We start from the raw sequence: 288,358 nt of genomic DNA, 5'->3' as shown, positions 1-288,358 counted from the left end.
AGCAAACTTAAACCTTGCCCAGGCTTTTTTTTCCTCCTCAATAATAAGCTTAGAAAAAGTTGAAAAAAATAAATATTTTCCCTCTAACACAACAAATAAACAACATGTGCACTTTAAATGAGTTCAAAATGCTTTTGAATGAAAGGTTTTTCCCTTCCAGCATGCTTCTGTGGAGGAAAAGTCTTGCAGAGATTGATCTGTCTGGTTTCATTGTAAGGTTGCTGGCAGACACCAGTGGCAGGATTGACATTGTATTAATCTCCAGGCCCGTGGGCCCTCCAATCCCACTCCACCATGAGACATACTGGCAATGGATCTGAGGAATATTGGCTTTATCTCAGTCCTGAAGACCTGAAGACAGGGTCTCGCCTAAACTGCAGGTGAAAAGAAACATTTCACTGCACTAATAAAACACACATTTCTCTGGCATTCAGACTGTCTGGGAGATAACTATTTAATGTATTGCAAACTCTGTCAGTAATATCTGAATTTAACAAACATGACTACAGAAAAGAAAGACTTTCTGAGGTATTTTGGTTTGTTAATATTCATAATACTAATAATATTTTAATCATAGAGATATATTATCAGATATGAATTTGTTGAACAGAGGCCTCAATCTTATTTACGCATCATCCATAAGTGACAATAGCATCAAAACAAGAGTCTTATGGTATGCAGACCCAATTGATGCTGGGCCCACAGGGAGCCATGCTCCACATGAACTTTATTGGGTTTCCAGGGTAAAGAGAGATCAGTGCATCCCAGTTACATCACCTGGCACTTTTTAGCAACTGGTCCTTCCTGGTGCTTTATTTCAGCTAACTAAATTGCACTACAGCAGCTTGCAGAAATTTGGAGGCCTAGCATGTTCAGTTCCGTGCAAATTCTTTAAGCCTGTGTCAGTTTGCATGCTAAAAAGTTACATACTCCCTTCACCATGATCACAATCTAATTGATTAGTTCCTGTCTTGCTTGATTGCACTGCCATTTTAACACAAAATCAGACATAACAGCTAAGAAGATGGGAGCCATCAAATTACTTTTTAACCAGCATCAGTTCCTTTGGTTATCAACTTTGACGACAAAAACAGTGACGATCAAAGCAGTAAGACTCTGTATTGGCCTTCTTTATGAATACAAAGAGCTGCTGAATTTGGCATCATCACACTATAAATGAGAGATTAAAAATATAAATCACACTTGAATGAGAGATTGGATACCCGAAGTCCAAAGAAATATTGTTTGCAAACAATAAGCAACAGTAAAAGCAAAACTTTGAGCTCAATCTATATATAGTTCACCAATCCAGGTGGATTTTAAACCAATATTTGGCCTTGACATATATTCCCACAGAGTGATTGTGGAAGTATTACAGATTTTAACAATGTTTATATAAACAACATGAAATGCAGGATAAAGAACTTGATAATTACGTATCACTTTTAAAGATACAAGTGAACTGTTTAAGTATTTCAAATCAAAGTCATAATGGATTACAGCTTTATATGTAGTCAAAACAGAGATTTGCGGAATATGGGGATTTTATGGCTTCTAGATCTATTTTTAAATATTTTTAAAAATAAAGCATCCGATCATTAGTTCTTTCAATTACTGCATCACATAGTGTTTTTTACAGGCTCTAATTATATCTTAGATCGAAATTCAAAACACCTGCTCTTGTGGATCACACTAATTTCAGCCTTGAGTATTTTCATACAAAGAGCTATAATCAGAGGGAACCAAATGATTTCTTATTCTCTGTACCACTCCTTCTCAGCAGTGTACAGCTAGAGATCTCTATTTCCTTATTTTTTTGTGCTATGATTATAACATCTTTTATTTAAAGATTACTTTTTATTGCTGAAAGATGTAGTATTTTTACTTTGATTTAAATCAGATGAAGCATTTAATTCAGATATTAGTTTTTAAAATAACAGTAATTTTTTATTTTAAATAGCAGATGAATAGTACAGCTTTCTTCTGTTAGTTCCCCTTTTCATTTCTGTGTAGCTAATATAAATACTTTGTTCCTGGCTTTTAAGAAAATTGGTCTTTAAAAACACTGTAATTTGAGTTCAGGGATTTAAATGGGAATATATATTTACTTGAAAGATAGTTTTTGATGTGCTCAGTTTGCTGGCATTATTCATGCACTTCTCTACACTTTAGGGTGTGATCCAAAGCCCATGGAGCCAATGGGATGACACACAGGTTTCTCTGGATTATGGGTCAAGCTCTAAATGCTGTATGAAGAATAGGAATGGTTGAAATGTCCATTCTATCACAGTAAAATAGGGATATCTTTAAAAGTATTTATTCTTTGATGAGCATAAGATGAGAGCCAACCCTTTGCCCAGCTACACCGGTCTTAAGCTAATAGGACAACACTATAGACCTCAATAGGACAATGAAGAGCCAGGGTAGGGCACTGAATCAGGTGCACCACAGCCCTCCTGAGCAACTCAGTTATGCTGAATTTTATGCAATGATCTATTTTCAAATAACATTGCCTGCTGAAGCTGTGGGGGTGGCCAGCAGTTCTGCGCCAGAGCTGCTTATTTTGCTCCTCCTCAATGCTGTGCTGGAGCTTGCCACTTTGCTCTGATGCAGTGGGCAGGTTTCTGAAGGCCTGTGAAAAGGCACCTGGCTCCTGCTCCAGAGTATATTAATGCAATGAAAATAGATATAATGGCATGAGACTTACAGCAATCTTTTCAGAAATTTGGTAAATTTATACTCTATGCTCCTCACTGTGATTAATTAGCTGTGAAAGGATTCACTGGTATTTTTTTCCCTTTTCCATGCCATGCATTAGAGAGGTAGGGAAGGTAAGCTCTTTGTGGAAAAATTCAAGCCCTCCACATGATAAAATGCCATATGCCACTGGCATGCACCAAACCCCTCCAGTTTCCCCCAAACACTCAAGGAAATGTGTGCCTGGGTGTTGTACAGTGAGCTTTGCATCATTTGCAGACAGCTGTTCTAAGATAAATAGTAACATGGGCCAGAGACATCTGATAGAATCTCACAGTCAGTAGTAGCTCTGATTAACCATAAGGTCTTTGCTCCCTTCAGTGTTTTCCAGTAGCACTTTCAGATCTGTTCCCATGCACATAGCCAGCTCAGCTCTGAGACTGCTGTGGGAGAAAAACACCTTCCTGAATGGGCAAGAGGTGTGCAAGATTATATGAAGGAACAGCTCTGTGGCATTGGCCCCACACTCCCCTGGCTCTGGGAGTCCCTCACCAGCTCACAGCACTGTGCCCCAGTTAATAAACTGGTCTTATGAAGGGTAAGTTTGGGTCAAGGACCAGATTTGTTTTCTGTTGTCCAGAGTTTCCAGTCTTGCAGGTATCTCAGGACAACTGAAGCTGGATGGTACCTCCTGCCAGCCGGCAGCAGAGCAGAGCCCAGCAGCCACCAGCACAGAGAAACCCAGAAGGAGAAAAGTAATTATCAGTGGCACTTTGAACAAAACAAGTAATGCAAATTTTTGCATAGAACCCAGGGCTTTGTTTCACAAAGTCTCACCTCTGTGCATGGTAGATGCATGAAACTTGATGTCTGCCTACAGGAGCTGAAAGGCTGAGTCAGCCGTGCTGAGATTGAAGCCAGTGGTTCCAGAGAGTCTAGGTGTATCAAATCTGGTGCTTACATGACTAAACTACTTCTTCAGCTTTATTTAGCTGTGGCTACTACCATCAAAATAAACCATATGTTGCAAATCTATTCATTATGCATTTGTGGTGGGTTGACCATGGCTGGAAGGCAAGTGCCCACTAAAAGTCACTCTATCATTTCCCTCAGATGGACAGGGAAGACAAAATAGAACAAAAGGCTCATAGGTCAAATAACGATAGGGAGAGATTGCTGGCCAGTTACCATCGCAGGCAAAACAGGCTTAACTTGGGAAAATTAGTTTCATTTATTAGCAATCAAATCAGAGGAGGGTAATGAGAAATAAATTTTTAATAATAATCCTTTTATATATAAGTTAAAAAACCTTAAAACACCTTCCCCTCACCCCTCCCTTCTTCCCAGGCCCAGCTTCACTCTCAAATTCTCTCCCTTTTCCTCCCCAGTGGCTCAGGGAGATGGAGAATGGGATCTGTGGTCAGTTATCACATGCTGTCTCTGTTGCCCCTTCCTCCCCAGGCAAGAACTCCTCACACTCTCTCCCTGCTCCAGCTTGGGTCCCTCCCATGGGAGAAAATCCTCCATGAACTTCAATGTGAGTCCTTCCCCATGGGCTTCAGTTCTTCACGAACTACTAGAAGTTTCTCACAGAACCACCTCTCTACAAAAACCTGTCCATGCAAACCTAATACAAATTCATGCTTCCTTTGATAGGATAGTCTTTTTAAAAACAAGAACAAAACTGCTTTAATGTTTTAGCTACACAGCTTAAAAACACCAATTTTTTTCATAGTAGAAATTAAAATGAAACTGATATTTATAATTTGGAATTTACTGCCACAAGGAAAGGTCTGCCTACCAACTAGTAACTGGAAACATTAGTAAATTAAAAAGATAACATAGAGGATATTAAAATAAATAAATAAAATAAATAAATCAAAGCTGTGCACAAGTAATAAGTGTCTTCTGTCTGACAGGAGTCCTTAGAGAGCAATACTGTGGCATTTTCCAGAATTAAATTGCATTATTATAAGAGCTTTAAATTAAGCTCCTAGCCGTGACCTTTAAACACGGTGATTGCCATTATGCCTGCTGAGGAGGCTGTGGAGGGTTTGGAAACCCTGTGTAAGATTGATGGGTTATAATACGTAATCAAGTATAGCTTCATTTAGCACAGCTGTTGAACAGAGGGTCTAACACCAGGTTATCACAGGGAGTGCCCTGTCTTTTCTTCCAGACAAATCAGTGTTAGCAGTGGGAGGCAGGCTTGTTAGTGCAATGCAAAACAACACAGTGTCTTACTGATGAAAGGAGGTGAGGAGTTTAACAAACATGCTCCTCCTTTAGAGAGTGACCAGGAATAAAAATTTTCCCCCAGCACTTTTTCAGACCCACATGACAAATAGCAACTGATGTGCAGCTTTGGTCTCTAAGCACAATCCAGAAAAAAAGCAATCTAGAACACAGTAAAACGTAATAAGCCAAATATGCTGTGGAAGTATGTTCACTTAAGTGAGATAAGACCTCATGAAATGCATACTTAAAATAAAAATACTAAAATTCTAAAAAAAAGTCAGTAAAATTTTTAAACAAAGGCACAGAATTAAAAAAGGAAGTTTTCTTGCTCTCCATTACATTTTATTCTCAAGTGTACCTACTGACATTTATACACCTATCTTATGCCTTTGAGCTGGTTTTATCACCAACAGGAAATTAAACTCCAAACAAACAACTTACCTTCCTTCACTCCTTCTGGTAAGGGCGGGACAAAAAGCAGAGATCATGGGTTGAGATAGCAATTTACTAAAAACAGAAAGCACACACAATAACAGCAGTATTAATAGCAAAAGTATACAAAAAGAGAAGGTGTTTTAACCACAAAAGGATGCTCACCACTGAGAACAAAGCCAAGAGAGCAGTCACTCCCTGTAGATCATGTCCATGTGGTCCCAGACAACGGCAATATGGTGACCATTCCTATGTGTTATCCACATGGTTTGGGAAACAAAGGCAGGAAGGCAGGGGAGCTCCTGCAGATAACCTTTCCTGCCCCCCAGCCTGAAAACAACAAAAAACCATGACAAGCCAGCTCCCCAGAAGCAGGGGTCTCTCAGCTGCTTTGCTGATGCCACTGGTGCACTTCTAACAAACTAGTCCTGTGGAGTCTCCCCACGGGGTTTTCCTACAGCTCTGCTCCTTTTGGCTCTGCTCAGCTGGGTTCATCTTGGCTGCTTCCCTGGGTTGGGGCAGCTCCCACCACCATTCCATTCTCTGCTGGCAGCCCCCCACTGGCACCACCAGTTCAGCACTGTGGTTGATTTTCATTTTTGCCACTCTCCCATTCAGCACCATGGCCTGTAGCCATGCTACAGAGGCAAATGGGAGGGGGGACAGGCAGGGTGGCAGAGGGATTGAGTCCTCAGGGGTGGATGTTGATACCTTCCCAACAGGAGGCAAAATGGCCAAATGCAGGTGGGGTTTTCGTCCTGAAACCACATGCTCCTGTGATAATGTGAGTCGTAGAGAATAACAGCCTGGTCATGTCTGCTCCACCCCTGTCTGCAACCACAACAGCCTTACATCTTACACATCTCCATATACCCATTGTATGTGTTACAGAATTCTCTTCAAGTGCCAAAAAATTTCACTTTGGAGAAATAAGAAAAGGAAACGCTTTGGACAAATAAACAAGGCCCCAGTGTGCTGTGTTGTTATGAGAAGCCAATTCTGTAAATGTGCTGTACAACCTATCCCAAAGGATGTTAGTTCTCTTCATAGAAACCAAAACTTTGGGTGAGTACAGGAAACAGAGGTCTGAGAGGGGCTGACTTGTCTAATTAAAGTCCCAACTCTTCTAGTGGCCCAGATAGGAGAGACAGCATCCTGACTTGTCTGACTCCCCAAAGCAGGGTTAGAGTAAGTCAAAGCCCAAATAATCTCTTTTGTACTATTCACACTGAAAGAAAATTGTATGGACTGTACAACCTCCTTCTGGCATATGGAGAGCATTTCTCTGGAGTATCTGACTCTTCAGGGGTGCTGCCACTCATGCTCTGCTCTGCTCTGCAGAAACCACAGCTGTGGGTTCAGACCACGGTGTCATGCCTGAAGACTTCCCCCTGTCCAGCTCTGCCAGTGCCCCCGACCAGTCTCAAGCTCAGAATGACCCAGTCCTTGCTGTCAGGTTCACTCATCAAACACAAGTGCAACCTGAGCTCACAGGTTGTTAAATACACCAAAAACTCTACTGATACCTCATCCAAACACATATTGTGTTGAGGGCAGAAATTTGAGCAGAAAAGATGTGGTGTGGTGGCTGATTTTGGTGTTTGTGTGACAGGTTTTCAACTGGCATAACCAGGACAACTGTGCTCTGCTGATAATATTGTGCATATTGTGTCAATAATAATTATTGTACATTTTTTATCAGTTAAATTTCTAACCAATCAAGTAAAGGTAGGCAAAGCCTGAAGCATCGTTTTCATATTTTAACATTATGTTAGGCAAAAAATTCCAAATTTTTCACTGAGTCTTTCGACTAAAAAGAGTACGTGCTCCAAATTCACATGGCCTACCATCTCATATAAGCTCTCCTTCCTACTTATCCAAGCATCTTTGAAGGATGAAAACCGGACAGTAAAATAATGTGGGATTTCTGTGAATCTGGGCTTCTGTGACGATTACAGAAATAGGAAATAAAAATATTAATAAGTTAAGTTATACTTGTCACTGGTCACGTTGACAAAAAGGGATCTCAGGGTGGGTTAAGCAGAACCTGCTTTTCCCAAACCCCTGCTGGTTAGGCCTGCACCCCTGGTTGTCCTGTGTGTAAACCATGATGACACTCAAGATGATCTGCTCCCCAGTCTTCCCTGGCACTGGGGCTGACAGGCCTGTAGTTCCCTGATCGTCCTTCTGACCCTTCTTATAAATGGACATCGCATTTTCCAACCTCCAGTAACGTGGGACATCTCCCAGTGACCAGAACTGCTGGTGAGTGATTGAAAGTGGCCTGGTGAGCTCTTCTGTCAGCTCCCTCAGTACCCTTGGGTGAATCCATGGACTTGTGAGGGTCTATGTTGCTTAGCAGATACCTGACCATTCCCTCTTGGACTACAGGAGCTCAGTGGCCAGATTAAGTTCTAGCCAAGCTTTGGCCCTTCTCATTGTCCCCCTGCATGACTTCACAGAATCCTTGTAGATTCCTGATCATTCTACCCTTTTTTCAGAGGTTATTAACTCTTTTTTTTCTCCCTGTTTTCCAGCCAAAGCTCTCTGTTCAGCCAGAGCAGTCTTCTTCCCCACTGGCTCATCTTTTGACATAGAATATCTTGTCATCTGGTTTCTCACAGTTGAGGGAAAGAGTAATATTTTCTTTTCTATAGGAATCCATTAGTAATGGTATTGGTAACAACATGTATAACAACCCTGTGCCAGTTTTGACTGCTGTCACTCTTTTCCTCTACGATCAGTCATGATCAGACAAAGGTCTTGTGGTCATCTATTCCTGACCATATGGGATGACTTTCAGGAAACCTAGATATACTTCTTTCTACCTATTCCACTGACCTCTCTTAGCCATAGAAGAATGAGTTTGCTTTTATAATGATGTTCAGCTGGAAGAGTTCTGCAGAGATTCTTCACTTCTCATTCCCCCATCGTCAACATTTTGTCACAGTATTTTTCTCCAGGCATTTTTTTTTAATTTGCTTGTTTTAATATTATTTCAATAGAGATGTAAACTGACATATTAAACCTGAAGTCTGTTTAGCTGCATATCTAAGGCAAGCTTAAAGAACATTGCAATCTTTTCCCTGCTCCTTTCTGCATCTCACAACAGCTTGCTTGATGTGCAGCCAAGTTTTACTTGTCTCTTGGGTTTTGTAGGTGAAGGTGGAATACATTCCCCTTCAATCACTGGCCTGTTGTTAATTTCTCTGATGAACCAAAGTTATCCTAGCACTGGAATTAACACTATTACAGAGCTGTTTCTGTTCTTTGCGTGGGATGCAAGATTTTTTTCTCTTTATATTGTGTCCATATGCAGTGCTTTCTTGTTCTGAGGAAGTTTGTCTTCCCTTTACATTGGGACAAGGAAAAAAGTGCATAAAAATACATCAGTCTTCCAAATCCTAAAATCCTAAAATCCCCTTGTCCAACTTGGGTCAGAAGAAAAAAATATCTGGCAGTTTTATTCACCTTTCCAGAGCAAGAAAGCATGTACTTGTGTAGCAGAAGTAGTACTCGATATGCACTACTATTAGTAACAGCACAAAGCAGCTTTGTAGGCATTCATATCCAAGTCAGCTACCCCAAGTGTTTCTCCTTGTAGACATCTGATTGAACTGAATGATTTATGAGCCTATCTGCTCTGAAAAATCTGTACTATATTCTCATTGTCTGCTTTCCTCACACTCTTTTGATGGTGCCTTTTTCTGTTCTTCCCATCACAATAGTGTACTTTCAATACATTGATGTGCAGTCTTTCATGAGTGTCCTGTCCATCCTTATTTGGATATCCACTAGCTGATATCAAGTAATCAACAGATGGCCATCTGGGGAGAAAAGATACCCTCTAGATGAGATTTTCAGATTAAAGTCATGAAGCTGAAAGGTCCTAAGTGTCTATAAAACTTGTGATGTTCCACAGAGAGTCATCTGAAATACAGTTTATGATTCTGCTCAAGGTAACCTTAGGCTGGGGATCCAGCTGCTGCTTTTGCTGCAGAGGAGTGAGAACCAGCTTTGTGGGACAGTATACATATGAAGCCCAACAGCTGTATAACATCTGCTGTCCTTTGGTGTGGCCTCTGAGCCGTCAGCCTCTGAGACCTGTCTGTGCAGATAGCGACAGTGGGATTGGAGGATTCCAAGGCACCATCTAGATTCTTCAGGTACACCTGATTTAGCACCTTAGAGGGGAATGTCTCCTGGCCTCCCACCCACTCATCCCCCCTTTTTCCATGGGAATAGACTAAGACTTCAGGGAATAAGTGTATGGAAGTGTGTCTATCCCACTGGGAACATTAAGAAAGTATGTGAAATCCCAGAACTGCATTTTTTGTTGGCAATAAAATGTAGGAATTGCCAAGTCTTTAGGGCCTGCCAGAACAGATCCAAGGACCCTACTGCTTCACCTCCTAATGTTATATGTGTTATCAGAATGCCCAGATCTACTTTGTCACATCCCACTTAAATTCAGAAGCATTAGAAATTATCTTTCCCTTCATTGATAAAAAAAAAGACAAGACACCTCCAGTTCAAGAAATTTGTTTTAAGAAATAATTTGGTATTCTGTCTCAAATATAAAGTTGAGATTTCAAATAATTTATCACTTTCTTATTTGTTATATCCTAATGTTATTTCCATAAGACAGAAATGATCATTCTCTCATTGACAGTCAAGCTTCAAAGTGGATGGTGTAAAACTTCCTAGTCTGGATTTTGAGTACTTGAAGGTACACAGGTGGAAAAAGTGATGAAATACTTTCATAGAAGTAAAAAATATCAAGAACTGTTAATAAAAAACTACCATGTCTTCGTGGGAAAGTGCTAACTAGTTGACTGCTGAAAGATAGCAATACACTAGGACAAAATGCCACCATGGCCTCCTGAGTTTGATTACCTCTTCTCTAAGCATCTGTAAGAAATTATCACAAAAGGGACACTGTTATGGATGAACCTTTGCTCTGTCTGGTAAAACTGATCTTAAATCCCCGTGACTCCTTTACTCTGATGTCATGCTGAGGTACCACCAGTGTACCCCTATTAATTCAGTGCATTTACAGTGTCATAAAGCTGACCTAGTGAAATGCAGAATTAAGCCTGACAATGGCAGAACAGTAACTTTCTGAATTGAGTTTGTAGAGTGACTGTACATGTTTTTACATGGCAAATTTACAGGCCATACCTATACGCTACCCCTCTTTTTGTGCAATACAACCTCTTCTTTGTAACTGCAGGAGCTCTTTAAGAATTTCCCTACAAAACAGAACTCATTTCTTGGTCAATGAGTTGCAGATTATTTATTACTTACTTAAGAATAATTACCCCTGAACACAGCTAAATGTTTCTAGACTAAGAAGCAAAATAAATGTAGGTTGAAAGCCATTATGTACAGATACAAAAGACTTTTTGTGAGTAAACTTTTCATACAGCCATCCAAAATAAATTAACGGGTTTGATCCAGAGACTTCAATCTGCACAAAACCCCTTATTTCTTTTGGGCTATTGCACTCCAGGAATTTTGGTAAGGAGCAATTTTGGGCAGATCTACCTTAAGGAGATATTTTGATCCAAAAGCACAGGCATGAAATTGTCTTCCCTCTTCCTGTCTCATGTGAAAGCACTACCTGGAGAAAAGGAGCAGCACTGATTTTGAATAACCCAGCTTGGAGAGGTGCCAGGCCTTGAGCTCGCCTCAGTGCAGTGAGGACTTCCAAAGGCTGCTCTGCTGCCAGAAGTGCCAAAATGGATCAGCACACTGGCTTCAGCCAGAAATGGAGTCAAAGTAGCTCTTGTTACTTCTCTCCCAGGAGCACTTTCAGAGGAATGCCTCAGAGGCTAGGGCTGAGGTTCCCAAGAACAGCAAGCCTCATGCTGGGAAGGACTAGAGCATATCCATTTGCTAAATGCTCTATAAAGGATAATATTCTTTAGGCACTTTTTGGATAAATCCCACTCCACTTCTGAGAGAATAGTTACAGACAGCGTCTCCTGAGCATGCTGCAAGTGTCTGACACAGATACACATGGATTTTGTTTATTCTTGTCTGCCCTGGTTTTAAATTTTATACATGTCCTCTAGGCATGACTTTGATGCTTACTCTTCTAGGGGGAAAAAAACCTGAATACATAAACAAAGAAGTTATACATACATAAAGTAGTAAAATATAAATCAAAGTGAGGCCATGTTTTGGGGGGGGGGCTTTGTGGGTGGTTTTTTTTGGGGGGGGGGTTGTTGTTGTTGTTAGTTTTGGTGGGGGGGGGCGTTGGCGGTTTGGTTTTTTTTTAATACCAAATACATTAAGCAGTAAGATTCTGTTTCAATCGCTGTCTTGCCTTAGTTCTTGCCTAATTCAGTTTAAGGGACTCTTAGTTCTGCATTATGACCTCCTCAGGAATTAAGTTACATGGTGAAATTTTATAACAGTAAAGTCAGAAAGCTAAGAGTTGTAAAACAGTTTCACAGGGCCAATATTTTGTCTTTTTCCCATGTGCATATTAAAACAAGAGGTCAGATCTCTATCTGACCTGATGCTCCAGCCTCAGAGATTTAATGTGTCACCTGCTGGTGTGACAAATCTCTCTCACATCCCTTTTCCTGATGTGCTCACACAGAAGGTGGTGAGTGGGAAGCCATTCACAGACTTTTTTGTTAATGTCTGTGCTTATGTTTTCCCTCCATTGCTGATCTTTGTGAACCAGGTGGGTGGCATTGGCTTTACAAGGTTCTTACAAAGGGGCAGCAGAGAGCACTTTGACTGTAGAAGTCAGATCCCATACTCCAGATCCCTAATTATTTGCCAAGGGTAGTGACACCTGTAAAACTCTCCTGAGCAAATGTTGTTTACATTAAGGAGGTCTGCCTGGACACAATTTTATTTGCATATCCAATTTTTCCAAAAGTCCAGAACATGCTATTTGTTGACATAATTCTTGTGTTTCATCAGTGCTTGTGCCTATCCTTCCCCATAACTTCTCTGCATCCACACAATGGCTCTGGGTCACTCCTGAAATGTTTGCAGACTTTTCTTTGAAGAAGGGGTATCAGATTTCTTTGAAATAGTCGATCACTATGTAGATGAGCTACATAACAGTAAATTCATCTGAAAAGCCCCACGCTGACACTTTTTTTGACCTTACCTATGAAACCCAAGCAAATATAACAGCTAGGCTTGACTGTATTCAAACCATGTTTGTCCTGGATACACCAAATCAGCTCAGAAGCTGGGCTGTAGACTGGGATCACATGTATCCAAGGTATGATTTTCTGGTTTTAAATGTCCAGAATTACTGGATTGATTGTTTCCTGTGTTTTATTACATGTGTTCAGTAGCTAACATGAGACCTCTGACTGGGAAAACATCACAATGCAAAGGATCTGCTGAAATAGCTCCCTGCCCACACATCTTTCTACAGCACTTTAGAATATGCACTTCCTGCACACTCTATAATTAGGTTCTTTCATTCTCCCTGCTGCTGCTATCAAAATGCTCATTATCTACTACAAAACTCTTGCATTATGCTGGTTTTTATAACTCTCTTGTTACTTCAGGAGGAAAATAGAGATATTTTTGTGGATTTAGTTCTAACAAGGGAAATTCCAGGATTTCTTCACCATGACAATGTGACACAAGCATCAATGTAGCAACTTCACTATGGATCAGTGCAACTGCTAAAGGATTTGAGTCTGGCTTGCAGCCACAGACAACATCCACGGGACTACCTGCACCTCACCAAGCTGCACAGGCAGATGCTAAACTTGAGTCTAAGTCAAAATATGTTGGAAGGATAAATAGTCCTTGGCATCTCAAGCAGGGAACAAGAAATGAAGAAGTAGGGAGGCAAGAGAAGCTTCTTCAGCTGTTGATAGTTTGTTGTCTTGGTAAAAATTTCCCCTAAAACTTGTGTCCTCCAGAGCTTCTGTCTCAGGATTGTGCTTTACTGTCAGAGAAGACATCTTGCAAACTCCAAAAGACCAGAGTTTAAACCTGTCCTGCTTCTCTGAGTTACCACTTGCAGTTTCTCACCTGATGAAAAGGAAAGATGCAATGTCATTGTCTGCTGCTGGCCACTAGCCAGCTGCTGGAACTACATTGAGTGTCTGAGCAGCATGTTCCATCCACAACTGAAAATGATCCAAAGGGTTTAAAAATGGGGTTGGAAATATTATTTGACTCAAATAGCTTTTGAAGGGGAGAGGAATTCGCAGACACAATATAGCTTTTAGGAGAATATCTGAGGCATGATGTTCCTGCTTATGGATATTTTCAAACTAAGGTGCACCCTTTCACTGGTGGTAATCTGATCTAGGAAGAGCAAATTAGGCTGTAAGAAGGCAAATAGGAATATACCCTGGAGAAACAGTATTTCAGTGACATATTGAATAATCTGATGAAAAATATTCAGTAATAGATAATCTGAAGAAACATATTATGTATAGAGATATATAAAACTCAGGTATTAATTATTATTAAATAATAGAAAAAAAATCCTCTCATGACCTAGACCCACAATAATGGAGCAGTTATAATTTCCACTTCAGCTAAGTCAAAGTACCTTAATACACAATCTTAAAATTACATTTTTTATGTATAAGCTGAACTTGCTTTGACTTTTCCCAGAGGACATGTGCAGTGTAGTTTGAACTTTTTATTTATCCCCAAACAGGATCAAACGTGTAAGGAATATTAATATGTTTAAAGTGCACAGTTAGGCAGAAATGCACTTCCTGTTTGAGCAAAGAGTTGAATAATTGTCCCTGGTTCAACAGCAAGTAGTCATTATATTGGAAGCAAGGTAACATGAGGAACATAGTTTCATCTAACTTTGAAGTATTCTCAAAAAAGAGTCTGGTGGTAACAGGCCCAAAAATCAAGATAAAAGATCAAAGATGCATATGTAAGGTGTCAAAGCCTTAATTGCATAGTTGAATGTTCATGTAGACTGTGCTTCTTCCAAATTATTTTGCAGCTGTGTTCATTTTATACAAGTCAGCTTAGACATAAGCTCCTGTAAACAGTGTTTTGCTGCACATACACTGTTTAAAATAATGTTGGTTTACCTAAGAAGTACCACAGTGTGAACTGAGTTCATCTTGAGGAAGATATTGATAATGCACAGCAAATGAGTAGTCTAGTTCATTACAAATTCTCTTTTCATTTCCTCTCAACTTTGTCAGTCCTAAATTTTGTCCCCAGTCATTAGGCACCTCTATGCTCATCATGCTTTGTTTCATGCTATACAGAAAAGATTTGAAGCATACAGTCCTATAGGATCACCATCCATTATTTTCTGCATTGCATCCTTTCCCCTCTATGGTCTATTTGCCATGATTTGGGAAAAGCTGCCTTGTTTCCAACTTGAGTATAATTGTTGATTGCTAAAAGCACATCACTCTCCTTACCCTGAGAAGTGCCAGGCCCAGCCATGCTTTTAAAACAGACTTTGAAAAATGGAAATGTCAGTGGCTGTTGGTGTGAAACAGAGGTGGTTAAAAATCAAAGAAAAAAATAATTAAAACATATAAATAAGAAGACAAGAGGCAACTTGAGATAAAGCAAACATCTCCCAGAGATGGGATTCCATCCTCAGGAAAGACCTCAGGAGTCAAACTCCAACTGGCTTGGAGCTGTAAATTGCTAACACATTTGTCTCAGAAGCATATCCATGCACTGTTAAGACAAATCAGTGTCATGATCTGTTCCTGGCATTCAGTGCTTACTAGTTTCTACATAGCTGTCTAACATGAATGTATATGAGCAACATCAATCATATCAAATTATAAAGCAATATCTTCCTCTGTAAGGGTTGGAGTTTTTTTATTTTATTCACAAGACCACGCAAAAGCCTGTCTAATTGAATCTTCTCCACTTTTCCTCTCTCAGAATCCAAAGATTTTTTTTTTTTTGTTCTGGGGGACATTCATTTCTGCTGAAGACTGGATGACTCGAAACTTTGCCTAACACACAGCAAATGCTAAAACAGACGTTTTTAATTACTAGCACAAAGTCTACAGAGATATGTTTTGTAATGAGGAATGTGGTTAAACAACAAAACAGTCCCATTTGCCTTTGCAGCAGACTGCTAACATTTAATTTTGACCTATCCTTATACCACAGTTCTGTTTTCTTTCTAAAATTTTACAGTTTCTTGCTAAGTCAGGGAATACAAATGGACAGATGCTGCCCTGCCAAAGCAACACTGAAGCCAATGGACCTCTCCCTACTGATATCCACTCAGGATATTTCACAAACACATTTAAATACCATTAAGATAACAACGCATATCAACAAAACAAAATAAAATATTATTATACTAATGCTATATCTTAAACAGAGTGAGAAAGAGCAATGGGCATTAAGAAAAGGTCTTCTATTCCCTGGACAGTTGCACATCAGTAATTTGCATATAATACCATGTTTTCCCTTATAGTGATGGTGCTTAACAAAACCAGTATAAAACAAAGAATAAACAAATTATTTGAAAAGTTTCTTAAAAGGCCATTTCAGGTTAGACACTGTTATAGTAATGACTGATCAAATTCATGAAACCAAGTTTCCATTGTATACAGAAGGCTTTGTGGATATTTAAGTACTAATCTAGTTTTAAGGCAGAGGCAGGACAGGAAGGCAAAGAGGACCTACACCAGCCCCTGCTGCACATCAGAGGAACACTGTGATCTGTCAGCCCTTGCTAGGCAGAAATGACCACAAGAATAAAATCTGTGACTAATCTCACTCCAAAATGTGCATTTTTCTGCAAGGGTTTTTTCTTCTCTCCACTGATTAAAAGAGGAGTGAAGAGTCATTAATTTTCATTTAGAAATCTAATTTTTAGACATACAAATCTGAGTTAGATGAGCTCCTGTCTATGAACCGTGGCACAGACAGCAGTCCTTGAAAAGTGCTTTGGCTCTGTTAGACCCCATCTGGCAGAGGTCACCAAGAAGGGTGATATAGAAAATATTTAACTCTTCTAAGTGAAACAAAGATTGATGTGAGCTCAGTTTTGCCTCATATCATTCAGAAAAATACAATATATAACAGAACTTTTATGCTTTCAGCATTTCATGTATCTCAGATTTAGATCACCAGCTAAGCCAACTACAAGTGTTTAAGCAGAACTTTAACAATTCCTTCCTTCCTTCCTTCCTTCCTTCCTTCCTTCCTTCCTTCCTTCCTTCCTTCCTTCCTTCCTTCCTTCCTTCCTTCCTTCCTTCCTTCCTTCCTTCCTTCCTTCCTTCCTTCCTTCCTTCCTTCCTTCCTTCCTTCCTTCCTTCCTTCCTTCCTTCCTTCCTTCCTTCCTTCCTTCCTTCCTTCCTTCCTTCCTGCCTTCCTTCCTTCCTGCCTCCCTTCCTTCCTGCCTCCCTTCCGCCACATTCTTCTGCCACTTCCTTCTGCCACTTTCTTTCTTTTTCTTTCTTTCTTTCTCTTTCTTTCTTTCTTTCTCTTTCTTTCTTTCTTTCTCTTTCTTTCTTTCTTTCTTTCTTTCTTTCTTTCTTTCTTTCTTTCTTTCTTTCTTTCTTTCTTTCTTTCTTTCTTTCTTTCTTTCTTTCTTTCTTTCTTTCTTTCTTCTTTCTTTCTTTCTTTCTTTCTTTCTTTCTTTCTTTCTTTCTTTCTTTCTTTCTTTCTTTCTTTCTTTCTTTCTTTCTTTCTTTCTTTCTTTCTTTCTTTCTTTCTTTCTTTCTTTCTTTCTTTCTTTCTTTCTTTCTTTCTTTCTTTCTTTCTTTCTTTCTTTCTTTCTTTCTTTCCTCCCTGAAGCTATGGCTGAGAAGGAAAGACCAAACAGTGAAAACTAGAAGGATTTGAGTGAAAGGTCTGAAGGTAAGAAAATTGGAGGTTGGTGGAAAATAGAGGAGCTTTTATTTTGCCTACTTCTTACTTTACAGTGTGTTTCAAAGAGCTAATGTCTGAGAATAAAAAAGATCTTAACATCATTACAACATTCAGAGACCATTAAGTCAGGGGAAAAAAGCTGAAACTCTGAAGAGAAGAATTCAACATAATTGTTCTTCAAAGCAATATTCTCAAACAGAAAACCCTTTCTACATCTATAATCTGGCACCTATGAATTAAAGATGGAACAAGGCACAAACCATTGTGAAAATCTTGTTGTTCCCAGTATAATGGACATTTTTTCTCAAAGTTGTAAACTCAGAAGGAGGTACCAAATTGAAAACAGAGCTATTGTCAGACAACTGTGCTTCCTGCTCTATGAGACATAACTGCAGCTGTCTGTGAGCAACAGTTTCAAAATTCAAGAAACCTGACAGCTTCACAAATCAGTTTTGTTAATGTGCTGCAGCTCTCTTTCTGAGGTAAGCTAAATTATGCACTCAGTGGATAGGGCTAGCTCTGTACAAGCCTCAGCACTCAGGAGATACCAGATAAACTTGGTTTTACTGATATTATATATATGACATATAAACCTGTATTTTATGCCTAATAAATCCTCGCCATAATACATACTTTCTGTTTACGTGTGAGAATAAAGCCCACACACACTCTGTGTGTGTGTGTGTGTGTGTGTGTGTGTATCTGTACACATACCTGCACACAGTCTAGCTGTGAATGCACAAATATCTCCTGATAACATCCAACAATAAGTATACATTTCTCCTCAGAAAGAGAGGCTGGCTAGAGTTGCCCATATACCACATCACCATAGTTTTTACAATGGAGGCACTGAACTGAGCAGATGTAAAATAATCTAAAATAGAGAAAGAAGTAGCAGTGAAGCAGTAGCTAAAGATTTCCAAATTCATTTTCAGTAGCAGATGGTGACCCTTGTGGATCCCACCACAGCAGTGGCAGAGAACAGTGGTGCTCTGGTTGGAGGGCACAGCAACACTGCCTGATTCCACTCCGCCGCCAGAGCTCCAGGAGGCTGCAGCACTGTGTGCGCCCTACAGGCTGAGGTTCTGGTCCCACCACCACCAGCCAACCCCCTTTCAAACCAGTGTGAGACCAGGCTTCCCTGCTGGTCAGAAACCTGTCTGCAGGTACACCCCCAGAGCTGGTCTCCAGGGCACGATGCCTTGGAGCTTCCAGGCTTTTGGCTCTGGCAGAACCCAACCTACCTGCCTTGGAAAAGTGTGACTGCTGTGCCTGTGCACAAACAGAGCACTCTTAACAGGGCAGGGGGACTGGACTTCCAGTCCAGACTGGGGGAGGAAAGCTGATCCTTTTGTCAGGGGAGTGAGCAGCAGATGAGAAGCTGGTGAGAACCTGTAGCTAGGCTAAAAGCCACAAGGCCCCTGCAGGCTTGCTACCTTTGTCCTCACCAAGGAAACCTAAGGCATTATGGAGGTGTTCTTAATGGGGTACACAGCCAGGGCTGCTGCAAAACATGCAGGTAGATATCTTTCAGGATTAGTTACAGAACAGATTTTCACTGGTCAACTCAGATGCCAAAACAAATCTGAGAGCAAGAGTGCTCTTGTTGAGCTGCGCACACCATGGAGGTCCTCAGGCTTCCCTTCAACATCCGTTCCATGGGAGCTGCAGGTCAAAGCAAACTCTTCCCTCTCCTCTGGAGACAGACAAGTCTCAGTTTCTTAAGCCTAAAGCAGTAGCACTTGTCAGGTCTGATGAAGATGGCCTTATGTGAAGTCTGTGGCTCCTTTGTAATACTGCTGCTGGAGAATCCATTAGCAGCAAAGCCATGGTCCTTGCAGAGGTTGACCAAGGCCTCCATGTATTGGGGACCTCTTGGCACTGTCTTCTCCCTCCCCATAATGGTTTTTTGGTAGCTCATGTGAGTGAGAGGCCTCCCATGAGCCACCACGTATTCCAGAACCTGCTCTCATAGTGCATGGCTGTGGTTGCACAGATGGTGTGAGGTCCTGGGTCTCCTCACATCCACATCTGACTTTGTTTTGGTATGCCAAGCTTGTAGGGCTCATGATCTGGCCTCTACCATCTTTGAGTCTTCAATCAGAGGGACTAAGAGAGAAGCACAAAACCCTGACTGTGCTCCCATAACAGTGTAGACAGAGCATCCAGGAGCTGGAAGGTGTTCGCATATGGTTACAGACTCTGGAAACATAAAGAAGTGATTCATGGAAAATAAGGACAGAATTCCAGACCATGGAGTAAAACGCTTAAGACAATGTAAGAAGCCTGTCTGGGGTTGCGTGTGTTATGTGTATCTTGGTTCTTCCTCTCTGATATGCTGACTGATGCCCAGTGTGCTCTATCAAGGACAGTTTTGACAAAGATAAAATAATTGCTCCATAGTAGTATTTGATGTGGTTTTTAAAATTATTTTCCACTAGGAATGATGCCCTGTGCATCACCTGGGATCAGATTAGGGTCTGTAGACCTGTGAACTATGATCTAGCAGTGACAGGGAGTTTAGGTAGAGGAGGCTGAAGGGGTAACTGTACTGCCCTGAGCTGATGGCCACCAACCTCAAGAGGAGGGCACAGCAGAGCAGGCTGGTGCATTGGTAGAAAAATACAGAACCAAGTGGAAAGGAGACAACAGTGGTTCACCTGAGGGTTTGGAAAAGAGAGTCTTTAATAAGGGTAGTTAATTGTGGGTTGGGAAACCCATCAAGCTTTCATCTAATCCTGATTGTACATATCTCATCTCTCACATTCCACATCCTATGCGCTGTAATCTGAACTTTCTGTGTCAAGTAACACACTCTTTGCAAAATGAAATAGCACAGTAATTCTCCTCCTAATTTGTGGTTTTCATTTTAACACTCTGACCACCATAAGAAACAAGTAGAAAATGTTCACACTCCCACTTCACACATAGCATGCCTTTGCCTGCCAAAGCAACAGCAGCCCAAGGGTTAATTTTTTTACATGCTAAACATATGCATGCAATGAAATCTATCCTAGGGCTATGATTCATTTGATGAGTTCATAGGGATTGAAATGCTCTTGAATTCTAGCAGTTAAGCTTCTTTGGGGCTTGCATGTTTAGCTGGTAAATATTTGTATTTAGATGCATTTTATGGTTTTTTCTTTATATAGCAGGGAATCTCTGCCAGAAATACACTGAAGCTTTATTTTTAATTAACTTATCTAGTCTTGCCTTGTATCCAGGCATGAGAAGTAAATTTCCGAATACAGTGTACACCATTTGGGTCATTCTAAAAAGGGAATATATTTATTGAGAGTCAGACCCTTACATCCTTTCTTTGACTACATTCTCCCCACAATCAAAGGAATAAGAACTGTTTGACATTAACCATCAGTTAGTGCTGATTTTAATTAATTCTTGATTATAAATAATCAAGCTTGTGGGTGATGAAGTTTGGCTTTTTTGGGACTCCCAGCTGTTGCCCCAGTGAAAGACATGAGCCACCCCTTTGGTGTCCCTGCATTTCTCCTGAAGCACAGTTCTGTGCCTCCCAGCGTGCTGTGGTGCCTGGTCCAGGGAAGTGGCTGCTGAGGGTGCTTGTCCAGTCAGTCTCACCTCTGCTGAAGTTCTTCCCAGTTGCCAAAGGCAGAATGTCACACTATTCTCAAGCAGTTGTGGATGTGAAAAATGTGAAAGCCAAGACTTTGCTTCAGCTCCAGGAGCAGCTTTTAGAGCTGGCATTAACTTTGGTAGATTCAAAATAAAACTGAAGAAAAGTTTGTGTCTTACTGCCAAAATATGTCTGGGAATTTGCTTTGAGCTCTGGTGAACTTTTAAAGGAAATCACTGGACCTGGCAAGAGTTACCTTTGCTTAATGGACTGTCAATTATCTTTAGCATCACAAAATTATTCCTCTCCCTCAGAAAAAATCCAGGCCAACTCCGGTCCACCTACCCCTGATCATGGGATGAAAATAATCCAGTTCCCAGCAACTCTCTGTCCTGTTGTCTCTGTAAATTCTGACCACATCATGTTGATTTGGGGGGTGGGTAGTGTTGGTGCAATGAGGAAAGGAAGAACAAAGGGTGGGCTACAGACTCAGGACTGCTGCAGGAGCTGTGTGCCCTGGTGTACAGCAGAGAGGAGGATGTCCACATGCTGGTCCCATTTGTTCAGGAGTACTCCTGCATGATTGATAGGAAGTTATGAAACAAATGTATAGGACGTGGTTCTGGGAGATCAGGAAAAAGAAATAATTGCTTTAATTATCTGGTAGAAAGGGACATCTAACTCCTCCCAGGTGCATTAAATTTCTGTCTTCAGCTGTAGTCACACCTGGCTTGAAAGACAAAGCAATGGGAGCTGTGTAGCTCCCTTTGGACTGGGACATTCTCTGCCTCAGTTTGCTGCAGGCCAAGGATTCCTGGTTTGCTGGACAGTCCCTGGAAGATAGGACCTTCCCGGGACTGTTGTCCTCCATGTGCTGCTGCACAGCTATCCCAGTCACCAAACCTGCCCTGAGAAACATGCCCACATCTTTGAGTGCTCACAAGTGTCCCAGAACCCAGTGTTAGGATCACTGTATCCAGAGAAACTGAGTTGTTGGCTGGGCAGCTGGCCATTGAGTCTGAGTGAGATAAAAATGAGGAATAGCATGCATATCCAACACCCTCAACAGACAGGAGAGCTGTAAAGAAAATCATGTAATATTGATGACCAAGAGCAAACACAGAGGTATTCAGCTGAGGTGCTGTGGGCTCTCACCTTCCCAAAGAATCTTAATAAAACCCTGCCAGGATAGAAGCAACTATTGAATATAACAGCAAAAACTTCCTGTACTGACCTGCTCCAAAGCATATTTCTGCATGGAATTGTTATTGAAATGCAATCCCTCAACCAAAATACAAGTGTATGGAATCAGGGAGTTTATAAAACCCTCTTTGGTGCTGAAACACTTATCTTCAACCTTTAATATGCATATTTTTAATTAAAGACATTTTTCTATAGATTTCCTATACAGAATCCAATACTCATATTTTTATTTAAAAACCACCACCTAGAAACTATTTTTGGTGTGCCTGGAAAGAGGAACTTGGTCAAGAATACACAGCACATGAATTCCATCAACTTCTATTCAACGTAAAGAATGTTTTAGAGTTGTTTTCAGAATAGATTCAACAATGCCAAAATGTTTGAAACACTTAAGCAGAAACTCTGGTTCTAGTTTCCCTCTCATTATTTGGAATTATTCAGCATAAGTCTGTTTTGAGCTCCTGTTTGTAACATGGAGTTCTTTATAAATACATATTTTTAAAGACAAATATTTTAATTGCTCTTAAGGGGGTTATATTTCCTTGATATTCATCCATCACTGAGGAAGGTTAACTCAGTACACTGGCTGTTCACAAACTGTTGTCAATCCATAGATGGTGAGAAATTTGGGGAAAAAATTCTTTCAATTTTCACTTATGGTAATTTTAGATTCTAATTTTAACTGAAGTTCCTAGAGTTTTTTCCAGACAGGAAAATAATTTTGTGAATCAATGTAATAATCATATGCTTTACCTTTCACAATTTTGTTTTACTGAGTAAATTAAAATATATTTTGGCATTATTCTGTGATTTTTTCACGGTGTGCCACTTTTTTTTTAAACAGAACAACACTTTCGTAAAAAGATAAAAAATTAGAAAACTAATTTCTTGTTGCTTTTACTTAAGAATTTCCTGTAAGTCAGAACTATTCTATTCCTAGAATGCAGAATCATGCAATGCATCTTGATCACCTTAGCCAATCTGGCTGGGCCTTGAATGGCTGCTCCTTTTTCTGGAATTGCCATTTTGAGAAGAAAGAAGTTCTGAGAAGGTAGGTAAGTAACTAAGAAAAACGAGCCAACACCTGGAACAAAGATATGCTTGATGGATCCATCATACTGTCTTTGCTGCCCAGTAAGAACATTCCCACACACCATTTCAGTGGCTGAATTCTTCAATGGAAAGGTTGCAAATTGCACTAGGTAGTTAAAGATTCAGCTAGAAACATTGAGATAAGACACCATTGTGTTATTTTCCCAAAAATCAAGTAAAATTATGAAGCTTCTGGATCAAAATCTGGTTTTAACTTTGCATTACCATCCCCCTCAATTTTCTTATCATGTCTGAATGCTCCTTTGTATGGCTGGAAATTCAAGGGAATGCTGAAGATTTTGTTATTGATATTGGAGAGAACAATGTGCTCCCTTCATGTGAAAGCTTATGAGTTTGAGAAATACCTTTACATCTTAAAAGATAGATGGAGGAGAAAGTAATGTAAAGTGAGAACAAACCATAATATCATTTTGTTGTGACTGGAGGGTTAGATTTTAGAAAAGAGTTTGTACTTTAATGGGTCTGATTTAAAATGAATCCATAAGAGGAAAAAAATCACCTACGTTTTCCAGCAAAATGGAATGGTTTATCATATGTGTACCAGGCAGTGCAATATGTTCTCACCTCCATTAACCACAGGAGATTTTCTTTGGAAAGCACTTATCTATGTGGTTTTATATTGTTGTGTTGGGTTTTTTAGTTGGTATGAGCACAAGTATGAATAAAGCATTCATTTCCTTCATCTTTTTTTAAAGACTCTTTGTACTATTTGACTATCTGTCCTATTTTTTTCTAATACTTGACAAAGTAATTGTGCTGGTGGCTCTTTTGGCATCCAGATTGTGTATTTAGCTGCATTATAGTTGAATGCAGTTGGATTTAAAAGCCACCCCTCTCTCTGTACCAGACATGTTAGCAGTCATAGTAAGAGCTTGCGCTGAAATTGTTTATAACCTGCACTAAGAAAGCAGATTGGGGAAAAACAAAAACACAAAAGGAAGGAAGGAATCCAGTCTTGTCATGGTGCTATTCAAATGCATAGATGCCAGGCAGAACACCTTGATGCTCAAGGATTTGTAGCACTTTACTAACCCTGAAGAATGAAAAATACTGCCTAGATACCTATAGGGTAAGGAATTTTCTTCCAACTGAGTTCACACTGGTTTCAAGGGGAATGGGCCCTCCATCCAAAGAATATTAGATTTGGTCAGCACACACAATTTCCAGCCTCTCTCTGTGGATCTCCAAGGGACAGACTAACTTCCTTTTAAATGTGCATCAGTGCTTTATACAGACTTTGCAAAACTGTTGACATCCTCTCTTTTTGTGGATGCCTGGGAAACCAACCACATCTCTGGAGAATCTACTGGCAACTGGTGGAAAACCACCCTATCCATGCTAGAAGGCGTCCATGGGCATAGCTAGTCTAGGTACCTCAGGATTCTACATCCCATCCAGCCATGTAATATCAGCAATGCTCCAGACATGCCTGTCAACAGCAGGCTGGTTTTGTCCCATCATTGGCATTGTTGGAAGCGTGAGGGTGCAGGTCTCAGTGCTGGCTGCTGCCAAGGCTCACGCCTTCACTGCAGGGCTTCTTCTCACAGGGGCTCTGCGCCGCAGTGAAGCAACGTGAAGTAGTAAGGTCTGATCACCAAAAAAGCAACCTACTGTGTTAGATATTAACCACAGAGCCATGAAAGTATTTCTATTATCTATGTGTTATGGATTTTCTGAGCATGTGGCAGTTTAAAATGAAGGTAAGAGCTAACTACAGGCTATGACAACATCCTGTGGAAGGGAGCAGACCATTTGCCATGTTGAACCCGGGACCTGGTAGTAAGGTGAAGCGTTGCTCATTTGCTCTCTGGAGTTGGGGAGAAATTAAAGGAAGGACTGTTTCCCAGCTTAGAAATATCACCTGCTAGGTGTTGACAGAGAGCTATGGAGAAGTAAAGGAAGGAAAAAGGGTTTTTATCATTCTGCATCTGTAGTGATTTTGGTGTCCTTTGTGATCCATTTTTGTCTCTGGCTGTCAAGATAAAACAGGATGAATAAATCAGCAGAACCCTGTGATCTGTCTCTCCAGATCTGGATGTTCTTGACACCTCAGCTGGAGACATACTTTGCTGCTCCATGTCACAAATATTCCTCATGTGTGTGGGGCCAATAAGCCACAAAACTGCTAAGGGATTTCTTCAAAATATCACTTACAAGAAGAGACATCAAACAAAGCTCAGAGTTTGTTTCTAAAAGTGCAGTCTTAATGAAATCCTTCTGCCGTGTTCATGATATTTATTAGCTGCTATTTTCCAACTTATTTTGGATGTAATTATGTGGATAGCCTGCCACACGCCCCATTTTTTTGCAAAGGTGATGTACATTGCAAGCCCTAAACATTCCTGAAGACCGATGCAGAAAGCGAATTCAGCAGAGCACTGCGCTCATCTTAACTGGACTGACAGAAACAAGGCAGGGTTGAAAAGGCCAGGAATGTCTCCAAAGGCTCTGAGAGGGAGTGTGGGGAGTGTCAGCAGCCTGGCGTTCCCCTGCAGCCCCTGGCTAGAGAGTCATGCCAGCTCGGTGGGAGTGAACAAAAGGGAAGTGGGATCCAGGGAGCAGACAGTTTCCACAACATGTTCCCTGCCTAAACTGGTGGTGATAAGTGTGCCAGAAAACAAAAATAATAAAAATGCATCTTTGATTTCTGTTGTTTTGGAGTTTATTCTCACAATGCAGCCAATGGAAGGAAAATAGCCAGTGAATGCACAGTTTTAACAGTGATTTACTCCTTGTTGTGAGGGGCTCAAAACTTGTTGTTGTGAAAGCCCCATGGGTCCCCAGTCCTGAGAGATGTGTACCAGATGTTAGAGCATCTTCCTGAGAAAACTAGTCCTTGCTGCAAACAACTGGCAGGGATGGCAGGGAGCAGGGACCTGCCGGGCCCTGCCTGCCATGGTTAGCACAGCAGAGTGAACAGTTTTCCATTTTTAAACAATTTCCTAATCTGAATGAGTTGTACAAAGAAATCAAGTTTTTCCAACTTCTGTACATTATTTTAAATGTCAGAAATGTGATCCAAATGTTGTGGTGCTAATTGCCTGTAACCCATAAGGGAAATGAGCTTTCTCATTTAAATGTGCTTTCTCTGGGGCTAACAACACAGTCTTTCAAGTGACAGAAAAATAAGTACCGCTCACAAGAGTCTGACTACTCAAATGATTTTCATGAATCTCCTTGCCACAGTGCTCATGAGGGATGTGACTGCCCATGAATGGATTTGGATGACTTGAGGCTTTTTTTTTTCCCTAGGATTTTACATTCACAATATTTATTTCAACTGGGATGGAAAAACAGGCCCCCAGTTATATCAAATTGAAGTCCCAAGAGTGTTTCTTTGCCCGAGTTATTAACCCCTAGTAATGAAGGTTTGAATTGAGATATTAACTGCTGGAGGGGCAAATGTAGTTGCTTTAATAGGTCTAATTAGTCTGCACCTGCAGTGAGGCTGGATGTGGCTGCAAGTCACCAGCAGCTGGGCTCCTGGAGGCTTATCAGTGTCAAGCAGCAGCTCTGCAGCAGGGCTCACTCCAGGACCACAGCCAGGACCTCAAAGAGACATTTATCCAAAGGCAAAGCCATCACAGACAGAAGAGGCACAAGCACAGCCATGTGTCCTCAGCCCTGCTGAGGCTTTAGTCTTGCAGCTTTGATGCTGAAGGCCAGCATGGCAGTGGCACGGCAGCAGCACGCTGCTTATGGCAGCACTTGGTCCAGGCACAGCAACTGTTGTCTTAGTCAGGCATTATCAGCCTGATTTACATATTAATTGTAGAACCATGTTTAGTACTTTTATCTCATCCTCCTTTTTTTTTTTTTCTCTTTTCTTCCTAGAGCTCAGAAATATTTCAATCCATGAACAGTCAGTTTCAAGATACAGGAAAAGAAATAGCAAGGAAAAAAAGAAGCTAAGGTTTTTCATTTCAGTTTTGGAATTGACTGACATGTTAAGAAGATTGAGAGTTTCTCTAACAAAAGCATCTGCATAGACTTAGACCCTTTCTTTGATCCTTTTGTGCTGTTTTTCTTTGTACCAACTGACAGGTTAATCCAAGCATAAACAATTGCATTATCATCCTGAAAATTATTTTCCATATAGTCGATCTTCTTCTTCTTTAAAGAGTGAAAATAAAAAGTGAATCTGTAAGAAGTCTTTGAATATTGAAAATAGTTTAATTGACTTAAAAGTACTCAGCCACCTCCAGAAAATAAACTCAAATGGCCTAATTACTAATACACCATATGGAGGAAAAGCAGAGGTGTGGTGCAGTCTGTTGATGGATCAATTAGCACACAAGGCAGAGGATTGTGTCATCATTGCTGTTACCATCAAAACAAAATCCTATTTTGCATGTGTCTGTAATATCACACAAATGATATTGTTTATTTCCATTTGCATAGCAGCTCCTTCAAAATTAGTATCTCAAACCACTTTTAAAACATTGAATTAGACCACCTCTGCCTTTACTTTATTCTCCATAGGTTAGAAAGGTGTAAATGACAACCTGGTGCAGCTGCTGTATAAAAGTAAATAATTTCTAGAGCAGCCAGTTTCTTCATACTCACTGATAACTCCCACCACTTTTACAAAGTAATGGAAAAACTGCTGAGAGTGAAGATGCTGTCTCTGTGGGTACAAACTGGTGAAGGGCTTTTACCTTCCCAGCATAGGAGGGGGACCCCTCAGGTGCCTACTTATCTTCAGGACTTTAGCAAGGCACTGGGAATTGCAGTGCGGTGCAAATCTCTCCACTGCTTTTATCAGTATAATACACATTGCATTCTGAGGGGAAAGGTTAGAGAGTGAATTCTTTTACCTCCAAATATACTGTAACTAATTACAGCAAGCAGTTCATGCTGTTGCAATTAAGAGAAGTAGGTTCTGTCACCCTCTCTATTTAGGCTTGGATTAAGCACCCATAAAGTTTCTGAGAAGGCTCCTAGGAAAAAGCGTATTGCTAAAATTTAAAATTAACTGGCTGCAGTTTAAACAGGAGAGAAAAAATGTCACATTTTGAGAAGTAATTTGACAAAATTAACTGCTTTTAAATATGGAAATTTCACCTCTTTGGTAGTGCTTAGAACATGCAGGAGCACAGGGCTGCAGCTCATCCCTTAAACAGCTACTGCCCTAACTGGCTAATTTGATAACTGTAGGTCAGCTGCATCATTCACATAAGCCTCTTCTACCAAAATTGCAGGTGTCTGGGACTTCTGCACTAGGCACCCTAATACCCCAGTATTGGAGGAGTCCATCCTCCAGTTACACTGTGATGGGACCATTCTGTGCAGCTGCCACCCTTCCTTCTGTATATTCACTTGACTGTACAGGAGAAGGCTTGGTTCCTGGTAGTGTCTGTGAAGGTGAACCATTTTGTCACACCCAAATACTCTGTTTTCATGGGGCTCTACTTGTGTACACAAGTCAATTTTGAAAAGGTCACTGCTCTCCTAATAGAAGTGCTGCATTTAATCAAATACTTTGACATCTCTCTTGTTCTTTAATCAGTCTGCTTTTCATGTTTTCACTCATGTTCTGCTATGTAACATGGGAAAATGTGTCTTGTACACAATTACTGTTTTGTTCCTCCAGGTTTCATCCTACATGCTTTTTAGCCAAGAAATCTGCTTTCCAGCTTTCTTACTTAGGGCCCAATCTAATCTGCTGCTTGCATCATCACTGAAAAACAAGTTATCCATTTCTGAAAGTTTAAATAGATAGGGAAAGGCAACACTGTAAGGACACTTTACTCCTGGAAGGATTTGAGATCAGCACCCATCTAGCTGTTTCCACTGCTGTGCCTTTGTAATAATTTTTGTGCTTTTGAAGTTAAATCTCAGACAAAACTGCTGTTTATTGGGTTCCAGATATTTGAATGTGGCTAAGAGTCTGGGCAACTCTGTCTGTAGGGTTCCTCTAGTTACTTGGAAGCAATACAGATTGGAAAGCCAGGCTCTTTGCAATTGTCTCAAAATGAGTAAAAGTTAGACAAAACTCGAAACACTTAAAATTGTGCATTTCTTCTGAAAAGCTAGGTCTAGCATTTTATATTCTTCTGAAGAGACTTGGGCAGGAATCAGCTTGTCTCAAGATGTCAGTATAAACATGACATCAGGTTTCATCCACCTTTCACCCACCTATACAAGCAAGACTTCCAGGAACCTGTCTAGTGCCAAGGCTGTAGACAGAAGAACATTCTCTTCCTGAAGTGACAGTACACAACAGAGTAATGAAGGAAGGCCACTACTCTGGGTGCTTTTAGACATGCAATAAATTATTGCAATGGAATATGGTTGCTAATTCCCATTAAAATTACTATAATAAATTTTAAAAGCAGTCTAAAAATGACTGATGGCTTCCACAGCATCCAGAACATGGGAGCTATCTGAGGCTTTGAGGGTACCTGCTACCAATGATAATCTTTCCATGGAAAATTGTTTATTGTTGGACCGTGTCTCTTTGTATGGTAGGCACAGTGCAGGAAAAGATATCTCACTCCTCTTGGACTGGCTCCCTGCCCAGCCTCTTCCTTCTCCTCCCACCATCCATGTGTCCAGTCACCCTTACAGGAATGCTGCATAATGCTAAAACTTTTAGGGGAACCATATGTCTAGAAAATGAAGTGGGCTTGCAAAATGAGATGGTCTCTTGTCGGAGTTAGGTTTTATTTAGAAATGTCTGAAGCACAGTGATTCTTGCATGAGTTCTATTGAGAAACTCTTGGCCAGGATGGAAATTGGACATGAGAAAAGATGATGCAAACACTCCTTGACTGCACATCCACTCAGGGGGTGAGAGCTGAAGTTACATGGCTCTGTCCAAATGGGCCTTCCAGCCATGTGATGAAGTGCACACATTATGTCACATTTTATTCCTGTGCTGTGATAGGTTTCCCTCAAGTATGATTTCCTTCTTGTCTTTTCTCATACTGCACTTGGACAATAAGACATCAGTAATTTATACACTGATTCCTTCCTGGATAAATTTTTTGAAAATTCAAATATCTTTTGATATTTTTTGTTTTCTGTGAAAGGAGAAATATGCATAAGCCCAAGAGACATATCTATAGATAGTTAGGCTATCTATAGATAGCTTCCAGAAGAGTGAGCAATAGCTGCCCACTAATACAGTCATTTATGATCAAGGGTCACTGAAAGTGTCAGGAAAACAGGAGCCCCAGGTTCAATTCACTTTTGGCATCTCAATACTGTTTTTCAGTGCACATCATTGGGTACCATTCCACCCATAGAAACACTATCCTTCAGAAATAGGAAGGAAAATCATCCTGAAATAATTTCTTCTCTGTAGCAGAGCAGGTAAAAACTGAAACTGCAGTTCAGCAGAGAAATAATTCTACCCTTTGAACTCCTACTACTGCACAGGAAACACTGTAACTGTAAGACAAAACTCATTATTCAGATATAACACCACCCACTCAAATCCATCCAGAAATGTAAATGGATTATCTGTATCAAGCAGACCTCAGCTTACACCAGGTACTGTTGCTTCACACCACTAACTGAGGCTGTACTGAAAGTCATTCATCCTCCCCCAGCTGGTGTAAAGCCAACATAAACTCCATGACAATTCTGTATGGTGTGTTCTGGCTAATTTGACAGAAATGTGATCATGTGCCTGTTCTTGAGCCAGATCAAATTTGTACTTCTGGGAGATCAGTCAGCACATGGCCCTCCAACTAATGGCTATGGAGCCACAGCGTGGGCACGAGCAGCACACAGGTTCCTGTGACTGAGGCCACTGGGGCTTGAACAGCATCCAACAAGCTCCCCAAACTCCCAGGCCCTCAAACCAGCTATTTTTCATTTCCTTATATTTCAGTTTTCTGCCACATACAGACTCATCTAAATCAAACAGGAATGCAACACTGTTGCACACCATGTTGCTTTCCTCCAAATATTCCTCTTCGTTGTGGAGAATTTGCAATGGCCTGTGCAAACTGACAGTCCCAGTTCTCAAAGTCATGGCACTTTTGTATAAAAGCAGGGGAATGTTCATCTATAACATGTTAGTTAAAAGAGAAGGAAAACACCCAGACCTGATTTATTCAACATTTGCGTACCATCACTCTATGAACATGCCATTTTATGATGTTCAGCAGTAGCTCCTGTGGTCTTTACTGGGTAGATGTGTTTAGCAAGCTCACAGCTGTTGTATCCTTGTTTGGGCTAGGAAGGCATTCTAAATGAACCAAGCTGTCTTCCCATGAAATTGTAGTTCTTTGTCCAGTTTGGTTGCAGTTGATATCAACTAACAAACAGTATAGATTTCATTATGTCAGGAAAGCAGCAATGTTTATCTCCTTGTGCCTGGTCTTGAAACTTTTTACAGATATTGACTTCAAAAATGTAGCCAGATACAATCCATAGCTCCATTGATGCCATGTAGATTTCTATACCTTGTACTTTCTCATTGAAATGTTTTTAAATATGTAAATTTTTCTCAAAGGCAGAAGGTTTGTAGAAATTCTCTTTTCTTTTTCTGAGCTTTCCTTTTGAGTTATACCTTAAGAGTAAAATACCATATGGCAGACACACACACTTCGTAGCAGAATAATGAAGCCCCACAGAAATTACATACTGTTTCCCACAGGGAATAGTTCTGCCTGTTCTTCGCATAACCAGTTTTATACAGCTATTTCCCTCAAAGACAGCTTACAAGTTTTACTTTAGGGGATGAATTCCTCTAACAATTATACTAGAGTAAACCTAGAGCAATTTTCCTGAAGGCATTGAAATTACTTAAGAATTATGCTGGCATAACAAGGCTCTGAATGGGATCAATATATTGCTATTTGGTGCTTGTAATATGAGACCTGAAAAACATGGTTACCAAAAATATTATTTATCCTGAATTTGTTATCCATGCTTTGATAACAAATTAGATCAATTTGTTATCCATCAGCACTCACAACATCAGCAAAGAACAGCAGCATTAAATGAAAACTATGTTAAATGTAACCTTCCTAAATTTAAAGTCACTGAGTGACCGAGGTACTGGGAAAAAATTATTACAATATTGGATCTTTATTTTGCAAACATCTCTACTGAGGTAAATACAGGTTTTAATACAGCATAAAGCAAGAATTAAAAAACTAATTTCTTTTGAGAGCATTTAATTTCTAAAATTATCATAAATCATACATCGGTAATGTAACTTCATTTTTCAAAGAATGAATAAAATTACAGGGGTTTTTTTCTGCATTGAGGATGGTCTTTTAATTCCATATGTAGGAGACATGTAATACATGAATACAAGCTAAATTTCAACCGTAATAGACTCTGCATGTTGCCACTCCAATGACCTTTTAATCCCTTGGAGTTTAACCATTTCCTAATGTCTCCTAACAGCCATGTTCTTGTTGGGAAAGCCCTTTCTAACTGATAACATCTAAACAAGCTCATACCTTAATTAGAAGAATTTTCCCATAAATATTTATGTTGCTGTGATTAGGCCATTTACTGAATCCAGCTACCCATTATGAGTTAAAATAGAGTGCCTTGTTTTGAGAAGCCTGGGGCATGACATAGTTTATACTACAGGACTTTAGGTTGTAAGTCATCTAATCAAGTGTCTGACCCCTTGCCTCCAAAGTAGCCAGTAGTCATTCAAGGAAAATAACCTTCTGCTGAGCATAGCATCCTTCAGTCTGCATTTTTGTATTTGGAAATAAATTGGATACATATCTAGGCAATTACTTAACTATAGAACAGCCTCATACAGCCCTCTTTTTTTGCTTCAACATTCAACATGTGAAAAGTCTGAGAGAGAAAGTGGGCAATCTCTCTTTTCCAGAAGGAAATACAGAAAGTTAGAGGAATACCAAAGGGGGACTTGCACCCCAAGCACATTGCCCCTGCCTAATGAGATGCCATGCCTCCCAGGGCTGGGGGCAGCGCGGTGACCGCGGGTTGCCGCCAGGCAGCCTGCTGAGCTGGGAGCTAGGTACCTGGTGGGATAGCTCCTGTTAAGGCAGTGATGAGAGATTCAGGCAGCCTGTTCTCAGGGGCTCTCTGGCTCCTGAGGTGTGGGAAGCACTGGAATGGGGCAGTGCGTGCAGTGCACGTTTGCCTAATTTAACTGAATGTAGGCTCTGAAGACGCGCTGCCCCAGCAGCTGCCTTTCAGTTGCCTAAAGCCATTGAGTGCTTATACTGGGCTTCTGAATGAGATTTTGGGCAACCTCCATGTGTCTATGCAAGGAAATTGAACTGTGCCTGTGAGCTGGAGCCCAACTATCACACTGCTGATACCCCTCCCCGTCACACTTTTGGCTGTCTCGTTCTGTCACACATTTCCAAGACACAGTCCTGGCAACAAAATTGTCTAAAGCTGGTTCCTGGGAGGAAGCTTCTGCATGGTGCTCCGATTTTGGTGGCTGGGGAGACACAGAACAGACACAGCTGCTCCTGGCCAGCTGGCTCATGTGTGTGAGAGCACTGCTGGGAATGTTCCATTTACCAGCATTTCTGATGTCATTTGTGACATCTCATGTGCTAATTCCATGTCTAAGCAAAAACCCAAGAGTTCTTCCAGAATTCCAACTCCTTCAACATCAAATGGAAGAACATGTTTCTTTTCAAAGAGATTTTAAAATAAATTTTCACTTTATTTATTAAAAATGTTTTTCTTTTTAGAAAGATACTTCCCAGATATTTTAGCCCAGCTTGGAGTAATGTATTTAAAATTACAGGACTTCTCATTTTTCTGCTTCCCACCACTTATGCTGTCCTCATTTGTAAGGATACGTTTCTAGAATTCATACCTATTTCAAAGCCAAAATTGTTTTCCTGCCTCTTCCAGCTGCAGATTTCTGTCCTTCCATTTCCTTCCATGGGATTCAATTAATTCATATGCAAAGTAAGAAAATTCTCCTTCCTCTACATGTTGCCTTTACAGCCACAGTTGCTAAAATCAAGTTACATTCTTTTTTAATCTAACTTTTAAATTTCATTTAAAATCACATCTACCTTGTTGATTGATCTGGACACTGTAACACAGTGAGTTTGTTAACAAGTAAGGAAGTCTGAAAATAAAAGACATCATTAACAAATGTTCACATAATATATTACTTTCTTGGTTACTCTATTTCCTCTCTTAAAAAAAAAAAAAAAACAACAAAAAAAAAACCAACCAAAAACAACCACCAAAAAACCCATAAAAACCAACAAGCAAACAAAAACAAAACAAAAACCAAACAAACAAAAACCAAAACCAACTAACAATATAAAACAAAAATCCCACATCAGCAATGGGATTTTCTGTGGTTTCAGTGTTTATTTCTTTATTGTAAATAGAGTCAAATTTAAGTTACATATTCTTAAAAGATGAAAGTACTTATATTTTAGTACTGTAATTTATTATGCTGGTTTGGATAACAATTTTTATGTAAATGTGGTAATTTTTTCGTTAGTGTCAATTCTAGACTTCCTAAATTGTTTCATGATTACCATATCATGATACTGACCTTGAAATAATTAGATTAGAAAAACAATCATTTGAAGTCTTCTTATGTCTAGTCTGGTTTCTGAAACATGAGGGGTCACATTTTTGAGATTTTTCTTTCCAACCACACCAAGAATTTTCTCCAACAAAAGATAAAAACAAATCTGAGGCACTCTGCTGTTTGGAAAAAATTACCACAAACTGTTTCTTGAACAGCAACAAAAACAATCATGCGAGTCAGATTTAAAATCACAGAGGTTGGCTGCATTGATTTGCCTGAGCTGGAGCCTTACTGCAGGCTTGACAATCTTAAGCACCTTCCAAATTCAGTTTTATTGATATGCAGAGATACTGAGCATCACAAGCTCCCCTTGACAACAGTTAACAAGGCCTTTAAAGCTATTCTGTGTAAATAAAATGGGCACCATAACCCTTGTATGAAGATGGCTAGGACACTAGAAGTGCTGAAAGTAAATTCTCTTTTAAGGCAGGAGTGCAAATGAGGTGAATGCAAGTTATATGAATTCTTTCTCTTCCATTTGAACTATAATTGGTATTGATTATCAGCAGTTAATCACTTCCAAAATTTATTTTCATTTCAAATTATGCTTTCTGTTCCTAATGGGATTTGTCAGATTTATTCTTTCCTCTCCAGAAAAATTCCAGGTTTTGATGTGGATAAATAAAATAGTATTTGCTTGAATTCACAAGTCTGACTATTTTGCTATTTATAATTCTCTCCTGAAAACTGTTTCTGTCTACTTAGCTCAACTCTCCTGTCACACTACTGTTGACTGCATGAGATGCTCGTAAATGTGAGTTACAAAGAGGATTTTAAAGCCTTTTACCCAGATAATATTTCAAACTTCCTCAAACAAAACTATTTTCTCTATAATTCTTTCAAGATGCTTATCATTCAGCCAGCAGTTTTCACCTCGTACTTGGCAGCAGGACCATCTGTATCACCCAGCAAGCCATCAGCTTCTATTGCCCCAGCTCACTCTGGGAAGTCACCTTCCAGCAGCAGATGCCTATGACTCACCATTCCAGTCTTCAATAAACAATGAAAATGAGAAAACTAATGCTAAGCAGACAAAAACCATTTTCAGTCTTATTCAAGAAGACATTTTTTTTGTAAGAGCAGTGAACCACATCTAGGGATTGAATAAGACAGAGCATCTACCATGTAGGCTATTTGCTCAGTTGAGGTATTGAGAAGAAACTTCCAATGGCAATTTTCAGCAACAGGACATTTAGCTGAAACAACCAGAAACTATTTCTCTGGCTGAAAAAGATGAGAGAAACTCAGCATACTTCAGCTAAGATGAGTGTACACTGGGGTTCTAGAGCAGAGACAGATGAAGCCTAAATATGCCAAAAGATCAGTTTTCAGTAGGAAACCAGGCAAACATGAGCAGAGGTTCCAGCAGTCAATTTGACAAATAAGAGGAAGAATGAAGTGTTTCCTGAACTTATCATATTTGTGAGAGTCTGTGGGGCTAGTTGAAATCAGCTGCAAAATCCTAGAGAAACGGGTCCTTCAAAATTCAAGCACTTCACCCCTTCCAGTCAGGCCAGAAATGCACTGTCAGGGTTATCGAATTTCCATGTAGTATTTTACCTCTTCTATGTACATCAAAAGGTTGAAGCACACACGAAAAAGTCTTGCATGCCACTTAAAGTCTTTCAAGGCTTTTGTTTTTCAGCTCAAGAATGCTTTGGCTCAGATGTATAGCATGTATACTTGGGGCATAGTCAGAGCTTGGCTTATGTCTGATTTTTTCCAGCATTACCTTGCAGTGAAATTATATTCTGATGTTTTATTAAAGGCAACATCCCTACTTGAGCGTTAAATTAATTTGTCTGAATGAAAGTCCAGTGTCAAGCTCTTTTACAAACCCTGATTATAAGCTGAGCTCACAGCAAGGTCCAGAGAGGTCTCTGTAGCCACAACACACCAGATGGGCTGTAAACCATACTGGCAGCCTAGTTCAGATTCTATGTAATCCCAACAGGAGACTGGTTTATGAGGACCTGGTTTCTTCTGAATTGGGTGTTCACACACCAGAAAAGCAATCCCAAGGCACAGTTCTTATATTTGAAGACCCAGTATCTTTGTCCTCTGTGATAAAGATTCCAGCTGGCTGTGGCCTAGGCAGGTGCTCCATTCTGTAAACCTCAGTAGCGGTCCCACACTAACCAAGAGTCAAGTCCTTAGTTCTTCCATGTGTTAAGAGGATCAATTTAATGATTTTCTCCTTAGTCATAGGTGCATATCATGTGCTATCTTCTCTGTGGAATAGAAAAATGAGATGCCATCACCAAGTTCAGCACATTGTTGAAAACACTGAATCATCTCCATGACATATCACATATTCATGCCTCTGAATAGTCACTGAATTTAGGTGTCAACTGTCCCAAACTCCTGTGGTACCAAAGCAGTGCAGCAGATCACATCTGTTAATCACCAGGGACTCTGACATTTTAAAAGTAAATTATTCATTCTCTCCCTATGTAACTTAACTAAGCCCGCTGGGAATTTCTTGGCTGACCATTTGAGACTACATGTACACAGGGTTAATTTCAGAAGGTTTATATGATGATGCTTAGCAACAAGGACTCATTTTCACAATTTTTTTATTCTTTTTCTTTTTTCTGGTGATAACTGTGAGTTATCCCCCCCAAAGGGACTGACTCCTTCTCGGTGCTGCAACTATAAAAGGAATGAAACAGGTGCAGAGGACTATGCTCCAGATTTGGCAGTGACAGCCATGAAGCCTAACAGCAGGAAATGAAAGGCAGTATTCCCACTGTATATTTTTTGGTTGCCAAGGCTGACATAAGAGTGTCATTACATGGAGAAAGAGTTGAGATTTGACACTTGTAAGGTCCTTAGCCCTATTTTATTTTCATTTGTGACACACAGAGAAGGGTCAGAATACTCTTCCTTGCAATTTCTTTTACAGTTATCTTTGGATCAGTGTCTCAGTTTAGCCTACTCTTTGACAACAAGGGGAATTTTTCCCTATTTCTGTTGTGCTGAAGGCCTCTGTTGTTCATCATGAATGCTTTACTGCTGACATTTCTGGCTGATCTGCTTCAACTTTCCAGAATTCTTGCTTGATAAAAGCCATGGTGATAGTACAGCAGGCAAATTTTGTAGACATCACAAATTCATTGTTCTTCTTTTGCTATTTATGGCTATTTGTAGCCCTGGACTTCTGCAGGTAAGGAACCCTCAATATATATCTCAGCCATGGACAGGATCTCCTCCATCATCACCTGAGCTTTTGCTGGTGACCAGAGGAGCAGGCACTCATCCATTCCCAGGGAGATCCTGGACTGACACGGTGCAGGTCTGACTGCCCCACCAGGACCTTCTCACTTGGTGCATGTCCTGCACAGCATTTCCAACAGCAAGGGGGAGCAGATGGAGGAGGAACAGGAAAGGGAGCCTTGCTAAAGCTGCTGCAGCCACTGTTCTGTGTGGCTCTCTCTCACTTCCCTGTGAGACTTGGAAGGAGCATGCTTGGATGGACAACCAGCAAAGTTTTCTCTACTGGTCACGGTCAACACAGGTTCTTGAGGGGAAAGTCCTGTGTGGCAAACTTAGTCTCATTTTACAGCAAGGTTACCCATCTAGCCGACCAAGAGGTGTAATCTTTTTGAATTTCAATCAAGTTTTTGATACTCTCTCTCACAGTACTCTTCTAGACAAACTGGCACACAGCTGGTAGCTATAGCGTGGTTCTGCAGGGCTGCATTTTAGGACCAGTTTTCTTCAGCATCTTCATAAACAACTTAGATGCAGGACCAAGTAAATTTGCCAATTATACTAAATTGCAAGGAATTATGGACTCCTTCAAGGGCAGCCTTCCTACCAAGCATATGAAGTTCAAGAAGGGAAAGTACCAGATTCTGCACCTGGAACAAGACAAACCTGGATGTACAGACTGGGGAATGAGATGCTGGAATGCAGAACTTCCAAGAGGGACCTGGGGGTTCTGGTTGAGGGAAAGTTGAATTTGAGTCAGCAGTGCCCTGGCAGCCAGGAGGGCCAACTCTGTCCAAGGAGACATCAGGCACAGCATCACCAGCTGGGCAGGGGAGGGGATTGTCCTGCTGTGCTCGGGGGCAGCCTCACCTCAAGTGCTGGGGGCAGTTCTGGGTGCTGCAGTATAAGAAGGGTATCAAGCTATTAGAGCCCAAAAAAGTGCTACAAAGATAGTGAAAGCCTTGAAGGGAAGTCATACAAGGAGCAGTTGAGGTCACTTGGTCTGTTTAGCCTGGAGAAGAGGAACCCAAGGGAAGACCTCATTGCACTCTACAGCTTCTTCTCAAGGAGAAGTAGAGGGGCGGACACTGTTCTCTTCCCTATAGTGACCAGAAACCAAGGGAATGGACTGAAGTCGTGTGAAGAGGGGTTTAGACTGGGTATTAGGAAAAGGTTCCTCAGCCAGAGGATGGCTGGGCACTGTAACAGGACCTCAGGGAAGTGGCCACAGCACCAAGCCTGACAAGAGTTCAAGAAGCATTTCAAAATTTCTCTTGGGCTCTTGGGGTTGTCCTGTGCAGGACCAGGAGCTGGACTTCATTGATCCTTGTGGATCCCTTCCAAGTCAGGATAGTCTATGACTCTATGACTCAAAATCTCTGTCTGAGGCTTGCTGTGTAGTGAAATTGATACTTTCAAACTCTGTGATGCAAAATGTCAAATGTCAAATGTCAAACAATGTCAAATGTATCATCTCTTGGTTCTAGTCTCACTTTCTGCAACTGTCTCTGCTGCCAGCCAAGGTCTGCAGTCCTCAACAACCCTTCCCAAAGACCAGTATTTCCTTTATTCCCCTACTGTAGCTTGAGGACTCCTTTCCTCAGCAGCTCCAGGCATTCTAAGCTTAAAGGAGCTATTGTAGTTTTATTCTCAGAAGTAATGGTGGAAGCGTAACCTGGTGAGTGAAGGAAACCTGCAAAGGGAAAAAAAGAAAAAAGGCTGAAAATTCATTTTGGGAACAAGCGTGCACAGCTATTTAGAGAGGTTTCAATTACAGGGATGAGGTAGCCAGGGTTGGTGTGCAGTCTCTAGGCTCAGCAGGTCTGTGCTTGGCTTTAAAGTGCTTCTTGTTTCCTGCCCTGGGATCACTGGGAGGCTGGCTGGGGGGCACCTGGCTGGCACATGGAAAATGGATATATCTATGTAGTGCACAGTCCAAAGAGGGTGCAAATAGCCACTGGCTGCTCACAGCAGCCTGCACCAATTCTCACAGTGCTCAGCTCTTGTCCCTCTGGCATGGCCACAGAGCAGGCTGGCTTCAGGAACCTGGCAGTGCTCAGCTGCGTGCCACATGGGCTGCCTCACCCCTCCTCCTCCTGCTTCTGCACACTGGCAGTTTGCAGCACCTCTTGGAAAGCTGTCAGCCTCCTTTCCCTTTTCCTGTTGATACTGGATCATATTCACCATCCTCTTGCTCTGGCAGGCAGTCATGTCACGGGCAGTCTGGATTCACCCACGGGTGTTGTAACTCTGAGCACAGAGAAATGAAAGCAGTCTCTGTTCCCTTCATCTGTGGAGGGACAGGAGCTTCTCTCCCTGACTTTTAAGTCCTCTCTTCTAGCATGACTCCACCTTCCTGTTCACAGAGTAGGGATCTCTCTGATTCAGGAGGGAAAAAAAAACTTCTATATTAATTGACATCCAAAAGAGAAGGACACGTGATGTGGGAGGAGAAGGTTGTGTGCTCATGGTGGTAAGAGCTATGTCTGTACCACCTGGGGTGTTTATGAAAGATGAGGATAACATAGGAGCAAATATAAACGAGGGATATCTGTTCTGTGGAAAGCCCAAGCTGAGCCTGGGACAAATGCTGTGCAAGAACAGTGGCTGGTTGCCCTGTTAAGGGAAGCTCTTTCCCATGCTGGATGAGATGATTTTATTCCAGCTCAGCAAAGGTGTTTCTCTACCTAAGCAGCAGGAAGCCAAATAGGCCTGGATGATGGAAAGCCAGAGCCAGTGAGGCACTGCAGGACAGCATTAAGAGAAAGCTGGGCCCAAGGTGTGAGACCACCACGAGGTGTTATTGGTGGAGCCATCTTCTGAGATGGTGGGCTTTTGGCCCACCATAGGTTATTGTATCTTGAATGTAAATTTCAAGACAGAGTGATTTGGCCCATCAAGAAAAGGTCTGAGCCCTGTGACCCATCAAGTGAAAGTGCATGTCTAGATTTGATTCACAGAATAAGAGGGCAACACCTGCAGACCCTGAGGCACTGGAAGACTGAGGAGTCTGGTGGAAAGACATGAAAAGAGGACCAAGACAGGCACAGGACAAGAATTGTGCAGATAGCTGACAGGAAATGCATTTATACATTTTTAAATCCATCACTCAGCTCTATAAAACCAAACCTCCCATCATGCTGCCAGTGAGGAAGGGGCACAGTCATGGCAGCAGAAAGCAGGCAAGGACACAGCAAAGCTCTCAGGCATCTTTGTCCTGATTTTACAGAACTGGGAGCAGACAAACTTCTGCTGGCATGCCTGTTATATTTGGGAAAGATGAACTCTGATCTCAGCCATGCTTTCTGCAGAAGCTGAGAGAGAGATGCCATGTGCAAGGAAATCTGCTTTGGCCTCCCCTCTGGAGTGGACTGGGTGGAGGTGTCCTGAGCTGTCCCACTGCTTTCCTTCCCACCATGACTCTCCACCACTCTCTGAGGGTATGTTTAGAAGATAGTGCTTTACTTTTTGGTACTGCTTATACTTGCTCATTCAGTGTAAATAACTGTATTAACTTTATAGGCAGCCCCAGTTTGAACTGACTGAGGTTCATGTAGCAAACTGGAACTATGCCAGGCCCACCAGAGCAGCGTCCTGTTAGTGCAAGGTGGAGACTGAACAGCTCTCAGGTTGGGAGGTCTTTCCAAATGAATGTGATCCCTCCTTGTTCTTACAGATTACTTTTAACACTGACACAATGGCTGCCAAATACTGAATCTGCCAGAAATGTTAACAAAAGGCACTTTGATCTGGTTCACTTGTTCTTGTTAAGTACGTATTGTATTATTTTGCCTTCTTTGTGGTCAGAAGAAAAATGTTTTGCCCTTGCATATAGCTCATGTTCAATAATCTGTGCACTGTGTTACACAGGGCTTCTTGCTTTTCACTGCTCCTTCATTTTGAGTTGCTCACTTTAGCAGTTGTTGCATGCTATACATTCGTTTAAATACTTTAGGGCAATTTTATATTTTTTATATAAAAGACTGAGATTTGTGGATGCTTGTTGACATTCTCATCTAAACAGCTGCAGAATTTATTTTTTATTATATGGGTAAAAAACGACTTAAAAGTCAGTTTGAACTTTCATGCTAGTTATTAAGCTCTTGGCTTCATTTTTAACACAGTTCACATATCTGTTCTTGGCACAAAGTTTACATTTTTCTAACCACATATATTATATGTGAGCAAAGAAGTTAATAAATTCAGTAATAAAATTATACATTGACAATTATCTAGCAACATTATTTCTCACAAAGCATTGACCTCACAGTGTACTGTAACAAATACAGTATATAAGGCAAACACTGTAATTTTCATCTTCAAACACCACAGAAGTTTATGGAAAATGTAATCCCTACTAGTCAATAAGGCATAAGAAAAGAAACTGTTGATGAGGAATTTTGTGCCAAATCAAAGTGCTACATTTGTTTACATATAATACTGAAGAATAAGATGTAGCATGTTAAACCTTTTGCCATGAGGCATGGAGGACACTCTGGTAGTTTAGCACTTATACAATCAGCAATTATACTGGAGTTTAGCACAATACAATCAGCAATTATACTGGAGGAGATTCAGATAAACTTGCAAAATGGAACAAATATGCATCATTATTGCTGTTTCTTGATATTCTAAAATCAGTGATTGTCGTTTTTGTATTACAGAAACAACCACATGGAAAACACCTATTTTCAAAATGCAAAGAAAATTCAGTTCTCAAAACAAATTGATTGCTTGTGCTGTATATCACACTGTAGTTGATCAACTCTCAATCCCATTTTTGAAGTTAAAGTTCCTCCATGTGATCAAGTAAAACAAAAATATATTGTCCTCTTCCTCCAAATGCTGGAAGTCAGAAAAAAATGCATACGCATTTAGAAAACACTATTCCTCATTTTTAAAATTATTTAATGGTTCTTTTCACAAAGAGTATTTTTTTGACACCTGGACTATTGAACTCCTGATGGAGTAATGTCACAGTGCCATTTCTAGGTGCTCAGTTTTCATTAGGAAGTATGTCTGTTTTCTTGTTTTCCTTCACTGCTAGTCACACGGGATAGTTTCATGAAGAGTCATGTTCCTTCTCCATGTCAAAAGGAGTGTGTTTTTATGATAAAATTTATTATTATGTTGCTACTTATGAGGGTCAGCATATTGTTGAGAATTAGTAATCCTGACTTTAACATGACAAGAAATATATATTTTGGGCAGTGAACAAAATGCAATACAAAACTTAGCACAATTTAGGAAAGTTTTGTAATTTCAGTCCATAAAACTTTTATGTAACGCTCTTTGAGGCTATTGACTTGCAAAGCTGCTGCTCCAGTAAAATTGTGATAGGATAGGTGTTCCTAAAATGGTGTCTCTTTCTGTAGATTTCAGGGTCACAAAAACACCCATTGGCTGGGGCAAACCCCTTTGCCTGTGTGCAGTCCTTGTAATGGCAGATACATCTTTTGGACTTCAGGATTTTGAGCCATTTCAGCCTTATTATCTGCAGCATACATTCATGCCAAAAACTTATCTGTCATCCATTGGATAGATGTGTTGTTCTTCTGTAGGTAAAATTGCACTTTTTAACACACTGCCATTAAGGATATGGAATTTCACTCAGATGCCTGTAATATTGGACTTGAACAGCACAGTTTAACATTTTAATAACATAGTGTTGTTCAGTTCAGTGTCAATTCATTGTCTTAGAGATAAAATTACAGGACTTGAGAAAAATACTTGTCTGTAAGGAATTCACCAGTAGAGTTATCTGGGATTACCCAGACCATGCAGACTTGAGTATTGACCTCCATAGATATTGGTTTTTGGCTGTCAGGTTGGGTAATGTGCTTGTTCTCAGTGATTATCTCCAAAGCACTTTTGCAGTTCTCAGGCAATGACTATCATTAGCAACACCCCTGTCCTACTACTCACTTCAGGTGCAAGGATCAGTTCTAACTAGCAGCAGCAGAAATTGAGCGTCAGCACAGTGGGGAGGAAATAGAGGCAAGAGAAGGATAGGGAAATGCACATTTTCCTCCCAAAAATCCTTTAAAATCCAGACACCATTGAACAGTAATCTATAAATTTCCAGTATGTGTCACATAGTGTCTCTGTGTTGTCAAAAACTCTCTGACAGCTGATAAAATTTAAAGGAAGTGGTAGCTGCTGTGCACTATTTTTTCAAAATGACAGAGTGTGAAAATAATATCAGTGCAGGAATTCATAGGGGGAAAAGCCACTCTGCTGTTCTTGAACTCTGTTAAGTAAAATTTGAAAGAAAAACCCAAAATGTGGCTAAACACATTTAATAACTAGAAACTACAGATAGATAACTCACAAATAGTTTTGTACAAACTCAGTCTCATTCAAGCATTTCTGGAAAGATTTTATATTAAAGCTGAACTGGCTTTGGCATTGCCCTTTCTGGTGGTGCTCTCTGATGAAGAAGTAAACCTCTTACCCATCTGCTTGGGAGGGACTCATACTGGGTACCATTCTTGAAAAATGCATGTGCTGCTTACAGATTGTTCCTGCTTTTAGCTTTCAACCATGCTAGTGTCTTGCAAGCTGACAACTAAGGTCACCATCGTTCCATAGCAAATATTTAAGACCAATGTAATTTGTAATGTTCAGATGGCATCTAATTTTAATACTGTCTTTTGTGTAGTGTCTTCCGAGAATAAAGTGGAGAATCTTCTGCAGGATTATGCAGTTTTAAACTCTCAGCAACCCAAAAAATTATTGTTTAAAATTTTCTAAGCTTCCTCAAGCAATTCCTCTTTACACATATACTGGGTGTTGTATGTGGGTCAACCCACAGAGGATCAAGAAGTAGCACAACAATCAGTTGTAACCCAATAGCTGAATGGTACTTTAGGTAATGTCCTGGGTGACAGGTAGGTACTTTGAGTTAACCTGCCAGAGGAAGACCAGCTGGGAGAAGAGGTGAAAACACTGTAAGAGAAGCTACTATGCCTCTTACTGAATAAATACTATCATATTTATTGTATGAGCCCCTTTTTTCCTTCTTTATATCAAGAATTTTTGACAGGATGGTTGTTATTCTAAAACCAAGACCAGAAGGTGTGGCTACAAGGAATTCAGGTAAAAATTGCCATCATTAAAAATGTCCAATTCTTAACAACTTAAAAAGCTTTAAAAATTTGGTCAGCTTTAATTCACAGAACCACAAAATAGGCTGAGTTGGAAGGGACCCACAAAAAACATTGAGTCTGTCTCCTGGTTTTGCACAGCACCATCCCCAAGAGTCACACCATGTGCCCAAGAGTATTGCTAGAACAGAGCCTAGAAACATCTGCCACAGGCTGAATTTTATGTTGACAGAGTTTGTCCATTTTTCAGAATGGAATTAAGGTGAGAATGTTATTTTACCCAAGTTAAAAATAACATTATTTATCAGAGAGGTTCCAATGTCTTACTGTTTTGGGGCACGGCTGTGAAATATGTTGGGCTGTGTGTATGGGATCCTGCCATTAAAACTCTTCCTTAGTCATTCCTTGTGTAATTTGCCCAAAATTGGTTTAAAATATAAAATTGTGAAAGTTGTCAGTTTACCTCTGACAAGAGATCACATGTTAGAGGCTGACACCTGCCTTTCCCCAACAATTTCTGTCTGTTTAGTGTGCTCCATCATGGGGTGAAAAGGCACAAGAATCTATCCCTCTGGCACCCAAGGATGTGTCACCCATGGACTAAAACCACATACGAGGAAACTCCTTTCCTGAGGGCCTCCAGCTCTCTGAAGGAGAAGGAAGAAGATGTCTCATTTCAGAAGAGCTTGCAAGGAGTGCTGGAAGGAATGGGGAAGTGGTGGAGGGAACAAGGGAGAGGTCACAAACTGGAGAATGGGGTTCTATAGGAATGCAGGAGCATGACACCTCCAAACTTCAAGTCATGCTCAAGACCATGGGATCTGACACAGCTCCTTCAATGCCCAGCCCTTATAGAGCCTTATATCTGTTACCTTTGATGACTTAAGGATCCAATACCATCACCTCCTGGTCTGAATGCCACCAATAGCTAAAAGGGAGCCGATAATTCAATTCCACTCACAGGACTGTACATGTATGTACATGTTTACCTTTTAGTTTACAATTACATTAAAAGAAAACCTATTTTAAATAGATTGAGATTGAGGGCTCACCTACTTAGATCTATGCACTTATGTCAGACACTGTGCTAAGACAAGTATAGTTTCTGTTTCCCAGTGCTGCTTGTTTCTCATTGCATCAGGAGAATGAAATGTGAAATAAAGGAAACACTTAAGACTTCCAATTAACTTTTGAAAGCTTGATGAGTGCTAAATATATCATGTGGAGCAGGAAATAGACCAACAGGCCCAGAATTCATTGACGTGTTTGTTTTAGTCCTTTGTGTGTTTTCTAAAGATCCACTGATTGCTCTGCTATATTTATTTGAAAATGCTACAAAAGAGGAGGGAAAAGTGGATGCCACAGCAGAAAAATATATTTTCCCATAGTTGAGTGGGAAAATAAAATTATTACCATAAAGACATGCAGAATTTATGCATTAATTTTACAGTGAAAAAACTATTTAAGGAAAGCTGAAGCATAACACATTTTAAAAATAGCTTACGCATAATTAACTATTTCACCTAGATTGGTATTAAATACTTCTTGATTATGAAAACTGCAAGAGTTTTTTTCTTAGATATTAATAAAATTTGAAATGTCAGATTTAATCTCATTTCCATGAGGTGGTTAAAGAAATTTAGAATAATATGAGAAATGTGTATCTCATTAAGAAGATTTTTGAAAGACCAGGGAATTGGTTTCTGAACCACAGATATTCATTTTATGCATATGTAATTCTTCTGAGTAATACAGAATTAAACCTGTTCAATGCAGGCGGCAGAGGAATCAGTAATGGCAAACGAGGTATTTAACTGCTTATTCTCCATTCAGCCTGTAGCTTAAGCTGCTGCATTTCTGATCCCACAAAAAGTAACCAAGCAGGACTGCACAGCTGAAGCTATTGCTCTGAGAAGATGTTGCACATATAGGCTCTGAAATCATGGATTGCTATCTATTGTGCAATATTAAGAAGTACTTTCATTTAGTAGAAAATGGACTATTCCTCCTCTTGTCCCCATCAGTGGTGATTGACATCTATGGGTGCTGCCAGATATGTGAGATCTGAGGCTCTCTGATCAACAGCTTCAGGGCAACACAACCAAACCAAACTTAAAGGCTGATGGAAATCATCACTGTGGATGCAGAAGAGGCAAATGCAGAAGGTGCAGCTCAGCTGTGAATGTCATGTCCTGGCCCCAGCTCAATGATCAAAGACATTCCAAAACAAGCACTAAGTTTCTGCAAGCTGCCAAAGAATTTGGGTGCAGTACTAAGGAAGAAGATGAAGAACAGATTATACATCAGTAGCAGCTACTCCCTAGTTTGATGAAGATGGATTTAAAAAAAAATAGATGGATATTTACAAGCCTATTACATGTTCACGAAGATCCTCAAGAACTGGGATATAAAATATATTGTGTTGTAGTTCTCCAAGTTACTCTTTAAAGAAAATATAGCAATCAGGGGTTATGGGCTGGGGGCAGAGGAGAGAGTGATGAAAGAAGTGGTGAAGTAAAAAAGGAGAGCAGAGACTAGACTAATCACAATACAAGGGTAGCTTTGAAACTGGGAATCTCCTGCTCTCAACCTAAAAATATATTGCCATATGGCTAGAAACTCACATTACAAGAATTAAAACTTTTGGCACCTCTTTCCTGCAATGACACCAGGAGAGGAGGGGACACAAACATCACAAAGTGCCTTTCATGTTTATCATGAACAAGAGGCATATTGGTTTTGAATAGCAAAACACAGTATGTGCATTTCACATAGACCAGAGCTGCAACTTTGTCCATCCCTCTCTCTCTGCCCATCTATCTCCTTGGCACGAAAACAAGCTATTAAAAAGAAAACAAGCTTTGCATGACTGGTTTGAAACAGCAGCTGGTGTCTTGGAAACTGCTTCTTCAGCCAGTTCTCTTGGCTTCTTTGGAGATGCAGTGATGTTCAGCTGCAATATGGTTAGGCTTGCTTCCCAGATCATATCTGCATTGGCCTGTGGAGCCTGGGCCTCTGAGCACTGGAAGTAGATGGAGAAACTGCTCGGAGCGTGTACGTGGCTGGAACAAACTCACACCAGATGGCCATTCAAAATAGCAGTCAGGAGAAAAGTGTCACACGGAGCAGATGCAAGTCTCATCCTTGAGAAAAGTCCTCACAGCTGCCATTTTCCTCTGACTCATCTTCTAGACAAACTGTGTTTATTCCAGCCAGTTTTGAGTCACAGATGCTGCATGTCAGACCAGTTCACCGGGGCTCCTTTGTGGCTGAGGTGAGGAGGGTACCTTAGGCAACTAAACTTTTTTGGTTAGTACATGCAAATTCTCAACTTTCTCTTATTTTCAGTTGCACTGTTGATAGAACCGTGGGACAACTTCAGAAGCGCTAATGCAAGTGCAGCCAAAAATGTACCAGACAGATTTCTAACAATGATAAATAGAACCCTCTTGATTTTAAAGAACACTGGATCAGTCTTGCATTAAACCAGAGCTTTGGCTTTCAGTGCTGGATGATAAAAAGATATTTTAAACACAAAGTGTCTGAGATCTTTATAGATTTAATTATATGAAGCAAAAAGTTCCTCTTAACACCTGCACCTGTATGAAATGTTCTTTGAGATTTACTGCTCTTGAAAAAGCTTTTTTTCCCTGACATCTCAAGAACTACCTTATTCAATACTTAAGCCATGATTTCTTTGTACTAAATCTGGATAGTACAATGTAATGACATGAAAGGTAAAAATAGAATTGGAGGAGGTTTTTCTAATTTCCTGCTAATTTCCCCAGCAAATTCTGAAAGGTTTGCATTCACTTCACCAAACACTGGTACTGTCTGCACTAAACATTTGGTCTATTTTGTTCTTTTTCAGTTCCCAAAATAAAAAGTTATGGGTCTTCTGTGAATATCTTTCCTGCCCAGCTAGAAAACATGTGAATGCAGCTCTGTCACTCCTTTTTCTAAGCTGAAGTCAACCTGAGCATGGAGGAACAAGTTTCAGCTCCCACCTTAGCTAATCTACAAAATGCTTAATATTTCCTTGCTCAAGAGGAACTCTGCCTCTATCCTTTCCTGCTGCTCTCCTGCAGTTTATTCTATCAGATTTTCCTATTTACTGAGGCAGGAGATTTAATTTACCACTTTCTTGTGATAAATTTTTAACCACTTTTATTAAAAGAACTCTTTTTTTTCTGCAAATAATGTTTTATGCTACTCAAAATTGTGGGTTTGAGCCAATACTGTTTAGTCAGTGGACCAATTCCAACAATTTCCTTAGAATCCATTAAACCACAAGGAAGCTCAAATGTATTTGCATTTCTTCAGAGATGCTGGGTTCCCAAGATTTTCTAAGTTAATTAGTCACCATATAGACTTTTCCACAGTGTCATAAACAACCAACAGATCAAGAAAGGTGGTTTCATAAAGCTTCAATAGCACACACACAGACAAAACCCTTTGTCTCATTTTTTTATTAATTTGATGTATTTTCCATGGCATTGGACCAAGTTATGCAACAAAAAGAAGAATGTCAGCATTTAAATTTTTTGACTACTGCATTGCCTTGATTCTTTGGCATCAATCAGTAAAACCTGCATGATTTTCATACAAGGAGAAAACATCCTGCTTGTAGGTGGTCAAGCACCTTCTACCCTAGCTAGAAAGGCAACAGCTGTTGTCCTAGTCATGCCTTATTTGAGAAAAGTAACATGTTGTCTACATATTTTCACAATGCCATTTATAAGGCATGTTTGTGGCTTGCTACCATATGAATTATTTGCTTTGACAGAAGAAACAAATTTTTTATACAAGACTTTGACAGAAATACTCAAAAGTTTTTTTTTCTTGTTTGAATCATAGGCTGAAGAAATCAACTGCTTTAAAAAACTGAATGAATTCTGTCCCCAGAGGTGCTTTGCTGCTCTCCAGAATAGAAACTCCAGATGACTGTAAGAAAGCCCAGCTTCTTCCATGCACAGACAATGGCTCTGCCATGGTTAAGTACTCTGTATTTCTGTTGAAAAATCAACTGTATTTCATCTGGTTGGGATACAGTACGGTACATCAGCATATTCAGATGTCAGGATGTTTGGATTCTGTAAGGAGGCTCATCTGGAAGCAATGTATCTGTTTTAGTTCTTTGTAGAAAAAATTTAATTCTAAATTTTCCCAAAAGCCCTTTCCCTTAAAAGAACTCATCTGCTTAAAATTAGGCATGTACTTGTTTGTCTTGCTGACTTGAGGCCATACAACATACAGACTTCTGATGCTAAGTAATTTATATGCCTGCATAAATCAGTGGGTAGCCAACAGAGGACAGACTGGATTCAACAAATTCATATATGCATTCTTCTTTCATGGTCAAAAGATCATGGAAATAATCTCATATGTCATGCCTTTGAAAGTTCATTCCTTCTTCTGTCATGTCTGGAAAATGCAATGAGTTATGATTATTTACAAGATTTTTAGTGAATTATTTACAATCTTTGGCAAAGAAAAAATGTGGACTTTGCTATCTTCTCCAGTATTTGGAATGAAGGCTACAAAGGTGACCACAGTCTGTAACAGTTCCTTCTCTCCTTTCACCCCTTTGAAAGATTTGAATGTGTGAAGGCTGCATAATGCCTGAAGAAGTTCTGGTCCTGTAGGAGAGTCGGAGATGAGCAAGAAAGCCATGTGTCCTGTCTTAACCAGCAGGAATTATTCTGAATAAAGAGAGATCCAGGACTGCAACTGCACATTTCCAGCTTCCTCTGAGAGTGAAATGGAGTATGTTGAACTAAAATGCTCTTAGAAATACATCTTGTTGGTCTTCTTGAGTTATGGATGGGCCTTCACACTGAAAGCAGCCAAGCTATCTTATCCTTTTAGCATACAGAATGAATTTTTCATATCTGTACAGAAAGTGTAAGCACACATCCTTGCCAAATCACAGAAGAAACACGATAAATGCAGTTACATATCCAGAACAGAATACTTGCATAGATGTAAGTAATGTAATAGAGAAGAGGCAAAAAAATAATAAATATGTCTTACCTCAGACTGGTAAATTCTGATTTCTAGTCCTGATTTGCTTCCTTGCCATGTACCAAAGCTTATGGGCTATTTTCAGGGAAAGGAGATATGCTTTGCTTGGTAAAGCACACTCTGAGGGCTATTTAGCAGCAATCAGCAGGTTTCAGCAGACCATCCTGGGGCACACTAAGAGAGCCATGAAGTCCCAGGGGTTGAATCCAGTGTAGCTCCCCTGTAGGGTCTGGGTGTGGCACAGGGATGTTTTCAGAAGGCCAGGGGGACTTGCCATCGCACCAAGGGGGGGACCCAGGCAGGATAATGGCAGAGGGCAGGGTGCCTGCCTGAGTGGGTGCACAGGCCCAAGCTGGGCAGCAAGGGCTGCCAAGCACAGGGAGAGCAGCCACAAGCAGCCTCTGCCTTGGCAGCTACAGCAACACCAACGCAGCAGCGAGGTGGGTGAATGAACATATTGGCAGGATTTGTTAAAAAATGAATTGCCTCCAAGTGATTGCATGTATTATGCCAGACTCAGCTGATGTTTAAATCCTATTAAGCCTTTAAGTCATAATTCATTGCTATTTTCCAACTCATGTGCATTAATGGTAGAGACCATTCATGTGCATTTAAAGCTCTTCCAGTAAAATGCGTGTAAAACATTTGATTCTTGAATTACCTCTTAAAGCCAAAGGAGTAAGAAAGAGGCAGGATGTATCAACCTTTCTAATTTAGATGTGGGAAACAGAATTGTTGCTAAACCCAGGAATAACTGAAAACATCACAAGAGTTATGAAAATGACACCATTTTCTTACACCAACCGGGATAAGAAAGGGCAAAATTTCATTTTCCTATCTACAGTGACAGACAACCATATGAATTGAAAAAATGCAACAACTGAAAAATCCTTTCTTCCCCTTTGAGCCCCTTCCACATACGGCGCAGGTTTTGTGTGACATTAATTTGTTAATGCCTTTATGTGCCTCTGGTCATGAACAAAATCTCTAACATGGCAGGCAGGAGAACATCTGAACTAGGCTGACATCTCACCAGACCACAATATTTGAGTTTTATGAGTGTGAGTAGAACAGACAATCCCATCTACCCTTGCTTTAATAGTTTCCTTCAAGTCTGGGAAACTACAGAGAATGTAAACAGCAAGGTAATTAAAACATGTATTACTTAATTCATTGCTATGGGTGGCTGAGAGTTTTTCAGATAAGGTATTTTTCCTTTAGGAAACATTTGTGCTTTGAAAAGAAAAACGCGTGTTGCAAAAAGTCTTTTTTTCTCAAATTACTCCAAAGTCTATTTAAAAGTCTATCAAAATTTTCAGTTTCAACATTATTAGGACAAAAATTCATCTTTCGTTCAAACAGACTTTCAGAACTTCAAAGTACCTATACTAGAAACTGTAAATATGAGTCTGAATCTAAATGAAAAGTCTACAAATATTGACATGCAATGTTTTAATTTACTCAAATCAACATGTCTTCTTTAATAGATTGCTGGAATTAACATGTGTAAGAGTTTGATTTTTCATCCTCCTTCAAGCTAAAAACTTTTATTCAAATGTCATCTTCCCCGAGAAAGATATAATTTCCTCATCGGTCCTATTTCTTGTGAACCTAAATTTAACAAGTGCACGATACACTGATTTCTGTCAACAAATCACAGTGAGAATATACTGTGGTAGAAATTAACTCCATCTTCTATTCTGAACTATCTTAAGCAGCTCTGTTAATATAATAGGCTTGTGGGTATATATTATATAGTGACATGAGGCCTAACCTTTCCCTTTCAAGCAGTTTCTCATTTCCTGACTTCAACAAACATAAGAGAATATCACATGGTGAAAGAATGCTGTGAAAAGTATATTGAATCATCTGGCAGTATTTAAACCATGAGATGACATTTTATTTTGCTTATTCTACATGGAAATTCCTAACATCAGCCCTTGCTCAAATACATCAGGCCAGGCTCTGCTGTTTCTTTTCAAACACTCTTTATTGTCCTCTTCTTCTATTTGTTATAGCTCTTTATCTTTTAGCTTGAATATTGATTTCTGTAGATCTCTAAAAGGAGATAAACACCCGAAGTCTGAGGTTTTCTTCTTTTTTTTTCCTGAGAAAAAAATCTGAATGCAGAATTATTTAGCAAGACTTTTTTTCCCTCTCCCATTTTCTGTTTTCCCTGGACCCCTTCAGAGTCATAGGTATTCAATAGGGTGTTAACAACAAGTGCTCAATGGCTGTCATAATGTTTCAGGGATGCTCTAAGGGAACCTTCAATATGTAATGGTCAAAACAGTGACATTTTATATGTTTAAATCAATTGATTTCTGGCAAACTGGCTACAATGCTCCAAGGGCTCCACTTAAAACCATGGTGCTTCTCAGCCCAGACTGCTCATACACCTAAATCTGACCATTCTCTAAGAGCTTTCTTGGAGATGGTCCAGAGCTCTCAACACCTTGAACAGCTGAAGCTCCAACACAGGGTTATTTCCCAGAAGAGGTAGCACTTAGTGAAGCTATAAAAGTAAGAATTCAGGAAAAAAAGGTATGTGACAGTATGAAAAGGAAAGAAACGTAACAAAGCACAATAAGGTACCAATTGCATACCTCTAGAGACAATTAAACAATGCATTACAGCCAGCAAGTAGCAACTGATTGCTGCCTTTGGAACCAAAGGGAAAAGGCTGTGCTGTTAGCAGGGAGGATCTTATGATACCACGTATGTTTTCATGGATTTGTAATCCAAAAAGGGCTGTTAGATCTTCTAGTTATACTTGCTTAATAACACAGGCCATAAAACCTCATGCTCCTCCTTCCATTCAGTAATGACTTGTGTGCTGTCAAAAGCAGTCTGCCCCCTGGGAAGCCTTAATCTGAAAACTTCAGCAGGGGAAGAAGAGTCTCTTAGCCCTTACGGTCTTCTTATAGCCCATCCATTCCAGCAAAGCTTTACCAGCCCACATGCACTCCAACAGCAATACTGCATTATCCAGTGACACATTATGATAGATGACAGGCCGTGGATCATTGCTTGCTTTAGGTGTTCCCAAATGTGTCTTGGCCACTTGTCACTGCCAGCGCTGGCAGCAGCTCATAGCTGCACAGGACAGTCCAGCGATGTGCTACTTTGCTCTGGTGCACATACAGCTGTTCAGGAAGACCAGGCCTGGCTGAAAATCAGGTTGTGGCAGCTACAGCACCTTCATTGTTGCCTAGAGCAAGGTAGAGACATCTGAATGTCGCAGAAAACTTCTGTACATCTCAAACTGATTTCAAATTCTCCATGGTCACGAGGGAAATTACTGCCTACTTCAGCTGACTCCATGGAAGACAAAGACTTTAGGGGTAGGCTTACTCAAGAAATGGGAGAATATGAGATTATAGCATTAGATATGGTATTAGAAGGGCTGGAGCACTGTGACCTTACTGTGTTCTTTAGAGCAGTTCCCAGAAAATTTGGGAATTGCTTATCCACATACGAAAAAATAGCTTTTTATGAGGGTAAGAGTTATGCCAGTCAATTTCCAACAAAATAAAAAAAAAAGTCTCAGAGAAGAGGGCATAACTATACTTATCCTATACGAGAGCTTTGCTGTAATAATATATGCAAGTTTTCTGGAATTAGTTTTCTTTTCTTTTTCTTATTTTTTTTCATTCTTTTTTTTTCCTTCTTTTTTTTTTTTCTCTTCTTTTTTTCTTTTTTTTTTCTTTTGTTAATAGTAACCCCTAAACCTATAAAAGACATGAGAAGACTTCTGTTTCCTTTGGGATATATGAACTAGAATCCTCAAAATGCATTTGTTCCTCATCTTATGAATAACTCCTCCTAAGGTACATAACAATGTTGAGTTTTCTGTTGTACAGGGACTCTGTTCATTCTTTTTTAGTAATACTTTAATACTTGGTTGTCTTCTATCACAACTGTACCCTAAAAAGTGTTCTGGTTTTTAGAGATACAGAGGTACTTGTAACTGAAGACTAAAGTTCTCATGGTGATACTACAGAGGAAAATAGTTTTTAAAAAATTCCTTGGACTACAACACTGGTACCCATTCCATACAAAACCCTGGCATGGTTCAGGCACATGTATCTCACTCCCTCTCCAAGATTGTGGTCAACCTATTCCATGTTTTTGCAGTAGGGCAAATTCAGAATTTATTCCACTATTTAACGATGAAATCTATGCATGCCTAATATGAAATTGTAAGTGGCAAATAAAATCATGTTAGCAGCAAAAGAAGTCCAGGTCCCTGGAGAGCATTCATGAAAGTTGAACAAGAGGTTTCATTGTTCCTATGCAGCATGTATCAGAGTAAATACTAGGAAAAAGTCCCTCAGCTCTCAGAGAACAAATGCAGTTATTTTCAAAGGGCAAGAGGAAAAAAATGCGGAGGGGAAAAAAAGAAATTTACTCATTAATTCAAGACACAGTTCGATATTTTGCTGAAAAAGAAGAAATGATCAGTCTCAAAGCTCAGTCTTCTCTGTTGCTCAGCTTTTACTGAGTTACATGGATGCCCTGCACTTGCAGCAGTTACATTGTCTTCTTTAATCAGACAAAGAAAGTTGGAAACTTAGGTAACCTGCCTGACTTCCAGTCATCCTAGTAACAGCCCAACAACAGCCATGCAGTGTCTGTGAAATATCCAGGAGATGCCAGACAAATTATCTCCAAGGTTTTTCCAAAACAAAAGAGAATCTTTAAAGACATTTTATTATCCATAAACAGTTCTCAGACAGATAGCAATTTAAGGAAGACAAGCAACTTCAAAAAGATTGGAAATTCTGAATTCATGCCTAAAATTAAAATAACTTTTTAATAGCCTTGCCCTTAAAGGGGAATTAATGAATGTTCTTTCACATCTTTACATAAAGCCAGACTCTGGCAGATGTGAGATAGATTACTACACACAACATAAACAATATTTGGTCTTTTATCCTGACAGCCAAGAGCGTACGTCTCTCTACTTGAACAAAAGACCATTTCTAGCTCAGCAGAGGATGTAAACAACCCCGGTCACTAGTTGCACTCCAGGAACTCAGAGGAATACCTGGGCAATGTTCCCACCAAACCCTGAAAGCCAGGCTAAAGGGGAGGCAAGGGGAAGAACAGCAGCAAGCCTGGAGTAGGATTTGGCCTGAACAGCAGGATTCATGAGAAGAGTTTGCTTTTGCGCAGGCTGAGGACTGCCAGCCCCTGCCCAGCTGAGCTCTCCAAGCTGTAGCTAGGAGACTGCCTCCAACACGCTAAAAATATCCCCTGCACCCGCCAGTGACAGCCTGTGTGCAAGTGCCGGGGGTGACCTTGGATGGGGCTGGGGCTGGTTTGGGAAAGCAGGGAGGCTGGCTGGCAGCTGAGCGCAGGCACCCAGCAGTGCAGCACGCTGGCCCACTCACAGAACCCCACCTCGGCCAGGGCCGGCAGGGCTGGTCCCCCTCGTGCCACATGCACCCTGTCCTGCTGGGAGGCCACCTCTCCTCCTGGCCTCCAGTCAAGGGGACAGAGAGATCATGGTCCCACACACCCTCCCCCCCCGTCAGGAGGAGGAACGCTAAGGGCTCTTCCGCATGGGGAGAGCAGAGGAGGGACACAAAGATGATCAGAGGGATGGAGCACCTCTCCTATGAAGACAGGTTGAGAGAGTTGGGATTATTCAGCCTGGAGAAGATCCTGGGGAAACCTCAGAGGAGCCTTTCAGTACTGAAAAAAAGGTCTGTAAAAAAGATGGGGATACATGTTTTAGTAGGGCCGGTTGCCATAGGACATTGGGTAATGATTTTAAACTAAAAGATAGATTCAGACTACACATAAGGATCAAATTTTTTATGGTTAGTGTGATGAAACACAGGCTCACACTGCTCAGAGAGGTGGTGGTTGTCCCATCCCTGGAAACATTGGAGGTCAGGTTTGATGGAGCTCTGAGCAACCTGATCTTGTTCTAGATGTCCCTGTTCACTGCAAAAGAGTTGGACTAGATGATATCTAAAGGTCTCTCCCAACCCATTGAGAAATTCTATGAAAATTCACTTGGTGCCAACCAACATTTCCACAGAACCTTAGCTTTGCTCTTCATAAAGCCAGTCCCCAGTTCTCTTTTCTGAACTCTGGGTCATTTGGGCTGAACACTGGGAGACCACAGGGGACATCTATCCCTGCCATCACCAACTCCAGCAGGCTTCAGGCAATGAAGGATCCCTGTCCTTCCATTAGTAGGCTAGAAATAGTGCCCTGGCAAGCCCTGGGGCAACCATACATCCCACTTCCAGACAGTTTAAAGTGTGGTTGAATAGATGGTTGAAGTTGACATCTGTCTTCAATATGGTGAAAAAAGCAATATGGTGCTGGGAGTCAGTGCATAGTCAGGAGTGGGAAGATTGGATCATCTGAGTCATCAGCTGCTGAGAGGTACCTTGCTCACCCTGAAAACACAACTCTGGCATGAAAACAGTGCTAAAATGTACAGCAGAAGAGAGAGGTCTTTTAATACCAATTATTCCCTGCTGGTGCTGCCATGCACATTGTGCCAGGCAATGGACAACCTAGAGTAAACAATTATGAGATTCTGCACAGAGATTTCACTCTCTCAAATTTCTGCAGATATCTGTGGCTATTTCTAAATTCCCATGCACATACCAAGAACACACCTTTGCAACACAGAAATATTTGGTTTTGGGAACTGTGCTTTCATAGTTCAGCAGGAGCCTTGGGCAGGGAAGCTACAAGGAGCTCTGTGGTCTGTAAGCACAAAGCCACCTTTGATAAACTGGATCTTGTGCATTTGCAGATTTATTATTAAATTTAGAAAAAAATGTCATTTTCTTTAACTAGAAAAATCTATGTCTCCTGGATGTCATTAGTATCTATGGAGATATTGCACAAAAAACTACTCTACTGTTGGTTTATGACATATTAGTTCAAAATAGCAGAGAAAAAAAGCACCAATACCAGTTTAGTTGCTTGGAAATTTATAGATTTATCTACCTTATCACTCTAGGCACATGGACACATAGAGTCACAAATTCACCTTCCCTTCCTCCTGTCTGTTCTCATGATTTTCTGTCCTTAATTCTCTTTTGTACGTATTAGTATCAATAATTCTTAACATGTTACCTTATAGTAATCAATGGAAGTTTAACATCAATCTCTTTCAGCATTTCAGGTATTGTTACATCCTGGCATGAGTCTGGCAGAATTTGGGTGGGATCTGGGCTTGCAGAAGTGAAAAAAACTTGCAGAGAAGGACTAGGTAATGGAACACCAGGTAATTATTTAAAAGATCACAGATTGCATAGATTTATTTGAGACAGAGCACTGAAACAAGGGAGAGGCCTGTAAGTGGTGTCTTTCCCTTTTTATTTCCTCTAATATCCTGATTCCTTCAAGGTGTTAATCATAATAACTGGTCTTAATAAAGTTACTGAAAATATAATAAAGGAAAAAGAGAGGGACCTGACACAGCAGGAATAACCAGAAGTTTGAAAAGCCTGCCTGTTTTCCCTTTGAAATCTTGCAGGCACATAGAGTGCTCAAACCTGCTCCTGCAGCCGAGTTGTCCTTCCCCATCCAGCAGTGGCTTCCTTTATGATACTCCAGGTATGGCCCAGAGATTTTTATGAGTTTCACGAAATGTCTTGCAGAACCTGGAGACAAAGCTTATAAAGAACACATTAGCTCATGTAGACAGTTTAGCAGACAGCAGCCACCCCAGACAACCACATGACTGTTTACAGTAAACGGTATCGCCTGTTGATCATGTATGCACTTGTGTCAAGGCTGGAGGCAGCAGCATCCTGAGTGCAGAACTTTCTGACTGCACCAGCTTTGGGGCTGGCTTGTCCCTGCTGATAACTGCCTGTTTAAATATCGTATTCAAATGCACTGAAAGGCATTACCTATCTCAATCAAAGCTGTGTTTGAAAACATCATCACTTTTTTCAAAAACTGGGCATGCCCTTGATCCTCCATATTAAATTTTCCTTAAAAAGTTATTTGGAAATGTTTATTTGTACTTGTATTTGCGAATAATCAAGAAGGAGTCTAAAAAGCAGATTTGGATTTTAGAAATCTAGAAATCAAACTAGTTGTCACTTTCAGCCTTTTTTTCCAGGTTTATTTAGAATTTAGCTACAGCTAATTTAGAATTAGCTACAGCTCATCCTGCCCTTGCTGTCAGTGTTGAATTCAGTAGTCCTGCTTGTGCGGTCAGGTCGACCAAGCTCAGCACCATTATAGAACCTGGTATTCAGCTCTGTGTTTGTGCAGGTTCTCAGGGTTTGTTCTCCAGCATTTTGGGGGTCAGGCATTCTTGCACGATGAGCTGTGAGTGCTAGCACCCTGTCCTTGTAGGGGAGGGTGGGAGGATGCTGCCCTGCACACTCCTGCAGATGCACTTACCCAGTGGGCCATGCACAGCTGCTGGCTATGCCACCCCTGCCACTGGTATGGCTACAGGAATGCCAGGAAACCTGAAGGGTCACCCAGCATTCTTGCACAAGTCTAACTGAGGAACACAGATGCAGAACAGCAGCTTCTCCAAATGTTCAGACAACATTTACAGCAACACTGTCTTGCATTCTTTTGTACACTCCACATTCATACCTGTGTACACATTAATGTGTATTTTAATGCATAATCTTTGGAATAAGTATCAGTAAGACATATTAATTTATGGAAAACACAGTTTTTCATATATTGCTGACTCCTCCACTTTCTCAGTCTTAAATTATTCGCAGATACATATGTTTCTCACGGTCTTTTCTCTACTTTTTAATTTGAGCCTTTCCCATGCTGATGTCACTCCTGTTTTCTATTTCTCTTTCAGCACTGTTCTCTGCTATCCAGCTGTAATACAAATCTTCCTCTTCCCAAATACTTTCAGAGCACTTTGTATTGTGGGTATGTTTGGGGGTTTTGTGTTTTTTCTCAACATAGTCATTAGGAATCCTGAGTACTCTCTGAGCTTCCTTGGTAATGCTTATAAAAATCTCTGAAGCTGGTTGGGGTGGATCCATCCCAAGCAGTGGAAGAACTGCCTTTTTCCTCACTCTGAGACGGAAAACCCAACATACATTGCAAAAGTAGTGACCCTTTCTGCAGCCATATGCCCAAAAGCAATATCTGCTTAAGGAAGAAAAGGCAAGGCTTGATCCAATGCAATTCATGAACAGCTGGGCAACGCATTCTCTGTGAGTTCAGGGATTGAACACCCTTGGTAAATCACACCAATGTCTCCTGTGCAACACTCTCCTTGTAAAGTTAAACACAAAACCAGCTTTCCTTTGATGCACAGCACATACATTTCCAGTGTAATTCCTGAAATGTATAGTCATCCGTGCCTCAAATTAAGACTACGAAGTCTTTGTAGGAAAAACATTTGAGTGACCACACTTAAAAAAAATTAAAACAAAAAACCAACAATCAAACAAAAATCAACAAACCAAACAAAAATGAAAACAAGCAATTTAAAAAAGCCCCAAACAGACCCCAAAGAAAAGATAAACCAAAAAACACACCAAACGTTTAGGATTGGCAAGCATCCAAATTATGCTCTTGTTTACCTATATTAGATAACACAATATTCAGAACAACAACAAACACCTTGTATTACTAGTCCCCAACAGAAGTCCACATTTCTCCTGGCAAGAGAGGCCCCACATCTATGTCTCTGGGAGGTGATGGAAAGAGGGATATATTACACACCATGACAGCCACAGCGGAGCGGTGTGGGCCATGACTGATTAGGAAAGGAACTGTGTAATTCCTTATCTTGAATAACTTCTCTTATCTCACGTATATGTTTTTTTATCCCTGAAAAAAAAAACAGTGGAGTTTGGCAGATGGGCTAGAATGCAGTTGGGTATCCTACTTCAAACAGCTGCAATTTCTCGTGGTCTAATTTTAACTGAATCACAGTTTGCATTTGTAATTGAAACCAGTCATTTCACTTTTAGGATATCCTACCCTGTCAGGACTGAACATCTGCTTTTATGACCTTCAAAATTATCTTCAAATCTATGTAAAGACCACCTTTTCCTGTGCCATAACTTTCTTTGTTACCATGTCTTTCCAGCAGAAACCACTGGTTTCCAATCCACAGCCTTACTCAAAAATATCTCAAACAATATGTAGGTTTTTGATTCACATGGCTCTCCTTATTGCCAAATATTTGTATTCCAAATCCATACCATTTCATTAAGGGAATATGAGTAATTCAACAGGTTATCTACAACATCTGTCATATGAAAAATTAATTGATGAACTCCCCCATATTTTTTTGTGCTTTTCAGATACACAAGCCAAGTTTCAGCTCTCAAACTAGAGGCATGCCAAACATAATTTAAGTGTGATCAGTGGTATGTATACAAGAATTTACACTTTATTTTTTCCCACACTCTATTCATAACATTAAGTGGTTGACTTAAAAACTCATTTCATTGACGTGCAGTTTCTCACTGGCTATTTATAAGGAGGGTCCCTTGGCCTTCGAGTTCTTCACCTGGACTAAAGATTGCAGATGGCTCTGTTGAATTTTATGAAACACCAGTGTATGATTTGGATGTTCTCATAAGCAGCATGATCCAAACCCTCAGCAGCTTTTGCCTACACAACAAGATTTTCAAAATGACGCATTTTTTGTTTACTTTTAATAGCAAAAACTGTAAAATGTGGGAAAAAAAATCCCTAAAATGCTCAAGTTGAAACTTACAAGCTTAGCTGATTACTGTGTGCTTTCTCTTGTTATCATGCAATCTAGGGCAAAGCAAGGGTATTTGCATACATAGTCCATGACAGCTTATATCTTTAAAATTAGCCTTACCATTTTGGATTTATAGGTTATTTTTCAGGTACAGAATTTTCCAAGAGGGCAAGAAAAATGCAAAAATAATAGAAAAGTAGCAAAAATAATATAAAATCAACCATTGGGTAATTAGAAAATCTGTTGAATTCATGTTAGTTAATTAAAGTTAATTAAAATTTGTGATAAAGACATTTAGCTGGCAAAGATTATTGTATGTTGTTCTACACTATATTTTTGGACAGAATTGTTTTGAAATAAAGCTAATGGCATTTAAATTAGGAACTTGTAGAAGCAGCAGGGACTTCAGGAAAAACAGCACACTGAATTGTATTTTCCATTTGCACTTTTAATCACAGATTTCAGCAAACAGAGTCCATGTAGTGACAGTGATGTTACCCTGAGAAATTCTTATTAGAATTTAGAAAATCAGCAGTGCTTCAGTCAAAACACTTCAGTCAAAACAAAAATTGAAGTTTTGCTTTGCTCACCACAGCAAGTAAGGGTTAGAAAAGCCCCAAGGAAAATGCATGTTTATTCATAAATCCAAATTATATTAACTGAAACAATTAAATGGTAGTTTAGAAGCACTAACTTCAAGCCAAAGTGCTACAATGGTGTTGCAGTGCAGATTCATTAGTTGGCAGTAGGCTTTGAATAATCGTGTTGAGGGGCCAGCCTTCGTCAATTAAAAATGATGTATGTCCCTTTGTCTGAATTACCCCTTGTTTTAGGCACAATCCATCCATCCAGAGGGAAACTTATCCATCTAGCTTTTGACAGGAGTCTGTAATCTGATTGTTCAGCTTCAGACAGGAATGTTCAATAATTAAATAATAATTAAATGTGTACTGATTGGTATAACCTTGGCTACATTTGTTGACCTCTGCTGTGCAGTGCTGTGGTTAAAGGTGGGAAAGCCTTCTTATTCTTTTGGACATCTTTCACTCCCTGGGAGAATGCTCTCACATCCTCTGCTACCTACTGCTTTCTTGATAATTGAGATGGGCAAGGCTGCAATTAATGCTGAGTTTTTCAGCAGATATTGGAAAGTTGGGATTAAAATTTCTATCCAAACATTGCTGTCTTTCTACATGTTTATGTGGAAGGAAGGGCAGACAGACTTACAGGTCTGGGTGTCACAGAACAAGCAGTGACACAAAAACGAATGGAGCATGAAATTAAATTTTAGAACTTGTGCAGTGTTTTCTACTACAGTGATAGTCAGGTAATGAAACTCCCCAGGTTCAAGATATCAAATGAATTCTACAACCCCACATACTTAGCCCTGGAACTCAGCCAAGTAATGATTAAAACTGCCAAAAGAAGATCCAGGAGAATGTATTTAGATTCAACAAACCAGTCAGGGGTTTGAAGACATTTCAGACCTTGAAATAGACTGGAAATATCTTGTCCCAAAACAAAGAAGCTTCATTCTTTACCAAAGAGATTGGAAGACTATTTGCTGAACAGAGAAAACTGTCCACATCAGTGGAGGAACAAAGGAATGGGCACTCATTTCAAAGTTCACACGATAATTTTGAAATTTTGGTTTGCATAAGCAAGACTGAGTAAGGACTTCTTTTTTATTTCATTAAAAAACCCAAAACACTTCCAAGAGCTTTTAATCATATCTCGCTTTTACACCCTATTTTCCAGATAGTAAGGATTCTGCATTTCAGAAGCAGAAAGTTTTTAGTGTTAAAGTGGTTTTCTATGAGAAATTCAATAAAACTGAAACCTGACCTGAAACTTTTCCATTTTGCTCAGTTTCAGGTCAGGTAGTCTTTTGCAGGAAAACTTCTAGCTCTGTGATCCAGTCAGGCACCTTTCAATACACACACAGCTTTCACTCTCTCTGGAACTTCTAATTTCTTTTATTTACATTTTACTAATGATAAACAGAAGCCTTAAAGGCATCTTTATTTAAAAAAATAAGACTAATGTAAAAAAATGTAAAACCAAAAAAAAAAAAAAAATGGAGCTGATCTAGGATAGAACACAGTTTTCTTGAAATAGTCATCTTGCTCATATGAAAGTCTCAGGCTATATTTGTTTAATTCGTTTGGACCATTTTTACCTCAAATAGATGCAATGTTATTCCAGCAGATAGTATATCAGAACATTCCTCTTGATTCTCTTGATTCTCTTGTCTCACCACCTTCTTAGTCTGGTATTTATTCCTGCAACTGCAGTGATTAAATACACTCGTTGCCTAAAACCATGAAACTGAAATTTCATCCTTGTTTGTCATGACTGAAAAGTGAATCAATAAGAAGTAGATTTTAAAATAGTGACTTTTTCTCTTCTTGCAGTTTGCAAGCTTGTACTGATGTAAAGCAATGCACAAATAACTTCTGAGCTGGATTCCTTCATATGCCATATTTACTGTCACCAGTGGAGTAGGTGCCAAAAAAACCTCAGTGAAATTTGGAGCATTTCAACACCACATAGCATGCATGTCAGTGAAATGAAAGGCCAGTGCATCCAGTGGTGCCACAGCTGAAAACGCCTTCTGTGGCACGCATTTCACTTCTCTGAAAGCCAGGCCAAATGTTATAAAATGCTGAAACCCTTCTGTCAGATTCACCAAGCCATCCCCATTCAGCAGTGTTTTTGAAAAGGGACACTATGAAAAAGCTAAACAAAATGCAGAGTTCTATACTGAACACAAGTGGCTAACTGTTGCCAATTCAGTTTCTTTTGTACCTTTCCTGACTTGTTCAACACACTAAGTATGCTGGCACTGCCCCAGATCTCTGAGTGGATATACTCCAGACACTGATCTGAAAACGTAAAATTTGACAAGGTTTCAAAATGGCAAAATGCTCCAAGTGTTAGAGTTTGCATTTAGTTATGAGCTAGTTGAAACCTGGAGTTCAACATCTCCTTGTTAATATTTATCTGAGGAAGCCAGTGAGCCATCTGAATGATGCACAGTGTTCCCTTAATCTAGTGACAGTTTTTTACTCATCTGGGTGCATGTTCATTTGTGCATTTCTGGCAGATGTGCTCAGAAGGGGCTGTCCATAAATGAAACATGGACTTTACAGTCTGCGCTCTTCAGAGGAGGAGTTGTGATTCCCTGAGGGATTGCAGAGCAGTATCTTTGAGCAAGAGCCTCTGACTAGACAGATAAGGCTTCTGAAATAAAATTTTTTAAAAGCAATAAAACAAAATTTACAGCAGTGACATGACTTAGAACTTCATTGGGAAAGGCGTAACTCTGCACGCCAGAAAGTGCAAGCAGGTCCTCATGGCACAGCACAGCCGGGCTTTGCAGCAAGGATAAACTCAGAAAAAGGAAGGGCGGTATCTCCCAGAGGTGCTTTAAAATAAGATCCTCTGAGCTGCAGATTTGTCCAGGAAGAAGGAGGTTTGGATTGTATCACATCCAAGTCTGTGATTGCTTTAATCCCTCACTGTCAGGACCCTGGCTCTGGCCATCCCTTCCTGGACAAGGTGCTGCTTCTCGCCACTGCCACGCCCCTCACAGAACAAGTGGGACTGAGTCTCACGCTGTAAATCCCATCCCCAGGCAGCTCCGTTTGCAGGCGTGCCTTGGGAGATAACGGGGCCTGGCAGTGCACTGCCTTTCAGGAGCTCACCAGCCGAGTCCCTGCCTCCCTGCTGCCCACAGAATTGCATTGCAGCCATTAGTAGGGGAAGGACCTGGCATGGCTGGCAGTGCCTGGGTCAAGGCTAATGGCTGCTCTCATTTCAGCCCTTGCTGAGGGCTGAGAGCCATGATGATGGCAGAGAGACCGCTTATGTAAAGCAGAGGATATTTTGGGTCTTAGCAATTGCAATAGCCAGTCTCCTCAGGGCTGGCTCTTTCTTCCATTCAGCTTCAAGGTTTTGCTTACTTAAAGAGAATATTTCCTGTTGTGTTGCTTCAGACAGGAATTCCCTCATTTTGCCTTATCTGTATCCAAGCTATAGGGAGGTGGAAGAAAGGGTCAGTCTGCCATTTTTCAACACAAAACTTCTTGTTTTGATGACCTGTTCACATTCTTTGCATATCCTTTGCCATGAGAGCAATCATCTCTGCCATGTTGAGAATATGGAGCCTCTGTGGAGGCTGGCAGGCTTCACAATCACTTCTGAATTAAGCCTCCTGACACCCTTGCTAAGCACTGTTATCCTGCATCTCTGGAGGAACATTAAACCAGAAAGAGATTAAATAACTTCTTCGAGGTCACATATCAAGCGTGTGACAAAGCTGGGAAAACAAAATAAATTACTGCACGTCACCATCCTTTGTCTCCATGAGCTTCCACCTTTTGTTGTTACTGTTTTTATATATACTGTTTATTACAGACAGTGTTACAGCAGGCACAGTTCACAGTGAGGAGCAGACACCATTGCCCAAGTATTGTGAAGGTGAAAGGATGGTCTTTGTGTTGAAGAGGCTGAAACCCAAAAGCAAACCTTTCAGTTGCTCCCATTGCTGGGATTCTCTCAAGGTACAACCTTGAAACTTTCACTGGACAGTCACTCAACATTTTAAAAATGCAGCTGTCTGTGTAAGACAAACCACATAGGCCTCTAATGTAAGGGATGCAGGGCTCCAGGAACATGAGGGGCACTGATTCAGCTTACCCCTTTTTCTGTCTTATACTGAAAAGCATTTAAAGCAGACAGGATTTTTGGTCATTTCCTGCAAATAGAGCTGAGAGGAAAAGTTACTGATTGCACTGACTGACCTACAAGAAGCACACCCACAGCATGCTCAAAATTCAACTCAATAACATTCCCTGTACCAGTCAAGCCTAGCCTAACACCAGGATTACAATGTGTGGTGTTGCCAGGTTCAGCTCTGGCTGATTTTACAGACTGATCACAGGTTTCTCTTTAGTTATGAAACAGCTTCCAAACTCCAGACGTGAATGCAATGTGCTGACTCACTGCCAGGTATGTCACACACAGGACAATAATGTCCAGGAAGTACAAGAATGTGGATTTATTTTTAAACTTATTTTTATTTAACACTCCTTAAATGCAACAGCAGCAAGTTTCTGCTTTTTCAATTCTTCCTTTATTCTGAGCTACAGACTGAGTGATCAGACAATAAGTAACTCCAGGCACTGAATTTACAGGGAAATTGTTGCACTTTTCAGGTGGTTAAAGTCATTAACTCATACTTTATTACAGCAGCTGAGGCATGCAATAATCAACCCCAAAAGTACTGCTCTTTGGGTCTTAATGCTCAATTAATTTTCTGGAATCCACATCAAGAAACAAAGGAATGAAACCACAATAAGAAGAAGCAAGAGAAGAGTTATTGTTTCCTTTATTCTTTAATTTCAGTCTTGGTTTATCAGAATTATAAATACTTCAACCAAACCCCATGCTGGTCAAGCCTCGCTGCCAGTCCAAATTGTTCTACTATTTCTGTTGACTCAAACAGGATTAATTGCAGAGGGCAGCCATGTGGATCAGACCAAAAGTCAACCTACTCCAGCCTGAGTCTCCAGAAGAGCCCAGCAGTGGATGCCCAGGAGACCCCACACAGGCAGGATAAGCAGAAATTGGTGCTTTCTCTGGGATATTCCGTGTTTAGCCTCTCTATGAATGAGAGATGGTTTAATTCTGTCTAATATCCCTCACTAGACTTGCATTCCATGACTCTATCAAATCTTTTTTCGAACAGGTCTGTAATATTATTATTCCCAGCATTCTGTGGCATGAAGACATATGAAATAACCTTTTAGAACATTCATCAAAAGATGAGTCCTTCATTTGGTCTGAATTTGGCAATTGCCATTTTTCTTTGACATCATGACTTTCCCTTCAGCTGTGTATTACTGGGGCATAGGTGAGTAAAATTATGTTGTAGTCATCCAGCCTCCAAAGATCAATAGCATCCCTTCTTGAAAAGTAAAAAATGCTGGTTTCAGGGTAAGCATTATAAACACTTATTTGCAAAAGGAAAATAAATAAAACAAGGGGCACCCAAGCATTTTGCACAGGCCTACAGAAGAGGTTTTATGTCTGAAACACTTAACAGAAATCCTTTACTGACAAGCTACACTTCAAAGCAGCACAGGCATGAAGTTTCTGGACAAGGCTCAGCCCCCTTTACTAGAACAGCTGTGGAGGAATGTTATCCATGCAAGCTCAGGAAACAAATATGCAACTCTATATTCATGACCCAAGGGCAGTACTCCTGAATTTTCCTACTGCTTGCAAGGCCAAAGTGTGCCTTTCTGATTATCTAGTCTGATCACATGGCTATGAATCTTAAAACAGTACTACTGCCACCAAGCCCACATTTTCTTTTGGAGATAAAAATACATATGCTAATGGAGACTTTAAGAACGCTCTTGGGTGCCAGCAATCTTCAGTTGAGAGAGAAAATGTTCTGTATTTTTAAAAAAGATTAGACAAAAAAATGGAAAATAAAAATTATTAAAGCAAATGGAAAAGCATGAAAGTCAACAGCATCAAATATCATTGTACAGTGGGAAGTGAACAAGGCAGGAAACAGGACATGATAATATCTATAGGAAAAAAAAGATTAATGACAAAAAATATTTAAGATAACTAAAACAAGAGTTCCTAACAATGGTTTTAGTACAGAGGGCAAGAGTACTGAAACATTTGTGGCCTTCTGGTTGGGAGAAAGACAGATTTATATATATGATAACATATTTTGCATACCATTATAACCATTTCTAAAGAGGATGCTAAGCAGCAGATTCCAAATGAAGATTTAATAGTAACAAAATCAGACCATTCCCATGTATGGATTTTAAAAGGGCCAGACAAGGACCTCTTTAGTATTCATCATCATTTCCAGTAAGTTTTGAAACACACAGTAACTGCAGAGGATTAAAGGAAGCTGAGTTTGTGACAATACATTAGAAGTGCAAGCAGACATCCTGAGCAATTACACTCCCAGTAGCCTGCTAGCAAAGGCAGTGGAATAGTTACTCTTGGTTTCTATTCATAATAAACTTTAAATGGTAATAAAAGAAATGCCAATCAACATGCATTTATGAAAAATACATTTTACCAAGTTAATCTTGGAACATTTTCACAGGATTACACATTTGGGTCACCTTTTACACATTCATAGGTAGCTTAATATCAGCACCTGAGACAAACGGCCTGAGGACATGGTCCCTCCTGGGGAAAACAGTGCACAGTGGGGCAGCAGGGACCATGGACAAGCTGCAGAGGGACAAGGGGCTCCTCAAACCCTGTTCGGACAGTCAGAGGGATGTGTGAATGGCCTACAAAACTGCTTAAAGATCATTAATAAAGCAAAAGGCCTCTATTAGAGCTCAGGGCAGAAGAAAGTTCCATCACCATGTCCCCATGTGTCCCTCCCAAGCTGGGCATGGTCTTCAATACAACTTTGTGAAGGGTATTGAAGGAAATCAATATTAAGATTATATTTGCAAATATGGTATCAGTTGCTCTAAGGTTTTTGCTCGTTTTAGGTCAGCACATACAGCTGATATTTGCTCATGGTTAGCAAACACTGATTAAACCTATAAACTCTCCTTTTGACCAGCTGAGAGAAAATGTTACAGCTTGTGTATCCCACAGTGAACAGCAAGGAAGACTATTTAATGAGATCCAGTCTAAGCAGTATCTGAAAAATTAATTTAGCCAATATAGTGCCAAATAAATATATATACCTGGTTTTTTACACTGCCTGTGTGCACAAAAGGTGAATAAACTGTGTTTACGTTGTAAAATTGAAAACTTGCTTTTAATTTTCTGCCCACTAGCAGATAACTGGTTTTAGCAAATTATTCACTTAATATGTTCTAAAACATTCATTTGCTGTATTTATTCAATCCTTAGCTCATTGTTAGTTTTCTAATAAAATACAGTCTGGTTTTAAAATAAACCTTATTTCTCTAAAATGTGAAAAGCCTTGCATATTTGCAGTGAAGTAAGCAATGGATATACCTTCACCATTTCCCTTCTTTCAGAAAGACTCATAATCTTTATGATATAATTATCTATGCAAGAAGGAAAATTAAACTTCAGGTGGTCAGTCTTATAAAAGCCTTATGCAATAAAACAGGCCTTATTTTAGCAAATACTTGTATTTTCTAGATGCCACTAATGAAGCAAGTATTTCTCCTCCTTTAGTCTCTGGGTGGTTTTTTACATCCACATTACAGAATAATGAGGATTTTGCACAGTTTAAGATGTGCAGCAGGAATGTATGTGAGAGTCACTGGGCAGGGTTTGTCAGGTACACAGACAGCAGATTTAAGATGCAAGGCAATGCAGCCTCAGCTGTTGATTCCAATTGAGGAAGTATTATCCTAAGAAAATGCAGGGCAATGAATCTATCAGCTGCTTCTGACACTCAGTTCCTCCCTCCATTTCCTGCTCACTCCCGCTCCGCTGACCTCCAAATCCCCTTGTTTCCTATCTTGCTGATTTCTTTTTCAGCGTCCTCAGCACTGTTATCTTCAAGCATTCTGTTGCTGTCCCTCCTTCCTCATTTTCTTTGTGTTGTTTCTAAGAGATCAGTTCTCAGTGAGAGCCTAATAACTATTCTGTTAAGTGGGAGGCAGCAAAGGGTGAATGACTATAAGATATTGATAATTTTTTAAAAATAACCATTAAAAACATTCATGTTGGACTGATTCCTGCAAATTCCCAAAGTTAAGAATATCTTTACAACCACTTGGAATGAACTTTGTAGGAGCAGCATTTTAGCAAAGCCTGAAGAAATAAACTCTGCTTAAAAATTCAGATGGCTGAATTAATTTCTTCAGCTCTTTTAGCAGTTAAAATGGCTACTGAAAAAGTTCAGATTTTGTAAGCTTTTATAAAGTCAGATCTTATTCCATGGATATTTTGAATAAGTCAAAATGGAACAGGCTAAAATTCTTTACATGTTAAAAACTTACATTTTAAAATTTGGCTATTTTAAAGGCAGAGATAACTTAGAAATTAAATACCTGGTGAAATCTTCAGCTAATCTAAAACAAAGCTTAAATGGGACACTGGTCAGCTATAAAACCCAATATATGCCTGGCACTAACTACAAACACACTCTGTATCGCTGAAATACAAAAGAATTCTGCAGATTTAAAGAGGATACAATTTGACATAGTTTACTGCCATAGCAACTGGTTCCTAAACCTCATACAAATGGAAGAGATCAGCTGAACTGTTTGGTTCTTTTCACTTGAACAGCCGCTGTCAGAGTTTCCCTCATTGCAAGGATCAGATTGGACTGGGATGTCTCCCATTTTTATTCTTCTTTTCTTAAGCAGCAGCATAGAGAGATGCACTGCTCCAAATGGGGCATTTGTGTTTACAAAGCCCAGAAATGTCCAGCAGGAGTGTGACATGACGGCTGCTTTGCAGTATTCTGGCACTGACAGTGCAAGACAGAAATATTGCTTTATTTTCTTAGGAGGATTTTGAGACTGTTTAACAGATAATTTTATCTCACCCTCTGGATAGGTCTTGATGAGCTCCCAAAAGAAAAAAAGCATCACATGCAGCCCACTTCCATCCATCATCAGTGCCCAAGGAAACCAGTCTGTCCCCAAATCTGGGTTACAAGTGTCCCATCCCTCTACATCCTCCTTGTTCCCCCACGCCAAAGCCTAGGGAAGTACTTTGCAGCGTGCCTGGGTTGCAAATGTGGGCTCTGGGGCACAGCACAGCCCAGACGTGATGGACTGACAGGGGAGCTTCCTTTCAGCAGCCCCTACACTTGGGCATCCAGACAAATGTTGTGGCTGGGAAGTAGAAGAAAAGCTGTCTCTTGAAAAGGTGACTCAAACTTGTCTTGACCTTTCCTATAAATGGAAAGATAAACTGTTCACAGCTCAAGCTGTGGCTGAAGCAATGTATGCATTGTTTCAGTCCCATGGTATGAGTAAAGTATTCAATCAGACTGATGCACCATTTTTACCTTTTTTTACCACATATTTGGTTTAGTTAAATGTCATAAACTTACTCTGAATTTTAGGAAACATTGTCACAGGAAAATAAGACATGCCCCCCTTGTACCTGCTCTGACTAGCAACCCTGCTAATCTGGGATCCAGTCTCTGAAGGGGGAAAATACCAAACAAATGAGGGAAAAAAGTGCAAGAACATTTTCTATTGCACCAAGATATTTTCTTGTTCTCTGAAAGATTGGTGTTTTAAGTTTCTCTTCAAATTTCCCCACTGATAAATCCTTCTAGTCCCATTTCTGTCCTTTTAGCACCTGAGTGCTAAGACCACAGTGCAGCTGTGTCCACAAATTCATTCTCCATCATGTGAAAAAGCACAGCCTCTTCTCAGCTTTAAACTTCTTGCTGCCTTCTCATGAAGTGTCCTAATTGCCTTGCCTGGTGCAGTCAGTCTTTCATACACAGCAGACACATTCCCTGCTGTCCCCTTCCTGAGTTAAATCAGGAGAAGCCATTTTGCAGCACCAAGGGCTGCCCAGAGGCACGAGCAGCTTCTCGGCTGACCGCAGTTCTGAGGTGCCCCCAGTGCTGCTGCAAGTTCTCTTCAAGAAGAGATGTCTCTAAAGTTTCCTCAAAGTTCATTTTCTCAGCAGGAACTGGTCCTTTGTATTCATATGTTAGCCAGAAAACAGGTAAGCAGTGCAGCAGAAAGAAGGAATTCAGCTTCTCCCCAGAAGAGAGAAAAGGCAATGCTCTGCAGTGTGTGGGACCCTGGGCTGAGCCCCTGGAATAGCCATTTCCAGGCTCTGAGAGCACCGACAGCAACTCAGGGTTCTCACAGAATATTCCTGGAAGACGTATCCACTCACACTGAGAAAAGCATTTGATAAATGGGTATTTTCCAAAATAATTTTTTTTGCTGAGGGTCCACTACTCCTCTCTCTAAATTGTACCAACATAATTTTAACCTGTTTGAATACTGGACCATGCCATGTGGTATGAGAGTCACTAGAATCAGTGACCATTACCTATCTGTGGCTGAAAATCAGGAGTGTATTAATTACTTGAGAATTTTTTGCAATTTTTTTACTTTGGGTTTAATTAGAACTCCAAAACTCTACCCCTGTGATCAATGGCATTGGTAATTTGATTTAAATCTGGGCCATAAAGGTATATAATCTGAGGGGTTTCTAAACTGAATCATATAAATTTGAAAGAGACTTTTACCTGGCTTTTACTTTGAGTTTGAAAAACATTAGCAGAAGAAAGTTGGATTTTTCTTGTACCCTGGCTGATTGTCAATTGTTCTTTTTAGACATAAGATCATTTCCAAAAATAAGGGATTTCTTAAATGAGTGACAATAGCAAGGGAGTGAAACATTTCAGCTTGATGGCACTCGCTGCCAGCTGTTTGCTGTGTGTGCTGACCGGTGACATTGAGTATCATCTATCAAAGGTTTTAAGCCATTTGTGGACAAATCCTGGATTTTGAACTGCAGGCTAAGTGTTCTTTGTTCCTGTGCCTATGCTATAAGAAGTCCAGAAGTACTTAATATCAGGTTTGCATAGAAAGTAGAAGAATCTCAATAAAAATATTTGTACATTCAATTCCTATCATAGAAACAAATCGTTCTCTGTTTGATTCAGAAGGAGCCATCTTCACAAATGCACCAGCTCCTGTTTCTGGGAAGCCCCTATTGCCCAAGTGCCAGTCATGTGAACTTCTACCATCATTAAGCAAATTTCCAGAATTTTTCTCAGGCTGGTCCATAACTTTAAACCCAGGTTGTCTCATGGGCACAGATCTTCTGGATGCTACTCTCAGTCACAGTCTTTGTAGAAACTGCCTCTCCTTACTGTGGAAAGGGTGTGAGAGCCACTATGCTAAGAATGTACTGAATGTAGCTCTTGATTCTTGTGGCTGTAATTTCGTGGCTGGAAAGAATGAAGAGGAGCCATTAGCATGTGACCAGCCAGCTCTCCAGAGGCTATTGTCAAACGCTCTGGGAAACACTGCTTGGCAACCTTGTAACCCTCAATAACTCCCAAATTCCCAGTTTTCCCAAAGAGCCTCATTTCAGAGCACAGCAAAGAGCTATGAGACTTTTTTTTTTTCATTTATGTATTTATGTGTATTTCTAAATTTTGTTATTATTTTTGTTTATGCAGTCATGCAGTACTACGGAACCGATGTTGCTTGCTTAGCGCCAGCTATGGCTGCTGATAGTTCTTAGTTGATGTGGCCAGGGCAGTCAGTCCCTAGCGTTCTCCAGTGAGGGCCTGTCTCCTGTTTTCTCTGTCTTTCTTCACTAACCATCAATGTGTATTCCACAGAGCCAAGCACAAGCCTACCTGCAGCCCAGTCACAGCAGGTACAGGTCTGCCAGGAGTGCCTTTGCTGGTTCTAACACTACCCATGTACTTCATAAGGGCTCAGGCCATCATCTGGGCCTAGGGCAAGGAAGACAAATCAGAGATGCCATCCAGGTCTCAGGCATGCTGCAGGGCCCCTGGGAAGAGGCTCCTGTCTGATCTCTGCTGCTGTGAGAATGGTGTGGGACCACAGCTGCTGCAATGGTAGTGCCCCACAGCTGGCCACAGGAGCTCAGGAAATGTGCACTATAAAATGTTTCCTTTGACCAAGATGTCTAGAAAGCCTTGTGCAGGGAGCAAGGTGAAGGAAGCTTCAAACTATCATCCAGTCTCATTAAATTTGAGAGCAGGCTGCAGACACATAGGAGGATATCTGAGAGAGCAACACTACATGCTTGCCCTTCTTTTATACTCTTCCCAAGCATACACTTTCAGCAGACAAGTAGCCTACATGGGCCTCTGGTTGAATTTGGTATGGCCACTGTCACTCCCAGGAGGGGATGACAGCTGTGGGAAGGTCTGCTGGCAGACCTGGTGCTCCATGTCCCTGTTCTCTGCAGCCCATCACCCTGCAGCAGATCCTTGTGTTCCCTGTATGCTTGGGTTTCATTTAAAGGATCTCAGCTTTGGAGAGGCAGAGCATGCAGGCCCACATCCTTCCAGCATGCTGCCAGGACACAGGGAGGGACTGTCCAGGAGTGGGTCTGTGAAAAAGAAGCTGTAGTATAGACACAGCTGCAGAAGCTGAGCAAATGATGTCAATAAAAGGAAGATCAGATTCTGGTTCCTAAAATTACTTGCTTCCAGTTAATGTCAAACGTATTGCCAAAGTATCTTACACAATTTCAATTATGCACTAAAAGAATCTGCATTGTGAAGTTAAAGTTTAATTATATTATCATTTACTCTGAGGAATGTTTGTGGTTTAATCACTGTTTATGTTTATTATCTTTTGGTTTACATTTTTTCCCAGATTAAGAGATCATAAGATACACTGCATCAAGATTTCACATTAAGGCAAGATACTAGTTTAACATTATGTGGTAACTCCTTAAAAACCAAACAATTGTCAGCCTCATGCCACTGAAATAACTGCCTGTTCCAAATTCATGTTCCTGGAAATGATAGAATGTCCTCATGGTGAGGTGACCACTCAAATCACTAAACAAGGGCTGGGGTCAGCTCTCCTGCTGGTGTAACAGTAATGTCTCCATGCAGCTGTACCAACAGGGATTTTGGCCCTCCTAGAAACTGCTCACAGAATGTTCATCATTTGGGCATATGGAACATGCACATGCTGTGGACATGTAATGTCCTTCAAATAATCCACCTCAGGAAAATGACTTTGGGAGGTTGGATACACACAGAAAGGAAACTAAGGAAACTAAACTGTATGTTAACCCTGTGAATGTGGTCCCAAGTGGCTGCAGAGCCCTGCAGTGTAACCTGTAATTTCCATCCCAAACCAGCCATGTAATTACAGTCTAACTGCAGAACTAATGCTAATCTCACAGCAGTTCAATTGTACTCTGAGTCCTGATGGTGTTGTCAGATACCAGGTGCCTTCCCAGACTACCCAAAGGTCAGCCCTGGCCTATAAATGCTGCAGCACTACAGAAGGCACTTGCACATGCTGGCATTCATGCATAAAGAAGGGGTAATCAGCAGGATTAGATCACCAGATGGGAGAGTCCTGCATTATCAGATCAAGATTTGGTTTATACAAATTTATCAATAATGTCAATATCAATAATATCATTGTAGTAACTGTAGAAAAAGAATTGAAAGTATCATGTAAAATCTGTGTAGTCACAATACTTCACAATTTCCACATGGTGAGAAAATATTATAAAAGAGAGGAAGGGAATGAAGACATTTCTTTCACTCCTTCCTACCTAGCTTATTTGTGAAAGACTTTTGATTTCAGACTACAACATAGGTAGGGCAATCTCCTCAGGTTACATTCAGACTCATGAAGACCAGATTTCTCTTGAAGAAAATGTGTGTCATTCAGTGCACTCTCAAGAAGAGAAGAAAAATGCTGTGCAGTCAGGGAAAATGTATTATCATAAAATAATACACATATTGTACTGTACTGTAATATATATAATACACACACTGTACTGCACTGCACTGCATATATATTCATTAATATGCATGAACACAAAAGTACACATATGAGTCTCTTCTTCTGTCCTTTACCCTGTCCTTTACCAACCAAAACATACATGAAGTTTTCTTGAGCTTTAATACAGAGTGTGCATTTATAAGGACTTCAGAATCTGGTTATATTAGAAGTAGTAACAATAATGTCAGTTTGTCCACATTCCTCAGGTAAGTTACATGCTCAAACAATGTGCAGAGGGCTGTCATGTCTGCTACTACCTCACCAAAATCCATGTGGCTTGCTCAAATCTAGATAGTTAATTCATATTTCCTTTTTTAATTAAATGACAGATGTGCCCAGTATAAACCATGAATGTGTGTGCAGACTGTTAAACCACTCATAAATGCAGACAGTTCTGCCGTCACTGAATCGCTTGCAAATAAATTCTGATTTCATTCTAATGCATTCTGCATACTGAAGGTTCCAGCAAATATTTTCAGTGACAAAATCTCAGCTGATGGGTGCTACTCAGCATTCACTGAGCACAGCCAGTAACCCAGTGTGTAGCCCTCACTTTGATTGGATGAGAAGGAAGACTTTGTCAACAAGAAAATAAGGAAGAATGATTAATTCATTTCCCGTATGAATTTTAAGGCATTCAGAAACATTCATTCTAAAATTCATGACACTTTGGGGATTTATTCATACCAGGAAATTCATTTCAACTCATTTTATAGAGACAGACTTAGTGAATCACAGACCAGTGACCAGCTCAATTCTTTCATGATTTTTCAGTCAAAATTTTTTCCTCCATTTTTTCTATTTGCTGAGACCTGTATATATATACATATATATATATATATATATATATATATACATATATATATATATATATATATTTATAAATCATGTCAGGGATAGGAAATACCAGAATGGTCATGTCCTTGGAAATCTGTAAGGGAGGGGATGCTTTTTGACCAACACTGCAGTCTTTTTAGGTACTCTGCACTCTGAGCTTTCCTAAATGGAAAGATGAACTTACAGGAGAATGAATCAGACCAAATTTTAGCCATCCAAAATGTAGACACCACTTAGGCTGGTCAGCTGGGTGGTCCTTTGTCTGCAAACAGAGATGGCTCTTCCACAGTGCAAGTCAGCCCAGCAGTCCCAGAAAGGGATAAAACACTATCTGGATTATTTATCTCCATCTATGGGGAAATGGGACTGTGGGGCCAACTTAGGCAAATAGCTTAGTGGGAAATTTAAGTTTCATGTACTGCAGCACAAGTCAGATGAATCTCAGCCTTTTGTCTGAACTTGGGAAAATAACCAAGTAAAGTAAGGAAGTCATAAGAGATTCAATTGAGTTTTTTATTACACTCTACAAAGCTTCATATAAATGTTGGCTAAGGCATTTCTCTGTACAGAACAATAACATGAACTGACATTGCTGGCTGCAGTTTTTTTCTCCTTTCATTCTGCAGAGGCTGAACATGGAAAACAAGTCACTGGGAGGGAGGGAGGGAGGGAGGGAGGGAGGGAGGGAGGGAGGCAGGGAGGGAGGGAGGCAGGGAGGGAAGCGTGAAAAATGTGTCTCTGTCTGCAACTGCAACCTTTTGCTTATTAATTCTCAAAGGACTTAGAATCCCATGGAAGTTTTAAAACTGACAAAGCTTAAAAAAAGGCAAGTCTTAAAACTTTTAAGGTAATTAATCATAGCCTTAAGATTGGCCATTTTTTAGAATGTCAGTAAGATGAAAGAGCCTAAGAAGGAATAAAATACTTGATCTTTTTAATTGTTCTTTTTTCTAGTCATCATTCCTGTGTTTCTCTTTATTTTGCCTACAGAAAATCCATTTCTCTCTGTGTAACTTACAGTTGAATTGCAGGAGGTTAAACCTTTCCACAGCTTTTTGCATGGAATATAGAATATTTCTGGAATGGGTTGCTATCCTAATGTACCACATTGAAAAACTATCTCATCTTTATCTCCTGTTAGACAGGAGAAAGAGGCATCAGATCACACATCTATTACTCAAATCAGTCAGACAAAGTATCATTCTACTAGAAATGCCTCTGTAACTGCAGAAAAAGACCACTTTGCAAAGACCACTTTGCAAGAGGTTGCAAAGCGCAAAATAGAGATGCTAAAAGGACACAAAATTAAGGATGTCACTGGGACTTTGTTACTAAGATCAGATCATCAGATCCAAAGAGCAATTTAACATTCCCATGCTGTGCACAGAACTACTGGGATGCAGACAGCAAGACATAGTGGTATTTCCTCTCTAGCTCGTGCAATCAGGTCAAGACTACATATATATATATTTGGGGTTTTTTTTGGTGTGCACTTGGGACTTAAAATTCAGAGTTTACTCTAGACAATAGGGAGCTACCTGTGCACTGTGGGGGAGGAACTCTCATCACCGTGGCTTATGATGAGAAAACAAGTGAATAGGTGAAGTACTTGACCAGGAGAAAATACAAACTTAATTAACTCAGAAATAGCTGACTGGGAGACTCTCCTGGACTCTGGGAGGGTCAGCTGGAGATGAAAAGGCAAAGTCACACCCTTGTCTTTGGAAAGCCCACTGCACATGGAAGCACCATGCCACCAAATAGGCAAGGAGTGAGAAGCGGCTTCAGGCAGGCCTGGCAGACTGGCCTCTCCAGGGAGTTAGGTGACATTTAGGGACCCTCTCTGCTCACCTATCTGGGTCATGGTGTGAGAAACCAGACAGTTCACTCATGGAGAGCCAGCTGGCCTGTCCAACCTGCTGTCCTGCCTCCAGCAGTAAGGCAGTGGCCATCAGCTGGTGCCTGAGGAGGATTTGGAGAAGAGGGCAAAGCCTTACAGCCATGCTTCCCCTGTTCCTGCCCTTCCTACCTTGTGATGTAATTGCTGCTGTCTTCGTGTCTGACAGCCCTTGATGGCTTTTCCTTCTGTGTTTCCCTCTAACATCATGAACAAAGCCAATCTCCTTCAGCAACAGAGATCTTTGTGCCCCTAAGGGGTCGAGAGCGAGGGCCCAGCCAGCAGCAGTGTGGGACAGCTCTCTGAAGGGCGCCATCAGCCAGGTGCCTCGGCTCCACTCCAGCCTGACAGAGCTAGAAAATAGCTAGACTCAGTCTGGCCTCAGGACTTTAATGTTTCTTTTATTGCTGAAGCAATAGCATAAAACATCTGAACAGTTTCAGAATGCAATCTAACACATTGTTTTGTTTGCATATTTTTAAAATAAAATTACTAGGGTATAAAGGCATTCTGTGAATTATGCTGGCTTTCATGTGCACTGGAATATGATGTTTGAATAAGAAAATTCAGAATAATAGTCTGCTGTATCAGATACCATGTTCACACAGTTAATATAGTGTTGTCTCATGATCTGAGAGAGAACATTTCCAGAGACAATCCTTTGTTTGTTTGGGTTTTTTTTCATTTATTAATCTCCTTAACTCTGAGCTATGGCATAGATGTTATAGATGAAGCAGAGATGTTCCTTTAGCATGCTTTAGACATTCCACAGGGGTTCAGAAGACCCTCTCTCAGCAGCCACCTTCACAGGGGAACAGTGCTTGACTTGGTCCCTCTCATCACCCCTCCAGGAGCTCAAATGGTACAGCTACCCCAGGGAAAGCTGGATTTTTCAAAAGACTTCAGCTCCCACGAAAGCTGAGAGCATTTAAAGTTTCATCACCTCATTTAGCTGCCTACATGGGAACTGGTGGGTGCTGAACACTTTGGAAACGCTTGTCCTGTGAAACAAGCCTCCAAGCATTTTACATCACAGCTGACAGTGTCGGTGTCAACTTCTACGTGTTAAGTAAGGTCCTGACATAATACACTGTAATGACTCCCTGTGCAGCCCTTTAAGGCTTTTATGTAAAGACATACTTAGATGTCTTAATAGCTCAGAGTTGTTACTTTTACTACTCATAGCTGTCTTACACATGCGGGTTTATAGATCAATTCACGTCAGTGGAGCTGCTAGGTGAACGTATTCACGTAAGCCTTGGAATTTTTCTTGGAAAATTCACCAAAGCTTTTCCCCCTCCCTATGAAATAAATTATGTCCATTTGATGGAGTGCTTTCTCTGGTATTCCAAAGAGGCCATTGCTACAAGAGTTATGCAATTATCTGCCAAAAAATCAGTTGTGAACATACGCCTGTCTGTGTACCCACTAAGGTAAGAGTTTTACAGTCTGGTAAACTAAGAACAAGTCTGCATTTAAGTCTCAGGTTCTTTAATTAATCATTCTTTCTTTTCAGTTTTGGAGAGGTTTCTTCATCTAACTGTTGAATTCATGAAAAAAAGGAGTTTATGTCTAGAGCTGTACAGTAACAAGAGAACCTTTAAATTTCATGTACATTTTAGACAACACGTGTACTTTACAAACACGCTCCATGTGGCTGTGTTTAACAGTCTGAAGGATATCGCAATGAATGAACATTTAAAAGTAATCACATAAAGGACAGGGTAGACCTCTGGATTAATCACTACAACTTTTGGGTGGTCCAGGATATGCTTGTAAAATTTTATACTAAGCAAATTTAATATTATGTAGAAAAATCATCTTTGCAGGATATTTCACCTCTGCATTCCTGTGTCTGCCTTTCTCCCTAGCAGAGCCAACATGGCCTCAGGCACCAACAGGGGTTCAGCTCCTGGGAGTGGAGCTGCTCTGCAGACCCTTCACGGCTGTAGGACTGACTGTGCAAGCATGTATTTGTTGGTAGATGATGGATTTTTCCGCTGGTACTTGCCAGACTGACAAACCAGACCAGCTCCTCTTCTTTCAAATGGATTCCTGATGCTTCTGAGACTTTGAGAGAGCCTGTATATTAATATGTTTGGCTTCATTTTTGGCAACGCAGACTCTTTGAACTCAACTCAGGATGAATGCTTTTTTCTCCCCTTAGCCTCTAGCAATATGTAAATAGGTGAAATCACCTCTTACATTTGAAAAATAATTAAAAAGTTGAATACTATCTAGCTAAATCTACTTTTCAGATCTGGCATTTATTTCTTTCTTTGTTTATAAAAACTAGGTCACAGTACATGTTCATTTCAAAGAAAAAGAATTTAAATATACTTTTCAAGCACAAATTAAACTTCCCAATTATGCCTTCCTGTGGTGTTCAGAAAAAGTTTTTTAAAACAACAAATTTAGCATAGCAGAAATGAAAACATTGCTATTAAAAGAGAAAGGCTATCATAATCTGCTGACTCAAGCTGTAAAGTTATCAGGTTAAAAGTAAAGTAAGGTTAAAAACAAAGTAATAAGGCTAGCAACACCTCTCAAAAGAAAATGTATTGGTTATGATCACAGTTATTACATCATTCACAGACAGTACTGGTTTGGCTACAAACATGGAGCTGTTAAAGCAATCATAAATAAAAAACCACTGTCCATGAACAAAGAATGGATGAGTGGGGAAAAAAAGCTTTTCTGTAGAAGGATATGTTAATTGTCCTTGTTATAGATGTCTGCCTATCTATAGATGTCTTCTATTCAAGCAAGAGAATAATCCAAAATCAAAACTTGCTTGCCAGATATTAAATCTTCTGGACTTTCTTCAGCTGTAATGGCAAGAGAGGAAAGAAGAAGGCAAGGTCTTTGGCTCTCTCTTTGGTGAGCCTCACAGGTGTCAGAAGCTGCACATTCAGCACTCCAGCACTCCCCTGATACCAGCACAGCAGCACTGGGATGGCAGAAAACACACTTTCCTCCAGATTACTATTAATTTTCCAGTGATCCTAGAATCCCAGAATAACAGAATGGTTTGGATTTGAACAGACCTTAAAGATCATCCTAACCCCCTGCAGGGACACCTTTCACTAGATTGGCTTGCTCGAAGCCACATCCAGCCTAGGCTTGAACATTTCTAGGGTTAGGGCATCCACAACTTCTCTGGGCAGCCTGTTCCTGTGCCTCACTACCCTCTGAATAAATAATTTTTTCCTAGTATCTAAACCTTCCAAATTTAGCTTGAAGTTCTTCCCTCTTGCCCCATCACTGCACAGCCTTGTCAGAGAAAATCTCTTGGTAGAGAGCAATGAGGAGAACTGTCTCCCTTACAACACTTGACACAGCTGCAGTTTCCCTCAGGGCCCAAGGAAGGGGAGCTGTGCTGATTGCTACCAGCAGAAGTTCTTGTCACCTTCAGGACAACAGGAGTTTATTCCTCATTCCCTGAGCCCTCTTGGCTGGATGCAAACACCATGGTGAGAGGCAGTGACAGAACAAAGCACGCACACACCTCTGTTTGCTGAGCTCTGTGGCTAGATGTGCACCAGCTCTTATTAACATCTGAAGGGAGGAGTGACTCCCTCATCAGCTCTGGCATTGCCTGTTGGTGGTCCTGCCAGAGGGAGTCTTCATCCAGGTGTGGGTCCAATGCAAAACAGCCCTGTCAGGGTCAAGGTTGCAGGGAAACTGGAGGAAAACTTGACCAGGAGACCAAGACAGAAATTTGCACTGCTGCTGCACATATTAGCTTGACTGCATGGATAAAGAGCTTGCACATAAAAATAAGTGCATTAAAGCTTTTTTTTCCTCTCTCTCTAGCTTCAATCCCATCGTCTTTTATCTGTCATGGTTTGACCCCAGATGGCAACTTAGTTCAAGGCAGCAACTTGTTCAGCTCTCCTGCACCCCTGGTGGAATAGGGAGGAAAATCATAAGAGGAAAAACAAAACCCAAGTGTTTAAATATGAGCAGTTTAATAATTGAAACAAAGTAAAATAATATAATACCACTAATGGAAATAGTAATAACAATTGTAATAAAAGGGGAGAGAGCTAAACCACAAGAAAAAACAAGTGATGCGCAATCCAAGTACTCACCACCTATTGACTGAGGCCTGCCATATCACCAAGTAGCAGCTGGCCCCTTCCAGCCAGCTCTCCCCATTTCATAAACTGGACATGCCATTCTGTGGCATGGCATACCCCTTTGGCCAGATCAGATCAGCTGTCCTGGCCATGCTCCTTCCCAGCTTCTTGTGCAGTTCCTCCTTAGCAGAGCATGGGAAACTGGAAACTCCTTGACTCAGGGTGAGCACTACTTAACAGCAACCTAAACATCACTGTGGTGTCAGCATTTTTCTTATACTGAATCCAAAACAAAGCATTGTACCACTGTACTTCTTAAGAAGAAAATAAATTCTATCTCAGCCGAAACCAGGACATTATCACAAAAAAACCCAAAAATTCAACTCAGTATTAAAATGCTCTTCATTGCTAAGGAGGGTACTAAAAGAGGATAGGCGCTGAAAAATCTCTACCAGGCAACATCACTGGTAGTACAGATGTAATCAGTGAGGTTTTCACACGGGAAAACTTGCTCCTGACTATCTTCATTTTGAGATAGCTCTCTAGCATTGTCGTTTTCCAGCTCACATTCAACAGGTAGCAGGACTAGCAAGTCTCTAATCCACTGGCTGCAGTGGATACCTCTGAGTTTATGTCCACAGGCAGCCACATATTAGTATAAGTACAAACAAAGCTGGTGTTCCTGGCCCCTATTGTTTAGAGCTGGCAGCAGAAATAAAGCAATAAAACTGTTAATAAACATTTTGAAATACCTACTCAGTCACAGCTACACCAGACCTAAACTCAGTATTTTTTGGAAACAGGAAAGAAACAGACACTTCATTTCTGTGCCTCAGCTACACATGAGCACAGCCCATGTTTGTAAACCTGGCAGGCTCAGGCTCGTGGACCTTTAAAGGTACAATAGCATGATGTGCAAAGAGCTGTTTCCACTCACCCTTAGCAATACATAACTGTGTGTCCTCCCTCTTTTGGCTTGTTCCACAGTACACATGAAGAATGCTAACACAAAAATGCAAAACACCTGGGATGTTGATGGAAAGGTGAGAACCCAGAAGACTTTCCCCCTCAGCCCAGAAGACATTTTTCAGGAAAGTAAGTTCTCTCAGAACTGAAATAATTTAGGAATTATTCCAGCTGTAATTACAGATTAAATTGTTTTCATCAAATATGGAGTGAACTGGATCAGGCTTCATTTAAGATGAGCTACAGATGTTTTATTTGGTCTTTGCCTCCCCTTTGCAATGGAATCATCCCTAATAATCACTCTCTAGAGGATCCAAGCCCCACTGATCAAGGGACTGTACACAAAATAAAAAGACTGTCTAAGGGAGTTTAGTCTATCTAACATATAGAGAATCAAAGAATCAGCTGAATGCCAGCTGTATTTACTTAGCTGATTTTTTTTCTATCTCAAATATACAAAATATGTGGAATTTCTTTTAAGATCAGCTGCATATTGGTTAAAAATTGACCTAATAAATAAAATGGTTAAAATATATTACAAATGCATTCATTCACTGATTTTGTCCACTGGCTATTTAAAATAATAGTGTGTGATTAAAAATTGTTTTGGCTAAACTGAGATATCAGTTGTCCCAACCATTAAAATGTCCTGGCTGTGCTCCTAGGTGATGACAGTACTATATTTAGTCACTGAGTACCACCAGCTGTCTTGCTAACAGAAGTCTGGCATTTTCCTTAATTGAGAGATGCAGTATGTGTGAAATGATACCACTCACACTCACTCATGATAATACTAGCATGACCTAGTTGAAAGCTTTGATTTTTTTTTTTTTTGCTTCTTTGTTCAGAAGAATAACAGTTAGTTCAGTAAAATGTTAAAAACTGAAACCTATCCAAGGGGTTTATAAGGAATTCTCTGCAGATTATGATCTAGAAACCTCATTTTTCTGAGTCCCCTGGCAGAGAAGGGCAGGTGAGGGGGGTGAAATGGAAAATATAGCCTTCAACATTTGACAATTAGCTTCCTGGTCACCCATACCTTGCAAGTCTGGGGGATGTTTTCTTAGGTTTTTTCCCTGGCTAGAGACTGGGCAAGAGATAGCAGTGGTATAGGTGGAGGTGGATGATGGCTCTTGTTGTTGAATAGTTAGTCTGTCCCAAAAATTTATCTGTGTATTCTGATTTGAATTCCTAGAGCATAAATTTCAGAGATGAGCCAGTGGTCCCTTTCCCCACTCTCACTCCAAACTTCATTTCCCAGTAGGTAGGACAAACACCAGGTCAGAAACTAACTAAGTCCACTGTTTCCCAGGAGAGCTCCCTGGCACTGGGGGCTGGGTGATGGGTAATGTGGGTTATTTATTCTCTCTTGTTGAAATGCTTCCACTCATATTCATGAATAAACATACACTGAAGCAGCAACCAAAAACCTGAAGTTCCCCTTGTCAAATGACCTAATCATCAACTTAGAGAGATGTATACTATTTTTTTATCCAGCAAGTATTTAAGTCTTCTTTGTTAAGTGGTCCGGGCATTAACAAAGAGACTCCTGCCTCACCACTCACTGCAGCTTAGCACTTGTGGTATTTTCTGAGTGGGTCAGCCTGAGGTTAAAATTCCTGCTGGTGATCAGACAAAAAGGGAATTGGACCCAAGGTCTCCCACATATGATGTGAATGTCCAGCCTTGACTGGGATCTAGGGCATGGGAGGAAGGAACAGCTTTAATACCAGCTTCTCTGGATTACCTCATTTCTCTTGTGAATCTGGCCCCTGGGTTATTTTTACGAAGTCTCAAAGTGGAACCAAATGATTCAAGGTGAATTAAATGTTGCAAGCAGTCCAGAACTGCTTTTTTTTTTTCTGACTCAGTGAAAATGTTGAAAAACCCTGTCTGGGGGAGCAGTCAACTACAACAGTCAAAAAGGATGGAAGAATGGTTGTTGAGCAGGAAACATCCTCATTCATTGTGCCTGCTCCTGAAGGGCCAGCTGGAGCAGGCGTGTGCAGCCAACCATCCTTACTGAGAGTGTGATGGCTTGTGAATGGGCAAAATAAATATCTAATAGCATTTGCAGGCACTGCACTGGCAGGTGAGAAGGCAATCCTGAGCTGGAGATTCAGACGTGAATTCAGTTCCCAGCTGGGCCACAGAATTTCTGCGCATCCTCAGGTGAGTTGTTTACACCCTGGATGTGCAAATGTAAATTCTTGTAGCTCTGGAGGTTTCTCTGCTCCAGTGGACCGGTTATACCAGCTGGAGATCTTGGCACTGACACCTCATGGCCCTTGGTATAACAAGGTGAATAATGCTTGCCTAGATCTTGAGACCAGAGACCAATGATAAAGTCACTAATGGGTCTCATGTGTGCCCATTGTGATGGGCTCAGAAAGGCCTAAAAAACCAGAATGAGTAAAACAAATAACATGGGAGCACATCAACCAGCAATTTATTGTATGATATACAGCAACTTGCTGTGTACTATTTCACACAGCGATCATGGGCTTTTACATCTTTAAACACAGAATGTTTTCCTGTTCTCACACTCAATGCTTCCTTCAAATGAGGAACTTCTGGTGTATATGGCAGATCAGCCACTCAGATACTCATTGTCCTGTGAAGTCACATTTTTCAGGAATGAAGTTGTGACTTTTTTTGCTTTAGAAGTGATTAAGAAGACAGCTGAACCCACATGGCTTAGCAAAACAATGTAGTTGGTCAGAGCTTCTCACCATGTATTAACTGCGAAATGTACTTGAAAATTGAGATTTTAATTAAAAATCAGTGTTCTTACCTGACATCACTGGAGGGTCACTGAACAACACGAGAATGCAAATGAGTTCTGGCCTGCCTCAGCAGTGGTTAACCAGCCAAAGGAGATTATAAGCTTTCACAGAAAGCCCAAAGAGCAAAAGAGGAAATGTTCTGTGTTTCCCAGCCTGTCAATAAGTAAAGATCTGTTTTCCTGCTTTCCTGTGCCACACTTTTATCTGCCTGGGGAAAAATCTGGAAAGGATGAGCAGGCTCTCAGTCACTGTTTAATTACTTTGCTTTTCACAAAATCATGAAACAGAAGTGTTTTGTTTTTCATTGCAATTCACAGCTTCTGCATACTAACTGCCTTCAGATTCCTGCAGAGAGCTAAATCTGGTGTGCAGGCTGCAGCAGGTAAACAAGGTATATCTTAATGAACTGCTAAGTAATAACATGAGGGAGCTTTTTAACATGGCTTTACTTTCATTACTCATGCTATATTCCATGAGTGCTCCTACAGCCTCTAAGCCCTGAAAAAACAGTGTTTGTCCCTGTGATTCCTGATGTAACATGACTAGGAGGCACAAACCTGACCCCTAATTTAGCATGGCTGAGTCACATGCCTATACAAAAAGACTAGGTTACATGGGTTTTGGTGGTGTTTTTGTTTGTTTGCTTGTTTGGGTTTGGTTTTGGGGTTTTTTTGGCAAAAGAGGAAAAGTGAAAAAGTTGAAGATTTGGATTTAATTAACAAAGATGTTTGGTTTCAGGACTAAGCCCAGCAGGGTGGCATTTAGCAACAGCACTGTCTCTTCTATGAGTAGCTGCTCAGAGTTGAGGCATCCAGTTCTACCTGCTATATAAACATGATCTGAGAAATGAGTCCTTTCCAGAATATTTTAGGATCTCAAAATAAAAAGTGACAAGCTGGTGCAAGGAAAGAGGTCTTGGAAGGGACAGAGGTCAGGGAAAAAGGAATGTCACATGACAGGACAGTTTGGCTTGCTGCAACTTGGGCACACACACAACACACTCTTTTAAGATGAGAAACATCAGTAAGCACCTCCCTCAGCTAGCATCTTGCCATGGACCTTGTGGTAATAAGGAGTCTTGAAAACCAACCTAAAGGACAGGACAGAATCCCATTATCATGGAATGGTTGGGGCTGAAAGAGATCTCAGGGTGTCATCTAGTCCAATCCCCCATGCACAGGCAGGGACACCTAAAGCAGGTTGCTCAGGATCTTACCCAGACAGCTTTTGAATATGTCCAAGAATGGAGACTCCACAACATCCCTGGGCAACCTATGCCAGTGCTCAGTCACCTTCACAGTGAAAAAGTGTTTTCTGATGTTCAGAGGAAACCTCCCATGTTTCAGTTTGTGCCCATTGCCTCTGGTCCTGTCACCAGGCAACCAGCAATAAGTAGGATGTTCTCTAGGAAATGGTTTTCACTCATAGATTGCAAGGATCCAGGTCTCTGTGCTCACAAAAAGGAGACGAATTTGATAAAATTCTTACCAGATTACTCACAAAACTCAGCATTTAAGAAACAATAGGTCTGCTGCCGAAACTAAATTGAAGACCTTTCTTGAAAAATAAACATACAAAAATTTGGACATTCTTTATCCAGTATCTCACTTTGCAGTAAGCCAGGGGCTGCATGTTCCATTTGAAATTGCTTTGCTTCTTAGGATTTCCATCAGGGTTGCTCATACTGCCACACTATTATTTCATATGCTTCAACATAATTGTTCTCCTTTCTAAATCCACACCTTATTCTAGCTCCAGAAATCTAAGCTTTCATTTTGAGCATATTAAAATCATTAGCATAATTAACATTAAAAGAAAATGCCAGGTAGCCAATATAACTTCTCTGATGTTGCAAATGCTGTGAAAGCAATAGCTTTGTTATGTGACCTACACTCACTCATCTCAATGCAATATTAATAATGGAATATTAATTACAAGCAGAAGGCTACTTCTTAATTCAACATTCTAATCTATTTTAGGGGTCTCTATTGTGAGAGCATCACCAGCAGTAGCACTTGTTATGGAAAGGTGCAAGAGGCTGCTTGCTACTGTCATTGATGCTGTAGATCTCAAGCACTTTTGCCAAGGCATAAATTACTTACTGGAAAGAGAATATTCTCCAGATTCTGCACTAAAGGAATCTGCTGCCTTCTACTCCAAAAACTCACAACCAGGTTATATATCTCTGTGTCTCTCAGCACAGTGGTTCTCCCAAGTCCATTTCCACAGTGCATCCAAAGTACAAAATTGGCCAAATGACCAATAACAAATTTAGCATTGATTTTACTGTTTCAAGTGATGGTACACAGCTCGCTTGCATCCAGCTGCTTTCACCTGGCCCTGGATTATTTGCTGACTCACAATAGTCTGTTTCTTAATAAGTATTGTAAATGATTGCCAGCAACCAAAGTAGACCTACACAGCAGAACATCTGTATTATGTTTTCGACACAGAAGCCAGATGTCCAATACCACATACTAACAGAGAAAAGTAGGGTTGTGGTTTTTTCTTTCCTTAAGTTAAGACCTAGCTTAAAAAAACAAATATCTGATGGAATTTTCACAGGAACCTTCTGGAGCTGACAAGCCATCAGGAGTACTGCTTAGGCAATGTCCACACAAAGCCCACAAGGGTATGTCTGCAGCATCTGAACTTGCCTAAAATGCTTTAACAACTCGAAAATATTTCAAGACTTAAGTACCTTTAAAGATCTGAATCTTAACACTGGAAGCTACATTTCTGAGGGGTGCAATTTGTGAGATGATTTTTGTCCAATTCAAAGGGCCACAAACTACAAAAAATGAAGGGTTTTGATGCCTTTAGGATCAGAAAAGAAAGCGATTAGGGAGCTTCAGGGTGAAGCAGCACCTTACCATCTTCTAGTTACTAGAAGTTCTAGTTACTGGTGTCTTCCAGCTTCAGAAACTCAGCTGTGAAGGGCCCCTGAATGGGAAATAGAGAAGTAGCAGGAAAAGTGGAAGTGAGAAAAAAATGACTGTTTGGCAAGGTTCTCCATCACATCAGAAATTGGACAGCTGAATGTAATGAATGATGCCAGAAATTGCTTTGAGCCTGCATCTTTGCCAAACACAGTGACTGTGCAGAGAGCAGCCCCATTTCTGTGAGGTGTGGACTTACAGGGACTCAGGTAACACATCTTAATGACCAAGGCTGGCAACTCTTGCAGGGAAGCCAAGGTTGGAAGTTCTGTGTGAATCTGAGAATGTTAGTGCCTCTCTAACCAAAAGCAGTTTTTACAAATGAGCTTCTTCCCTTTTCCATATTCTGCCATGAGGAGAAAACAGGCCAGTTTCAAGCTAGGCTTTTTTTCTGGCTTTACTCTTTCTTGACTAAGCTATGCACAGATGGGTAAGGAAGGCATAATAAATCACATGACAGATTCGTCTCAATAACTGAAGCAGAAATCAGAAAAATAAATAAGTAAATAAATAAATCTGAAATACAGAAGGATCTATCTATAAAAGTGTATGTCTCTTTTGCATTGTTCATTTTTCACTTCCATACGTAAATTGCATTGGGACATCTTCAATATTTTCCATGCCCATTTATCTTATGATATTTTCTGGCTCTTGCCTCTTTTTTCCTCTCTGAGACTTTTCTAGCACTGTGGTTGGAGTGTGCAGCTGGGATACAGCTGTGTACTGTCCAGCTTTGATGAGCTATAAATGTTTTCCCTTGTGCTAACATTGTGGCATCCCCTACTGCTTTGGTTTCTTGAACACTGATGTTTAAAAGGCAGACTTGAAAACCCCAAAAGTGCTCTTTTTAGCCAGTTCTCCCTTTGTATCAGCAGTTTCTAATTAAACAGTACCATACTAGAAGACCTAAAGATTGTTAAAGGTGCACTCGTGTGTTCAAGAATAGCAACACAGTGCAGGTGTTGTTCCCTCAGTTCAAAATGGACTGGTCAGTGCCCTCATTGATTAGCAATTGTGCTAAATGTCATATAAAAGCCTGACCCTAACACTGCTAATACCTACGGTCAGCCAAATAAATTCTTTCAAACTTTCACAGTGGAAAAAACTTTCTATTTTATGATTTTATAACCCTGTCATTAGCAATCTTTGAAACAGCATTCCACCCCCAGGTTGCATTCTGTGGTTATGAACTTCATTTGATCACTGCCCCATCAATTTGACATTAACTGCTACAATTTACAACTGCTCTGGCTTTCCTCTATTATTGCCTTACCTCTGCAAGTGCAAAAAACTGCTGCCCAGGGGAAGTCTGAAAGAATGCAATGTCTTGTTAAAACCTGAAAGGGCAACAAGGGTGGGGGAGCAACCTCCTAGAAGAGAAAAAACCAAAGGTTGATAATGAATAATGCTTCATTCTCCGCCGTGAGCACGGGTGACCTGGCATGTAGACCACAGCAAAGTAGTGAATAATTCACTGAGAGAGTCACAGACCTCCTGGTAGACCACAGCATTGCTTTGTCTCACAAATATGTTCTCCCACAGAACAGGGCTCGACAGGACCTTTCAGTCTACAAATGTTTAAACAAAGGCGGGTGTGACAGGGCGCGCAGGGGAGCACCGTGCGTGCAGCAGGCCCGTGTGCACGGGAGTTTCTCCATGGGCATTGGTAGCTCCTAGGCCCTGAGCACAAGGGCATGGAGAGAAAAATGGCTCTCATGGAGGTGAGGCGCACAGCTCGTGTCCAATTTCTAACCCAGACAAGAAACCAGTTGCACTCTCAAAGAGGGATATTTAAGCAGCATTAACTGTCTGAGCTGAAGAAACAGGAGCATGGGCATTTTGAGCAGCAGCTGGAATCCAGGCTGATTTCCCCACCATTATGCTCCTAAAAGGAAAAGCATCCAAAGGAACCATTGGGGCTGGAATATGGTTCCAGTTTCCATGTGAGTTTCTTGATTTGATTTTGTGATCTCAGCCTGAGACAGGCCAGGTTTGTTTCTGGTTTAGTTGTAAATGTTCATGTTGCTGAACACTATTCAGTTTGTGCCTCCTTCCATCTCTGAGACAAGGGCTGTGAATGTGGGCCTGGATCCTGGGGGCTGTGCTGGGGGCAGCAGAGTGGTGCAAAACCCCCTAAATCCCAGCTCTGTTCTGGGTTGCTGTTGTGCTTGGGAGCAAAGCTAGCAGGCACTTTTTGTTAACTTGGATATCAAACTGTTTATAGAAGCTAACATTTTCACAGTTTAAGCCATTTCTCTAGCTTTTCCATCTCTGTAGCCAGAAATAGTCTGAGGCTAATCTTACGGAATATCTGAAGTTTAAATTGTTTGATCTGATGGGGCTACTGAGTGAGTCACTTCTATATCTATACCCTCTCATGTTACCTTACTTCCACTAAAAAAGACCATTTGATTTAATTGTGGTCATTTCCTGCATATAAGATAGTTCATGTCTAGCCTGTGTTTTTTTTTTCTTATCCTGACACACTCATATTCTCAGGCTCTGTAATTTGCCAAAGTTATCAAGCTACTATTCCTATGTTCTTCCTTCTGATTATCCTCCCATGTTACACAACCTTCTTAGCTCTTTTTTCTAACTCACCAGGCAGCATCTTATTCTCTCACATGGTGAAGGATATGTCTAGTCTGTCAGCTCATGTGCTTTGGGCATGGGGCAATGTGGCAGAGGACACAACTGCCAATGACCTGGTGGCTGCTGTACCTGGCTCAGGAAGTCACTGCCAGAAGAAATACTTCAGGTTGTCACCATGCTTCAGAAATGAGCAGGGTGCAATGGTCAGTGCACGGGCAGGGAATGCAGGGACCACCTGCAGGACTCTCATGCTGTGCATGGAGCCTCCAAAGGAAGGAACTCATGTTTTGTGTGGGATGTCTTTCAGTGCCCTTCCCTCTCAGCACTTTTTCCTCAGACTCACTGGTACTGACTGATACTCACTATGACTCAGCATCACACCACAGAGGAAAAGAGACATTGCTCTTGTGATTTTATGTCAAAAAGCTTTCTGACTTTTCTCTTTACAGATCACAGCCTGGGAAAAGCGTGACAACTCATTCTGAAGATCACCTTTCCAATCCATGCAGTTCTGCTCATGCCTGCAGTTTCTTTGTTGGAATGCTCAGAGTAACCTGGTTTAACAACTAATGAGAGAATTATTTCAACTGTTTTTCAAAATAGCTTATTTTCTCTATACTCCAGATCTGTGTAAAAATTTAATTTTTATAAATGAAGTCATTTTGGTGTAAGTGACTGCAGAAAGATGACTATTGCACCTTTTTATGGTGCTTTTAACTCTCAGATCAGACTCGTTCTTTTCCTACTTAGCAAAGCCATAAATGCTCTATAATAGCTGATCTCTTCCTTGAAGATTCTTGGAAATATTTAGTTGCCATTTTGACTGGTTAAAATGTATTTGAGGATCTACACTTAATGTTTACAAGCTTCCAGTGTAATCTTTTTATTTTTCCAACTATAAAAGTCATATGGTCTCCTGCAAATTAGCTCATGGAATGCCACTTTCTTAGTGTCTTTTTCATTATTTCCATCTATTATACACTACTCTCAAGCTGAGATCAAACTTTAAAAGCACACAACTAAAGAACCTTTATTTATTATTTGGAAAAGTTTGGATGTATTTCCTTTGGCCAGATTTTACTGACTGTGACTGGAGAACTAAATGTTCCTGTGGTTTCCAGTAAATAAGCTTTAAAATACAATTTTCTGACTAGTGGATAAAGCAGAAAACAAAGCTACTGGTATCAAATGAGGCCTCATATTTTTCCAATTGATGGATGCCTGGCAACTTCTATGAGAATATTATCTGAGAACAGACCTACTTATTGTTCAGCTTCCTACAGCAGGACTGCAGATGGGATCCTGCCCCTCGCTGTCTCCTGTTTTCCTGCTTTCTAGGGGGGCTGGCTTGGCTGCTGGGTCCCAGTAGCATCCAGGGAGCCTGGAGCACTTTCAGCCTCTGAGAAGTCATTCAAACCCTTCAGGAGGGTGAAGGGGGGTGATGAGTGCATCATTTTCAAGGATGGCTTAGACAATCTGAAGGTACCAGAGAGGTAAGAGAGCTGCAATCCCATTTCAAGCAGGGACGTGCTGATAGTCACTGCACAATGCCTCCTGCAGATTTTAGTAGGTGTCCCACCTTGTTCAAGAGAAACCATTACCAGCACAGTACAGCTCCAGTGGTTGCTACACTGCTATTTCTATCTGCTTCTTTATCAAGGTGCTGCCCCTGCCGTGTGGGCATCGCTCGCTGTTACCAAGCTGTTAATGAGACTTTATGTACTGACAGTACGGATCAGGGCCTGTTCCCATGGTGCACACCGTGAAGAGCTTTCCTTCTCTAATTACCCCTCCAAAACAGGACAGACAGAACCTAACCTTTTGCCCTATAAAAATTGCACATTGCTCTGAAAGTCAAAATGCAAATTATTCATTAATTTTGTAACCATGTCTAAGGGAAGAGAAAAATAGTAGGCAAAATTGGAGTCTTCTATTTTTACTCATGTGTCTGGTTGATTACATGTCATTCTTCTCACACAGAACTAAATATCCTAAATGCAAATAGCCAGAGGTTGTTGTATGTTTTTTGCCCTTTCCACAGCTGTTCATTACTGAGCTCAACAGCAGTTGACAGCAGGTGAATGTGTGGATGATGGGCCATGGATATATTCTGTTAAATAGAATGAATAAACCATTAAATGATCTTGTTTCTTGATATGCCTAAATACAAGCTGCACCTTCAAGCAAGCAACATTAAATTCTGTATAGCAAATCCCTCTTGTATTTTCCAGCACATCAGTCATGCAAATTTTATGCTATAATCTTTTAAGCAATTATAACCTCCATTTATTTTTAATGATATAGTATATCCTTTTGCTTTTAGTTCTAGACAATTGAAATAAGAATGCATGAACCTGGAATAATAGACTGCTTATATCTGGTTCATTTTGTAATCTATATTTGGTGTTTTATATAACTTGTTTGACCTGGGTAGAAATGAGTGACAATGTATCTTCCCTTTTTGAGAATCAGTATCTTCGAAATTCACTAATATGTTAATTTAGCTGTATGTCTGTATGCCATTGCTGTCGTAGGAATTGAGAATGATTGGGAGTGTTATTTTAGAGGGAATGAATATTGCATGTATATAATATATATGCATGTATACAAAGTAGACATAAATTGTACATTTTAGGCATAAGGAATTAAAATAAGAAAGAATTATAGAATTATTCCCAAATCATCCTCTTAAAAAAAAACAACCACAAAGTTTAACCACTTTTTAATATAAAAATCAGATGCTGGATTTGGAAGTGTCTCTCTTCAATAAAGGGTTTATATTTTCTATATAAATATTACTTCAGATGTAGCTCTGCTCTCCATTTGTTCAAGAAGGGATTTATTTTCCCATGGCTCTGGGAATGAAGGGCCTCCAACTCTTTCCATGACACACCATGCACACAGACATGACCCTACTCCAGCCCAAAGGCAATTATTTGACCCAATCCACATGAGCACGGGTTTTTGAGAGGTCAAACATATCAGAGCATTCTTCTGTATGAGGAAGAATTAAGATGGAGCAATACAGGACCAGACTGGGCTGGTGACTTCATCTGAGGGATGGTATCACTGCGTGGTTATTACTCCACCTCCAAGTGCGAGGCTTGGGGGAAAAAGTGGCCAAAGACCATTAAAATGTTAACTGTCCCTGCTCTGGCGCCTTCTTGCTTAGTCTCCCCACCTTGCTTACACAGTAGAGCTTTTGTCTGGATTCCAAAAGCTGAGAAGAGCCCTCTCACCTTCAGAGACCAGCACTGCATTATCCACTCTGGGAAATACAGGGGGATATTTGCCTTGGACTAGTAACACCTGTATCTGTAAGATTTACGTGAGCAGTGTGCAAAACAGGATGGACTGCACAAGTGAGCAATTCCAATAGCACTAAGGGCCAGGTGGAGGAGATGGTATTTGATATAATTAGGAGTTCTCATATTCCTTCCTTGTATACAAGCAGAAAGCAGTGCGAATTTCTTCTCCTTCCACTCAGTAAAGCTCAGGTAGAGCAAGATTTACTAAAATCAAAACTATAGGGCATACAAGCTTTAGTAAACCTGAGATCTCTTATCCTGACAGCCCACAAGAAAGTCAGACTCGAACCCTCCATAGCCCTCCATTGTATTTTGTGTGGAATTAGGTTGCACTGTACAGCTGGCCTAATGCTGTTCCTTTGCAGCCAACTGCCAAAAGCAGGAGAGATATTTAGTTAAGTCTAATAATTTGTTTTCTGCCAGCTTTTGGAAAACATGTTGTGTGCTCTCTATTTGGAGTTTAGAAAATTCCTCTGTAACCAGCTTCCAGGGAACACTTTTTTCCTGTCATGCTGCTGCTGTTTGGCCACAATTTTGACCTGATGTGCTTTCAGAGACAGCTGTATCATTTCTCTTAAACACTGGAAATCCAAGAAAAAGTGTGATGCAGTTATCTGCAACAATGTCACAGGTTTAGAGGAGTGGGTTTTGCCACTAGAAGAATTAAAGAAACCTTGCAACAGAAGCATATAAAATATGGTAATAAGAAGATAAGGAGACAAAGACCAAAAATAAAAAGTTACATGTAGGCTACAAAAACGTAAACTACATAAAGATTTATATATTCAAAAATACTTTAGTAACATTTAGAGAAGTTGCATAATAATGAAAAGCAGATACAAAACTGTCTAGCTATGTACAATACTACAGATTTGTGAATGTAAAACTATCATAAAAAATGAACATTGAAATAAACCCAGATGAACAGACCAGAAAACAAAGAGCAGCCCTGTCAGCATACCAAGTTGCAGTAAGATTAATATGTGCTACAAATGTTGTTCCCAATGTATCTCTCTGCATTCATCCATCATCTCCTTCCATGAAGCCAACATTAGCTTGTGGCCTTCTTGCTGCCTAAGGCAACCTGGTGTATATGTGCTTGGGAGTAAATATAGATTATTTGTCCAGTCCCCAAACCAACAGTACTCACACAGTTTTTAGCCAGCAGGACGTTTTTCTGTCCCTTTACTGAGAATTGCCAGGCTTTCTCCTGTTCTCATATTTACCCCAACTATTCTGTGCTACTAAAAAAAAATGGTATTTCAGAGTCCCACACTAAAATTGGTGTGAAAAGCCGGGCACTTCTAGAGTGAGGAAGTATTTAGACACTTATTTTAAAACTATGAAAGGCATATTAACTACAGAGGAAGCCTAAGTGGCTAGACACCCACTTGCACATGGTTAACAATAAGTAAGTGAATTTGGTCCTTAGAAAGATGCATCCAAAGCCCACTGCACATGCAAGTAGCTGCTACAGCCCAGCTGAACCAGTCCCTAGCCTAAATACTCGTTGGACCAACACCTGAAAACAACCATAGGATCACCAGAAGTTTCTTCTTTCTCTCCAGCACACACCAGCTGTGCCTTGAAATTAGCTCAGATTAACTTGCTCCCTTCTTTTTAATAAGAACAGTAACTCATAGTGTTACTATGATACTTTTACAAGCCCTTACATACAGCATTAGCACCAGCTCCCAATTCCCTTGTCTATGTATACAGAGCCCATAGTATGCCCCATGCTCACAGCAGAGAGGAGGGAGAAGTGGGAATTCTCAGAGCCCTCTCAGAGTCCCTGTGTGGTGCCATCTTTTTCCTCCCTCCCCAGATTTCCTCTGGTGTCATCTCTGATGGCATTACTAGCACAGAGTTAGGCTAACACATATCTCACAGGAATGTTGTGGGTGTTAATTAATAAATGCTCATAAAATGCTAGGAAACCTTCAGGCTGAAAAATTTAACATAACTTTCTTAGAAATATTGTTCTTATTTTCTGTATCCAGATACTATGTCTCTTGAGGTCTCTGCAATCTGAAAGTAGGTCAAAACTTGGCTCTTAATAAGCTGAATTGGGAACTCTGAAATTTTCCTCCAGACACAATTTTGTACTACTTAAATTAAGAAATGTGAGGCTTGCTTCCCTGTACCTAAATTCTGCTGTACAACAGCTGAGGACAGCAATGAAGAGACCAGAAGATGTGCTCCTCACACCCAGCCAAGGTGCACTTGCAAGCCCAACGTTGACCTCAAAGTGTCAACCAGCCCCACGCTAACATATACCTTGGTTTCTATGGACTTACAGGTTTTTATGTTTTGGCTCCCCCCAAAAGTGTCATCCATGCAATGTATCATTTAGAGCACGAAACGCTTCTTTTTGGAGGAGCCATGATAAGCCAAGTGGTTGCACACATTTGTTTCATGTCATTTGACCAGGCAGAACATGGGCTGTTGAAATTCTCTGTGTGTACCAACTGCAATGGTGTTAACCCCTACAAGAAATACATGGCACTGCTCTTTTCATTTCCATTCTGTAGCAACAGACGCGGCTGAGACACAGGGTGTTTCCTGAGGTTAATGATAACCTGAGGTTAATGGTTTCTGGCTGAACTTTAGGCCCTTGGCTTCCCCTAACCTGTCATTAATCCCCAGGAAATGCCTGAAACCAAGCGTATTATTTAAATCTGGCAGCAATTAATTTATCTCTGGACCTTACAGATGCTCATATTAAATTAAAAAGAAGATGATTTATAGAGTGCACCAATAATGTCCAGATCTAGGCAAAGATAGATGTTATCCTTAATATTTAAAATTCATGTTTCCTTTTTCATGGAGTCATTGACTATCAGCTGTATTAAAGGGTTTTATTTAATTATTCTATCAAATAGGATCTTTTCCTTAATTATTCCTTTTAAAAACCACTTTATCTTGTATATTCTGCCAGCTGCATCAAGATTTTATCTCTTTTCCTCTTTGGGAGTGTTTCATGAACATTGTTCACTGTTGCTTTGAATCAGAAAATAAATGTATTTTTAGCAATTTTGTTTAAAAAGAAGCAATCAGAAGAAATGCAGTGGCATATGTAAGAAACAAGAATTATCCTCCCACTCAGCAGTAGATCTATAAGTCTCAGACAAAATAACAGCTGTGGTCTTATTTCTACATATTAAGAAGATAGGCCAAAAACACAGTATAAGGCAGTTGGTTTCTACAGAGCCAGAAGGTAAAGCTGTACATTGGTTTCTATTCTGTTTATCTCTGGATTTTAGGCTGAGGCTGCCAACAGTGTGCACACTCTCTGCTAAGGCTTCTGAAGCCTTACCAGAGCTCTCAGTGATGTGGTTTGGCAGTAGGTACCACTAAATCACCGTCACAGGCGTCAGTGCAGTTGGCTCCATAATTGCAAACAAGAGCCATAAATCCATTGAAACTAATCCACGTACCAACCGAAATAAAATCCTTAATCTCATCTCCTTTCTGGTTTTCAGCTCTCACTTTCAAGTCTTATCAGAGTATAGTGCCATTAGCTCTACAGATAAAATGGGGTCTTCCAGACTCCTTAAAATCTGAAATTCTGCTGTAAAAACAGCTTAAGAAAAATGGACCTTCTGAGTTAAAGGTGAGCTGCAAGGGGACAGAAATCAGAGTTGTGGATTTTTTTCCTTCTTTGCAGAGAATTCATTCAGTAATATGTTTCATGAAAAAAATGTTACTGAAAAACCACAGTTTACATTTTAATATTTCTGTAAACTGATTAAACCAATTCCCTACAGAAAAATTACTGTCTGTATTGCAGTATGAGCTCTACTGATACACAGGATTACTCCACTCTTAAGAACAAGAGGAACAATCTCACATATGTATGTGTGGTCACACATCTGGCTTTGTGCAGCATTAGTACTCCCTTTCCTGAAATCAATTTCTGTTGAACTTTTTTTACCTTAACAGCCTCTTCTCACATGTTGGTTCTGCTGCCTCTCAGCAGTTTCTTGTGTAACCCACCCGTGGAGAAGAAGACAGGGCAGGTGTAGTGGTTGTGTTATTCTGGTAAGGCTCCTCCTCACCAAGGAGGGTCTCAGCCTCAGCACTGCCTTCCCTGGAGCAGCTCCTACCCCTGGTAATGCCAGTCTGTACATGTAGAGAGATGTACATGTAAATGTACAACATACACTGCTGTACACATGCAACCATGAACACTGCTGTGAACGTTTCTGTGAGAGATGGAAGACAGGACTTCAGCCTTCTCCACTAACGTATGGCTCCTTCATGTTTGAATAAAATTATCTTTCTCAAAGATCAGTTCAGAAAGTCTTTTTTAACCCCCTCTTTTCTACAAGCTTATGGAAGAACATCAGCATCTCTTTTTGTTACAATATTTTGTCTTCATTTTGAAAATACCACTATATATGTTCCAGCTACAGGTGTTGCCCTGTTTCATAATAACTGATTAAATTATATATATATATATATACTGCAAGATCATTTTCTAATGGCTAAGAAGGGATTGCATATGTCTGTAAAATATTAGTTAGGGAAGACAAGGGCAGTTTATGTCACAGCTGTATCTGCCCCATTCCTGCAGTCATGTACAGTGTCCATTTCTTCCAGCATGCAATCGAGCAGCTATGGAGCTTCATCAGTGCACTCAAGCGACCTGTTCCAGCTGGTAGAAGCAATTTTGGACTTTTTTCCCTTGGAGCAATCAAAACGTTTTAACCATGACAGCATAGCTGAAGTTTCCACAAATTTAATGATCTAAAGCAAACATATTTTGAGTGTTCCGCTAAACACTTAGGATCCAATCCGTATCCTATATAATTTAGGATTTGCTATGCCCTTTACTAAACTTTGGAGTGAAAGATGGAGTGTGTTATCATGCACACTTTGTGGAGATATTTGTGGCAAGAGTCAGATTCAGTGATGTTTACATGCTGCTTGGCCAATAAATGATATTCCAAGGAAAAAGAAGCCAGCTATCAATATACAGCTACATTTCTTATGGTTTCCTCATTTTCTGCCCTTTGGTATACCTAAATCCTCTAAATATGAGCTACTGAATCAGCATTTTGTATGCTCAGATGTAATTAAAGCTGTTCAGAGGACACAGATTCCATTTTTGCTCTAAATTTCAAGGTTTCAGAATTTGTTTTCACTATTCAGAGGAATGAAAACAAACCCCTCAAACACTTTTGCCAATAGAAATTGTTATGAAATGTATGTTTCTGGACATAAAACCTGATCTTTTCAGCTCAAGCTCTTTCTCCTCTGGCTGTAAGTGACAAGGGAACCCCAGGCAAAAACTTTCTCAAGAAATGTTTGTCAAAACTGATATGTTGACACAACATTTTGGCTTTGATGAAGTGACATATTTCACGTCACTGAAAATATTCTGACCAGCTCCAGATGGGATTGACTTATTTAAGCTAAGAAAATGATTCATTGTGAGTGTCTGAATAACCCAATTAAATAATAGAGTCAATGCATGGTGGAGTCTAAATAAGCCAATAAAAAAACAGAATAAAGCAGTATTCTTCAAATCAACATCATTGGATCTGAACCCTTGTCTTTATGTCTGAGATAAACTCATAAAATATGAACAGATTTAAATAGTAGAAACTATGTTTATGTCCATCCAATATAGACTACAGGATAATATTGGCCTTTTGCCTTAGAATCCAGAAGCCATAGGAAAACAAGGTCTGAATGCAACTTTCTCCTGTGCTGAAGAACTAAGACATCTGAGAAAAATTTGTGAAACGTGTTTCTAAAGTTTTTTATTAGAGGAGAGTCTAAAACTTACTCAGATAATTATTCCTTTACTATTATGACATGCTGATAATTGAAAATTTTTTCCTACAACATAACCTACATTCTCCTCAGATGAAATGTCAGATAATTAGCTTACGCAAAAATTTAGAGGATCATCAATCCACTTAGAGGACAATCAATAATTGTAGCATTTCCAGGTCTATTTTGAATGTAGTAAAACTTCACAAGGTCCTCACTTGTAATTCCTTTTTCTTAAGTAAATAAAATATTTCTTGAAGAGTTTCCCAACTACCTGTGTTTCCTGCATTTTTTAACTTTTTGAAGAGAAGAGGAAATAAATAAATTTCACACAATGATTTCTGAATCGTCTTTATATTATTCATTTCAATACATAACCTTATACACAAGTATTTGAGTACATTAACTTCAGCTACATCACATTTAGTAAGGGACCTCAGCCTCCATTTCAATAGGAGGAAGGTAGTCGGATTGTCCACCAGTTCACCACTCCTGCTGTCGTAAGGGTGTCTGGATTTAAGTGGAGCTCTGACCACCAGAGTATGCCATGAAAGCCTTGACACAGGCACCAGATGCAGAACATGTAGGGTGGCTGACTTCTCACGAACTTCCCACTTATCAGGGATTGGAAATCCCTGCCTGAACTAGAGCTTTGAGTATCGGCTGTGGAATTTCCCGAGCCATCTGACAAAGTGCAGGCATCACATCAATAGCTCTGCCAAGCCATAGCAGGGATCCAAATACCTTTCTCTCTCAGTGTGTCAAGAAGATTGGTGTGCTATCAGCCCAAGCTAGAATTGAATCACAGACATGGCTTCGCTGTGAACAGGAAAGAGGGGATAAATAATCATTTGCTTTGTTTTCAAAACCAGAGAAGACCAAGACTTGCCATATTGATTTTCAAGGAAAATGTGACTGCCTAAGCAAGGCTCTACCACTGTCGATCAAAGAAGATAACTTTAAAAATCAATTTGGCATGTTTGCCTAATTAATATAATTGCAGTATCTATTTGATCCAGAATTAAGGCAATAGGGAACAAAGCCTGATTCTTAGTTTTGTCTCTTGGGAACAGTCTGCCCAAGCCCACATAGACTGGAAAATCTAACTTGCACTGTTTTCCTTTCAAGAAAATTCCTGGGGCCAATGGAAACATATAGGTTTTATATCAGGTCATTAAATTGTCTTGCTTTGTCCTTTGATTTAATTAAAATCTTCTTAGTTATTCAGACTTCTGTGCTGCAAGCTGAAATGTAAATGAATGATAAGATGAATGGTTTAATATAGCATCTACAACTCTATATTTCTTCCAGCCTGAGAAGTTAAAATTTGATAATATATTTATAACTCCACACAATCATCACTTCTCAGTGCTCAGAGTAACTGCTTGTGTTAGAAAACTAGACAATATATTTTATAGTTTCTATATTACAAATACTCCAAAAAAAATTAGCTTCTCTTTTTTCTATCCAACAAATGTTTAAAATTCTGTGATGTTCAAGGAACTGAACAACATTGAACAGACTATTTTGATCTTTTCCTATTTTGACTGGATAAGCACACAATTGAAATTATATAGATCATAATTCAATATCTTCCTTTTTTTATTCCTTTGCAATAGGAAAAGCACTTATTCCCATGACTATAATCTATTTTTTAATATACCACTAATGATTTATTATAGATGTCTCTCAGGAAGAAGAATGAGCTTCTTCTGCATTCTTCTGATGATTTCAGTGATATAATTAGATATTTTATTTTATTTTCACTGATACCACTAAGTTCTAAAATCTAAGAAAAATGTGTATTCCTCAATACCACTGGAAACATTCAACACAGATGTTTGCATTCTGCATAATTGCATTGTCCACAGTATTCTGTGTTTAAAATCTCTGCTTAGTGTAGATGGCAAACTACTCAATTACTTTCAGAGTATTTTGCTCTTCTAGACATAACATCTGCAATTCAATTAAATGTTTCATCTATTTTATTCCTGTCATTTCAGGGTATAGACCTTGATTCTGTTAATCCAGTGTTGATGCTTGTTGTGGAAAGGACATTTTGAAACAATGCAACACTTAACAAATGAGCAGAAAACAGAGTGTTTTGACTTAGGAAAAGCTACTATGTGATCAGATCAGTGATTGCTTCATAATCACAGCTTTTCCCTGGCAGGCAATTAGAGAAGATCATATATGCTGGATTTCTCTGAGGGCACTGAAATGCTTAGTTTCTGTTCCAGCTTCAACCAAGAAAAGACTTAATGGTTCTACAGATTAAAATTCTGTGAACAGTCTCTGTTCTTCACCTGCTTTTTAGATAATTTTGTAATAATTTCTGCAAGAACAAGTCATAACTTTCAAGTGGGAGATTTGCAGGAAGAGAACTCACATGGATTGCTGTGGAGTAGATCAATACTAGGCAACCTGCAAAACCAGCAAACATTTCTATAGATAGGATGAGAAATGCCTACTGCTCCCAGATAAATGCATTTGCAGGCTATTCTGCATTCCACTGACTTTTGTAAGACCTTGTCATTTTGTTATCTGAGCACATCTAAACATTATTGGGTGAAAGCATTAATAACTGTTGCATTTTCTTTCATTCTCTGTCATTTCTTCCTTGTAGGGACAGTAGAGGACATTTATCTGTTTAGGTCCATTCTCTTATTTTGTGTCCAGTGCTGGATGAGCCCAGTTACTTTGGAAAGTGTCCAAGGAGTCTGTGCCCTGCCCTCCACTGTCTCCAAGGAGGCCCCTCTGCTCCACGAGGTCATGCTGAGGTGTGTGGCCGCCACTCACCACTCCTCTGGGACATCCCTGGGGGCGTCACCCCACGGCTGCTGGAGAGTGCAGGGGAGGGCGGCGCGCAGGTGGCAGTCCCAGGGCCTCTCCTGTGGGAAGTGTCCCAGTGCTGCTCTGGTCACCAGCTCTGTGCTGCTGCTTGCTGTCTTCCCTGGGGACCCTCAACCACTTTTTTTTGAGGCATCTCAGAGGCTGACTCTAAACACTGGGCTCTGCCTTATGTCAAGAAGACAAAGTTTTGGAACTTACTGTCTGAGTATCTGCCCACACCCAGACTCCCTCACCAAGCTAAACTTGGACATAGAGTGGTTTTGAAGAATTCTGCACCCCAAAATTGTGTCCTTTTGATGGAGTATGTGCTCTTTTCCCAGCCTCATCTTTTTCCATTTCCTCGTTTACATCATGCTTGCTAGACCAATGCACTTTTATGCTCAATCTACAAATAACCAAACAGCACACAGAGGAGACAGCTTATGACAAAAGCATCAAGTGTTGATACTCAGGGATTATTACTTTATAATAGAAGCTAGAAGCTAGAACAAATTGTTTTTTGTGAAAGGAAGTCTGCTTTCTCAAATGCATGGAGTTTATATAATAGTCAGAAAATGGCCAGTTCAGCAGATTTTATACACATAAATATTATATGTAATATTTTATGTATAAATGTTCCAAGTTTACTCCAGTGTAAAGCTTTCCTTTAAAGAGTAATTCTCACCCCATAATTCTCTTTTATGATTTTCTTAGGGCTTTAAGTGTAAAAGCTCAATCTGGTTTTGTTTTATCCTTCCTTAAAAAAAAAGAAAAGAAAAGCACAGAACAAGTTAATTTTTACATTCAATCTGCCAAAGGCATGTTGTCACATATGAAGCTAACGTGTCACTTTTGCAAACACATGCATACACACATGTGCACATCCAGATACACAATGGCTTTTTAAGACTTAATGACAATAGAAATAGTTTCATGTGGAAAAAGGGAGGCCCTGACCGGAGCTGTTGACTGCAGCAGGCTGTGCTCATTCTTGGGCTCCTCTCCAAACCTCCCTCCAGCCCTCCTGTTTCACATCTAGTGTAAAGATATTTCTCTCCCCCAGACAGTTTCTCACAAATCTGAAACTTGGGCTTTCTGCCAGATGCTGGATCTTAGGCTGAGTCCTTTGCTTTACTGCGACCCTTTCCGTGTCCTGTCCCTTCCCTTTGGTCTCAGAGAGCTGCAGCAGACAGCAACAGCCAAGCTCTTTGTTCCTTCTCTTTCTCTCCTGCCCTGTATGAACAGAGGAGAGTACTGACTCCTGCTCTGCCAGGGGCACACAGTCTCAGGTGTTTTAATATGACCTCAAAAGAGAGGATTTGATGAAGCTAACTGAGGAAATTACATGTGTTTGGGCTGGAGTGTTATCAGTTTTGAACCACCATGTCTTCATGAGGGGAAAGTCCTGCTTATCAAGCCTGATTTCCTTTTATGACAAAATAACTGACCTAACTGATCAAGGCAAACCAGCTGATGTAATCTTTTTGGATTTCAGGAAAGTTTTTGATAGTGTCTCTCCCAAGATCCTTCTGACAAAATGTGTAGCTGAATAAACACATCATGGAATGGGTGAGCAACTGGCTCACAGGTTGGGCACAAAGGGTTAAGAGAGACTCCAACAAATGAAGAGGTTGGGCAATCACCAAATATATGAAGTTCAGCAAGGTCAAGTGTCAGATGCTGCACCTGGGGTAGGGCAGCTGTGGATGTACAGACAGACTGGGGCATGAGAGGCTGAGAAACAATGCCATGGAAAGGGACCTGGGGTCATGGTCGAGGAAAAGTTGAATTTGAGTCAGCAGTGCCCTGAGTCCCCAGGGAAGCAGTCCCAGCACCAAACCTCACAGAGTCCAAGAAGCATTGGGACAACACTCTGAGGCACATGGTGTGATTTTTGGGAGTGGTGCTGTGAAGAGCCAGGAGTTGGACTCGATGATCCTTGTGGGTCCCTTCCAACTCAGCTCATTCTGTGATTCTGTGATTCATCAAAGTCAAGGATGAGGCTGCAGGGGTGTCTGCTTTTTCAATCTCCCTCTTTCTTTGACAGCAGGTCAACTTTCAGACATACCATGTAACCACACTCTTTTTGCCCCCAAAATATTCTATTTTAGACAGAAATTATGTCCAGTATATTCTTGGATCTAAATTATAACTGCCAGAATTACAAAACCAAAGCCATGTGTGGTTTGCATTACCAGAACTGACTCCCTTAGGATCTGAAGTCCTAATACATTTCCTCCCCATGTAGACTGTGCTGTACTCAGGAGCTGCAAGGATTCCCTTTGCATTGCACTTCATTTTTTAACACTTTTTAACTTGTGTACTTGCTGCATGGAAATGCTTTTACCCTGAGGATGCCCTAAAAATGTGTTTAAATCCCCTGCTTATCCACACAGGGGTTACAGCACAAGTAATGTCAGAAGACACTCCACCACCACCACCTCCTGAGCCATTACCATCTTATTTCTATGGCAATTTCATAGGGATGATGCTTATTGAAGTCATACTATGGGATCAGACAGTAATGTGGTCCCAAATGTTTATGGCATAGCACTTGGAGCAACTTACAGGGTTCCTGCTGCTCTCAAGCAGCTTACAGTTTTTGCTGTGACTATTCCTTAGTTATTTACCATTGTTCTTATCAACCACATTTTTAGAGTTGGCTGCAGTTGTGTAGAAGTCCATTTTCTAAGATAACAGATTTTTCCAGTCAAAGGAGACACATCCAACTCACCAGGACAGTCATTCAGACTGACTACCAGAAATGAGAAATAAGAATTGGTCTCACAGGATTGCAGAGGATTCCTCAAAACACTTACAGTCACGATTATCCAAGGTGCTCATATGTTGGTTTACTTTTCAAGTGAAAAAATTATGCTCCCCAAGGCAAAAGATGGGTGCAGTTTCAGAGACAGGTTACTCCAGGAACTACTGAGTAGTGACAAGCTTGGTTCACTGTGACAAGCTTGATTCCCAGCAAGCCATGTGGTACATGCTCACACACAGGCTTGCAACTGATACTCCCAGTATCAGTATTCTCATAAAAACACCTGTCTGCAACATTACCTCATGTTTCATGCACCTTACACTGAAAATTTACTAGCACAAATACATACACATCTCATAGTCACAGAGATGCTCCTGGTGCCTCTATGCACTCAGCAGCTCTGCTCCAGAGAAACTTCCTCAAAAGGGTGCAGGGGAGATTGCTCTGCCTGTGCTATTCAGGCACTGTTTGGTCCCATAATGCACTATTTTTGCTGTACTGGAAGTCTTTCCTTGGAGCACTTCAATTTTTGCATAACTGCTACATGAGGTGAGTGTGATCCTGTAAAGGAAAACATACAAAGAGCACAGCAAGGGAAGGGAAACTAAGTTTTCACAAGCATCTTAAATTTGGCATTTCCTACCCAATGAGACTACAGTGTAGATTTTGTATTGTGTTTTACTGTGAAAATTCCCATCCTTGTTGTAAGGTTATTTCTCCACTACAGATCACAGAAAGCTTGATTTGAAGTGCTCCAAAATGGGAGCTCACCATCCTTACATCTTTAACTCTTTTTGGATCCAAGCCAGAATTGACTAGTTTAATGTGTCACCATAACAACTGCTGAGCACTTCAGTTTAAGCATATTTTCTCTACTCTTTTGTTCAAAGAACCAGTAGCTGAGCCATAGATTTCACACTCTTATTCTGAAACAGGCTCAAGCAGACTGAGACAACCCTTTTCAACTGTTTGTCCTTGACACAATAATAGACCACAGGCCAAATGTTTTCTTGGCCCCAAGGGGTAAAGCCAAGAAGAAGAGCAAACGTTAAATGCTTTATTGTTGTTTTGTGATCAGAAGAAATTCATACTTCTAACAAAATGTTGGTTTTGATTTAGTTACCATTTTTAAATATTTCATTTCCATTCCTAGCAAATCTTGATTCAACATAAATAAATATATCTAAGCAACAGATTTCACATATCAATACTTACAAGGAGATTTATTTTTTTAGTGAACAGACTCATATATCTTTTCAGATGAGCTTTAAAATGTTGGTTTCTTTACAAAAAATTCCTTTACTGGAATCAAACACTGGAAAATGCTTGATAACAAAAACTTTACCTAAAATATTTCATAGTAGTTAAAGTAACAGACATGTTTCATCTCTGAAGCATTTAAACTTAGCAGGATTCTTAGTTTTAGAAATATTTTTTTAATGCATCTGTTTAATAACCAAGATTTTGTCATATATTTTTTAAAAATATTAAAATAATCCTAAACTTCCATTACAGATTTCCTACAGAACCCTCTTTGCTTTACTCACCTGTTGGGTCTGCAGACAGCAGACACTGAGACACATGTGGAGACCAAGCTTCTACTTGCTTCTGCAGCTCAGGTATTGAACTATGAAAATAATGTTGGAACAATGTGAAGAAAAAAAGGTCTCAAATACACATGATGCAATATAATTTGGAAGAGGTTTCCAGCTTTGTCAGATATAAACATCAGGATTAATTTAATGAAGGAGGCAGCTCTGCCATAGCCATGGTGCTATGCACACGTGAATAGCTGCACGTGTCAGAAGGCTGGGATGAAAGACAAAACATTGGCCAATATCAAACAAAAGCAAATGTGTATCACACCCTTGTTTTTTACACCACTCCTTTTGAGCGGCTGCATAACATGAATACTTTTTCATTTTCATGCTAGAGATGTCCCTGGTGGCATAAAAAGCCAGAATAACATCCTGAGTGCTGGAATCCTAAAGCATTGCTGATGCCTTTGAAAGCTTGTTTACACCAATTCAAATATCAGGTGTAGCTATCAGTCAGTGCACTTCTTAAAGATACTCTCTAGCACACTGTGGCTGGGTAGGATGTAGACCAGCTCAAGGCAAATCCTTCTGTGGTCTTTCTACAGATGGGACTGCAGCTGAACACCTGTAGGAAAGATTACAGACAGATGTCTTCAAAGACTCAAAAAGAGAAGAGCATTACGAAAAACAAGGTCCTGTGAATTCAGGAAACTATATTTGGATCACTACAGTCACCAGAGCTCTGCAGAAGTCAGACTAATTTGTCATCTAGAAAGCCACAAAAGCTGTCAAATAAATGTGAACCTCTACCAGCCCCCTATCCTGTTTCAAGGCTAGAAATAGCATTTGATTAAGTAGCTGAGAAAATAAATTCATTTAAAAGTAATAAAGCAGCTTGTAAGATCATAGCAATGTTCTATCCCAAAACTATGTAGATCTAGGATTTATTTACACACATGTGGATCATTTGTTGCCATTTTTCAGGGTTAAGACACAAACTTTTAAACGACACACAGTAACACATGTATTCACAAGCATTTTCTCAGACAGACAGATTTTCTCAAGTCTTGATTTTGAAAAAGCAAATGGATTTCTAGAGTATGTTATGATACTTCAATGGTGAACCTAAACTCACTTTCAGCATAAATGTTATCTTGTGCCTACATTGCTCAGACAGAGGTCTCTTGTTGTGCCAGTAGCAATCATTTAACCTCCACACTTTGATATGATTACCTACTGACTCATTTTGAAGAAAGCTCACAAGTTATTATTCTGAAAAACATCCATTTAGTGGCAATTCAATAAAAAATATTTAATCTCAAATGCAGTTCTCTTGAAATTGGTTGACAAACTTGTCTGGCTGAGGCAGAGATTAAATCATCAGGAACATATTGAAGTATGCTCTACAGATCTTTAGAAATTCTGGCAAGATTTCCATAGAGTTAATAGATTGTTTTCTTCCCCATAACTAAGTAGGATGAACCAATGCAAGGAAAAGAGATCCAATTTCAAAATAGGATGCTCTAGATACTCTTTTCTAACAATCTAGCTACAAATTCCTGCCCTGCATCTGATTCCCTATTCATAAAATAGTTTCCCTCATTAAACAGGATGTTATGAGGCTGTCCGCACTAAACAGTGTGATTGATTCAGAAGTACAATAATGGAGCAATCCAAAAGCCTAAAATAAATAACAGTAAAGAAGATGAAGTCTAAGAACTTCACCTTCCATGATAAGAAGAAAGTTCTCAAGAAAGAATTGCTATTAATTGGGATCAGAGGGGAAAACACCCTACTTTTGAGGGGGAAAATAAGATACATGGCTTGAGCTGCATTGTTTGCCCTCAGTGTGCCAAGGACCATTCACTACTCAATGCCCTCAGGCCATGGTCCATATTATTCATCAGAATAACCATAAATCACAACCCTGGACTAAACACCTTCCACAGCTGCTGAAAGACAAATTCAGCATCTTGTATGTTATTGCTGATGTTTGTGGTGTTGTTAGTATGCAGGGAAACACAAGGCCTAATAGGGAAATTTTTCCTACTGTGCCATATTCCCACAACCTTCTTCACATTTTCTTTAAATCCCAGGCATGCATTTCTGTCATTATGGAAAATATATGCTTAATTTAAGGCCCTAAACTGAAATGCTGCTTACAGTAATGCTTTCTTGAGTCTTATTAACTTATGAACTTTTGGTGGGTTGCCCAGCATTCAGAGCAGCTTTTCTGTTATTTTCCAAGCTACATCAAAGTGTTTGTCTCAAGGGCCTGAGGGTTTTTTATAATTTTTAGTGAGGGAAAGTCTCAAGAATAATTTTCTAACATTAGTCATGTCAGCTATAACTGCATTTCTCTCTTTATTCTGAGCTTAGCGGTCCCTGTATATTTAACACAGAGGGAAGCATTACTCCAATTCTTGACAAGTGATGTACAGGTTACCTGATGTGTTATTCCTTCTAAGCCTTGGGAGTCAGAAGAGGGCCTCATCCACACAGTGGGAATCTATACCCAACACTGCTTCTATTTCAATGACTTGGGATATTACACGAAGGTCTCAGCAGATTGCAGGTGAACTGCAAGGCAGGTGCACCAAATACAACACAAGTTTTGCTTACAGTAGCACCTATCATTCCCACATGCACTACATCCACATCCATGAAATGTATAAATCCAAATAATGGTCTTTAGCTAGCAGCATTCACAGCTAAAGATGCATCGTGGACAATATGGATTATTCATGTGTGTGTGCTTGGACAGTGACAGAAGGTCCTTTTTTTCCTCTTTTTCCTTTTTTTCCTTTTTTTCCTATAAAGCCCATTTGTATAAACAATACTTTTTGCCCCTCAACTACATTAAGTGAAACCTGCGAAGAAAAGACATTGCTGATGGGATGTGAAAGGCTTAAATTAGCATATCTTACAGACTACAACCTCTATTTCAGCATATACTGCACAATATTTAGGTGATTAATATCCATACATTTCCTGAACCATGCAGGGCAAAATTCATTTAACAACAATCTCTGACCTGTGGAAAGAGTCACAAGCTTCCCCTGATGCCTGAAGAAGCAGCTGCAGTGTCAGCCAGTCAGAGATGCAAGAGCACCAGCAAGCCCCCCTGCTTGGAGCAGATGAAGCAGGACCACCATGCACACGGCCGAGCAGCACCAAGGTCCCTGCTCAGATGCAGCTCCTGCTCACACCCAGAGCTAGCAGCCCCTGTACATTTTGCCACTGTGTTTTGCCTCACCAGTTTCTGAAAAACTTGAGAGCAGGCTAGAAGATTTTAATTTTCTCTACTTTTTATCCTTCTCCCTGCTGGAAGCAAATCTCTTTTGTGTTATCCTTTTCAGACGCCTTGCATGGCTACTGATACAGTAACTTCAAGCCACAGGAGCACATAATGATGCCAGGAGTCCTGAACATTTATTGCCTCAGCAGGACACTGAAAACCAAACATGGTAAACCAGCAGTTCTCCTTTCAGCAAACAAATGTCCTGAATTTGCTTCCCAGGGATCAGAGCTTCTCATCTTCCAGTGTCTGCTTCTTACAGAAGAAAACTACTTACATCTGTAAACTTCAGAGATCTGCTCGACTAGAAGTGGTCCTTAAGAGCAACCTGGAGTGGACCTAAGTCCACAATATGATTGTTTTATGTTGTTATGTGAGATAAAGTCACAGTAACTTCTAATGCAACTCCAACGTTAGGGGCAAATTTGTGTTAGCAATAACCACTATGGGCATGGATCTGCAAAGAGCAGCCAGGCTTGCTCTTTAATACATAGACAAAACAGACACAGACATATGCTTGAGAGGAGTCCAGAAGGAAAAAATGGTATCATGTCTTGCTTGTTTTTTCCCAGTGGAGCAGGGACTGTGAGGATTAATCAATATGTCTGCAGTGTGGATGATGAGAAGACCTTGGCTCCCGTGGAACCGGGAGAGACCCAGCCAGAGTGTGCAGCCCTGCGCTGGGGCAGCTGCACGCCCCTCTCCTGTCCTGCCCTGGAACCCTGCACAAGAAAATCCAGAGGTGTCACCCCATGATCCTCCCTTGTGTACCAGGAGATTTGCTCATGGAAGGAGGAGCTGAGATGAGCTGTTCCTGACTTTTCCCCAGGCTGAGCCTCCTGCACAATGCTCAACAGCAGCACAACACCAAATCAGTCCTCTCAGCTCTGACACTACCCAGACTGGCTAAGCTTTAGGTCTCAGGCTGAGCTTTGCAGTTTACAGACAGCTCTTTTAGTATGTGCTGGCTGATTTTATGCTATGTGTAGTGTATTGTAATTCACTATATATTCCCTTTCTCACTGCAGCTTCAAAGAAAATAACTTATTTAAAAATAATTCATTTATTTGGGGCTACAGGCAGCCTTAAGTGACCCCAAAGGCAGAGACAGGTAACAAAGACAAGAGCTAATCTTGAGCATGTTAATACTGAGTTTTGCTGGGAATTTTGTCAGGGCTGGGATAAGAGTAACTGGCTGCAAAGAATTTCTGGAAACACAACTCTCTCAGAAAATGGAACCTATTGAACTTTTCCTAATTAGCAATCAGGCTCCTTTCATTCATTTGAATTACAAACATCAGCAAGAGAGGGAGGGGGAAATCCACACTGATGCTTTACATCAATTAATTCCAACAGAACATCAGAGTTTTTATATTATAAAACCTCCTATATAATTATACCTCTTGCAGTTGTTTCTTAGGTATGTAAAGTTATCCCTTTTTTTCCTGTATCGACTGTTTAATTTCTTTCAAAATTTTAGCTGTCATTAATAGTTCTTTTTTTTTAATTACAGTTCTTTAGTTCTGATTAGCCATATTTCAATGTTAACATGGATCTAACATCAGCAGCAATGCAGGACCAGACTCTGGTCTCCTAACTTAACAATAGCCAAAAGTTGTATGAACCTCTGCTGACTTCAGTGTAACCTCTTGTGTGAGTATCTGCTCACCAGTGGAAGAGCTTCACAATCTGGCATGGGCTGCTTTGTTGGTCACTGGCACAGACACTTCTGAGTTCAGCCAGCTTTCAAAAAGATAGTGACTTATCATTTTTCTGTCATTGATTTAAATCTTGACAGTCTTGTAAATAGGCACAGGTAAATGAAAAACATTCCTGCCAGCCCCATTTTATAGATTAGAAAAGTTGCACAGAAGGATGAGGCACCACATGTAAGCCTTGCTTTATAGGTTTTTCAGAAATAAGATGGAAAGTGACTGCAGCACCCAGTACTGTGGCTCATGGACCCTAAGACAGATTGTCAGGAGACTGCTGTCTGCAGCTCCTGGGCTCATGCCTTCTGAGGCCAGGATGGAATCCAGACCTAAGTTGTTCCTATCTATTATTTGTGTATTTATAGGGTGTCAGTCGCTGAAGTACTGAAATGCCAGACTAGCCCAAGGCCACAGACTCAGCATCCAACTGGAATTCAGATCTCAGGAATTCCTCCGTTCCATTCCCATGCTCTGTTGCCTTCTCTGTGCCACATAAAAATAAAAATAAAACTTAGGCCACTTTTATCTCCAGGACTATTTGATTTCATACAATAGATACAAGAACACCATCACTGCTCCAGAAAATATTTATCCATTTTGGCTACATTTCTATGGGAATTTTATGATGCAAAAGACCAGTGCTGCAATCACATAAATTAGGAGACTTATTTCAGTACTGTATTAATAAGCCAATAGTATTCCCCTTTCTTGGAGTGAACATGAAGGATTAAGAGAAACAGTGGTGATAGAAAATAGATGTTAACATTCTGCCATATCTCCAGTGTGCTCAGCAAAGTGCTTGTTCATTGTCTTAATTCACTTTCACGTTCTTTTTTGCCCTGTTCAAGACCAAAAAAATGCAACTTGGGAAAACAGTGAGGCAGTGCAAGAAAGGAACAGATGCTTTTTAAAAATTATTTTGTTGCTTTTTTCTCCCTAGTAATAAAAATCATATTATGAGAAGGGAAGGTGACATTTTATACAAGTTTTGCAAACTAGAGGGACTTGGGTACTTCAAATCTAAATCTGCTGAGGAATCTAGAGAAGTTAACTACTTTATTCTCTTCTTGCCTATACCAAGCTAAATCAAAGAGAACAGAACAGAGCTCACCTAATGAAACATCTGACTGTATCTGAGTAAGTTATCCATGTTCCCTTTACTGTTAACAGAAAGAAACAGGCAACCCAGCTAAGGAAGTCCAGGTAAATCTTACTCTATTTCTTTTTCTTCAGTAGTTACATGGGAAGTTTGTTGGCCACCTTAAACATGGTTAAAGTCCAATGAAACAAATCCCAGACTGAGTGACCACAGTTTAATCAGCTTCATCCTTATTGTTTCAGGATGATGAACAGTTTAACACAAGGCATGAACTGTATAACCATTTATTTCATCTGCTTGGAATAAACATTGTAACTTATCATTTCCCTGTTCTCTCTGAATGACTCAACTGTAAGGGCCCAACTTATTAGGTACCACTGAACTACAACTTCTCTTTAATGAGTAAGAAACAAGTGCCAGAGACTTGAGTTCACAGAGCTCCTCTGCCCTCCTCTTTTAACTTCTCTCTCTATTCTTCTCTCTCACCTAAGCTCTCATCACCATCTACAGCTTTTAGCAGCTGGTGGCCATGATAAAGCAGGTCAGCTGCTGAAATTCTTCAGATAGCTTTTGACAGTCAATTTGGATCAACAGTCTACAGGAACAGTGCATTTCTGAAAGCCACACTCACTTTATACACAAGTGCAAATGGCTAATGTTCAAATATGTCAAATGGCTCAGGATTAAGTGTACTGGAAAGTATGAATTTAATTTCCTCTGTTTAAGAATTAGGAGAGAAGCTTGTTTTTAATTTTCCCAGTTGCAAAATGTAATTTCATTTTATTTCAGAGTTGTTCTCTACAGGTGTGATGGTTGGTACCATGTACAGCATTAATTCAAAAATAAGCTTAAGCACACAGAGTTTTAAGCAAGCAAATAGCCCTCATGAAGTAAATAAATTAATATTGCACTATCCTTCAGTAGTCCAGGCCTGAAAGCCTGAAAAAATCATTTCTATTTTCATCCCTACAGAAAAAGCAGTAATAAAACATTTCTTTTTTTAAAACCTATTCATGCAGTAACTAATGGCTTGACTTTGGACTGTGGCATTGTCTTGATAAATGTTCCTTCCAAGATACTGCTTAGTTTACTCCAGACCAGGGAGAAAGTGAGCAAGAGAGGAAGATTGACACGGGGTTGTGTTTGAGGCCAGATTACCCAGAGGCAGAAAGTGGTGGGCAGCCTTCCTTGGGACCCTGTTCCAGTGACATAGTGTGTCTTTTCATTAGAGAAAAACTGCTTTCAAAGGCATCATAGCAACTCCTGAAGGACGCTCTGACATTCAATATGGGACAGAGGGTTACTGTTTAACACTGAAATACTGTTTATTAGATAAACATTACATTTAAATAGCAAGAAAACACATGAAACCATTGCAAAAGTTAACATATTTTCTTTGCTGCAGTTTTGTCCTTCGTGTTATTTTTCTTGAAGAGTTTAGTATTGAAGAAAAGGTTCAAAAAACAACAGTAGTATAAACCAAAATTTACTTCCTCAGTAGTACTGTGAATTCATCAAACCGCTCCATCAGTGGTTTCAATGTTTACTCCTGAATAAAAGGGTTTTTTTCACAACTCAAGGATCTTCTCAGTGGCGCAGGAGGAAAGTAAAAACTTCTCTGTGTGTGACAACAATCTGCTGCTACAGCAATGCGTGTCATCTTACACGCAACCTTTCGGGCTAAATTCTGCTCTCAATTAGACTTGATTCATGCTGTTGGCTTGCATACTTTTACAGGAATTTAAGAGAGAGATCTCTTGCACGACTATTATGAGTACAGTTCTGCTCCTATGCTAATCTTACTTCACTCATTTCAACCAAGTTGCTCCTGACTTATATTAGTTTACCAGAGATCAAGTTCAAGCATGAAAATCATCAGGATGTTATTGACCTTTATTCAAAATAAAAATATCTTTTCTCATGAATCAGGAAAGCCTATGGAAAAAGTAAAAAAGTAACTTTACATTTTGTTGAGAAGTGAGAACAATTGTCCAAGTACTAAATCCCCCTTTAAAGAAAAATAACATGCTAAAGCTCTAAAAGGAGTCCAAACAGAGGATTAATTGAGGAGATTGATTTCAGTTCTCCCCACCCTAGTTTAACAGGCTTTTTCTCAACTGGATTTTGGGGAGTTTGGTCTTTTAGACCTCTTATTCTTAACAGGAGTAAGGAAGAAATCTGGAAATTGATTTATTGTGAGGATTTTCCATTGAACTCCATGGACATTCTGTGTTGCCTTATTTCTTGCTTTTTGTGGGGTTTTGGTTTTGGTTGGGGGGGTGGGGTTTGCCTACTTTCTAGATAATATCAGTCTGCTAGGGTTTATACTTTGCATCTACTAGTATGATATATCTTCCTCTGACATTGAACACAAAAGACTTGGACCATGTATTTTAAAAATGAACATTTCATGCTGGTATTTTACTGCAATACCAGCTCTTCTTTTCAGGTTGCTTGGAATTGGAACTTGCTGATACACTGCTGTGCTTTAGAACTGCTGTGTTAGCTGAGGAGAGTAAAGTTAGGTCAAACCAGAGAACAAAATATCTCCCGTAACAAATGTAGCATTTGACCAAAGACCAAATCCTGGTTTGGTTTTGGGTCATAAAGGTGCAAGCCCTTCATCAATCAAGTTCTTTTTTGAACTGATCTTATTCCAGGACATTAACTCTTAAGAGCCCCAGGAGCCAAAACAGAGAGGAAATTACTCCTTTTAACAGAGGATGCTCTTGTAACAGCAGCACCACAGCGCACCGACAAAGGCGGCTGTGTCCGCGTTCCAGCAGCCAGAGCTCGGGCAGCGCTGCTCAGGGACCTCCACTGACTCTGCTGGTATTTCGGGTGGGGACACGCACTCAGAGGAAGCTGTTTCTCCTTGTTGCTGTAACCTCCTGCTGCTGGAATCCCTGGCACAGAGCAGTGGGATCCAGCTTTCCTGCAGCTCTGCTGGCAGGTTTGGTGCGCTCCGCGTACCGGTGTGACTCCGAGCAGCCAGGCGCGCCAGGCCAGAGCCTTGGCTGTGCTCACAGACCACACACCAGCAGCTCAGCCTTACATCAGCTAGCAGCAGCTCAGGCTGCTCAGAAACCAGGAGGTGAGTGCTCCTGGATTTTTAACAGCATAGCTTTTAATTGTGAAAATGTTCTTCCAGGTTTTTTTAAGCCACAAGAGATCAGAATGGCTGGCAGGGGATCAGCTCCCCAGAACAATATTCAAGGCCAGGTTGGATGGGGGTTTTAGCAACCTGGCCTGGTGGATGGTGTTTCTGCCCATTGCAGGAGGGTTGGAACTAGATGATCTTTAAGGTCCTTTCCAACCCAAATCATTCTGTGATTCTATGAAGAGTATCCCAGGCACACCTCTTTCTCTTTAGGAACAGATATGTCCGTACCATGGCCAGAAATTGCTGACTCTGTGATGCAAAGTACATGATCTGGCTCCTGTACTACATTTCCTGTCAAAGCTGTACCTAGAATTTATGCAACTCTGGTGATTTTTTCCCCCTCTGTTCTGTTTTAGATCAGGCTGATAATACATCTGAGCATTCAGAGATTTTTAATATTGTCTTTTTCTGGCTAAACAGATGTAATGTTTTATTATTTTCCCACACTTTAGGCTTTCCAAACTGTACTGCTCTTACAAGTATAAATGTAGAGGAGAAGACAAAATGGGTAATTATATCTTCCATCCTTTCTTATTGAAGCTGTGTTGGAAGAGAGGGAGAGACTGAGAAAAAATGAGAATAAAATTTATTGCAGACATTTCTCAGCTGAATGTCTTCCAACTAAGCTTCCTCTCCCAAATTTTGAGATTTTGAAGATGGTGTATGATAAATCTTATATGCAAGGATTTAAAGGTGGGGGGTTTTGCAGTTCAAGAAAATAATGTTTCCAGTCTAACTCAAACACCAGGGGGGAAAAAGTGTGCTCAGTGATAACTCCCAGAACTACATCTGCATTGTGATTGTATAGATATTTTTAAATATTTGGCCTGTCTATAGAAACCAGCTGGGGAAAAAAAAAAAAAAACTATTACTACAGGAACCTGAAGGAAAGCACAATTAGTGGATGTTCTCACTTGCTCCCCAAACATTCTAGCATGTGCTTCTTTCCCCAGGACATATATTAGAGATCTCAAAGGAGTGTTTGCCTGTCACATTACACCCTGGAGCTTTGAATCAGTATTTGCCAACTCCTGTCAACCTCAAGCACTTAAAAGCTGTGAGTCCTACCCTAGGCCAATGTATGATGATCTCCCAAATATGTGGATGCTTTTTCCTGACTCTTCCATTTTTCATTAGAAAGTTCAGATCTTATTTTTAGATCATATCTTTCCTTTCCAGATATCCATGTAGTGTTTACAGCACTGCCAGATCCAAAATATTGAGAAAATTGAGAAGTACTTTTGGAAGTTCTTTACAAGACTCCCACTTGGGAGTCACAGCTGTAGTCAGCTCACCATGGCTTTTTTTGGGCATTGTGTCTCCCCCACTTCCACACAAATTCAGGGACATTCATTCCCACATCTACAACTTAACTTTCCAAGCAGCTCAACCCAGAGAACAAAAGCAGGCACACACTCTCCAGTTATAGATCAGTTCAGCCCCAGACTCACATCTGTTTCTTGACCTAGCATCACCCCTGCTCCTTTTGCAGCACTGGAGGTTCCACATCTCATGGGGTCAGTCTAGGGAGGGACAAAACCCTCCCCATCCTTTTTGGCCTGAAGAGGGAGATGCCTTCTTCTGAGATAGATGAGGAGGGAGTGGAGAGCAAGGCCCACAGTCCTTCTGAACTGCTGGGTGTTTCCCTGACACCCTCTTTGTCTTCTCTCCTGTGGGGTTAATTTGGGGTTCTCCTTCTTCCACATTCCTACAGAAAATGTTGCCTGCTCATGCACAAGTGGGAAGGAGTTCTGTTGGCTGTCCCCAGCAGCCTGCTGTCTCCACTGTGGCTGCTGGGGCCATGGTAGAGGCAGCAGAGTGAGGACTACAAAGCATGCAAGGACTGCAACCTGTCACTCACCTGCCTGGGACCTCAGTGTTTGCTGCACATGCTCTTAACACCGAGTCCTAAAATGGGACGGGGCTATTTCTTTCCTCCTGTCCCTTGAGAGTCCCAGTCAGGCTGGTTACATTCAACCACACTTGCAGGAGAGATGAGATGTTGTTCCTAAAGCCGCTTTCCAGTGACTTCTTTTATTTCTTCAGCTAGAAAATTCCTGGGACTCCATTTCATAAAATATCCAGTTTATCACATTTCTTATTACTTTTAGTGACCAAGCTGTACTTGAACATGCAGCTATCAGTTTGAACACTCACAGTTGAACACTCCAGCAGGAAAATTGGCTAATCAATCACTCACATGAGTGGCAAGCTTCAGGTTTGGCCTCAGTTTCTGAGGCAGATTTTTGCAGTTCTTAGTACAAATTGTCATTATACCGTGGCATAATGACATAATTGTCATTGTACTATTGGGTTATAACCAGCTATTGGAGTTATCACAGTACTAGTGAGAAAATGAGGAAATCCTAATGCAAAACAATGGTTTTTCACCCTCCATATAGGCATGGAGCATGCATTACATTCGTTGAATGGGAACTGTACAGAATGACATGGGTGTTAGATTTAAGACAAACCCCAGGGCTCATATGAAAGATCATGGATATCATGGGAATTCATTCAATGCTGGCTTTGGGTTTGAAGTAAACATGGGGTTAGACTTTTCACATTTTCCAATGTACCCTCCTCCTCTATATCTATTTTATGGTGATCTATTTGCTTTCTGAAACTCCAGTGCTGCATAGGTAAGAAAGAAGAATGGTTAGCTGTTTATGGGTATAAATTCTACCTCGTCAATGTGATGAAGCAAAGTGAATACTTCCACACAACAGTATCTTTAAAAATAGCCTACCAAGTAAGCCTAAAGAGGAAATATCTGAGGAAGAGTGTTGTAGCATCCCAAATCCTTATACTTTAGTATCTGGGAAGTCATGAAAAACATCCGGGGAGGGGATATTCCCATAAGATTTAGAGCAAATAATATGGAAAACATTAAACTAGATTGAAACACTCAGCAGAATTAGGAAGCCTTGAAATCTAGAGACAGCTGCCTGGAAAATGGCAGGGAGAGAAAATAGTGAAGAAGGTTTTCTATGAAATGTGAGTAATGGTTAAAAAATTTGCTACTGCTGAATTGAATAGCAACAGGAAAAGATAGGATGCTGTTGAGAAACTCAGTAGGCTCTAGTTACTCTTTCTATGTTGGAAGCTATTCTTTATATATTTTGTTCAAACACGTGGTCCTGGGGACTGGATTAGCAGCCTTACATCTTTCATTACCACTATACTTGTCAAAGGAATTGTACTTAAATTATTTACATATTTTCATCATTGGAATTCCTTTTAAAGGACCCCTCTGTGACTTGGATCTTGCATGCAGGACCTGAAGACTTGCACGCATTTCAGAGTTTCAGGGGAGAGTCAGGGAGAGCAGAGCTCTTTGCCATGTTGATGTATAACAGGGAATCAGTCAAAGGAATTGAGTGAAGTGCAACACCTCCAGCAATATCCACAATGGACTGATTTTGATGATTGTGTCAAGATTTAGCTTCACTGTTTGATATTTCCCTTCTTGAATGTATTTACTAGCACACTCTCTCACCCTCCACTAAGCTTCTGCAAGCCTGCTGCATTGAAGAAGTATCATTTTGCACACTGAGAGTTACTCGGCCTCTCAAAGGCAAAAAATCAACTTTTTCCATTTGAATTGGGAGGGGAGGCAGGTAAAGAAAGCAATGTCAGCAAGTTTCTAGCAGTGAAGAGAGTAGTATAGTCTCTACTAGATTCTGTTTTCCAGGCAAAATTCTGCTTTCAGAGTAAAACAGATTTCACTGACCTCAGCAGAAGTCATGGGTGAGTATCTAAGGGTGGAGTTTGTCCCCTTGACATTTTTGTGAATCAAGGGGAGAGAAACTAGTTGTTCTAGGATTTCCAGCTCCAACTAGTGCACCAAACATACCCATTACTTCATACATATTTTATACACATTCTCCCTCACAGTATCCTGTGCCTTGTATTTCACTTTAGTTTGGGAAACAAAACAAAACAAAAAGGGAGTATGTTCCTCTTGCAATACATTTCTGTGAATAACAAATCAGACTCTAAAGAGGTCATAAATTTTGCTTATAGGAGTCACATTGATAAAAAACCTCTGTGATTGATAAAACCTCGTGGACACAGCGTTGCACCCCTCATTTTTGAATGCTGTCTTCCTGAAGAGGAAACTGTTAAACAAGCACCCTGGCCCCCAACAAGGGAAAAAGGGAGGGAAAAGCCCTTCTCTGATGCTGTCAAAGATGTATCACCACCCAAGAACCCTGTGTCCTGTTTCTCCAGTAGAGTTTTCAAGTAATTCTTCTGCAAGGTAGGAGACTTTCACTTTAGCCCTTAAGCAGTGAATGGAAGAGAAACAAGGTAGTGAAGTGTCAGGTTGCTGTTCTGGTGACCAGACTGATGTATGAAAGATGGGAATCACACTCTCTACCAACTGTTACATGAATCTGAGCCAGAACGTCTTACAATTGGCAAGCACCCTCTTGATTTTCCAAGCCAGGACCACCTTTTAGGAAGTACCATTACAGGTACAAATTTTCAAATGAGTGCTCTCCTCACTGTCATGGCCTTGTCTGCAGTGTCTTTGACCAAGTCTTAACTTCAAAAGTATATTCATTAGCAAAGAAAATGAAAGTAATTTCTTCTCTCCCCCTCTTAAAATCTGTTTTCATTTTGTGTGTGTATTAGCTACATTTGCTAAATCATGAGCTAGGGGTCAGTGAGATTTTTCCATGGTTTGACATAGCTTTGGCAAATACTGACTAATCCTGACACATTTCCCACTGATTACATTTCAAGCTTAGACACTGAATCAAAGAATAGGGGCTTTATAAGGTATCTTTGTGAGTGAGCAATGTTTCATTCTCAGATTAGGACAATGAGAAGAATGAAAGGGATCCGAGCTAACAGGCACAAGAAAATACTGTTTTCTAAGTATGAAGGAAATGTAGTGAAAGATTTTACAGAGGTTTTTATTCTGTATTTCTTGTACCCAATTTTAGCACATTGGCTCAAATGCTTTCCTTTGATGCAAATAAACAATGTACAGAATAAAATCATGCTGTAACACTGAGAAACTCAAAACAATCTTTTGGGTTCAAACTGAAAGAGGGGAAATTTAGGTTAGTATGTGCAAGAACTTTTTTACAGTGAGGGTGGTGAGGCACAGGTTGCCCATCCCTGTAAGTGTTCAAGACCAGGTTAGATGGAGCATTGAGCAAACTGGTCTAGTGGGACATGCCCCTGCCCATGGTAGGGGGAGTGGAACTGGATACCTTTGAGTTTCCTTCCCACCCAATCCATGCCATGATTCTAAAATCTGAAGAGTACAGTCAGTCCTGAGAAATTTTCTTCCCAATTAGCATAAAACTGGCCAAGTAATTCAGTGTGAGTTTGCCAAATCCTGCTTTGCTGACTCCTTTGTTTTGACTTTCTGGAGTTCCCATTATAGCACATTTAACTATGTAAGAGACAAGCAAAGAAATATAAGGCATATTTAACTGATAGATCAGGTGGCTGGACATATTTTCGTGTCAACCTTGACAGATAGGCAGAGCCTGAGAAAATTACACCTCCAAATGAACAAGGATCCCTTTTTACATCCAGTACCTCAGCTTACTTAATTGTTGACATCTCAGAAAGGCAACTAATATACAGTGAACCTGACAGGAGAGAGAATTAAAAAATACAAAAATTTGGCAACTCTCCCCTCTAGATCTGACTGGATCTAGAGAGAGACTTGGTGTTAAAGGGAGCTGTCACGGTGATAGCAAATTTGTTGTGACACTCCATGGAAGAGAAGAAAACTGAAACACAGGTCAGTGCTTAATTATCAAAAACTGTGGCAAAAAAACAAGCATTCAAATTCTGTAAACATTTCTGATTTTCAGAAATGCTGCCCACTCATTATTTTCTTCCCCTTCTGTTGCATTTCTGGCTCTTACCCATCTCCAAAGTGCATCCTTTAATTTACTCATGGCTTATATGTTTCTGTGAACTCCCATGTTACCAAGTTTTAGAACTCAAATGTTTTCCAAAAATGCATTTCAAAATCATTTCAAATTGCTAAAGGAAGCAGAATCCTAAATTTGTCAATATACACACTAGCAGCATAGTGTCTTCAGCCAGTGAGTAAATAAAAATAATGTAATTTTGCCTGATACATGAGAATACAAATCACTTGAAAAAAGAACATCAAATTCGGAGAGCAAGATATGCATTTAAAACACAGAAAGCAGATTTGTTACATGGTTTCAATAATATAAATCTGAGGATTTTTTTTATTTTGTTTGAGGTCTTTTTTTCACGCAGTTATTTTTCAAAGTAACTTTCAACAAATTTTGAAAAGAATTGATTTGTTGATACTTAAAACAATAAAATGCATTTTTTTTAAAAGAGAGGAGAGAGGAGAGAGAAAAGAAATAGTTCTGATGACATTACCATTTCTGCCTCACTGCACAGGTCTAGCTGAAATGCTATTTAAATTTGATTGAATTCAGTTTATCCTTTTCATTTTCCAAACCAATGGCCATTTAGGCAATGAAATACATTTGTCCATGTGCATGTATGTTACTTGAGAACTCTGCATTTATGGCTCCAAACTGATTGTTATAATGCATGTCATTGAGGCAAAAAGACCTTTAAAACTGTGAGACAGCTCATATCTAAATCACAGTCCTAATCATAATAGAAATTGCATTCCCAGTATATGAATTTCAAATCATCTACCTAAATATTTGTGCTCTGTGTATTACTGCACTCATCCTACCACCATCACAACAATGTCATGTGAGGTTATTATTTGCAACTAATAGCTGCATTCAGTTACATAGCCTGAATAATGATTACTTCCAGGGAACAGTTCATCTCTTGGTGTTAAAATATCCCCCAACTTTATCAATCCTTCTGAAGTATTTATCTTTTAATTTGCAAAAGAAACATAATCTGGTACATTAGTGATCTTCCAGTTTACTTCTCTGGGTATATTCATTCCTTTCACTTTTAGCATGATGGTCAAAAACGCCTGAATACTTGAAGAAAGTTTTGACATCTGCTGGGACTGCTGTCAAGGTCAGACTTCACCTGAGTCCAGCTGACTGACAAGTCATTTTATTAACAGTGGTTATGGTTAAGACTAATGCTGAGGTTTTTATTGTTTCTTGGAGAATCTTTTTCTAGGTATGATACATTCTAGGTCTTTTTTCATGGAAAAAACAAATCAATTAGCAAATTTAAAAATCCATATAATTTGTAAAACCAAATCCTTACAGCAATGCAAATCCATGTTCATTTTTGGCACTTAGAATGAAAAACACAAATTAGGCTAAAGATAAATTTAGCACAGGATTAAATGTTTCATTTGTTTTAAAGAATGTGCTTTATGTTTTGTAACTGTTGCATTGGTCACATAATAATGGAGGAAATTAAAATCTGTAATAACATGATGCTTGCATTAGACAGAAGTAATGCATGGGAAAAATAGAAAATATTTCAGGCATCAAATGTCATCTCTGTCCTCATACATGAATAGGCTCTTTCAGATTACACTTTTGTACAATCATTACTCAGTGCCTCAATCAGGTTACTCACATTTTAATTTCAATTTGATTTAATTGCAAGAATTGTAATTTCAAAAGAAATTATCAGTACAGAATCCAGTAGTGTTTTATCTTAATTACAGCTTATTCTTCATGTCATCTATTCTTCTCTAAGAATGATGAATAATTGATTACAAGATTTGCCACAATTATTTGATGAAAAATCAATGGTATTCAATCAATTTGTTTAGCGATTGCAATTTGCAATTTACATTTAAGTAAAAGATTAAGATCTCTGCATAGTTAAATAACAAAATATGTTTAAATAATGTTAAAACCGGAACACAGTGAAACAAAAGTTAATCAAGTTAGGGTTGTGATTTACACTCTTGCCATTATAGAGAAGGAAAAGGACAAATAGTGTGGCATATTATCCCTAACTTCTAACACCCTGGCTTCCCAAAGTGCCATTTTTAAGCAAATTGAATTTACTAAGAACAAAAGATACTTAAACTAATTATCATTATTTATCTAAAATTATATTTATTGCCTTCTGTGAAACAGTTTCAGTTTTTTTCTGTGTAGCACTTACAAAACTGCATCAATCTTAAGAAAGGGTTAATCATCAAATGCCTTCTGCATGGGGGATCAGACGTGGGCTCTCAAGATATTTTATCTCTCAAAGGGGGGACAACAGGAGGTTGTTGGTGTCTCCTGTTCAGACAGAAACACTTCCATGCAATGAAACAGCCACATGCTCTTGGGTAAAACGCTGTGAAAAATCCACTGTAGCCTCATGCAGCTAGGAGATGGGTGGGTCTGGGAAATAGATATGCAAAGAACCACGCGACTTCTGAGTGTTCTTTTGGAAGTAGAGAAATGCAGGGAATTCTGCCATTGTTTTTTGAATGCAACCAGATTCATCTGAGACCACTCAGAAGGCAGAATACAATGATCCATGGCTGGAATAGTTACAGAAATGCTGGGATGTTTTCCAAGAGCTGCTCCAAGTGTCACTGCAGCTCACAGGACTGACTCCAGCTCTGGCAGAAGGGAGCAAGGCACTGCAGCAGATCTTGGAAACAGGACTGGCATTACTTATATGTATTGTAAACTAAATGTTGCTTTTTTCATCTCAGTCAAATTGCCCATTTTTTCCTAGTCCACAGGAAAAAACTAGGCTAGAGGAACTAATGGAATAGTCTGTGATCAAAGGCAAGGCATGAAGCCTTCAGAAAGGAACGACAGTTTAGCCCAGGAAGGACATAAAGAGTTAAATATCCAGGGAAGGTGCCTGCGAAAGAAATCCATAAGAAAAGTTTTTCTATCTGGCTGTGCAAGGATTCAGCTGACTTTTAAACAGAGATTAGGCAGGACTATGCAGCTGAAAAAGTTATGGAGCCATAGGAGAAGGCCAAGACAAACAAAACAGACAAAAATCAGCAGGAGGGATCTTATACAAAAGTGAAGGACTATTGCAAAAATAAATTTAAAAAGGAGATACAGTAAACTGGAACAATACTTGAGCTGGAAAGCCTGAGAAGTCATTCCCTCTCCAAAATGCAAGCATGCACTCCAATTTATCCTGACCATGTGGCAGGATGCAAATCCCTCCCTCCTTGCTTGCTTCACCCAGGTTTCCAATGGAAAAGAAATCAAACCTGGACACTGTGATGGGACTCATAGTACTCTTCAGTCTATCCTGCTGTGACTCACCAGTGACCACATTTCCAACTACCTTGCAAAACCATACAGCACTCAGGGAAGGTTTGGTGTAGATTATTAGGCTGATGCACATACAGAAGACAAAAGTGGTACAGCTGCCAAGGTTAAGGGGAAAACAATCCTCTTAATGTTATTTGAAAACTCATTATTAAGACTGAGGTTTAAAACCCAGTTCTATACAACTGATAAAGAACATATTGCTGGGTACAAGCCAAATAAAAGAGTTGGGTTTATAAGAATCAGCATTTGAAAGTTTATGCCTAATTGCTTTGGCCAGTCCACATTACTTGATTCCAGTGAAAGTGTCCCAAAACCACCAAAATACCTAACACAGAGTTTTAACAAGCTGCTTTTGTTAATATTAATAATTGAAGTGCTTCCATACAGCTTTATGTCTGAAAAACTCTGCATAAAGATTAACTAAGCCTCACATGACCCGTGTGGTGTAAGACAGTTTTATTCTCTGCATGCAAACAGGGAAACTGAGGCATTCCTACTGCTGCTTAGAGGCACGTGTAGGAAAGGAATGGCCATTGTATCCATTATGACATCCCTTCCTGAAGGGGATAGTAAGAGAAATAGAAAGTAAAAATCCAATGTACAGTGTTATAGAAAGCAAGCAGCAGAAATTAAAGCACTGTTTCTCTCCCAACATCCCCAAATGAAGTTGGACTATGCTTCATACCTTAGAAAAAAAGCTAAACCAAAACAAACAATACAATTGGACCTTACACAAAATTCAAATCTTGTCCCCAGTTTAACAAGATTTTGGTTTAATACACAGTAAACCCATCACAGACATCTGTGGGGTGGCTGAAACTCTGTAAAGACTGCCATGTTTCACTCAAAACTCTCCAGGTGTGGCCTTTGTCTATTCCCCATACTGAATTGGCTTAAGTAATCAGACATCATAATCAGACCTGTGTTGGCTGAATCCAGCAGCTCTGGATCACAGGATCAGGGTTGGAAGGCATCTCTGAGGGCTGCCTGGTCCAGCCACCACTTGCAGGCCAGCCTCAAAGGTACATCAGTGCCAGATTACATGTTGGGTACACAAGGAGCTGCTCTTGTTTGCTTACCTGCAGTTGCAGCTGCAGCTTTGTATGTACGGTTTCCATATGTAAACATGGGATACTTTAAAGATAGTAAGAAATATTTAAAGTATTCACTGGAAGAGGTAGGATTGGAAAAGAAAGTCTGATGGATTGCTCTAGGCATTTCCTTCCAGGGTACCTGTATGAATCTGTACAGAGACTTTCCTCCTACTTCAAAATCACAGAAAAACATCTCATACTTCACATTTTTAAATTCTAACCTCCTGCAAAGTGGGCCAAAAACTGCATTCCTCACATGAAATTAATGATAACTGTCAGCAATACTTTCTAGAGAAAAAAATCTAAATATAGAACATATTTTAGAAAACATTTTTCATAAAATGGGCAACAGTCTCATGGAATTTAGGGTTTTTACTATGTTACTGTAGCAAAGGTGGGACTCAAGCCCCTTTTAAACTTGCTCATCAACAGTTTATTTTTTTTTTCTTGCATAGATATTTTTGAAATATTTAACAGAAGTTTAAGATATACAAATATATATATATTGAAATTCTGGGCCTTTTTTATGTGTAAGCTTTCCTTATACCCTCTTGCAGCCTACTTCAGTGGCAGACAAGACCCCATCCTCAAATTATCCACACTTCAAGTGAATGAAAAGTGCATGCAATTAAAACCTGTGAACAGTACCTGAGGAAAAAATGCAACAAAAGCACAAAACAGCCAAATAGCTCCCAAAAAAAGAGAAAAAAAGTTGATGGAAATATCATTGTCCCTTCCTCACTAATTGCATTTGCAGGTTGTAATTTTTTAACTTTCTTGCTGTTTGCAGTAGGTGTGCTTTCTCTTGGACACAAACAAAGTCCTGTAGGTCCAAAGAGAAAAGTGTCTGTACTGTTTCAGGATTACAGTTGGTAACTTGGACATGCTCTATTTCTGTCCATGCTGTGAAAAACAGAGCAGGTTATAACACTTTTTAAACAGCCATGCTGAGTTTGCATTGCAGACATGGCTGTAGAATGGGTAAATTACATTACTGTAGCAAACTTCCCAGGCTTCCCATATGGTTAAGTAGAAACTAGGAGTTTATAGCTTAATTAGAGGCACTTGTAAGTGAGGATCAGATAAACAGATATACAACTTAAAAGAGTGCATTGGCCATAAATTCTTTCATTCCAGATTCAGATCTGCTAATATATGACTTCAAACACCTTTGACAAGGTTATTTAAAAGCCAAGCAATCTAATTTCCTATGTCTTTGGAACATGAAGTGGGAAGAAGTAAATGACAGAAATCATGCAGTGCTGCCAGCAGAGCCTAAATGCATTTAGATCTTTGTGATAAGTGATAGAGAAATGTTTGAATAGGTGGCAGGGAAGAACACAAGACAAGGGACAAAGAGCTCTAAGGCAGCAGATGGCTCCTTTGCCATCTCTGTCACCCCATTCCCTTTACAGTCAATTTTACAATATTATTATAGAGTGTTATTATTATATTCTATATTCTACAATATATTTAAGTTTTTTTCACACTCCTGCTTCATCCTCTGTGTTTTTTCTTAAATTGGAGGAGAAATACAAATTCATTCTGATGGAAAGAGTGAGAGAGGCTGACTCTCCTGAGGTTTCCCCTGTCTGTACAAGCGTCTATTCTTTTTTTCTGAAAACTTTAATGATGCAATTTGGAAATGTTTATTTTCAGACTTGGTTAATATTTAAAAGGAATTGAAAAATTAACATTTAGAAAATTGAAAAATTAAAAGAGCACCAGGACTTGAATTGCAGTTGAAAGTTGTTAGGTAATAAATAGTTTTAACACTTTTAACTGTAGCAAAGTTGCAGCCTATGGTTGTAGTCTGAAGTTGTTTCCTGTGAGCTGTTTTTATTTTTACAGATGGAGAAAGATGATTTTGACCAGATTATAGGCAAACTTATTCTGCTAACAGAGGAAAACCAAATGTGCTTCAAAACACCAAGGGAAAACTCTCATTTTCATTTCCTCATGTAATTCCTTGTTTTGAGAATCAAGAGAGACACTGCCAGAGACACAGCTTTATACCACACAACATTTGAGGCTCCAAACACACCTTTTTCACCAAGCGGGGAGAGTTTGTGACTGCCTAGAAGTCACTCTGGAAAAATTATTCTCACCTTCCAATTTGCACCTATGGAAGAAATATAACATCGAGTTAAATGCCATGTGACTCATCCTTTGATGTTTCCATAGAGGGTTTAAACACTGAGACCACGAGAGAACCAGGAGCTCAATCCACGTTGTTTAAAGGCTGTTGTTAGTTGCGAGCAACACGATCAAGGGCTGCAGACTCCAGCAGTTTAACAGATACCAGAAGTGCCCGCAACGTCAAGGGATGGAATTTATACGTGTGCCTGGCTACTTCAGTATCCCTTTAATGCCGGCCTCCTTCGCTTTGCCGTCTCTTTGGTGCTGAGACCGGGGCTGCGCTGCTTTGGGGCGCGCCCACCCACCCCCGGCCAGCCCCCTCGGGCGGCTGCGGGCTCCGCACCGCCGGGCCGGCCAGGGGCCCGCACCGCACCGCCTTCTCTGCAGCAGTGCCCGGTGCCCGCCACGGCTGTGCGCAGCCCCCCGCCAACACCGCGAACCCATCCGGATCGGGCTCCATCTGCGCACCGCTCTGCACAGATCAGCGGGAGGAGTTTCTAATTAACTTTCTCGGTCCCGCTCCCTGGATGAAAGCCGGTGGCTTCAGGGCTCCGTCGGACCGAGGGAAAGGGAGCGCAGAACGTGCCGGTGCCCTGCTGCTCCCGGTCCTTCCCGACCGGGTCACGCCGCGCTCCCCGCACGCTCCTCCGCACCCCCCGAGCCGCTCCCGCCGCCGGCCCCGCCCCGAGCCCCGCCCCGCCGGGCCCCGCGCGCCGCCCGCCGCCCCGGCCGCCCGGCGATTGGCGGGCGCGGCGGGCGGCAGCCAATGGGCGCGGCGGAGCGCTGCCGGCGCCGTCCCGGGCGCGGAGCGGCCGAGCCCCATTAGGGCGGGGAGCGCCGGGGCTCGGGCAGTCGCGGCGGGGCGGCCGAAGAGGCTCTGGGCGGTCCGTCAGCGGCACTGCCGGAGATGCGCGTCTCCCGCCGGCGCTGACTCCGTGGGACAGAGCCGGGTATCCGCCTCCCCCGTCGTCTGTGTGACGGGCCACACCGCCTCCTGGGAATACGTCGCCGTGGTCCGGCTGCGCTGCGGGGAGGGTAAGTGGAGGCTCCCCGGGCTGACAACTGACGGACAGCCTGCGGCGGAGCGCCCGGCGGGTTTGGCGGAGCGCCGTCCGCAGCTGGCACCGTGCCGCTGGTGGCGGAGCGCTTCCCGCGGTGCGGCGGGGGTCCTGCGCCCTGCCCGGGGCTCGCATCGCCAGGGCGCGCCGGTGAGGAGCCCGGAGCCGGCGCTCGTCAGCGCCGCTGGCGCCGCGCCGTCCTGCGCGGAGTTGTCGGACGGGGCTGCGGGCTCGGGAGAGCGGGGGAAGCGATGGGGAGCGCAGGGTGTCCCGCTGCTGGGGGAAGGTGTCGCGGTGCCGCCGCCGTGCCGGCTCGGTGCGCCCGGCGGAGCGAACGGCGCGCCGCGGTCGCCGGTCTGGGTGAGGGTCCAGATGTGGGAGCTCAGCTGTTGCCTATCAGTGCGTGGCAACTGGCCCCTTCCAGGCAGCCTCCGCCCTCTCCCGTATCCCGAGCGAAGTGTCCGCCTCTGGGCGCTCTCCTGCCCCGAGCGGGGACCCTGGTGAGCTGGGAACCTCGGTCTGCCATCCCGGCGGCGTCTTCCGCGGTGTCCGCTTTAACTGGGGGGTGCTCCCCACACCCACCCCTGCAGCCACGGACCTCGCTGAAGTATGTGTTTGTGCTTTCCTTTCTTAACGAAAAGAGCTCTGGAAGGGCGATGGATCGTCCATGGGTCCCTTCTCCCAGAATATTTGCGCCCACCGCGGGATTTCGAACTCCAGCAGCCACCATTTATCAATCGGCTGGGCTGGGTTCAGTCCAGACGCCTTCGCTGTGGTCCGAGCCCGCGGCGGCTGGGTCTGGCCTTTGACAGGAATCTCTCACTGCTCCCCAGCGGGGGTGGCCCGGGAAGGCCAAATAAAGCACCCACCAGTACCGGTGTTTCTAAATGCTGTCAGCTGGAGAGCGAGGAAACGCAGCGGGGGGTATTTTACGGGCTCGCTGAGAAATGTTTATACAGCGAAATTTAATGGTTAACAATGCGTATTCCTAACACGCTAAAGAAAACCCAAAAAAAGGCATAAATAAATTACTAGCGTTATTGTTGCGAAACTCCTTGCGATCATTGTTTAGCTGGTAACTGAGATCTTTAAACTACGTGTTTTGCACGGCAAACTCTAAAGTACTGCGATTTTTCAAGTAGGATGGGGTTTTTTCCCCTTTAGCTGTAGTTCTTGCTTCTAGGGGGAATTAAAGCAATTTGTACTATTTCTTTGCAAGACAGATATATCACAGTGGCTAGGTTTTCATCCCAAGACGTGAGTAGATCAGAATGAGCTTGGACAGGGAGTGGAAAGGAGATGGAGAGCCGTTACTCTGATGCAGTGACAGATCCTTTAATTTCTGCCTGCAGAGCCCCGGATGAGCCGGGCTGGTGCAGTTCTGCCAACAGCACAGTTAATTGTGTCCTGTAAATCAAGGTCCGTGGAGCTGCTCTCTTTCTGTAAAACAAAAGGTTTTGTAATGAGTAAGCCCAGATCAGTCATATAAAAATTTTAACATCAACTGGGCAAGGTGTGTGTGTGTGAGGACCTTACAGGGTTAATAGCTAAACTATTAAGATTGGAGTCAGATGTGGGTAAAAGCAACAGGAGAGTCTGGTTTTTCCTAATATCCTGTAGTATGATAACTCTGAAAAAGGTAATTGTTTTTAAAAAATCTGTTTCAATTTAGGATTTATTAAGCAAGGAGAAACTTATGTAAACATAAGAATCCCTTTCTTGTTTGGAAAGGCAAGAAATGGCTAGAAATGTCATCTGAACTTAAAGATTATAAACTATGTGTGGATTTTTGTGCATATGCGCAAGAATGTTATTAATCTCATTTCTAGCTAGCTTATTCTGTCTTAGAGGGTCTGGGGTGTTTAACTCAGGCCTTTGGCAAAATGGCTTCTGTGCTTTTCGGGTTGTTTTTTTTTTTTTTCCCTAGCAAATGAGTTATTTCTAGCATTTAATAAGACTTTAAAATACAGGAGCAAGAGAAAGCAAGTGCCTTCCACAGAAGGAGAAATGGAGGGGGTGGGAGGGGGAGTCAAGTTTTACTTATATATGTTATGAGTTGGGAATGTAAATTTGTGTATAAGGAGAAGATCTGAAGAATGACTTGGCACACTAATGACCTGGCTTTTTGGAACTTCAAGAGTTTGGTCTGTCTCCCCCTATGGTTATAATAAGAGATTAAATGCATTAAATCATATTTAATTAATTAGCATATGAAAATAGAATGCCTTTTACTTTGTCATTGTTTTCCTGTGAAACTTTTCTATGCTAATGAGTGTCTACATTTTACAGAGTCATTTGCTTTGCTTCACATTATGCTTTTGCAAATTGGTTTGACCCTTTCTAATGCTGGAAGCCTTTGTATCATAGCCTAAAAGTCCTTCCCCTTTGTCGTGTGAATCTTGCGTAATAAGTACATTGTCAATTACTGCTATACACAGCTTCTAACAGGGCAGACTGAAAGTTGCTCTTAAATTGAAAGCCTCTGTTTGCTTGGGTGCCATGTCTTAGGCATTCCAGAGTTAATTGGATGTGCAGTGATGAATTTCATTTAAAACAAACAAACATTCTGGGTTGTGTTTCTGTTTTCCATGACTAGTTACCCTAAAGTAAAGAGATCCCTGCTGCTGGGATATAAAAGCATGCTCTGAAACATTACTTTTTATTTTTTAAATGTTGAGAAAGGTCACTTATATTTCTGAGAAAACTGTTGCATGATACAATATTGCACTAAGAATGCTGGATTGAGATGGTTCCCTAGTCACCAAGTGGCTTATATCAATATTCAGTTTACCCCCTTGTATTAAGGCTTAAGCTTCAGTTTGGCCAGCACTGGTTTTTGCTTATGCTGTTTAAACAGAAGTAAACTTGAGGTTAGCTCTAGCCATTAGTGTATCCTTGGTGTAAGCCATGCAAGCTTAGGTCCTGCTCCTGGAAGTGTTTACAGAAATGGGTAGCTTTTACTTCTGTGCTTAAGTTGTTTGGATTAGGAGTTGTATAATGGGAAGAACCAGCTTGGAAGGACACAGTACAGCTATTGCTCATCTTTTCCTCCTCCCACCTTATGGCTGAAGAATGATGGGAAGAAACATGTTTTTCAAGTAATAGCACACTGAAGTTGTGGCATTTCTGGCAGAAATTCCCAGATAGACTATCAGATCAGTTTGCCAAATTACACGCTTTTTTTCAGAAACAGTTCTTTGGCCGCTGGTTCATTGACCAAGGATATTTCCAGCTACTGAAGAAAATTTCACAGGTGGTCTGCTACAACTCTTCCTCTTTGTATTTTACTTATTTATAATATTCACAAAATACATTATATATTTTTAGCAGAACTAAAAGAGCAAGCATTTCACTTCTCAGCACAAACTGATAATATTCCTCAAGCATGTTTTTGTGCGAGGAGTTTTTTTTTTTAAATGTACAAAATGAGTGAAGTGCTCATATAGAAGAGGTAAGAGCCAACACAAACATTTTTAGTATTTTTTAAAGGGTCTGTAAATGACAGCTTCTTGCTAGTTTACCTTTTCTTGGAACCCTGCCTGGAAGTCTTCTTAAAAGTTCTTAAATATAGCCATAAGGTTGGTGAGTTGCTTTTCAAGATCATTATGAAACTATCAAGCTCAATGTTTTGCTAGCTAGTAAACCTGGGGTAGACAGTCTCTCAGGTAGACCTTTCATTTCCAGTGGATTACATATCAACAAATGCTGGAACTTTTTTCAGTTTTTTCAGTTGTTCTGTACCGAAGCTGTGTACTCCTGTCTAAAGTCTGTACATGAAACATTGATTTATAGCACCTGATAGCTCTTGCTGTTCTGTCTTGTGTACTTCTCTCCTTCATTTTCTCCCTCTTCACCTCTGTCCCCTCCTTAAGATGCAAGAGTATGATGGAGTGTGCTTGTAGGCTGTATCTGTAACAGATATAATAAGTTTCATTCAGTTGCCCCACTTTTATCTAAGGACGGATTCTGCAGTTCACAATTACCATCTTTGACTTGAGTAAGAATTTTTTTTTAAATGCTTCCAGTTAAACTCAATATTAGCTTTGTGGAGTGGTTGCATGCCAAAAAAGCATTTTCAGCTGCAGTCCAAATACTGAAATATAATTGCTTGCCTTTAATAATAATAAACAAAATAATTTTGTTTCCTGTGATGTTTTTGTAACCACCTTTTTGAGCTTGTTGCCTGCTAATCTTGCATCAAGTAACTCCAGACTTAATATTGCATGATTCCAGAACTAGCTTCTCTGTCGGCAGCATGCCAAATCCTGTCTAATGTCTGTGTTAATGTGGTGTATATGAAAACTGACTTCTCTGTGGATTGGAACACTGATTTGTATAATTGCAACTGGCATGATTAAAAATCTGCATGTCAGTATCATGATGTTTATTATAAAACTTACAGATTTTTTTTTTTAAGCAGGGTGATGTTAGTCCCTTAAATTTTCTTTGAGAGTCTTCATTGTCCAAACATCTTCATTTATGAATGTGTTTGAATGTTTAAAAAAGAAAATAAGAATATGCATGCAGTTACGAATATAATAATGTAGGCCTTGGATCGTGCTGGGTGGTAGGACTGCACCCTCTTGTTCGGTAGGAAAGCTGCATCTTCTCTCACCAGTCTTAAAAAGACTGATATAAATGACTCGTCTCTGAATCTTTAAACATATCTTGACAAGTGCCTTAAAATTCCTGAAAGCACACATCCCTCCTGTATCCCTGTGATCCCTGCTGGAGCCATGTAAGCCACCTCTGCCACAGGCGCTGTGATTGTTCAGCTTTACCCGTTCTGCTGTCCCTGATGTTGTCACTAGCCAAGTACACTCCTGTGACAGTGGTGGTGCTGGCTCAGCAGGAGGCTCTGCTGGGACACCCAGGCACTCTTGCTCAACCCGTTGAGCACTTGGGCTTGGCGGACACTGCCCTCACCTATGGCCCATTTCGGTAGCAACAGAGACACACAATAACCACGGCAGAAATTGAAAGCCACCGTGTGCTTTCAGGTGTGGATTAACTTGTCTAACAGCAGTAAAACCTGACTTGTTTTCAAGTATGTTAAAAATTAGTGCATGATTAGTGAATATAATTTTTAAGGATCTCTTTTTGTAATCAAGCGTTAATCACCCAGAAGTTCAGAAGTGTTTATGTAAAGAAATTGCATGTGTTTGTGTGCATACTTTAGGATTAATATATTTTTACTTTATTTCAGACTCTTTGCAGGAATTGGTATTTTCATATAAAAATTAAAGCTTCGCATGCTGAGATGACTATTTAAAGTATGAATATTTATATACTTTTAAATGAATTTTATGGAGGCGCTAAAGAAATGTCTGAACCTTACATATTTGCATCTCTATATCCAAACTGCTAAATAAATTATGCTAGGTCTAGAACCTCACTGGTGAATTGCAGATGTCTTTTGTAGAAGTATACATATGGCTTTCCAAAAGCTTTGAACTGTTTCCTCATGCTTTGCTCATCAGAAAGATGGTATGGATAACTTCATTGTGAGAGGGCATTTTTCCAGTCTTGTTTGCAAAGCATAGTGGATCTGTGTGGTAAATATTGAGTTTTCATTCATCTTTAGACTGAAATGAGCTCATTCTGTGCATATGGAATATGAGAAAAATATATACAAAGGATATGTTTATATTTAATAAAATTAATAGTATAAAGCAAGTGCAGAAAAACTTACAAGCCTAAACAGCTTGGCAGGCCAATAGCCAGCGAACGTCTTAGAGTACTGCCAAACATGTAGAAAGCAGACCAGGCTCTCATCTGTTATGAGGTACCAAAAAACTTCCAGCCTCATGAGGGTGTTGTTTACACAGGATGCAGCTTTGTTCTGTTCTCTTAGCAGCTCAGTGTAGGTTTGGATTTCAGCAGGTATCTGCTGGGAGGTGCCAGTACTATTCAGGAGAAACGTGACTCCCTAAAAAAAAAAAACAAAACCAAGCAGCTGTGTTACAGCAGCTCTCCACAGAGAGATCCCGGAGTCCCTTTTTACAGGGTCTTGGCCTCTCCTTGGGAGGCCCTGGGGAAGGAAGCAGTGCACCAGAGTAAATCTGGAGAGAGTGTCTGCAGGGTAAGAGGCAGGCCTATGTGCTGCTGTTGTGCTCAACCAGGAGCTGCCGTCAAGATGAAGAAGCACTCTCAGCAAAGGATGCTGCAGAGTAGATTACTGAGCTCCATGGTTTCTTTAGTGTTTGTGAATCCAGTAACTGTCAAGCTTTGCACCCAACCTTTCTCACAGCCCATCTGCTTGGACAGTACTCTCTGGGGGTTTCAGATCGTGTGAAGCTGAAGTTCAGTGGTCTAGGCTAATACCCCATTTTGTTCTCAATATATGATTTCCCAGTTGCACAAAACTGTTGATTTCCTGCAAGAACAGCCTGCATGTTTTTAGAGTAGCTGTTAAAATACTGAAATTGAACAATCCATTTATTTGATTGAACTGAAGTGACCACAGTGACAAACAGGCGCCTGTTTCATTGCTGCAGATTTATTACTTTTCAGATTTCTTTGCAAAACGTCCCCCAACACTCAGAGCTCTGTTGTCTAGTTCTCAGTCTGCCACCTTTTAGGCTGTAATTTTGGAAGATTGCTTTTTTAATGTCTCCCTGTCTGTCTCATATTGTGCTGTGGCTGTTCATAAACATTTCATACCTATTAGTGGATGTCTTATTAGCCTGGAGCTAATGTTGTCAAGACAATATGATGGCTCTTTCACAAAGGTATACTTAATGGATTTATTCTAGGACTGGGGTGATAGCAGGTTTGTGTTCATTTAAGGCTTGTTTTTGGTTTTTTTTCAAACTTTGATGCATAAGTCAGTGTTCAACATCTAAATGGTAGGTGCAAAACAAAGTTGGGTATTCAAGGACATGTATTTGTTCTTGGGTCTCTTTCCACCTTCTAAGGGCCTCTGGAAGGAGGTTTATGCTTTGAAAGAACATGTCTCATGAAGAGCAGCAGGTACGCCTTCAATTATGCAACATTTTTTTCTGCAGGTAGAAGTCATCCTTTGTGCAATTCTCTGCATTTACCTTCATCCTGCTTTGTTATGTACTAAATCAACTGATATCTAATGCAATTTTGAGTAGATAATCTAGACTTGTTTTTAAAAGAAACTGTTGGCACGTTTCCTGCTGGAATGCTGGGGGGTGACTTAAAATGTGCTGTGAGCTGTAACACGGGTTGTGCACATGAGTGAAAGTGGGGAAAAAGCATTTCCAAACAGTTACAGTAATATTCTGTCAGTGTTGGACTCTGAATAAATAGGATTTACTTCAATCTTGCATTTCTGTGGTATATAAAATAATGAATTAAGTCTGTATTCCCTCTGTAAAATACTCAAGCTGTTTCCCTTGTACTGTCACATCATTGTGCAGGCATACCTCAAGTGGAGATAGAGAGATAGTTTGAAAATATTTGGGGGTTTTCTTGTTTCTTGGTTTTAAGTGAGCTTCCCCAAATCAGCCCAATCAGTACAGAACAGTATACCTCCAAACCATGAAGTGATTTTGTCACCTACATCATATATAGGGCTTTGTCTGACTTGAATTGCAGTCTGAAGTGTTACTCTTTCTAACCACTGTAATATTAGTTGTGCAGAAGATCCTGACGAATTTTGGAAGATCATCTGCTTGGGCTTGGGTATAAATGATCATTGGGCACTGTTTCTGGCAATGCAAATAGATCAGATCTCCGTCTTCTAGGAATGGAAAGTCTGTGTCTTCTACAGACGAAATGGTGTGCTCCTCATTTTATAGAATAACTGTGGGGAAATGCAAATCAATCGTGTCTGTCTGAAAAAAAATGCAATAGTTCTCGCTAAATATTTTTTTTTTGTTTTTTAGAAGCCTATTTACTGACTGGGCTTCTGACTTACTAAGATCAGTCCCAAGTCTTAAAAAACAAACAAGCAAACAACAAAACCCCTGGGTAACCTGCAAGTTCTCTTCTTCCCCACCCCCAGCTAGAGCCTCTTTGCCTGCCTTTGCTTGTGTACTCTATTGGTTTCACAGTTCATATACTTATGTTTTTTTTAAAATCTCCCCCTGCACTCTGGTGGGAAACATGTCTGCTGTTTCCTTTCAAGCACACAAGGCTTGATTCTCCTCTCACAATGGCATAAATTGTGAAGAACTCCACTTGAAATCAATGGACGTAAAGACATGTAAAATGGGGTGAGAGAAGAGCCCAGCCTCTGGTTTCTATTTTTAAGTGAGTCTGGTTAACCTAAAATTGTTCAATGTGCCACTGTGACTTTAGTTTGTAGATATCAGTTACTATGCTTGCTACTTTTTGTACGTAATGTTTCATTTTCATATATAATGCATCATAGCTAGTACCCCTAATCAGGATGCACATGTCTTTAATTTAATACCTTGGTACTACTACGTCAATTTTGGTACATAATAAGTAATCTGTATGGTAAAGTACTTACCTTACTAGAGTCAGATCCTGCAAAAAGCCTGGGGTATAGCTGTATTCCTGTGCAGGCCCCAAAGGAAAGAAGGCTGGATTGGCTCTATCTTTACAACTTAAACTTTGTGGTTTTCTCTTGCTTCAGTAGTTCTAATCTGTGAATCTTGTTCCTCATTATCCAGGTTCAAAATACTAATTCTATATAAACAATACTTTCTCCGTTACTGTTGTTTTTTCTGTGCTTATGAAGTGTTCAGCTCCATTCTTATATTTTATACATGCTCAAGAACTTATTATAACTTTAAATTTTCTCTGAACACTAAAGTACTTTGCAAGAAGCCTGGAACATCCACACACAATTTTTTCTATCGCCCAAGTTTTGGTGGTTGTTCACATTTGTTTATTTTTTGGCAATGGATTATGGTCTTCAATTACCATCAGTAGTCAAATAACTGAATGAGATTATACAGCAGTGCTGTAAAAACTGTTCATGGTAGCTGTGATCTGTACATGTGTGGATATCTTTGAGAACAGTCACCTCATTCATTAACCAGTGCAACAGACTCCAACTTTATTTAGTTTTTGAAATTAATGCAACCTTTTCTACCTAACTGAAACATTGCTTTGACTGCCTCTTTCTATAGTTTAAAAAATGCCCATGAAATAGTTGGCTCTTGTAATGTATTCAGACTTGGAGTAAATTTATTGGCGTATTTGAATTTTTGTTTTCTGCTTGAATAGCAATTCATGGGTGTCCACAAGAGAGTCTCTTTAAATCTGGAGTAGACTTAGTATATCCCTTAAATTTTATCTCCAATTTTGTTATGATGAGGGTAAAAGCCCTGTGGTGTTTACCTGTTTAGTCATTGAGCTTTCCCCTTCCATTTTAGTCCAGCAGCCCCCCAAAAAGTCAAGAGGTTGCCTAGCTAGTTACATGGTGGTCCTTATGTATCAGGGACAGCAGATGTCACAGAAGTTTGCTGTGCTGCACTGGTTGGAGTGATGCAGACTCACACATTCAGTGTGGCTTTGCAGACACAGAAGTGATGTGGAACAGGCTTCTGACCCCTTGACTACAGTTATTAATTCCAGTAGTGAATTATTCCTTGTCTCTGATAGGTTTTTGCATGACTTACCACAGAGAAAATGGTTTATCATAGTGAGTTCATGGTAGCTTTAACTATGGCTTTTTTGGAGGGTGGCTGTCAGACAGGGAGGTGGCATGGTGGAGGCCAAGAAATGCTGTTAACTGCTGCTGTGGTCACGAGCAGTGGTGCTTGTCTACATCTGATGTGAGTGGTGGGGGCAGAGAAGGGTGTTTGATAGAGATGCGTGTGCTTGTCAATCAATATGCTTTTCCTGTCTGGAAGCTGGATACTTCTCAGCTTTGTTACATAGAGCCATCCTTGTGAAGCAGGGAACTGACAGTCTCCCAAGTGCAGAGAAGTGCAGGTGCTCTTCCTGATGGCAGGCTTTACTCATGTTAATTCTTATGGTTTTAAGACTCATTCTGTCTTGCCATTTTGGGGGCATTTTAAAGCTCTTCTGAAAGTTACAATTGTGGAGGCTGCAATGCATGTCTGTTCATGCATTCTGTTCATGTCTGGAACAGAAACTACTTTTGGGAGTACTTTCAAAGCATAAGGTTTGGTGTACAAATGTAATTTCTGGGTACAAGGGAAACAAAAGGTGATGTGATGAGATTATGAGGCTGTAGGAAAATTAGTCTTTAACACAGACTGGTATATACAGCAAGCTTGCAGAAAGACTGAAATCTTACAAAGCACCTTATTAGGTTTATGGATGAAGTGGCTTCTATTGGAAAAGATATGGGAGTAGAAGAGCAAGCTTCTGGCTCTGTCATTAGTTCAACAAATCAAAGGTAATAGCATGTAATCAAGTTGATGACTTAAAGGCTCTGAAAAACTTAAGACTTTCTGCCTGTTGTGAAACTGGTGATGTAAGATGTGATCTCAGGAAATGGAGATGGCTTTGGGGATCCAGAGCTTGAATCTGTTTATAGGTACTTTTGAAGAATTGTCGCCACAAAAATACAGAGCTGATCGTGTGATGCATCTGCAAGACAGAAATCTGTTCTGGAAGCAGCAATAAGCCTAGGGTAAATCTTAGAAATCAGCCCTTCTTGTGAATAATTCCAGAGCCATTTGCTTGCAGTCTTGATTTGTATGTAAGTATGCCAAAAGCTATGACAAGTGTATAGTTCGCTACCTATTCCAGCCATCTTTAAAAGCTATCTTTTTCACAGACAAGCTTTCTGACAAGAGGCCTCAGGTGGATGCTTGGCACCATGTCTTTGTGGCAGAAAGCAAAAATGTATGGCATCAGAAGTCTGGGTAGATTAATCCTTCTGTTCAGTTACAGGTCCATGTCATTGTATACATGATAAGAAAGTGTTTAAAGCTCTTTAAGAATAGTCATGTGTTAAGGACAAAAGTGTGTGTGGTGGGGAAGTAAAGCAATATTTTAAATAATGCTAGCAGGCTCTAACTTTTTATCTGTGTCCTGTTTAAGGAAGTAAAAATGACTGAAAATTGGTATGCTGTGGAAGGCTGCATAGAAAATATATATTTCTTGACATCCTTCCAAAAGTACTATTTAAAGACAGTTTTGTAACATTGGTGTCTTAGCAGCATTCTGGTAGCCTCAGTTTTCTTTCCCGTGGAACAGTTCCAGCTCTCACTTTCAAATTAGCCTGTTGTGTGATACCTTAAGAAACAAAGTAGATATCAGGAGGACACGCTGCAACACTTATGTCTAAATTTGACCCCAGTATGCACACAGCTTGGTACAGCTATGAATTTTGTCTTTAAGAAACATTTTGGAAAACACCTGATCATGTGTGCACATGCTGCACTTGTACCACCCTGGATGTACATCAGACACACCTATATAAGATCCACATCTCCAAAGCTGAAATGTTTGTGTGGCTGCTGGGTGAACTCTGAAAGGTGCTTTACCAGCATGGAGGGCAGAGCTTACCAACCTGAGGTGTACATGGTTATCAAGTCAGTGCTGTGACAGCTTTCTGCAGGAAAAATGCTCAAGAAAAGTCACAGTGAAAATGTAAAGATGAAACGTATACGGAATTAACGTACAGTCCTGGGCATTTTCACTTAAATGCTAAAATATGGGGCTTAGGTTCTAAATTCACTTCTGGCTCTGCAAAGAAAACCAGGCTGGTGTGACAGTGCATGCCTTGCCTCTCTTGCAGCTGGTAACTCCAGGGAAAAGTAGGGTGTTGCAGCTGGAGGGTAGCAGCCAAGGCTGGTCAGGCAAACACCAAGTACAAACTCAAAGACGGCAGAAGTTAACTGGTGGGGTTTGGAAGGCTCAGCTGTTGGTTTTAAGGCTCTGGTTGCTATTAGTGTCCAGTGTGGGCCCCGCAGTTCTGGTGGAAAAAAGGCCATGTGCTGTTTGTTATCTCCTTGCCTGGGGTAGGTGCAGTGGAGTAGCAGCCATGGAGTTAGTGTCACTTGTGATGGTGGCCTAACGCAGAGCTGAACAAAAAGTTGCTGAATTGTCATAGAATGGTTTGGGTTGGGAGGGACCTTAAAAATCATCAAGTTCCAACCCCCTGCCATGGGGCAGAGACATCTCCCACTAGACTGCTTGCTCAAAGGCCCCTCCAACCAGGCCTGGAACACTTCAGGGGATGAGGCATCCACAGCTTTTCTGGACAGCTTGTTCTGGTGTCTCACTAACTTCACAATAATGGATTTCTTCCTAATACATGACCCAAAGCTACCCTCATTCATTACAAATCCAATACCCCTTGTCCTATCACTGCATGCCCTTGTAGAAAGTCCTTTCCAGCTTACTTGTAGGCACTGGAAAAGTTTCCCTCAAGGCTTCGCTTTTCCAGGCTGAACAAGCCCAGCTCTCTCAGTCCTGTCTTTATAGAAGATGTGCTCGAGTCTTCTCATCTTACTGCCCTTCCTCTGGCCTCTCTCCAGTATGTCCATATCCTTCCAATGCTGGGGACCCCAGAGCTGGATGCAGCATTCCAGGTGGGTCTCGCCAGAGTGATGTAGAGGGGCAGAATCCCCTCCCTCAGCCTGCTACCCATGGTGCTTTCATGCAGCCCAGGACACGTTTGGCTTTCTGGGCTGCAGGTGCTCATTGCCAGGTCATGTTGAGCTTCTCAACACACGCAAGACCTTCTCTTCAGGCCTGTTCAGTCTGTTCTCTGCCCAGCCTGTACATGTGCTTGGGGTTGCCCTGACCCAGGACCTTGCATTTGGCCTTGTGGAACTTCATGAGGTTTACAGAGATCCCCCCCTCAATCCTGTGCGGGTCCCTCTGGGTGTGATCCCTTCCCTCAGCCCGTTCCCTCAGCGCGGGGCGGCACCGCCGCACGGCTGGGCCCCGTCCGCGCCCGCCAGATGGCGCCCGTGCGCCGGCCCGGCCCATCCTGGCCCGGCTGATCGCGGGTGAATCCCGTGTACCGGCCCGGCTGATCGCGGGTGAATCCCGTGTACCGGCCCGGCCCATCCCGGCCTGGCTGATCGCGGGTGAATCCCGTGCGCCGGCCCGGCCCAGCTGATCCCGGGTGAATCCCGTGTACCGGCCCGGCCCATCCCGGCCTGGCTGATCGCGGGTGAATCCCGTGCGCCGGCCCGGCCCAGCTGATCCCGGGTGAATCCCGTGTACCGGCCCGGCCCATCCCGGCCTGGCTGATCGCGGGTGAATCCCGTGTACCGGCCCGGCCGATCCCGGCCCAGCTGATCCCGGGTGAATCCCGTGTACCGGCCCGGCCGATCCCGGCTTGGCTGATCCCGGGTGAACCCCGTGCGCCGTGCCTGGCTGATCCCGGGAGATGATGCTAAGCAGCGTTGCCGTGTGCGAGTAATGGAGATCGCTGGTGCTTTTTTCTGTCTGTGCTTGTGGCACAGGGAGCGCTTCTGCCTAGCTGTGTTTTCAAGGCTGAAACTATTTCAAGGGCTGGTTCACAGTGACATCAAAAGCAAAGCTTTTAAATTTCTCTCAAATTGCTTTATATGAGTGATTGGTAAATGGTTTTGAAGGACAGAGAGCAACCTGTCCATGCGGAAAACCCAGAGAACTGGCTATTTTTTCTGTCCCTCTGCTTGCTTTGTCTCTGTTAATTTGCCAGTGTTCAAAATTATACTGAAACCCAAAGGAGAAGGGAGCAAGCCTGAAGGTCCCAGCCCATATGCTAAAAGATATGCATAGATGTTCATGGCCTGACATCTTGCTTCATGTTTTCTGTTGGGAGGAGATGGACATGACTTTCTAGGTAGAACTGGAGAACAGGGACACAGCTCCTCTGGTTACCCCAGCTGGCTGGAGGGTACAGCAGGAGCCCATCAGGCTGTGGAGAGTGAGCTCTTCCTCACCAGGTTTGCTGTCCCCAGAAGATCCTGTGGCAGGGTGAGGATGTGAGGTGCAGCTCCATAAGTGTGCAAGTGGTCTGAGCACGTAAGTGGAGGCAGGAGCCTTCTCACAGCCACTCCACAAACACCAGACAACAGAAGAAATCCAAGCACTTTGATGTGGTTCTCTAGGCCCCTGGTAAGCTGCCCAAACTAGTTTAACCAGGCCCAGAGGCAGAAGAGTGGGAAGAAATGGGCTCTGCTGAATAGCCAAAGGAGCGCTTCCTTATCAGCCTCATTCCTGGGGAGCTTTTGCGCTGAAGTGAGCCTTTCCCGAAGGTACAGGAGTGAGATAGGCCTGCCTGAGACTGAAGGGTATTTTCTTATTAATTGTGAAGAGGCCATCCAGGCTCAGTAACCGTTGGTTCTCCTTCTGAAGGAAGGATGGGCAGGTGCTAAATTCAAGTCTGCAGAGTAATCATGCTTGGGATGCAGGCTGTGACTGTCACCACATCCCAGTAATAACCTTAGAAGGTCACTCAGACTTCAGATGACCTCAGGGAGGTCACTGAGATGCGAGATGGACTGGGCCTTCCAACAACAGTATCTTTCCATGGATGCAGGGTGACCCTCAAATATGGGAGGGATGTGACTCACCTGGCAAACAAGAAAGGCTGACAGCCTGTGCAGCCTGCAGCCAGATTGTGGATCAAAGCTGTCAAGCACCCTGAGCTGTGTGTGAGGTGAGCCCTTCCACCTCGATTAAGCTAGTCTAATAGCAGAAGAATGGATGAAATATTCAGTATTGAGAAAATTTTCTGCAGAAAAGAAAGGGGGAGGAATTGCTGGCACTGCAGAACTTGGGCATCTGGCCAACTTAACCTAAATATTCTTTAAAAATAAGATGGTGGTTTCTCAAAATTTTAGGCATGTGGTTTGAGTTTTCAGCTAAATCCTTGTAAATGTTGTCCTGTTAACATGAAGTGTTCATAGACTTTCTGATGGGGCTGTGAGACAGAGGTGCTAATAGTGAATGACCTGAATGGCAGGTGTTGAAGCCATTCTCAAATAGACCACAAGGCTTTTTTTTTTCTTTTTTTCCCCCTAATCTTCTACAAATACTGATTAGTGCTACAACAAACAAGACCTGTCTCCTTTTGTACCCATCTTTCCATAGGAGAAAGAAAATATTCTTTCAAGAGTGGTGGGTTTGGGTTTTTGGTAGGTTTTTTTCTTTTTTTTTTTGATTCCTTGATTCCAGTCTTGGGAAAGGAAACCCTTGGTGGTAAATAATTGCATTAGGAACTAGCAGGATCGACTTAAATGAAAGAGCCTTGTTCAGCAGTTCATTACTTAATTGTACAGTGGACTTTCTCAGCACTGTTTCCTGGTAATCATGCAAGTCCTTCAGTTCTGATACCTGTAAACAATTAGCATTCTCCTACATGGCTCACAAACACTTGATCAGTGTTTAACAGGATATTTGTGTGTGGCAGCACTTTAGCCTCCTTAAGGATTCTTCCTGTCCTGCCTTTCTCTTCCATGGTCTTTCCTCCCAGTTACTGGTGTATTCAATTTATATACAGATTCTAAATACATCTGTTTATATGTGATGCTGCTGTCTTCTCTGTCCTAAGAGCTGTAATTGCACAAAAAAGTCAGGTTTTAATTGTATATCTCTAGTCCTCCTCTAATGTTCACACCTGCTTTTCAGTTTGTTACAGGAGTAAGCTGCTGATGGGAATATGATGTTCCCCTCTCTCATATTGGAAAAAATGAAGTGGTTCTTGGGCCTTCTGTGAGGTTCCTTTTATTGCTGTCCTCCTCTTGGGTTTGAGCAGATTACAATGCTGCTTGCCTCTGGACTGTCCAAAAGCACAATAGATGGAAGCAAGAATTACTATGAAATGTACATTACCCAGGATGTAGCTTGGCCATGGGGTGACATGGAGATAGACCTGTGGTGCTGAACCTCTTATAAGGTGTTAAAATGGATTGAAAGTTAACATATAATGAAAGACTCTTAAAAGTACATTTCTGAATCACAGGGCATACTGATATGGAATACATACAAATGAGAAAAGTCTGGGAACTACTTCTAACTCAGTGGTGAAGGGTAAGTAAGTCAAAACATGCCCCAACTGAACAGTAAAAGTGGTTGACTCCTCTGTGTTTCTACAAAATGGAAGGGGTCCTAAACAACAGCTTTCTTTGAGTGAAGCATTGCCCAGCCCTGGTGCTAGTTTTAATGTGGCATGATTTGGCATGAAAATTGCCATGGAAAAGTTCTCTGTGCTGCAGTACTGCTTTGAAAAAGACCCAAGCCCCAAATTTGTGGTTGTCGTTGCATTAGCTTCCAGTTTTCATGAGGTAACGCACAGCCTGAATGAGGTGTTCACAAAGAAGAACTTTTTAAAATGTACTGAAGTAGAATAGAAACAGTGTAGTTGCATCTGAGATGCCAGTCCTTTGAACATCAGCTGCAGTTGAAGCACTTCAGGATTCGATGTGTCATGCTTGTAATTCTCTTGGTCTTCAGCAACCTGTGCAAGAAACTGACTTCAAGGATCAAAGTTATCCATATTTTACAGCACAAGATTGTGAATAACAACTAGCTGCAATTTACCCATCAACAAGTATTTATTTGTCAATAAAGACCTTCAGAACAAGAGAGAAATGGAACTAGCTCTTTTTTAACAGCTTTTTTTTTTCCTTATAACAACTAAGGTTTCTTAATAACAAGGCTTTGCATTTAAAAGTAGAGATACTTTTATTTGGAAATTGAATATGTAAGTCTTACTGCAAGAACTACCTGTATGTTTTGTCTGACTGACCATTTCTTATTAATTACAAAGCTAGAAGTAGATTGGGTTGATAAGGCATAACCCTGAAGCTGCTTCCTGTACATGATCCTTAGTGTTTTCTAAATTCTTTTCTTATCACATCTAATCATGTCTGGCATCATGACACATGCCTTCAGGGGATGACAGGCTGTGGTCCTGTGGGATTTTTGTTTAAGTCTTCTGGTGTAAATTTTAGGAAGCTTCTATTGGCTAGGTAACACTTTCAGCTTGTGGATAACATGCTGTCTAAACCCTGGCATGTAAAGTACAGGAATACAAAACACTGACATCACAGGAATAGTCTGAAGTTGATATTCCATAGTTCACTGTTTGTGCTGTGACCAGGGCAAGCTAAGATTTGGTAGGATTTTTAACTCAAGGAAAGCCTAGTGAAGTAAATAAAATTTTCAGTGTTGCTTCAGTCTTAAAAAAATCCCTCTAAAAGGTAGACAGCTTGTGCCCTTCACTGAAGCCTGAACTAAATATCAAAGAAATTTCTTGAAATAAGACAAAATGCATTGAAAAACAAGTGCAGGGTGGTTTTGGTATTTTTCTGAAAGCTCAAGTAAGTTCACTAAAGGGCTGATATTTCATCAGTGAGTACTGCTGGTAGCTGTCTCCACACATCACCTCTTTGCATCATAAAACCACTCTTTTAATGAAAACCTGAAGTATCTCCTATGCCTTACTGTAGAAAGTATAGCTCTGTGCCACTACCTGGGGGGTTTGGGGTTTTTTTTTTTGTAGATTTGGTTTTATTGTAATAGGACTGAATTCATATGATGGACGTAGTTAATGAGTTTCTCTTGTAAAGCCACCATGTGGTGCATCAAGGCCACACCTGAACAAAATGCTTCACAGAAGTATGTAGTATCACTGGAGAACCTAGCTAATAAAGCAAAATGAACATCTAAAACACTGAAAAAGACCATCCTCTGTAGCATGTCCAGCTCACAGCTTCTTGACTTTTTTAAGCTGATGTTAAATGAAGGCTACTCTTGGGCAAATTCATCCTGTATAAAAATAATCACTTAACAGTTCTGTACTGCTGCTGCCAGGTCTTTGGAAGCTGCTCCCTTCAGACCAAAACAACGTTTAATCAACCATCTGCACACAAACGAGGCAAAAAATGTCACATGAAAAAAATCCATTGTTTTTCCTAAAGTGTTCATACTCAGTTTAGAGTTAATGCTTAAGCTGTATCTGTTCATCTGACTTGTTTTTGACTTGTTCAATAAAATGTTACTGCACTATTGCTATGGAATGCTTTAAATTGTTGGAATAGAGTGACGTCTGACAAGTATCGATTGCTTTGGCAGATTTACAGAAGGTTATGTTTATTCCATCAAAAGCACATTTTTTTCATCTATACTTTAAATTTTAAAGAGTTGAAGAATGTCAAGTTACTTGTTCTTATCGGTAGAGTCTGTCAGGAGGACTTTAGAAAATTAAACTTATATAACAAGTCTCATTTCCATTTAAAGTGTTGCATATGTTCTTTCCTCTTACTGGTTAACTTGGTCCATGCGTGGGTGTACTCTTCTCCCACTCAGTGTCTGAGTCCTGGATGATTAGAGTGGTGAATACAGAAGAAAAATGGTACTCAGGGTGCATAGGAAGAATGCAAGAGGTAAAGAATCTGGAGAGACAGAGGAAGGAAAGTAATTACCATCTCTATTTTTCAAACAGTTCCTCCTTTCATTTGAATAGTAAGAAGCTTATGGTGACCCACTACTGCTAGCAATGAAATGGCAGTATAGCTCTGACCTGAGTGGGAGTTCTTCACTTCAAAGGATAACTTAAGTAGGGTGTTGTACTGATCAGGAGACAAAGTTATTGTATGAACATTGCATGCACATCTCTACCACCTACTAGTTTGCTTAGAAAAGCAAATACAAGGACATGCTCAAAAGCATTAAAAATTCATTTTAATGGAGAATGACAGTGCTGTAGTGCTTGAGGATGGTTCTCACCAAACTGAGGTAGCCACCACATTAGGTGGGAGAGTGTAATCACAGTTGTAAATCATCAGTCTTCACACCCATAGACCACTGGAAAACTCAGGATTGGACATCCAGATTTACTTTATCATTCACACTTATTTGTGTAGGTCAGATGAATGCAAATCCTGTGAGAGAGCTACTGTAGTTACTGTGTTACCCATGTAGGAGAAAATACAAGTGTACAATTTTCTAAAGTCATTCTGGTTGGAAAGGACCTCTGAAGGTCAGTTGACCTAATCTTCATTCAAAGCAGGGTCAGCTGAATTCAGACCACACTCTGTCAATGCAGCATTTGGATTCCTGCAGCATGCAGCGTGTCTCTTAATAAATCAGTATTTCTATGGATTGTATCTTTATAAACTAAAATGCCTTTAGTAAATTACATGTTCCAATTGGAAGAATGGGGATAATAGAAAAATGCAGGTTTTTCCCTGTGTGTACAGTTACTCTTTGAAGCTGCAGTACTGCATCATGATCAGTTGCAGAGTGTGTTGACCTGTTCGACTGGCTTCCTTCATTCTTGGGTGCCTGGTTGCTGTAGTAGCTTCAGGGTGACTTAGTGGCACTTGAGTTACTATATCCTCCAGTGCTGTTAGATGGGATTAAGATTCAAGTAGCCACTAAGTTGCTTTTCTTTTGAAAATACCTTGTAAAATATTAATTTTGAAGCTGTATTCATTAAATATAGGCTTTGTGTTGCTGTTTAGAGATGTGATATAAGCAATAGGCATTTGGGTTTTGTCATGTTAAAGCATCTTGCTTGTTATGTGGGACAGCAGACCCTACTCATTCATGGCCCATGAGTGGTCAGGGATTTGTTCTTGAAATGTTTACAAGACCTTCAGGAAATTCTTCAGAAACAGCTGCTTGTGAGTACCAGTCCAGGGTACTTCCAGAGGAATACATAAATAAAAGGCAATTAAAATTTTCATCTTTTAAATCTGTATGATATGAAATAAGGTTGAGAAACTGGTCATTCTGGATGAGTAGCAATCTTGCTACCGAACTTGAACCTCTTGAGTTTGTTTTGTTTTCATATTCAGTATGTTTACATCATGCTCCCTTGCAAGTACCTGAAGTTGCATGTTTGTATCCTTTCAGACAAAATTTTTATGAGTGTGGATTCCTTCCAGGTAATTTGGTAGTAAAAGGAAAGCTTGCTAAGTCATAGTTATGCTTAAAAGAACAACTCTGAATTTTTGGATGCCCAAAGATCTGTGTGGTGATTTAGTGGAAATTTGATATGGGTTGAAGGTTTTTGTGGTGGCTGTCCTTTCATTCCTGTTGGTTTTTCTGGGCATCTGAGGATGTTTAGGGAACTGTTCCAGGTGCCTGAGTATGACAAGCCTATTGCCAGTGGGTGCTGGTGGCACTGGTAGGTGAGTTGGCCATGCAGGAAAAGCATATCCTTCTAAAGAATTCCACTGCTCTGCACTGATGCTCAGATTCACATTCTAAAGGGACCATTGTATTTTCAGGGCTTTTTGTGTTACTGTCTAGCATGTCAGTCTGTTACTGTTCAGTCACTCTACGGCGTGTTCTATATAAGTAAAATTGCATTGTTCTTTCTGTAAGCTGTTAATCATTCTTAGTTCTGTTTGTATAAAGTGTTCAGGTACTTCAGCCATAAATGTTCATATATTACACTCTAAACCTCCAGTTGTCTTTGCTAACACAAACAGCTAATTCCTACCCAATGGAAATCTGTCTTATGTTCTTCCTTGCCTACCCCACTGTACAGCTGCAAGAGAAATGAAAAGTCCAGGGTGTCCCACTGAATGTGAAAGTGAAATCACTCGACATGGATACAGCAATAATGATTTGACAGCAGCAAAGGGAAAAGTGGTCACAGGGGACCTGCTTCCACTGGCTTAGAGCACTATTTAGATGAGTGCTGCTGTGGTCTGCCTGTCCCCTTGTAGTGGCATTCCTGGTTGTCTAAGCTCACGGTGAACTGGTTTAAAAAAAATCAAATCAACAGGAAATTTCACTTTTCTTGTCTTTATTTTTTTTTTGCCAGCATTATTTTTCTGCTTGTTTAAATTTCTGCACAGTTCCACCCTGTAACTAGCTGAGTGCCGGTGCTAACACAGTGCCTGTAGTCAGTAAGGAAGAAGAAGGCAGAGTCCATGCAGCACCCCAAACATAAATGGGTTTCAGTTCTGTTTTAAGAGTCTCCAGTTATATAGTTCTTGTGCATCTTCAGCTGAACCTACTTCTCTCCTTCAGCTCCATTTACATGGCTCACTTTTATGGCTTCATTAATAGTGAAAAGTTCCTGAGAAATGTTGGCATGTGCTAAAATGGTTGGGAATATTACTGCCCATGGTTACTGCTCTTGATGGTGCAAAGATTAATCAGGAATGGAACCCTTTGCCTGCCATTTCTGCATCAGCATGGCTGGTCACCCCTGGCCTCTTTGCCAAAAATTATTGCCCCTCCCCAATAGCAGTGGTGGAGTGTAGGGTGGGTTGAGGAGGTCTTGGTCTAAACCAGGAATAGATCAGATCTAGATCCAAATGGTAGGTAAAGAATACATACTATGGGGAAAAACATGTGTATCATTTGGACCAGGATGAGGGCATTAATTAAAAAAGCTGAGGTCTCCTATATGACAGACTTTTAAAAAATATTTTTCCTGTAGATAAAATTTGTCCCTAGTACCTTTTTTTATTTCGTGATAGACTGTGAGATGGAATTAATTCAAATTAAAAACAAACAAATATTTGTATGTAACTAATTGTGTTTGGTTCTTAGTTTACCATGCAATCTTCTGAGTATTTCTCTAGGTTTCTGTAACTTATTTTGGTTTGTGGTTATTTGGTTGGTATTTTGGTGTGGGATGTTTGGTTTGGTTTTTAAATGCCAGGAAAAGACTCCAAAACTTGAGTTCACATTTTTCAAATGAAGGGATTTGTGTGTGTCACACTTATGTCATAGTGATCTTCATGCTGATAAGGAGAGCAGTGGTAAGAGATTAAAGAATGCTTTTCAGTAATTGTCAGCCTCTAAAAATTTCTGGAACTTGCCAGATCTTAAATGCTAACTTTACTCTGCAATGTAATTATGCCATATGCTTTTGTAAAATCTCCTGATTTTTTGTTCATAGTTTGATTGTTTGGTCTCCATTGCACCTGTAAGTGCAAACTCAGGTTTGGTGCTTATAAACAGGTGCTTATAAATATCAGGTGTACAAAGCAGAAAAAGGAAAAGGCTTAACAAAAAACCAACCAAACAAAAACAAACAAAAAACCCAAGCAAAGCCACCAAACATTTCTAATGCATTCCTACTGTGTGTTCACTTCTCTGCTTTTAATGAGGTCTTCAGAGGTCCCACATGTAAGAGCTTGTAGAGTAGTGCTGTGCCAGATTGTGTGATGCTTCCTCATTGGGTTTTACATCAGTAAATGGATCTTGGTGTTGCCAGAGAAAAGTTCCTTCAAGAGGGGGCATCTTATAGAGTATTAAAGTTAATCAACTGTTATTTAAAAGATGGTGCTCTGACATGAATGGATGTTTTTATAGATATCTGCATAAAATATTTTCTTGGTAGATCAGCTTTGTGATTTAATGGTTAAGTTATCAAAAACAATCATACAGTAAGTTCAACATGTTTTTAAATTGTGATCACAACTAAATATTTTAAATATTAGTATATTGTTGCAGAGAGCAAACTTCTGATTGTAGTCCATTATTGTGAGTCTCAAAAATTGGTGGTTATAAACGTCACAAATTTTTGAACTAAAGAGTGATTAAGCTTGATCCATGCAAGTTGTGGCTATGAAATACTTGCCAAAAATTGTTGTTTCATTATGTTCTAGTCCTAGGAAGGGGGATCCTGGATGCAGCTGAGTGCTGAGTAGGCCACATCATGCTTTAGCAAAGAAGCCAAGAACACAATGTACAGAAATAAGTTCATTTGAGGTCATACCTATAGTTAAGTGATAAATTGATATTAAAACTCTATATTGGCAGCAATTTGTGCTGTTCTTACTGTCGTTAAATCTTCCTGTGGATTCTTGTAAATATAGATCTTAGAAGGAAAACAAGAAAGGGCATCAGATCAATTAATGCAATTAAAAAAACCTAGAACAGGCCATGCATCTTCAGACAGCCCATTGAACTGCTATGTGATCTCTTCTTCTGTTACACTATGTGCAGAAAGGTTGGATGTTTAAAAAAATGATTGGACAAAAGACAGCAGGCAAGGAGTGGAAAATAAAGTTGTCAGATCCTCCAGCTGCAGTAAAAAGCAAACTCAAATGCTAGTTGCTGAGGTTTCTACAGCACTTGGCTAATAATGCATTATCCTGCTGTATTCTTGACTTTGAGTAGCTATTGTGCTAAAGTGTGGGTCCCGGCTGTCAAAGTCTTTCCCACTTTCTGTGTCCAGGAATGGCTGGAGCTCTGAGAGAACAGATTGTCTGGCTCTTTTTTTTCTTTTTTTTTTTTTTAGCCAACCTTGTTTCCAATCTGGTCTGAATGCAATCAGTTATCTGTAGATAGCAAGCAGTGACTGGCTATGAATAATGTCTGTGTTACTTAGAGGTGACATCTGTGACTTGCCAGACTGCCTACGTGAAATGCCTCCAATGATCTCGCTGTTGCTCATGCACCCATGTAGGAGGGGACAGCAGCCTTAGTGCAGGACCAGAGTGCTCTGCTTCACTCTGTTGACCTAGGTCATGCACTGCTCTAGCCCCAGATCCCAAATCCTGGTATATGTGATCCACTTTAAAATGACACCAAAGCTGGAGCAGGGCCACATTCCACTCCTGTTGCTGATGGCTGTGCCCTCTTCTGCTATTGTACAAGTGGTAGTACACAGGAAAACCAGGACTTCGTAAACCCCGTGTTCTGACACTTCTTCAGAACATTTCCTTTTCTGAAAGAGCTTATGTGTTGAGTTGAGTCATGAGGATTTTGCAGAGAAAGCTGAATTTTCACTTCAGGGGTCAAAACAAAAATCTTTTGAAAGTGTAATATGAACAGTAGATCAGCCTGGTGGTGTTTGAAGAGTATATTTTAAGAGACTTCTAAGCTTCATCTGCCTCTGAGAAGGGAACAGAAGGATATTTGCTCAACTGTAATTAAAACTAGGATCTAAAAGGTTCTAGTTCCTCTGAAATGTAGGTGTACCTAGTGCAGTATAAAATAAAGTCTGATTCAAAGGGCTGCAGTTGCAAGCTGCTTGCACTTACAGCCTATAGATACTGATGACAGATTGCTCTCAGTGCCATGGCAAGTTCTTTATCCCACTATATTTCATGATGCTGTTAGGGTGTTAGTGTTAGTGTTAGTGCTCCTGGCATCTTTCCCTATCTGCCCTGAAGTGTGTGCAGCATTTGTACTGTTGATGTTTACAGGCAGGTCAGTGTTTGCAACCATTCAGAAGAGATGGAAATACCCTTTTTAGGAGGGAAGAAAACTAACAAGGACAGTTAATTGAACAAAATCCACTTATTTATCAGTAACCTCTCATATCTGTTAGCTATCCTGAGTGTTGATTTAACAAGGAATGTAGAGATACACTTAAGTACAGAAGAAGGCTTGTTTGCCATGCCTACATCTTCTTGGTTGGTAGAAAGAGGAAAATTACTCTCACATATAAGCTGTAGTATGTTGTGCAGAGAAGTGGTTTTAGAAAGAGTTCTAATAGTGAATGCTGTCTTAGGAGTAATAATTACAACTTTGAAATCTACTGAAGCAAATGACTCAATGCCTGTCTCAGAATGCTCTTATTTTGAGTTGGACTTGATTGTTGTGGGTCACTACTGAGGCAGGATCTTCTATGATTTTTTTAAAAGCAAATCCATATCACAAGATACTTAGAAACTCAAGTGGGGTTAAACTTATCAAACCCAAGTAAAGGGTTGTTTTGATCTTTTTATCTCAGTTCCTGTTGAGTTAGGTGTAATTAAAATACCTTATAGTTTGGGTCATGTTAACTTAATCCTGAGCAAGAGCATAACTATTACTTGTTTGTATCAATTGATGGTGAAAAGTTAAGGTAACTGAGTTTAGTTATGCCTAAGGAAATCAGACCGGGTTGCAGGTTAGGATGCCTCACAGTTCTGACCAAGTTTGTGTGTGATTTGTCTCCTGAATGGTTTTTGGCACTTCTGTTATGGACAAATGAATAAAGCTTTGGTGCTGTGTCAGTATTTCTCAAGCCAGGTTTTGGGCTTGCTGTTAGCTTTACATCCATACTCTCCAAAAACCTAGTAGCAAACAGGGTGGGTTGTTCTCCATCATATATGTAGTTTTTAACTGGCTGATTTGAGGAACTATGGTATGCTGATATGAAGACTATCCTTTGAAACCAACCCTTGAATTTGCACACAGGTCTTCTCTTGCAGTGGATGAATAACTTGTTCACACATGTTAAGGTGTGTATTTACAGAAGTTCTGTTTCCTGTCTAGCCAGGAGATGGCTCTGTCTAGCCATTCCCAAAGCACATCAAGATTTCTGAAGCTAGAGATGATTAGTATTCCTTGGGAAAAGTGTGTTTAAAAATTGTCATTTTATGCATCTGTTTCATGAGTTGCAGGATAACTGCAGGGAAAAACTTGAATGGGAAGTAATTCTGAACAGAATTAAAGTAAGAAAAATGGATGTATACTGACATGCTTGCTTGTAATTGGAGATCGGTTTGTAGAATGTCAAGATAAAGGCTTTACAATAACCAGAACCTGGCTAAAAAAGCCTGGCAAGCAGTCACAGCATTGTCTGGCTGCTGCAAACACAGCCTTTGGGCTGAAGCATAAGCAGCTGTGAAGCATAGTTTTCTTATTTCTTTACAAGTATTATTATACCTAGTAACTGCTTCCACTGATCTTAACATAAAATAAAATAATAATGGTACATTCTGAGTGGCCTCATGCTGTTGAGCCACTGATATTTCAGCCCATGTCAGTCACAGGAAGAAATGGGAGGGCTACTGACACAGTCTTTGGTACTTAGTTGGTACCAGTATTGGTCTAGTACAATATTGGGGGACCCAAGAGGTGTGAATAATCTATTTTACTAAATTGCAACACCAAGGCAAATACTTGGGAACACCCATCAAGAGCAGTTGTTCTCTGTCTGCTGCAAAAATTGAGGAAAGCACATGTTGAGAGTCTTGTGTGCTGCACTGAGGAAGATATCATGTGAAGGAAGTGTTATGTGTATGTAGATTTTATAGTTAAAGAACTCAGCTAAAAGAGCAGATGTAGTCTGAACATGAGTTGTATTTTTGACCTATTAATGCAGATGATGAGGATCATAATTAATACTTTTGTATCATCTAAATGTGCACAAGTGAATCCTGGATGATTAGGTCATGTGAAGTAACTACTGAGATCTTGTCTACCGATGTAGCTTCTTAGGTCAAAGAAAACAGAGTGGTTTTCTCATGGGCAGTAGGTTATTAACAGTTGTTTTTTTCCTGAAGTCAAATTAAAACTGAGTACTTGGGTAGTATAAAGCTGTTTATTGTTCTTGTGGTGTCTTCTCAATTGCATTGCAGATGACTTGCTGAATTTGGACACACTTTGATAAATCTGTAGAGTATTCACCAAGCATAGGTCTCTTAAGGTAGAAGATTTCAGTCTAATTGTACTCTCTACTGGTAACAAATGTTGCTATGACTTTACATAAGTAAACATTACTGAAAAAGGAGGAAACTGCATTTTCCAGCTAGTAAATATTTTAAACTTCAACATTATTATTGTCCCAACTTCCAGACAGCTGGACTTATCTGTGAGTTTTCACCATGGTTGCTTTTGTTCATATATTTGCTTTTCTTTTTCCCTAGTGGTTTTGTGGAACTGAGTAGCTTTTGGGCACACAAGGCTGACTTCTTCTGATGTGTTGTTGCTGGGGTTTCTTTACCTCATATTTAAATATTTGTATAATAATACTCAAGTATTTCTGACCAGTTATAAAATCTGTATGGCTGAATGGTCTTGTATAAATGTTTTGCAGTGACAACATATGAAGAGCTAATCAGTCAAGGGAGCTGTGTGGAAGATAAGTGGTTTTTTGCTTTCTGGGGTCCAAGTTCTACAAGGCAAGACTAGACTATTTGAAAAGGTTTGGAGAGCTGGCTGATTTGCTGTAAAATACCACTGGCTCTTTACTCAAGGCACTGGTGTAAATAGACCTGAATGCTTTTCTACACAAATAAGTATAACTGCAGTTACCCTTTTTCAGATGTTTGTGAAGCTGGAGGCTGATCATAGGGAAGTTAATTTTGAGATGCAATACATATGCTGTACATATTTTGAGCAACAAGTTGCAAAAGAGAATGAAAAGCACAGCTTTTTTAAATGCTTGAATATCTGTGAGGCTCCTCCTCAACAGGGAACATCATAATTTTTCAGAGCTGATTTACAATAGTGTAAATACTTTCCCACTAAGAAAAGTAATTGTACTTCATTTTTTCCCCCACCCTCTTTAATCCTTGTACTTTTTATAGCTCTAAAGGAGGATGGTTTGACAGCTGCCTCATGAGCAGCTGAGATATCTTTATTACCCCTTGTCTTGGAGAAGGGTGGAATAGGCAGGTGAGGAAGGAATATTTACTACAATTGCATAAGGAGAAGTTATTCCAAACTCTTGGCACATCTAAAATCAAGAGGATCTATAAAGCAGACTTGAGCTTTTTGTGATTCTTTGATTTACTTCTTCTAAGTCTTCTAAATCTATGAGAATTAATTTGGAGCTTTTAGTGCAGTACTGTGAAATAGAAGGTTTGCATTAGTAAGCTCTTCTCTTCTGATGCACAACAGCTGGTTGTTGAACATGTAATTTTGCAAAAGTTAAAGTAAGTGATTTAAGAAAGAAGCTTTTGCTTGTAACTTGTGCATGCATGTAATTAGTAGGTTTAAACTTTTCCATCTGCATGATTGTTCTTTTGCATTACATAAGTCTTCAAGAACAGGTTTAATTACCTAATTAAGGCTATAGTTATTATTTCCTGTGGAACATTTTAATTACTAATAAAATCTGAGGTGAAGTATCTAATGTTGAAGGAGAAGGTTTGCTCTGAGATTTTACAACCATTTATCCTGGTGTAACTTAGTAAATGTTTCCATATGAAACCCTAAAGAGTGGGAACACTTATTTACATATATCCACCCACAGGAGCAATTCCTCTAAAGGTAGCCTGCAGAAGACATTCTTGAAAGTGCTCTCAAGCCACCTTTGCTTTGTGCCTCAAAGTAGGAGGCCTAGAAATTGTTTCAGTTAAGTGGTATATATTTTTTAAATAATTATTTCTTGTACATGTATTGCATTAGTTACCTGCATCTTGATGGACAGCTTCTCCACAGCATGTGTTTTTGAAGGTTTGCAAGGTACAGGACAACAAATGGAATTTCTTCAGAATTTACATCCCTGAAGTATTAGAAGGTGTTAAATCACCAAAAAGAAATTCTCCATTTAATACATCAGATTCTTCTTTGTAACGAGAAAACATTAGAGAAAATACCTACTTAGACTTTCTTTAAGTCCTGGATTCTCAAAAATGTTGATCTTTTGAATTGAATGTTGAAACCTGAAACAGATTGGCTGAATTCTTATTTGGTTCTTCAGATTTTAGTCTTTTCAAGAAGGCATTTTACGTGAGAAGATACTCTCTTCTCCATCCCTCAACTGTCAAGAAAATGCAAGCCAAAACCTGTATTTTTTCACCTGTTTGTTCAACAAAAGCAACAAAAAGCAGATAATCCTATGTGTATGGCAATGGCTCAAGAACTAATGCTTGTACAATCCACCTGAGTTTTCTATTAGCCAAGACCTGAAGCTTTAGTGCGAAAATGATTTGCAAGTAAGAAAAACTTACTTGGAAAAGGACACTATAAAGATCCAAGTCCACAGACTGCTTCTGTGGAGGAAGCCACGTTCTCCTTTCTACAGGAAAAAAGTGAAACAGATGGACCAAGTGGTTTGGCAGAAACAGAAAGTTTTATTGTTGGAAAGGATTAGAGTTTAGGAATTTTGGTTTAGTGGCTTGCACACACCCTTCTGACTAAGTACTTATTAATTTTTTTAATAAGGATGTGGTTTGAGATGCCAAATTTCTTGAGGAGTTTTGTTGAGAGGTAGGGGAGATAGTCCTTCTTGACAATTTAATTCATATGTCCTTAATGCTGTGCACTGGAAATGCAGCACAGACAAGGCTCCAAAGATGAGCTCAAGAAATCTCTCTCTTGCTGGGGAGAAGAATATCTGTGATTTGTTTGCACCAGTGAAGTGAAATGTGGTCACAGATACATGCTTGCATTCAGGCTTTCCCAGTGACTGGAAGAGTTGGAGTGGAAACAGACCAGATTTTCATGCCCCTTGAACAAGTGTGAGCCTCTTTTGGGACTGGCAAGGAGAGAGGTTAACCTATTTCTTCTCTGTTGGTGAAGCTTTATGAAATATACATTCTGTGGATGGTTCTTGTTCCCAGTGGATTTCTTTCTTCTTCAGCAGTGCATGTCTGGCTCAGGGCCCTGGAGTGCAACAGATCAGGTGGATGGAAGAGATGTGTCACCTGGCTGTTAGGCTAGCACTTTAGGAAAAGCAGCCATGGCTTTACACAAAATATAGTATAGCTATTCAGGCTCTAGCCATAGAATGAAATAAAGGAAAAAATCCCCAGCAATTTCAGGCTTGTTAAACTTGTTGGGGATTTCAAGTTATTTCGGGGCAAATGCCTCTTGTACCCACACAAATAATTAAGAAAGTTCTGAAGTCAGTTTGCATTAATTACTCTGGAAACAAATTTTACTGAATACAAAATGAATTATTCCACCATAAGATAGATGGAGGTACTTCTTAGAATAAACTGCTTTGCATCTTTTAGCTGTGTGCTCTTTAAATTGTGCTATTACTTGCTTGTATCAACCTGTCTACTGTTGTGTCCTTAGGTGCTCTGGAATCATCTTGCTTGCTTATAGCCTTGCCTATGTGTGTGTCTACATACATATACACACATGTAGTGTACACATCTTGTTTCTAAGTAGAGCTAGAGCCTGCAGCCTAGCCTGTCTTCGTTGTAGCTCACAGGCTCTGTGCTCTGTCTCCTTGTTGTCTTGGTTCAAGATCTTTCCCTCCCTGCCCTTCAGAATCCTGTTCTAAGAATAGCAACCAAACTGCTGAGAGAGAGAGGGAGAGTGTCTGGATCAGTTCTGCAGTGAAGTTGTCAAGACTGAGATGGCCCTGGGGAGAGAAATCCCAAGGCCTGTATTGTGTCACTTCAGATCTTAACACAGATGGTGGGGCAGGTCCTCCTTTTTGCCAAGCAGACTACCATGGATATTTTTGCCATCAGAGAAATAGTTGAAACCTGAAGGTCCCTTAAGCAGATCTTAAGCAGAAAACAATCTGATGCAAAATCCAGTTGGAGTGCTGGGCATCCGTTATTCCTGGGCAGAGGAGTGAGCAGGAGATGCTGGCTGAGAGTAAAGCAGACTGCATTCTGCACTGAGCAGATCATCCTCTCTGACCATGGTTTACTGTGGCTTTCTGGCTTGCTCCTCTGAAAACTCTGCCTTTTTGGGAAAGGTGGCTCTGTGCCAGCAGTGTCCTTGCTGCAAAGGCAGCCTCTGGAAGTGCATGTGCTCTTACTGAGCCTGCTCCTGCTGTCCCCTTCCCCTTCCCTGAGATCTCCTGGCACTGTTGGAGCCTTGTGGACCAAGATCTAGTCTCAAACACCTTCAGTGCATGGTCAGTCCTCTCATCCCAGTACTTTTCTCTCCCTATAAGCAGTTCCAGTGATTTATGTGTCTTAATGGAAATTGTCTTCTGTCTTTCCTTCCCTTCCCTGCTCTGCACAGCAGTGCCTCCTGTTTTGCCCTAGGGCTATGGGCCTCCTAAGCAGCTTTCCTCCCAATTTCTGAGTCCCAGCTCAATCTGCTGTGTGTTGGTGTTGGCCTGGCCATTTCCCAACATTGCCAGTGCTGACTATGCTACATATTTATCCCACTGGACGTTATTAAAATAAAGCTTCAGTGTAATTTTTAGGCTGTTTGGTTGATGAGTGCTGTTTGTACCTAAGCTATCATAGTTTCACTGATATTCAGAGATTTAACTGAAAGTAACAATCCTTTATACATTCTATCAAGTATTGAAGTCTTGTCTGAAACTCACACTTAAACAGCTTTGCACTTAGAACATTTCTCTTTGGAATGTTTTTTCCCTTGATGAGTATCTTTTTCCAGATGCAGACTGTTGGTGTTAGCTCTCCTGTTCACCTGAATCACCCCTTTTCTCCTGGGTATCACAGCTCCTTGTTAGGATGGGGGATGAGGATGGCAAAGGAGATTGGTTGTTAAATCTCTTCCCGTCCTTCAGCTGGCAGGAAGATGGTGATTCATCCTGTCAGCTTTCACTTGGAGCATTTCTAGGCCCCAGATGTGTGTTCTCAGCATTCCCAGATTGGCTCTACTTCCTTGGAAGCAGAAGCTGTTGGGGAATGCAAGAGACTTCCAATTTTAGCGGCAAAGAGCTATGTAAATGCAGCTATACCATTGCTGGGCCAAGCTGGATTTCCAGCTGCACTGCATCATGTGGCTTTATGAGCCTGTGTCTCCACCAGCCCATGAGTCTCTGTTTCTGATCTGTTTCTTGGTGTTGGCATGCACGTCTTTGCAGATGTGTGAGCTTAGGGGTCCAGCCCCAGACGGCTGTAATTCTTTATCTTACCATTTCAAGCACTGGCTTTTGAGCTGTGATTGGCAGGGAGCCCAGCAGCCATATGGCAAAGGGCCTATTGCCCAATGCTGAATTCTCTTCACCGACTCCATTTGGAGTCATATCTAAGTTCTGAACCCTCCAAACTTCTGGATGAACTAGCCTGTTCTTCCACTTTGAAGCACTCTCACTTGAAACAAGTGGGCAACTGTGATACCTAAAATACAAAAGAGGATTTTAAACCTTCTTCTTACCAACCCCTTGAAATTAACTCTCCAGCAGGACTTTTCTTAGGGAGATGTTCCTAAAATGTGGTAAGTAACTTGAGCAAACCCAAAAGGGTGATGAAGGAGTGACTTAAGACATAATAGCATTAATGAAGAGATCTGATCTTCTAGATCAGTAGTAACTATTTCAGAAAACCTAGTCCATCAGTTTCTGATAAAACTTTACATACTGATCTTGCTTTCATTGGCTCCCAGGGATGTCCTGGGTTGCTTGTCTGTTGCACTCTAAAGTTAGGCATGTGGTATTTTTAATAAATGCTTATTCCTCTATCTTGGTCTAATGAAGAGGTGTTTCAGGATAAGCTGAATGTTGCAAAACCTTATTTCAGTGTTTATTTTTCCTCAAATCATGTTACAAAATGACAGGTTGCACAGCAGCTAAAGCAGGGTTGTCAAGGGAAGCCATCTAGATATTAACTGATGAAATTTTAACTAAGCTTTTCATGATAGAGCTGTTTTGTCAGTCAGGTCCCTGCTTATGTATGCATTTAAAGAGTGGCATTAAATTGACTGTTCTCCTTGATTTAAAACTTACACAGGCATTTTAGCCTGCTGTCCCATGGTTTTCTAATATAAAATTTGCAAAAATCAGTGCAGAATGGCATGATGATTATACCCACTGTAAATTACTTGTTTTAAATAAATGTGTACCATAAAGGTAGTAGAAATTCATGCCTCATTGCTAAACTTGAAATCTTAACGCTAGGTTTTTAATCCTGTAAAGCCTACTAAATGCTGTTAGATACCTGAGGATTGCAGATCATTTTTCAGTAGTACTGGCTTCAGAATTCTTCTAAAGGAAGAAATTAGTATGCTGCATGTAATTACTAACAGAGTAAATGGCTGGATGGTCCCTGGCAACCACTGGAGTAATAAAATTCTTCCCTGGTCACAGGTTTAGAACATCATCTGTCAGAGTGCTGTACATTACTTGATGTTGAAATGCTTTCTATTTAAGCATGCACACCTAAAGCAATGTGTTTACAGAGGCTCAAAGACTTATCTGTACAGATGCTCAAGTTTTGAGTTCTAAAGAAGGTGGGCAGCTCCAGGGAAGGGACTGCTGGTGTACATGCTGGTTGTGTAAGCATGCCGGTACACACCTGGAAAACTCAGGCACAGCTGCTTGGTTTTAAATTTTGAGAGAATCTTTTCTGAATGTATTTCTGATAGAAACAAGCATAGAGGTTGCTGGCATAAATATTTAAAACATCTCTTACTAAATTCCTCCAATTTTGTCTTCTTTGCTGAAAAGCGGGTTCTTCTTGAAAAGAATGCTCCTCCGAGAGAGAAGGCAAGTACTAAATGTTCATAGATAAAAGACCACATAAGAGATCAGAGAAGTACAGTGTTGTGCTGTACTTCTGTGACTAATTGAGGGGTAATGCATTAGAAGGGAGGTGGGAGGCAGAGGACAAAAGAAAGGAAAAGGGAGACTAAAGTGTGCAAGTGACAACCACAAGCTGTACTGCTTTGCTGCAGTGCACATGGAAGGAGAGGGCACATCAGTGTACTTTAACTGAGATGGAATAAAGCCATGAGGCAAAACTGTTTGTAACTTGTGTGTTATCACAACCTGTCAGCCATGGAGTTTGGGGTTTTATTTTGCCTTGGTCAGTTTTACTTAAACTACAGTGTTGCCCTGTGTTGTGGTTGTGCTCTGGGAGGTGTCATATGTTGTTGGCATAAGCTGCTCTTGCTGCTGGGACAGGTGGGAAGGATAAGGGTTCTCTGCTGCTATGGTGTATCTTAGTGGGATGTGATAACATAATAGCTTTCATTTGCATGTGTTCTTTGTAATCATGCTTGCAGAAGCTGATATGGGACATCCAAGTGAAAGGGGCTTTTTACCATTAGAAGGGAAGTACAGTAACTGGGGAAAGGGTAATTCCTTCAGTGAAGATTGAATCTAGTCCATATCTGAATTGATACTGCTTTTGAGAATTAAAACTTAATTTAGTCAGGCTTTGTTTGTGCTATCAGTAGGCATATTTTAGAGGAGATGACCTTGGTTTGCTGTGGGTCACTGTGTTTACTCCTATGTGTAAATTGTGGCCTGTTGATCAGACAGGAAGTTCTGGGTTGAAAGCTTCCTGTCATGTCCTCATTCATGTGAAAATGAAGTTTCTTGCTGTTACAATCCTTTCTGGCACATCTTCTTACCAGTGTCAGAAGGGTTGCAAGCTAACAGGTTGAAGGAACTGCACTGCAGACATTCTGAAGAGACTGCAGCACTCTTTGCTAAGGATGCTGCTCTATCCAGGCAGATGGTTGGCCTGAAAAAACAAGGCTGCGATTCTGGGCTCTTGCTCCAAAGAAAGCAGGGAGAGAGTTAAGTGAAAAGGAATTTTTAAAAGATGAATGATGTGAATACTTCTTGTGCTCAGGGCAGCAGACCTTTACTTAAAACATATGGTTTATGTGTGATGGAAGGTCACACTGAAGGAAGATCAAATACTGGGAAAGGTCTGAAGCAAGTCATCCAAGATCTAGATAAAGGTATGTGCAGCCAGTGCTGATGCAAGCTGGCAGATGTGGGATGACCACACATGCACCTTAACAAGCATGACCTATATCACATGATCCTGTGATAATTAAAGAGTGACCATGCTGACTGTGCTGTGTCCTCACCTTATAGCAAGCTAAAAAACAAACAAACCCCATGTCCCTTTAATCATCCATGGGAGGACTGGCTGTCCTGCCTATACAGCCTGCTTAAAATGAATCCAGGTTGGTATGTCAGACATCAGATAATCAACAGATCTGCTCTTGCAAGTGTCCACTCCTCTAAGTCCTCCTCAGTAATACTGCTGTCTGCATGTTTACTCCTGTGGGAAGGAAAGTTGCAGGTTTGTGGGATATACACAAGTCCAACTGGACCTGCTGCAGCAGATTCATTGAATCTTATCTTGTGGTAGCCCTGTTTCTCTCTTGGCCAGGTATGGGCTTCTCTGCACCTAGGACAAGAAGGGGACCTGCTTTGGGTATGGAGGCATGTGATGGATTTGCTGCACTTCATGTGACTTATTTTATTACCTGTTTTTCATTTGCTTAGTAATGACTCTGACCTCTACAAGAAAAAGTCTGTTGGATAGTGATGGCATAGAGAACTTGGCAAAATCAAAGCGTTTACAACATCTGTATCTTTGAAGTGCCTCTTTAATAGTGCCATTGTCATGCCAGTTGGAGGCAACACTTCTCTTTGCAATTGAAAGGCTCAGCAGAACTAGCTGATAAGCACTGGTGCCCTGCTGGGAAATTGACCCTTTGAACTGGGAAGAATCTCTGCAGATAAGCAAGTAATGGAATTTTTATCAGGAGGTCTTGCTTTTTATTGTAGCTTGTTTAGGGTTGTCAGGCTTTCTATGTAGCAAAAGTGTTTTCTCTCCAGTCTAGTAGGTGAGGGGGTAATGTAATATTCACAAGCTAAAGATGCTGCTTCCAGGCTTGGAAGGGATAGCCATGCCACAGAACAAAAAAGAAACAATGACAGTATAACTTAAATAACAAACATATGTTGATTTAAGAGCCAAACTTGCTGAGCATCCTAACTCCCAAGGGAAAGGAGAGGAGTTTTGAGGATACTCTTAGGATCTTCATAGGACCCATGTAAAGTTTTTTCACTGGGTTTTTTTTGGTTTTGCTTTTCTGGGTTTTTTTGTTTGGTTGGTTAGTTTTTTGTGGGTTTTTTTTTTTTTTTAAGCCAGGAAGTTTATTTAACAAACTTCAGTTTTAATTTTGCAATAGAAATAAATTAAGTTAAATAAATTCCTCTACATTAAACCTCATAGAAACATTTGTTTCAACAACATAATAATGCTTGAAAGCAAAGCACTGTTAAAGACTGGGCTTTTTTGTGTGGGTGAGAATCTGCTTTCATTTAAAACAGGGATTGAGCTTTTCAAGTCTTTTCTTTCTAAGCCATAAAACTGAACCATTTGACTTCTTGCCTCAAATCCCAGTAACAAAAAAGCAATGAGAAGGGAACTAAAATTCAGATTTTACCTGAATTTTGAGTCATGTTGTGTCCCTGTCCTGAACTGTTGATATTTCTTTCCAGTTTGACCATTCCAGGAAAGCACAGTGTGAGTCTCGTGGCAGGGCTGCTGTGGTCTGTGGAAGTGTTTGAGTGGGCTTTGCATGTTCTGAACTGGGGCGTTGCACATTCAGCCTGCACAATCTGTTTAGCCGAGCAGCCAGTTCTGGGAGCCTGCACATCCCGTACACATGGTTTGAATTGTGAAGTTTGAGACAATAGCAGAGAAGATATGACTCTATTAAAGATGTCAATTTGAACAAATCCATCTCGGGGATGACCTACAGATCAGAAGAAAGCTCTAAGGGAGAATACAGCAAAGCAGTGTGGGAAGCTGCTGCCATTGCAGTGGGGGACGGGACGTGTTGCTCTGAGTACAAATTAATCAAGTTCAGGCTGACATTCCTTCGTGTCAGATTTCCCCTTTGGTCTCCCTAAGACACTGCTGCAGTGGAAAACCTTTCTCTCCAAGTAGTTTTATACCACTTAATTGCTCTTTAAAATGTGCTTTATTCCTTGCTAATGATGTAGCACTGCTGTGCTATATTAATGAATTTGTAGTTTAAAGAAGGGGGCCAGGGGCTGACATATGGCAAATACATACTTTAGTTCTGGTAAGCACATGATTTTGAAGATAAACAAAGCTGTTCCCTTATCCTCAGCATGTACTTTTTTTTGTTTTGCTGATAATGAGAAAAAATCAACAGTGTTAAACTTGATTGAAAACAGCAGTATCTTCTGAAATTAATGTCTGTGTGAATGACATTGAAAGTCCCTCTGCTTTTTTGCATTTACTCTAGGGTTTGTTTGTAAGTGTAATATGCATTAAAAAATCATCAAACTCAAAAAAAGGAGTTTCAAATTTCTCTAATTTTGTTTTCAGTCTAGTAACAATGGTCTCCGCATTTGCTTCTCAAATGTATATAACTAAAAGCTGTTTTTATTAAAAATTGATTCTATCAAAAAGTTTCCAAATAATGGAAGCGTTTCTGAAAGTATTTTATAACTTAGATGTTTTGCATTGAAGTTTATAACTACTTCCAGCACTCAGGCTGGAGTAAATCATAGTTCCAAAATATATTTTTTTAAGGACGTGTTTAAAACATGTGTAGATGCAGCATTGGGGGACATGGTTTAGTGGTGGACTTGGCAGTCTTAAGTTAACAGTTGGACTTGATGATTTTAAAGGTATTTTCCAATCTAAATGATTCTGTTATTCTAGGGGAACTTATGTAAGCCTAAAAATTGTGTGAATGCAGCAGTTACACTGCTATTCCACATTTTAACCACGCTCACTAAAGTCAGTGGAAGACTTCTCAAAAGCCAACACTTTTACCTATCTGGGCAGTGTTTCATTTAGCAGTAGCTGGTCCTCTGACCCTGAGATCAGATGCTGGACTGTCCAAATCCATTGCCCTTGCCCATAGTTTCCCAGCACTGTGCACTGCAGCACACATGTGCCCTTTTCACAGACATTGCTCTTTAGTGGATTGTCTTTTTTCACATTCAGCGTGTCTGAAATACTCATCAGGGAGCTGAGGGTGGCTGTTGTGTGTGTTGGGGTACTACATGGGTTCAAAGACTCTTTGAGGGGGGACTGTGGAGGGAGGATGGAGAAAGCCAAGCCCAGGCCTTTCCTGGCCCAATGGTAGGAGCAGCCCATATATCCCACTCACTGTGCCCAGTAGTGCTAGTTACTCAAACCACCCTGTGAAGTGTACAGCCACTGAAAGGGTGTGAGTGACTGCAGGCTGGAGCTCACACTTGGGCCCTGTTCCTGTTTAATTTGCCAGTGCAGAGATGTTGGAGTGTCCTTTCCTTTAAAGGAGGCCCAAGGTACCCTAAGTGCTGGTATTTGGATATTTGACACTGTGCAGGCTGCAGCTGCACCAAAAGCTCATGGCTTGTGTCTCACTGGTCCTCCCAGACCCTGCTCTGACGTGAGTGTTCTCCAGTGCCTCCTGGGCTGGGCACTGAAGGCTCTCAGCACTGCTCTCAGCAGGGACACAGCGGGACCTGCTCACCCAGTCTGCCCCTGAGGCGTCCTTTTTGGTGATTGCCTGTCTCCAAGGAGACAGTGGGCCAGGAGTCCCCAGAACATCCTCCTGCACCTACAAGATACAGGTGCAGTTAGTTTATTCTGCATATGTGGTACATGAGAACTTAATTGAAGGCGTAAAAAGGGGAGCTGGGGTGAAGAAATGCTATGGTGGGTACCCTTCCTGATTCTAAACTGTGATCAGTAGTTTTCCAGAAAAAAAGTTTGGCACTGCTGCCTTGCAGTAGTGTTGCAGAGGTAGCATCATCTCTAACTATTTACTGAAGCATTCTAGCAGCGAGTCTTACTGAGTTTATTGGGAGGGAGGCAGGTGCCATCAAAAATAGGAACTAATTTATAAAGATCTCTAGCATAACCTAAGTCTGTTCTCAATTTATAAGATAATACCCCTTTTAATATAAAGAGCAGCCTCTGAAGTGCCTTCTCTCTGCCAAATCTGAGAAATGTCTTTGTGCCCTTGAGTTGTGGGAGGAAAAAAGAAGAGAGCATGCAATTTGGGGTCATCCTGTGATTTTTTTTCTCTCTTTTTTCTTTTGAAATAGAGAAGTGACCTATCCCTTCTTAGCTGTTTTCATGGACTGCGCTGTAGATGTAAATTTTTTTAACCCCTTGTTATTTATGCTGTGATGTTCTCCTACAAACTAACTGTATTGTGAACAGCACAGTGGATTATTTTATGTTTCTTCATAATTCTGATTAATGATGTCTGATTTCTTCCAACACCTCTCACACAATGGTTTTAGCTCTGCTCTTTGAAGCAGACGTACACCTGTGGTGGCAATTAGATAACCTCCAGGTACTGAACTTGGTGTGCTCCCCCCAGAGGGTTTCTCCTCAGGGTCCATAACTGAGAGATCTCCATGCAGATCAAAACATGTTATTTAGCTGGAAAAGTGGATTCTGTTGGTGCATTGGTCTTCTAGACGAAAGATGTGCATGATGAAACCTTTATTAATCAAAGGGCAAAGTTCCAGTTATTCAGAACAAACCAAGCTAATTGTTGCCAGTATTTCATGTATTCTTCTTTGCAGGTGAGTTGAGGCAGCAGTGCTTTCAACATTCTTGTATTGTTACCCTTTATGGTGAAACGTGTTTCTTGTAACATAACCAGAGTTTGAACAGTGTGACATTAATTTTTCCATTGTTGTGAAAAGTTTTTCTTTGTCTTCATTTAACTGCATCAAAGTACCAAAATGTTGATGATACAGTGAGGCACTATTTTACAGTATTGTCAAAGCAGCATTCAAGTAAGTCATGAATCTGTGCAAGAAAAGGGTACTATCAGCCCATTTTTCAGATGAGGAAAGCTGACAAAGAATGCCAGTGGTGTATTAGTAGTCACAGGAAGTCAATACTTATCTTGATATGTATTTGAGGAGTTGGGTTTATATAGGGCATTTGAGGAGTTGGGTTTATATAGGGCACTCTGTTTTCTTAGTTGTTATGTCTTTCTTTAAATGTTTTGTATGGATCTAATGATACAAAAAGTTCATTCTGTGCCATCGACCAGAATTGCAAGGGTACAAAAGTATCTTTCTGCAAAATGTGACAAGATACTACTATTTGGCAGTGGGTACAGTTGCTGCTGCTAAGGATAACTGAGAAGATGTACAGCTCTGCCTCAGGTAGTCAGCATTGTCCCAAAACAAATGCCTGCTGTTCAAGGGATTCAGTCTTTCCCAGGACAGCCCATGTGCTTAATTATGGCCTTGGTGTTCAGAGCAGAGACTGGCTTTCTAAACCGTGGGGTTTGCTTTGGGTTCTCATTAAATGCTGTATGCTGTAGAGTGACACACAATATGCCCTGCAGTGTGTCATGTGCTGTGATGCTAATCAACATTCAATACCAAAGGAGGAGAGCAGCTGTTCCACAGTCAGCATGTCTGAACAGTCCTGCACTCAGCAGGGTATCACTTAATTCGTGCTAATGGATAAAAAACTGGCCTCATAACACTTGTGTAAATGAGGCTAATGATCAGGGAAAAAATGCAAACTAGTTTTCATTTATTCATAGAGATACGTGTAACTAGAGGTAATAGCTGGATCCAAAATCTTGCTCTCCAGCGTTTATTTGTTGATAATACTAAATGAGAATGACTTGTTCCACTGTTTCTCTCTTGTGAAGTTATTAACTTCACACAGGACTTGTAATATGTACGCTCTTAAATTCTCATTGAGAGAGTTACAAGACTTAATGGGAAAAAGCTACAGATAATTGCATCTCGTAAACTTACCTCAGTCATTTTCAGTGTGGTAACGGATCTCTATTGTAAATCCACTGCTGGCAACATCAGCACACTGCTTCAGGTTTTAGACCTTTTTCCATTGGCTCCACTGTCTTCTGTAGATTAGAGAAATCAAGAGGCAGCAGCTTGTCCATTGCAGTGATGGCAGCTGAGTAATAAGGTCATAATTAGGTACAAAAGTCTTATTTTAGCGTCTAAGCTGTAGAGTACTAACTGCCCTCTTCCATTTCCCCAGCATTGTTCATTTTCCTCATTCAGGAAGTCTGATATTCCCCTCACAGGTGTGTTGTCCCAGTGACACTGCTGATGCCACTTGGTCATACATGAATTGAAGGATCAATCAGTCACATTGTGACATAGTCCAATGGTATCAAGCAGAAGTTGATCTACCTGAAATTTTAATAAGTCATCATCTCGTTGGGTTTGCTAAGAAGCGCTGAGTACATGCTTCTTATCCTGCTCTACATGCTGGTTTTGACTGTGCAGATTTCTCCAAGTGTAATCTTACCTGTGTGATGTGCAGGGAAGAAGTAAATCCAGCCTTAATCTAAAATACAGGAGGAAGCTCTATGGTCCCAGCACAGAGCCAGTCTGGGTTTATGGGGGCATTCCTTATTTTCTGTAGCCTCATGTTGTGCAAACTAGCTACATAAAATTCCATGAGAGTGGGTTTCATTCCTGCTAAGCAGGCCCCTCTCTAGACCTTTGCATGGTCTAAGTCTTGAAAAAATTTAGGTTTTTTTTTTATCTGACCAGTACACCAAGAACTGATTGAAGAAGGACATTCTTAATCCAGCTGTATAATGGCACCATGTTGGTTGTCAGTACTTTCCATTCTTGATTCATCCATTTCTTAATAAAACAGTAGTTAACTAGATGGTCTTTTCAAACCTTTTATCTTTTTTCTTTTTTTTTCTTTTCTTTGATGTGCCCATTAGGCACATCTGTTAAGTTCCTCTTCTTGTGCGTGGAGCTTATGCAGCAGTCTGAAGGTGAGTGTGGGATATCTGCTGATGAAAGCAAATCATCCGAACCTAAAAAGTGATTCTTGCCCAAATCCCCAGCCTGCTCTTTGTTGGAAAAAGTGGTTCTTGCTTTAAAACTTAGTGGGAGACTCAGAGTACCTTCAGAAGACTCAGGTTCTTGTTATCAGGTGGAAGTGAAGTCCAGGCCAGCTGTCAATTGCATTTACAAAAACAGTATTATTATCACTGAATTATCACTGACTCATTAGTTCTGCATATCAGAGAAGCATTATGAAGGAGTACTACTGAAGAGAAAGTAGCTGCTGACTGAGGAGGGTGGGGTGTGTGTGTAACACAAGAATCCAAAGATTACGTTAAGCTGGAGAGTCATGTGTATATGGCCATTGTGAAACATTGATCCTCATCTTTCCTCTGCTTACTGATGGTCTGAGAGTTGATCTTGTCCTAGCAATAATTTCTGTAGACAAGAAAGCAACTTGGGAAAATATGCAAGTATAAAGGGACTAAATTGTTGAAAACTTAAAATAATATTAAACATACATTCTCAGGACTTTTAAAATAGACTCTATATATGATGAGTACCATTTTTTAGACCTGTGAAAATGCCGTGTCTTGACAAATCACCTGTCATACATATCTGAAGTCATATCAAGCAGCTCTCATATTCACAGGTTTCACTTAACAAAAACCTGGTTTGTTGAAAATTGAGTTCATATTGCTGTTTCAAACATATGCTTTCAAAACCTATTTAAAATTAATAAAATATTATGTAGTGGAAGAGTTCGATGCTTTTCTCCTGTCTCCTGCTGAAAGTGGTTGAACTTATTTCAGAAAATAATCTTGAACTATCTTTGTGCGAGTGGCCTGACACTTGACTAGGTTAGCTCAGCCTCTGCTATTGGAACTGGTAGCAATGGTAAAATGGTTCACTTTATAGTGGCTGAATAGAAATGTATTCTAATATTCAAAAAAATGGGGGCAAAAATTGTCAATTCTAGAGGCATGCATTGCCTATGGCCATAGATTGCATTAGTACTTATTCACTTCCATTGAATTCTGGTACTCTTTCAAAGCTAGGCATTATTGTTTCAAGGCTATGCACCCAAAGGAATTCATCCTCCTGGGCAAGCTGCTGAGAAAAGCCAGGAGGTGCTGGCAGGCCCAGGTGGGTGTAGTTTAAAGCTCTGCCAGCTGAGTATCAGGTGTCAGGTATTGTCAAGCAGTTGCTGTTTCAGCAGCTGTGACAGTACCTGAGGGCTTATGGATCAATGGATGTTGCACAAAGGTCACTCATGTCAAGGGTACCAGTTGAGTGTCTAAAACAATTTCATTTGTACTGTTTGCTTCATACATAAGGATTTTCAGTACCAAAAATAATCAAAAATATTTTGCTCCTAAAGTATCCTTATATTCTTAAGAGTCTACAAACATTTCTGTAAACACAGATAAGGGAATACATATGTGTTGGAGGCTCCAGAATTTTCTATAGTAGTGTCATGTTGATGAGATGAAGCTTGATATTTAGGGGATTTAAACTGATTTTCCCTGTTGTAGTTACAATTAATTATCTTGCCAGTTGGTGTGGAAAGGATAATGACTGCTAGCTAAGAAACATAATTAACTGGATTTCTGTTTGAATATTTGTTTAACTATGAATTTCAATATTATCCTACTGAACAAACAGACATAACTTGCATCTTGAACAGACACTGCCTGTACACTTGGCCTTTAAATTCCAGTGCAGTGGAGATGAAGAGAAGAAAAGGAGCACTTTTATATTTCCAACTACCCAATCCTAAGCATCTAGCTCTGTGGAGAAAGGAATACTATTTCCTAGTGTCATCATAGAATCACAGAATGATTTGGGTTGGAAGGAACCTTAAAGATCATGTAGTTCCAACTCCCCTGCCATGGGAAGGAACAGCTTCCACTAGACCAGGTTCTGGAAGCCCCATCCAGCCTGGCCTTGAACTCTCCCAGGAATGGGGTGTATCAAGCCACTGCAGCTCTTTGTGTGCCACTGTCCAGCCAATTCCTTATCCTTTCCAATGTCTGTGGATGGTGGCTCTGCTAGGACTGAGGTTTTTATTGAACTAGCACTTCTTGCCTAATCTTACTCCTCAGTTTATACCTGGGTATCCATAATCACAAGGGTATTTGGCATGCACCTGGGAATAGTGCTCTTGAAGCCATCTTCTTGACTGCCTTTTGATGTGGTTTGGATGTGTCAGTGTAGTTATGATAGCTGACCAGGAGTGGGACCATCCCTCTAGGTGTTCCTCCCTTTCCATTCCTAACACTGACAACTGGGCTCAGTTCATCCTGCAATAAACCAGTCCTGGGAGCTAAACCAGCAGAGAAAAACTAATCATGCTCAGAGGGGAAAAAAAAATTAAAAGAAAGAAGCAAAAGGAGAAGGAAAAAAAAACCCCTAACCTCCAGATGAGCATTCTTCACTCTGTTAAGCAGAAAGCCTCTTTCAGTTTCCCAAAAAATGTGCTCAGTCATCCCATTGCCCCCTGCTCCTGAGGAAAAGAAACAGCAAGCTTCAACCATCTGTGTTTACCCCACAATTTATTTTGTCACACAGAGTTAGACTCTTATTAGTGGGGTGAAGAGTGAAGTACTAAGGGTAAAAGCCCCTTAACTGCTGATTTTTATTTGTCCAGGCATTTAAATGGGGGATGGTTTGTTGCCCATTTTGGGTTAGTGGGCTACATTACAGTGCTTCCATTGGGAAAAAAGAAGTTGGATTTTTTTTTTTTTTTTACCAAAATGCCAGCATATGGAGTTTCCTAGTGCATTTAAGAAAGACATAGGAGTCGAACCTTCATGGCTGTCATTGAAGGAACTTCAGTTAGGTGGATGACTTCTTCTTAGATTCTATTTTTTTTTCCTTCCCTTTTTTTTTTTAAATTTCAGGGTAGGAGAGAATGAGAGGAAGGGGGACATACGAATATCATTTCTATTTAAAGGCAGCAGTTTTAAGGCAACACTGCAAAGCTGTGTCAGTTCTGGAGTCAGGGTGTCATTTGGACGCTGCCTAGCCCACTCCAGACCTTCTTAAGTGTGAGGAAGAGAAGCCTTAGACAAATGAAACTACAGTAACAGTAGTGGCAGACTGGATAGAAGAGCAGTGAACCTCTGATGAGGTAGGAGCCTGTCCCACTTTTTTGCTGAGCAAGAAGTGAGTCTGAGTGTTCCCAGCCTCACCTGGCTCAGACAATTACTTAGCCATTGATCGTTCTATGCAAAATACTGAAATACTTATCATATTTTGGTGATGCCCTTTGGTAGAATTTCATGGTCTTCAGTCTTGGCAGCTGATAAATCAGGTAGTGTCTCTTGCAGCTGCTGTCCGAAGGAAAGTTAATAAAGATGTAATGCATCTCATTGCCCACCTGACATTTTTGCATCCTTCTTGCATCACTGTCTGCCTCGAGGTTGACCTGTGACACTAATTTGGTGAAAATAAACTAATAGTTAATCTGAGTGTTGTCCTCTCCCTTGTATTTGTGCTGTGCTGTGCATATAGCTTGTGGAAAATGGCAGTGTAGAACTGTACAGGATACATATGTCACAGATTGCTGGATTTCCCTCTTGCAGATTTTAAGCGAGAGGAGGTTATCACAAACCTTTGCATGTCTCATCTTTGCTGTTAAACTCAGTTTTGTTTTCTCCAGATATAATCCTGCAGGAGCAGTGGTAATCCTCCATGTCAAATTTTGCCTTCACTAAAGTCAATCATTTGTTTTTTTCCTAAGTTCAGGCTATTGAAAAGCATTGCCAGAGACAGGGAAGACTGAGTGTAATTGGAGCATCCCTCACACCACAAAACTGCACTCACAAAGGGTTTTGAATTTGTTTTCAAATATTAGCTCCAATATTTGTTTGAATTATTAGTTATTATTATTATTATTATTATTATTATTATTATTATTATTATTATTATTATTATTATTATTATTATTATTATTATTATTATTATTATTGCTGCTATTATAATATTATTAGCTTCTTTACATAGGTGCCAGCTCCTGGGTTAAATGTCCCTTTGTCTGCATGTATGAATGTTGACCACTAGAAAATCCACAGAGTTCATGCCATTTCCTTTTTTAATCTAAATAAATTTTCAAACCAATTCAGATAAATTGTGAGGATTTCTTTGGAGGCTAGGCCTGGGAGCAGAGCTTGACACAGAGAAAATGACATCATTCACCATCCACACAGGCTTTGGCAGAATACTTGACTGAAATTCCCTCAATAAGCAAACAGTGCATTAGCTCTGCAACACCTTCCCATTGCATAATGGTGTTTGTGCTGGGTGTTATTAAAAGCTCAGGTGGTGATTCCACCTGTGTCAGCCCCTGCTACTGGCAGAGCATTGCAGGCACACTTTGTTGTTGCAATGCCCTTTGTTGTGCCCCGTGCAGCCTGGGAACGGGGCACTGACTGTCCAGGGGTGCTGGTGCGGTGGGGGAGCCCCACTGGCACCCCACAGCTGGTGGTTGCAGTGGTGCTGTGGGCACCTGGCTGTTTACCTGTGCCCTGCGTGACTGTGGGCTGCATGGAGCCAATTATGATAAAATCAAGATTGCTGTCTTCAGAGGAGCCTGTGGGGTTAAGAGTTTCCAGATACAGCAACAGACCTGTTGGTTCAGGAGCAAGTCCTAGCCCGATCTGACAAGGAAGGGCATTTTAATGAAATTTTAATTCTTTGCTGCTGAAGCAAAGTAGGATTGTGGTTTTAGATGTGTTGGTCTTCAACTCTGAGAGCATTAAGGAAAGGAAATAAAATAAACCTCTCTTAGTCAAGCATTCCCAGCAGAAAGCAGCTTATGCCAGCCAGTCCTCAGGCCATTTATAGCTGGTGTAGCTCTCCAAAGGAGGCAGTAGGCACGGTTTCCCATCTTGGCACCTGATTGCTTGATGCCTCAGCAGATCTATGTACCACTGGCAGGTGAAAATAAAAATGAGCTGCTATTATTATTATTAGTTTAGTGATACTTGATTGTCTCCTGATGGTAATATATCCACTGGGTGTATTGACTTACTGAGGCAGGCAGAGAGAGGGCAGGCTATTAGGATGACAGGGAATGCAGCAGAGTGGAAACCAAGAACGACATACAATCATAAACCCTTGCTGGGCAGAAGTCATTCTTATATTTTTAACTTGTTGCATTTCACATGTATGCTTCCTTTTAATCCCTGTATCTCTTTACTGCATATCATCTCTTGTGTTTTACATGTCTGTCTCCTGTGGAGGTGCTTTTCTCCAGATTTTAAATGTTATCTAAATGTTTTTTTTAAACATTATTTAAAGATTGGCAAAGAGTCAGACTTTGGAGCCTTGAGAAGTCATGAGATGTTGCATCCACACCCTTTCTCTGCAACCTCAAAAAAGAAAATAAGGAAGACGCCAGTCAGGGGCACAGTTCAGAGGCCTCAATGTGTTGGTAACACCCCTGCTTTGCCTCTGCTCCTAGCAGCACATGGTGATCCACTGCTGGTGCCAAACTCCCCAGTTTGGGGGGGCAAGAGGAAGCAGAGTTGAACAGGGAGAAGTTTCACGTGTGGCTGTAGGCATGGAGTGGCACAGAGAGGGGTGGCCTTTGCCAGGTGGCCCATTGAGATCTGCAGTGACTGTAGATAGTGTTAAAATTGTGCAAACTGTTCCCATCTGTGAAGACATACTTCCACACTCATAACCTGGAGAGGAAACCTAGGGCTGGGTTTGGCAAGATGTTTAGATATCTAGAGGTGGATGTCCATGGGGGTTTCTGAGGCACTAAGGCAAACAAAGTAAAGTGCTCTTGGAGGTCAGGCCATTTTTATACACCAGCTAAGCAAGTGTGTGTAAATAGCCAATTTTTCAGAAGAGAGAGGGAGAAAGGCTGACAATTCCATCTCCACAACGGTCCAGCCTCACAGGAATCAGTCATGGTTTTTCCTTGTGTTAACACTGCAAGTCTAGGGAATTAGACCATCATCTCAGATCATGATGAAACTGCTTCCCTTATTCTGGTCTCTTTGCTCCCTTGGGGCATAGAGCCAGGGCCACTGGGAAGGACCTTGGTGCTGTAAATGCATCCTAGAGCTCCCTGTGCTGTGCCTTCAGGCAGGACCATAGATGGTCAAGTCATCATCCCTAAAATTCCTGAAGAGCATACCTGCCTGTGTCAGACATTGCTTTGATTTGTGCATAACCACTGCTTGGGGAGCAGTTTTAATTCCTTCTCCGTGGACTCCTATGCTGTCAGATATGTGGAAAAGCTTTCCTGCTTTATTTGAAAATACAAAACCTGGCTTATTTTAGGGAGTTTTTTAATTGATTTCTCTGAAACAATTATTACTGAGATTTTTTTGTTTTGTTCTGGTTTCCATTCACCTTGCTGTATGCTTTCACCTTTCATAGCTGAATTGTAACTTTTTGCTTTAAATGAACATGTGAGATGACGCTTAATTAAAGTCTGGGGATGGAGGTGGTGATCATTAGAGGGTGATGATGTAGATGGTGAACTCCTCTGTTTATCCACAGAACCAATCAGGTTTGAGAGGTGGGTGTTGTGCCACTGTCCTACCTGGAGAAGCTGCCTCTGAAGCACAAGAGGTTAATTCGTTTTCTGCTGCTTGGTCTCTTCTGTGACTGCCAACAAAGGTAGCAATTACCAGTGTCATCTGAGGGGATGTTCCCTGATCTGGCTAATTTGAAACTGGGAAACCACACTGACAACTCAGCAAATTTCTTACAGGCCAGACAATATCCCTGACCTGGTCAGTAGTACAAGAAAGTTGTTACCTAGACTAAATTTGTGCTAATACCTTAGGGCAAAAGGTTCCATATCCATTACAGGTCCCTAGAAGCATTTGGTTGTTTGAAGGATCAGCTCTACCCAGATGCAGTCAAGAATGTGGAACATGTTGAAAAGGGCGAGTCAGTTTGTGCCTGTCTTTTTAGCTTTTATTATTTTTTTAAGGCAACTTCTGTGGCATAGTTTGCACTTCACATAACGAGTACGTATGCTGTCATATTTGTTGTGTGAAAATAAAGAAGAAATCATAGCAACACATTTGTTCTTGTGGAAGCAGCTGAAATCAAAGGAGGCAGTTCAGGAATGACTTTCACAATTTGCAAATGCCTAAGGGGAGTTATGATAGCTGTTTCTTTAGCCTAACGTTCAAGGATACCAGACTCAAATGTTTGAGCACAGAAACACAGCAATCTGAGATTTAAAAAAAAGAAAAAAAAGGAAAAATAACGTACTGTAAAATAATTGACTACCTGAAATAATTTAAAAGGGCTTTAGATGGATTTAGCAGAAGTTGTAGTGGGTTTTTCATTGCTGGTACTTTTAAATGAAGAAAAAGTGTTTTGTTCGTGCAGACAGGAAATGTAGGAAAATCTTATGACCACATTAGTTCAGACTAGAAGATCACAATGTTTGGTTTTGGCCTGGTAATGTAAAATTGCATTGTCCAGAACAATATAGGAGTTTCTGTTCTCAAGTCACAAAAGTTCACGACACTTCAGTGTCAAGGAAAGCGTTAGCAAAATGGGGGACAACTTGATTTTCCAGCAAAGTAAGTGAAAATGTCCTTTTTGGCTTTGGTAGACTCTCGGTCATGAAACCTCACAAACTTACCTGCAGCCATTGAGTTGGTTGTGCTGCAGAAGTTCCCAAAGGAGATTCTCATTTCTGCAATGTGCTGTGCAGAGGTGTTGAGCTCCCATCAGTGTGGGGAGCTGCTGAGAAAATGTCAGCCACTTTTGGAAAAGGAGTAGACAATATATGCAAATTGTTGGTATTTATTCAGTCATGTAGTGGGGGAGAATAAACATTATTCCTGACATTTCCATTTTTGATTAATGATGAATGGAGCTGGCAGATGTTCAGCTGGCCGCCAGATGGGGTCTGCTCAGTCCAACAAACAGAATAGGAACAGTCTGGATCTCGTAAAGCCAGCACAGACAAAAGCTCTGACAAAATCTCTAGTTCATCCAAGTATACGCCAGTTTTGACCTCAAAACGACTAAGCTGTTTAAGAATGGAGGTAGTACAACCAGCGAAACTGCTTATGGAAGTGAAATGGGGTGTGGAAGGACGGGAGCTGGTTAGTTTGCTGGAGTTTAGCAGGTTTTTGCCTGCCGTAGGAGGCACAGACTGCGGTTCTGATTCCCTGTGGCTGGGGCTCCGCGGGGCCCTGTGCATTTACCCTCGGTTACAGGTGTAATGGTCGTGTCTCTGGGCACAGCTCCTCGGCTGCTGCTGGGAATCGCCTGCCTAGAGCGTCGTTATCCCGGGATGGGCCGTGCCTCTCGGGATCAGACAGCCCGGCCTTGGTCCCGGTCCCTCGGCCGGCCGCTCTGGCTGCCTGCTCTGAGCCATGGAGAATCAGCCCATGGGAGCAGCTGTGGAGGCTTCTCCCGGCTCGCCATGGGACTGGCGAGTGCCCAGCCGAGGGTCGGGGCAGCCCGCGGGGAGGGGGTGACAGTGACAGCGCTGAGGACAGGGACGCTGCTCTGAGCACCTCCTGTACCCGTCAGGACCGGCTTCCTTCAGCGCACTGCGGGCAAAGCCATTCAAATTTACACAAGTGAATTTAAACCCATGCAAATCCGGTCCCTGGGGGTAGCGATAAGTGTCTGAGAAGTGCCCCCTCGCCGTCCCGGGCAGATGAGCCGCCCCCGGCTGCGGGAGCTCGGCCCGGGATGCGGGGGCTGGGCCGCCGCTGCCTCTCGCGTCGGGGCTGTGTGTGCCGCCGCTCTGACCCCGAGACGCTGCGCGAATAAATTCCCTTTGATAATGACTTCCCCAGGGAGACAAAGAGCGGGAGGGAAGAGGAAATTTGACCGCGGTGTTCACGGTTACATCGGCGGTGCCGGGGGGAAGCCGTCCGCCTGCCTTTGAAGCCGGAGCACCCGCCTCTCGGGGCTTTTTATGCCTACGGGCTCGGGGGAAGTGGTAAAAGCGGGGGCTGGCAGCCTCTTAGAAAATGCCCCGGTGCTACTTCTCTGTGCGTAAGCTGGGGCTCGGACGCCTCTTTCCCACTTGGAATGTGCCAAGGGAGGCAGTGATGGACGGCTGCTCTCTGCGATCCTCGGCTTCAGATAGGGTTTACTGTTTTTATTATATTTTTATTATTCATGTACAGAGACCTAGAACAAATGTTTTCCCGTCCTGAACCGTGTCCTTCCCGTCCGGGTGCGCGGGGCGCGGTGGCCGGGTCGGGTCAGCCCGGGGCGGCCGGAGCGCGTCCAGGGTGGGGTGGGAAATCTATTTCGGGCGTAAACACGAACAAAAGCGCTGTAGCCAAACTGTGTGTCCGTCGTGTCCTGAGCGCAGAATTTATCGCTTCTGCAGGCGCTCGGTCCTCTGGGTGGGTATGCGGCCGGGACGGCGACCCTTCCTGCCTCGGGGGCGGTGGCAGGAGACGCTCCCCCTTCCCACACTGCTTCCCCCGCCTTGGGCAGCACTTTGAAGGAAGATCGCTGGCGGGAGCGATTCCTCCCGCCGCCTGACGGAGGAGCGGTGAGGGGCGCGGGGGCTCGGCGGGAGCTGCCGGTGCCGGTTCGGGAGGAGCGCGGGGAGGCCGCTCCCGCCGGCCCCCGGCTGCTCCCCGCCCGCGGGAGGGGACGGGGCGGCGCAGGGATCGGTGCCGCTGCGCTCCCAGCAGGCGGGACGGCAAAGGAAGCGGCGGCGCCGCCCGGCAGGGACAGGGCTGGAGCAGCCCCCGCCGCCCCTTGCCTCGGCGGGACCGTGCCTGGCGCTGCCCGCTCCCCCGTGAGCCCCGGGCTCGGGGAGAAGCTGCCGCGGCGCGGGGCCGGGTCTGCAGCCGCATCGCCTCTCCCTCGCCGGCTCCGGCGCAGCCTGGCCGCTGTTTGGGTGCCGCACAGAGGTAATTTGCGGTGACTCGTATCCGCTCTCCCGGGCGGCAGCTGCCCCCAGGGTGCCGTAGCTGCCGGTGCCTTTGCGCATCCGGCTCCAGAGCGTGGGGACCCGGGGACTGGGGGTGCTCCTGACCCATCTTCAGAAACTTCCTCGGGATGGAAAACCTGTCCTTCAGGGAGCTCTGCCTGCTGAGGAAAGCTCCGTCCCGGCTCTCCGAGATGGAGGCGCGGGGCTGTCAGGGTGTACGGGGCTTGGGCGCAGAATTTTTTTACTTTTCTATTTTTTTACAGTTCCTGTCTTGTGACTTATTGAATGCTTTCTTCAAGTGTTTTCTCTGGAAACTTGTCTCAAATGAGGGCTGTGAGCCCTAACAAAGAAGGGTGTTGTTCGACAGCCAACAGGTGATGGGGTGAAACCTGAGTATATGTGTACATTGGAGTAAAGTCTGGCTGCTGTTTAAAATAGAATTTTAAAAATCAATGGGAGACTGTAAAAGGCAAGATTTCCGTCTTTCTAAATCTGTACACCCTCTTAAGGAGAGAGGTGGGGGGGAACATCCGTGAGAATACCTCTTTCTCGGCTGGAGGTTTGGGTCTTGCCTCACTGCAGTGTGTGCTTGAGTTTCCATCAGCGATGTGCAGAGCCAAGGATAACACGGCCAAATCAGATCTGTTGGCATGGGGCGATGCTTTGTCACGGGGCTTCCTCCTTTTGCTAAATGCAGGTAGCCTGCCTTTGCAGTATGGCTCGTCTAAAGAAAATACCGTGAGAAGGATCGTCTCACTTCCACTTGGAAAAGTGGTCTTGGCACTAGGATGCTAGAGGGGGAAAGCAGTTAACTCCTCTCTTGCTCCTTGTATACTGGCTAAAAAAAGGAAAACAGTTCTTCGAGGGTCCATCTAAAGGTCTTTTGAATGAACAAGTAGACTGGCTCTATTCCTTCCCGACCGCTCTGGGTAGTTCATTACTCAAAAGGACCCAGCAGCTGTGTGCTGGTGCTGATGCAGATTCTCCTTATCAGTTCTGGATCCGAATTTCCCACACAGAGAGCTACAGAGCTCACCGTAGGTATGTTATTTGTACTGTAGCTAGGGAATGGGACTTCCTGATCACGTGCATAATACACATTGGAAATGGGCTTTGAATTATTAATAGTTACTTTATGGTGGTTTATTGTTGTTATATTGCGCCCTTCCTCTTCTAATGTAGTTATCCTACACCAGAGATTAAATAAGCAGGTGAATGGGCTGACCGGTGCTAATCTCGAGTCGTTGAGCCTTCATTGTGAATGGATGCATGTGATATGCATCTTGTATCCCCTATAGCCTTGTTAACAAGCCTTCTAACAAAAAAGTTGTTAAAACAATTTGCCCTGCAGGACAGAGTAAAACAGCAGGGGGTGGGCAAGGAGATGTTTGTCTAACTTTGCTTACAAATCGTGACCTCTTCTATCTGGTCAGGGGGAACATAATCAGTGAGCTGGAAATCCGCGCACGGGGATAACCTTCATATAGGCTTCAGCAACAGCTTTGTTCTAAGTTTGATATCCCAGTATTTTGTGTACCCATAGCTTTGTAATTAGGAGTGTAGTTTGTCTTTGCCTCTAAGGAATTTGTCATATGACTGTTTTAATTCATCAGTGGAAAAAACACAGTAATTGCTTTTCTTTTCAAATCAAATTTAGCTGTGTAACTCAATTATGTTATTCATAGTTGTCAACCTGCCAGTGAAAAACGTCCTTGTAGGCTATAAAGCCTTTTTTGAGAGGCAGTATTTGAACAGAGCTGAAACCTCAAAATGTTCCATGGTCTTTAGGAAAGCAAAGCAAAACAACACATCCTTGCTGTGTTTTGTAGGTGTCATGGCAGGAGTAGAAAGACCACCTTTCTAGTCATCCCTTGGAAAGCACTTATTTTTTCAGCTGTTGTTTATATTCATTTGAATCCTCCTTAGGATGTAATCATTTTAAACAGATCACTTTGAAGGATGAGTGAGGCTGGGGGGCAGGGAGGAAGAACCCTGTAGTTTTAAAATGCAAACCAAATTACACTTGAACAGGAGAGGAAGAAGAACTCCTAAACAAGCAATTGCTAAAATACTTCTTCAGATAGCCTGCTGTTAAGACAGGCTGGATTAGAAACCTTCTCAGCAACCCCACAGTATTTATGATGTGGCTCTATTTATATGTGGTGTGTTGTCAATCATTTTATAGCCAGCTTCACATTCATCCTATGGGGGCTTGTTTTTTTTAAAGTGAATTATGTCCTTTGAGCTGTCCTAATCTCGGTTCCTTGAGGTTTGTGGACCTTGCTTTGAACATTTCTGATTACCTTTTTGGGGGAGGAGAACTCTGACTGTAAAGTTGCATCTTGTATTTGGAGGTAAGATGTATTTTTCTTCTATTCTCTATCAGCCAAACTTTCAAACTGCCCTGTGTGACTGGAAACAAGAACTGTGTGTCTGTGGTTTCCTCTTGTTGGAGCTGTTGTGTGTGCTTTCTGAAAGGGATGTGTCAGAGGAGGTTCAGGCAGGACCAGTCTCTGCAGAAAAGCAGCTTTGTCTCTCTCTTACCAGTGCCTTGTCTTCCCTAGGAATTAGGAACACTCCTACACTTATGTACCTTTGCTGTGCTTAAGATCCTGACCTTGTCCAGTGCTGCTTTGTTCATTGTGGGAGTAATATGCAGTCTTAGTGTTCAAAATACTCAGAAAAGTTAATAAGTCATCATGCATTCAGATTTTGTGTTGTTTCCTTGTCTTTCAAGAGAAGTTGGAGAAGTTAATCTTTGATCTTGTGGAGAGAGGGTTTGAACAATCAGTATGAAGCAATTACTCAGTTACTTGGTGTGCTTGGAGTGTTGGGTATTGTGAGAACAAGGCAGGAGTACACTCTGCTCAAGTGCCCAGGCACTGCCAGAGCTGAGCCTGTCTCTTTGCCTAAATTATGTTTCAAATCTGCTTCCTGTGGGATGTGGTTGAGGTCCTGCTGCCTAATAAAATATTGTCAAAGATGTTTAACCTACTGACTCCTTTTATTCCTGGGATATTGGGCAGGAGTCAGTTCTTGAAAAGGAACCATTTGACCAAGTTCTTGCAATGCCCTAAGAATTGGAAATACCAGCTGAGGTGTCAGTGAGTGGCCCAATATTGCAAACCAATTAAAAAAAAAAAAATCTGCCCCTTTCTAAAAGGAAATGGTAAAATCTGCTGCTCAGGTCATCTTGGAAGGAATTCAGCTTCTCAATGATATTGCTAGTGACTTTATATTTAAGAATTACTTTGATATAGATGATGTGTGACACAAGCTGTCAACCTGAGCATCCCTATCCATCAGCAACAGTGAACACTGTTGCCTTTTTTTCCTAGAGTGATTTTCCTAACTGCATCACATTATTCCCCTGTCCCTCCTTCCTCACAACCCAATTTTATTCAAGCAGTAACAAAAACATAGCTGATGTATGACTTTACTTCCACCAGTAAGTGGGAAGAGGAAAGTTCTGTATGCCTTGTCTTATCATTTGTTTCTCAGAGCAACTAATTCAAGGGATGCAGTATGTACCAGGAAGCTTGTATTTCTGTTTTGCATATATAGGATTGAGCTTTAAGAATTAAGTTTGATTATACTTACGTTCCTTGAGAAAGATTGTAATATGGTGATGTTAAGCTCAGAAGCTGTTGTGCTAACCTTTGGTTGTTCAACTTGAGTAAGATTTCAGACATGTGCCTGACAGCTCACCAGCTTTCCAGAAATAGCCCATTCTCAGAGGGGAAGTTGGCAGGTTTGCTTGCCTCTTCAAATATTAAATTAATCTTCTACTACAGTGCAGCTATGAAGTGTGTTGGCATCCTAGCAGTGCACCAAAAATAGTGGGTATGTTTTTCAACCAGAAGTTTTTGAAGTAAAGTTAAACAACTTAATTTTTTGGAGCACTAGCCCGGTGGAAGAGTTAAGTAATCCCATCTCTTTCTATGGGCTGTGGGAATGTATAGACATATTGAAAATAAGCTAGATAAGACTATATACTAGATATTATAATTTCTCTGAGTTTGTATTTCTCTGAGCTTTTGGATGCATATACCCACTTTTTATGGAGCAGGTTTGGGTTTATGTGCTGAGTTTGCAGAACCTGGCACTAACCAGTGCCTCATGCTTGAAGGAGAAACTCCTGTTGAGTAACCAGCAGAATATTTGGGTCAGCAGTCTTAAATCTTCCACCTGTGATCTAGAAGCGACTTATTTTCTCTAAAACCGTGGGATGAGACTGGAAATGTAACATAGAACCCACCAGAAGTTTTTAGATTGTGCTTCTCATTAGACCCACCAGCAAGGTTTATGTCTAGGAGATCAAAATTTTTTACAGCTCGCATGTAGCACTGACAAAACTGGATATGGGTTTAGATGAACAGGTGAAAGAATGTCCTAAAACAGTGAAGGCACAGCTCACACATAACGTGGTACTGTAGGAGCAAGCTTGTCCCTGCCCCAAGAGGTCAGGATATCTGTTGTGTTAGGACAAATCCTCTGTGCTTTTGGTTATCTGTATTTCATTGAAATGCCTCATCTGAATTTCCTAAGAACTTCTGCTAGAATTAATACAAGACATATATCTTGTTAAGCTTTTTACTGCAGACTGCTGCGGATCTTGGTGAGAGCCTTCTTTACCAGTTGTGACTCAAAACAATCCCGCTGATAGGAAGCTCTGCAGGCTTCATGAATCAACAAAATCATCTCCCTGTAGGGTTTTAAATTGACAGAACAATCATGATGTATTTTACAGAGACTAATCTGGCATAATTGGATTTTAGATATTTAACAAGACCAACGCCCTTCCGCTCCCATCCAGCTCTACCAAAGTTCTCAGAGGAATCCAGCAGATGCTCTGTGCCTGCCTTGTGAACAGCAGGATGCTACTTGCACAACCATCTTTCCCCAATAATTTCTTTAGTTTTTGACAAGTGGTTGTCATGTCTTTTGTTTTACTAGGTTAGTGGTTGTAATGACTTCAGGAAGAGCTTGTGTCATTCCTGTTGTTAGTACCTGCTCAATGGGTCTTTGCTAGATTTACCTAAATATATATATCCTGTGATGTGAAACAAGCAGAACTGTAAAAGGTGACAAGTGTTAATACTGAAATACATTGTGGTTGCCAAAAGTGGTAATCTGTGCCTAGGTTTCTGGGATCTTTTTCTTTAATAGTTTTATTTTCATAACTTTTTTGAGCACTTTCAAATTGCTTGTAGCAAGTTGTAATGAAGCATCACTAATTTATTGTTCTGGGCAACACAAGGAATACTAAACTGTTGTAAGATCATTTACACTGATAATTAGTTGTTCATGTTCAAATCTATTAAAGTTGTATTAATCTTTTTCTCCAGATCACTGCTTGATGAGCTGCAGCTGAAATATTTAACACTTCACACTTATGCCATTGGAGATGGAGCCCAAAGCCAATAACCTCATTTTTGGGTGTCAGCGAAGCTCAACCTCTGACGATGACTCTGGCTGTGCCTTGGAGGAATATGCCTGGGTCCCCCCAGGCCTCAGACCAGAGCAGGTACCAACCATCTTTCTGCATTTTAAAAATAAGCCTCGTAAGGACTGTCTGAGGGAGTGATATGCTGCCTCTGTAAGTCTGATTAAATTCTTATAATACATAAAACTTTAATTCATGTAGAACTTTTCACTTCTTTCTTGTTTCCTGTTCAATGGGGCTGTGTGTAATGAGCTTCAAGTTCTCAGCCCTGAGGAGTTTTATGTTCCAAAAAAGTTCCCAGTCAAGGTTTTTCAAAAAGTATATGCTGCAGAGGTATGTATAAAGAGTAAAAGCAGCATAGAAGTTTGCTTTGTTTTTGAAAGAAGTTACTAGGTTAAATTAAAGTTCATGGCATGCCTCATGACATTGTGCTCCCTGGCCAAGTATTTCACTGCACTTGTATGGCTCTTTAAATAATTAGGCATTTGACATCTAGAATATGGATGGTACGACAGCGCATATAAATGAAAGTGTTCAGTCACTGTGACAGGTAATAATGTATTTTACGCTTGTTTAAATAGTTGTATGGCTGCCATTTGTTCATGCCAGGATTCCTCTTGCATGGTGTCTGGAGCTGACACTTGTGGCTTGGTTGGGCTGTGCTTTCCCCTCTTTTCAGTCCCCTCTTTTTGTGCAACATCACATGGCAATGGGAATATAAGTGAAAGTATTGATGACCAAGTTGCTGTGGGAGACCAGAATGAGCTGCTCATGGTATTCATTCATGGTACTGATGATATTGCAACTGTGCTGAAGCTGTGTACTCAGGAATATTCAGAACTCAAGACTTCAGTGTTAAACGGCCAGGGTGGCTTTGCAACATCTGCTAAAGGAGGCAGAGCAATCCTGGCAAGCTTATACAGTCCATAGTTTAAAAAAGTGCAGAAGATGTCTCTTTTTTGCAATGCAGAGATTTTCTTAATAATGAGTAAAGTAACAAGTCAGCAGGAATTGCAAATAACAGGCTATTTTTAGGGCAACTCTTTTTATCACTTACTTAAGCATCTATAAGGATCCTGATGAATCAGACCTTAAGGCAAACGGTGAGCTAACATTCTGCCAGAACAATTAAATGCCCTAAAATATCCTCATAATCCCAGCTAGCCCAAACTCACCAAAGATGGGAGGACTTTTCCCCCAGAAGGATTACTTATTTTGAGAATAGTGCAATAAACTTGAGAAAAGGGCATAAGCTAGTTTTAAAGCTTTACATCTTGCTGCATGTTATCTTCTCCCGGAGCATCCTGAAGTATAGTCAGTAGCAAGTGGGCATATAGTAGACTTCAGTTGTTTAAATTTTGGTTAAATGAAGAGCAAGTCATGTTTTGTACTACCTGTCTCTCATAATTTTGATTGCTTCCTGACTTAAGTGACTGATTAATGCTTTTTTTTCATCTGTCTTGCACAGTAATAAGCTGTTGACCTGAGCATTATTTAAATATGTATGGCAAGTAATATTTTTGCCAATAGTCAGCTCTTACAGCCCCAGGCCTCGTGACAAGCTGGAAACTGCATAGGAAAAACAATAAATCTGTAGCTGTTCCACAAAAATATTTTTTGCCATTGGGCTTTGTCATAGTGTTCATTACAGCTTTCCTGTCATAATATTCTTCTGAAAAAAAAAAAAAAAAAGAGCAAAGACTGATACAAAAACATTCATCCCGTGAAAATTTCCTGGTTAATTTGCATCTGATTGAAATGTGGCTGGATCCAGCCTCCTCCCAAGGGAAGGATGTTTCCACCTTCTGACCAAAGCCCACATGGAAGCAATGAAAGCTGATGCTTTGGGTGAACCTGATCAGCAGGAGACTACAAAACAGCTTTTGTCTCAACAATGTGTAAAATGCAGAGAGCAAATTAAATTTGTTTATATAGTGGCTGTTTTCTGGAAAGCTTCGTGCCTTGTGTGGTAAATTGCAGAGGGAAACTTAGAATTTCCATGGAGTTGTTGACCGGCCCTGAAGGGGGTGAGAATAATGAGAACATTAAATGTGCATAATTTATGATACCCCCCTAATTGTCACTGCAAATTGCATTCCAGAAAAGCAATTCAGCAGCTGGGTGCTAGTTTTATCAGAGACTTCAGGTTTGCTGAGCTGGTTCATCTGTGTCTTGTATTTTCAGCACAAACCCTGTCACAGTCTAATGTAGCGTGACCTCTTCTTCCTTAGTAAATGAGATCTGAGACAAAACAGTAGCCAAAGGACACTGGCAGTGCTTGGGGCCAGTGTGTCCCTGGGTCTGAACTCTGCATTTCTCCTGGTCAGGTCCAGCTGTATTTTGCCTGCTTGCCAGAGGAGAAGGTCCCTTACGTTAACAGCCCTGGAGAGAAACACCGGATTAAACAACTTCTCTATCAGCTGCCACCCCATGATAACGAGGTAAATAGAGAATTTAGGATGAACTGTCAGGGCTTGGGTCTCCCTGGCAGCTTTTCCATGGAGAATTACCTGCCTGTGTATTTATTACAAGCCTAAACCATGGCCTGCAGTGGCATCTGAGCTATAAAGCAGCACGGTGTGTACACTGAGTCCATTGTTCAGCTGTCCACTTGGCTTGTGTGCAGATAAGAGCTGTCTGGAAGGACACTGCCTTTGCTTGTTAGGGAGGCTGGTGTCACTGCAATAAACTTAACACAAGTTGGTTTTATAGTGTTTGCAGCCACCCACCAATTACCAGGAACCTACAAATTCCTGGAATTGCATTGTGGCGCACAAAAAGGATGCTTTGTGATAGTAAAAGGTTTGCATCTCAGTTATGCAGTGTAATTTGGAGTAGAAGTGGAAATAACAAACAAGCTCTTTGTAAGGAAAGGGGCGGGGGTGTCAGTACTTAAGGTCTTGTGTATACTGCAACACTTAGTCGTGGGCACTTAACCATAAATCTAAAGGACAATATTATGGCTGATTTAGGTTCATTCTGTTATTTGAGGTTAGCAGCAGACTTTGGGCTAGCTTCTAAAAATCTTTCTCTTGCCTAAACAACTCCTCAGTTTAGCGTGGTGGGTTTTTTCCTGTAATGAAAAAAAAAAATACCTCTCCATATTAATTTTGTGTTATGCCATATTACCTAAATATTAAGATGGTAGAGAAGGCAAGCAGGAGAAGTTTAATTATAATTGGCAGCATGCCTGATGAATTCCTTGCATATATGCATTTACTTACTCATCTGTTCCATCAGAAGCTCAGTCTCTAATGTAAGTTCTCCTGTGTTTTCACTGGAAGGTGAGATACTGCCAGTCGCTAAGTGAAGAGGAAAAGAAGGAGCTGCAGATGTTCAGTTCTCAGCGCAAAAAGGAGGCACTGGGACGAGGCACTATTAAACTGCTCTCCAGGGCAGTGATGCATGCTGTTTGTGAGCAGGTAACATACTGGTGCCATAGGCTACCTGCTGGGCTGAATAATGTCAAACTACAGTATCTCAGTATTAAAATTTAAACTTACGTCTGTGTCTGAAAACAACAGCAACAAAAGATTACTTTTGAAACTGCATGGAGAAGAAAGACGGTAGTTCTTGCTTAAGCAAAATGTAACCTTTGATATTACCAGGAATGAAGTGAGTCTTTGATATATTTCCTACTCAAAAAAAAACCCTAATGCTGATTCATATTAAAGTAATGGCAGATAAAAAGCAGACATATGCTTTAAAATGTTATTTTGTATAAAATTAACTTAAGTTCACAGAAGGTTCATTGAGATGCAGTTCATCTAGACCAAAACTGATAATATTTTTTTTTAATTTAAATATTTTTTAAATTTTTCAAAACATTTATTTATTTTCTTGTCAGAATTTTGGAATCAAATCTGATATTGGGTCTTGTGTTTTAACTTAGTTTAAATGCAAGAAGCTAGTAGTTTTGGATGGGAAGTGTGCTCACTTTCTGGGTTTGCTCCTAGTGCGGTACAAAAGTCAATGGCGGTGAAGTTGCGGTTTTTGCCTCAAGAGCTGGGCCTGGTGTGTGCTGGCATCCCTCCTGTTTCGTGTGCTTCACGTGCAACGAGCTTCTTGTTGACCTTATCTACTTCTACCAAGATGGAAAAATTCACTGTGGCAGACACCATGCTGAACTCCTCAAACCTCGATGTTCAGCCTGCGATGAGGTAGAGAATTCACATTTTACAGCCAAGCTACACTCTTGTCGTTCAGTTCACAAACTGCATCACTTCAGAAATTCCTAACTCCAGATGCAGTCACTTAAGAAGTCAGGACTCTGCTGCATAGATGTGTTTGAATGCTAAGGGATATTTAATTTCTTGTCAAACTGAAAATATTACAAGCAATAAGATGGTATTTAGAAAGCAAACACCTGTTTAGAATTGAACATTCTCAAATATTACAAAATATTATCCTTATAGAAGCTTCTTTAATGGTTGAGTTCCGGGGTTCCTTTTTTTTTTGGCTGTAGAATGTACTGTTTTTCTTTCTTTTTATTTTTGTTGTGGGCAATTGTTGCTTCCATCTTCGTATTCAAAAGGGAGCAAAATGAAAATAAATTTTGTGTGTGAACTGCAGAGTTAAGATACTTTTACATGCTCTAACTCCCAAGGTGAGGTTTTGGCCACTTAACTAAAAGTATCCTTTTTATCTCTGAAAAGATAATTTTTGCTGATGAGTGCACAGAAGCTGAAGGTCGCCACTGGCACATGAAACACTTCTGTTGCCTCGAGTGTGAAACAATCCTGGGTGGACAGAGGTACATCATGAAGGATGGGCGCCCGTTCTGCTGTAACTGTTTTGAATCACTCTATGCAGAATACTGTGAGACCTGTGGGGAACATATTGGTAAGTGTGTCCTTTTTAAGCATTAAACTTACAAATTAAGGGAAAGCCAATTTATGAAATTATTTCACATTCCAGAAGTATGAATTCTGCAAGTAAATTTTTAGAGAGACCCAGAGCATTGCTTTTTCTCTCTTTCCAGGTGTTGACCATGCTCAGATGACCTATGATGGACAGCACTGGCACGCCACAGAAACTTGCTTCTCTTGTGCTCAGTGCAAGACCTCTTTGCTTGGCTGCCCTTTCCTTCCAAAGCAAGGGCAGATTTACTGTTCAAAAACCTGCAGCCTGGGAGAGGATGTTCATGCCTCCGACTCTTCTGATTCTGCATTTCAGTCGGCTCGATCCAGAGATTCCCGGAGGAGCGTCCGCATGGGAAAGAGCAGCCGGTCAGCCGACCAGTGCCGCCAGTCTCTGCTCCTGTCGCCGGCCCTCAATTACAAATTTCCTGGCCTTTCAGATAATGCTGATGATACTCTTTCTCGTAAGCTGGATGATTTAAGCCTTTCAAGGGAAGAGGCAGGCTTTGTTAATGAAGACTTTTGGAAAGGAAGAGTAGAGCAAGATGTGCCTGAAGACCCTGAAGAATGGGCTGAACACGAAGACTACATGACCCAACTTCTTCTGAAGTTTGGTGATAAAAGCCTCTTCCAGCAACCCACTGAAGTAGACATTAGATCAAGTGAACACTGGATTTCTGATAGCATGGTCAAGAGCAAGTTGGACTTGAAAAAAAACAATCCAAGCCTAGCAAGTAAGAAGTATCAATCAGACATGTACTGGGCCCAGTCACAAGATGGGTTGGGAGACTCTGCATATGGCAGCCACCCAGGCCCTGCCAGCAGCAGGAAAATCCAGGAGCTAGACATGGAACACGGGGCCTCAGGATACAAACATGACCAAGCACCGTGGTATGGAGGTTCACTGGAATGTTTGTCTGACCTGAAACAGCAAGAACAAAGTGTTCGAGATTCAATGGATTCCTTGGCCTTATCTAACATGACAGGTAATGGGGAAATCAGTTAATGGTTTTGATGGAGAGGTCAACAAAAGCATGTGTGTTGGAGTATTTTGAAGGAAAATTTTTCATTTAGTGATTTCTAAAAAACTTTAGTATCAAGAGATGCATGTAAAGTAGGCAGCAGCTTTTATCAAGCCCATAATCTTTTACAGGACGTGCTTCTGCTACTTAAAATCCTCTTAGATTCTTCTCCTTTCCTTTTGAATTATCTTTTTTTTTGCTTTAAGCAATAATGTTAAACAGAATAGCAGTCTTCAACTACACACTTATTATATACAAACCACTGCTTTAAGCAAATTACTATTTTTCCATACCTTATGTATAAGAAGTTGCATTATATATTAGGATGATATTAAAGATAATCTACAAAACACTTTAGATAACTTCCTGATTTGCTTGTAAAAATATGTAGAAAATCTAAAAGGATGGTAAACTTCTTAGCCTTAGGCAATTAGATTTGTGAGATTTCTTTTTCCCCACTTACTAAAGGGAAACTGATAGTGCACTTTTATGAACCTCCTTGTCAAACATGACTTTATCCCCCAAAGGGATAGAGCGTGTGCTAACTTTCCTCTCCTATTTCTGTACAAAAGCCCAAACCTGGCAGTTAAGACCCATTTGAAAAGTTGTCCAGTCATCATCTCCTTTCCTTTCCTCCTGTAACCTGAATTAGGGCAGCTACTTGTCTAGCTGAGGCCCAACGACAGGCTGGCTGCATTTGTCAAGCAGCAATGAAGGAACTGAGGAGGGGAGCTTGGTTCAGGGGGCACGGGAGGAGGAGACACTGGAGGTGTTGCACCTGGGACTATCAAGGGCATGTGATGCTTTTGATGATTTTTTGAGAGTAAGGATCCTTCTTTGCAAGGCAGTAAGCTTGGCTTCCCTGTCAGAACAGCTGGAACATGAATTTGGCAACACTAGAAATGTGACATATTTTAGCCTTAAGAATGGCAAGCATAGACTGCAGAATAATTTTAAGTAATCCTTTTTAATTAAAAGGCATACCTGTATGTATATTTCAAAATTTTCAACCCATTGAACTTCTGCTCTTGCTGTCCTCACAACAGCTAATTCTTTAGTCATCAGAATTAATAGTTAAATGTTTTAAGTCAAAACAAAGCTTATTCTACTATGAAGGGAGTGGTTTTGGTAATAGTTCAAAAAAACACTTGGTGACAAGAAATGTTTCATATTTTGTTATAATACTTGTCTCTTTGGTTCTCGTCTCATTTTCTTTTTCCTCCTTTCTCCATTCCCACCACAGGGGCTTCAATGGATGGAGAAGGCAAGCCACGGCCATCTCTCTACTCTTTGCAAACTTTCCAAGAACTGGAGGTGGAGGACTGTGAGAAGATGAGCAACATGGGAACTCTGAATTCTTCAATGCTCCATCGGAGCACTGAGTCCTTGAAGAGCCTGAGCTCAGAGTTGTGTCAGGAAAAAGTGTTGCCAGAGGAAAAGCCAGTGCAGGTGCCTGTACTGAGACGATCCAAATCCCAGTCTAGACCACAACAAGTGAAGTTCTCAGATGATGTTATTGATAATGGAAGTTATGAGAACCTTGAAATACGTCAGCCTCCCATGAGTGAAAGGACTCGTAGGCGTGTTTACCATTTTGAAGAGCGTGGAAGTCGGCCTTCTCACCACCGCAGAAGAAGTAGGAAGTCTCGTTCAGATAATGCACTTAATTTGGCCACAGAAAGAAGATGCTCTCCAAGAGAGAGATTTCGTTATTACTCCCCTCAGGATCATGAAAAATTTATTCAGAATAGAAGCTCACGTGAGCTTCGGGCCTATATCCAAAATGCAGAGCTGTACGGACAATATGCCCATACCAGGTCTGACTATGCACTGCGGAATCAGGTGGTTGATAAGTTCTTTGGATTGTATGGGGAGGAAGATGACTCCTGGTGTTCAACTTCATCCTCATCATCTGATTCTGAAGAGGAAGGATATTTTCTAGGACAGCCAATTCCACAGCCACGGTCATTGAGATATCCATACTATACAGATGATCTTTCTGGTCCAACTACTGCGTTATCCAGTTCTCAGTTTGGACAAAGGACAACCAAATCAAAGAAGAAGAGGGGACACAAAGGAAAAAATTGTATTATATCTTAATTAATTACTAGTATTTCTTAACTGAGAGGACCAGTCAATTCTGTAGCTACAGTTTGAACCACATCTTTTTTATATTAATAATTGTACTTAGGCAAGTTGCTGAAGTTCATAATGCTTTGCCACTGTAAATGATAACCGTGCCAGAGTTTACATTGTAAAAGTAACATTCAGAAAGAAATGTCACCATGCCAAATGATCTGCTCAGATACTGCTAGGTTTACATACTGTGTTTCAGCTGTCAAAATACTGTTACTGCAGTTCTTAATACAGAGGTTTTGTAAACATTTTATTTTATGCTCACTATTCACCTACATTGAATTATCCGAGAGAGAGGATTTGACAAAGATGAATAAATAAAAATGTCAGTCCTGTGCTGTAGCTATAGACACATGGGGTGCTCTTTGACTTCTTTCTCTTGCTGCCAAGAAAAAGAAGGCTCTACACTGTGCCCTTTCTTCATTGATAAAGCTCACTCTTCCTTATTCAAGTTTCCATACAAAAACTGAATTCTTTTTATATGTAAAATGCTCCTTGAGAAAGCAAAAATCATAAGGTGGGAGCTGAAATGCTTGAAGCCTTGATGTATCCTAAAGCAGCAGTGAATGTTTTGTACATTTAACTTTCATGGTTTTTCCTCTAAAATTTTTTGAGAAAGTGTGAGGTGGCTGGTTTTGGTTTGGGGTTTTTTCATGCCTGTTTAAAGGAAAATATTAATTCAGCTTCTGGAAATTGGACTTAGCTGCCAATGAGTGGTGATGTTTTTTCTGCCATGTCCCCCACCCCTCAGCAGTGAGAGAGGTACCACTGCTGGAGTCCTTTGCTCAGGCATGTAACCCCATTTAAGTCAATGGATCCACTTATGTAACAAGTATTTTCATATGGGCTTAAAGGATTAGGCTCCAGAATTGTGTCTTTTCACATGCATTATCCAGGTTTTAAAATGTATTAGCTGCAATTCTAAGTAAAAAAAAATTGATATTTATAATGTAGTATTTCATAGGCTTAAATGTATTCATAATTTAACAGTGCAAATACTAATGTACATATTGTACAGTTAAAATTTTAAAATCTGAATATTTTTATATCCCCGAATTTGAAGAAGTTTGTTACAATATCAAACTAGATTTGTTAGGGGTTTACCAGCAGTGTTATGGATCAAATATTGCTTGTATTTTAGTCAGGGGGTTTAAGTTGAAAAATGTTCAGTGCAAAACAGCTTAATTTTGTCTACTAGGTATTAAAAGCTCTATATGCATGGTGGGGCTATGTAAATACTCTCTACGGCCCTCTTAATCTTGCAAGTATTATTTATGGGTCAAGCAAAATGTAAACTATATAAATGTAAAAACCACACAAGCTTGGAATATATCATTACAACCAGTATGCCACTCCTGTCGACGTGATTTTTTTATTATTGTTCCCCCTCCTTCCCCAAAAATAATTTCTGAAGTTTGCTTACCTAAAGGAAGAGAGATACTAAGTGGTTCTAGAAGGCAAGCTGGACAAAACTATAAAGTAGGAGGTAATCACAGTAGTTGCCTTGAACACCAGATATGGAGCAGGAACTATTTAAAGTTATAATAAACTTCTTCCACTGTTTTAAATAAAGGCCAGGAATTTCTCAACAGTGCTATCCACTAATGAAGATAGTTCCATTTCACAGGCTTTTTTTTTGTAAGAAGCATCTATTACTTCATTCATTTCCTTTCTTCAGGTGGTCAGAAAGCCAATGGCTTTAGTATTTACTAAGCTTGCCCTTCTTGAGGATAGAGAAGTAGGGAAACAAAAGCAGCTAGAAGTAAGGGAGGGAATGAACATGAGCACTGGTTTGCACCAAAGAAAATTAGGCTATTGCTAAGGGTAATCAGACTAGCAGTTAATTGCTTGTATTTTTCAGGGTAAAATGACCAGAGGTGGTACTCACCACATAGGTCATTTTCCCAGCACACACAGGTCTTGTGGAGGTGGAAGCTGATCAAAGCCATGCCTGGGTGCCTCGTGGGGTGCTTCCATCTGGCTGCTGCAGGGCTCAGGCACCTTTCCTAGCAGCCATGTGCCTGCTGGGCTCAATTATGCTACAGCCACCACACTGGCAGGGCTTATGGGGCTGGAGATGCTGACTTGCTCATAACCCCCTGCCCCAGGATGCTCCAAGGATGATTAGGACTGTCCAAATGGAACAGTGAGTTTGGAAACTCTCACCTGAGTTTCCAAAAATGGGAAACCAGGATCCTCAGAAACAAAATACTGTGCCACTACTGCTGTGTCACATGTTGGAGACATGGAGAAATGTCTCCACAAGTAATTCTTCTGATGCCACACCATCTCCTGAGATGCACCAGATGTACTCTCCCAAACTGTAGTACATTATGAAATATTACAGTTCTCCTAGATTGTTAACTGCTTCTTAATACTTTCTTTTTTAAAAAAAAGTTTAAAGATGATTATATGACTTCATTTTTTTCAGTTTGACATATACAATATCTTACTATTTTTGACAACTTGTTATGAGAAATATTTCTAATTGATTCCTCCACCTTGAAGGGAATGGTATGGGATATAGTGTCTGTGACCAGCACAAGACTCAGATACAGTCACAAAAGCTCTGAAGTGTGGTTAGTGTTACTGGAAGTAGTACCCATATTCCTAGTGGAGCATGTATCCCGGTAGGCACCTAAGCATGACACAGCTCCTCACTCACTACCCCCCAGTGGGATGGGGGAGAGAAAAATAAGAAAACTCATGGGCTGAGCTGCAGACCATTTAATAGATAAAAACAAACTCCAAACAGAAAGCCCTGAAGTGATACCAAAAAACCCACTAGCTCAGCACTAGCCAATACCCAGCCTGTCCTTGAACAGCAGCAGCCCTGGCAAACTCCTCACCCCCATCCCTAGTTTTACATGCCAAGCATGATGCCCTATCACCTGTGGTCAGTTGGGATCAGCTGTCCTGGCTGTGTTCCCTCCCAACATCTTGTGCACTCCCACCCTCCTCACTGGTGCTGTGGGCTGAGAGGCAGAAAAGGCCTTGACTCTGGGTAAGCTCTGCTCAGCAACAGCTAAAACATCCCAGTGTTATCACCATGTTTCCAGGAAAAACCTGAAGCCAAGCACCACTGCACCAGCCTTTATGAAGAACATTTAACTCCATCCCAGCCACACCCAGTACAACCTTCCTGACAGTAAAACATACCAAGGTAAAACTTTATCCTGATCAAAAATGAAAATCTTGCAGACAAGAGGGTGACAAGGATTTGGTCCCTTCTCTGATACCTGGCATTACCTCCTTTCATATCAATAGTGGTTTTGTTGCTGATTTTCACCTTTACTGCGCACATTGTCACTCAAAGCTGCCAACTCTCCCAAGTGAGGTTACAGAAGTAACCACTTCAGTCTTAGCAGACAGCATTAAATTTCCATACTCTTTCAATTTCCACCTTCTTTTTAATTTTTAAGGGTATCTGCAACATTAAGAAGTGCTAGGAGTAATTTCTGTTTTCAGGAGCTCTGAAGGTGACAAATTAAATTCCTCCATCACAACATGTTTCCTTTCCCCACTGCTCTTCCTTCAGCTTTTCAGAGCCCCATTGAGGCTGACTACTACATCAGGGACACTTTTTTTTACATGACATGAAACTAATCCAAAATACATACTTGTAAAGCAAGCAAGAATAAAAGCCATGTTTCTTCCTTAAGTTAAGGGACTTCAATATTATATTTTACTTACATCAACTGAAAGCATGCATCACAAAAGTTCAAATGCAAACATTCAACACAATGCCAAGTATTATATGGAAAATCAGTTACTCGTCAATTAGAAAAGTGAATTAAACCTTTCACAGAAATAGCACTTAGAAAAAACTCAAAAGACTCCCTAGTTCACAAGTAAAGTTTAAAAGTTTAATCAATTAAAAAAAAATTCAGATTAAGCAAATGATTAGGCATGGTGAATGGTGTTACCTCAGGCTGGCAGCTGGTCTCCAGTGGGACTCCACAGGGCTCAATTTCAGGCCCAGTGCTCTTGGATGGAGAAAGACAAGTGTCCATTGAGTGAGTTTGCTGATGATACTAAATTGAGAGGAGCTGTGGATTCCCTCAAGAGCAGAGAAGTCCTGCAGAGAGATCTGAACAGACTAAGGAGCTGGGAGGCAATGACCAGCTGCATGAAGTTTAACAAGGGCAAGAGCCACGTTCACCACCTGGGACAGGACAGCCCTGATGACCTGTGAGACTTAGGGAATGAGAAGTTGGATAGCAGCCCTGCAGAAAGAGACCTGGAGGTCCCAGTTGATGGCAAATTATACTCAAATCAGCAGTGCCCTAGGAGGGGAAACCAGGAGGGTCAACCCATGTCCTGGGGGGCATCAGGCACAGCATCACCAGCCAGGCAAGGGAGGGGATTGCCCTGCTCTGATCTGCACTGGGGCAGCCTCACCTCCAGTGCTGGGGGCAGTTTTGGGTGCCACAGTATAAGGATATGAATCTGTTTGTGTGCCCAGAGCAGGGTGATCAAGGTGGTGAAAGGAGGACCCTGGATGAGACTAAGGGGTGACCTCAGTGCATTCTACAGGTTCCTCAAGGTGGGCAGCAGAGGGGCAGGCAATGAATTCTCTCTGGTGCCCAGTGACAGGACTCAAGGAAATGGAATGAATCTACATCAGGGGAAGTTCAGATTGGACATGAGAGGATGGTTAGTCACTGGAACAGGCTTCCTAGGAAAGTGGTACAGCCCCAAGCCTCCCAGAGTTCAAGGAGCATCTGGACAATGCTCCTAGTGGTTCAGTGAGGAGCAGGGAGTTGGATTGAACCAACACTACAGGTCCCTTCCAACTTGAGATATTCTATGATTCTGTGAGTGTAAACTTAGGCCTTACTTTACAGAAAAGCACTTGAAAACTTGGATACTTTAATAACAGTAAACTTAATCAGGCTTCTAACAAAAGAAACGCCTAACGAACTGTACAGTAACAATGGCAATTTTTAATAAAAAATATATTACACACAATTTTATTATTTTTCCATTAGCATTTCTAACCCAAAGTAGAAACTCAGATGTAACATCCTGAAGGCTCTCAGTCCTGTAGTGAAGTGCTGTAGTTATGCTTCTGCATCAGAGGAGACTTTAACTGATCTCAGTAACCAGTTTGTCGCCAGAAGGAATGGATCAGGTCTCACTACTATGTCACAGTAGCTTGCCTCTCTTCTCCTCTCTCCCTCCCCAAATCAGCATCCTGTAGGATCCACGAGCTGATTCCCACTCACTGTGCAGCCCACACAATCCCAGTTGCAGGTCATCTCCTTGGAGCAATGTGAACTCTTAGAAAAGAAGAAAAGCCAACGCAAAACCTCCCCTCGCTGACATGAGAACTAACCAGGCATCTCAGGAATCTGATGCAATACAAATTTAATACACCATATCAAGATTTGCATGTGTAAGATGCTGTGATACATACAGTACCTTGTACATGCCAAATCATGGCTACTTTGTGTTTCTGCATAGCATTCTGATGAAATCTGGAAATAGTGAGTTTGGTTATTAGTCCTTTTACAGAGTTTCACATGCTCTAAATGCAATGTATACAAAACAATCATGCTTATACTTACCTCCCTGTGATTATGACTCACATTATCACTTTCCTAAAATGCTCATAAAAAACCAGTACCTTAATAAATGTATTCATCAGGATTGCACTGCATCCTAAATATTTTTCACTGGGAACCTCTTGGCTTTCTTTAACCACTGTTCCCAAACTGCAAGTTGTTCTATCAGGTCAAAAGTGCTGCTGGACACTAACCAGAATCACCTAGGCTTGAAGTGATAGTGAAATTGAGGACTTAAGGATAAACTTTGTATTCCAGCTAACTGAAAGCAACCTGGTCTCTAAGGCTGCAATGTAAGATGTAACCAGAAGTATGTATTCTATCACCATCTGTTGAAACCAGGTGGAGCAGTGTTCTTTATCTCTTCCATGCCCATCCCTCATAACTCTAGGGGGGGATATCCTGTTAATGAGCCAGCTGTTAAAACCAGGTGGGGCAGTTTTCTTTATCTCTTCCAGGACCCATCCTCAGTCCAAGGAGATGCCTTCTGTTAATGGGCCATGGAGTCTCACTGCCTGACTGAAAATTACACCATCCCAGGTGTGAGATGCTCCACCCAGGGGGAGGAGCCAAGCATTCCTACCTAGATAAAAATCTGAGATTTGGAATATCTTTAGGTATTCCAAAATAGGAAAAAGGAGCCTTTTTCCACTGGATTCCCAGAGGAAGACCAGGCCCATCTACACCACAACTGGAAAACTACACCCTTCTACAGGACCAGGGCTTTAACAGAACCACTCTTGTCACTCCAGGAGGACTGCAGCCACCATTTAATCAGACCGCTACCAACACACTGACCAAGAAGGTGTTAGGTTGTATTCTGACTCTGTCAGTGTTGTTTTGTATCTCTGCATTTTTATTTTAATTTTCCTAGTAAAGAGCTGTTATTCCTATTCCCATATCTTTGCCTGAAAGCACCTTAATTTCAAAATTATAATAATTCAGAGGGAGGGGGTTTACATTTTCCATTTCAAGAGAGGCTCCTGCCTTCTTAGCAGACACCTGTCTTTTCAAACCAAGACATCTGGGTTTACTGAAGAGATGGTCCTGCTCACTTTCCTTGTCCATCCTTGACACCCCAATTCCTGCTCCTTCTTAAAGCTGGAAATAAAGATTACATAACAGCCTCCTTATTGTTAAAACTGATGGATGAAAAGGCTTGAGAAGTTGTAAGTGGGGAGAGCAACAGAGTAGGAAAAGTGACCTTTCCTTGCTCAGTGGCTGCCCACAGCTACATTCTGTACAGTGTAGTTAAAAACAGAGCAAACAGTAACAAGAAATGGAACCCTCCTACATAATACTGTTTACTAGTAGTGAGTCATGATATGGAAAACACCAAAATTTAAAAGGCATTTTGTAGAACCTGCAATTAGAACAAAAATACAGCACTTTTTACATCAAGTAGTTAATTACTCTGGCAGTCAGAGACTAGAGATAAACCCTAGTGTAATTTTACAGAATTCAGCTGATTTTTTAAATTAAACCAGACTAAATAATTTAAATCATAACTGTGACCAATTTTGCAAGTTTTCCCTTCCTATAGCATGTATGATAACAAGACATATTTGTGCATAACTTGAGGAATGAGAGGGGCTTCATGTAATTTTAATAAAAAATACAATGTTTCAAGTTACACTTGTGAGCATCAAAATGTAAGTGTACAGACATTAGACTGATCATTTTTTCCAAGGTAACTGTGTAACATTTCAAAAGCAGTTCATTGCTTTACAGCATTTTTGAAAAGAACATCCTTTCAAAGGAATATATGTCAACAAGAACAGGTAGGATGAATACAATCGTGGAGACCACAGAGGACAAGGGAACAGCCACCTGAGCTACTGGAAAGGAGCACAGGCCTTGGGTTCAAACCTCAAACAAAAGTTCCTCTTTCCCCACAGAAAGTAGATTTATGTACTATGGCAGACACAATGCAGAGGATCTAAAAGCATATTTTTGTCCTTAGTATGAGCCCTCTTTGAAGGGCTCTGACACATCTTGGTTGGCAGCATCGTACTGAGCAATGAAATGTTTGAGTTCTTCAATGCATCGCTCACCTATTTCATGCAAATTCTGCCTCAGGGCAAACTGAATGGACTTCTCTAATGATGGATCTTTATCAATTAGCATCTTCACTACCATGCCAAAGGTTTCACAGTCTTGTCTGTAGACCTAGAAACAACACATTTTAGAAAATTATTAAATGCAAAAGTCTTTACATTAGCACATTATTTACATTAACCCTTATTGAGTTAGATCCAAACATAACAAAGGATATTGGATTTAACTTGAATTTCAGCTGTAAAACTTACTGACCATTTCCTCTCTTCTGACCTGTGCTAATAAAAATGTAACTAGCTCAGCACTATCTGGATACCAAAAATAACTTTTATAAGGTGAAATACCATAATAGAGAAATGAGTTCCCCTTGCAGCAATATTTAATAGATAACAGTAAAGCAAAGTACAAATGCTAAACCAGATTTTCTTTTCATTTCAATATATTTAAAATTAAACTGCGAAATGTCTAGCAATCTCAATCTTCATACAAAGCACCAAGAATTTCATTTGTAATCCTTCCTAATACTTCAAATATAAGATGTGTTTAAATAATTTCACCAAATTTTGTTTGTTTATTGGATATCTGTTTCTTATAGAACTCCTTGACAAAGAAGACTTTAATTAGTTGGGATGCCTTTAATCACTAAGGATTAAAGAAGTCCCAGCAGTGGTTTACCTGAATCCATCTCCCACAAAGAATGGAGAGTTTGCAAGCTAGTCATGCACCACATTTGAGGTGAACTAACTTTTCATTATCTCTGCAATTGTTTTGCAGCAACAAACATAAGCACATGCATAAATTAAAATATATAAACGCATGCATAATAAACATATGCATAAATTGAATACTCTTATGCAATTTCCAAAGCAAGTCAGTGACGTTTCAAATTTTTTTCCAAATTCCAGCTAAGTTTATTCATCTGAACACCCAGCAAAAAAGGAACTTCTCAAAGTCTTCCAACTGCCAGATGCAACTTATTTTCAAACCTCTTAGGCCAATTTCCATTTAGAAAATACATTAGCTTTTTGACTGAAGATAAGTAAGTTTTCTATCTCCATACATCTTTTTTTGAGGAAAAAAAGCTAAAATGTTGATATTCTTCCAAGTATGATTATCTTTTGGTATTGTCTGCTTGTCTTAGAACTTGTTTTTCACAGAGATGTGCAACCCTTTCCTTTCACACTTATCTGTATTGTGGACAGAAATGATACAACTGTATGTAAGCAATTCCCCTTTACTAAAAACAAAATAAAAAACCAAACAAAGCACACCCTTCCCTCCCCCAGTGAAAACCCACCCTAAGAACCCATTCATAAGGACCAGTCTGAGGTCACTCAAGCATCTTCATGTCAGAAAAACAGCAAAAAGCCCCAACATTCTGTACAAAACTAAACTATTCTTAGAAACACAATGATTATCATGATACCTTTAATGAAGATATTTCTTAAATGCTTAATAGCATAGTATAGGAAAACAGTTTAAGATCAGACCCACTTTTCAAACACCGTTTGGCAAATAAAAACCTTTTGGAAGGAACTAAATTTCAGTGGAGAGTAACAAGTCAAAAAGAAGAGTGTAGCCCAAACCAAACTTGAGCCAAACATTTTTAAGTGTGGAAATGCACATGGCATTTTTTTCAGAGAGGGGTTTGTTTCCTGCTTTGTAGTTCTTTGGTAGTAAAATAACAGCACAAATTCCAGACTCTCAGAGCTCATGCTCCACAGCAAGTAAAACATGGTACTTTGTAAAAACTTCAAATGGAGGAAATCTGTGTTACTTTTTTCTCTCTTCCCAAAGGAAAAGCTCAAAAAGAGTTGCACAGGGAGGCACCCAAAGCTACAACTGAAGGAAATACTCTACTTTTCATGGGTCTGCAAACTAAAGGCAAATAGTGCTACCTGCTACTTCTCCCAAACACCACAAAGAACTAGCCCAGATGAAATTCTGTGACTCTTAGCATATAAATACTAGCTTGAGCTAAGCACATTTTTCTTCCAAATTTTCACAAAAGAAGACTTGGAAGAGAATCAAGAGAGCCCCTGTCATCGCTGAATCCAAAAAGTCACTCTGCTGTCACAACAGTCTGGAAACTAAACACCTTCACCAAAGAAATGAACATTTTCAATATTTTGTGACAAAAGACTTTTAAAAAATAGAATTTACCTAAACTGGGGAAGAGGGCAAAGGTGGAGCAGGAAGGCACTTTTAACAACAGAAAACAAAGGAAACAGCTCAGCTCCTCTAACAATAATTGAGCAATTTTCTCTCAACAAGCTTTCTGCCCCAGCTGCTAATTCTGATGCTGGTACAATCTGCCTCCACCACAATTGTGCTAATAAATCTATTTGTATAGCTGCAACGTAAATTGCATCACTGAGATGTTCCCTTTTAAAATTTCTTTCCCCCCCCCCACCCCATTAATGTGATTCAGTGATTCAATTCTAAAACCAGATGCATCAGCACAACTGAAAGAACTGTGAGCCATGGTCTTAAAGTGAAAACTTCACAAAATAGTTTCTTTCTGAAGTCAAGGCACAACTACCAACTTTCAGAGATATGTTACTTTGCTTTACAGAAGGAAATGGCAATTATCAATTACAAGAATATCAATACTGAATATGTTAATTAATTACAGCTTATTGGTACAATCAATGACTTGAAAAAAAATTACTTTCAGTGTTTTGTGAAAGCACTGAAAGCTCTTGAAAGAAGAGGGAACAGTGGCATGACATTAATATCTATCTTTAGAGAGAATAAAAGGAGGCTATTCTGACAAATAAGATGAGAATGTGATGCTTGAGGAAGAAAGAAAACTGCAGAAAAGATTCCAACCATGCAGAAAGAGCTCTCTGTTGGAGAAAAATACTGGAAGAACTCGTGATCCACAACATATGAAAATAACCCTATCTTTAAAATTCCAGCTGATACTGATTTTGAGCTCAGACCATAGAAAGCTCATCTGTAAACATCTGGAACTAAAACCTGAAAATGATTCCATGTGTGGAGAAAGAAGAAATAACAGTTTTAAAATGAAAAACAAGAAAAGGAATGATACCAATGACATGATTATTCTGTCTGACATATAAATCAGATAATCCTGAAAACAGCTAGAGCCACAGGGCTCTCATTTACCATGGCCCTAGCATACATTCATTCTCTGACCTAAGTTACAGCACCAGCATAATGGAAAGAGCGTGTAAAACTTTACTAAGTAGATGAAGAAAAAGTAGAAACAGCTGTTCTACTTCCAAATATGTAAATACAATATTAAATACACACACTGTATATATCTATATCTGCATATATATAGATATATGCACTCTTGCTTCTCCTATGCATGGCAAGTATTTAAGCTGAATTCAAGTTCTTTGAAGTGTTTTCCAAAATCAGCACATCTGGCATCTGTGAGGTCACAGGATCACATATATGCATACTTTTATATTATTCTCATGGCATTTTAGAATGTTACATGATAAGGGCATAGAGGCTCTGGCTGAGATCAGCCCTTTGCTGTGCCATTCTCTGTGTAAGTACTTGATGCAAATATAAAGTTGTGATGCACCTGCAATATCTTAGTGAACACACCTCATTTATTTGAGAAAGTTAAACCAAAATTTACACTTGGAGCTGTTTAAATATAGCTAAAAGACATTTACTTCCAGACCTAGTTAGAGCAATGAAGATGTCAGTTGCCCAGGTTGGAGGCAATCAAGCCCTAGAACTCTGCAGGCAGAATGAAACTTTTGAGAACTCCCTCATCTACATCTATGCCAAGTTTTCACAGTGAGCTTCAAAGTGCCATCAACAGTGTCTTGAATTACAATGTATGACATTGACATGGAAAAAATTATGGATATCAAACACTCTCTTCTTCCAGCTCAGCTGTGGAATGTTAACAACCTCTGAACAGGAAGAAAGAGGGGCAGAAGCAAGCACATGGGGATTGCTCATGTCTTTGACTGCTATATCCCTCTTTCAATGATAATCTAAAAGTGGTCTTGGCTTAAACTGAAGGATGAATGGCTTTGCTGATGGGTGACATTACACATAGCCAGGGACAACATGCCTACTACTCACTGACAGTCCATATAATTTTCTGACTAGCACAGCACTATGGTTTTCTTCAAAACTGTTCCAGAGCCACACATACACTTTGTGCAAAAGAGCTGTTGGACAACATAAACAGTAATGACAATGCAAATTAGAACTTAGGATGCCCTCCCCTGCAAATAACTACAGGCTACAAGAATCATGAGAGCAATCTTGATCTCAAAATCTTGCATACCTGGCCAGCTTTATTTCAACAGCAAGACCAAACAATGGTATTCAAAGGGGATGAGGACAAGCCTTATTTCAACCCATGCACCCAGTTTCCCTAGCTTAGCTCTACAGTCTGTGCAAAGAAGTTTTTTTTAACTTCTCAAGGTGACTCAGAACAGCTAAAACCACAGTATCTATTCTAAACAGGCTTTTAGGAAAAGGGAAACAAGAGAGAAATTCTCTGATAATTGGAATGACTCTCTGGAAGACTGGTCCCACCAGGATACAAAAGTTAGCTTCTGCATCTTACATGTCCACAGCTTCTAGAAAGTAGAACTGAGTAGCAAATGGGAAATGCAAATTTCTCCTTATTTAGAAGGGACTCAAATGAATCTCCACTTCTCATTTCTGGGAGAACTGTTCTAATGGATGTGCTTTATTTTATATGCAGGTATTAAAACACTTTCCTCTCCAAATACGGTTTTGAATGAATATGACACTGTGGCACTGTTATTGAGTGCTCTTGGATTCATGCACACATGAAAACCTCTTCCATAGAATTCATCCAGAGACTTGCACCTGCCAGGCTTGAGCAGCCATATGCAGGAGATGGGCAAACTCCAGTGCAGAAGGGGGTATTTCTGCACACAGAGACAAGCAGGACCAGCAAACACGATAAAGACCACATCCATTAGGTGGATATGATGATTTAGCAGGCAAAATTGATGCCATGATTTAATCTGTAATTTCCAACTTCTTGATCTTTTTCCTTACAACCTTTCCTGGGTTTTTTTTTGGAGTATTTTTAGCATTCCATACATTTCAAGATTGATGTAACACTCTCTCGCCTCCACCAGAACTCCTTCAGAGCAGCACGACGCAAGTCTAGACTCTGTGAGCAGCTCTGCACCATATGTACACAGCCCACCATCAGTGCCTGTGAGTCAGTACTCATCTTCCAGATGCCTGCTCTCAGCTCCTCATCCAAAGGCCAAAGACCCCCCAAGGCTCTGTTACCACAGGGGAAGGAGCCAGGGCTGTGGCTCAGAAACCACGTTAAATAGCCTGCAACCCTTAGATATTAACTCACTTTGAGAAGACCCAACATGCCCAGCAATCACAATTTTGCATCTGTGATTCATGCAAGTACACATTTCATATATTATCTTTCAGAAGACAGAAGCTTGTCAGTTACTAAGAGCATATTTCCAACAAGTATCAAACACTCCATGCAAGAAGGAAAGAAGCAACCTGCTCCCTGGTAGTTGTTTGATTTCTCACTGAAAGGCAGAGCATCAACATGCAGAGCACAAGTACAGCACCAGTTTGAAAGCCATACCGTGTCCATTCCAGACACTCCATGAGCAAACTGCTGGAAATTTCCCTCACTTCAATGATGCCCCAGGGCCCCCCTACACCAGACAGAGATAACAGCTTTTGTTCCCTCACCTAAACTATGATAGCTGGTTTGGTATAGCCCTCTGGTGGTATAAACCAGCTTCTTATTTCCCCTCCTAAGCAGACCTAAAACAAGTCGGACAAACCAGTCTTCTATTAACCAAGCCACGTCTGTGCCAGGTTTTCCTAGCATGGGTGAGAACAGACTATGAGGTATAATTTTTCTTCTACTTCTAACTAAAAACAATACTGAATTTTTTGTAATGTAGACCTAACTCTAACCTGATTGAATATGCAGTCAAATTTGCATTTTAATTGTGTATGTAAGCTTAAGCAAACTGGGAAACTACTAAACATTGAATTGCCCCTATCACAGCTTTTTCTTTGTCAATGGCATCTTTTAAAAGTAATTATTACCTCTTCCCAAATCCCTTCTTTTTCATTTATTTATGTGTTATCTTGGAATTTTTTTTCAACCACGTAAATTAGATTTCATTAACTTACCCAAAATTTACTCTTCCCAACTACAATAAGTTAATCCACTACTAAAAGAGTACACAGACATTCTCATCACTGCAGTGGCAATGTAATTGTACTGTTACGTTTATGAGTACAAAATATAAGTTTATAGCTCCACAGTGCAAAGAATGCTCAGAAATGTCATTAAACCACTTGCAGACAATTTTCATGATCAAGACATTTAAAACTGATTTTCAACCAAAATGAACTAATTTTTATGGTTACAAAAAACTAAATTAACAGAACAAATTCAATGCTTGGTTATGATAGTATACAGTTTACAGTGGCGCACAATGTTTAACATATCAAGAAGTGTACTCTATTCCTTTCTTAAAAACACACTAACAATTTTGCCCTGTATCCATGAAATATTTTCTACACCCATTAATCAATGTGTTTATAGACCAATTAGATACTCATTGAAATGCAAACTGGGGGAAACAAGTTATTTAATCTATTATGCAATAATGAACAATTTCATGTCAATTTGCTTCTTACTGAAGATATGCAAATTATTAAAGTTATTTGCACTTAAATGCAATTCTGTCTCCTTTTCCAATGAAACTTTCAAGTTCCTTTTTAGGCACTTCAATAGATTTAATCAACTTTCAGAAATAACCCACCATTTTTGGCATCTAAATATCTGACTAAAAAGTCTCCTGGAAGTCCCTTGTGTGGAAGAGATGTTGATAGAGCCTTCACTTTAAAAGAGACAGAGATTCAGATTTGAGCTCCACTTTGTCCTCAAGGACCAGTATTGGCAATACATGGGGGCAGCAGCAGGTGAGCAGGGGAGGGTGCTGGGAGCTGGAGCGTTTCTGTTCAGCTGGTTTGCAGCACTTCACTTCTAGGTCACAGCATCACACATCCCTTTCACTAAACTAATCTGATAGAGGACATGCAGTCTGAAACAATGCCACCACACAAGGCTTTCTCTTCATTTAAAAGCAGAATTCTACTACGAAAAGTGCTCTGTAAAACTGAGGGGTGGGTGTCTGTGTCAACAGTGACCAACTCTGCTGAGTTTACAAATACATTTTCAAAGGTGAAAATCTTCAAGAGTTGGCTTGGGTCCTGAGACACAACCCTGGTCAGAATGATTGACCTGTGTGAATCCAGCTTTTGTATGACACTGTTGAGGAGACCTAAAGAATAATGTAATTAAAAAGTAATAAAATGTCAAGTCCCTCAGCAAGTGCAGTGCCTGTTTACAGCGGTGGTTACCCAAGGACAAATCTGTAGAGCAAGGCTGTTATGATTCAGAACAATCATAGCAAAAGTTGGTGCTATTTAGAAAAGAGAATCTTCATTTATGAAAGCTTACAAATTCCAAGTAGTTACTCATTGCTTTAAAAGTACTACACACAAGTTTTCAACAAGGAGTAAGAATTTATTTTAAATATATTGCTAGGAAATCCATGTGTCTACTATTTTTTTAATACTATGGTGGAGGACTTGACACAAATGTTTAAATGAACAAGAACTGGTACACAACAGAAATGTACATGATTATACACTTCATTTAATGTTACATTTTGGCAAGAACAAGTGTATTATTACTTCTTCAAGAAATGTCTTGCTTAGTCAAGCAGAAGTAGCTCCCATGTGGGAGAGCAAGGACTATTATATTACATGGTTTTACTGGAGATTATTCTTCACTAAACCAATCAGACCACATAATAACAGCATTTTAACACCAACTACAGGCCCTTGGAGACCAGTTTGTGTGTGGCCTCGATTTCATAGGCTTCTTTACAACAGATGTGTTGGATGAGGGTAGAGTTACTTCATATATTAACTTGTGTGTTCCTTAGGTAAAACAGCAGTACAAGTTTAAATTCTGCCTCTTCTTATAGAAAGTGTGTGCCCTGTGCAAGGAGATGATAAATATGAAATTTAAAAAAACCCATTGCAATTACAATTGATCAGTTTCTAAATCTCACTGGAAGGACTGATGATCTCTTGAAGATGTGTCAATGTAGCTCATGTTTAAGAATACTCAGCTGTATGCTTAAGAATGCCATGGTACAAATAACTGTGCAGCCACGTTCAAAAGTTGTAAAAGGGTAACTATTAATATATCTAGTAATTTCTCTTTGTTCTATAATAATAGTCAAAACCACAGAAACTCTGTTTTTGTAGGAGCATAAATGAAAACAAAATCCTAAAAACTCTCCTCTCCAACAGATGCTAGGAAACTTCCATTAGTTGAAATACACCAGTTTAGGATTAAACAGGAAATAATCAGCTTTATGCCAAAGGAAGGGCCTCACCCTACAACTTTTTATTTATAAAATACTGAATTGATGGAAAGCCACTTCCTAAATCTGATCCACAGTAAAGTTATTGCTCCATCCAAAACAGGAAGGGTGAAGTTTATCTGTAAAAGACTCTAGGTTAATTGTCTTGTTAAAAATGCTTTAAATAATTTTCAGTTATGTCCACTGACCATAAAGGAAAGTGATATTCATTTAAGCTTCAGCAGAATGGGCTGTATATTAACAGCAACAATAAAATGACAAACCAATCTTTCTTGTCATAAAACCAGACAAATATTTTGTATGAAATGTACAGTAGTTCAAAATCCACACAGATTGACTGTGTTGAAGTCAAGATCAAGAATTACGCATTTGATTTTACCCAAAACTGACTTGCGATGACTTAGTTTTCCCTCAAGAAAAGTCATCCCACTTTCAATTTCAACAAATATCCTCAGCTACAAATATTCTCAGGTTCAACAACATTCTGCCTAAAGTGGGCTCATTTTTGTTAATGGGCAAGATGGCATTTTACCCAGAGGTGTGGATTGCCTGTATTTTCTCCAATTGCACAATGAAAATAAGCAGTAATAAAAAACAAACAAAACAAAAATAAAACCCAACAACAACCCCTTCTTTCCAATTAAGAGCAACTCTGAGCAGATTAGTAGCACAATTAACTGGCACAGCATTGCTAATACAAATTCAAAGCAGGTGGATCTATGAGTTTAAGAACCAGTCCTCACAAGTGAAGACTTCCTCCCCATCACTATATAAAGAGCAACTTGAATTTTTTCTTTAATGGTTAAAAAAATGCTAAAGCAAGTATGAAATTGCATGCCAAAGGGTAGGTTTTTTCATCACATATGCAGCATAAAGAAAATACTACACAAACCAAGTAAACTACTATGTGTAATGGGCAGCTTCTCAGAATAGAAAAGCAACAGCTGCAAGAAGAAAAACAATTACTTCGATTACCAACATTTTATGGCTTAGTTTATGTTAAACCTTACTGCTTCTGAAGGTTTTGAATTACTTCACACATTATATTAGCCTCACAAATCAGTTTTATTAGTGCCTCAATAATGAATCAAATTTTTTTCAAGTCCAAGTCACTGTCCTGCCTTTACCCTTGAAATAGTCACTCATCATTTAAGTACTCATTTCAAATCTAAAACAAAATAAACAAAATAGAAAATTATTTTGGAATACTTCTCTAACCTTTTCTTAGCTTGAGGATAGATAGATTTTTCCACATGCAGCTGTGTCAGCTGAAAAGTCTACTCCCCCTTCCCAGCTGTCAGTGTCCCTATGCCAGAAACCATCACCCCACTTGTTTGTGTGAGCCAGTAATATCCAGGACTACTCCTAAAATGAATTCTTAGGCAAAACCAGTCTGATTAGGTCACATGCTAGGACATCAGATGGGCTGCAGGGAGGAATCACCTGTCCTGGGTGAGAAAGTGATGAGCAGCTATGGCTGACATCTAAAGAGGACATTTATCTATAGCTTTACACTAGTGCATCCACCTTGAGCTCATCTGGAAACACTCAAGGAACTGCCCCCTAACCCAGACAGACAAAGCATAGAGAATCTGTATTTAAATGTTTACATATCTTAGTATGCATATCTTCAGTCAAATACAAAATATATACAGAAACAGAACGTGAAGCTGGCATAATAGCTGAGGCTGGAGTAGGTCAGAGAACCTGTATGATGAAGCCTCATTTCTTATTGTAAATATGTTCATTCCTTCTGTGTTTTTAGCATTCAACACACAAACTCTCTCCTTCTAAATCTGTTTCCACAATTCGAGTTATTTTCACATCAATGTGGGAGCAGAAATCTGATCCAAAAATTGGTAAATCAGAAAGCATGTCTCTCCCTAAAGAGAAAGCCACAAGGAGTAGAGATTGTTTTTTATGGTTAGTAAATCATATGTCTTAGGGCAGATATTACCAACTGTGGTTCCAAGGGAATGTAGTACAAGTTCTGCACTTACTGAGCGGATGTACCACTGACTGCATCCCATGGCACTTGGAATTAATTATTCGACAAATTTGGGTTACAGTCATAAGTAATACTGAAGAATCACAGCAATTAGCTGGCTCAAAAGAGCTTGGATGGAAATCACTTGTCTTTTTCATTGGGAAAAACAAGCCCATTTTGTACTTAAAAACATCTTCTAAGAACACTGGCTCTCTACAGTCTCTTTTCAAGCTTTTCTTAATGAGATAGTTACGCAATGCTGCAGCATTTCAGCACAAGAACTGTTACCTATCAAACTCATTCAAGGAATGTCTTGTGCCCTATTCAATCCAGTGTCACTGAACATTTTCCAGAAGTTGTCTGATGGGGTGGGTGAATTGACAGAGGACAGACTGGGAGCAAACTTGGCAAGATACACGAACATACTCGTGACTTTTTGAAGTGCTTGCTTGTCTTCGGATTCTGGCATACACTGAAAAGCTTTGATTCTTTTTGAGTCTGGCTTCAATCTGTTCTTATAAAAAAAAGAAGAAATTGGGATCATCAAATACTGTTCTGTGCTGGGGTTTCTTTTTGAGAGCTTTAACTCTGTTTTCTTCAGACAGCTTAGAGCAGCTTTCTGTGATGCCTGACACCTACAAATTTTGGTAGCAGCATGATGCAACAAATCCACCAAGTCAAAAAGTAACAGAGATATTTCCAACACTCAGGAGGTAAAACTCAGAATCACAGAATCATTAAGGATGACCTTTAAGATTGAGTCCAGCTGTAAACATAACACTGCCAAGTGCACCACTAAACTCCTGCTCATAAGTGCCACATCTACACATCTTTCAAATACCACCATGGATAGTGATTCCACCACTCTGCTGGGCACCCTGTTCCAGTGTCTGACAACTGTTTCAGTGAATTCTTCCTAGTATTAAACCCAAACCTCCCCTGGTGCAACCTGGGTCCATTTCCTCTTGTCCTGTCACTTGCTACCTGTGAGAAGAGACTGATCCCCGCTTGGCTACAATCTCCTTTCAGGCAGTTGTAGAGTGATAAATCCCCCTGAGCCTCCTTTTCTCCAGGATAAACACCCCCAGCTCTCTCAGCTGCTCCTCATAAGAATTGACTTTCAGCCCCTTCACTAGCTGTGCTGCCCTTCTCTGGATATGCTCCATCTCCTCACTGTCCTTCTTGTAGGGAGGGGCCCAGAACTGGACAAAGGGTTCGCCTCACCAGTGCCCAGTTCAGCAGGACAATCACTGCCCTGGTCCTGCCAGACACACTAATGCTGACACAAGGATACAAGCAGTCGAGACTCAGTTTTCTTGGATTTACTTCATGAAATGTCCTATTTACTCCAACTATAAACAGGGAGGCTGATTAGGGTAACAGTATTTGTTTACTAGTAATAAAAGTAAAACATCACGTGAGTTAACACATCAATGAAAAAAAATAGCTCAAACAAACTTGCAGCTGCCCTCAAACTCCGTCAGCTTCCTGCAGGTTACAGATTTGTTGAGAATCACCGGCAGCATGATCAATTATGGCCACTTCAAAGATACAGCAAATTCTTCCTCTGGCCAATACTCTAATGTGTAGAACTTCACTTTTGTAAATCACACAGACAACTGAAGGTATGGGGGACTTGTTTAATTAAACACTTAATCAAGTTTCAAGTTACAGCCACCATGTTATGATTTGAAGGGAGCCCCTTCACAAATTAGAAAATCTGTCAAAAATCTGCAAAGATACTTTTGCCATTTTAACCTTACTTTTAGACAGACAAAGGGTATAGTGTGAATAGTCTAAAATAACTCACTTTACAGTGACACGAAACAAAGTAATTTAAAGTCAAACAGCTAAAATTGTGGTAAAGAGTAAGGTAATAAGAAGGTAATACAAAAGAAGATCTAATCTAGATAATGAAATTGGAAACCACTGAATTACAAATGAAAATATTCACTGAATAAAATGCACTGTTACAACATAAACTTTTTATGCCTAATCTCTAAACAGAATATAGCTGCTGCTGATAAAGTCTACTGATGCCAGATTGATACAGTGTTTTGGATGAGAACAGCATGGAAAGAGAGCAGTGAAGTCTCTTTTGATAAGCAGAACTAAACAGTTTACAGCCTAAGATAAAGACAGGTTACTAAAGGTCAAAAACTTTAATGCAATAGCCAAAAAAAGCAGTACCATACCATTTACCTTTTAACCTTACATCATACAAAATTACCACGTGTTCTCAAAGATACAGAATACACAGAGGTTATTCATATAAACGTATCCTAAAAAATAAGGCATTGCTTCCTTCACATAGCCTTCCAGAACTTGCAAAACACAAACACCACCCCCAATAACACCAAAAAACCCCCACAAACAACTAAAGAAAACCCAACTAAACACAAACAAACAAATTAAAAAGCCAAGACCAAAAAACCCTGAACAGCTCATGCTAATAAAGACTGAACTATACTGTCTAGGATCAGAATTAAATAAAGAAAAAAATATTTAATTATTTAGAACAGAGCAAGCCAAATTAAATAAAATAAAATTAAAAAAACAACAATGAAAATGAATGATACTCTCATTTAAATTAGAAAGTCCAGTGGGCTTGTTGTTCCTTCAAATCACATAAAGGTATAAACATTGCAAACTTTCTATTTTTACATCAGCTTGTACGGAATTTTGCTATTTCAAGGATAAGTGTACACAAAGAATTATTTAATTTATTTATGTATTTAAGAGTACCATGGACCTTGTAAAATAATAACAGCAACTGTTCAAGGGGAAAGAAACTTGCCTTCTCTAGGGTCAGTCAACAGCTTACACTTCTGATGACAAAAACACGACTAACACTGCATTTGTTGGCTGAAAAGCACCTAAACCTAATTTTAGAACTGTTGCTTGGTTTTAACATAATCAATTTACTCTCTTTATATTATTTTAACTTAGTATTAATCTTTTTCACCTGTTTACCTTTTTTCTTTGTTCACCTTAGTTCATCAATGCTCAGCAAACTGCACTGTGGACAAAGCCAAATCACTTTTGCTGCTCTGAAGACCCTGCAGCTGGCCAATAAATACCTAAGAAAGGAAGCACTACTATCTCTGACTACCTTCACTCATCCCACAATTTTATCTGAGTCCTCTCTATCCCCTTAGCAAGTATTTAGTCAAGCTCTCATATAACCCTACTACCCCGAAAAATCAAAAATTCATTGAAAACTATTTTAAGTCAATTGAATTAATTATGTGAACATCTTTGTATCACCTCATGACAGCAATGCATTTACATTTCCTGTATTTCTACCAAACAGGAAAATATAAACAAAAGGTATGTTCTATAACTGCATGGAAACATTATCTAAAGAAAGGAAACACTGCCCACTGTATATATTATGTACATATGCACACATGTTCTTTCAGAGCTTTAATGTAATACATAATACAGCATCTTTAAGGAATACAGTAAAAAACCACTTGCTTACTAATTACACCTACCTGCTGAGTGATACATAGTGAAATTAATTGCAAACATACCAATGGAAGTTTCTATCCTTACATGCATAAAACCTCACCTGACACCAGACACTGAGTATTCATACTCAGGTAACATGCTAAATGTCCTTGCCTCTTAAAATCTTAGTTGATCCACAAGAGACAAAACCAAGCTCAGCACTTTATCCCCAACAGACCTCTGCATATCTCAATATAACTCTTCAGCAATATGCACATATGTTTTGTTAGGAATACTTAGAACAACCTTTATAGTAGATGAGATACTTCTCTTTGGGATCACTGCTCTGGCTGCTTACTGTGACACGAGTAACACCTACACACATTAAAAAGCTTCAGAGCCAGCTCAATATAATATGTGCTTTTCTGGGTAGCTGCTTAAAGTAAAAAGGAACACTCCTGAAGTACAGGGTTTTTTAGTAACTTATCTGGGTCATGAGACACCAGATAATTACTTGCTTATTTCTGTTTCTGACTTTAGCAAAAACATAATTGCAAGAAATCTCCTTCCATATCAACATAAGAAATAGGAAAACTGTACAGTGAGCTGCAGTGATGCCTAAGAGTAAATTTGACAAAAACTACAAAAAACATTTTAAAAAAATTGTCAGTATTTTTGAGTTATGGCTAGACCTACAATTGGGTAAGCAGATTAATAATTTAATAAAAAACTAATTTTTACATTAAGTTACATTACATTTACGTCCTAGTTGATGACAAATACAGTAAACAGAACCAAACAGAACAACAGCAGTGAATGGCATGTTTATCAAATTTTTTAGTAAGCAATTCCAAGTACTTGATGCAGGAACGCTGCATTTCCTGCCTTACAATTGTAGCTTCCTGCAGACGCCTCGAGGGCATGCAGAGAGGAAGACACCAAGCTGAGAGCACCTGACTGCTCCCCACTTGTTTCTGGCACCAGAAATAGCAGCGGGTTCTCTTGCATGATGTAGCGTCTCCACCCTCCAGCCAGGGAGAAACTCCACTGCATTTGCCCATGGGCTTTAGAGCTTCTGTGGAATTAATTCCCATCTCCACCCATGCTCCCCATCTCATTCCTTCCCCCACCCTTTTGGCTGCAGTTCCTGATCTTGGCAAAAATCTCTCTTTTTTCAACTGAGAGTCCAGTCCCACCCTTGTTCATTGCTTCCCACACTCAGTTACTAACCCTACCTCTCCTGTCACCATAAATCCTTTCATCTCTTCCAGATATCCTCCACCCTCCAATTCTGAGGTCACCTCATTCCTCAGCTAGAAATAGACGCAAGAACTTAAGGGCCGGCTTGCTTCACAATAAATCAAAGTCTGGCTCCAACAGCCAGGTGAAAGGGGCTGTTCAGAGGGTGTTTAATGATGCACTAGCGCTTCCAAGTGAGTTAATTCTCAAAAATATGGAGAAGCAATCCTGTCAATGTTAGGAGATGGTGAGGTGTCTTAAAGGAAGATGACAGTTCCGGTCATAGCAGCTTTAGAAACTGAACAAAAACGTCTTCAAGTTTTATCTTCCCTATGATAAGAATAAACAGTTACTGTGCAAATACCACCAAAGACTACAGCTTTCTATAGATTTCTGCCTGATGATTAAATTACTGTGTCTAAAGCAGCACTTTCAGGATCTGAATGTTCAGAGAGTAGGGGCTCGGCACACAGCACAGGGTGGCTACACTCTTGTAGCAGCAGGCACATTTAAGGAAGCACACTGTGCTTAAGAGAACTAGTTAAGTAAGTGTCCACAAATTCTTCTTTCTTTTTCTTGATCTGATTCATGGTCAAGCCCCACAAAGACTTCTGTGATAGCAGTATAAAATCTGTTTTGTACCACAGGGAACAGTACAAAACAGATTAAATTCCTCAAACTATGGTTGCCCCCAAATTCTTTGTAACGTGCAGCTGAAGTCTGCAGTGCTACAGGTTGGTTTTGACTGCAGCACTTGCTTAAGGGGCTTCTTGATGTATAATGGGATGCAATCATAATATAGTCTTCACTGGAACTCATACAGTTTCTGTTACAGCCTATTTTCATAATGCTTGTAACAACTAATCATCTTGGTTTATCCCCAAATTGAATTTAGCTGAAATCAGACAATAGAGTCAAAAGATACACAGCACAGATACTGAAATTGCATAAGATAGTTTCTCCAGGAAGCCAAGTGAAGAAGAAACATAATAAAATGGGCAAGTTTCCAGCTGTAGATGATCTCTGAAAAGCTTGTGTCAGCATATCCTAATCTATTTATGATTTTGTGTTTAAAAATGCTTAAGTGGATTTTTTAAAATTAAATTTAGGTAGCATGTGACCAAAAAAGTTAACACATAAATTATTTACTATACAAAGGTGGTAAACTGCTTGTGAGGTGTGTAGTTGGGGTCAAGTAAGCACACAGTGCACAGGTAAGTAGAACATTTTATGCTGTAATGGGATCAAGTATTTAAGCTATCTGGATTAAAGAGAAGGGGAAAGATTGCTAACAAACAAATTAAACCTTGAAGAAACAGTATCAAACCCATGTATTACAGGTTATCAGTGTCATTCAGAGCAGTACTTGAAGTTCAACAGTGCAGAAAATTAATGTATGTACACTACTTCTCAAGAAGCACGAGACAGTAAAGAAGCAGGAACAACACATGACGCACTCAATTTTGTCCGTATTCACTTTCTGTGTTTTTTTTTCAAGTGAGGCTGACTCTATTAGTCAAAGTAGAAAGGTAAAACAGGCACACCATAAACTTTGTCCTGTGGGGAATCCTGGCCCTTGTTTTTATGCCATATTTTGTAAAGTATGCCATTGTGATATCCATACAAGTGTATGTCCTAACCACTGAAGACTCAAGTCACCACACCAATGCAAATAAAAGTCAAACAAAACAGGAAAGTGATCTTTTGTGGGTCAGCAATAAATGGTGATGTACATTAGTCATTTATACCCCAAGATAAAAATCTAATGTTTTCATAATCATAACTTAAAGAAGGAGCACATGCATAAGCAACTTATGCAACTATAGATTTTTTCCCCCACATAATTTAGGAAATTTAACTATAGAAAAGTTCCCAATTCTGATGCCTTTTAAAACTATAATATTATCCTGTATTTTAAAGGGCAAAGAAAATGAATAGGCATAATTTACCCATCTTTAAAACATATTGAGTTTAACCTACTCAACGGAACAACTGCCAAAAGAAAGAGGACATCAGGCTAGGTGAGACACTGAGATACAACACATAAATTTAAGAACCAGGTGACAAACACAACTTGTCAGTAAAGTGTCTTTGGTCACAGATGATCCTGTATTTATACATGAGTCAGTGTTGTATATAAATCAAATTACAAATGGGCTAGAGGATTAAACTACAAGCACCAGGAAAGCTGTCATCTACAAATCAAGCTTCTGTTGTATAAAGAACAGTCTGTAAAAGACACACAAAACCCCACAAAACTGTAGATTCACACTTCAGCAGATTTTCCCTACCTACGGGTTTTGTGTGTGACACTCTTCTGTTGCTGTCTGCTTCAACCTCCTGAGGCCTGAAAGTACTTGTCAGTGCAGGAGAAATGGAAACCAGCTTCCATGTCAAACATCAAGTCCCTGTCACCAACCCTCCTGCCACTACCATTCATTTGCCACTTTCCTTGGGTTTTTACGTGTTTGCTGAGTTACCACCATCCCATCATCACATGTGGTTTTATGAAACTTTTCCTCATGACACGTGAGGAAAAGTTGTGCTCTGTGTGCCCTATATCTATCTTGCTTTAAGCACCACTTGGACTCCTGTCTCCTAAGTCTTTCAGAAGATCAGTGCTCAGACTGTATCAGGAAGACTGATAGAGCTAATACATAATCAGTGTTTGGGGGTAGAGATGCTAGACAGTAATTCTTTGAGCTTGGGCTCTTTCTGGGGGAGTTAAAATTTCTGGATCAAATTACTAGGTATACAGGATTGATTCTGTTCTTATTCTGCTTCAATCCAGGAAGCAGCAAGTTTCCCTAGTTACAATGCTGAAGAGACAGTAGCTTGTAAGAATAAAAAATTAATTCTCAGTGCATTGAGCCTACTAAGAGATAAAATTATCTTTAATCCTTAAAACAGTTCAAAAATAAAAAAACCATCACTGCTAACCTACTTCTTAAATGCACAAATGCCCTTCTGTTAAAGCAAGAATAAGCTGGGAACCAAGCTGGAGAGAAGGATCTATCCTCTGAATTAAATCCAAGTTATTAAAACCATCAACAAAAACCCACCATCAAAAAAAAACCCCAAAACCCCCAATAAACAAACAAAAAGATCCAACCCACAAAAACAATAACCCTCACTCCCACAGGAACTATTGCCTTTATCAAGGCTCGGATGATTCCTTTCTGGTTTTTACCCGTCATCATTCCCAGGAGGTTTGCCAGTGTCAATTCTGCTTATCCTTCCAAGTATCTCAACTTTTGACAGTTCTTTCAGTAGGCAATTTCTCAAAATTAATTCCTAATTGTATATCCAGGCCCACACATTTTTAGTGACTTTCTTCTCTTTCTAACACCTTTTCCAATCCTGTTGACACTCATCATCTCTTGAAACTAATCTTTCTTCTTTCCAGCCCACTCACCATTATGGTTTCCAAGTCTTTCATCCTGTTTTTGCTCTTTGGGTTTCTCACAACAGAACCAGAAATTTCAAGTCAATCACTACCAGCTTTTGATTGAAAAAATGCTATTTAATGAATAACTCCTTAGATTTTCACTTTATCTGACCAAGAAGTTGATCTTGTCTTTCAGATTTGAACAACCTTTTTTCACATTTCTTTTGGTTTCAACTGACTCCAGCAATTTAATCAAGTACCTAATTACTAGCCCTCTCCCATTTAAGTCTTCCAGAGATCTGCCACCAAATTGTAACACCTGTAAACAATGCCCTTAAAGAATGTCTGTAAGCAAACAATCCTCTGAGATCTTGCAGTCTGCAGACTGCTTGATCAGGTAATGAAGTGCCTCTACATCAAAAACTCTGCATTTGTCAATGGGTTGAATAGCCAGCATTTGGCAACTTCAAAATAATGTGATCAGCACAGGCCTAAAACTGTTTACATGAAAAAACATAAGGCAAACAAGATCTTCAATAAATGGTGGTGAAAGCTAAAGGTGATTTACATTTAATTCAATCCCCTCTAAGAAATACCCCACTGTTATTGGATAAATGCATACATTTCTGGTATTAAATTCTCTTAGAAGTATTTCCCTATGAGCACTGCCTATTAAATAACACTCACTTTTTATCAGCTTTCCAATGAAAAAAGCTGCTGGCAAAAATCTGCAATGTGGTAATATAATTCCTTATTAAACCATACCTTCAGGTGCTGAGAAAAATGAGCTGCACTGCTTTTGCATATGCAGCAGTTTTTTAATTATGAACACAGCAGTGCACACCAAATAACCCATTAATGTCCACAGAAAGGGAACAGAACACAGCTGGACAAATGGAAAGTGCAGCATTACAGCTTCTAAAGCATGGTGGCCCAAACACAAGAAAAGGAAAGTAGCTAAAGTTTTCATGTCCTTTTACAAGTATCCTCCTTTAAATAAATGTATTCATAAGGAGAATAAAAGATACAATGAAGAAACTGACCAAAACCTTTTATATTCTCCTTCTTGTAGTTTCACAAACATGAAAACACAAATAGGTCATATTTGCAAAATTGAAAGACCCCAGCACAAAAAAAAAAAAAAAAAAAAACCAAAAAAAAAAAAAAAACAGAAAACAAACAAAAAAAAATCCTAAGGCAAGCATGAAATATAGAGGTCAAATAAGCATTACAATGTGACTGATTTGATTATGTAATGGTAAAAAGGAAGTCTAGAATAAACACTGAAAGATAGAAAAATTAGCAGGTCAGAATTAATATAAAAGAAAAGGTGTCTAAGAATAGGTAGAAAGAAATAAATCACTTTTATACATAAGGAGAGGGATACTGATACAAGGAAAGTAATAAACCACAGAGGCAGATGATATAATTAAGTAAAAGAGTTATCATCAATTTTTCTGAGAAGCTTAAGGCAAAATAACAAAACCTGACACACATGTTTTTCTGATTAGGAAAAAATAAATTAACACACTTAATTACAAGTTACATTTAAGTAAAATAAACATAAGCTCAGAGGAGGCATGCTATGTAGTACTAAGCTACCAACCAAATTAGACTGATGATGATGAGTCCGTCGTTAAGGCCTTGTCACTGTGTATTAGGTACAGAAGGTCTGAAGGACCACAGCAGAGCTAGGAAGGAGTGATCATCTACAGCTTGCCCATCTTCACTCTCATCTGGCCTGCCCCTCTTGTCTGGTCTACAAACAAAGCATGTCTGACCTCATCCCCAACCAGAAATAATCCTTTAATGTGTTTTTAGCTACCGTTCCAGTTCCTTCAGCTTCACTTAACTCACCTACTTCTTAACTTATATTTTAATTAGGGGATTTTTTCTAAACTAGATAATTTTGCCTGAAATGAGCAACAGCACAAGCAGATCAACAAGCTAATCAAAGGAAACAGTAACCAGTTTCCCTGGCTCAGCTGAAGTGAGCTTTTCAAAAGAAAAGATACCTCCAAGGCCAGCTCTGACATCCTCCATCCCTTGCTGGATTCCCATTACTCCAATTTATTAATTTACTTATTTTACTAAAACTGCTAGAACTTAAGACACTTGATCTGCCACAGCCAAGCCTTACAAAACTTTTCCAATGCATTTACCATGAGCCTATCCCTAGCCAAGATGCAGAAGCTACTTCATATTTACAACCTCTTTCATCTTTATACTGTTAAAGAACTGTAAAATAGTTTTGCCTGAAGCAAAACAAAACTAGCAAAGGACATAGGAGGGGTTGGGGACATACAGTAAACTCCCATACACTACACAAACTGTAGTTATTTTATTATGACAGAAATGCCTGTATAATTTTAGTCATGTTTTGTTGATATTAAACCCAGGCATACAGTAAACTCCCATACACTACACAAACTGTAGTTATTTTATTATGACAGAAATACCTGTATAATTTTAGTCATGTTTTGTTGATATTAAACCGAAAAATTTTAACAAAGTCCTTTCAATGTAAAATATCACTTTGTGAGAGGTCAGTCTTCTCTCAGAGCAGCATCTCCAGAGAACAGAGGCCCATTAACAAGTACACACAAAGACAACTCAGCTTTTGCTATATAGATCTTACCAGAACAAGAGCTAGGACCAAGAAGGGGAACAAGAAAACAGCTCTTCTCAACTACACACACACACACACACTGTAACTGCTGAAACCTATTTTTCTTACTTAATTGTAACTCTAGGTCAGAGATGTCAGTAATTTACCTAAAAAAGAAAAGGACTTAGAAGTTCTGGAAACAGAATTTGGACAGCTTAGACCTCGTCACACCCCCATTTGTCTTTCTTTCTATGCACCATAGCTATGAAGTTTCAAACACAAGCTTTAGAAAGATCTCTGATTTTCAGCATCTTCCAGCAACGAGGCAGTCCCATTAGGGCAACAGCTCATTAATACTATTGAGGACTCTTAACAAGCAATATTCATTTAGAATGTCAACTAAAGAAGCAATTAAACTAAATGTTTAAGCATTAAAAAATATTGTTCTGCTAAACACTTAAAAACATTGGTGAACTGAAAGCATACAGTCAGTCAGTGATTCCATTAAGAATAAAAAAGCATTCATGAATGTATTAATTCCTGTACTTAATTAATTCCTTAGATGCCAGAAATCTGTGGTACTAGCCAAACTGAGAAACACAGAGGTTTGATTTTTTTGACAGACTCAAGTAGGGTACTTGGTAAAATTGTCATTTGGTAAAATTTCTCTTCAGAAAAGAATAGATTTTCAGAGGTAATACATGTCACTCCAACTTGAATATGCAACATGTAAGAAAAGTGGACACATAGTAATTGACTAATTAACACAGTGTTACAGACTTGATGTCTAGACAAGATAAGACATTTCAAGAATCCCTGCTACCCGTGCTCATGAAGGAAGAACAAAGAGATAGCCTTTTGTGCAACACTGATGCTGAATAGCATCAGTTATGAATTTAACACCAGGGACACATTTGTTAACACTTCTGAAAAAAAACACCACACTTCAGCACATTACATGCTAAAAGCACAAGCTGATCCTTAACTATATAAAACCAGAAACTAAACAACTCCAAAATAGTACCTTAATGTGTAATGCATGCCATTAAATGCAAAGATATTTATAAAGTGCATGAAATGGTTACATTAGCAAACTATAGACATTCATTGATCCTGACATGCAGATGCAAAATTCACTACAACGCTGTTCACAAGTAACCAGACCAATCTTTTAAGCATCTGCTTCATGGGGTTCTACCTCACCATGCTCAGGCAAATGCTCAGACAACATTTAACACCTAATTTCAAAATTCTAAAAGGGAAGAAAAGAGAGAAATGCATGTTCAAAGACCTAAGGAAACACCTAACTTCAAAAAAAACCCCAACCAAAAAATCAAAAAACATCCCAACCCAGAAGGCTCATTATCTCAGTATTCTATTTAAAAATAAAAAAAAAAAAACCCAACCAAAACTCTCCAAAGCTTTTAATTAAGGACAAAACATTAAAAAACACATCATGGGCTATATTAAAATATGAGATACATGTTAATGCTGCACAATTTCCACTCCATGCAGAAGAACAAAGATTGAAAATAGTCTGCACCTGGATTGAAGGGAACCATTTCCACAGTACCTGCCATGCAAAAGTGCCAGAAAAAACCTATTCTCCCAATCATGAAGTGTCAGAGCCAGAGGGTTCTGGGAAATCAACCCTTCCCTGAGAGCAGCAGAGCCCATTCCCAGCAGAGCAGGTCCCAAAAGCAGGGGACCACACCAAGGAGCTGGGATTCTGCAGTTCAAGAATGCAGACAGAAAGCCATCAAGAGAAGTAGTGAGCAGAAACTGTGTCCTTGGTGGAAAGAAACCATGTTCTGGAATGTGATGGCAGCTGAGCTCAAGACAAAGAGCTCAAGACACTGGAAGAGGCTGCCCAGGGAAACACCAGAGCCTCCTTCACCGCAAATACACAGGGCTCAATTTGACAGCGCCCTGAACGCCCTGATGTTAAGGCCCTGTTCTGAGGAGCTGGGCTGAGGGAAGTCCTATACAAACTAGGTGTTTCTACAAGAATGTCACTATGCCTGCTGTTTCAAAGATGAGACAAAAAATGCCCAGGATCTGCAGTCCCACTTCAGCAATATTTTCAAGCATCTGTGCATCTGCAACCATACCCCTCCTTTCCAAGTAATATTGACACACTTCAAATGAAATATATACTTCAAAGTTTTTCTAGTTTGGGAGTGACACAGATCATTCTTGGTTCTATTTAAACAGTGTCTGGATTTTTCCAAGCCTTTACCCGTGAGCAGAACTAGTTTCCTCTCTTTGTGTCAGCTTCAGTTAATATTTGCAAAGCAATTGCAGACTCCTAGAAGATAGTTACTATATAGCAAACAGCAACTAGCCCTTGGTTTGACACATTTTGCCCTGTCATCATCAGCGCACAAAGAACTTCACTTTTCTTCAAATGACATGATTTTACATCACTGTTTGCAGTAAGTCCCCCATCAAATAAATAACATACAACTACTTTCTTGATGAGCCCCGGTGATCACTTACAATCACACTTCATTTAAAATTCTGAAACTGGCAATTGTGTTATTGTAGCTGAGAGAAAAGGCAGCGGCAACTTCACAAATGAGTGATATGAGTAATACACAAGATACTGCCATGGACTCATTTAAAACAGAACACCTGTATGAATATTTCATTCAATTGCTCAAGGGATATTTTTGATTGCTTTTCTTAAGAGAAAAAACAGACTACATCACAAGCTGCCACCTCCCTCCTGCCCAGGGCATCAGACTGCCTGTTTCCCTGCTGCACAGCAATGGATTTGCCCATTGCGACACCGTGCATGTTCTGTCAGCACAGGTTTTTTGCCTCTGGGTTTTCCCAGAGGAAATAGAACCACCCTATGAAGTACATATTTGGAAAATTTTGTTCCTTTTCCAGGTTAGAGCTTTTGAGACAAATGGATATGGAGAGGGAAAAGCAAAGAAGGCTTTATCAGGAGTCTGGAACAGCCAAGAAATACTTGGCAATCAGGCTGAGGATAAATATGAACCAAAAAGCAAACATCATTAGATCTGGTGCTCTGAGAGAAAGAAAAATTTAGGAGACAGAAGTGGAAGTAGTTCAATAGGTCAAACCTCACTTCCTCAGACATTAGCTGGGCCCTCACCAATTCTTTAACATATACCCAGTGGCACATGCCCTGTCTGAAGTAAGTAAGAAATGAAGATTTCTTACTTATTTTAAATATCTTACTAGCTGTCCATACTAGAGCATACTGAAAAGCAACATCTTGAAAATCTTGCTTTGCAGAAGGATTACAGCTTCACCATTCTTGCAGCATAAGTCTTTGCAATCAGCATTTTATTTTAGTAATCCTCCCACAAAATTACATTCCAGAAATATTACATTAAACAGTTGAATGAAATTTAACTGCAAAGAAGTCCATCAAACCAAATAATGTTTCTATTATTACTTGAATCTTCAAGACAATCAGAAATAAATTATGAAAAAGCTTTCTTACAAAAGTACAAGCTTACAGTTCACTTTACAGATTTAAATGTTAAGCTAAATTTACATTTAGATGCTGAGAACTGAAAGCAAACAGAATAGTATACAAATTTCTACAGACTGATTCAATACATAGTAGGAAGATTCACAGTATTTTATTATGATAACTCGTTATGATATTCATGATGATTATGAAAATAATCAGCTCTATCCCAACAATCTTATAAAAATCCAGAAAATTTAACTGCAGATCCAGAAGTTAATTTTAAGTGTTTATGTGAAAAATATGCAGATCATTTTCCAGTCTTAATTTTAATGATTAAGTAACTATCTTGTCTAATTCTTAACAAATTCACAGTCCTTGTTTATAAGAAAATAAGCATCTTGTTCAATTCAGTAAAATACTTCTAGCATCATTCTAGAATCTTATTTAAATTCTGCAGAAGCTGACAGCTTCAATATTCCAATCAACAGCAGAAGAAACTGGTTGTGCAAAATCCAAACCTAAGTTATTCCTCAGGCTTTTCTGAGCTAAGTTTCTAAAAGATTCATTTTATAGAACATAATCTAGATTTTCCTAGAATTAAGTGCAAACTCTACCAAACACAGTAGCATTAGATCATATGGAAAACAATATTTGGGTTTTATGACCAAATTTTCATCTGTTTTCACTATAACCTTGTCCTTAGGGCCTAGGGAAACTTAACCACACATTCACCAGCATGAGGCTAATTTATCACAACAGCTATTTTTTAAAAATCATTTCCTAGCCCATGTATTTTTTTTTTCAGTTTGTCTTTTTTAAAAAATCCTAAGTTTATGCACATCTGGTCCTACCTATTTAGGCCCTTTGTGACCCTGTGATCAGATACATAGGGATACACCAACTGCATCATGGCTCCCACAGCTGCAGCACACTCTGGTAAAACTCCATCCCAGCCAGACCCCACACACATGGAAAGCTGTGCCCACCATGAACATGATTAGGCAAAGTCAATACTAAGAAGAAAAAAAAAAACAAACCCCCAAAACAATAGAGTAGATAGCTGGTTTTCAAGTGTCAATAAAAAGGAACAGTGTTGCAGCCCAGGAAATGGCCTCACAGGCAACTGAACAAAGGCCACTAGAATTAAGAGGTAGTCATTGTCTTAGCTTAGCTTGAAAAACAGCAGCTGTTGCATGTAAGTTGCAGAAAACTACCCTTAATTTCCCTGTGCAAATAAATGCCATGGTTCTTCAGAATTAAACTGTTGGTGATGATACCACATTATCTTGAAAAATCAAATTATATTCATATTACACTCCAAGGAGGAGGAAAAAATAAATCAAGGTAATTTTAGCAGAGCAAATCATTAGTGTATTAGTGACAAAATGCCAAAGAGACTCACCTGTTCAATCTCCTTTGTCTTAGTTGCAATTGCTTTTGAACGACCTAGAAGCTGGCTGTCCTCGTATAATTCTGTACTGTCTGTTAGATTTGCCTCTGTTTCCTCTGTTTGCTCAATGTATAATGGAGCTGAAGATCCAGCCTTAAGAAAAAACCAATAAATTCAGTCTTTAGAGATAAAAAAAAAATCACAGTATGATGAAAAAACCCCAAAAGCCCAAACACAGTCATCAGATACATAAGTTTGCACATCAAGACTATTAGTGAAGTGTTATTGCTATAATCTTAGCAGACACAGAAATACAGATTTTAAACACATAGAAAACATGACATGATAAAACCCCCTGTGACACAGCCTTAACTGTGTAGAGGCAATGATGTCAGATAACCTCTACCTGCCCATCCACTGAGAAGAAACTTGTGTATGTGGGATTTGTAACACCAGAAAGCAAGAAAAATCCACAATGAAAATGTGACTAGTCTTCTGGGAAAGGATAAAAGTAGCAAAAGCATAGGCATCAAAAAAATAAAAATTTTGGAGAACTCTTGAAGCATTCAGGGCCACACGTTAATATTATTAATTATTATTGCAATAACTATCGTATAGCAGAAGCAAACATGTGATTTGAAGATTTCTCTCTCTAAAAGAGAAATTAAGACAGTATTCCTACTCCAAAGAAAACACATGCCACCTCCAAGGAGTTTATTTAGAAAATATAGGAATTTTGTTTTACAGAATTATTTAAATCCGGTATTATGGAACAAATTTATAATTTTTTTCTAATAGATTAGAAAATTGAAGAAGATGAAAACTAGTTTCTTTTATCCAAAAATAGAGTTAAAGAATCTTAAGACTTAACTAACATGAAAGAGAAAAGCATTAGACAGAAAAAGGAAGTAAAAAGCTTAAGTAGTCCTGTAAACATATGCTCAAACCTTAGCAGCAACACAAACCATTAAGATTGAATCCCAAATCTTGCTATCCCAGTAAAGAATTAAATGCCTGAGGGTGAGTGAAGGCTACTAAAAAGCTCAGTGCAACACAAAGTTCAAGTATTAAGCACTTGTACGATAAACAGGAAAAAGTTAAGAATTCTTGTGATTCATATGAGACAGCCTACTAATCAAGGTAAGAAATCCTTTCTTCTAACACTCAGAATGAGATGCCCCACCTCCTTCTTTAGCATTTCTACAGCCCACTTTCTTAGTCAATAAATCATCTCAGACTGTACCACAACCAACTACAATTGCTTCACTTTGATTCCATATGTTTAATCTTCTTCCCACTGCAATTTTTTCTGAGGCATGGAGGATGCTTTAAACAACTTTTCTCCATGTGGCCCACTCTGTTCTTTCCTCCCCTCCATTACCTTCCCCTCATCAAGAACCACAGAGATATTTCTCTCCTGAACCTCTCAGAAATGTTCAGGCATCTGTTCTCCTTCATATGGTATTCATCTTTGGATCAGCTGTTGCTTTTTCTTGATTCTAACACTTCCTCCCCTTTTTTCTTTTTTTAATTGCTTTTTCCAGTTTATGTATCTAACTAGATCTTCCTGACCATTACTGAGGAGCTGCTCATGCATTCACCCATTACATCAATGGGCAGGACTTGAAAGTTCAGATAAATATGGATTGAGTTTATTTCTCTAACCTAGCCCTTATATTCTAAAAGTGGAAATGTGATACTTCCCAAAATACATCCATTTTCCCTAAAATTATTTACAAACAAATAAAAAAATCAAACCCATTAATTGGAAAGGTTAAGACATGACTTTGTGAAGTAGATACCATTTTTCTTTTTTTAAGAATGCCTCTAAAGTTGAAACAAAATGAAAGTTAAAGAAAAAATTATCACAGAATTGAAACAGATTATTTTAGAGTACAAAATATTTGGGTTGCTTAAATGAAAAATACATTTTTCAGCAACATATCAGAACCCAAAAAAGATATCCTATCCAAGAGCAGTATAACAAATGACTGAGAAGGGCTATAATCCCACTTCAATATAGCCAGGAGTGAAAGACAAGAAGGGGTGAAAACAAAACAGAATAAACTGGTAAATAATTACCATTGATTAATAATGAAATAAGGATTCTGGGGAAAATAAAAAATATACCCACTGCAGTAACAAGGTAAGGTTTATTTTAAATATAATGGGGGACAGCTTTCTGAAAAAGAATACATGACATGGTAAGCTGGCACAGCTTGAAATGGAACTCAACAAACCAGAGCTTCTCTCCTCAAGTCTTATGTTTTACATGTACACTCATGCTTTGACTTGGAAGTCCTCTCCTAATTTTAAGGAGTTCAGTAGACATACAGACCTACACTACTACAAGAGCTCCTTGAAGAGCACTTGGGAGAGCTGAAACTGTATTGTGTCAGTTGTAGCTCAACATCAATGCAAATTATACTAACAAAATGTACTGTGGCTTTGTGTATTTTTTCAAAAGAAATAAATCTCAGGGTTTTAATCTCCCTCTCACTTCCTTTCAACAAATATTTAAAAGCATGGGCAGAAAAAACTCAGGATTAAGTTACAAAATATGCCCTTATGAAGAGTACAGAAAAACAAGAGCCTATTGTTGCAACACTTGGAAATAAGTGGATTAATAATCCTATCTTACATCATACTCTGTTATTTCAGGTAAATTGCTTTCCTCGGCCTTCTCTGACTTTTCAGCTGCCCACTTGCTTGCAGCCTCTGCAAGTTCCTTTTCTGATAGTCTGTTGCTCTTCTCCAAGGCCTGTACAAAAACATTATAGTCAAGGTTTAACATGAAATACACTTACACATGGCACAAATCTTCAAAATTAAAATAAACAGTTATTCCGATCCCTAAAATATTTTAAAACAGGAAAATTGAAATTATTTCATTTGCTGTCAAATTTCTTTAAAAATAAAAGAAACAAGAGAGGAGAACAAAAGATAAATCAATGAAAGTCAGTGGACTACTTCAAAACCACTATACCCTCCAAATAAGGTTTATTAAATTCACAGGTTAGAGATAACAGAAAAATTTTCTGAGACCTGTTGGGCACTAAAAGAAGTCAGATACAAGAGTGGAGTGAACTAGTAATTCAATGTGATTTTCAGGCATAAAAAGTTGTAAAAATTTTTAAATAAACTGTTAAATACTAGGTAGGGTATAAAACCTGAGCTAATTAGGGAGAAAAAATATTTTATACAAACTTTAAGTGATCAGACCTGGTTCCATTAAAATCCACAATTTTCTATTTGTGGGATTGCTAATAATTTATAATAGAGTCAGTCACGGCTTTATGTTCTTTTAAATCTACCTTTTCAAATGGAAATTCTCACATTAATAATGTTTAAAAATTGATTTCTCTCTAAGAATACTTTTTGGCTTTTACTATCAGAGCAGCAAACAGACAATGACAAACATCAGTTTAGGAACAGCAAGCTTTATAAATCTTGTTACCACTATGTGGATATTTAGCTTAAATTAACTATGTGTATAGAAGCACCCAAAGAATCTATATCACTCTAGCATTAAAAATTGCAACACTAAGATGGGTATCTGAAAAAGAGATACAAAAAATTCTGCTACCTGGAAAACGCCATAACAATTTCTACCCCATGCCTGTTCCATCTTAGCAAACAGGTAGACAAAAAAAAAAGCAAACAACAAAACCCAAATGAAAGAAACTCCATCTCTTACCATTAGCTCATTCTAAGTTATATAAATGGCCAGTATCAAACCTCCTTTGTCTTCACATCTTTCGTTCTTACCTCAAACAAAATATTATCCAAATACCTCTGTACTGTAGTGTGGCATAAACACACAACTCACAGAACCTTTCCAGGATTCTGTGTCATAAAGACACCACCTTTATCTGAATCCAGAAGAGAAGTGCAACACAATGTTCCAATAGGAATCCCTGTTTTCTATAAATGCAAATTACTGAATTACAACCAGTGAAGTCAGAGGTGACAAAGTTGAATATGCAGGGATATGAAGAGGGCACTTAGAAGAAAGGAGTAACATAATCATAGAATATCTCACATAACCTGCTATATTTCCACAAGCCATAAAAGAAATTAACTAATATCTATTGGAATACAGAAAAAAATCTGTTTAATTTAGTTTCACTAAATTAAATTCTATAGGTTGAATGTTATAAAAACGTATTAAATCCTGAGTGAATTGTACGGAATAAAGTAATGGTATTTGCACAGTTACACTTCAGCTGAAGATACAGAACAGGAACATATTTCTCAGTTGAAAATAGCAGCAGCTATTTAGGCTGCAAACTTTCAAGAAACAACCAATCTAATACATCTCATAAAACACCCTAAACTGCTGCCCCCCTCCACCCCCAAAAAAACAGAAGTCTCTCTTTTTTTGTATTTTTTTATCTCATCAATAACATAGAAAAGCAAAAGGCTGTCACTTTGCTCAGCAGCTGTTCCTGTCTCACACATCCACCTTCTAGAGCTCTATGTTGTATACAGCCTCCAAGGCTTACAGTCCATAGAGCTAATAAAGAAAAACACAAAAGATTTAATGCCATAGTCAAACAGGTAGCTAAGATCAGGTAACATCAACAGGTATTGATTCATATGCATGAATAGGCAAAAAATAATTATAGATAAAAATACCATTTTAGATTTGCAAATAGATACTACAGTGAAAAGAGGTATTGCTATGGGAACATACACCTTTGTAAGAATTTCAGAGCTAAATTATAACTTAGGGCATTGAAAATTATCTCCTTTAATCTCTAATATATAGCATACAACTAATTTCTCAAGCATTGATAAATTGTAAGACTCTGGCTCTGGAGATGCTAATGTTTTGCCAAGACTACTTCTGTCACTACTTCTGAGTCAGTGAAGCACCTAGGTAACTTAACTGTTCAGTGCAATTCCAGCCAAAAGACTGATTCCAAAACCTCCACTGACACAGGGCAGTTACATTATTAGCAGATTTGGGGGCCAAAGAGAAAAGTCAATAAACAGTCATGGAAGTATTTCCATTTCTGCAGCTGATGCATACTCAATAAATATCTATGCTGTCTGAGAAATGACTCCCATCAAACAAAGTTTCATTTTGCGTAGCCTATATCAAGTGGATATCCACCACCAGCACATACTTGCAAACTGATGGCAAAAACCAATACAGCATAGGTCAGACCTGACTGAAGAACAAAGCACTTACAGAGCTCGAGTTCACACTGCATATTAACTCAAGAGCAAGAGATTTTGCAATGCCTCCTTGCTCTCAAAGATGTGTATTAAGTAAGGATTTGATACTAAGCTGCATTGTGCTGAGTCTAAAAACAAAATAAGTGAACTAATTATAAAGTATATTTTATGATCCAAATCAGTGTAACGTGTGCATAATTGCTTTTATCTTATTTTCCCTATTTACATCACTGAAAATACATCACTTGCCTCTCCCCTTAAGGACAATGTCAATCAGCTGGCACAGCAGCTCTAAAAGAGATGTGTAAGAGATAAGCACTTAGAATGACATAGCATAACCAAAGCCTGGGTTTTTTTCCCACTGAATACATGGCAGGTGTGTCTGTGTCAAAACGAGTGGTAATACTAACATACAACGACACAGAATTCTAAGAACAAGTCCTATTCCTATGGTAAGGAATAGGAAGTAACATCATAAGGAATATGCACTTAGGTGTATGCAGAATCTCCTTCCAACTGAGGAAAAAAATCCAACAATGAACAATCTAAAACCAGTGTGAAGTAATCAAAAAGAAAATTCACCTTTGATGAAGGTACTGCTGTGGACCCTGAAGGTGATGCATCTCTTGATGTTTTCAGTGACTGAACTGTCCTCTCTTTACCTACAATTAAGAAAAAAATTAATGACTGAGAAATTAAAGATATATATTGCAAATATGCTTACTGACATAGAAAAATTGCAGTGAAATTTTCTCACGTCAGACATGAACCTTATCACGACAACTACCTGAAAGGGGGTTGTAGCAAGATGGGAATTGAACTCTTCTCCCAAGCAACTACTGACAAGAGGAAATGGACTCAAGCTGTGCCAGGGAAGGCTCAGGCTGGATGCCAGGGAGACTCTTTTCACTGAAAGAGTGGCTAAGCTTGGAACAGCTGTTCAGGGAGGTGGTGGAGCCACTATCCCTGGAGGCGTTCAAGAAACAATAGGACATGGCATTTAGTGTCATGGTCTAGTTGATAGGGTGGTGTTAGGTCAAAAGTTGGACTCCCATCTTGGAGGTCTTTTCCAACCTTAATGATTCTATAAAATCTACATTCTCCATCATCCAGTAAATACTAGTAACACTTTTTCTCTTCCCAAGGAGAGAAAAGATACAGCTGTGTCATTTCACACATTAAAGAAAACCCACTGTCTTTTTTTCCATCATTAACTGAAAGGGTGTATCAGTATGATTCCACAAGATGATGTGATTTCAGTTTTTAATATGCCTGCAATAATAGAAACAGTTGAAATATTAGACACCAGTCAATCACTCAAGGTAACTGGGTAGTTTAGCAGGCCACAGTATGCTGACAAGACTTGCCATGAGAACAGTTCTGTATTGTATCAACCACAGAGTAGATGCTTCTTGTGAGATCACTCTCTTTCTTATAAATGTTAAAATTGGCAAAACATCAAATCAAATTCACAGTGCTAATCACAATCTGTGCATAGTTTCACCACAGGCCAGTTACAGGCAGCCCACAGCAACAGAACTGGTTGCAATGTGAACTACCAGTTTTCAAGTTGTGGTCCACAGATTACATCTGAGAGATCTGCAAAAGGTAAGTACAAAAAGCAAACATGTTGTCAGTAGGCCTAAATTAACCAGACTATTCACCCTGACTTGGAAACAGTTGACTGATCACAAATAAGCCAAGGTAATATAAGCTTACTATGGCTTCCATTAAATTTTTATAAATACAATTAATAAAGGGATTAATTTAAAAAGCTATTGAAGAGTTATGAAAATTGGGATAGAAGATATTTTTGTAGAACTATAAATGTGATTGTTCATTATGGCTTTAAATATGGCTTTAATTTAATGAGTCAAAGCAACAAAGCACAGAACATTTCCTTTGTCATCACTAAGTAACACAAGTTTTTCTCCTGTGATACCTGCTTCTCAGCCCCATAGGTGAGCCACCTCCTTCTAAATTCATGGACTACTCTAACTCTGCCTCCCACATGTCTCCTTTGTCAGACTTGAATCTTTAAAGATTATATCAGTTGAATGGATTATATGTTTGCACCTGAACAGATGAAATGAATTGATAAAAATGGCAGAAAATTATTCAAAGTTAAGCAAAGTGAAAAAACGCGATTTAATTAGAAACCATTTTTTTCAGAATGTGTGTGGCTATTTTGAGCCCCAAAGCCCTATCTGTAAAATTAAACATCCCATCCTGCTCCTCTCCATGCTCTCCCATCACAGATGAATGCTTGCCCTTTCCCTCCATTTACCAAGCTTCTTCATGTCCCCACAGTTTTCTTTGTTTAAATTCTGTTTTTATCCTAATGTATGAAGGGCTGTAGAACATAGGATATTCATTCTTCAGTAGAAGTCATGTGACCAAACCAATTCAGATGACACGATTTTAAACAGCATTATAATATTTTAGAAAGATGACATATTGCAAATTCCACATGAAATAGTATATACTTTGCATGTTGTAAATCCATTTAAATGTACTGCTGACATATATGAGATGTCCCACTTGATGTTCCTTTTAAATATGCAATACATGAGCTTACCTAAGGCAAATCACATCCAAAAATTATTCTAAAACTATTGTTTAATCCATTTATACCTTTTAAATAGGTATTTTAATTCAGTCATCTAGAGGGCCATTTCAGTGGTTCTCCTTTCCAGGTAAAGGAATAAAGAAATAGTCCAGTGTAAAACTCAACTGGTCTATTAAAACTTATCAAAAGGTGATTGGGAAAGGAATTTAACCATGCAAACACAAGAAAATATCAAAAACTTAGATGCAAGCTCCGCTCTTGATCAGCATCTTTTCTGGTTTGTGAATGTATCTGCTTCTACATCACCACCTCCACTACTGAGTAATTCTAACCATATAGTATAGACATATATAATCAAAGCTCAAAATTTTAAAAAAACCATGAAACATTCCAAAATTTTGTACAGTTTCCTCACAACATTGTTTTCCTGTCCCTAGTAATTATAAGCTGCACACCTACAAGACTTCTAGAAAAGTAGTTAACTATCTTGTTTTTTTCTTCCTCCCCTACACTTAAGCGGAATTTATGTTCACTAAGTATTGCTACAAAATGTTGAAAGCACTGTAATGCCCAAATAGAAAGACCATCTCTACTCTGTAAGGAGTGAAATTATTCCTCAATATTTAAACAATGTTAAGAAAACTACAAAGATCTTTTTTGACAAGAAGTGCTCCATAATGGTTCAGTGTCACTCTGGAAACACAATAACACAATGCGCCTTCTCAGTGAGTGAAAAAAAAAAATCTAATTATTTTTTTAAAAGCTGCCAAAATGAACAGTAGGTTTGCATAGTTCACTAGAAAGCCTTTGCAGATGGGAAATCAAATTGGATTAATTTACATAAGCTGTACAAACAGAGTGGCTAGGATTGTAGTATACTAAAAAAAGCTTCCACCCCCCCCCCCCAAATAATTTAAATATGAAACCTCAAATATTTTCAAAACAGATAATTCATCAGACTTCTGGGAAACATTAAGAGCCAAGCTTTCAAAAAGTCAGAAGAGACTCAGCTGAGATATGCATCACATTTCTTTGAGGCAAGATCTGAGAGGTTTTGACATTGAATGCAATTGCTAAAAAACAATCAGTTTCAAAAGCCTAGCAAAATTTGGAGAAAATGAAGCAAGTAAAAGTATGTACTTTCACTTCTCCATTTTTTAAATCCCTGTTTTATTATGGTTGCAGGAAGAAATATCTTCATCTGCTGTAGATGAAGCAAAGTTTCTTGTCAGGAAATCCAACGAAGCACATAAAGAAATAACAGGGGCTGATGCTAAAAATAACATAAAATACAACTGTGCAGCTGAAACTCCTACAGCCAGTCTAGACCTGATACCAAAATAACACCTACAATCTCCCACATGAAATACATAAGGGAACAGAGAGTACAATGAAACAACCGGAGCAGACAGCACATAGTACAAAATGTCAGCTTTTCCCATTTTAAAAAGAGCATGTAAGGAAAAAAGGCTTATACAGCGAGTTGCAGTTTCACCTCACTAACCAGTTCCCATCATTAATCCAGCATTACCTTGCTGAGAAGAAACATTTCTTTTATGTAAAGATGACATATTTCTGCTGTGCTGGTGGAAAGGATAGGCTTTGCTTCTTTCAGGAGAGTAGCTCCTGCTGCTGACACTGGAGCCAGATCTGCTGTGCGGAGAATCCCTTCGGCTCCCCGGCGATTCCCTGAAGAAAGGAGAGTCCCTCTTGTGAGGGGATCGATCTCTCCCATAATGAGAAGAATAGAAGCTTCTTCTTCTGAAGCCATCTCTGACGTCCCTTGGAAGACAACAGAAAATTACAAGTAACTTGCTTGTCCTTCCAATGTTTATGGAACAGCACAATGGCAACGGTTGGTAAATACAAACAGGTTAACTGTCAAACACATCCAAAATCTTCAGTGTTTTTAAGAGCACTAAGCAAGGGATGAAAAGCAAGTAAAAAAAGTAAAAATTTAAAAAAAGGTAATTCTTTCATATTTCATTAACATGCTTCATTGCTAGAAGCTAATTCCTTTCTATTTCTTGACAATACAGCTAAACAATAAGAAAGAGACATTGAGGAAATGAGAACTCTCACAATTTTGTTCAGTACACTTACCCTGGAAATCAAGCTTTAATTTAAAATAGATAAAAATGCTTATGCAAATAGTGTTTATATTATTTGGCATTTTTCAGCTATGTTTTTCTCTTATTTTCAAGGGTCTATATTCTCCATTTGATTTCACACACCTTGCTACACAAAATATCACTGACAGATTTCAGCTTATATCCAGCAGAGACAAAAAGAAATCTGCAGAATATCTATTCTCTCACCTATGAATCCACCCAAGGTCAACTCTTAAATGAAAATATGAGGACATATATCTCCTAAATATGTTTCTCACAACACACAGTATTAATTTTGAACTTTAATGTAAAAAGTCACAAACCCAACTGATTTAAAACCATAATTTAATAAACACCAAAACTTTCTACTAAATTTAAATATTGTTACTCCAGACCACAGCACAAATGTGTTGGTTATTTGTAAATCATATTAATGTGCATGTATGTGTAAAGGTGAAAAAAAACACCTAGTATTATTTCAAACTTGTCCTAAAGAATCACAGAGCTAAAAGACATCCAAGCCAACTGAATCTAGAATTGTCACTTTTGCCTTGGACAGAAGATGCATTGGTAAGATCAACAAGTACTTCTCAGGCTCTCCATCAAAATCTCCAAGATTTCAGAGCATTTCTAGTAATTCAGAACCTATCTTCTCCCCTATTTCACATCAGAGTGCAGTATTTTAAACAGAGGAATGTCTCTCAAAGATATGGTGGTCTCACTGAGCACAACGTAGCTACAGCTAGTTTTATGCTGGTGGAGAAGAAAAGATGTACAATTCCTACAGCAAGGCACAGGCCCATATTTGTGACAGATGACAAAGGATTTCTGTGTGCCAAAGGTGTCTTGGGCTACAGAAGCCTCAGAGGGAGCACCACAAAACAAAGCCCCTGTGACAGTGCTGTGTTTTACACAGTGCAGGTTTACTTTTTGCATGGAAAGCACATCTTCATTATACGTATGAACATTTTATGTAGCAACAGACATGAAGTGTAAGTTCAGGCTTGAGGAATACTAGATTAACCCTGCACTGAGCTACTTTTTCTAGCTAAGTGGGACATTATTTATTTATTAAAGAACATATTGATCAAATGTTTATCAGGAATGACCTAGGCATAGCCCACCTTTTCTTGCATTTCCTTCTTAATTGCTCTCTTTAAATAATGATATTTATTTTTAAAGCACAAGCTTTCTGGCAGACCAGTACAGCACTTTTATGTGTAAAACAGACTTTTATGACCACGTTATTAAACCCTTGTATACAGAGCAGTTTATTATGGTAATGTTTACAGAGCCCCAGCTATTGCACATGTATAATAAATGCTCTAATATCCACGTAAGAATTTTCAAAATTGTAATTGAAACACACTTTTAAACAGGAAAATATTTGAAAGCCACATTCTACAATAATATTATGCACCCCAAAATAGAATCTCACTTCCAATTTTTGAATTTTTATTTCATCACTGCATGTCAATTCTTAACTAAACCATATCTCATACAGAACATTCATGCCATTAACTATATTAAGTCTTTTTGGGACAGCATAGCAACAGCATAGCATTTCTGATGTTTTCCATTAATATAACACACTGAACAGCACAAAGTAAGCATTGTTTTACAGTTATTTTTTTCCTTAAATACTTAAGCTAACATACACCTGCAATTTGGTAATGAAGGCCCCAATTCAGCAAAGCAGTTAAGCACATGCTTCAGATTCCAACACATACTCAAAAGGTTTATTGAGCAGGGACAATATTTAATAGAGATGCAAAATAGACTTTAAAATAGATCTACTGCCCTTAACAACAAATACAGAATTAATCCCTTTTATATAGCATCCCTCAAGTCTTTGTATTTTGTGTTCATGATTCACACTTAATCCTAAAAGCACAATTTTGTTCTCTCAGCAGTGTTGCAACAGGAAGCAGTATCTTTGTTAACATTGATGAAACTTGACCATGAAGTTCTCACTAAAGCTGGCAGTCTTGGAGGAGCTTCTGAAATGCTACAAAAACAGCCATATTGTGATATACCATTCACCAAGGGCAGCTGGGGGAAGTGCTCCAGCCTGACAGCTATTTCAGTTCACCATCAGTTCCAGTTTCCTCAAGGACAAAATACAAGTACAGAACAGACAAATGTATGACTTTCTGCACAGCAAAAAACCAAGGGAATACAACACTGAGGAGATTTTCAGTTGCCCACAGAAGAGAAACTGAACAGTGGTATAGCTTAAGCTCTGTGAAACAAAGATTAACAAACCAGTGTGTCAGGTTTATCTCTTAAGAGTACTCAGAAGTAAAATTAAATCACTTCTTGGATGCAAAATGCCCAGGAATAGAGAGGTACTTGGTTACATGAAGCACATCACATGCGATAAAGGAAAAAGCTTTGCTGTAAGAGGACTCTTAGATCACTCTCACTGAATTGGTGCTACTGGGCAACAGCCTACAATACTTCATGCCCACTATTCTCTGGGACTTCAATATCCCATCACACTCAACTTTTCAACTAGAACATTCATCTACATTATGGTCCAGCTATAGTGACCATAACTCTCATTTTTGACACTGAGCTGAACACGGGCAACAAAACAGCATATTGTGTGGAACAGAAACAGGAGGGTCTTCCAGTAATTCACAGGTGAGTGCTGCCTATAACCTAGATTAAAAAATCAGAGATGTTTTTGTGATCCCTTCCATCTGAGAAAGATTACTGCTATTGTCAAAGGGATTAAACACTCCATTTACAGGCTTGTGCTTAATTATTAGCCTTGCCTAGAAATAACTCTCACACTTTTATATCTTCAACTTATAAATAAATTGAAGAAGCTATAAATAGCTTCTGCAACACCAGACTTCAATGCAAAGAGATAAAACAGTCAAGATCTAAACTGTCCATAACTGAAAATACTTTTTCTGCCTCATAACACAGATGCAAGGGGGAGGGGGAGGAAAAGTTAAACTAAAATTCCTTTTGCCTGCCTTTTCAGGACATTGCAAGAGCTACCAACATGAATCAGATGATGTAGAAAATATTTAATAAAATATACAACGCCCTCAGCCTCTAAAAGAAGAGGCAAGAACACCTCCACTTTTAACATCTTCAAAGTAAATGTAGGTGGTGCAAGATTCCAGCCACCCCTCTCCCAGAACTCATTCCATTTCTTTCTAAAGTACACAGTTGTGCAACAAACCAACAACTTACTCAGGCTCTGCTTTGGAGATTTGCTATAATCTCTTGTTATTGCCCAAAGATCCTTATGCAGATTTATCCTAAGCTAAGATAATACAGTGAATCACACCATCATAGATAGAAGGAATTGCACCTAGTTTCAATGGCTTTCATTTGAACATTTGAAATGGCAATAAGATTCCTTATTGACAACTGGTTTTCAACATTTTATGACTAAGCAAGTAAATAGAGCACTTGTGATATCTGCATTTTGCTCCAAATAAAATTAACATAATTAAGACCTGCCAGTGTAATCTTGTGAACAGCTTTCTGCATGAAGGCAGAAGGAAACAGGCATTGTGAAACACTGTTTCAAGCAGAAAAGAATACCCAGAAATACCAAATGTACCCCCAAAAAATGAAAATAGATAAATGTTTAATGATTTTTATGCTGCTTGCAATACTTCTGTAGTTATCATAAGCAAACAGCAAATCTTTGTCCACCTCAGTTGGTATGAAAGCTGCTCAACTCCTCTTTCCCTGCCACCATCTCAGGATGTCATGACAGGTCAGAGAGTAAAAAATAAGACAATGTGAATATTATAGCAACATTAGTGAGAAATGCTTCTGTGTCCTTCAATTGAATAGTAAAGCTATGCACTTCAATGGCACTGGAAATCCCACTACATTGCTCTTTCTTAGTGTCCTCCTCCTTTTTACTGCCATGGATAATGTACCATTAGACTTGCTGCAAGATCAGCCTACATAATAAAAGCATATTTAAACTAAAACTCCCTATTGTCTCACAAGGAGAAATGATGGTCAATCACAGATAAGGACAGAGAAAGTAACAAAGAGTCCAGAAAAACACAGATTTAAGTACCAAAGAATTAAGAGCAAACGGCTTTAGGCAACTCTTTGCAGAATAAAGACAAAACGTGCTATTTAGACAAATTAAGATAAAATTAGACAAAATAACTGCATTCAAATGCATGTGACCTTGGTTTTTTCTTCTTCTTAAAAACAAGGTAAGAAAGACCCCCCAATCTCAAAATATAGGTCTTACGTTCCAGAGGGAGTATTTGCTTAAAGTGATGGACCAAATTACAATGTCTAGAAACAGCTACAATATTTACAACTGCCCTTTGAGCAGCCTATCATCCCAGAAGAGTAAAGTAGTTCAGACAATAAGCTCAGGGACCTAGCTCATAAACCTCTCCCATTTTATGACATTTTATGCAGTAGCAACTGAACTAATTCCTAAACAAACTTAATCCAAAATGGAAACAACTGAAATCTTCTATCTCAATATAAGCTTAAAAACTGGAAAATAGCTGGGGAGCATATTATGGTACTTTCCATACTTTTTTTTTTCCTAATGCCCTAACAGATCAGAGAAACTGGTCAATGTTTTAGCTTCTAGACAAAGTTCTAATGGACAAAGACTCCTAAGTAGGTACTTGCACTTTTACTGTTGACCTGCCTCAGGCAGAGACCAGCACACAGAAAAGAGTTTTAAAACATTTCCCCAAGGTACCAAAGCACATTGGTATCCCTCAAAAGCGTCTTTTCTTTGAGGGCTTTGAATTTACTTCACGCTTAGTATGTGCCAAGCAGTTTAACGTAGACAAGCATTTGTCTTACATACACACTAAGCCCCAGAGAGAAATACTTTTGCACTTTATTTTAGGGACATAAGTGAATTTTATGTTCAGCAAGCTATTACTTTTTCCCCAAAAGCTATCTTTGAAATCCTTCCATAGAAGAACCCAGAAACCATGAAACAGCTGCTGGAAGAGCACTTAAGCTTTTCATCAGTGTGCTGCAGAATGCCATTAGTTCACTGGAAAAAGAACACAACATGTAGGATATGCTGATTTGATCAACTCTTGGGGTTGAGTTTCTAACACTATCAATAAAAAGCTGCAAAAGGAAGAGCAAGTTGAGAAACAGGTTTGTAAGCAGTAACACCTTATGTCAGTAATACCGATGGACAATACCCTTAACTATATTTACTTTTTTCCTACTTCCAAATCCCTTAATGTGATCTATAAATCAGAAAAACATTCAATTTTCTCTAAAGGGGAAAAATGCTTCACAGATCTCTATGTTTTTATTCTTAAAGTGAGATTTGAAGCAATTAGGTCAAATAGGTTTCATTTGTTTACATGCCTCAAAGTGTTGTTTGTAATAGTGGTACAGATTGCTGCATAGCAAACTTCAGTAAAGTTAGCACACTACTGCCTCTGCTTCTGGATTTCTCAATATAAAAGACATTATACATATATGAAGAAAAAATCCATTGCACATAATGGAATTTTTCTTTATGTGATCTCATTTCTTCCTGTCAGGTATAGAGTTTGTTCAAAATCAGAAAGTTAAGAGAGACATTCCCTCTTATAAATTATTCAGCCTCGTAGCTTTATCTTTTTTATTTTCCAGTTTGCTTTTTCCCTTCACTTTCATTACAATTTACAGTCTCTATAATAAACATTAATATCTCTTGCCTCTTTCTGTAGGCCATTTCCTATATATTATAAATATCACTTGTTTGAACATATTGAACACATAGGCAAGCTATGCTGCTTGGGTAAATTCTTTAATAAAAATCCTTTTGCAACTCTTGCATGCCTTCAGTTATTTCAGTGATTTAATAACAGTTAACTTTGGAGCTCCATGACAGCTCATACTGATTGAAACTGGTGCTGCTGCAATCCCCAACTCTGCAACCTTCCTTGGATCCCTATTTCAATTCTGTGCCTAAGCTGGCATTGATATTTTCTCTCAGACAACAAAACTGGCAGACAAATATTTAATTCATTGTGGTGGGCTAGCACACAGAACCAGGTATGTGAAATGTACAAACACCTGAAACAGTACCAGGGAGAGGGGAAGGACCACATAGATAGTTAAAACTGCTGTGGAAATATACTTTTACTGTAGGAAAATCAGTCTCTTTATTGTATTCGTGACTTTTAAATACTTACAACAAATAAAACAGGTTCCTTGACAGTATTCTAGAGCAGTTGAAGTTAGACTCAATAAGCCTCAAAGAAGTAATACTCCTTTTTTTCCCCTAAAAATAACAGACATACATATCTAGCAACACTGGCTGTGAGTAATAAATGTAAATTCAAAGATAAGTTCTAAACCAGAATGCTGTTTAACAGACACAAGATTTAGTAAGTATTAATAAATTAACAGTAGCTGAAAGAAGATATTAAAGAAGGTAATTAATTGCTTCACACTTAAGTCTCCTCTGTTAATGTAATCTTTCACCTTACTTAGATAATCCTGAACAAAATGCTCAAAAACTGCCTCTAACAAGATAAAAACTGTAGAATGCATACTGAGTCTAGTAACTGAAACATGAATTAGTTTGCCCATCTACTTTACACTGATGAGATCCCACTTGGTACACTGCACCCAGTTTTAAAGTCCTGGAAAGACACAGATGGACAGCTGGCCCAGGTACAAAGGACAGCAACAAAAATTATCAAGTGGGATGGAGCACATCTCTGAGGAAAGGTGTGAGAGTTGGTGACATTCAGCCTGGAGAAGAAAGGCTCCACCACAAAATGTTTATGATGAGCATGCTGAAGCACTGGAACAGGTTGCCCAGAGAGCAAATAACCCATCCCTGGAAAAACATACAGGGTCAGGCTGACTGGGGCTCTGAGCAACCTGAACTGCTTGAAGATGTCCTGCTTCCTGCAGGGGGGTTGGCTAGATGACCTTTGAAGGTACCTTCCAACTCAAACCATTCTATTATTCTGTAAGTCAATACATTTAAACACTTTGTTCCTTTTACTTCCAAATTTCATAATCATGCTCTCAAGCATAATTTTCAAAAATAATTAGGCACATTTTTCAAAAATAATTAGGCATACTAGGCTAGATAAGTTATGACTTAATTTAACACATACAACTGTTAAAAGTCAGACCTTAGAAGAGAAAGACATTCCCTCAACTGGCTGACCCAACCCTGCTGTGTGTAATGACATCAATATTCAGTTTCACTTAGACAAAGGCATTTATTGTCAGCTCATAGACAAGTACTACAGAGCCTCATATACAAAGGAAAGAATCTTTAAGGTTATGCAAATATATATCATGAACTAATGTAAAGACTAACACTGAGAATAATTAGTTACCATGCAAAAATAGAATAATCTTTTAAAAATAATACCAACAGCATGAGATCATGGAATTGCTTTATTGATGAACTTTTCCTCAGATGTAGATCATAACACCCTAAACACAAGGAAATGGCACATCAAAAATTTTCTCTTTGAAGCAAAATGCTTAACAAAAGGATGCCTAAATTATCAGTAACACTAAACTTTTTCCTCTCCTCTCCTGTATCTAATACTCCCACCCTCTCTCAATGGGAATTGAATCTAACATGTTTAATATATTCAAAACATAACAAACAAGTCCTTGGAATCTAACAGATGATAAAGAATTTACCTTCCTAAGGGAAATTATGTCAAAGTCCTCTGTGACAATACACCTCAACATGAGAAAGCCATGACTACATTCATCAGTCCAATTCACTGGCTCTGAGATTATTTAGTTTGATACCATCTTAACAGAAGCTGTCTGCACTCGAAGGGAGACTCCCCTTCTCTTTCCCTTCCCCACTGTCTCAGAAGCTAGCTGTTTTTCAATGAAGTAGTTAGGAAACTTTTCCAGAATAATCAAGTGCTACCCATGGGAGTTTGCCTCATTATTTCTCAACCCAGCATTAACCTGTTAGTTTTGGTACCATCTGTAGTGCTAGCTGCAAGACTTGACCAGGTGAACTCGCTTTTCAAATACTTTAAGAAATATGTTAATCAATTACAGTGGAAAGGTACATAATCTTATCTTTAGGCACATTATCCTATCATACATTGTAAACAGATGAGCTCCTTACAGTTTATTAGCATTATGTAAACATTTATTAGAAGGAAATCATAATTTTCCCAAGATGCGACTAAGTTTTAAACAATTAATCAATGTTAACACAAAATTTAATTGAGTTTGCACAGACTACTGAATTTTTCCTTAGAGGTGTATCATAACATATCACCACCTCTAGTAAAGAGGTGTCTCACACAATAGCCCCTGTTGAAAAAATATAATGATGACATCAATTTCACATGACAATTTAAAACCTTACGAAAACTACAGTGGGAAACAGTAGTATACACAAAAAGCCACAAACCCTTAAAATGTAACACAGCTTTGGATCAAAAGCAAGTCAAATAAACGTGATAGCAGTTGAGAATTGACATGATGAGAACTTCTGGAATTTGTTTTTGCTGGAATTTTGTCAAATACGTACAAGTCAATTTACTACCTGGCCATTCCTTATTCAACAACAATTTTTAAGAATATAAATATTATATTTTAATAATTTATAATAATATTTTGCCAGGAAAAGCAATATTCACCTTCCAATTTAGCCACACAATTAGCTAAAACATATAAAAACATCCCAGTTGAAAATAAGAGCAATTTCTACCTCCTCTCCATATTCTTACATTATAGGATGGGGGCAAAAAAATTCTACAGTTTAAACCCTGCCTACTAATCTCTCCTTTTCCTCCATTCTCAAGTGACAAACATTTCAGAAGTGGAATGACAGCAGTCTTGCTTTGAATGAGGTTTCCAGAATAATTCTAGATATATGCACACAGGGCCCAAATGAGCAAAGTAGAAACTGTTTGACATAAAATTCCTAGTAAGAAAACAGGCAGTGCTCACACAGCCTCCGAGTTCCAAGTTAAACAGAAGAAAGATTCATCACAACAATAAAATCAAACTTGTCCAAACTGCAACACTTTAACTTTCAGCTGACCTGCACCAGTGGACATTTCTGAACTGCTCTTGATTATACTCAGTTTTCAGTACAGAGCATTTTTTAAAATGCTATGTGGTATCTGCATGAGAAGATTTGAGTTCTTAAAATCCACTCAAAATAAAAACTTATAGACCTACAGAACCCAAAGTGCAAGCATACAATCAGATATATTTAACTCTGACTGAATAACGACAGTCAAATAATGCAACGTAAATCTCAGTTTGCAAATAAATTGGTTGTCCCAAGCACAAAAGAGCTACCAGCCAGCAGAGCAGAAAACAGTTCTTAAAGAAAATGTAGCAACTACTGAATCAGTAAGACTGCTGCATAAAACATGAACTGAATATGAAGTCATTAAATATTTAGTGTAAACCAGAATCAACTTTTAAGTTGTATATTACCTATTATCTTGTTCCAAATGGTTCTAATTTTCCCCCTCCACCCTCCAAAATATCATAAGCCAAGATAAACTAATTTAGCTGGCAGCTTAACACAATGGGTTTTCTGAGTAAAAGATTTCAACAGACATGTTCTTGCCTGGAGTTGCAGACAGGCATAACGAATCTACCACAATGATCTATTATAAGGAAACTGTAATTTTGTATATGAATAAACAAGCTACTCTACTCAGCCATGTGAATACCTGAGAGGTTCAATGTTCTGGCAGAGATTCTATTTATTTATTAAAAGAAAAAGGCATGTGCTAATGAGTATGATTACAACTCTGCTTATCAATCTCTGTCAAAAGCAAGACCATTTTCTTTGGGTGACTGCCATATTTACTTCCCTCCACACGTTTTTTAATAAAGAATGTGGTTCTTGTATGGTGTCCCTTAAGAGCTGTCAAATATTGCAACAAAACAGCAGACTTATGTACATTTATAGCACCATCTCATAAATCCCTTTGGCTAAGTTTATCTTCTATAAGCAAGACACGGATCAGTTTACATTACAAGTAAGTTTAAATCCAAAGCCTAAAGGCCTCCTACAATATAATATACTGCTTTAAATATTCTACTATTTAAACATGTTCACTATTTCATTAATTAAAGAAAACACAGAGGGAGGAGAAAAAAACCCCAAGAAATAACTGCCCCCTGTAACTCAAAGGTGATTGCATAGTGACAATGTAAAGATAACTGCCTCAGCCTTTGACACATCTGGACTCTCAAAATTAAATGCTGCTTTATTCAGAGAAGAGTCAGTGGGCCTTAACTTCCATCTGGAGACTCTCTCATCAAAGGTCTTCACTTAAAATAACTATTCTTACCAAAGTACAATTTTCTTCTCAATGTACGATCTCGGTTCACAACTCTACAACCTCCTGTCATCACTTTGTACGCTTACAAGGGGTTAATCACTAAATGCAAGGGTAGTTCAAGCAGAGATCAAAAAGCCAAGATTGCTGGGCTTCTATCCCCCACTTTGCAAACAATTTACTCCATGGCCTGCCAAAGTAAACCCATTCTCACTGTGAAGGTGCATGCATCTAGAAAACCCAAGATATATTGTGCTTTACCCCCCAAAAGAGGTAATACCAAATTTAATGTTCAGAAAAACCACTTTTTTTTTTTTCAAATAAAAGACCATAAGCCATTGATTTAGAACACTTCCATAACAAAACATAACTGTTCAGAGACCACAAACTGTTTACAATTAAGTTTCTATATTTTGCTAGACAGTTTTCTCTCATTTGTAGCACCAAAATTACTTCAGTATTTCCATTTATTACAAAGTATTACCTAAGCACTCCAGGAAACAAGCAGATCTGTTTTTGATGGACAAATGCACTAGAATTAAAGACTGGACTACTAAAACTACTTCCTAATTTCACTTAGAACATGGGAGAAAAATCTAACACAAAATAAACAAAACAACACACATAGTAGCAACAAGTTTCCTCCATTAGCAAAGGAAAAATTATTCATATATACAGCTGAAGAGGGGATATTAAAAATGTTCTATGTAAGCTGCTTCTCAAGAGTCTATTTTTTACTTATTCCAGGAATATGGCAACCCTTATTTTACAAAAATCTGGGCCTCAGATAATTCTAAGGATCAAATTTAATGCATGTGTAGCTGGGATTTACAAGTGCGTCATTTTGTAATTTCTCTTTGAAGATGAGTCTTACCCATCTTAACTTGCCAAGTTTCGTATATTTCACATCTTGTAAACTCAGTTTGGTTGGTAAAAAAAAAAAAAAATGAAGTAATGCTCCATGCACTCAAAAGGATTAAAATTTGGCATGACTAAAGTGAACAGCAGCTAACAATCTTCCAAAGCATTTCACACTGAAAAGTTCATCTGACCTTATAAAAATGAACTTGTATGCAAAACCCATTGCTATGAGGCCCATAGGGAAGTACTGCAAAACTAGACTCCATCATAGCATAGCTCCCTACAACTTTTTTAAAAATCTGACATGCATGAGTGCTTTGCATAAATGAGCCTAATATATCACTGAAGACAAGCACTAACACAGCTCCAGAAATGATCAACATCAGTACAAGATAAATGTACAAAGAAGTCACATCTTAATTGATCTCTACTCCTTTGAATTGCTAAGTCTCACAATTCTCATAGCATCAGCAACCAAGACATTAATGTGTGCAGAAAGTTTCCTCCAAACTATAATGTACAATTCTTTGTATGTGCCAACCACACTTGAACCAAAAGGCACTTGAAATCAAGCTAAAACAAAATTCACATCAGTTTTAGGAGTTCAGAATTCCTTAGGTGACAACAGGAGAGAAAGAGCTGAGAACTCAGTTTGAAATCTATGCCCCACACATCCTCTGAATTCCTTTATTTTTTACATATAAAATGTGTATCTTCACCATAAAAAAGTCATGGTCAGGATGACAGCTGTTCACTAAACATAGCATAAAACAGGGCTAACAACCCTCAAAAAGCACGTGGAAGGAATAGTAATGCTCCACTCAGTGCTAGACATGATAATGTTTACCATGTGAATGACAGCTGCTTGGAAACTGGAGCATAACCCTATAAGGAGGAAGGCAACTAAAAAAAGACAGTAGGCCAGGTGCTAGAACCTCTGCAATCCTGTTGTCACTCATGGAGAACTGCTGCTGCTGGTCATTAGACACATCACAGCTGAAGCCACGGCTCTACAAATGCTAAGTAAGCAAGCACATCCTACTTTTAAGAAAAAGGCAAGAAGCTTACAAAAACCCCAACAAAACATCACTGAAGAAACAATAGGAAAAAAATAGAAAAAAAATCCCTAACTGCTGGTTTCTTCAACAGCAAAGAGAATTACAGAATAATAGAACATAAAGAGTTGGAAGGGATCCACAAGGATCACTAAAGACCAACTCCTGGTCCTGTACAGGACATCCCCAAGTGCCACACCATGGTGCCTGAGAGCACTGTCCAACACTTGCACTCTGTCAGGCTGGTGCTGTGGCCACTTGCCTGGGGAGCCTGTTCCAGTGCACAAATACCCTCTGGGTGAGAAACCTTTTCCTGATATCCAACACAAACCTACCCTGACTCAGCTTCAGGCCATGTCCTCAAGTGCTGTCACTCATCACCACAGAGCAGCAATCAGTGCCTGCCCCTCTTCTTCTCACGAGGAAGCTGTAACTGCAGTGAGGTCTCCCCTCAGTCTCCTCTACCCCAGGCTGAACAGACCAAGTGACCTCAGCTGCTCCACATAATGCTTCTCCTCGAGGCCCTTCATGATCTTTGTTACCCTCCTTTGGACACTTTCTAATAGATTAATATTTTTCTCATATCGTGGTGCCCAAAACTGCACACAGGACTCACTTAAGGACATTGATTTTGCAGATAAGCAGCATTTTACTTCGGGAGAATCTCAAGTAATGTTTTTCAGCATTCTAAATCAAGATAGCAGGAAGAAAAATACAAAGGGTAAGAGATGAGAAAGTACCTTTTGACAGGTATGTTTTCAAAAACCAAACAGGAAAATGTGAATGACGAATACTCAAAGAGAAATGCTGTCATATTGACAACTACTTCTTACAGCAGATTTTTAGCTACTGATTGTGATTTTAAAAATAATAAAGAAAGCTATTATTTCGGTCAATAAAAGAGCTATTATTTTTAAGAATTTAAAGTCACTGTACTAACTATGAAAAACCATAAAATACAAGTCTCCTGATTGTCTAACTACTAACTATGCTTTTGCCATGTTCCATGCACTTTTTTAAAAAATCCTTCTGGTTAAAATCATCTTAAACCTCCTCCTATTTCCTCAAAAAAAAAGAATTATGTGTACTCCAAAGAACTTAACTAAAATAACTTTAAACATATCCAAAGAGAAGGCATTTTTGCACCAAATAACTTTTTTAATATCATATTTTGTGGAGCAAATGTCTTTGAAATAGAAAGTAATTAGCATTTTCACCACAGGAGACAATATATACCATGAAATGTACTTTGATATCCTCCTTGAGATCCACTACATTGCTCAATAATAGGCAATATGCAAAAATATGGAAAAACATGGAACACTACAAATGTTTTGCAGTCTGATCACAAGACTACTTTGAAGATTATTTGCTATATTTATATAATGAATCAGTAGGATTTCAATCAATTCCAAATATATTTGAACCATGGATCTTTATGAAGTTCTTCCGCAGCATTACTGCAGTTATGTAACAGCTCTATAATCTGAAGCATATAATACAAATACAGATGGGACTATCATATACCAAACAACACACTTATTAAGCCTTCAACAAAATGAGCTGACATTTTAACCTCACTTTTTTGAGCCTTATTTTGAAAGGAAGAAATCAGGATGCATTTAAGACAATCTTTTTGACCACTGGGTGCCACTCTTGTTCTGTGTACAATAAGCTGCCTGGCACTAACTCAGTCTTCTCAGCCTTTCTGGTGTTTTTCCTCAGCTTCAAACAACCCAGATTCTGCTAAATTGAGAGGAAAAGATGGAAAAACTTTTACACAAATTTTTATTAAGCATTCCTGTTCAAAACCTTTTATTATTGCTTCTAGCCCCAAGAATGCAATTCTGAAAGAAGTCTATTGCACCAAGACCCTTATGATATATGAAGGATTTCCTTTATGGTGAGATTATAGAATAATCCATCCATGCTATATCTAAGTCATCCCACTCAATGGAATAGATATCTACTGCAACTATGGGGCCTTGTGGATATTGCTATTAACAGCATCATACTGAGTTTACAACACCACAAATCTAAGGCTTGCCCTGTCTGAACTTTTTCTGACCTGCTTGCAGTCTTTTTTTTTTAACTTGCTGCTGGTTTAACAGCAATTTTTCCAACTGGTCAGGTGTCTATAACTAACTTGGTTTACTTCTGTTGATGTTTGTATGGTATACCCATAGTTTTAAATACATGTTGTAACAGTTTTAAATACATGTTGTAACAAGGAGTTATTCTATGATATGACTAACACCATGATGCAATACCCACAAATACAGGCTGGTATAACAGGCATCTCAAGAAGTGGAAATGCAGGATGTGGCATATAAAAGCACAGCCATCAGATGACATTCTTAGATCAGACTGCTAATATTTCACCTATACTAACAATCAACTCTTGTCTTAACATTTAAGGTGACTTTCATCCTTGTCCATAAGTTTTGAGTGTAACAGTATCCTGTGCACTTTATTTGCTAACTCAAAAAATCCATATCAAACATCACTGCAGGCATATGTGTATTACAGCCCTATGATTTACTACTAGTCCTTAGATTTCATAAATGGAAACCTGAGGTACAGACTAAGAAGGGTTCATAGAAATTAACATTACATATGATGGAAATATATATTCATCAGTTCAGCTGAGAAAACAGGGAGCTCAGAAAAAGGCTGTGGTGAACTTCATAATCCTATTATCTATCCCACCAACCTTTAAAATGGCACAGGCATCATTATACTGTAGCCCCAATGTACTGCAGCTGCAGAATCAAATAACAGAACAAAGAATTCTCTGAAATCATGCAAGAAGTGTCACTCATGAGAGATGCATTATATTACTTACACTTCCAGGTTACCATCCTAATGATGTTATCATGATGCCTCCTATCCTTATTAAACTAGAGACTTTCATGTCATATAATTTCTTTAATTTCTATTTCAAACAATACAACTAAAACCTGTTTTTCCACTACTGTCTTTTACTTTAACAGATGTCCTTTCCCTGTTATTTCACTGGTCTGCTCTACCAGCTGTTTTGGTGACCAAGTAAAACGCCCTAAATATTTGCAGCCTATGCACGGCACTACAAGAATCAAAAAATACCTGTATTCAGGTCTTGTAGGGTGATCATCCCTTGACCACCTGTATCCTGATTCATCCTGCAAAACATACAGGCAAAACAACTGCATGACATGTATCTCAATGTCAGATGTCAAGTACAATTAGTTGCCAAATGCTACTTAATTATTGCAAAACCAAAGCATTTAATGAGTTAAAAAAATATTACCCCTTGCAATAAATATCTTCTCGATTTATTCACTGTATCCATTTACTTTTTATTTTTTTCCTGTGTCAATATTGAAGAGAGCAACTTTGCAATGCTATACAAAACACAAACTACAGAAGTTTCCAAAGCATATATACATGCTCTGACTTAAAGAAGACTTTTGTCTTCAAAATATAAACTACCATCAACACCCTGAAATTACAGAATTTCAAACAGCTGGGTTGCAGGGGGCAACAATGATGACCTTTCCAGTATTTTAATTACCTAGTATTGAAGTCTTAATGGGAAAATAAATATCATAAACATGAGAGAAGAATCACCTTACGTACACCTCGGTGCGGAGGGCCACTTCTTCGGTCGTGGGCGAAACTGCGTCCCGCGTTATAGTCTCTGTACTCGGCGTGACCGTAATCGTCGTAGCGACTGTAACTCCCGTCCCCAGGCCTCTCAAGCAGGGCTGGTTTCTTGGGCACAATGTTTACTATTCTGTGGTAATCACCCTAAACCACAAAGCAAACAAAATCATATTGCTTTTAACAGCTGAAAATCCGTAACGCACAAACAAATGTGGAACCAAGTTATTTCTAAATTTGGGACTTAAAAGAGGAAATTGCACAGGGAAACAGCAAACATTAAAAATCCTGCCAGTCTGACAGTGGAATAACTGATTAAATCTAACTGGACACTACTCATATTCAATCCTTAGGCATTACAAGTTTAATTATAGAGGGAAATTTTTAAACATGGTTTAATTGTCTTTTGGAAGTTTATAAGCAGTAGCAATAGCTACTTTCTGAGCATCGGTTAGCTACATGTATTCCTCAGATTTTTACATTATCTTTAGAATGCAACAAAGAAAGCTGCACCTGTAACGTCTACAAAAAAAATAAGAGTCCATTTGAAAAGACTAACAATTTTTCTTATGTCCATAACATCCTCCATACTGCAGAGACTGTATTTAAGATAGACCTTGCTTCATAACCTGAATAGAAACACACACTGAATACAATGCAGTAGGTCTAGATTCAAGTGACAGAATTTTAATACTCTTGGATTTTCTTTTAGTGCAAATTTCAAGCAGCTTTTTGCTAGAACACAAATTCAATTTATTTCCTTCAAATAGCATGTCATATACCATTTGTCAACTAAAGAAATTCTTTGTTTATTAAGTACAAGTTGCACAGCTGCAAAAGATACAAATTCAATCTTACTAGAACTAAGCTTTATATAAGTCAACTGCAAATAAAAAGTGAATGAAAACATGAATGCAAGATTTTGCATTCATGTTTTCATTCACTTTTTAAAAATTATTTTAAAAATAAATCTTCTTCCTTTAGCAAAATGTGTTTTTAACGGGCCTTAAACAAAAGCTACTAATGCAGACACTTGAGTTGGCACATGCAATTTGGATTTGGCAGGGGGTGGGGGGGGGAGAAGACACTCAAGCTATTTTAACAGTAAGAAGTCAATCTAATAGTTTCTGATAGCTTTTGCAGAAAAATACAGTGTATTCACAAACTGCTAAATATTGTCATGCAAAAAAAAAAGTTAGTTCTGATTTCAGAGACCACCCAACAAAACAGACTAGAGGGCAGTTTAAAGCCAGCCATACAGGCGCAAAGTGGAGACTATATACACAGTCATAATGTTTGATCTACTCTTACCTCATCAAACATCCTCCACACGTAATTATTTTTTTTAGTTTGGTGTCTTACAAAGACCTGCTGTGCAGCTTAAATAAAACTGCTCCATGCTTTAACCTCACCCCGAAGACCCCACTACATAACTATACTGGCATATAGAAGAACAGTTACATGAAAACTCCATGAATATCCTCCTTGCACGATAATGTCAAGTGCTTGCAATTTCACGTTCTTTAACAGTAACTGTGTTTCTACTACAATCTATACTTGATACACAATTAGAACCCAGTTTAGATGAGGACACATCTCTTGATTTCTTCAAAAAAAAAAATACTTCATTCTGTATCATTGGCACATCTTATTTCCAACATACTAACCTAGCAGCAAACACTAAGCATATTAACAGATTGAACAAGTTAATTCTATTTCACTTGTCTAATCAAAATTAAGTCAGACTTCTACATGTGGACACAAATACAATAGCATGGGCTTACAAGGACAGAAAGTACCTTCCAACTATCTTGAATCTGCAGAGCTGTATGAGAAGGAAGTCCATATCCATCTTTCAGTATGGCAGAGAGACACCATATCTTGGCTTGCCCAGCAACTGGGGGTGTTTTTTTGGTACAGATAGGCAATATTAATTGTGATGAGTGTACTCCGCTACTTCCTTCAACCCCAGTTCCAAACATATGTAATATAAAGCTAGCATTGAACTACCTAGTTAACACTTGCATCAAAATGGGTGCATCACATCTTTTAGACTATAAATTCTTATAATGCCTGATCACACATTGTTCCCTGGACAGCCTGAAAGATTACGGGAATTTAGAAATGTCACTGATGTTACGGTTAAATTAAATTTGCCACACATTAGTCAAACAACTGAAAAAACACCTGTGAAAATACATTCTGCCTTTCCTCTTGCCCTATCTTGATAAGCATTTTGGAGAAACAGGCAGCTAAACACCCTGTGGAAATCAACCTGATTTCCAGCTTGCTGAAAATGAAAAATGTTACTGTTGCCTATCACAGTAACAAAAATGTCACAGAACAGACAACCACTAATAAATTCAAATAGAGAAGCCTGTGTAATTAGTTACATAGAGTAACCAAAAGTCTCCAAAGAGACAAGCTGAAAACAAAACAGAGGGAACCCAGAAGGTGCACTAAATCAGCTATGGTATTATTTCAACATTTGCCATAAGTAAAAGGGAAGTCAGATAAGAGGAACTGGTGCCTAAAATTTTATTTTGCCAAAAGCATATTACACAGGATGCAAATAGAAATATCAAAAAGTATTCTTTAAATTCTATTTATGTTATAATACCTCCAAAGACAAAGCTACAACCTGTTTTATTTATTTGTTGGAGACTTCAGACAAGGGAGGGAAAAAAATGGCCAAACTCTGTGGAACAGAGAATTCCTAAAAGCATTCTGAAGTTATTCTATAGCACAGCAAGCACAGCTTGTGCAATTGCTTTTACAAGCATACCATACATAGGTACATAATACACCACAAAAGACTCTGTATCTACAAAGCAGATTTCTGTTCTTGTAAAGTGTTTCTTTCACAGGACTCCAAAGCACAACTTTAGCAAAGATGTACTTTCAACACTTGTTAAAAACATCTTCTCCTGTACTTTAAACATTATAAAGAAACTTTGTTGGTGACAAGAACAATCATGAAAGAAGTTCCTTAACCACGTCAAGTTACTTAAAAGAAACATTGACATAAAAAGATGTTGTCATCTTATTGTGAAGCTCCCATACCTTCTCGGTGATGTCTCATGTGCAGCTCCTCACAGCACTGACTCCTTCTTCACAGCACAACCAACAAACTCCATCTCTCTTCACAGCACAACCAACAAACTCCAACTCCCCTCACAGCACAACCAACAAACTCCAACTCTCTCTTCAACCAGCTAACCCTTTTGTAGCACTCATCTTCTTATTGGACATAGCTGTGGCCTGTTAAGGGCAGGCCTGTTCCTAATCTTTGGTGGTTAGTACAGCTGCAACTCCTCAGGTGTGAGATTACCTTCTGCACTATTCTCTTACATTCTATCCCTCCACAAAAAGACTATGGAAAAATATAACATTAGTATAGCCTCTTGTTCTCCAGAAGTCATGAAAAATCCTGTGCTTAATAACACGAAGAATTACACCAAAATACAAATATTCTAAAACAGTTCCAACAGATTTGAAAATTTTAAAAAAGAAACTAATACTTAATTCAGTAGGCAGCCTATTATTTCTGTGCAGATGCATGTGCCAAACTGCTGACTTCAAGGAACAGGGGAAAAAATGAACTTGGGATATACTCGGAACTTACACAGGTACATAAATCCATCCCCTATGGTAAGGTCATTGTATAAAGGTACAGGATAATGTTACAATGCTACAGACACAATGCTTACTGCACACTTACATCACCATGAATCCTTGGAGGGAGACGTTCTCTTGGAACTCTTTCATAGTCGTATCGCCCTTCAGACCACATTTCATCTCTTCTATAGGCCACTTAAGACAATGAAAATACAATTAGTGAAAACCAGACCCATTATGAATAGACAAAAGGACAGCGAGCAGAAAAATAAAGGTTCCAGGATTTCTCCCAGTACAATGTATTATGCACAAGCTCTGTACATACACTTTTTATTATTAGCCCTTTAAAACATGGAAAGTATGTAACGTACTTGGAGCAAAAATAACTTGCAGTATGGGCAAGAACATGGAACTGGAAATTAGTCCAGTATAATCAGTAAAATTACAGGAACTGGAAATACTATAAACCATTCTATTGAAATATATGCATACTGCAAGTACTAGATGTACAGACAAATGCACACACACATACCTTACAGCAATTTTAATAGTGGTCTGCTAAAAATACTAGAACTTTTAAAAAAGTAATTCAACATCTATTTATTAGATTAAATAATTTCTACTTTTTAATAAAATATAATAACTTTGAATTATTTCATCAACTCAACTGTCTGGAAAGAGATCAAAATGCAGCACATAATTTCTAGTACAAAGCCCCACATTTTGATTGCATGTATACAATACATTCTTCACATGAACATACTTCCTGTTTTAAATTGGGAGTCAGCAGAACAACAAAAAAAAAAAAACCTCTTTTCAGAGGAAAGGGACTTTGGAAGCAGAGTCAGTCATTAAAGAGAGGTGGAAATAAACCATCATCCTAAGAGATTCTACTCATGCTGTGCTAGACAACACAGACTTGAGGAGTTCAAACCTTTAAGCTGATTATAAAGGTGACAATTATCTACTATACAACACTGAAAGTAGATATGCAACTGCTAGAACTATATTTTTCAAACCTTCCCTTCACAGTAGTAGCTCTAGCTGTTAAAAACAGTCAATACGGAAAAGTAAAGCAGGTCATGTTCAGAAGGAGAAATACATAATGTTACCTACTTGCACAAAATAAAAACACTTTACTGGAAATAGACTTTGAAGCTATATAAAATTAGTCATTAGTACAGATGCTAAGAATCAACATAAAAGAATTAATAAACTGTAAACAGAGGTAGCACTAATTCTGATACACACTTTTGCAAAATACAACAACACTCACATACTTACTTCTCTGTCAGTTTTAGCAACTCTGCTTCTGAAGATCCATTCACCTACCTACAAAAAAAAGAAACTGAGGTTAGCAAAAAATACAAATATATTCATCATAAGTATATTTTTTCTGTTAAGTAAACCAGACAGGTACAATCTAAATGCTTTAACTGCCTGTACCCTGTGATCTGTCTTTGTAAAGAAAAATAAGATTCAGTTGCATGTGATAAGAAGTTAATTAAAAGCTTGATCTTTTTTCTTTTGGTAAAAGAGAGTGAATGAAGAAGTTCTTTCCTCAACTACAAGATGCATCTATGTTCAGAGCATTGGTTCAAACAAACCAGATCATCTTCTAAAAATTATAGTCCCATTTTATAACAGACTTGACCTTAAGTTTGGTCTACAACTAAGACACAGAACTAGTCTGATGTAGCTACAGGTTATAAATCAAAAGCTGACTAAACCAATCAGCTGATCCTAGTTTTGGTAAGGACAAAAGCGAGAGGATCCACTGTCCCTGCCCTCTCAGTAAGCTCCATGCACGAGTTACTAATTCTGAAACCACTGCTCATACTGCTGCATTGGATGGTCAGCTGCATCATCAGAAGCACCTTCCTGGCACTTTCACAGTAACTGCCTCAACTTTTCTTTATTTTGTACTTCACTGACCTTTTCTAGAGCCTTAAAAATGCACACCAGGGCTGTATGTGCATGAACAGCTCTTAGGCCAACCCCATGCCCTCCTTCCCACATTACCAGGAGGATCCTCTATGTGCTCTTAGCTGTCCCCACCATCCTCTTTTCTTTGTGCCCAGAACAGTACTTGAACATTTCTGTGGTTTTATGTACAGGAGGGGCAGAATTAGCTATGACAAGGCAAAATCTTGATGCTGAAAAGGCATGACCTAAAACACTTCACTGCTGGTCCCTCATGCCCAGGCCTTGCCCAGGGTGGACCATTCCTTCTGTCTGTACTTACCACAGCTGGGAAGCACCTGAAGTGCCCACAGCACCCACTGCCCCCTGCTCATCCACAGCCCACCTACCTCTCACACCAACAGATTTAGGTACTTGATGGCAACCCTCACTTTTTTTAGACAAACAGAAAAATACCAAGAGCTGAATTCAGATGAGGTTTTCAAGCAGGCTGCTTTTTTTTCTATTGGGACAAATACAGTAGTGACCCTGTCCTTTTGCCTGCAGATGTTATTGAAACTGTTAACTGAACACAATGTTCAAAAAGCAACATATCTCAGATAAATGCTACTGAAGCTGAGGACAGACTTACACCTCATGCTGCTTTGTCAGTCAAACCACCTGCAACAACCCAACACACATCACTGGCACCGACACTCACATACACACCCCATTATTTTATCAGGAATCAAGCTGATAAAAACACTCCCCTTTTTTTATCACTGCCAGACCTCACTGAAATGAGCAAGAATTAAGACCAGTATTTCAACAAAAACACAAGCTGGAAAAAGGTAGAGCTACACTATCACAAAAGTCAACAGACTGACAAAAAGTATACACTAGACAACAAGCAACTATGCAAATCTCATCTGCATTTAGAGGAATGAAATGAAGAAAGTTAATCAGGCAGAAACAACCATCAAGTACATTGGTTAAAATGGTGCTAAGGTAAACAAGTAGAAGACCAATTTTATACAGAAGACAAAACTGAGAAATTTTAGCTGAGAACAATGAGATAAAATAAGGATCTATTTGAAAACATCAAAAGAAAAAAATGCTTGAAGGGAAGAAAATGCAATTCCCAGCATCTTGAGCACCTTTTATCTGTTTCTAGAAAAAGAAAACAATCCATTTCTTAACTGATGTGACCTAACATAGCTTTAATAAAAACCATGGACAGTTTAAACTCTTAGCATCAACATCAGAAAATTCCATTAACAAGGACTCAAGAGCTCAAATCTCTAATGCTGTATTGAGATTCATCTGTTCTCTCAGTAGGCACAAAGTTGTTGTAAAACAAAGAATGAGAGAAACCTGGTTTTGTTTCACACCAAATACTGTAACTCATTAACATTAACTATCTTCTATTAACATATACAACAAAAAAAGAAAAATAGTTGATGCTTAATATTATGATATATAATCACTTGCCATATTTATTTAAACAATCTCTTCCTATTTTTGATCAGAGGTGACTATTTTACCTAAAGCAGTGTCTTCTCTCAAATAAACACATTCTGTAAGTGCAGAGGTCATTCTATGAACACATCACAAGCTGCTCTACTGTAGCCAGCCACCAAGAATGGCTTTACTCCAATTAGCACTATGTTTTGCTCTATGCTAATAAAGGTTTTTTCATCAGGCAGACTACACAGGACTCTTCAGATTTTTTGCACCTTCTGATGCATTTGCAAAGCACTCCAGTACTTTGAAAGATTGGTACACAATTCTTGTCTGCTTACACTTACTTGAGACATCAATTTTCATCAAGGCTACACGTATCTGCTTCTCCAGGATTTTTAATTTTCTAGTGTGTGCTATCATCCTTCTGCAGAATCCACATTTTTGTTTTCAACACATACAGCCTCCTAATCCAGATGGCTACATCTTGCCATATGTGAACAAAGCAAATGCAGAGACAGGCAGCTGGAGTGCCTCCCATGCCATTAGGACATATCTGGTTTTATAATGTTACTTTGATAAACAGCAGAGACTGACAAATGTGAGCCAATTTTGTCTATCGTCTCTACTTTGGAAAGCTCTCAAAAAAGCTCAAAAGCTTTTGTACAAGATGTAGGAGAGATATAACTTATTAGCAACAGCACTATAAAAATTGGAATGATTCCTGCTGTGAGGATATAAAGACAGAAAATATTGTTTTATCTTCCAACAATTAGACTCTGTATTTGATAATCCTCAAAGATAAGCCAGTATCTCTTACCTAGACAGAAGGCAAGGCAGATAAAAATGGGTTTGGGGGAGAAAGTTACTTTCTCATCTTCCCCTCGTACTTGGGACAGGTAAAACACGCTGAATAGACACAGTCCTACTGGAAAAATTAAAAAGTACAAGTGTGAGAGCAGAGGGAAACACCAGGAAATAAAATAACATGAGAGAGGCACTGAGAAACACCAGATTCAAAGACAACATGTCTCTGCCTAATAGCAAATATTAGGCTGCAAGAGTTTCAAAAGCATTTAGAAGTATGACTGCAACAAGTCTAGGGATATTCACCTAGATACCAAGAGGTTTTCTTCCAACCTTTCTCAACCCATTCACAATGATTTTTACTTAAAACAGCATGCATAAACTGAATATAATAACAGCAGCAGCATTCCAATGAGGATTTACAATCCCACCAGTTCCACTTCTTACTACATCATTATGTCACTGGGACAAGAGCAATGGAAGCAATGCATTGGGGGTTATATTAATAGAATGACTGATCTATTAGCACTTATCTTTGCCTGACCACCTGCAGTTACTGACCTGCCCATCATCAGTGCCAGTGTCATGAAAAGCATATTCTACCAGGCTCTGATGTAGCTGCTCCACCAGCAATGTCACTGCAAAACTGCATGGATCACCACTGCTCCTGTGGCTTTCCATCCTGCAGCACAAACACCCTGACAACAAAATATGGCAGCTTTCCATATTGCTGCCATAACCAGTCACAACCACAACATTCTCAAAAATTCTTGAAAGTACCAACCAACCCATAGCACTTCACATAGGGCAAACCACTACATCAAACGGTCCTCACTGGTTGTGCGGGTTCCCACATCTTTTTGTTATTTCTACCTTTGCTCCCTTGAAGTCACAGATAAAGAATTTATAGAGTATCCTTAAAAACTCTAATGGAGGAGAAAGAGCCTGCTTAAGGAGTATGAGTGAGAATAAAGAACCATGAAGAATAGATTTGAGATGCTTAAATACTAGTAAGGGCTTAAAATATTACTTTAACAACAGAATACCCTGTTGTTAAACTAATACTTTAGTACTTATTAGGAAATTACCTAAGTTACACACTCATGTCTTACTTATCCCTCAATAAGGATATGGATCCTGCACCAACATACCCACCACATACATCAAAGAAAGTGTTTACCATGAGATTTATATAGCCTCCATACACTCACTACGAATCATTGTTTAAAATTACTCTCAGATGTATGTACAAGGAGGACGAGCCTTCCCTTCAAAACAAATATACAAATTAAAGTGAGAATCAAAGTCTTCTGTCACACATGGGTTTCAAAGAGGATTAAAGGATGAGGCATGCAAGCCATCTCGGGCGCTGACCCAGCAGCCGCTGCCCAGAGGAGGCCGATCTGCCCAGCGCTCGGTCCCGCCGCCGAGTTTGAGCGCAGCCCGCGGGCACTGGGGCTCCACAGCGCTGCCGCCGCCCTGGGGCTGCCCCGGCGCGGGAGGGACGGACGCGCTCCCCAGGCCGTCCCTCGAGGCTCCGCTTCCCAGGGCAGGCGCTCCGCCACCCCGAGCACGTGCTCGCAGAGGGGACAGGAAGGCGGCCCCGGAGCGCCCCGCAAGAAGCCGAGCGCGTCCCACCGCAGCCGCGGGCCAGAGGATCGGCTCCGGGCGCGCTGGTTCCACGGAGGAAGGCGGCCAGCCCGCGGCTCGGCCCCGCTCCCGGCCCCGCCGCTCACGCACCTGCCGCTGCCCCGTTTCCCGCTCCCGCTGCGCGGCAGCCCCGCACAGCCCCGCACAGCCCCGCCGCTTCCGGCGCTCCCGAGCCGTCGGCGGAAAGCCCCGCCCGCCACCGCGGAGCCGCCGCCCATTGGCCGCGGCCGCGCCGGGAGCTGCGCGTCGGCGGAAGCGCGACGGGCCGGGGCGGCGGCCGCAGGGAGGGAGCTAGCTAGCTAGCTAGCCAGCCGTGTGTTCAGGGCCCTCCCGCCCCTCCGGGACCGCAGCTGCGCCTCTCCGGGCCGCGTCGCACGATGGGCTCCCGCGCAGGCTGAGCCCCGCCGTGACGGGTACGCGGGGCCGGGGCACCGCGGGGGTCGCGAACGCTCGGTCACGGCTCGCTCGCTTCGGGCCTTTGCGGAATAGGAAGGGCGAAATCAGCGGCTGGTCGGGGCCGCGCTGTGATGTTGTGGCCAAAGGTGTTAATACAGCGTGTGGAAGTTCCTGCAGTCGGTGGCTCTGTTGCTTTAATGTCGCTTTGCTCGCGCTGAACTCTGAAATAGATGACGTGTCTCCTGATTTGAGGAGGAATGGGTGTCGCTAAGTGAGTTACCGAGATCTGCCCCGCCTGGGTGAAGCTCTGTGTGAGAACAGATGCGATTGAACCAAGCAGCTCTTCTCCCATCTTGGCTGTGCTGAGAATCCCCTTAAAAAGACACTATTGAAAAGCTTTTATGGGCTTTCCCTTTGGAGCGTGGGGGAAATGGTAGTATAGAAATGATGAACTTCTGAGGGCCCTGGGTCTCTCCAGTGGAGGCAAACGAAGACAGCCCAGGCCTCCAGAGCACTCCGTACTTCTGTAGGTATTGCACATTTGTGTGTAGCTGCTGTATCATCTTCGTTCACAGTAAAGTCTCAGCAAATGCTGATTAGTACTGGGGATAGAAATGGAATCATATCATTATATCTGTCTGGAACAAAATTCTACTGATTTTGGCCAAGGTCGATGTGACACCTATATGTAATCTGGAAAAGGAACATATATGAATTATATGTGTTTGATAGATAGTCCAGGCTGATGGTCTGGTAGGCCAGTCTTACTGTCCCTAAGCTTTTGTTGTTAGATCAGTATGTAGAAGTGTTTTGATTCAAAGCACAGATCCTTTTTATGTTCCTCTTTGGCTTGAGCTGATTATATTCTTTCTTTACTGATAGTGCTAATCTTATTTACCAACTCTTGATCCTATTTAATATTTGCTTGGTACTATTTAAGTGAGTATGAGATAAAACAGATTATTCTCTTACAGCCTGTTCCATGCCCCTTGTGCAGGGCAGAATTGCAGCAAGTGGTTGAGTGGTTCATACCCTTGTCAGGGACCAAGGAGAACGTGAGTTTGGTTTCATCCTTTACCAGACACTTGATTATTAGCCTGAGCCAAGCTCCTGCCACAACTAATGGTCTTTTGATTTGGGTCTAAACTCCATTGACATTATTAAATCAGGAAGAAAATACTGTATTTTAAGGATCAAGATAGAAACACTCTAATTGGCCTGAGCAGGAGTGTCTTGGGAAACTTGCTCACAAATCATTTGTACATAGTTCAGTTGATTAAATCGTAGATCTGACATTGCTGCACTGCACTTAAAAAAAAAAACATACAAGTTTGTGCTTTTAAGTTGAAATACCAAAGTTAAGTCATGAAAGTATAAGTAAATTTAGGCTTCACTTGATGATTCAGAGGCATCTGAGCTGTTTTAGTGGTGTCCTCATGTGTTCTGGGATAGAGTAGAGAAGCCAATTACTGAAATTAATCATTGTCTTTCTGTGATATCCCCAATACTAATGACAGATGCTGCATTAAGCATATTGGATCGAAGCAAAACATATTCGTGTACCTGATCTATTTTTCAGGAGACTTAATCATTGCTGACAGATGGCTCTTGTCAAAAAATGGCTTCTTTTAGTTCGAGTTGTTAGAAAAGACAAAAAAATTGAATTCAAGAAGTCATTGTAATGAGACATAACTCTATTGTCAAAGTTAGTATGTGAAAGTGATAAATGAAGAAGGCATTAATATTACAGAGAGACCTTTACATTAATGGGAATTGTGTGCAGTTCTGTGGAGGTATCGTAAAGGCTTTTATCCAATGCTTTAAAGTTGAGTAATGAAGGTAATACCTTGAAGATCAAGAAAGCCCCAGAAAAGCATCCAGGATAATACAGAAATGTTTTGATTTGTTTGAAAAGCTCTAGCAGGATATAGCCTTGAAGCCAGGCTGTACCTGACTTTCAGTTGAGTCTCCTGCAGCAAGAAGAAAGATGAGATGTTGTTTTTGGTTCATTTGGAGATTTTTGTGAGGGACGAGGATTTTTTTTTCTTGTCAGCTGAGTGGAGAGACTGGTAATCATGGAGGAAGAATGTGATGAAAATCTTAAACTTATATTGGACATTTCTATGAAGTTAGAAAATTCTTGATGTAGCAGGACTCTCAGCCTTGTAATGATGAGCCTCCAGATGACATGTCTTATCTGGTGACTTAGCTAAAGCTGGAACTGGCATTTTTTCACTCCTCTGACTAGAAAACATCATTATAATAAATGGTGATAACCATACAGTTGCTGTACTCCCTCTTGTATTAAAGTTGTGTCTGTATAGTGAGTCAGACATTAAAATTAAGCAGTACTTGCACAACAATCCTAAACAATACAAATTGCTAAGAATATTTGGCCAGTTGGAGCAGCAAAACTGTTAAGCCCAAATTTGTCCAGGGGAGTAGAAACAACATTCAACCTGAGCTGTCTGACAGCCCGTGCTGTCAGGGTGCAACTCTTTCAGCTTCTGGAAAAAGCAGTGTGCAGCTGGAAATGGTGATTCTGTAGGCTGCTTTCATTAATAGTTTCCTAACAGCTGAGCTGTTAGGCCAGTAGTAATCTCTGCATGATGTCTCACCTTCTCTGTGGAGGTTTGCACTGTGGCATTGTGCAATATGCAGGCTGACTGCTCTCCAGTCATGCTGTTCTGCCTGGTGCCTGCCCATTAAAATGTGGGCTGCTTTGCCTAATGTTGCAAGGTGCTCCAGCTTCTCTTGCCTTTTAGGCAGAGTGAAATTGTTGTATTCAGATACTTGAGGTTCACCTCTAGTGTTTTCTCATCCACTGCTACAATATATTAGCACTGGCAATGTAGCATAGTGCAGTGTTGAGATTGCTCTTCCTGAATCCTTCTATCCACTGTATATCTGGATAACTGCACTTCAGGCCATCCATTCACATGGCATGTTGCCAAGTCAGTCTGGTTAGGCTTGTCAAGGATACTAATGCCAAGCAGAAAGGAATTTGGGATAACGAACCCAGTCTGCCTAACACCAGATGCAATGTGTGGCCTTTATTGCAAATTTATTCTGTTTTCATTTGCTTAACCTTTATGTTGCCATTTTTGCTCATGCCAGGAAACAGTCTCTGAACATGAAAAACCTCAAAACTGAATCACTTGGAAACTGCCACTGCAATGAATTGTGAAACAGTAAGCATGTAAGGAAAGAGAAGCAAAGCACTTGGACAATCAGTGTCTACTGGGAATATCAGGCCTTCAGATAACTGAATCATGAAATGCCAGAAAGTATCAGCCGGATTAGAGTGTGATATTAGTTACTTTTGTTGGCACTTGGCCAAGCAATCTGTTCAGACTGGCTACCCAAGAAGTCCCCTAAGAAACTGTAATATGGCAGATGCTGATTTTAATACTTTAAGGTTTTTATCCCTTCATCATCTTCTGTCTGCATTTTTCAAATGAGGCAGTCTTGCTGAAGTGGCTTGATCCTCAGTTGGGAATTGGCTAGAGGTGCCAGGAAGCAGTAATAAGGCTGTAGGAAAATGGACAAGGAGGTAGAAATTGGACTGTGTAGGAGTGGGATTGCTGTACTATTTGGTGTGGCCTTTCATAAGAGGTATGTTTTGATCTTAAATTTTACTCACTTAGCTCTTGGTCTGAACCATGGCTACAGAATGGGTCAAAGAGAATGTTTTGCACAGACTTTACACCTCTAAAAATTTTGGGAAATGTCCAAATGTGAAGAAAAACGTTGGCTTGTCATTTTCAAGTTAGTTCGGTTACTCTTCACCTAGTATTAGATGATGTATATGTGGTTATAATAGTATTTTTAGTTGATTGTTTCCAGACATATTTAGTTTCAAGAACATAGAAAAGATTGGAAATTAATATGGAAAGATTGAAATTTTCCTGCTTCCTACCAGGAGAAACCTGCCTAGTCAGAAGGAGGAAGGGGAGGAAGCTTCTACAGAGATGCTTCTTTATGGTCAGCTCTGGACACTTGCAGTTCTAGAGGAGTGCAGAAACTTGAGCAATAGTTAAGAGAGGAAATGAAAGCTTACCACTTTAGCATCATGCTACATTGACTTAAAAATGTATTTATCTCTCTCCCCACAATAGTTAGGACTCTGCTTTAGGGAAACTTTTTTTTTTTGCCCCCGCAACCAATTGTATTTTATTGTATGTTGGATGCAGCTGAAGGGATACTTGCATAAAGAATCAGATCATGCTGGTACTGGTACAAAGGTCAGTAATTTGATACATTGTCCATAATGTTTAATAAATGGACATTGCTTGTTTCTTTTGGCCCCCAATCTTTCTAATTGCACAGATCAGCAGAGGATTATTGTAAGTACACTAACTTGCCAGTTTTTTCTTGACTACAAATTGACTCATTTAGAACAAAAATATGTTTGGATCCAGGAGATGAGGAAGGAATGTATGTCTTCTGTAGTCCATGAAGGCAAAGGATATGAAAGCTGTGCTCTCCTGCAGCTTTATCATGGCTGTCTGGGCTAGGTTTGAAATAAAATTGAAAGTCTTGAAACTATTTTTTAATCGATTTCTTTGTTCAATACAGTTTAACTCTTCTCTCTTTTTCCTTTCATCAGAAAAATGAGTGGTGGGTTGGCACCAAGCAAAAGCACAGTGTATGTGTCCAATTTACCCTTTGCTTTGACTAACAATGATCTGTACAGGGTAAGTTTTAGAGATGCATTGTTTACATTAAACTTGTTGACAACAATTTTGACTGTAAAATCAATACTGATATATAAGTTTGTCATGATAAAATTATTATTAGTGAAATGCAATTGTCTGTTGTTAAATCTTTTTGTTTTATATTTCAGATATTTTCAAAGTATGGGAAAGTTGTCAAGTAAGTGACCTGATATGGCCTTCTATTTTTGTACCTCTCATTATAAATATTTTATGTCTTTCCTTCACTTGAAAGTCTTAAGCTTTTTGTAATTAAAGTATGAATGTGGAACTGTATCAAAGTTCTGTTCATTTTTAATAAAGTATAAATTTAATTTAACAACTGAAAGTTCATGCAGTTACATACATAATACAAGAATATTTGTGCTTGGGACAGGTTTTGCTAACCATTTTTGAAGAGCAAGTAGAATGTTGTTACATACCATCAGTCTCTTTCTCTGAAATAGTTGAAACAGTGTTCTTCTAGTATAATTCCCCTCTCCTTCACCACTGTAGGGGCACAGTGGGTAAGTGTGAAAGTGGGAGCTTCTTACATGAACTAGATGTCACAGTTCCCACAGTTGCAGTGTGCAGTTCTCTTTGATTCTAGAGGGGCTGGTTATTGTGACTGCTTAGTGTTTTACCTAAAGCTAGATGTAAGGCTGCATTAATGGCTTTCACTATGTGGGGTATTTGTGAACAATATATGTTAATGTCTGCCTCTGTGTTCAAATGCTAGAAAGAAATGCCACAGGAAGGAACTGACTGGTTTGTTTCTTTTTTTTTAATTGGTCAGAATAAGGAGACTCTGGTCTTCAGTTTTTAATCTTAAATCAGCAAGTATCTTCTCTAATTTCTAGTAGCTGTTGCAGTAACCTGTGAGATACAGTTTCAAAGTTTATGAAGTCTCAGAAGTGTGTTTCAGGTGACAAATAGCAGGAAAAGCAAATATATCCTGACTATTATGAATTCAACTGAGTTTGTTCAGTAAGAAATCAGACTTACTATGGTTCCGACAAGTTCCTGACCTTTTAAAGATTTGTCACACTTGATTCTTTCTATTCTTGTGTTATTAACTGGTATGTTCAATATCTGATTAGAAGTCTGACAGTCATACCAGGCTTCTGTTGGAATTCTTCAAAGAGTAGATTGGCATAAAAATTAATAGAATTGTCCTAAAGTCAGTTTGATTGACACTTGAACTTAATGCAGTTGGACATGTCCAAGAGGCTTTGTTAGTAAAACAGTTAAGTTCAACCTTTTTGTGCATGTATTTGGGGAAATTTGAGATTTCTTTACTGTGTTTTTACCATGTGGGTCATCTGTTACTTAAACAGGTTGTATGTTAAGCCTTCTGTATTGAAGTAGGGTTTGGTTTTTTGGTTACTTCTTAGAATTTTGGCTTGCCCTGTGGCTGAACCTTGTTTTGCCTGTGGTGGACATAGGGAGGAGTGTATTCCCTACTTCTTTATGTGTACTTTGATTTTTATGTACATGCTCCCTGACATTCTGGTTCTCACTGTTGTTGTTTTGTTAGGTTTTTTCAGGCCTAAATACAACTGACACTAAGATTGAAAGAATTGAGGCTGTGTGGATTCCAGCCATACACACAACCAGGCCCTGTCTTCTAGATTTTTATCTTTAGGTTTTGTTTTACTGTTTCTAGATTTTCATGAACTTCTCAGTGTACTATTGAAGCTGTTGATTTCAATGTTAGACTGAAGATTTAACTTTGCATGTCATGTGAAATAACACATGCATCCATGATCTTTGGCTTTCAGTTGGAGATATTTGTAGAACAGTACTACATATAGGTAGTGTTTCCTGTTGTCAACCTGTTTAGCTGATTAGTCCTACACAAACATAGATTTCTCAGTTTGGAGGCAGTTCACACTGTGCTTTTCATCAATAATAGCAATGGTAAGATTACTCATGAATTTTCCTTTCACCTCCAGTATATGTAGTTCCCTCCAGTTAGGTTGCTTGTAAATTTAAAGATTATGTTCTCTGTTCTTCAAGTCACCCAAGGGAATTAAGAGTGATACTGGTCCCAGAAAGACCCACATGCTTTTTAAAAATCTTCTTCACTCTACCTCTAAATACATGGCCAGGTTAGCTGCTCCTTTGAATTTCCGTTTAATGAGTATTTTTATTGTTAAATATACTTTAACTCTTTTGCTGTGTAACAAAGGTAAGATGCCCCTGAGATTTATAAGGAAAAAAAAATCTCTGAAATAATTGTAGTGTGTTTCACTAAAATCAATGATGTGGTTATATGTTTCCAGAGTTACCATTATGAAAGACAAAGACACCAGAAAGAGCAAAGGAGTTGCCTTTATTTTGTTTTTGGATAAAGAATCTGCACAAAACTGTTCTCGGGCACTTAATAACAAACAGGTAAGTTGTGGAAAGTTTTTATGGCAGGAGGGTCGGGCTTTCAGTCCCAAAACATTTACCTTTTCTTTCCAATTTTCTGTAGTTGTTTGGAAGAGTAATAAAAGCAAGTATTGCCATTGATAATGGAAGAGCAGCAGAATTCATTCGCAGGCGTAACTACTTTGATAAGTCTAAGTGTTACGAATGTGGGGTGAGTAAAACCAAAAGAAATGGACAAAGGTTGTGGGTTGACATAAGAATAACTTAATAATTGAAATAATACTAAATAGTAGTAGTAATAGTAGATGATAATGAAAGTAACAAAGAGAAATAAAACCCAAGAAAAATAAGTGATGCACGTGAAAACTATTGCAAACCTCCTACTCTTTGCTTCAAAGTATCTGCTTTTGCTATATCTTTGGAAGTTCATGATTTAGCTGGCAGTAAAATAAATACAGGAAACAACTGTTCTATGTAGAAGTGAGTTTTAAATTTTAATTAATTCCTGACTTTTCCTGAACATAGTAATGTAGGACAGTGATATTTGGATAGTATTTAATGTCCAATACAAACTTGATTTATATTCATAACACTTCTTACAGCAAAAATGTCACCTCACTCCTGTGTCTTAAATTGTTAATTCTGAGGTTTCTATCTTGTTTTGAGGTTTCTATCTTGAATCTAAACCACGTGTAGTGTATTCAGTTATTGTAACAGACAAAAAAATCTACTGTGCTTGTAGCTTGTTTGCAGTTAAGCATGCATATCACCACTAATCTCTTCATTTCCATGGCAAGCCTAGAGAAGAGTTTGTCTTTTGTGTGCTAATTCAGCATTCCATTTATCTTACTAATTGCTCCCATTTTTTCCCCCATGAGCTTCCCTCATGATACATTTTAATTTATAGTTGTTTGTAATGGCTTCTATTAAGCAATATTTCTTTTTCTCCAAGGAAGCAGGACACTTAAGTTATGCTTGTCCTAAAAATATGCTAGGAGAGCGGGAACCACCAAAAAAAAAAGAAAAGAAGAAGAGAAAGAAAATAGTGGAGCCAGAAGAAGTGTATGTATATTGAGTTACATGTTACTACTACTTTTAGGAAGCTTTTTCATACTAAACACTTAAATTAAAGATCTATATTTTTTTCTCTCTCCATGCACAATGAAGTGAGGAGGAAGAAGAAAGTGAAGAGGAAGGTGAAGACCCTGCTCTAGACAGCCTCAGCCAAGCCATAGCTTTTCAGGTACAAAATTGAAGCATGGTGTATTTATAATTTTTTTTTTTTTAATTCAACTCCCTTCTTTAGCTGCTTTCAGAAGCTCTGATATACATGCATAGGTCTGTCTGCTCTATAGCACTTAGTGGGCTCTGGTTTGGTAGCAGTAGTTGGTAACTATAGTTGGCTTCTTTATATTGCAGGCATGTTCAGTGGAATTTTGTTTGGGTTTCTTGCTCTTTCACTATTGCTGCATTTGTGTGTTGCAGCCTTTTTTTCCTTCAAGCTCCTTTGGTATTTTCTTCTGTCATCTCTGCTGTGATGCTCTGCTAGGTTTTTGCCCACAAATCCCTCTTTACTTTGTTGTCTGAGGAGACAAAAAAGCAGTCATGTATAAGTGACCAGACACATCCTCTGTCCTGACTGGAATGTCCTTGAACATTTATTACTGGGACACTTGCTTTGCCCAATACAGACCATCACATTGTCTAATAGACCTCATCTCCCAAAGCATACTGAATGCATATTTTTTTATGTAGCTAGCTTATCTAATATCTGTATTACTGTCTTTATTACTTCTTTATCTCTACACCCTTTTGCTTCATGAAACAGAACAAGCCTGACCAGATATTCAAATTTCTTGGGTCCCTGGGCAACATTGTTGCCTATGTGCCTGTCCCCCCCAAAATAACCCTCAAGAATTAATAATTTTGTTCTGAATGTGACTGTAATGAGTGCAGGACTTTTACATGATGATGTCCAAAAAAGTGATTCACATATTCACAGTGTTCCTCTCTTCCCCCAAAAACTCCACAATTGGAAATAAAACCTATAAAGGCAGGAAACATTCTCATTTCACTTGATGCCTCACTATCACCATCCAAAGATTTTTAACTGGTAAAAATAGGAAGCTTCTATTTAAACTATTAGTTGAATAACCTTCAGTAATAATCCCCAAAGGCACTCATTATGTGAATGAATGACTGCAAAGGACAATAGATAGAAGACTTATTAGCAGAACAAAGCTGATTCAATAACATCAGTTTAAAACATGAGGCATTTTTTGCTTTAGATCTCAGCTAAAAAGATCTGCTTAGATTTTTTGCTTTAGATCTCTCTATATTTTTGGAAGTTTGCCATGGGCAAAATTCCTCTTTTTGAGAATACATGATGGTCCAAGCGACTGCTGTGGTGTAGAAGACAGCTTATATGTGAGAACTACTTTCAGAAATATTTCCTACTGCTTTGATCACACAGTTTATCTGGAAATAAACCCTTGTACTTCTTTAACTTATTTAAGAATTCAGTGTATATTAAGAATTAGCATTGTTATTTGTAGTGCACGTTAATTTTCCTTAATCTCAGCTAATACTTTTCTTCATTATAGCAAGCCAAAATTGAGGAAGAACAACAAAGATGGACACAGACTGCAGGGGAATCTTCAATTTCAGATGATTCAAAACGTCCACGGATTAAGAAAAGTGCTTATTTCAGTGATGAGGAAGAACTTAGTGACTGAAATAATGCTGTTCTAAATGCATATATCAGATATATATAGTGTACATTTTGTAAAGTGCTACAAAGTGATCTGTAATACAGGTTTGTTTTGATGTTGAAGACAGTGAAAATCATGGGGTTGTTTTATTCTGTCCCCTGATTCTCCCATCTTTTTATATCTGTGTCTCAAAACCTTTCGTTTCAAGGCAACTTTTTAAGAAAATGATGTAATTATACACTTAAATCCAGAAAAGTATCTGTGAGAGTGCGTCTTGCAGTTAGTGTCTAGACCCAAGTCCTAGCAGTGAAATGTTTCATGAGAGAATTTCTTAAGGCTTTTTTCCTAAGAGGAGTTCCTCTTAGGATGACTGTTAACACCACTGATGCTTTGTGTGTTGGTCTGTTTGGAAGCAGTGCTTTAGTAGTACTTCAGTAGATTATGAAACTTGCATTAGTTCCTCTGCATAGGGTTGAATTTCAGCTTTAGGTATTGTCTTTTTACTCTTCGTGCAGTACTATAATAAATTATTGTTACATCAACACTGTTTTTCCTGACTGCAGTTTGAGTGCCTAACAGTTATTAGGGTTATCCACAGAGCTTTAAATACACTTGGATCTAACCTGGATCACATCTGAACCTGTTGGCAAAATCCAAAAGGCATCGTTTCCTACATGCCTAAAAACAGCTTCCATGTGTACTTGGAACCATCATGGTCTCTTAGCAAAGTGTGTTGCCACGTATTTTGTACATAAAGCTTTTCAGACTTTCTGTGTCCTTAGATCTCCCTAGGGTTCTAGGCATGTTGTCCTGTAGCTGTGATGGTTCCCAAAACCACAGACACATGGTGGTAATGGTACCCATTTTATACTGGTGTGTAGTCTAAACTCCTCACTTTTAGGAAGCGCAATATAAAATACATTCACAATTTCACACTTTGAATAAGAGACGAGCTGGCCTCTTTCTATTTTCAGTTCTTCCTGTTTGCTCATCAGGACTTGATTTTCTTCCAAATATAGAAAATGTAAATCCAAATATAACATTATGTATTCTTAATTAATACCAATTTATATTCAAATATGTAATTGGGTGCAAAGCAAAGAAATATGCACACTCACCCTCTAAGCTAATATAAAGTAGTGACATTCAGAACATCATTCTGGTGCCTTCTGTTGCTCCTTAAACACAAGAATTCAGAAACAAGAATGAAGTAATTCAAGTTCTTTCTGTGCAAGCTCAAGTCAGAATAGGAAGGAGTATTGGCCTCTAGATACAGAAAGATCTTGGACTCAGTAATCCAAGTAATGTTTTTAAGACTGACTTTGACTTTTTGCTGAAAGTACTGTATATTAAATCTGAAGCTTCCTTCACTGAATTTCAGGAAGATCTCTTAATACTGAACAGCTGAGAGCTAAACTGCCAAGCATACTGTTAATAAATAAAAATCACTCTACATCATGTATGTGTGCAGTAATGAAGCTTGAGGAGTTCTAAACTCTACTAAACAAGCAAGTAATGCTGCCAGCATGCTTTTCTTCAAATGTTAGGTTAGGGCTCAATGGCAATCCAAAAAAACAAAAAACCCAAAAAAAAGATTATGTCACTACATAAAATCAGAGTTGGTCTTCTCAAATACCATATTCAATGCTGCTTTAAAAAAAAAAGATAGAAAACTAGAATTTGACAGAACTAGTTTGACTTGGTCCATGACTCTGGTTTGGAAATATTTGATAGCTTGTTAGAATTAAGATTTCAGTGAAGTGATTAGACAGCAATCTTCCAACTTTTATTTCATTACAGCCTTGTAATGTAGTAGTGGAACTCTGCCATGAGACTTTTTGTCAGGATCATGGGGTCAAAAGGATTTGACTTACATGTGGAGCACGATATTTTAAAATGTTAAAGTCTGCTCAGAAATATCCTCAAATAATAAAACTGACATTGTTCTGACCTAATACAGTACTTTTCCAGAGTTCAGTACCTGAAGCACATTGATGTATCTTTCTAGTCTGCTGCTTCTGCCTCACTGCTTTCCCCATAGGGTTTGGTTTTGTCAACATGAAGCAGTAGCTCTGTCCAGGCTATTACAACTGAACCAATGTTGTTCCTCCATGCTCTTTTGTTCCTAGCATAAAGTCACTTGAGGTAGGTGACATTGGAAAAGAAACATAAAAATGAACCCGCTTCTGTGCAGAATTGGCATTTAGAATTTTTTATGTTAAATCATCTTCCTTTAACGGTTTTCTTAATTCTTAACTTCTGTTGATCAGTAATGTGTGTAGTTTTTGTATTAGAAGGCATCTAATGCCTAAAATACAGTCTAAAGGGAATTTCAGGAATAGGATCTTTGCACTTGGCTTCCTGAATAATTTTAAGTTTCAGTTGTTTGTTGGCAAGCTAACAAAGCATTTATAGGTAAGAAATTCAGAACACTAGCATTAGATAACTATTAAATTAGATAGCTTTAGATTTAACTATTAATTAGATAAGTACCTGTTCTTCTTGAATACAAAGTTGTTTTCTAGAGCACCCCCAATGCAGCTGTTTCGTTGTGGGGGAAAAAAAAAATAAGGCCAAAATTTGTCAATAAAGTCTCTTCATGACTTTCAGTATGGAGGCATCTGCTCCTGTTGATGCCTACCCTCCCTTACTCTAATCAGCATGGCTTCAGATTTCCACCTGAATCCCATCAGGGCTGAGGAGCAAGGGAAAGTGTTAACAAGGCTCCTAATTTAGATTGGGCCAAGAGGGTGCAATTAGTGTGCAAAGCTCAAGCAAGCAGTAGTGCTTTTGTCAGTTTGGTATCATAAAGCAGGAACAGGTGTTGGTGGCTCTTGGCCAGACAGGTGAGATTGGGTAGCCTTGTTATCAAAAGAGAGAAGAATAGAAAATGCCTTGTAGAACACTTTCCTGTTACTGTTAGAAAAACCACAGAGTTTTCTTCTGAGAGCTTCATGTTCAAGCTGTATGTTGGTTTGGGGCTATTTTTAATACTTTGAGGCCCTACCTTAGGCTTGCAAACTGAATTCTAGTTTTAGAGTATAAATAATATGTCCCTGATTGTAGAGAAATTTATGCTAAATGGGAGAGTTTTGGGGTTTTTTTTAATAATGTCAAAAACTCATGTCTCTCTGCAAATACCTACTTACTAGATTTTGTCTTTTGTATTTTCAAAACAGCTTGAAATTGTCCAAATATGTTCTGGGTCATAGGACCTCTCATCTATTGAAATGGCTAACACAGTAGTGTCTACAAAATCACTAGGAGATGCCTTTTATCTGTCCTTGGGGAAGAAGGGATATGGAAGTGGGATAAGGATGATTAGCTTAATTGATTATAAATGGTATTGCTCATTCTGTGCCTGTGCAGCACTTGTTAAAACCTACTGCAGCTATGAGACACAGGAGTAATTTTAGTCCATGTTTAGTAGGCTCCCACTATGTTTCTGGCACATTCAGGTTACTACTCTCAGTAGAGCAATAGAAAGGACTGTAAATATAAAGTACTAAATGTACCTAAATAGGTGATCTCTGGAAGAAATTGTATCTTTGGCTTCTGGGTCATTGTGTTTTCTGGGATAGCCCTTCTTTAATCTGCAGAGATGACTGACTGTAGCATAGGAAGCTGAGCTGTGCAGGCTGTTTAAAATTTTAAAATATGGTTTACATCCAGCTTTTCTAAGCAATTTAATAAGTGCTACTATGAATGTTTCTATTTTATTTTGCATCTGCAGTGTGAGTATGATGATATATTCCATCACTCTTCTGCTATTGCTCTTCTATAAAAATATTTCAAATAATATTCTTCCAAATGTACTATCTTAAAATAACTGGCATTTGATAGCTGATTGCTTTTTAGTATAGATTACAAAACCATTTTTAGGTGTCCTTAAAATGCTCATCCTCAGCAGCTTTGTTTATCTTACAGATCTTAACAGGGTGAGGGTTGTTTCCTGTAGCTGTTGAAGGCAATTAAAAAAAATTACTACACTGCTCCTTCTTTACAGAAAAAGGTGTAAAGTGGAGGATTTAATCACTTTTAATGTAGATGACCTTATTTCTTGTATCTATGCTGGTATATGTAAAACATATCCTAGAAGGAGTAAGCTGAGGAAATAGTCCATGTAAAGACAGCGATATTTTTTAGGTTGAAGAATTGTACAGGTTTGAGAAACAGCATTCCATCACTGTCAGGCTAACCCTGACCCTGCTGTGCATTCAAACAGAGGAAATGTGTGCTTATGCATGCATTTAATGGATGTGACAGGTAATGCAGCAAGTAAAGATTTGCAGAAATCGTGGCAGTAGAATGTGATAAAAGTGTGTGAAACATTTAACCAACCCAGTTAGGGAATGTGGGTCACAGTGGCTTGAAGAAATACCACAGTTACTAATATGAGAAGTTTCCTGTCTGATGAATAGGATTCTTCAGAGAATCAAAAGCAACTCTGAGGTTTTAAGTTCATGAAAGGCAATGGCTATGAACCTGCATCAAGATGAGCAGGACCCATTAAAATTCAGTTTTATCAATATCCAGTTAAAGAGAATTAGAAGGCATCCAAATTTGGATACTGCATCAAGCTCAGTGCAGTGCAGCAAAAACTGTCACTTGGTTGCAGGAGTAAAAATGCATTATTTTAACTGCTTTTGTGGAGGCAGAGGATGTAGATGTGCTCTGTTCAAAGAACAGATGTGGCTTTGGAAGGAGTGTCCCAAAATAGAACCAAAAGGCATATTAAAGACTCTGTGGGTATACTGTGAAGTTCCAAGGCACTAAATTGTATTTTTAGAGTGGGCTAGAAGTGCTTGTACCATGTTTGCTTAATTGAAAAATTAGTGATTTATATTTGAAAATTATCAACCTTTTGGTAGTACAAGTTTATACTGATGTTCAAATGCTCAAGTAAGGAAGAGAAAATAAAGGAGGATACAGTTCTACAAAAGACCTCACTTGAGATGTATTTGATGTGTGAATTTGATTAGGTGGCAAAGAGCCATCTGCCCACGAAGCCTGGAGCCATGAGGGTGCATATAAAATGAAACGACTGAGCAGCATATGGCAGTTAGGAGAGATGAGAACATGCGGTACTTGGATGTGCTGCTTTTGAGTTCATGAACCATGTATCTGGAATGAATGATTGTAGTCCTTGAAATTATGTTCTTTCCAAGAAAGTTTTTGAAAATTTGTCAGCTAGGTTTATTTTCATCTGCTGCAGCATAACATTTTAAAGAGTTTTTTTACTGTAGGAGGCTTTCACAGGAAAAGCTTAACTGAGGAAACTTGGTTAATTAAAAGCTGGAACACAGTTCTGTTCAAGGGTGGATCTCTGCGCGTCCCAAGCCTGTGGCATCCCAGAGAATGCAAGGCCCCAGGCCTTATTAATGTTCATATCTAATTTAGCTGAAGCTGCTGGAGAATGTCCAGAATTCTCTTCATTCACTGCAAAATTTAGGTCAAGCCCATGATTAAGTACTTGAGTTCAGGGCAAAGTAGCCCTTGAAAAACTTTCACCTTTTTTTACTCTGGTGTTATTTGTGCCAGGATGGTGGATTTTGTACTGTATTGCACACCTTTGAAACGGCAAACTGGTTGACAGGAAGGTACTCAGCTCTCTTGATCTGACTGTGGTAGGAGCACTGCACACAGATTACTTTGCACCTTTAATAAAGGGGCAAGGCATAATTATTACAACAGCATTGTCTGGATGTATTTTCACTGCTTCCAGGGGCTGGGAGCCAGTGGAGAAGGGAAGAAGGCAGGCAGGGCAAAGGATGGGTAAGCCAAATATCCATCCAGAATAAGTGTGTATCAATGTTATGCTAAACATTTTCAAGTTTCCTTCTACATATTCTCCTCTTCACTGTACTTTAGTTCAGAGTTTATGTGGATTTAATCTACGGGGTTGTCTGGAGTATGTACATGTAATATGTCTAACTGCACAGACTTCATTTCAGTCACATAGAAGTATGACATGGATTATATGAATGCAAATCACTGCATCTTCATGTTGTCCTCATGCTTTAACTGGCTTTTCCTGGGGCACAATGATACCTGTCTGTTAGAAGAACTATTTTTTGTGCACTTTCTACATAGGTAGATTCTGACATGGGAGACTTGAGTGTAAACAGCACAGTGGATTTGTGGATATTAAGAGAATCTGTTCTGGGTAGGAAAGGATGGAGAGCTTCATATGTGAGAAAAAAACAAATAAGAAAAATGGCAGATAAGACTGAGCATTTTGGTATCATAGAGTTCAGCATCAGAATAAGAGACAAAAGGGAGCAAAACATGTTGACAAAAAAAACCACACACAGGCACATATTCTTGTAGCATTAATTCCCCTCCATTTAAAGAAGGCTTTTATAGGAAGTGAGTGATTCTGCATATTGCAGTGAAGGTTTGTTTTTCACATTCAACTCTGCACTCACTTATCTGGTTTTTCTCAGGTGCTAGACTTCACAGCAAGATGGTAAGCATGGATGCAACTCAGCATTTTTTTGAAAAATAAGGTAACAAATAACTTCTCAGTCTATCCTTTGTTACCAGTTATTGCTCAAGAGGGCTTCAACCAATAACTAACTTAAAAGATCTAATGATGTGTCTGAAAGCTAGTGTCTCTTAAACTCACTTCATTGATGTCCTGTCCCTCCTTCCCCCATGGGATTGTACTATTCAGAGCTTTCTCCAGTTTTTCCAGCTGTTGGGGTGACAAAGTCCTCCTGTCTGTCTTCACTTCACCAGTGATATGATTTATGTTGAGGATTCTTTCCCTTTTTCATAACTTGCTATTGGTTCTTCTGCCAATAATGAACACTTCCTCCTTAGATTTCTGACTCTCAGATGTATAGATTTCCATTCTGTGCATTTTTTTGTGTGATATCCAGTCTGCAGACCCGCTTCAGGATGTCTCATTGTAACTATACCTTACCTGCAAGAAGTTTTTTTTAAAAAACAACATTGCTTTTCAGCTATGCCCTTCATTTAGTTATTCTGTCCAATTACTTTTCCACTTGCATTGTCATTGGCTAAATTTAGTGTTTAAATAATGGCCTAGGTTTCCAACTGAAGGAGACTCTACTTGGTCATGTTTTTCCTTCAGTAAGCTGCTAGTAATGTGGGTTGTTCTGTTATCTTCTGTCTTACTTAGCTCATCTATTTTTAATTAATCAAAAATTATAAAATGTTTAAAAATGGAAACAACCCTAGCAAGCTCAAGTGAACAACTAATAAAAAAGTTCATCTTATGTTTTGCTCTAAAATTACTTGTATTAATAATGAATAAGGAATTTAATTCCAAAATCTGTTGGCTGGGAACTTTACTGACATATCTGTTTCTCTCTGTTCCTGCAATGTATTTGGTATAGTTCCTTCACATAATATGAATGAGTTGAATTGAATTCACTGAGATTATTAAAATATACATGGTCATTATTAAATGAATTGTAGCAAAGCCAGCAATGAATCACACAGGTTAATGTTTGCTGCCATGTTTGTTGACAGATATATCATACTTGGGCTTCAGCTGATGAGAGAGGCCAAGAAACTATGTTTCAAATGTCTAGACATATTCGTTTGGAGAATACTCAAGTATGAGTTTCATACATGCCTCCAGTCTAAGTGATAAGTGCATTATTCATTCATAAGTGGTTTCAAAATATGTATTTTGTGCCACAGTATTATGGTAGGCAGTATTTTTATGTTGCTATCTTAAAAGGCTTATTAGATGTTCCACTGCTTTTTTCTTTCTTTTTTCCCTCCTCCTTTTCAAGGGTTTCAGAGATCATTGCAGGAATCTGGTGATGTTTAGCAGAAGATATTTAGAATCATATCTTTGGTTCTAAAATAGAAAGTAGTGTGATGAGGAATCTCTGTAATATTTGTACATGACTTCAAAGATACTGTCTTAAGCTTATGCATTTCATTTATTGTACTGCAATTCACATAGAAACGAAAACAAGCTCAATGTCCCTTTTAGTAAAAACAAGTTAACCAGTAGATGGTTATTCCATATTTTGATTTATATTTCTATAGATCTGTAGTAAGGCTGCTTCCAAAAATGTTCATATTTCTTACTAGCACTACTACTGCTGAATAGTGGTTTAGGGAAACTGCATTTCAACTTAAATTTCAGTTACAGGAGGGAACTGAGAGACTAGGAGGAGACTTAGTAGATTGTTATCATTTACATGGCATTTACATAGTTGGTTAAGAAACAGGAAAGCAAAGAAGCCACCTGGCTGAGGAGAAATGCCAGATAACTGGGTCATTAACTAGTACTGGTTTCCCAGCCTACTTGTCTCATCCAGAGACAGTAATTCATGTGTCACTTAGTAAAATTGTCATTGATACCATTGATTTTCAAATAGAGTCACAGCAGAACTGAAGCAGTGAGAAATAAGAAGTTGGAGCTCATGGGAAGTGGTCAAGAGCAAAACATGCACTTCTTCAAAAGTTTTTCTTCAAAAAAGCAGTGATAAAGACATCATTGCCAACTACTTCAAAGTGGAATAAAATTAGGAGTGAGCTAAGAGCCCAATTAATGAAAACTTCAAAGATGGTTAAAAAAAGAGGGGTCGAACCTTGACCAGCTTGCTAAGTGTAATTAGCACAAGAATACAGAGGCAAAATCAAAAGATCAGCCAATCAATCAAGAAACAATGATGTGTGTTGTATAAAGATTGAAGAACAAGGACTATGTTAATAAGGTAAAACCAGGGAGCAAAGTGATCCACCCTTCAACAGTTCTTCAGTGCAGCAGCTGGAAAACTGAGGTGTTTCATGCTTGGCAGAAGGGGCCCTCGCTGTCAAAGCCAACTGCAATGCTAGTAAAAACCCATGAGAGTGAAAGCTACAGCTGGGGAAGAAAGGGGTAGGGAATGCTTCAGTTGGTTAGATGTTGTTAAAGAGGTTGGGCCTACATAGAGAACCTAGGCAATTTTAGGAGCTGTCTGTGAGAATTTGCATTTACAAGTATACACTCAGATTCTTGTTTTAGAAAGTGGGAGCTGAGGAATTTCAGACCTGTGGTTTAAAAAGATCCAGGAACAAAATTAGCAAGTAAAGATGTGAGATGTAAAACAAAATTAATATAGGCTCAAATCAATCTAATGTCTTTCTGTACGAGCTTGTCACTCTTACATGTAAAAGAGAGGTGGTAGATGTCATTTATCTTGACTTCTTTAAGATTTGTGCTATTGTGACATAGTAACAATATAAATGCTACTACTGCAACCCAAGTGAAGATTTGGGGAGAAAACTGCTTTTAGCACCTTGCAGACAATGTGATGTGATGTACTGAGTGGGGTTCTGCAGAGATCTGTCATGAATGAGATACTGTTTTATAGTCTCTTTAAAACCTTGGATGGTGGAATGGAAAATATGCTTGTGAAAACTTGAGAATATTGAGCATCATAGGACACCAGCTGTCTTGGCTTTTCATCTGATACTGCTGAATATTGAATGGGCATAAGAATAGCTCTTCCTTTCCTGATTGTTCCTGAGCTAATCTGTTACCTCCAATGACCTCTGCAAGTACCTTCTGCTCAGCCCCTGCTTCTTCCATGCTGGCATAGGCTGCACCAGCTGAACTTGTCTGTGCTCAAGGCTTAAGTATCTTTGTCCTATGGGGACAATAGCAAGATGACTGATTTCTAGACAGAATATTTTAATAAAGGTTTTCCAGATAAAAATGAGACTGAAACTCCTAAAACTGCTTTTACACACCTGACCATTTTTGCCTGTGTAATCTAAGTGTTCAGGAGATTCTGTATCTCTGTCCCAGAGAATGGCAGAACTGATGTTTGGTTCATGAGCACTGGAACATTTCAGAAAGTGAGCCTTTAAACCTGGGTGGGCTAAGTTGCTTTGGTTTGTGAAGGGGGGCTGGTTGTTTGGGGGGAGTGTTTTGTTTGTGAGGTTTTTTTATCTTCAAAGCTCCTGTCTAGGAAAACAAGATTCTCTTTTCCTTGGAGGCAAGTTAGAAGTTCTTCAGAGGTCATAATTGTCCTCTGTCTTTCAAGGCTATGTTAAAGCCTGGGGCATAGACTCTATTTCCCACAAAGTTCCATTATGCCTGTAGCTGTGATGCTCCTCTAAGTATCAATAGCCTGCCATCACTATAAACACCACATTTATAAAACACTTCAGTGTTCTTCGATTGAGGACAGCCCTCTCTTTGCTTGGGTTTATACTCCTTTACAGCAAGCCACTGGTGCTCTGGTGAAGTGTTTGGGGAAGACATCTGTTGCTAATGTAGTAAATGCCAAAGCTGAAATCCATACTTTCAGGGCTTGTTTGTGTTCAGCCCCTTCAGTCTGTCAACATGAAGTTTATCAGCCTGTGGGGGAAAGAAAAAATGAAAAAAACCCACTTGAGCACAAATAAGTGCCAAAACTGGGGGGGGGGGGGGAGGCTCTTTAATTATGTTCTGACATTTAAAAACTTCTCTTTAGTTGGAAAGAGAGTCTTGTGTGGGATCATCATTTAAAGAGGAGGCAACTACAAGCAATTTCCATTAGATACCAAGAGACAGTAAACCTGGGTGAAGTGTTGGACATGTTCATTACATTTCTTATCTAATTGTGTGATGCTATCGAGAGCACTACTCACTGGCAATCCAGACACTCTCATTATGTACAGAACCATGGTGCTAAATAACTGTGTGCTAAGATGAGAAGAGTCAATGCTTTAACTGTTTTGCAGCCCTCCACATGTGTCTGCAGAAAAATAAGATGAAAATTTCCAGGCCCTGCTTTGATAGACCACAGCTTATAATTATAGTCACGTTGCATGGGAACGTGGGCACACTGCTGGCTGGATTAGAGAAAGAAGCAGACAAGAGCGAAGCATCCCTGTAATAGTTTCTCCCTAAGTGTGCTAATTTGCAACTATTTTAGAAATTTGGATGAGAATGTGTTTGTGCTTTTTCTCATTTCCTCATTTTTATAGCTCTGGAAGTACCTGTTGTTCTGCTTTGTTTCGCTTCTAGTAAATCCTTCCTTTGCTTGTCCTTTATTTATTTCCACAGGGATCCTTTCGCTGTGCTGTGTCCGTTTTCTCCTTTTGCCTCCTTGCGAGCTCCGCGCCCCTTCAGCGCTGTCTCCTCCTCCGTGCCTGGCGGCAGCGCCTGTCATTGTCACCTCTCCTTCCCTGATACGGGCGGTGACACACAGTTTCCTGCTTAGAAGCAGGCTGCTCACCGCCAGCTTTTATTTATTTAATAGCCCTCTTTGACAACAGTGCTCTACAGCTTGTGGCTGAAGAGGCAGGGAGGAAACTCAAAGCGTGAGGGGCAGAGCCGTGGGTCGGCCGCGGGCTCCTGGCCATGGCGCTGGGGCCTGCAGGGCCGCGGGCAAAGCGCAGGGCCCGGCTCTGCAAGGCCTTGCTCCCCACAGAATATTGCAGCTACACACCTACACATCACACCGCACGGATTGGCTCTACAGTCCCTCCATTTTGGTGAGGTGTTCCCAAAAGGGGTGAAGTCCCTTGCTGATGGGACTTGTGGGACCAGCCTAGCTGCCCATTTTTTCCACTGTTCAATGATCACTTTATACTTGACTCCAGTGATGCCAGAAATTAAGTAACTGTTTTGGAGTAGAAACTACGCATAGTGAGGCATCTTCATGGCCAAGATGTTTTCTTGAGAATTAATTCTTTTAGTTATGTGTTTAATTTGACCCAGAACATAGTTTAGTTATCCAATAGGTTTACTTAGTTGGGTCTAGGCATGATTGTTAACTCAATGCACAGTTTACTTCTTACAGAGCTACTGAGCTCCTTAGAGAGGCACCAGTTCATTTTAATTTCACGGTAGAACACATTTTCTTTCCCAAATGTTGAACTCAGTTTGGAATCTGCCAGGCCTTTTCCAGATGATAGGCAAATGCACCTAAAAATGCAGATAACAATTATCCAGAAAAAGACCAGCTAATATGCTGCCTCCCAAGCAGTGTTGCTTCTATCCCTAACCTCCTCAGAGAGAGTGAGAAAGATTAAAGCATACTGCAATTTCACCCAGGTGTCCTACTCCATACTGATATTACCCAAGACAGCAAGAATAAAAGGGGGAAGTGCTGAATATGCACTTCTGAGTGATGAATGCCCTGGAGCAACAGAAACACAAGGCAGGTCCCCCAGGAGAGGAGTAGGATTAATGATCTTGATTGTTTTATAATGATCTCTGGTATACTTTTTCTCTCATAAGGGGGAAAAAAAGCTATTTGCTACAAAAAAAATATACTGTATAGCCTACCTCATGCTAAAAGGCAAGGGCATGAAATATAAATAACTCAGTGAGAGAATAAGTACAGAAAGAGTCCTCCATAGCTTCACTCAGGAATGTGTTTGTCACAGTTTAAGAAAAAATGAAAAAAAAAATCTCACCAAAACAAATTTGCATTTAATTTGAAGGAATTCTCACATGTATTTCATTTCACAAGTGCATAGACTGTGTCTCCAGCTGAGAAATGAAAAGCAAACTAAAGTACTCAAAAAGAGTAGGAAGTAGCTTATGGTACATTATAAAAATATATTTTCTTTCAGTAGAAAAATTGTGGTCAACACATTCTTCTCCAGGACTGGTTCGTGCTGCTCTTAATCTTGTACAAATGAGAGTTGCCACCAAAGATGGCAGCCTTTCTGTCTTCATGTCCCCGCTCCCATGTGTGTCCCTGTTCTTTTCCTTGCCTCACATCAAGGGATTATGCAACTTCAGGGTGAATCAGCTTCCCTGATCCAACAGAAAATAAACAGGTTTTTAGTGGGGTAGTTGGCTTTGGGGTTGCCCAAGAGATCTGAGCTGGAGATCAGTGGGATGGATGGGGAAGAAACTGGTGGGTGTGTGGGGGTGACCTCTTTGCTTCCATCAGCTTTAGCTGGAGCAGCATTTTTTACTCCACTCTTAGGCAGCTTCAAAACTGGAAAAGCACACAGGGAGAGTTGTTCTCTACCAATGTGCTGCTCTCTATCAATATGCTGCTGGACCAGCAGTAAAGATTTGGGGGAGGAGGAGGTGACAATAAATGTGATGGAAGAGGCAGAATTCTGAAAGGTTTGAATGTGAAAGCATATGGGATATTTGGAGAATGGGAAACCTCCAGCTCAGCTCTTTTAGAAGAACAGAAGGAACCAGGCTCATGCATCTTCCATTATCTAGTGACAGATGAGAGTTTTTAGTGAAGAAATTAAAATCTCATTCAAGTTCAACCAAAAATACTGTTTTCTCAGTTGCTTCTGTTTGGATATTTGCTACTGATCACAATCTGGTGCATGATGTGCTATGAAAGGTGGAGGCAGCATAAAATGCCACGCTGAATAATTGATCACCACCCCTCCAGGCTATGTCTATGGATGAATGTATGTGCTGGTTAGGATGTCTGTGTCCCTAGTTAATGCTCTTAATTGACAAACACCTGATCTGAATTAAAAAGTATTTTTAAAGACATCTTATTTATGTCAGAAGGTCTTTCTTATTTTACAGTATTTCTCTTTTGCATGTGTCTTTCTGATTAAATGCAGGCACCTTTTGGCCCTTTAATTGTAGGGACATTTAGAAATTAATTATGTATTTTTTTAAAACAGTAGTGTAAATCTTGATCACACAAAATCAGTGGAAAACCTCCTGTTCACCTTCCTACTGTACTTCTTTGTCCAGTATCTGTTGCTACCAAGTAGTGATAATTCTGTCATCTTCTTAACAGGAATTAGGGGACAGAAAATCCAATATATCAAGTCCCTGTGTCTCATTCACAAAGGCAAAATAAAACAGTAGAGAGACAGGCTAGACAAGAGTGTTGCTGAACTCCATATGTAGCAGAGATTTCCCACTTTTAAGTCTGTTCTAGAAATTTCTTGGCCTTTCACAAGAATCACAATAGGATAAGACATTTTATCTGAAAATAGCTGTGAGTCTTGA

The 288,358-nt window shown here is 39.8% G+C and overlaps 3 protein-coding genes across 5 annotated transcripts; 2 read left to right on the top strand and 1 right to left on the bottom strand.

Annotated features, from left to right (window-relative positions):
* The first annotated feature begins 131,065 nt into the window (after nt 1–131,065).
* On the top strand, nt 131,066–196,891 carry PRICKLE1 (prickle planar cell polarity protein 1). Of its 2 annotated transcripts, none has more exons than XM_036400301.2 (8): nt 131,066–131,233; nt 187,430–187,608; nt 189,855–189,968; nt 190,812–190,949; nt 191,484–191,687; nt 192,183–192,369; nt 192,509–193,372; nt 194,652–196,891. In XM_036400301.2, exons 2-8 carry the CDS (start codon nt 187,477–187,479, stop codon nt 195,506–195,508), a joined length of 2,496 nt encoding a protein of 831 aa, XP_036256194.1. In that variant the 5' UTR covers nt 131,066–131,233; nt 187,430–187,476; the 3' UTR covers nt 195,509–196,891. The 2 variants fall into 2 exon arrangements, with proteins under 2 accessions (XP_036256194.1, XP_036256195.1); XM_036400302.2 differs by lacking the exon at nt 131,066–131,233 and adding an exon at nt 181,573–182,061.
* A 3,504-nt stretch (nt 196,892–200,395) lies between these two features.
* Nucleotides 200,396–264,408, bottom strand: PPHLN1 (periphilin 1). Its single transcript, XM_036400303.2, has 11 exons — nt 264,357–264,408; nt 262,630–262,737; nt 259,731–259,778; nt 258,550–258,641; nt 254,796–254,975; nt 254,292–254,347; nt 238,408–238,658; nt 234,890–234,969; nt 231,765–231,884; nt 229,136–229,276; nt 200,396–203,280 (listed from the first exon to the last, which is right to left on the bottom strand). Coding segments are annotated over exons 3-11 (1,131 nt in total). The 5' UTR covers nt 259,732–259,778; nt 262,630–262,737; nt 264,357–264,408; the 3' UTR covers nt 200,396–203,070.
* Nucleotides 264,409–264,541: 133 nt separating this feature from the next.
* ZCRB1 (zinc finger CCHC-type and RNA binding motif containing 1) lies at nt 264,542–274,985 on the top strand. 2 transcript variants are annotated; one of them, XM_036400268.2, is made up of 8 exons: nt 264,542–264,679; nt 269,272–269,359; nt 269,509–269,537; nt 271,642–271,753; nt 271,836–271,943; nt 272,685–272,794; nt 272,900–272,975; nt 274,336–274,985. In XM_036400268.2, exons 2-8 carry the CDS (start codon nt 269,276–269,278, stop codon nt 274,465–274,467), a joined length of 651 nt encoding a protein of 216 aa, XP_036256161.1. In that variant the 5' UTR covers nt 264,542–264,679; nt 269,272–269,275; the 3' UTR covers nt 274,468–274,985. The 2 variants fall into 2 exon arrangements, with proteins under 2 accessions (XP_036256161.1, XP_036256162.1); XM_036400269.2 differs by lacking the exon at nt 264,542–264,679 and adding an exon at nt 264,701–265,188.
* Nucleotides 274,986–288,358: the final 13,373 nt, after the last annotated feature.

This window comes from Molothrus ater, chromosome 5 (genome assembly GCF_012460135.2).
Source record: "Molothrus ater isolate BHLD 08-10-18 breed brown headed cowbird chromosome 5, BPBGC_Mater_1.1, whole genome shotgun sequence".
Classification (NCBI taxonomy): domain Eukaryota; kingdom Metazoa; phylum Chordata; class Aves; order Passeriformes; family Icteridae; genus Molothrus; species Molothrus ater.
Note: the sequence above shows the minus strand (reverse complement) of the source record. Positions and strands in the feature narration are given on the sequence as shown.

What these genes read in the sequence shown, in the direction of transcription:
- ZCRB1 (XM_036400268.2), top strand. Translation starts at nt 269,276, where the DNA reads ATGAGTGGTGGGTTGGCACCAAGCAAAAGCACAGTGTATGTGTCCAAT. An exon ending in CTAAGTGTTACGAATGTGGG is followed by an intron (nt 271,944 to 272,684) that starts GTGAGTAAAACC and finishes TTTTTCTCCAAG; the next exon opens with GAAGCAGGACACTTAAGTTA. An exon ending in ATAGTGGAGCCAGAAGAAGT is followed by an intron (nt 272,795 to 272,899) that starts GTATGTATATTG and finishes TGCACAATGAAG; the next exon opens with TGAGGAGGAAGAAGAAAGTG.
- PPHLN1 (XM_036400303.2), bottom strand. An exon ending in CCTACAAGACCTGAATACAG is followed by an intron (nt 238,659 to 254,291) that starts GTATTTTTTGAT and finishes TTGTCTTCCAAG; the next exon opens with GGACGTCAGAGATGGCTTCA. An exon ending in AAATGTTTCTTCTCAGCAAG is followed by an intron (nt 234,970 to 238,407) that starts GTAATGCTGGAT and finishes TCTTAATTGTAG; the next exon opens with GTAAAGAGAGGACAGTTCAG.
- PRICKLE1 (XM_036400301.2), top strand. Translation starts at nt 187,477, where the DNA reads ATGCCATTGGAGATGGAGCCCAAAGCCAATAACCTCATTTTTGGGTGT. An exon ending in GATGTTCAGCCTGCGATGAG is followed by an intron (nt 191,688 to 192,182) that starts GTAGAGAATTCA and finishes ATCTCTGAAAAG; the next exon opens with ATAATTTTTGCTGATGAGTG. An exon ending in GACCTGTGGGGAACATATTG is followed by an intron (nt 192,370 to 192,508) that starts GTAAGTGTGTCC and finishes CTCTCTTTCCAG; the next exon opens with GTGTTGACCATGCTCAGATG.